The sequence below is a fragment of the Hyperolius riggenbachi genome, chromosome 6 (genome assembly GCF_040937935.1).
Source record: "Hyperolius riggenbachi isolate aHypRig1 chromosome 6, aHypRig1.pri, whole genome shotgun sequence".
NCBI classification, from domain to species: Eukaryota; Metazoa; Chordata; class Amphibia; order Anura; family Hyperoliidae; genus Hyperolius; species Hyperolius riggenbachi.
In genome coordinates, this window is record NC_090651.1 from 348118571 (window position 1) to 348388386 (window position 269816).

The 269816-nt window shown below is 48.2% G+C and overlaps 3 protein-coding genes and 2 long non-coding RNA genes across 14 annotated transcripts; 3 read left to right on the forward strand and 2 right to left on the reverse strand.

Moving 5' to 3' along the window:
* Positions 1-6734: 6734 nt before the first annotated feature.
* On the forward strand, positions 6735-119776 carry CROCC (ciliary rootlet coiled-coil, rootletin). Of its 4 annotated transcripts, none has more exons than XM_068241576.1 (38): positions 6735-6908; positions 29614-29755; positions 42025-42173; positions 54120-54311; positions 55673-55756; positions 59327-59424; positions 61108-61273; positions 62981-63087; positions 65450-65677; positions 65764-65860; positions 67645-67749; positions 69396-69632; positions 70757-70956; positions 72575-72757; positions 82127-82271; positions 84286-84432; positions 85439-85669; positions 85757-85950; positions 87545-87672; positions 88824-88993; positions 89472-89651; positions 90413-90547; positions 90951-91094; positions 93311-93549; positions 98832-98991; positions 100426-100593; positions 101754-102138; positions 102800-103002; positions 105761-105881; positions 106287-106450; positions 107841-108056; positions 109099-109323; positions 109407-109556; positions 110788-110988; positions 111104-111235; positions 111348-111389; positions 117203-117382; positions 118997-119776. In XM_068241576.1, the coding sequence occupies exons 3-38, from the start codon at positions 42039-42041 to the stop codon at positions 119081-119083; spliced, it is 5979 nt and encodes a 1992-aa protein (XP_068097677.1). In that variant the 5' UTR covers positions 6735-6908; positions 29614-29755; positions 42025-42038; the 3' UTR covers positions 119084-119776. The 4 variants fall into 4 exon arrangements, with proteins under 4 accessions (XP_068097677.1, XP_068097678.1, XP_068097674.1 ...); XM_068241577.1 differs by lacking the exon at positions 6735-6908 and adding an exon at positions 23581-23872; XM_068241573.1 differs by lacking the exon at positions 6735-6908 and adding an exon at positions 24224-24404.
* A 7858-nt stretch (positions 119777-127634) lies between these two features.
* On the reverse strand, positions 127635-169492 carry MFAP2 (microfibril associated protein 2). 3 transcript variants are annotated; one of them, XM_068243150.1, is made up of 9 exons: positions 169384-169492; positions 155850-155902; positions 146891-146941; positions 146761-146784; positions 144692-144823; positions 144226-144264; positions 142937-143024; positions 131190-131263; positions 127635-128174 (listed from the first exon to the last, which is right to left on the reverse strand). In XM_068243150.1, the coding sequence occupies exons 2-9, from the start codon at positions 155884-155886 to the stop codon at positions 128071-128073; spliced, it is 549 nt and encodes a 182-aa protein (XP_068099251.1). In that variant the 5' UTR covers positions 155887-155902; positions 169384-169492; the 3' UTR covers positions 127635-128070. The 3 variants fall into 3 exon arrangements, with proteins under 3 accessions (XP_068099251.1, XP_068099249.1, XP_068099250.1); XM_068243148.1 differs by having other exon boundaries at positions 146761-146787; XM_068243149.1 differs by lacking the exon at positions 169384-169492 and adding an exon at positions 162897-162936 and having other exon boundaries at positions 146761-146787.
* An 18417-nt stretch (positions 169493-187909) lies between these two features.
* LOC137521816 (uncharacterized) lies at positions 187910-232926 on the forward strand. 2 transcript variants are annotated; one of them, XR_011022211.1, is made up of 3 exons: positions 187910-188019; positions 200184-200332; positions 232624-232926. It is a non-coding gene; the product is annotated as an uncharacterized lncRNA (long non-coding RNA). The 2 variants fall into 2 exon arrangements; XR_011022212.1 differs by lacking the exon at positions 232624-232926 and adding an exon at positions 201729-201981.
* On the reverse strand, positions 191869-269512 carry ATP13A2 (ATPase cation transporting 13A2). 4 transcript variants are annotated; one of them, XM_068241578.1, is made up of 29 exons: positions 269471-269512; positions 235819-235895; positions 233483-233650; positions 227342-227400; positions 225567-225675; positions 225129-225208; positions 224949-225026; positions 224673-224742; positions 224314-224448; positions 224165-224231; positions 221309-221440; positions 221027-221194; positions 219565-219675; positions 217202-217248; positions 215178-215366; positions 214818-215024; positions 212983-213087; positions 210547-210703; positions 210339-210459; positions 208537-208661; positions 207774-207934; positions 205477-205587; positions 204122-204201; positions 201808-201960; positions 200399-200495; positions 197773-197996; positions 196890-197041; positions 196063-196235; positions 191869-195190 (listed from the first exon to the last, which is right to left on the reverse strand). In XM_068241578.1, exons 1-29 carry the CDS (start codon positions 269478-269480, stop codon positions 195029-195031), a joined length of 3528 nt encoding a protein of 1175 aa, XP_068097679.1. In that variant the 5' UTR covers positions 269481-269512; the 3' UTR covers positions 191869-195028. The 4 variants fall into 4 exon arrangements, with proteins under 4 accessions (XP_068097679.1, XP_068097680.1, XP_068097681.1 ...); XM_068241579.1 differs by lacking the exon at positions 269471-269512 and adding an exon at positions 245917-245995; XM_068241580.1 differs by lacking the exon at positions 269471-269512 and adding an exon at positions 243308-243371.
* On the forward strand, positions 243359-250381 carry LOC137521817 (uncharacterized). The gene is made up of 2 exons (XR_011022213.1): positions 243359-243426; positions 250020-250381. It is a non-coding gene; the product is annotated as an uncharacterized lncRNA (long non-coding RNA).
* Positions 269513-269816: the final 304 nt, after the last annotated feature.

Consider the following 269816-nt stretch of genomic DNA (forward strand, 5'->3'; position numbering starts at 1 on the left):
CAACTGGAAATAAATCTGGCAGCCTCCATATAACTCTCAACTCGGGATCACTTTAAATGACTGTACCATCTTTTTGCGTTGTTCTCCCAAATCCCGCGGTAGATCCTGTTGTTTCTTTGTGGGCGTTCTACCATCGGCTGTGTTTGGTGGTTCTGCATCCCCCTGTTTATACGAAGGCATCCATATTTCAGCTGTGAGTGCCGCAGACCTGGAGGTTTGCAGTGGCAGTGCTGTCAAGCATATCCCCAGCCATTAGTGCATGTTGGGAGATGTAGTCAATCATGTATTTACATCTGGCCCCTAAATCACCCAGTTATCTTTTCATATCTTTGGGCTGTTTTTTTATTGAATGTTTGTGTGAGGACTGGTTGCAGGCCATATATGCCTAATGATTTTACGTAGTCTGTAAGGAGATTTCCTCTTAGGCTGGTTTCACGGTGGGGCGTTAAAGTCCCATGTTACAGCAGCCAGTAACGCAGCCTAACTCACAGCACTGTAAAATCAATGTGCTGTTCACAGTGCACAAGTTGGGTTAGAGTATAACGCTGCACGTTAATTGAAAGTGCAGCATGCTGTTTGCACATGCTAAGTGACTAGCCACATGGCTAATTAATATTCACTGCACTGTGGTGACTCATGGTGGGACTCATAGTGTTGTCTGGATCATGAACGAATCGTTGATTTGATCCAGATCTTTTTTGTGAGATGAATCATCCGGATCATCACAATGAAAGATTCGTTCACAGTGGATGTCTGTCTGGAAGAAACAGGAACATACAGAATGTACAGTGCAGGGAAAGTCCTGTCCTGCTAGTCATTTCACCCAGTCTGCTTCCCTAGTAAAATGATTCAAATGATTTGGTTCAAAGATCCGGATCTTTTCAATGATCTGATTCAAATGATCCGAATCCTTAAAAAGATCCGTACTTCCCATCACTATCCTGGAGCGGCTGCTTTGAGAGCTGCATAACGCTCTCAATCTGATGTCCAACTTCAACACCACCATGGGTTGCGTTAGAGGCACGTTATACGACCTTAACGTCCCCTAAAACGCAACGTCTTGGTGTGAAAGTAGCCTTATACCTGGTATATAATCGATCAGTGTGACAGTTACTCCTATGCCCGTGTTATCAGCATGTATGTAATGTATAGGATATCATATGGACAGTCTAGTATTCTGGCTATAGATCACTGTAATATATAGGATAATATAGGAACAGGCTTGTATGCTGGCTGTAGATCACAGTAATATGTATTGTCTAGTTTGCCTTCTTAAAGAGGAACTCCAGTGAAAATAATGTAATAAAAAAAAAAAGTGCTTCATTTTTACAATAATCATGTATAAATGATTTACTCAGTGTTTGCCCATTGTAAAATCTTTTAAATCCCTGATTTACATTCTGACATTTATTACATGGTGACATTTTTACTGTTGGCAGGTGATGTAGCTGCTGCATGCTTTTATGGCAGTTAGAAACAGCTGTAAACAGCTATTTCCCACAATGCAGCAAGGTTCACAGACAGGAAACTGCCAAGAGTACGTACTCAGAATTTCTTTGTGGGAGGGGTTTCACCACAATATCAGACATACTGCGCCCCCTGATGAGCTGTTTGTGAAAAGGAATAGATGTCTCATGTAAAAGGCGGTATCAGCTACTGATTGGGATAAAGTTCAATTCTTGGTCGGAGTTTCTCTTTAAAACCGTGTATTTGCGATAATTAAGCTTTAAAGTATAAGTGAGGCGCATAAGGTGTCTAGGACGTGGACTGCATCCTCCTTTTCCCCCTGGTTGCCTCCAACAGTCTGTACCGGGCCCTGACACTCCCCTGGGTCACTATCTTTGACCCGGAAGCAGTACTGCGCATTACACAATGCACCTGTACAGTTCGGCCTCCAATTGGTTTGAGGAACATCAATTAGCGTGTAAACTGCTTCCATGGCCAGCTTGGTCACTTGACCTCAATCCTATTGCGCATTTGTGGGAAAAAGTTGAAAGATCACTTCAAAGCTTTCGAATCGCCACCATCCAATCTGACCCAACTAAAGAGCTGTACCCACAACGCGATTTTTCTGATGACCGGCGATCTTTTGAGCAATTTTCTGCGATCTTGCAACGTGAGTACAGAAGTGCGATTACACCAGTGACGTTTGGCGATGCATGGCGATAAGGACTCGGATCATTAAGATTCCCGATGACTCCTGCGCAAAGTACCATGATCACTTGAACGCTCATTTGCACCCATCATGTGCCAACGTGTACCCACCGGCAGGAAGTTGGATTGGGGGATGCTGTGATTCATATTCCTGGGTCGTTAGGTGAGTATTTTTAGCTTTAGAGCTGCCATTATGTCAGCATGGGCCAACATTCCTCAGCAACGGTATCAGCATCTTGTTGGGTCCATGCCAAGAAGAATATCAGCTGTGATCAGAGCTAATGGTGGACCAGCTCGTTATTAGAGGGTGTCTCTCATTTTTTTGGCTTTGAGTGTACAAATCACACAGTAATGTAATGTATAGGATAATATCATTCTGTTATATGCCTTGACAAAGGGGAACCACCGTGGCCCCGAAACGGTTGTTTGTGGCTAGAATGGAAACCTATCAATAAAATGCTTTTCAAGGTACCAAAGCGCAGAAAAATACTCAAAATAATTTTGACACAACTTTTTTTTACCTACTTTTGGTAATTTGCGAAGTGCTGAAAAGTTATTCTAAATTGAAGATGAAAAATGATCTCCTAGGAGAAAACTCAGGTGAAAAGGTTACTTGTATATGAGCCCCTGGTGTGTTTTGTCAATAAGCCACGTTATACTTTCATGGAGTGTGCGGAACTTTGGATTTTTTGCCTTAAAGCAGAACTGAAATATGATTTTTAAAAAAGACTTTGTTACCTGGGGCTTCTGCCAGCCCCCTGCAGCCGGTTAGTATATAATTTGGTATTGGCCCTTTAAAGGGGAAGGGCAGGAAAACCAAAGTCTTTTTAGTGGGTGAGCCACCACACCCAAAATTGCCAAAAGACTATTGAAAAACTATAATGCTATCTTGCAGTACAAAAACTTCATCAAACTTTCACACATATGCAAAAATTACAAAACTTTGTTAAAGGACAACTGAAGTGAGCGGGATATGAAGGCTGCCATATTTATTTACTTTTAAACAAAACCTGTGCCTGGCAGCCCTGCTGATCTATTTGGCAGCAGTAGTGTCTGAATCACATACTTGAAACAAGCATGGGGCTAATCTTGTCACATCTGACATTAACCACTTAAGGACCAGGGGATTTCTTGCTGATCTGTGCTGCGTGGGCTCTCCAGCCCACAGCACAGATCTGTGATTGTGGCAGGGCGATCAGACTCCCCCCCCCCCCCCCCCCCCTTTTCCCCCCACTAGGGGGATGTCCTGCTGCTTGGGGGGGTCTTATCGCCGCCGCTCTGTGTGGCCGAGCGGGGGGGCTCCTCAAAGCCCCCCTCTGCAGCGATATTCCTCCCTCTCTCGCTGGCTCTGGGCGGCACAGGACGGCGATCCGTCCTGTACCACCTCCAATACGCTTAGCCTATCAGACGGCAGCAGCGCTGTATGATGTAAACACAGGGGATTTCTTCCCCCGCGTGTTTACAATTAGCCTGCGAGCTGCGATCAGAGGCTCGCAGGCTGTTCACGGAGACACCCTCCGTGAACTGACATGGAACGGAGCGGCCATTTCCATGGAAACACCACTTCGACCTGCCGACGCCTATCGGCGTTAGGCGATCGTTAAGTAGTTAATGTCAGAAACACCTGATATGCTGCATGCTTGTTCAGGGGCTATGGCTAAAAGTATTAGAGACAAAGGATCAGCAGGGCAGCCCGGTAACTGGTATTGTTTAAAAGGAAATAAATATGGCAGCATACGTATCCCTCTCCCTTCAGTTGTCCTTTAACCACCCTGGCGTTCTGATTAAATCGCCAGGGCGGCTGCGGGAGGGTTTTTTTTAAATTAAAAAAAAACTATTCCATGCAGCCAACTGAAAGTTGGCTGCATGAAAGCCCACTAGAGGGCGCTCCGGAGGCGTTCTTCCGATCGCCTCCGGCGGCCAGAAGTAACACGGAAGGCCGCAATAAGCGGCCTTCCGTGTGGCGACGAGCGGAGTGACGTCATGGACGTCAGCCGACGTCCTGACGTCAGCCGCCTCCGATCCAGCTCTTAGCGCTGGCCGGAACTGTTTGTTCCGGCTACGCTGGGCTCGGGCGGCTGGAGGGACCCTCTTTCGCCGCTGCACGCGGCGGATCGCCGCGCTGCAGCGGCGATCAGGCAGCACACGCGGCTGGCAAAGTGCCGGCTACGTGTGCTGCTTTTTATTTCATTGAAATCGGCCCAGCAGGGCCTGAGCGGCAGCCTCTGGCGGTGTTGGACGAGCTGAGCTCGTCCAGACCGTTTAGCAGGTTAAAAAAAATCCTAGGTATAATCTTCATGTGCAACAGTAAAGTGCATCCAAAACAGGAAATTTTTCATGAGATTGGTAATAACAGTAATCTGGCTTGACGTAGTAGTTTTAATTGTTCAGGCAACGACACATGTTCGTTTCAGGCTATGGGTTGCCCTTCATCAGGCCATTCAATATATATATGCAGTGGGATGTGAAAGTTTGGGCAACCTTGTTAATTGTCATGATTTTTCTGTATAAATTGTTGGTTGTTTTGATAAAAAATGGCAGTTAAATATATCATATAGGAGACACACATAGTGATATTTGAGAAGTGAAATGACGTTTATTGGATTTACAGAAAGTGTACAATAATTGTTTAAACAAAATTAGGCAGATGCAGAAATTTGGGCGCCACAAAAGGGAAATGAAATCAATATTTAGTAGATCCTCCTTTTGCAGAAATTACAGCCTCTAATTGCTTCCTGTAGTTTCCAATGAGAGTCTGGATTCTGGTTGAAGGTGTTTTGGACCATTCCTCTTTACAAAACATCTCTAGTTCATTCAGGTTTGATGGCTTCCAAGCATTAACAGCTCTCATTAACTCACACCACAGATTTTCAATTATATTCAGGTCTAGGGACTGAGATGGCCATTCCAGAACGTTGTACCTGTTCTTCTGCATGAATGCCTTAGTGGATTTTGCGCAGTGTTTAGGGTTGTTGTCTTGTTGAAAGTTCATGCCCCGGCGCAGCTTCAGCTTTGTCACTGATTCCTAGACATTGTTCTCCAGAATCTGCTGATACTGAGTGGAATCCATGCGTCCCTCAACTTTGACAAGATTCCCAGTCCCTGCACTGGACACAGCCCCACAGCATTATATTTTACTTTAGGTAGCAGGTGTTTTTCTTGGAATGCTGTGTTATTTTTCCTTCGTGCATAACACCCCTTGTTATGTCCAAATAACTCAATTTTAGTTTAATCAGTCCACAGCACCTTATTCCAAAATGAAGCTGGCTTGTCCAAATGTGCTTTAGCATACCTCAAATGGCTCTTTTTGTGCTGTGGGTGGAGAAAAGGCTTCCTCTGCATACAGCATCTCCTTGTGTAAAGTGCGCCGAATGGTTGAAAGATGCACAGTGACTCCATCTGCAGCAAGATGATGTTGTAGGTCTTTGGTGCTGGTCTGTGGGTTGACTCTGACTATGCTCACCATTCGTCACTTCTGTCTATCCGAGATTTTTCTTGGTCTGCCACTTGAGCCTTAACTTGAACTGAGCCTATGGTCATTCATTTCCTCAATATGTTCCTAACTGTGGAAACAAACAGCTGAAATCTCTGAGACAGATCGTTGAGAGATGGCGCGGGCGCATGGAGGCTGCAGGGGGTTGGCTGATGCCCCAGGTAAGTGAAATTCCTTTTTTTTTTTTTTTTTTTTAATCATATTTTAGTTCCTTTTTAAGGATAATATTTGCACATTCTTGTATCCTACCTATAGATTAGGGTGACATGTATGCAATGTATAGGATAATATAGGAGCAGTTGGATCCAGCCTATAGCTCACAGTAATATGTATGTAATGCAAAGGCTACCATAGGAACAGTCTGGTATCCTGACTATAGATCACTGTAATATGTATGTAATGCATAGGCTACCATAGTTATCCTGGCTATAATCACTGAAATATGTAATATACAGGATAATACATTCACATTCTTGTATCCTGCCTATAGATCAGGGTGACATGTATTCAATGTATAGGATAATATATAGGAGCAGTTGTATCCAGGCTATAGCTCACAGTATGTGTGTAATGCATAGGGTACCATAGTTATCCTGGCTATAGATCACTGAAATATGTAATACACAGGATAATATATGCACAGTCTTGTATCCTGGCTATAGATCACTGTAATATGTAATATATGCACAGTCTTGTATCCTGGCTATAGATTACTGTAATATGTAATATATGCACAGTCTTGTATCCTGGCTATAGATCACACAGGAATGCCTATGAAATGTATATGATAATTTAGGCTTAGTCTTGAATCCTGGCTATAGATCAGGGTGACATGTATGTAATGTATAGGGTAATACAGGCACATAACACAGTAGCCTCCTATGCTGGCTATGTATCCTCCTGGCCATACACCAGCTCTCTAGCTGAGAGGTTTTTTTTGCACAGGAAACATAAAGGAACTTTAATTCATTGTTTATTCCTTAGCAACTCCCTCCACCCCCAGCAAACTGTGATTTGTGTGCTGATACGGTTGTGTTTACCAGCTATACCAGCTCTATGCTAATAAGCTTAACCAGCGGCCCCAGGATTACGCTGGGCCTCTACCTGGTAACCAGGGCTGGAACAAAGGCCTCTCCATTCATTGATTGTGTAACAGGAGGAGATGTCCTGACAAGTGGCCCGTCCTGATTATCCCCAGCCACTGAGGACCTGACATCACCTGGCAGCCGCATCGCTGTGACACTGAGCCCTCCGACCACAGGTGAGCAATGCCTGCTGCTCATCCCCAGCCCCTCATCCTGCTCACATGACCATCTGCCCTACTGCAAGACCCAGCAAGAGAGTGCCAGCATTCTGAGACTGGTCCCCAGCCCCTCATCCTGGTCACCTGATCATCAGCTCGCCCACTACAAGACCCAGCATGAGTGACAGCATTCTGAGACTTCCCCAGCAGTCAGTGCCATGCATCTGTATCCTCTGCAGGATATGCTGAGACTTGTAGTGCCCCAGCAGTCAGTGCCATGCATCTGTATCCTCTGCAGGGTATGCTGAGACTTGTAGTTCCCCAGCAGTCAGTGCCATGCATCTGTATCCTCTGCAGGGTATGCTAGGACTTGTAGTTCCCCAGCAGTCAGTGCCATGCATCTGTATCCTCTGCAGGGTATGCTGAGACTTGTAGTTCCCCAGCAGTCAGTGCCATGCATCTGTATCCTCTGCAGGGTATGCTGAGACTTGTAGTTCCCCAGCAGTCAGTGCCATGCATCTGTATCCTCTGCAGGGTATGCTGAGACTTGTAGTTCCTCAGCACTCAGTGCCATGCATCTGTATCCTCTGCAGGTTATGCTGAGACTTGTAGTTCCCCAGCAGTCAGTGCCATGCATCTGTATCCTCTGCAGGGTATGCTTAGACTTGTAGTTCCCCAGCAGTCAGTGCCATGCATCTGTATCCTCTGCAGGGTATGCTGGGACTTGAGGTTCCTCAGCACTCAGTGCCATGTATCTGTATCCTCTGCAGGGTATGCTGGGACTTGTAGTTCCCCAGCAGTCAGTGCCATGTATCTGTATCCTCTGCAGGGTATGCTGAGACTTGTAGTTCCCCAGCAGTCAGTGCCATGCATCTGTATCTTCTGCAGGGTATGTTGGGACTTGTAGTTTCCCAGCAGCCTGTGCCATGCATCTGTATCCTCTGCAGGGTATGCTGAGACTTGTAGTTTCCCAGCAGCCTGTGCCATGCATCTGTATCCTCTGCAGGGTATGCTGGGACTTGTAGTTCCCCAGCAGCCAGTGCCATGCATCTGTATCCTCTGCAGGGTATGTTGGGACTTGTAGTTTCCCAGCAGCCTGTGCCATGCATCTGTATCCTCTGCAGGGTATGCTGGGACTTGTAGTTCCCCAGCAGTCAGTGCCATGCATCTGTATCCTCTGCAAGGTATGCTGGGACTTGTAGTTCCCCAGCAGGCAGTGCCATGCATCTGTATCCTCTGCAGGGTATGCTGGGACTTGTAGTTCCCCAGCAGTCAGTGCCATGCATCTGTATCCTCTGCAGGGTATGTTGGGACTTGTAGTTTCCCAGCAGCCTGTGCCATGCATCTGTATCCTCTGCAGGGTATGCTGGGACTTGTAGTTCCCCAGCAGCCAGTGCCATGCATCTGTATCCTCTGCAAGGTATGCTGGGACTTGTAGTTCCCCAGCAGGCAGTGCCATGCATCTGTATCCTCTGCAAGGTATGCTGGGACTTGTAGTTCCCCAGCAGTCAGTGCCATTCATCTGTGTCCTCTGCAGGGTATGCTGAGACTTGTAGTTCCCCAGCAGGCAGTGCCATGTATCTGTATCCTCTGCAGGGTATGCTGAGACTTGTAGTTCCCCAGCAGCCAGTGCCATGCATCTGTATCCTCTGCAGGGTATGTTGGGACTTGTAGTTTCCCAGCAGCCTGTGCCATGCATCTGTATCCTCTGCAGGGTATGCTGAGACTTGTAGTTCCCCAGCAGTCAGTGCCATGCATCTGTATCCTCTGCAGGGTATGCTGAGACTTGTAGTTCCTCAGCACTCAGTGCCATGCATCTGTATCCTCTGCAGGGTATGCTGAGACTTGTAGTTCCCCAGCAGTCAGTGCCATGCATCTGTATCCTCTGCAGGGTATGCTGAGACTTGTAGTTCCCCAGCAGTCAGTGCCATGTATCTGTATCCTCTGCAGGGTATGCTGAGACTTGTAGTTTCCCAGCAGCCTGTGCCATGCATCTGTATCCTCTGCAGGGTATGCTGGGACTTGTAGTTCCCCAGCAGCCAGTGCCATGCATCTGTATCCTCTGCAGGGTATGTTGGGACTTGTAGTTTCCCAGCAGCCTGTGCCATGCATCTGTATCCTCTGCAGGGTATGTTGGGACTTGTAGTTTCCCAGCAGCCTGTGCCATGCATCTGTATCCTCTGCAGGGTATGCTAGGACTTGTAGTTCCCCAGCAGTCAGTGCCATGCATCTGTATCCTCTGCAGGGTATGCTGGGACTTGTAGTTCCCCAGCAGTCAGTGCCATGCATCTGTATCCTCTGCAAGGTATGCTGGGACTTGTAGTTCCCCAGCAGGCAGTGCCATGCATCTGTATCCTCTGCAGGGTATGCTGGGACTTGTAGTTCCCCAGCAGTCAGTGCCATGCATCTGTATCCTCTGCAGGGTATGTTGGGACTTGTAGTTTCCCAGCAGCCTGTGCCATGCATCTGTATCCTCTGCAGGGTATGCTGGGACTTGTAGTTCCCCAGCAGTCAGTGCCATGCATCTGTATCCTCTGCAAGGTATGCTGGGACTTGTAGTTCCCCAGCAGGCAGTGCCATTCATCTGTATCCTCTGCAGGGTATGCTGAGACTTGTAGTTCCCCAGCAGTCAGTGCCATGCATCTGTTTCCTCTGCAAGGTATGCTGGGACTTGTAGTTCCCCAGCAGGCAGTGCCATGCATCTGTATCCTCTGCAAGGTATGCTGGGACTTGTAGTTCCCCAGCAGTCAGTGCCATTCATCTGTATCCTCTGCAAGGTATGCTGGGACTTGTAGTTCCCCAGCAGGCAGTGCCATGCATCTGTATCCTCTGCAAGGTATGCTGGGACTTGTAGTTCCCCAGCAGTCAGTGCCATTCATCTGTGTCCTCTGCAGGGTATGCTGAGACTTGTAGTTCCCCAGCAGGCAGTGCCATGCATCTGTATCCTCTGCAAGGTATGCTGGGACTTGTAGTTCCCCAGCAGTCAGTGCCATTCATCTGTGTCCTCTGCAGGGTATGCTGAGACTTGTAGTTCCCCAGCAGTCAGTGCCATGCATCTGTATCCTCTGCAGGGTATGCTGAGACTTGTAGTTCCCCAGCAGCCAGTGCCATGCATCTGTATCCTCTGCAGGGTATGCTGAGACTTGTAGTTCCCCAGCAGTCAGTGCCATGCATCTGTGTCCTCTGCAGGGTATGCTGGGACTTGTAGTTTCCCAGCAGCCTGTGCCATGCATCTGTATCCTCTGCAGGGTATGCTGGGACTTGTAGTTTCCCAGCAGCCTGTGCCATGCATCTGTATCCTCTGCAAGGTATGCTGGGACTTGTAGTACCCCAGCAGTCAGTGTCATGCATCTGTATCCTCTGCAAGGCATGCTTAGACTACTAGTTCCCCAGCAGTCAGTGCCATGCATCTGTGTCCTCTGCAGGGTATGCTGAGACTTGTAGTTCCCCAGCAGCCAGTGCCATGCATCTGTGTCCTCTGCAGGGTTTGCTGAGACTTGTAGTTCCCCAGCAGGCAGTGCCATGCATCTGTATCCTCTGCAAGGTATGCTGAGACTTGTAGTTCCCCAGCAGGCAGTGCCATGCATCTGTATCCTCTGCAGGGTATGCTAGGACTTGTAGTTCCCCAGCAGGCAGTGCCATGCATCTGTATCCTCTGCAGGGTATGCTGGGACTTGTAGTTCCCCAGCAGGCAGTGCCATGCATCTGTATCCTCTGCAAGGTATGCTGGGACTTGTAGTTCCCCAGCAGTCAGTGCCATTCATCTGTGTCCTCTGCAAGGTATGCTGGGACTTGTAGTTCCCCAGCAGGCAGTGCCATGCATCTGTATCCTCTGCAGGGTATGCTGAGACTTGTTGTTCCTCAGCAGCCTGTGCCATGCATCTGTATCCTCTGCAAGGTATGCTGGGACTTGTAGTTCCCCAGCAGTCAGTGCCATTCATCTGTGTCCTCTGCAGGGTATGCTGAGACTTGTAGTTCCCTAGCAGCCTGTGCCATGCATCTGTATCCTCTGCAGGGCATGCTTAGACTTGTAGTTCCCCAGCAGCCTGTGCCATGCATCTGTGTCCTCTGCAGGGTATGCTGAGACTTGTAGTTCCCCAGCAGTCAGTGCCATCCATCTGTATTCTCTGCAGGGTATGCTGAGACTTGTAGTTCCCCAGCAGTCAGTGCCATGTATCTGTATCCTCTGCAGGGTATGCTGAGACTTGTAGTTCCCCAGCAGCCTGTGCCATGTATCTGTATCCTCTGCAGGGTATGCTGAGACTTGTAGTTCCCCAGCAGTCAGTGCCATGCATCTGTATCCTCTGCAGGGTATGCTGAGACTTGTAGTTCCCCAGCAGTCAGTGCCATGTATCTGTATCCTCTGCAGGGTATGCTGAGACTTGTAGTTCCCCAGCAGTCAGTGCCATGCATCTGTGTCCTCTGCAGGGTATGCTGAGACTTGTAGTTCCCCAGCAGTCAGTGCCATGCATCTGTATTCTCTGCAGGGTATGCTGAGACTTGTAGTTCCTCAGCACTCAGTGCCATGCATCTGTATCCTCTGCAGGGTATGCTGAGACTTGTAGTTCCCCAGCAGCCAGTGCTATGCATCTGTTTCCTCTGCAGGGTATGCTGGGACTTGTAGTTCCCCAGCAGTCAGTGCCATGCATCTGTGTCCTCTGCAGGGTATGCTGAGACTTGTAGTTCCCCAGCAGTCAGTGCCATGCATCTGTATCCTCTGCAGGGTATGCTGAGACTTGTAGTTCCCCAGCAGTCAGTGCCATGCATCTGTATCCTCTGCAGGGTATGCTGGGACTTGTAGTTTCCCAGCAGCCTGTGCCATGCATCTGTATCCTCTGCAGGGTATGCTGAGACTTGTAGTTCCCCAGCAGCCTGTGCCATGCATCTGTATCCTCTGCAGGGTATGCTGGGACTTGTAGTTCCCCAGCAGTCAGTGCCATGCATCTGTATCCTCTGCAGGGTATGCTGAGACTTGTAGTTCCCCAGCAGCCAGTGCCATGCATCTGTATCCTCTGCAGGGAATGCTGAGACTTGTAGTACCCCAGCAGTCAGTGTCATGCATCTGTATCCTCTGCAAGGCATGCTTAGACTTGTAGTTCCCCAGCAGTCAGTGCCATGCATCTGTATCCTCTACAGGGTATGCTGAGACTTGTAGTTCCCCAGCAGTCAGTGCCATGCATCTGTATCCTCTGCAGGGTATGCTTAGACTTGTAGTTCCCCAGCAGCCAGTGCCATGCATCTGTATCCTCTACAGGGTATGCTGAGACTTGTAGTTCCCCAGCAGTCAGTGCCATGCATCTGTATCCTCTGCAGGGTATGCTGAGACTTGTAGTTCCCCAGCAGTCAGTGCCATGCATCTGTATCCTCTACAGGGTATGCTGAGACTTGTAGTTCCCCAGCAGTCAGTGCCATGCATCTGTATCCTCTGCAGGGTATGCTGAGACTTGTAGTTCCCCAGCAGCCAGTGCTATGCATCTGTTTCCTCTGCAGGGTATGCTGAGACTTGTAGTTCCCCAGCAGTCAGTGCCATGCATCTGTATCCTCTGCAGGGTATGCTGAGACTTGTAGTTCCCCAGCAGCCAGTGCCATGCATCTGTATCCTCTGCAGGGAATGCTGAGACTTGTAGTACCCCAGCAGTCAGTGTCATGCATCTGTATCCTCTGCAAGGCATGCTTAGACTTGTAGTTCCCCAGCAGTCAGTGCCATGCATCTGTATCCTCTACAGGGTATGCTGAGACTTGTAGTTCCCCAGCAGTCAGTGCCATGTATCTGTATCCTCTGCAGGGTATGCTGAGACTTGTAGTTCCCCAGCAGCCAGTGCTATGCATCTGTTTCCTCTGCAGGGTATGCTGAGACTTGTAGTTCCCCAGCAGTCAGTGCCATGTATCTGTATCCTCTGCAGGGTATGCTGGGACTTGTAGTTCCCCAGCAGTCAGTGCCATGCATCTGTATCCTCTGCAGGGTATGCTGAGACTTGTAGTTCCCCAGCAGTCAGTGCCATGCATCTGTATCCTCTGCAAGGTATGCTGGGACTTGTAGTTCCCCAGCAGTCAGTGCCATGCATCTGTATCCTCTGCAGGGTATGCTGAGACTTGTAGTTCCCCAGCAGTCAGTGCCATGCATCTGTATCCTCTGCAGGGTATGCTGAGACTTGTAGTTCCCCAGCAGTCAGTGCCATGCATCTGTATCCTCTGCAGGGTATGCTGAGACTTGTAGTTCCCCAGCAGTCAGTGCCATGCATCTGTATCCTCTGCAGGGTATGCTGAGACTTGTAGTTCCCCAGCAGCCTGTGCCATGTATCTGTATCCTCTGCAGGGTATGCTGGGACTTGTAGTTCCCCAGCAGTCAGTGCCATGTATCTGTATCCTCTGCAGGGTATGCTGAGACTTGTAGTTCCCCAGCAGCCTGTGCCATGTATCTGTATCCTCTGCAGGGTATGCTGAGACTTGTAGTTCCCCAGCAGCCTGTGCCATGTATCTGTATCCTCTGCAGGGTATGCTGAGACTTGTAGTTCCCCAGCAGCCTGTGCCATGTATCTGTATCCTCTGCAGGGTATGCTGAGACTTGTAGTTCCCCAGCAGTCAGTGCCATGTATCTGTATCCTCTGCAGGGTATGCTGGGACTTGTAGTTCCCCAGCAGTCAGTGCCATGCATCTGTTTCCTCTGCAGGGTATGCTGAGACTTGTAGTTCCCCAGCAGTCAGTGCCATGCATCTGTTTCCTCTGCAGGGTATGCTGGGACTTGTAGTTCCCCAGCAGTCAGTGCCATGCATCTGTATCCTCTGCAGGGTATGCTGAGACTTGTAGTTCCCCAGCAGTCAGTGCCATGCATCTGTATTCTCTGCAGGGTATGCTGAGACTTGTAGTTCCCCAGCAGTCAGTGCCATGCATCTGTATCCTCTGCAGGGTATGCTGAGACTTGTAGTTCCCCAGCAGCCAGTGCCATGCATCTGTATCCTCTGCAGGGTATGCTGAGACTTGTAGTTCCCCAGCAGCCAGTGCCATGCATCTGTATCCTCTGCAGGGTATGCTGAGACTTGTAGTTCCCCAGCAGTCAGTGTCATGCATCTGTATCCTCTGCAAGGTATGCTGGGACTTGTAGTTCCTCAGCAGTCAGTGCCATGCATCTGTATCCTCTACAGGGTATGCTGAGACTTGTAGTTCCCCAGCAGTCAGTGCCATGCATCTGTATTCTCTGCAGGGTATGCTGAGACTTGTAGTTCCCCAGCAGTCAGTGCCATGTATCTGTATCCTCTGCAGGGTATGCTGAGACTTGTAGTTCCCCAGCAGCCAGTGCCATGCATCTGTTTCCTCTGCAGGGTATGCTGGGACTTGTAGTTCCCCAGCAGCCAGTGCCATGCATCTGTATCCTCTGCAGGGTATGCTGAGACTTGTAGTTCCCCAGCAGTCAGTGCCATGCATCTGTATCTTCTGCAGGGTATGCTGAGACTTGTATTTCCCCAGCAGTCAGTGCCATGCATCTGTATCCTCTGCAGGGTATGCTGAGACTTGTAGTTCCCCAGCAGTCAGTGCCATGCATCTGTATCTTCTGCAGGGTATGCTGAGACTTGTAGTTCCCCAGCAGTCAGTGCCATGTATCTGTATCCTCTGCAGGGTATGCTGAGACTTGTAGTTCCCCAGCAGTCAGTGCCATGCATCTGTATCCTCTGCAGGGAATGCTGAGACTTGTAGTACCCCAGCAGTCAGTGTCATGCATCTGTATCCTCTGCAAGGCATGCTTAGACTACTAGTTCCCCAGCAGTCAGTGCCATGCATCTGTATCCTCTGCAGGGTATGCTGAGACTTGTAGTTCCTCAGCAGTCAGTGCCATGTATCTGTATCCTCTGCAGGGTATGCTGAGACTTGTAGTTCCCCAGCAGTCAGTGCCATGCATCTGTTTCCTCTGCAGGGTATGCTGAGACTTGTAGTTCCCCAGCAGTCAGTGCCATGCATCTGTTTCCTCTGCAAGGTATGCTGGGACTTGTAGTTCCCCAGCAGTCAGTGCCATGCATCTGTTTCCTCTGCAGGGTATGCTGAGACTTGTAGTTCCCCAGCAGTCAGTGCCATGCATCTGTTTCCTCTGCAGGGTATGCTGAGACTTGTAGTTCCCCAGCAGTCAGTGCCATGCATCTGTTTCCTCTGCAAGGTATGCTGGGACTTGTAGTACCCCAGCAGTCAGTGTCATGCATCTGTATCCTCTGCAAGGCATGCTTAGACTACTAGTTCCCCAGCAGTCAGTGCCATGCATCTGTATCCTCTGCAGGGTATGCTGAGACTTGTAGTTCCCCAGCACTCAGTGTCATGCATCTGTATCCTCTGCAGGGTATGCTGAGACTTGTAGTTCCCCAGCAGTCAGTGCCATGCATCTGTATCCTCTGCAGGGAATGCTGAGACTTGTAGTACCCCAGCAGTCAGTGTCATGCATCTGTATCCTCTGCAAGGCATGCTTAGACTACTAGTTCCCCAGCAGTCAGTGCCATGCATCTGTATCCTCTGCAGGGTATGCTGAGACTTGTAGTTCCTCAGCAGTCAGTGCCATGTATCTGTATCCTCTGCAGGGTATGCTGAGACTTGTAGTTCCCCAGCAGTCAGTGCCATGCATCTGTTTCCTCTGCAGGGTATGCTGAGACTTGTAGTTCCCCAGCAGTCAGTGCCATGCATCTGTTTCCTCTGCAAGGTATGCTGGGACTTGTAGTTCCCCAGCAGTCAGTGCCATGCATCTGTTTCCTCTGCAGGGTATGCTGAGACTTGTAGTTCCCCAGCAGTCAGTGCCATGCATCTGTTTCCTCTGCAGGGTATGCTGAGACTTGTAGTTCCCCAGCAGTCAGTGCCATGCATCTGTTTCCTCTGCAAGGTATGCTGGGACTTGTAGTACCCCAGCAGTCAGTGTCATGCATCTGTATCCTCTGCAAGGCATGCTTAGACTACTAGTTCCCCAGCAGTCAGTGCCATGCATCTGTATCCTCTGCAGGGTATGCTGAGACTTGTAGTTCCCCAGCACTCAGTGTCATGCATCTGTATCCTCTGCAGGGTATGCTGAGACTTGTAGTTCCCCAGCAGTCAGTGCCATGCATCTGTATCCTCTGCAGGGTATGCTGAGACTTGTAGTTCCCCAGCAGTCAGTGCGATGTATCTGTTTCCTCTGCAGGGTATGCTGGGACTTATAGTGCAAGCGCAGGCTACAGATTCTCATCCAGGCGGACACTGATGTGTTTCACCACTTTAATTGATATGTTTACATATGCTAGATTAAAGTCGGCTGAGGCAGCCATTAACGACCACCTCTGCTGACAATGTGGCGTGTGTACAACATCCAGTGTGTTGGAGCCTTAACAGACCTCCATGCTCCAAAGACACGCGTCCGATTATTCAATCTGGGCGTTCTTCTGATACGCAACGCTGAATTATAATTCGCTGCTGGTGGTTATTAAACTGTAATCTGCCAGATTGAGTTGTGGAAGAGCCAATCAGAACAGAGAATGCTGCAGATCTCTCCACATTCAGGGAGAAAGTATCAGCTGCACATAGCGTAGAGGCCAGTTTGACCCTCTGCTGGTTGTTCCTGCTATCTGTGTCTCCATCTATTCTGGGGCAGCTTTGCTTTTCCTAACTGCTCCAACAGCAACAGCTACAGAGAAACTTACCTTTATGTACATCATGGGAAGACTTACAACTCCCGATACAACTTCTATATTTCCATTCAAGGATTACAATTTTTCAGATTGGTCAAATTTTTGAAATGTTACAATCAATGTATCACACACGTGTTCAGTTTTTCGCCAATTACGATCAAAATTATTGAAAATTCAGAAAAAGGACTTGGGTGTATACATCAAGGAACTGAAAATCTACCCTACACCTTTGAGGCCCCTTGTACACTTGCAGTGCAATTGTGCGTTGTATTTCCCTGTTTTACCGCAGGGTAACGCGACGGCAAGGCAAGTGTATGGAGCCTTTTACACGTACTGCGTCATGTTGCGCCGTAAGCTTCTGAATCACCTCCGAGGCTATGCAAAGTCTGCAGCACATTTCCATATGACTTCTGTGATGGCCCAGTGGTGGTGGAAGTCATAGGAGTCGATGGGTGATGCAGGAATGTAATGGACGGGAGCGCAGTGTGGCGCACATGCGTAGACTATTGGAATCCAGTGACGTACACTTCCTGTCCAGCAGGGAGAACGTCACTCAGTTCGGCGGGCTTATGGATATGACTCTGTGAGCACACTCTGCCGCAATGTCATTTTTGGCGTTATGCGTTATTTTATGCATGTCATTTATGCGTTATTTTATGCGTTAGGAGCATCACGCCGCCAAAATGATGCATAAAACTGGCCTTAATCTTTATAAAAATTGATCTGAAAAATCAGCTACTTCTGATAGATATCATTTTTATCGAATTGCCATCAAAGTGAACATTTTTATTGTATTGTGTGTGGCCACCTTGAGACTGTATGACCATTACTGGGCGAATTGTAGATATCAGGCAATCGGGTCCGTCTCCCATCATGTACAGACTGGTTGCTGTGGGTCAGTCCTTTGCTCAGTATATTGTCCCTTTGGCCTGCTGCCCAACTGGTGACAGGAAGCCATTAGGTGCCCAGCACAGGGCATGGCGGGGACAGCATCCACACAGCATATTCATACCATGCCAGGGCAAACACTAGCGGCCAGCCTGACTGTAATACATTAATCTCGTCTGTCTGTAAACACAAGTGACTGGCTGGCGACTCTGTTCATTGTGTAGCGTTATTACCCATAATGCAATCCATTGTCTGGCTTGGTACCCATAATGCAATGTACCGTCTGGCTATTCTAGTGTTGGCATTTCAGCTTCTTCTTAGTCCTCCCGCATTTTATTCTGTATGCACCCCCTCTGGGAGTTTTAGGAATACAAATCTCAAACTTTGTATTCTGTGGCCCAGAGCTCATGCTTATTTTAAAGTGGTCTGAAACTCTGACATAACATTCAATAAAAATGTGTTTTTCTACTTTGTATTATTCATACAGGTATCATATTTACTTTTGTGCACAACAAGTAATATTGTCTGTCTACAAATTACAAGTTTCCAAAGTGTAGTTTTTCTTGCCCTGAAAACTGTCATTGCATTTTATTCCAGCTTTTTATTATATATTAAAATCTTCAAATGAGTTGCTCTGAACTGTTTGTGTGCCTGAAACAGCTTCTCATAAAGTTTTTTTTTTTTTTTACTTGTTAGACAAATGTATCAACACTGGAATGTAAACAAAGATACTGTTATCTCCAGTTTGGATGTGGATTTGAAGCTGAATAGCAGGACAAAGTGCTTTGTTTAACCATTTCAGTGATGTTCTGCTAAAAAAATGTCTGTGACGGTAGCTTTAAAGCTGTGAGGAATCTTTTAGAACAAAGTAGAAATGCTGGCTTTCAGACCAAACTGAGAGGGATATGGATGTTTCCTTTTAAACATTACCAGTTGCCTGGCTGTCCTGCTGATCTCTGACTGCAATAGTGGCTGAATCACAGACCTGAAACAAGCATGCAGCTAATCCAGTCTGACTTCAGTCAGAGCACCTGATCTGCATGCTTGTTCAGGGGCTGTGGCTGAAAGTATTAGAGACACAGGAGAGTCGGGAAGCTGGTATTATTTTAAAAGGAAAAATATCCTTCTCAGTTTAGGTTCCCTTTAAGCAATCCCACCCTCTGCTACTGGGGCTGCCAGGGTTGCCATCTCATCCCTTTAAATACCGACACATCTAAGTTATACATGCTCTTGGGCTACTCACTCATAATCAGTGCCTAAACTGCATCTAACTAGCCACAAGGCATGTATAATTAATGTATGCTGGTATTTAAAGGGATGAGGTAGCAACCCTGGGGGCTGCCCACCCACTTCACCAATGGTTGAATACTTTTGCAAGGCACTCTATAGTTATTTATTTATGTAGCGCAAACATCTTCTGTAGCGCTGTACATAAAACAAATAGTCGGGAGCATAGATACATGAGTTGTACAACACTCTGTACAATCAGGACATCCATCACTATGAATACAGACATTGTTGATATGTGGTTTAAGACATCACTAATACTTGTACATGTCCATATGATAAATGACAGCAGAATAAGAAACAATAGGAGGAAATCCCTACCCTTGCAAGCTTACAATCTAGAGGGTAGTGGGGAGGAGACACTAGAGAAGATGACACAGGGGTTAGCGGATGAGGCAGTGAGCCCCCAATGCTACCTGTAGCAAATGTTAACCACTTCCGGATTCCGGGTGGTTTGGCTGATCTGTGCTGCGGGGGCTCTTCAGCCCGCAGCACAGATCAGAAATCAGGCAGGGCGATCAGACTTCCCCCCCCCCTTTTTTCCCCACTAGGGGGATGTCCTGCTGGGGGGGTCTGATCGCCGCCGCGCTGCTGTGCCTAGCGGGGGGGGGGGGGCTCCTCAAAGCCCCCCTCCGCAGCACTAGTCCTCCCTCTGCCTCCTTCCCTCCCTCTCCCGTCCCCTGTGTGCGGCGCAGGACGGAAAGCCGTCCTGCGCCGGATAGGATAGGCTTTAGCCTATCAGATGCCGGCGATCCCCGGCCAATCAGAGGCCGGGGATTGCCGATCTCCTCTACGGCGCTGCTGCGCAGCAGCGCCGTATATATGTAAACACCGGTGAAGATCTTCCCCGCGTGTTTACATTTACCCTGCGAGCTGCAATCGGCGGCTCGCAGGGTGTTCACGGAGACACACTCTGTGAACTGACATGGAATGGCCGCTCGTACGAGCGGCCGTTTCCATGCTATCCACTTCAGGATTCAGGGGCGTAGTTAAGCGTACGCAGAATCCTGAAGTGGTTAAACTTGTTTGAACAGGTTTGTTATGAGAGCATGTTTGAAGGCTTCCAGGCTGGGAGCATGATGAGCAAGCTGTGGGAGAGAGATCTAAAGGAGAGGTGATGCTCGTGAGAAGTCCTGGATGTGGGAGTGAGAGGAGGTGACCAAGCTAGAGGACCGGAGTCTCCTAGGAAGAGCAATGGTTACGGGTGGGATGGTATCTGGAGATTTAAAGTGGAAGTGTATGGAGGCTCAGTTTGAACGGTCTGCTACACTATTTAATAGAGGCGTTTTCATTAAACATTCATTAAACATATGCCCAAATTACAAAGAAACAATTGTGTTCCTGCATTTGACGTCACGTGAGACTCCAATCCAAAACTACACTGGTGGATGGAAAAACGTGGGCGTGGCCACAGCTGGTCTGGAATTACAGGCCACGATTCTGTTGTAACAGCTGCTTTCTGTTCTGTTTCTTTATTTCCTGCCTTTCTGATTCTGTTAAACTGCCTTTCAGGAAGATGGCGCCTTAATTGGCAGCCATGGCCACAAGATTCTGTCTTTTTCTTGTTTTTCTTCCCTTTTCCCTACCAGTTCACCTTGTTTACCCCCTGAAGGTGTGCAGTGTGGTCCGGTGTAGCTGGTGCGGGTCGTGGGGAGTCCGGGACCTGGAGTTTTTCCACCTTGCCACTCAGAGCCGGGACAAGGTCCTCCAGCACCCAAGGCTGAGACACCAAAGTGCGCCCCTCCATCCCTCCGACCCCACCCGTCACACACTGACTGCTATTAGACTAAGAGGTGCCACAGGGCCCACAACCTCCCCAACACCTTAATATCTAGTTATCTGGCTTGCAGTCACTGCCATGTATCCCCTTTTCTTATTTCTATCTGCTTCATACACAATTAGGAATGACAGCTGAATGAACTCTGCGCCCTCTCCTACACTGCGCCCTGAGGCTGAAGCCTCTCCAGCCTATGCCTCGGCCCGGCCCTGTTGCCACTGCCTGGGTCCGTTGTCTGTGTCGGTACAGGCCTTGCGGAGTCCACCGCAGCTACCCAGGAGGTCAGGGCTCCACTGAGGTAGGAAGACACCGTGCTGATCGTGTAACCTTTGGCCTCGCTGGATGCTGGCTCCATCCATCCATCAGCTGCTGCTGCTCCACCACAGCAGGGATACCTCTGGTTCAGCCCGTTCATGATGCCAGCCACTAAACTGGAAGTAAGGGCCGCTGCAGCCAGATGTTTCTGTGACAGCCAGATTATCTGGACCTGCCCTGCTGAATGCTGCCCAGGAGTCGGGACCCATCACAGAAATGAGCACTACACCTTCTGAACTGCAACACCTTGGCCAGCACTACTAGATGTCAGCAATCGGGATCCTCATCCTTACATAGCAACGCGCGTTCCTTTAAATGTCGGGGCCTCTGCTGTGAAGTATCGCGACCACAATACTTTACTAGAGCGGCTGCTAATATGTTAACATACATACTTGGGCTCAGTCCCATCGTCAGCAGTGTGTACGGAGCTATGAGCGATCTTTAAACAATGCGTACACAAAGTTGACGTCCCTTCCCCCTGCATCATTTAATGACCCGATCGGTTAACAATTGTTTGGCATTCTTCTTACTGTCTTCTGATGTCGTTCACAGCACATCGCTTGACATCTTCTGTATTTGAGCATGAAACGGTCATTTATTAGTCGTTTCACACAATTTGATCTTGTGGTGTTGTTGGTAACTGTCCTTTGTGCCGGTTTTGATTTTAGCACCCACTTGCTGTTGTATTCCCATCAGCAGGCAGTCTCCTCCCCTTTCCACAGGAGTGAACATGTGAGGAGCTGAGCTGTGTGTTCACCTGCTGGTCGGTCGTTATGTCTGTGCTGGAGGCATGGGGGAAGCTCAGATAACCTTTTATATGTACACTATATACATCCTGCTGGCTCTCCTGTCACCACACTGACCTGTAATCAGGGCAGTGTGTACAGATCGGTGTCACCGTGGTAACGTCTACATCACCTGGATTCTATCACAGGCATTTATCACTTGTCCAGTACAGAGAGCAAATAGTGACATGGTGACAGTCTGCACATTGCTATGTAAACGGAACCCTGGCAGGCGATACCTGAAAGGTGTGAACTGAGAAGGGGAGTGGGGGGATCCCCAATCTCTCCCTCATACCTCCCCATATATGCTAAGGAAAGACATAAAAAGGTAGACCGACAGGAGAGAGAGAGATGTCCACTAACCAATCTGAACTTCCCATCCATTACAACAGATTATAAAAATGTTTTTCGATCAACTATATTGTTGTTGAACGATGACCACTAAGGTGCCCACTAACAGTACAATATTCAATGAAGAATCGCCCAAGCAATCAGGTAAATGCAATTGGATTGACAGAAGATATACCTCGTTGATGTCCCTAATTGACTGTGAACAACTCTGATGCCCATACATGATACAATTTTTTTCATCCAATCTTACCATTTGTATATAGTATAAGGGTAAACAAAGTGAATATACTGAAATGGTAATTTAGGCAGTCCCCTTATATTACATAAAATTGGTAAGATTGGCTGAAAAAAATTGTACCATGTATGAGGACCATATTGGGGATTCTTTAATCACAACGCCTATTTACGATCCGATTTCCTGAATAATCGACCGAAGGATCTGATCGTTGCAATCAATTGGAAATGTTGTTTGGGCCCATCAACAGGAAGGGGGAGATAAGCAATCCGTTCAGACTAAAAAATTTTTTCCGAAATTTGTATCAACGGGGTGATAAATAGGACGCACCATTAACAGTTTCCCGATCTGAACGATTGCACGGACAATGGTTTGGGAGTTTGCACCATTCCAATTGCATTTACCAGATTGCCTGGTTGATTTTTTTTCACAAAAAATGTACTGTTATTGGGCACCTACATGCTGGACAGATCAGTCATTCAGGGCCGATCTCTTCAAACAACGGTCGATATAGCGGGTTGTCCCGTGCCTGTGTGCTCACCTGTGTCACTGCGAGTGTCTGTACTAAGTGACACCGGCATATGTAGTAACATCGTTAGATGCGTCTGGTGTCACATGGTACAGGAGCTCGCAGTAATAGTAATTATTACGGTAATACGTAATTACCGTAGTAGCAGTCGCGCTATAAGCGCATCACCTGGCAGTTACAAGTGCAATCTACACTGACAGGACCAGCTGTGTGTGCACAATATATTTACCGCTAATTCATGCATCAGGGCCATATATACACTTATAGGACCCTAACCAGTGGTCTGTCGGATCCATCAGTTGTCGGGAAATCAAATGCTATGGCTAGAAATCGATTGAAATATCAATCGGTGACCATGTTTCAGTATCTATTCTTCTCCGATACAATACATTTAGCAGATCAAAAGGGCAACCACCCACAAAATTGAGTAATGTATGGGCAATCTTAAGGTGGCCACACACAATGCAATAAAATGATCCAATTTTACAGCAACTGGGATTTCCTGAAAAACACATACACAGGTCATACGTACCTCCTGTGTAGTCTGCTACTCAATTTCTGTCTTCTCTCCTGCGTCCCATTTGTCCACTGTGATCAATGGATTTCTCCTTCCTCCATTTTGAAAATGGCCATTACCCCATAACAGCTTCCTGGTCAGCACACTGTTAAACTGTAATATCACCCACCTGAGCCATAGGGAAACATGGACATTACCTTGCACATTCAGTTGTAACTGACAGCAACTGGTATATTTCTGTCTGACAAAATATTGTCAGCACTTTGCTGCAGAGAGCACAGTGGAATTGAGTCTCCTGCCCATGCCAGTAAGACGGAGAGGAGGCGAGGGTGCAAAGCTGCGCTGCTCCTTCATCTGTAATGAGAGACCCAGGGCACTTGACATAAGTTTTGAAGACATATTTATGCTGCGAAGGAAGACCTACCGGGTGTGCTGCTTATCATCGTCGGGTTTGTCCTACTTCTGTAATTGTACTTTCTGCAGCCAAGTTCAGAGGACACCCCTCCTTCAAAACCCCATAACTTGGGAACTGAGCATCATATCGACTCGGGACATGATGCAACAGAAAGACAGGACTTTCAGCTTTCCAAAAATGGTCAGATCTTCCTGGGGGAGCAAAGAGAACTTTAACAAAAAAGCTGCCAAACTTTCCAGATGAGATAATACGTAAGTACCTTAAAAAATTGTAAGGTCTGTGGTCACCTGAAACCCCCATAAAGCTACAATGTCAGCATTGTGTATGCTTTCTGCAGGCTTGCATTGTGCTTGTGCTCAGCATGTGCTGGGTGTCTGGCGCACTCTAGTGGCGCTCTGGGTAAGCAGTAGCAGAGACTGGGAGGCACAGATTTCTATGGCAGGAAGTTTGCAGTTTCCATGGTGATCTGCAGGAAGCTGTGACCCCCTGCTTAGGGGAGGCTTGTGTCCTCAGGGTCCTAGTGTCCCTGTCCCCATTCATGTCACAGACAAAGGGCGGGTTGCTGGCTGAGGGGAGCTGTGATTGGATGCAGGGAAGGGGGGTTTGGGGGGATTTGAGGGTAATCTGTGGCCAGAGCTCGGCCCTCTTCTCCTCCTCCAGGATTTGTGCTAGAAATCAGGGCTCCATGATTTTCCCTCACACCCTCCTGCAGCGGGGGTCCAGGGATAGATGAGTGCAGCGGAGGAGACCCCCTCTGAGCATCAGCTGGAGGCCATCATACAGGTTCCTGTTCTTTCTTGCATTGCTTTCCTGTACCCCCTGACCCTTGTGTGTGGTGTGTGCAGTGTACCTCCTGACCCTTGTGTGTGATGTGTGCAGTCAGTGTACCCCCTGATCCTTGTGTATGGTGTGTGCAGTCAGTGTACCCCTGACTCCTGTGTGTGGTGTGTGCAGTCAGTGTACCCCCTGATCCTTGTGTATGGTGTGTGCAGTCAGTGTACCCCTGACTCCTGTGTGTGGTGTGTGCAGTCAGTGTACCCCCTGACCCTTGTGTGTGGCGTGTGCAGTCAGTGTACCCCCTGATCCTTGTGTATGGTGTGTGCAGTCAGTGTACCCCTGACTCCTGTGTGTGGTGTGTGCAGTCAGTGTACCCCCTGATCCTTGTGTATGGTGTGTGCAGTCAGTGTACCCCTGACTCCTGTGTGTGGTGTGTGCAGTCAGTGTACCCCCTGACCCTTGTGTGTGGCGTGTGCAGTCAGTGTACCCCCTGATCCTTGTGTATGGTGTGTGCAGTCAGTGTACCCCTGACTCCTGTGTGTGGTGTGTGCAGTCAGTGTACCCCTGACCCCTGTGTGTGGTGTGTGCAGTCAGTGTACCCCCTGACTCCTGTGTGTGGTGTGTGCAGTCAGTGTACTCCCTGATCCTTGTGTGTGGTGTGTGCAGTCAGTGTACCTCCTGATCCTTGTGTATGGTGTGTGCAGTCAGTGTACCCCTGACCCCTGTGTGTGGTGTGTGCAGTCAGTGTACCCCTGACCCCTGTGTGTGGTGTGTGCAGTCAGTGTACCCCCTGACTCCTGTGTGTGGTGTGTGCAGTCAGTGTACCCCCTGATCCTTGTGTGTGGTGTGTGCAGTCAGTGTACCTCCTGATCCTTGTGTATGGTGTGTGCAGTCAGTGTACCCCTGACTCCTGTGTGTGGTGTGTGCAGTCAGTGTACCCCTGACCCCTGTGTGTGGTGTGTGCAGTCAGTGTACCCCCTGACTCCTGTGTGTGGTGTGTGCAGTCAGTGTACCCCCTGATCCTTGTGTGTGGTGTGTGCAGTCAGTGTACCCCTGACTCCTGTGTGTGGTGTGTGCAGTCAGTGTACCCCCTGACTCCTGTGTGTGGTGTGTGCAGTCAGTGTACCCCCTGATCCTTGTGTGTAGTGTGTGCAGTCAGTGTACCCCCTGATCCTTGTGTATGGTGTGTGCAGTCAGTGTACCCCTGACTCCTGTGTGTGGTGTGTGCAGTCAGTGTACCCCTGGCCCCTGTGTGTGGTGTGTGCAGTCAGTGTACCCCCTGACTCCTGTGTGTGGTGTGTGCAGTCAGTGTACCCCCTGACCCTTGTGTGTGGTGTGTGCAGTCAGTGTACCCCCTGATCCTTGTGTATGGTGTGTGCAGTCAGTGTACCTCTGACCCCTGTGTGTGGTGTGTGCAGTCAGTGTACCCCCTGACTCCTGTGTGTGGTGTGTGCAGTCAGTGTACCCCCTGATCCTTGTGTGTGGTGTGTGCAGTCAGTGTACCCCCTGACCCCTGTGTGTGGTGTGTGCAGTCAGTGTACCCCTGACTCCTGTGTGTGGTGTGTGCAGTCAGTGTACCCCTGACCCCTGTGTGTGGTGTGTGCAGTCAGTGTACCCCTGACTCCTGTGTGTGGTGTGTGCAGTCAGTGTACCCCCTGACCCTTGTGTGTGGCGTGTGCAGTCAGTGTACCCCTGACTCCTGTGTGTGGTGTGTGCAGTCAGTGTAACCCTGACCCCTGTGTGTGATGTGTGCAGTCAGTGTACCCCTGACCCCTGTGTGTGACGTGTACCCTCCGACCCCTGTGTGTGGTGTGTGCAGTGTTCTACCTGACCATTGTTTGTGTGCAGTGTACTCCCTGACCCCTGTGTGTGGTGTGTGCAGTGTACCTTCTGACCCCTGTGTGGTGTGTTCAGTGTACCCCCTGACCCCTGTGTGGTGTGTTCAGTGTACTCTCTGACACCGGTATGTGCAGTGTACTCCCTGTGTGTGGTGTGTGAAGCGAACCCCCTGACATCTGTATGTGGTGTGTGCAGTGTACTCCCTGTGTGTGGTGTGTGAAGCGAACCCCCTGACATCTGTGTGTGGTGTGTGCAGTCAGTGTACCCCCTGACCCTTGTGTGTGGTGTGTGCAGTCAGTGTACCCCCTGATCCTTGTGTATGGTGTGTGCAGTCAGTGTACCTCTGACCCCTGTGTGTGGTGTGTGCAGTCAGTGTACCTCTGACCCCTGTGTGTGGTGTGTGCAGTCAGTGTACCCCCTGATCCTTGTGTGTGGTGTGTGCAGTCAGTGTACCCCCTGATCCTTGTGTATGGTGTGTGCAGTCAGTGTACCCCTGACCCCTGTGTGTGGTGTGTGCAGTCAGTGTACCCCTGACTCCTGTGTGTGGTGTGTGCAGTCAGTGTAACCCTGACCCCTGTGTGTGATGTGTGCAGTCAGTGTACCCCTGACCCCTGTGTGTGACGTGTACCCTCCGACCCCTGTGTGTGGTGTGTGCAGTGTTCTACCTGACCATTGTTTGTGTGCAGTGTACTCCCTGACCCCTGTGTGTGGTGTGTGCAGTGTACCTTCTGACCCCTGTGTGGTGTGTTCAGTGTACCCCCTGACCCCTGTGTGGTGTGTTCAGTGTACTCTCTGACACCGGTATGTGCAGTGTACTCCGTGTGTGGTGTGTGAAGCGAACCCCCTGACATCTGTATGTGGTGTGTGCAGTGTACTCCCTGTGTGTGGTGTGTGAAGCGAACCCCCTGACATCTGTGTGTGGTGTGTGCAGTGTACCTCCTGACCCTTGTGTGTGATGTGTGCAGTCAGTGTACCCCCTGATCCTTGTGTATGGTGTGTGCAGTCAGTGTACCCCTGACTCCTGTGTGTGGTGTGTGCAGTCAGTGTACCCCCTGATCCTTGTGTATGGTGTGTGCAGTCAGTGTACCCCTGACTCCTGTGTGTGGTGTGTGCAGTCAGTGTACCCCCTGACCCTTGTGTGTGGCGTGTGCAGTCAGTGTACCCCCTGATCCTTGTGTATGGTGTGTGCAGTCAGTGTACCCCTGACTCCTGTGTGTGGTGTGTGCAGTCAGTGTACCCCTGACCCCTGTGTGTGGTGTGTGCAGTCAGTGTACCCCCTGACTCCTGTGTGTGGTGTGTGCAGTCAGTGTACTCCCTGATCCTTGTGTGTGGTGTGTGCAGTCAGTGTACCTCCTGATCCTTGTGTATGGTGTGTGCAGTCAGTGTACCCCTGACCCCTGTGTGTGGTGTGTGCAGTCAGTGTACCCCTGACCCCTGTGTGTGGTGTGTGCAGTCAGTGTACCCCCTGACTCCTGTGTGTGGTGTGTGCAGTCAGTGTACCCCCTGATCCTTGTGTGTGGTGTGTGCAGTCAGTGTACCTCCTGATCCTTGTGTATGGTGTGTGCAGTCAGTGTACCCCTGACTCCTGTGTGTGGTGTGTGCAGTCAGTGTACCCCTGACCCCTGTGTGTGGTGTGTGCAGTCAGTGTACCCCCTGACTCCTGTGTGTGGTGTGTGCAGTCAGTGTACCCCCTGATCCTTGTGTGTAGTGTGTGCAGTCAGTGTACCCCCTGATCCTTGTGTATGGTGTGTGCAGTCAGTGTACCCCTGACTCCTGTGTGTGGTGTGTGCAGTCAGTGTACCCCTGACCCCTGTGTGTGGTGTGTGCAGTCAGTGTACCCCCTGACTCCTGTGTGTGGTGTGTGCAGTCAGTGTACCCCCTGACCCTTGTGTGTGGTGTGTGCAGTCAGTGTACCCCCTTATCCTTGTGTATGGTGTGTGCAGTCAGTGTACCTCTGACCCCTGTGTGTGGTGTGTGCAGTCAGTGTACCCCCTGACTCCTGTGTGTGGTGTGTGCAGTCAGTGTACCCCCTGATCCTTGTGTGTGGTGTGTGCAGTCAGTGTACCCCCTGATCCTTGTGTATGGTGTGTGCAGTCAGTGTACCCCTGACCCCTGTGTGTGGTGTGTGCAGTCAGTGTACCCCTGACTCCTGTGTGTGGTGTGTGCAGTCAGTGTACCCCTGACCCCTGTGTGTGGTGTGTGCAGTCAGTGTACCCCTGACCCCTGTGTGTGGTGTGTGCAGTCAGTGTACCCCTGACTCCTGTGTGTGGTGTGTGCAGTCAGTGTACCCCCTGACCCTTGTGTGTGGCGTGTGCAGTCAGTGTACCCCCTGATCCTTGTGTATGGTGTGTGCAGTCAGTGTACCCCTGACTCCTGTGTGTGGTGTGTGCAGTCAGTGTAACCCTGACCCCTGTGTGTGATGTGTGCAGTCAGTGTACCCCTGACCCCTGTGTGTGACGTGTACCCTCCGACCCCTGTGTGTGGTGTGTGCAGTGTTCTACCTGACCATTGTTTGTGTGCAGTGTACCTTCTGACCCCTGTGTGGTGTGTTCAGTGTACCCCCTGACCCCTGTGTGGTGTGTTCAGTGTACTCTCTGACACCGGTATGTGCAGTGTACTCCCTGTGTGTGGTGTGTGAAGCGAACCCCCTGACATCTGTGTGTGGTGTGTGCAGTGTACCCCCTCTGTGTGGTGTGTGCAGTGTACTCCCTGTGTGTGGTGTGTGAAGCGAACCCCCTGACATCTGTATGTGGTGTGTGCAGTGTACTCCCTGTGTGTGGTGTGTGAAGCGAACCCCCTGACATCTGTGTGTGGTGTGTGCAGTGTACCCCCTCTGTGAGGTAGGTGCAGTGTACTCCCTGTGTGTGGTGTGTGCAGTGTACCCCCTGACCCCTGTGTGTGGTGTGTGCAGTGTACCCCCTCTGTGTGGTGTGTGCAGTGTACCCCCTGACCCCTGTGTGTGCAGTGTACCCCCTGGACCCTGTGTATAGTGTGTGCAGTGATCTACTGACCCCTGTGTGTGGTTTGTGCAGTGTACCCCCTGATTCCTGTGTGTGTGCAGTGTACCAATGGACCTGTGTGTGTGCGCGGTGTACCCCTGACCCCTGTTTGTGTGGTGTATATCCCCTGACCCTTGTGCGGTGTACCCCCTGACCTTTGTGTGTGTGGGATGGGCAGTGTACCCAATTACTTACCCAGAGCTGGGAAGTGTGGCAGGCAGAGACCTGACAGCAGTAGCCATGGAGGTAGTATGGTCCCCTTGCTCTCCCTTATTGTGATATCACAGTTGGGGTATTGGTACATTAGCCGGGTGTCGGGGAATGTGCACTGTGGTGTGTTTGGTTGGATTTATCGTGGGTGATCTTCTGTCTTTCAGAAATTGTCTCGCCGAGTTCTCAGTTCCTCAGACCAGAAGTTCCTCACCGTCCGCGGAGACGCCTCCAATCCCGTACCTTCCCGTCTGCCGGCCCGAATCCGAGAGATTATCACCCGGAATCTGAGTCCTCCGCCAGATCCAGGTGTGTGCTGGGCATCGACTGTCTTTACATGAGTCCCCTGACCACGTCATCTTCCCTGACAACACGTGACAATCAGATGGCACAATCCACTCGGGATAGACAGAATTGTACTTTATTATAATTAAACTTTATTTACAGAGCCCTAACCTATTACACAGCACTATCCAATAGATATGGCAGACATTACACCATTAAACAATGTAGGGGTTGCTCTGGAGAAGTCCTAGAGCCTCACTAGTGAACAAGTGATGCGAGAGGTGGACATCTAAAGAGCATTGGAGGAGCAGAGAGAGCAGGTTGGGGAGTATCTCTGGATGAGATCGGAAATATATGGAGGAGAGGTATGGTGGATGGATTTGTATGTCAGGCAGAGCAGTACAAATGTAATTCTGAGGGGGACAGGGACCCAATGAAGGGACCTGTGAAGTGGGGCAGCTGAAGAGGATCCTGGTAGCTGTATTCATAATGGATTGCAGGGGGCGGAGTCTGGTCTCAGGAAGTCCAGAAAGGATGGCATTGCAGTAGTCCAGACAGGAGATAACCAGAGCATGGACCAGAAGTTTGGCGGTGTTTGGTGTTAGGTACAGACAAATTCTGCAGATGTGGAAATGGAAGTGGCAGGACCTGGAGATGTTCTGGATGTGGAGAGTGCTGAGTCGAGGGTGACATCCAAGCAGTGGGTTTGAGGGACAGGGGGATGGATGTGTTGTTGATAGCAATGGAGAAGTTGGGGAGAGGGCTTGAGGAAGATCATGAGTTCAGTCATTTCTAGGTTGAGCTTCAAGAATCCGTTGGATATCCAAGTACAGATGGTGGACAAACAGGTGGAGACTTTATCCACAGTGTTGGGGGAGAGATCAGGGGTGTAGATTTGGATGTCATCAGCATAGAGGTGGTAGTTGAGACCAAATGAGGAGTTGAGTTTTCTAAGGGAGGAGATGTAGAGGGGCCAAGGACAGAACCCTGGGGGTCTCCCAACAGTGAGGAGAGGTAGGAAGAGGACCAAGCCAGGGCTGAGTTGTGGATACCAATTGAGTGTAGGGTTTGGATCAGGAGGGGTTGGAGAGAGAAGGTTCCAGGAGGAGGAGGATGGAGTAGTGGTTGTTTGATTTGCCCAGGATGAGATTGTTGGTGACCTTAGTGAGTGCTGTCTCTGTGGAGTGGGCGGATCAGAATTTGGATTAAAAGGGGTTAAATAAGGCATTGGAGTCGAAAAAATGGGACAGTGACTTGAAGACCAGGAGCTTACCGGGTGAGGTACAGGTATGGAGACGTGTTTTAATACTTAGGTAGATAATTCTTAGATTGCTCATCTGTCACACACAATACAATCTCCTCCAAAATACAAGCATTTTCGTTGTGCAGCAGGCAAGCTAAATGTCACAGATTTTGTGCAATCAGATTGTTGTGTGTGTGGCCAAGATAAAGCCATGAGATTAGCATCACCTGGTTTATGAGAATGATTGTATGTGTGTGGGGTGGCCCAGGAACGATGCAGTCACCTCTCAGATGGATTGGCCAGGTGAGATCTTGCCTCAGATAAGCCCCATCACACACAATATTTTATATGCATTTATTAAAAGGTTACTATGCATAAAGCATCTCCTGCTGCCTGCTCACTGTCTCTTCTCCACCCCTTGCCTTATCCATTTTCACCCTTTTTCAGACTGTTTCACACTTCTCTATTTTCCTGTTGGATTCCCAGCAGATTTGATAACTCTCAATTTCCGTAAAATATGCAATCCATCCGATTTCACTGTTCAGTTAGATTAGATTTGATAAAATCAAAAAATGAAATGAAATATATGGAAAAGTCCTGACCGTTCTCAACCAATTATCAACAGAACGTTGATCATAAACGGCTGTTCTTATCGCAGTCTAGCGGTAGAAAGATGGCAGTGGCAGCATTCTAATCCAATATTAAATCACATTTCTACTGGATTCTGGTCTGCTATCAGTTGGTGTAAAGGTGCCAATATGCTAATCGATTATCCCCAGCAGATCCAATCGCTGTGATGGATTTTGTCGGAGATTGATACCCCAACAAAGTTGATTGATTGTAATATCAATTGATTCCTGGCTGAAAAAAACATGATTGATGGAGAGGGGACAGAGTGGGGTCACGGCGGTAGATGGATGGCCTGTAAAGTCAGGTCTGGCGTACATATTATTCCACTGTCTGTGAGATGGGCATGGGGTAAGCTAGCCGTGTAAAATACTATTCCAAGTCCTAGCAACTCGGAAAAAAGAAGCACTGTAATTTGGGGTCTGGTGATCGCCGGCACCTGAATTACCGGTTGCGCGGCCCGTGGACTATAGCACTATTCCTATGCCGACGCCCAACTCAGACGCTACGGCGAAACCACCTGTCTGGCAGGAGTGATAGCTGGCCCTGGACAGATGGCCCACTTGGTCTACCCCATATTAATAGTGTTCCCCGGGCCCTGCAGAGTATTCTCAGCAGAGCACAGTCACCCTACTAATGGCACCCCATCCCTCCGCAGTATCTAACCCTGCATACTCCTCCCATCCTCCATCATTTAGACAGACCGCAGGACTGGGATTCACCTTCAGCCATGATGTATCATAAACGGACATGTCTGACGGGGTCCTATGGATAACAACTAGATCTATCTGCATGTCAGCTTATCAGCTCATCACTTTGTGCTGAGTGATAACTATTGGGGAGATATCCGTGGCTATCCTGATCTTCCTCACATCTCACAGTGTATTGCCAGCAAAGTGGCAGAGTACAGATAGTGGGGGGGGGTGATTTGTTATAGACAGAGGACTGTGATGTCAAGATAAAGACAGAGGACTGTGATGACATGCTATAGACCAGTGATCTGCAAACTTGGCTCTCCAGCTGTTAAGAAACTACAAGTCCCTCAATGCATTTGCCTTTATGAATCATGACTGTGGCTGTCAGACTCCTGCAATGCATTGTGGGACTTGTAGTTCCTTAACAGCTGGAGAGCCAAGTTTGCAGATCACTGCTATAGACAGAGGACTGTGATGTTAGGCTATAGACATAGAGAGGACTGTGATGACATTCTATAGACAGAGGACTGTATCAGGCTATAGACAGAGGATTGTGATTACAGACAGGGGACTGTGTTGTCAGGCTATAGACAGAGGACTGTGTTGTCATGCTATAGACAGAGGACTGGGATGTCAGGCTATAGACAGAGGACTGGGATGTCAGGCTATAGACAGAGGACTGTGTTGTCAGGCTATAGACAGGGGACTGTGTTGTCAGGCTATAGACAGAGGACTGGGATGTCAGGCTATAGACAGAGGACTGTGTTGTCAGGCTATAGACAGAGGACTGTGTTGTCAGGCTATAGACAGAGGACTGTGTTGTCAGGCTATAGACAGAGGACTGGGATGTCAGGCTATAGACAGAGGACTGTGTTGTCAGGCTATAGACAGGGGACTGTGTTGTCAGGCTATAGACAGGGGACTGTGATGTCAGGCTATAGACAGAGGACTGGGATGTCAGGCTATAGACAGAGGACTGGGATGTCAGGCTATAGACAGAGGACTGTGTTGTCAGGCTATAGACAGAGGACTGTGTTGTCAGGCTATAGACAGGGGACTGTGATGTCATGCTATAGACAGAGGACTGGGATGTCAGGCTATAGACAGGGGACTGTGATGTCATGCTATAGACAGAGGACTGGGATGTCAGGCTATAGACATCGGACTGTGTTGTCAGGCTATAGACAGAGGACTGGGATGTCAGGCTATAGACATCGGACTGTGTTGTCAGGCTATAGACAGGGGACTGTGATGTCAGGCTATAGACAGAGGACTGTGATGTCAGGCTATAGACAGAGGACTGTGTTGTCAGGCTATAGACAGAGGACTGTGTTGTCAGGCTATAGACAGGGGACTGTGATGTCAGGCTATAGACAGAGGACTGTGATGTCAGGCTATAGACAGAGGACTGTGTTGTCAGGCTATAGACAGAGGACTGTGTTGTCAGGCTATAGACAGGGGACTGTGATGTCATGCTATAGACAGAGGACTGGGATGTCAGGCTATAGACAGGGGACTGTGTTGTCAGGCTATAGACAGGGGACTGTGATGTCAGGCTATAGACAGAGGACTGTGATGTCAGGCTATAGACAGAGGACTGTGTTGTCAGGCTATAGACAGAGGACTGTGTTGTCAGGCTATAGACAGGGGACTGTGATGTCATGCTATAGACAGAGGACTGGGATGTCAGGCTATAGACAGGGGACTGTGTTGTCAGGCTATAGACAGGGGACTGTGATGTCAGGCTATAGACAGGGGACTGTGTTGTCAGGCTATAGACAGGGGACTGTGATGTCAGGCTATAGACAGGGGACTGTGATGTCAGGCTATAGACAGGGGACTGTGTTGTCAGGCTATAGACAGAGGATTGTGATTACAGACAGGGGACCGTGATATCAGGCTATAGACAGAGGACTGTGATGTCAGGCTATAGACAGAGGACTGTGATGTCAGGCTATAGACAGAGGACTGTGATGTCAGGCTATAGACAGAGGACTGTGATGTCAGGCTATAGACAGAGGACTGTGATGTCAGGGTATAGACAGGGGACTGTGTTGTCAGGCTATAGACAGAGGACTGTGATGTCATGCTATAGACAGAGGACTGGGATGTCAGGCTATAGACAGGGGACTGTGTTGTCAGGCTATAGACAGGGGACTGTGATGTCAGGCTATAGACAGAGGACTGGGATGTCAGGCTATAGACAGGGGACTGGGATGTCAGGCTATAGACAAGGGACTGTGTTGTCAGGCTATAGGTAGAAGACTGTGATGTCAGGCTTTAGACAGAGGATTGTGATTACAGACAGGGGACCGTGATATCAGGCTATAGACAGAGGACTGGGATGTCATGCTATAGACAGAGGACTGTGTTGTCAGGCTATAGACAGAGGATTGTGATTACAGACAGGGGACTGTGATGTCAGGCTATAGACAGAGGACTGTGTTGTCAGGCTATAGACAGAGGACTGTGATGTCAGGCTATAGACAGAGGATTGTGATTACAGACAGGGGACTGTGATGTCAGGCTATAGACAGAGGACTGTGATGTCAGGCTATAGACAGAGGACTGTGATGTCAGGCCACAGACAGGGGACTGTGATGTCAGGCTATAGACAGAGGACTGTGATGTCAGGCTATAGACAGAGGACTGTGTTGTCAGGCTATAGACAGAGGATTGTGATTACAGACAGGGGACTGTGATGTCAGGCTATAGACAGGGGACTGTGATGATGATCTGTACTTAATGCTGTATAGATGCAATAGATTTTTATCAACCAAAATACACTAATGAATAGTTTTGGTTTACAGAGACTATGTGGAGATCAGTCTGTGTGGCGATAATGTACAACTCTCATCAGGGGGATGTGGAGGTGCCATCTTCCCTCCCATCTGATACTACTGCTTGCTCCCCGTCATCCTTATCCTCCTGCCTGTCCTCTTGATCCTCATGCTTGCCATCCTCATCCTCCTACCATTTATCCTTGTCCTCCTCCTCCTGCCTGCCATCCTTGTCTTGCTCCTCCCTGCAATCCTCATCCTCCTGCTTCTGCCTGCCATGTTCATCCTCCTGCTTCTGCCTGCCATGCTCGTACTCCTCCTCCTGTCTGCCATCCTCGTCCTCCTCCTCCTGCCTGCCATCCTTATCCTCCTGCTTCTGCCCGCCATCTTCTTCCTCCTGCTCCTGCCTGCCATCCTCATCCTCCTGCTTCTGCCTGCCATCCTCATCCTCCTGCTTCTGCCTGCCATCCTCATCCTCCTGCTTCTGCCTGCCATTCTCATCCTCCTGCTTCTGCCTGCCATCCTCATCGTTCTTATCTTGCCTGCCATCCTTATCCTCATGCTCCTGCCTGCCATCATCCCCCTCCTTATCCTCACTGTAATCCTCCTCCTGCCTGTCATCTTTGTTGTTGTCATCCTGCCTGCCATCTTCATCCTCCTTATCCTGCCTACCATCCTTGTCCTCCTGGTCCTGCCTGCTATTCTTGTCCTTTTGCTCCTGCCTGCCATCCTTGTCCTCCTGCTCCTGCCTGCCATCCTTGTCCTCCTGCTCCTCCCTGCTATCCTTGTCCTTCTGCTCCTGCCTGTGATGCCTGTCCTCCTGCTTGCCATCCTTGTCCTCCTGCTTCTCCCTGCTATCCTTGTCCCTCTGCATCTGCCTGCCATCTTTGTCCTCCTGCTCCTCCCTGTTATCCTTGTCCTTCTGCTCCTGCCTGTCACCCTTGTCCTCCTGCTCCTGCCTGCCATCCTTATCCTCCTGCTCCTGCCTGCCATCCTTGTCCTCCTGCTCCTCCCTGCTATCCTTGTCCTTCTGCTCCTGCCTGCCATCCTTGTCGTCCTGCTCCTCCCTGCTATCCTTGTCCTTATGCTCCTGCCTGCCATCCTGGTCCATCTACTCCTTCCTGCCATCCTTGTTCTCCTGCTCTTCCCTGCTATCCTTGTCCTCCTGCCTGCCATCCTCATCCTCTTGCTTCCCCCTGCCATCCTCCTCCTCCTCCTCCCTGCCATCCTCATCCTCCTACTTGTGCCTGCCATCCTTGTCGTCCTTCTCTTGCCTGCCATCCTTGTCCTCCTGCTCCTTCCCACCATCTTCATCCTCCTACTCCTCCCTGCTATCCTTGTCCTCCTACTTCTGCCTGTCATCCTTGTTCTCCTCCTCCTGCCTGCCATCCTCATCATCCTGCCTGCCATCCTCCTCCTCCTGCCTGCCATCCTCCTACCTGCCATTCTCCCCCTCCTCCTGCCTGCCTTCCTTGTCCTCCTCCTCCTCCTGCCTGCCATCCTCGTTCTCCTTATCCTGCCTGCCATCCTCATCCTCCTTATCCTGCCTGTCATCCTCATCCTCTTGCTCCTGCCTGCCATCCTCATCCTCCTCCTTCTGCCTTCCATCCTCATCCTCCTGCTCCTGTCTGTCATCCTCGTCATCCTCCTGTCTGCCATCCTCATTCTCCTGCTCCTGTCTGGCTTCCTCATGTTTCTGCTCCTGCTCCTCCCTGCTATCCTTGTCCTCCTGCTCCAGGCTGCTATCCTTATCCTCATTTTCCTGCTCCTGTCTGGCTTCCTCATGCTTCTGGCTGCCATTCTCATCCTCCTGCCAAGCTTTCTCATCCTCCTGCCTGCCATCCTCATACTCCTGCTTCTGTCTGCCATCCTCGTCCTCTTGCTTCTGCCTGCCATCCTTGTCCTCCTGCTCCTGCCTGGCTTCTTCATCCTTCTGCCTGCTATCCTTATCCTCTTGCCTTCCTTCCTTGTCCTCCTGCTCCTGCCTGAGAAGTGTGCTGATCGGAAAGTCAGGACATCTCATCTCTATACTTACGTTCGGTGAGTGACTTAGAGGCTGAAGGATAAACATTACATTATGATGTGGAAGGAGGCCAGGAATGGCAGCTTCCACGCAGCATTCAGTCAGTGGCAGGGGGGCTGGGAGCAGCTGGTGGCTCTGCAGTTTAGCTACATAGCGATGTGCCTTCTGTCTGCCATCCTCGTCCTCCTGCTCCTGCCTGCCATCCGTGTCCTCCTGCCTGCCATCCGCGTCCTCCTACTCCTGCCTGCCATCCGCATCCTCCTGCTCCTCCCTGCCATCCGCGTCCTCCTGCTCCTGCCTGACATTCTCGTCGTCCTACTTCTGCCTGCCATCCTCGTCCTCCTGCTTTTGCCTAGCATCCTCATCCTCCTCCTCCTGCCTGTCATCCTCGTCGTCCTGCTCCTGCCTGCCATCCTCGTCCTCCTGCCTGTCATCCTCGTCGTCCTGCTCCTGCCTGCCATCCTCGTCCTCCTGCTCCTGCCTGCCATACTTGTTCTCCTGCTTCTGCGTGCCATCCTTGTCCGCCTGTCTGCCATCCTTGTCCTCCTGCTCCTGCCTGGCTTATTCATCCTATTGCCTGCCATCCTTCTCCACCTCCCATCATACCCTCATGTCCTTTCCTTCAGTCCCCTCTTCTCGCTTTCAGCTCTTCTCATAACTTTTGACCTTCCTTTAGAACAGTGATGGCTAACCTTGGCACTCCAGCTGTGACAAAAATACAAATCCCATCATGCCTCTGACTCCCCGATGTATACATAGAGCTGTCAGAGTATTGCAATGCCTCATAGGACTTGTAGTTCCACCACAGCTGGAGTGCCAAGGTTAGCCATCACTGCTTTAGAACTCTCTTCCACATCCTGTCCCGTCATATTTCAAGACTGTAAACCTTCAATTCCACCTTAAAATACATCTATTCAGACAAGTATGTGATCTGTCAGTGGCCCCCTTTGAGTCATCAGGACTCTGTACCTCATCCTCTAGCCCCTACCTCACATTATCCAGTGTCTCCAACCCACCCCCCTCTATATTGTAAGCTCACAAGGACAGGTGTCCCCCCCCCCCCCCCCCCCCATGGTCTCCAAGGTCTGTGAATACTCAGAACAGGATGATTAGCCTAAAATGATTTAAAATAATTAATTTACAGGGAACCTGAGATGGGGCCACAGCATAAAAACACACCTACCTGGAGCTTCCTCCAGCCCCCTACGGCCTGATCACTCCCACTCTATCATCTACTGGCTCCCCGTTCGCCTGCAATTGGCCCTGGAATGCCCTCCGGTGTGGGGACAGCTGTGCATGCACGGCCCTGCCAAGCGCGCTCCCGCTGTTTTCACATCGTCTGGGGTGCTCGGCGCCTTTGCAGAACGCTCCCAGGGACAGGAGCAAGACGCAGGAGCGCGCCTGGACGGACTGCAACTGTGCCGACTGGCAGATTTTACGGAACCAGTTGCGGGCGAACGAGGAGCCAGAAGAAAACCGTGTGGGATCGATCAAGCCAGAGGGGGCTGGAGGAAGCTCCAAGTATGTATGTTTTGATGCTGTGGCCCCATCTCAGGTACACTTTAACAATGGCAAAAATAGTGCATTAAATAAAAAATTACAAAAATAACTAACAAATAACATAGCCTAGCCAACAGTACATAAAAGGGAATAAGCCCAGCCTTCGGAGTTACCGTGGATGCTGGAATCCTTTCAGTTTGTTGGAATCAGAGCAGGGCTGGGCAAACTACTGCCCGCGGGCCGTGACTGGTCCGTTAAGGTTTTAATTCTGACCCACCAATAGAGGACTGCATTCCTCTCCGCTTCTCCCTCCCTCCCTGCAGAGTGGTGAGCAGTACGTAATGATGGGTTTAACTCAACCAATGATACCTTCCAGCGTCAATCTCCATGGCCACAGCGGCATCATGTGACCCGCCTTCAAACAATCCTTCTAGTGCATAGATGTCAAACTCCGGTCCGCGGACCAAATTTGGCCCTCAGAACCATTAAATTTGGCCCTCAAGTGGTGTCCCCACTTTGCATTATGTTTGGCCCACTCTATGCCACCAGGGGAGCTATATTGGAGTTGAAGCCATATAGGGAGGTAGGGGGAAAGCACTAAGCACTAGGAAACTGTAGAGGGGAGGGGGTCTCTAGACACCAGGGAACTGTATAGGGGAGGGAGGACTACTAGACACCAGAGAATTTTATAAGGGAGGAAGGTGGCCAGTAAGACATTGAGGTTGGCCCGCAACTAGGTCCCAGTGTACAATTTTGGACCACTTTGTATTTGAGTTTGACACCTCTGTTCTAGAGACTCCATACTGCTAGGGAGGGGTTTCTGGCCTGAGGATAGGATGAGACCTGTCAGCATTGATTGATCCTTTTTGCCACTGAGGTCCAGTTTCTGAATATCTCCATAATTTCCACATAATTGCATATATTTACTTTATGTTCATTGGCCATTCTCGACTTGTGTTCTCATTCATGTATGAAGGAAGCAGGGATGTGCAGAGGGGTGGGGAGATGGTAATGTGAGGAGAGAGGTAGACGCCCAACATGGGTGGGGACATGCAGGGTGGGCTGGGCGATGATAATGCAAGGAAAGAGGGGAGACACCCCTTATGGGTGGGGACATGAAGGGTGGGTGGGGAGAGGGTAATGCAAGGAAAGAGGGGAGACACCCCTTATGGGTGGGGACATAAAGGGTGGGCGGGGAGATGGTAATGCAAGGAAAGAGGGGAGGCCCCCCTTATGGGTGGGGACATGCAGGGTGGGTGGGAACATATAAGGGGAACAGACATGCCTATCTAAGCTCTATATAAGTTGTCACCTCCCTACTTCTCCTCCTTAAACTCCAGGTATCATCCCTCCCAGAATCTTCGCACCTCCCAGGAGATCCTCTTGTCCTCTAGCCTGGTCACCTCTCACTCCAGCATCCAGGACTTCTCATGAGTGTCACCTCTCCTCCCACAGCCTGTCCGTCATGCTCCAACCCTGGAAACCATCAGTTCAGACAAGCTTATAATTTGCTATAGGTAGCATTGCAAGCTCACTGCCTCATCCGCTAACCCCTGTGTCTCCAACCCAACTACACTCGATTATAAGCTCCAAAGGCAGGGTCCTCCTCCTAGTGTTTCTTATTCTGCTGTAAGTTATCATATGGACATGCACTAATATTGGTGATGTCTCTAACCACTCATCAACTATGTATGTACAGTGCTTCCCATAATCATTCCTACCCCTGGCAAATTTTGACTTAAAGTTACTTTTATTAAACCAGCAAGTCATTTTTTGACGAAAAATGACATAGGTGACTCCCAACAGATAAGATAAGACGATGTACAGAAGGCATTTTCTTTACATTTGAGCAAAAAGTGTCCAGTCCAAAAGTTATTCATACCCTTCACAAACTGTCAGTCTGTTAGAAAATTCAAAGTTCTATACCATTCCAAATAGTCCAAGCTGTTCTAAAGCATGCTAATTACCCTGATTAATTGGGAACAGCTGTCTTAATCAACTGAACAAGAAAAAAACAGCATCTCTCTGCAGTTGGTTTGTGGATAATCATGGCTAAGACAAAGGAGCTCGGTGAGGACCTGCAGCTGCGCATTGTGGCTGCTCACAAGTCAGAAAAGGGCTACAAGGCCATTTCTAATTGTTTTCAAGTTCCAGTGGCTAGAGTGCAACGTAATATTCAAAAATGCACGATGTTCCACACTGTGGAAAATCTCAAGATGTGGTTGGACGCTAAAAATGTCACCTCTGCTGGCCAGGAGGATAGTAAGAGAGGTGAAAAAGAATCCAAGGCCTTCCTGGTGAATCTGGGGTGTGCTGGTGGCAATGTCTCAAGGCAGACAATCCAACGGGCACTGCACTTTGCTGGGTTCCACGGATGCAGACAAAGGAGTATGCCACTTCTCCAGATAAGGCACACAAAAGCTCGCTTGGCCTTTGCAAATGCTCATCTGAACAAAGAATACTTCTGATCTTCTGTGTTATGGGCAGATGAAACAAAAATGGAGTTGTTTGGTCACACTGATGTTTCCTTCATTTGGCGTAAAAAAGGAAAAGCCCTCAACCCACAGAACACCATCCCCACTGTCAAACATGGTGGTGGGAACCTAATGCTTTGGGGGTGTCTTTCAGCCAATGGACCAGGGAACCTAATCACAGTTAACGGTACCATTAAAAAAGGGCAATACATGAGGATTCTCAACGACAACATCAGGCAGTTTCAAGAACCTTGGCCTTGGACACCAGTGGACATTTCAGCATGACAAAAAATGGTGAAGAAATGGTTAGTAGACAACAGCATTAACGTTTTGGAGTGGCCCAGCAGATTCCTGACTTGAATCCAATTGAGAATCTGTGGAGGGAGCTAAAGATCAGGGTGGTGGCAAGAAGACCCTCCAACCTGAAAGATTTGGAGCTCATTGCTAAAGATGAATGGGCAAAAATACCTGAGAAGACATGCAGAAAGCTGGTCTGCAATTATAGGAAGCGTTTGATTGCTGTAATAGGCTTTTCTATTGATTATTGAGAAGGATATGAATAATTTTGGACTGGACACTTTTTGCTCAAATGCAAATATAACATGAGCATTTTTTGCCACACTTATGGCTCTTGTACATCATCTTATTATCTTTTGGGAGACACCTATGTCATTTCCCGTCAAAACATTACTTGCTGGTTGAATAAAAGTAACTTTTAACCCCAAATTTGCCAGGGGTATGACTAATTATGGGCAGCACTGTATTTGTATTGCTGGATGTCCTGATTGTACAAAGTTTTGAACGTCTCCTGTATCTATGATCCCCACCGTTTGATTTGTAGTTTGTACTATGTACAGCGCTACTGAAGATATTGGCACCGTATAAGTAAAAAATAATAAAATAGTAATGTAAGCTCGGTGTTAATCTCCTTTTCCCTGGTGTATCCTGCAGGTATCCCGGCAGACATGTCCAGCCTCCTCTCCCTGCAGGAAGAGAATCGGATCCTGCAGCAGGAGCTGTCCCGCGTAGAGGACCTGTTGGCGCAGAGCCGGGCGGAGAGGGATGAGCTCGCCATTAAGTACAATGCCATCAGCGAACGGGTGAGTATACTTTCAGTGATGAAGGGCACATCACCGAGAACATGGTCTTCCTGTGGGTGGGTTTATAGGGTGGGGTGTGCCTGTACTAGCTCTGCACTTCCTGTGGATTGGGTTATAGGGTTCCTGTATGTGTTCATACCTGATGAAGGGCACATCACCGAAACTTGCTGTGTGACTCTGCGCTTCCTGTGGGCGAGTTAATAGGTTAGGGCGTGCCTGTACTGGCTCTGTACTTCCTATTGGCAGGTTTATATGGTGGGGCGTGCCTATACTGGCTCATCACTTCCTGTGGGTGGGTTTATAGGGCGAGGAGTGCCTGTACTGGCTCTTTACCTCCGGTGGGGGGGGGGGGGGGTTATAGGGCAAGGCGTGCCTGTATGTGTTCTTACCTGATGAAAGGCACATCCCTGAAACATGCAGTGTGGTTCTTGCTCTATATCATAGCCTGCGGTGGGCCGCCTCCTCTTCCCTTCTTTCCCCGATAGAGTGAGTCTGACTAAGCATGTTACAAGTCAGTGGCTGGCAGCGGCGTTACCTTCCCAGGAGTAGTAGGCGTGGATAATGCGAGCCAAGTGCAGGTATCATTCTCATGCAGAGCTCTAGGAAGAGTGATTGGATTGGTCATTCCATAGGGATTACATTTGTACTTTATATTTGTCAGGCGGCACAGGTTAGGGGTAGAGGTTAGGGTCAGGCACAGGCCAGGAGATGAGGTTAGGGTCAGGCACAGGCCAGGAGATGAGGATAGGGTCAGGCACAGGCCAGGAGATGAGGATAGGGTCAGGCACAGGCCAGGAGATGAGGATAGGGTCAGGCACAGGCCAGGAGATGAGGATAGGGTCAGGCACAGGCCAGGAGATGAAGTTAGGGTCAGGCACTGGCCAGGAGATGAGGTTAGGCACAGGCCATGAGATTAGGTTAGGGTTAGGCACTTAGGGTTAGGCACAGGTCAGAAGACGAGGTTAGGGTCAGGAGATGAGGTTAGGGTAAGGCACAGGCCAGGGGATGAGGTTAGGGTTAAGCACAGGTCAGGAGATGAGGTTAGGCACAGGTCAGGAGATGAAGTTAGGATTAGGCACAGGCCAGGAAATTAGGTTAGGGTCAGGCACAGATCTGGGGATGAGGTTAGGGTCAGACACAGGTCAGGAGATGAGGTTAGGGTCAGGCACAGGTCAGGAGATGAGGTTAGGGTCAGGCATATGAGTTGGCAGAGATTGAGGTTAGGCTCAGGTCAGCAGATGAGATTAGGCACAGATCAGGAGATGAGGTTAGGGTTAGGCACGGGGCAGGGAGAGAGGTTGGGGAGAGGCACAGAGCAGGGAGAGAGGTTGGGGTGAGCCAAAGGGCAGGGAGAGAGGTTGGGGGGAGGCACAGGACAGGGAGAGAGGTTAGGCCCAGGGCATGGAGAGAGGTGGAGTTAGGCACAAGCCAGAAGGAGAGGGTATGGTTAGGCACAGGTCAGGAGATGAGGTTAAAGTTTGGCACAGGCCAGGAAGATAGGTTAGGGTTGGGCATCAGCTGAGGTTAGGCACAGGTCAGGAGATGAGGTTGAGGTTAGACACATGCTTGTAGGAGAGAATAGGGTTAGGCATGGGGCAGAGGGAGAGGTTGGGGTGAGGCACAGTTCAGGAGATATGGTAAGGGTTAGGCACAGGCTAAGGGATGAGGTTAGGCACAGGCCAGGAGATGAGGTTAGGGTTAGGCACAGGGCAGTGGTAGAGGTTGGGGTGAGGCACATGCCAGGAGATAAGGTTAGGGTTGCGCACAGGGCAGGGGAAGAGGTTGGGGTGAGGATCAGGGCATGGGGAGAGGTTGGGGTGAGGCACCTTTCAGGAGATGAGGTTAGGGTTAGGCACAAGCCAGGAGATGAATGAGACACAGACCAAGAGTTGATGTTAGAGTTAGGTACAGGCTAGGAGTTGATGTTAGGCACAAGCCCAGGAGATTAGGTTAGGATTAGGCACAGGGCAGTAGGAGAGGTTGAAGTGAGACACAGGCCAGGAGATGAGATTGGTGTTATGCATAGGCCAGGAGGAGAGTTTGGGGTTAGGTACAGGCCAGGAGAGTTTAGGGTTAGTAACTGGACAGAATGGACATAAGGATTAGGGATGAATGAGATGCAAATACTGTATATACTCGAATACAAGTCGACCCTGTGTATAAGTCGACTCCAATATTCAACCCTCTTAAAGAGAACCCGAGGTGGGGATCTTAGAACGAAATCTATACACAGAGGCTGGGTCTGGCTATAGTGCCTAGCCTCTGTTTCTATTTGAATCCCCCCTAAGTCCCCCCTGCGCTCTGTTCTAGCCCATAAATTACAGCCGCGCTGTCGGGCAATGTTTACCTAGCTAATGTCACTCACGCCGCTCCCCCCGCCTCCTGCAGAGCGCCGGTCCCCGCCCGCGTCCCTTCCCTCCAATCAGCGGCGAGCGAAGGGACGTGGGCGGGGACCGGCGCTCTGCAGGAGGCGGGGGAGTGGCGTGAGTGACACTAGGGAGGTAAATACAGCTCGCTGCGACACGCTGCGTGTCGCCAGCGCGGCTGTAATTTATGGGGGAGAGCGGAGCGCAGGGGGGACTTAGGGGGGATTCAAATAGCAACAGAGGCTGGGCGCTATAGCCAGACCCAGCCTCTGTGTACAGATTTCGTTCTAAGATCCCCACCTCAGGTTCTCTTTAAGCTGGAATTTTTTATTGACTCAAGTATAAGTCTACCCAGCACAGATAATGGATGCAATTTGGGCTTAGGAGGGGTTAATAACTGCACTGCATACAGTATTGCAGCCATTAACTCCTCCTGTATGAGTGCAGCCAATACCTCCTCCAGGTCCCCAAGTGCAGCAATGATTCACTCCCCTTCCTGCAGCCCAGTATTTTCCCCCTGTCCCTTACCTTGTTAATTGTTGTAGCCACTGGCCAGGACTTTCAGGCCTGTGTTATCTTGGAATTTCCTTTCCTCAGTGTCCCTTACCACAGGGTAAATTTCTGCAAATGGGAATGTCACTATTAGTACACACATTACTCAGTGTGCTCAGTGCTGCCTGTGACTCGTGTATAAGTCGACCCCTATACTTTTACGAAGTGGATCAGACCTAAATTTCTAGACTTGTACTCGAGTATATACTGTAATTTTTTCCTTGCATTTAAATTTCATGTAAATTTTATGCTGCTTGGACCAATGAAAACCATCAAGAAGTTATTCTAATTTATCCACTTTGCAGCTGCATATAATTTTGCATGAAATTTGAATGCAAGGAGAAATTATTTGCATCTCATTATTCATCCTTCATTAGTAATAAGGTGGCCATTGACAGTACAATTTTTCCTTTAGATTCAATCTTTTTATGTTATTTGAAGATTGAAACTAATCCGAAGACAATTATCGATTGTACCGATAAACGGAACAATTTAAGAAGGTTTCAAATTCCGATCCGATCATAAAATTCAACTTCACATCGATATTTTTTCCTTTTCCAATTGGCCAAATAATTGTTTCACATTGATTTGCACCACACACGGCACAGTTTTATATACAATTCGATCATAAAAATCGTGTTGAAAGATGGAGTCTTAAGGAAAAATTGTACCTTTAATGGGCAACTGAAGGCTACAGGGGGGTTTATAAAGATTTTGTGGTCTCTCGGGATGTAGAAAGTGGTGGCCTGTGATGGGGGATATTAGAGTGTAAGCTCCTATGCGGCAGTGTAATGTAATTGGCTGGTTATATTGTGTAATGCTGCAGATTTTGCTCTCGCCTACACCCGCTACTGCTGCAGACTTGGGCACTTTATGGTTGACCTGGGGAGGCGGGCCGGTACCTGTGAGGCGCATTGTCTTATTTTTTGTGCATAGTATAGCCTCATCTACACGCGTAGATGAGGCGGGATGTGGCTTATCAATCGAGCCTGATAAGATCCGACAGGACGGATCTCCCCACCGCTGATTCCCTGCTCGCTCCCCGCGAGGGGACAATGGCAGGGAATCGAGCGGAAGATGAGCTGCGCCGGCGGGGACGAGCGGAGAGTCGAATCCGGCGCGCGAGCGGGGACACGGCGGGCAGGCGTGGGGACGCGGAAGAGGCGATCCGGCGGCTAATCGAGCCGCCGGATCGGAGCCTCATCTACCCGTGTAGACTTTTTCTCAACCCATGTGGTTTGTTCATTGATGGAAGTGGGACCGATTTACTTCTGTACTCTAAATTTAAAGAGGAACTGTTGCGAAAATCTTAAAATCTAAAACGCATACAAATAAGAAGTCAGTTTCTTTTCTTCCTGAGAAAAATGAGCCATTACCTTACTTTTCTCCTATGTTGCTTTCACTTACAGTAAGTAGTAGAAATCTGACATTACTGACAGGTTTTGGGCTAGTCCATCTTTCCCTAGGGGATTCTCAGCATGACCTTTATTCTTTATAAAGACACTCCCTGAAAAAGATTTATATAAAGATGCTGGCCAGCCTCCCTGCTCACCATACACTTTTTTGGCAGTTGGATGGAGCAACTGCCATTCACCAAGTGCTTTTTGAAAATAAAGAAATCCCCATGGACCCCCCATGTGGAGATGGGCTAGTCCAAAACTTGTCGGTTCTGTCAGATTTCTACTACTTACTGTAAGTGACAGCAATGTAGGAGAAAAGTAATTTATGGCTCGTTTTACTCTGGAAGAAACATACTTCTTAATTGTATATGTTTACATGTATTTTACATTTTAAGATTTTCGCAACAGAGGTCCTTGAAGTTCAAGTTATATTCTGGGCGCCTCCTGCAAGTTTTTTTCTCAGCTGTTCTGAATCTATCACAGTTACTGTGATTCAGGAGAAGCCCATAGCAGGTAATGAGATCACTGCGGCATTCTGTAATCTGCACTGGATAGACGTGCAGGGATGCTGGGCATTCCCCCCGGCGCTGTGTAACCGTGGCGAGGCGTGCCCGGGCACGCAGGGGGCGGTGAGAGGCACAGGCATGCCCTGGCATGTCTGCGCTCAGCAACCGGGCCATCATTATCCACATCTTTCCCACACTTCCCTCCAGACCCCCAGCAGAGACCCCCCTTCCTACTAGAGAGCGCCCCCTGCAGCCTGAAAGAGCTTCAGCTCTGTGGCCAGATAAATATCGCTTCACCCCAGATACCCCTCGAATATCACAATCTGATTGCACAGTGTGTTACCTGGAGATAGCATTGCTTGTCATCCGATCTTGCTGCATCTAGCCTGTGCAATCATGTCTATTGCCGTACAGTACACGGCAGCCATACACACAGAGATTGTTGCCGAATGGACCCAAAACGATCAATTTCTCCCTGTTTGAAATTGATTCAGAGAGGAATGAATTCCATCCATACACTGCAGAGCGATTTTCAGTAGATTCCAGTAGGGAACCGTGGGATTCACTGTTCAATGCAATGCAACGTATCGTCAATCAGCCGCTGCCACTCCTGTTCCCTCTCCGATTGACCAAAATTCGGTCCTATCAATACTCTTCATTGATTTGGGTGTAAAAATGATTGGAATAATTGATCAATCAAGCATACATTTTAGGGCATCGGTTCTCTGTAACCTTAACAGCGCAAAACGGAGCTGGAAATTTGGGCGCCGCCATACGCCGTAATATGAATTATGGTTATAGCAGCGCTCAGACAGTAATTTGGGCACTGTCAAAAGACGGCACCCAAAATACTTTAAATAGTAATTCAGCTGCCAGCAGAATGATGGGCGAATAGTAATTAATGCCGCCAGGAAATTTGCAACAGCAGGGTCTACTGTTTTCGGCTTCACCCTGCGCCCACATTTCCCGGCACTGTTTTTCTATGTACGCCTCTGTAACACTGTCATACTGGGTTCCACGTTACAGGGCACCCCACTGATAGAAAGAGCTCTATGAGAATTCTCAGCTGCGGCTGGTCTCTCCAGTTCCACAATGTGGCGTCTGGGATCTGTAAGAGTTTTGTCTGTGATAAATCTGCGCTTTGCTCTGCAATTGGACTGGAGAAAAATATTGCGGCTTCTGTGGTGGCAATAAAACGTCTTCCAAGACTTTGTGAGGTATTTGCGTCCTCCAGTGTATAGCGGAGTAACCCCTTAGCATTGCCCCCCTCCCCTTCTATAGTCATAAAGTGTGGAATGCCGCTGACTCCAGATAAAGCCAATAACCGTAAATTCCAGAGCTTGTGATCCATTGCAGCGTAGAGTATGACCCGAGGAGCTTGCAATCTATATGGTGGAGATCTTGCCCCGCACAGTTTGTCTTGCCCACAGAGCTCACAATCTATATGGTGGTGATTTTACATGCACAAGGTTTCTCGCTTGCAATCTGCATATTGGAGCTTTTGAACGCACAGTGTGTCTCGCCCACGGAGCTTACAATCTGTATGGTGGAGATCTTGCCTGCATAGTGTGTCTCGCCTGCAGAGCTTAAAGGATACCACAACTGACATGTGGCATAATGAGATAGACATGGGTATGTACAGTGCCTAGCACACAAATAACTGCTGTGTTCCTTTTTTTCTTTCTCTGCCTGAAAGAGGTAAATATCAGGTATGTAAGTGGCTGACTCAGTCCTGACTCAGACAGGAAGTGACTACAGTGTGACCCTCACTGATAAGAATTTCCCCCTTTTTTATCTCTTTGTTGCCCTCAGAAGCCATTTTCTTCTAGGAAAGTGTTTTATAGTTGGAATTTCTTATCAGTGAAGGTCACACTGTAGTCACTTCCTGTCTGAGTCAGGACTGAGTCAGCCACTTACATACCTGATATTTACCTCTTTCAGGCAGAGAAAGAAAAAAGGAACACAGCCTAGTTATTTGTGTGCTAGGCACTGTACATACCCATGTCTATCTCATTATGTCACGTGTCAGTTGTGGTATCCTTTAAAAATCTATATGCGGGAGATCTTGCCTGCACAGTGTGTCTCGCCCGCAGAGCTTACAGTCTATATGGTGGAGATCTTGCCCGCACAGTGTCTCACCCGCAGAGCTTACAATCTATATGGTTTAGATCTTGGCTGTATAGTGTGTCTGACCCGCAGAGCTTACAATCTATATGGTGGAGATCTTGTCCGCACAGTGTCTCACCCGCAGAGCTTACAATCTATATGGTGAAGATCTTGCCCGCACAGTGTGTCTCACCTGCAGAGCTTACAATCTATATAGTGGAGATCTTGCCCGCACAATGTTTCTCACCCGCAGAGCTTACAATCTATATAGTGAAGATCTGCCCGCACAATGTTTCTCACCCGCAGAGCTTACAATCTATATGGAGGAGATCTTCCTGCACAGTGTGTCTCACCCGCAGAGCTTACAATCTATAGGGTGGAGATCTTGCCCGCAGAGCTTGCAGTCATTAGATGTCTTTGTTGGCTCCGGAGGGGTCTCCAGTACTTGTCCCTCTCTCCATGCTATTGTCTCTAATGTGTCACCAGCGTCCCTCCTGCTTTGTGGTCCTGCTACTGACCGTCACAATGGCTTGAATGGGTGGTCACTGTGGTGACGGTTGCCGGGGAGAAGGTAAACGGGCCACATTGAGTGCAGTGCGTGTCCTTTGTGAGTGACAATAGACATTCTTCAAGGACGTCCTGCTCTGTTTATAGCATTTCCCTTCCCAAGCCAGATTGTGGGGGACCTCCGCATGTGTCTGTGGAATGTACCCAGTACGGCCTGTCACCCCCAGATCCCCACATAAAGTGGTGAGAAGCGAGTGCTTGTTCCGTGGTTATCAGACATGAATAGAGGAACCAGACTAAAGCAATAGGGCTGTGTAAACCTGCAGTCAGGTGCTCCAGCTTTTAGATCTGTCAGAGCATCTATGTTACCCCCTTGATCTGCTTTAGAGAAGGAGTTCCCTGATGTTGGGCGATCAGTGGATTGATATGTGTTTGTTGGGTCTTAAAGGGGCACTACAGCGGAAAACTGTAAAATATGTGCAAACATACAAATAAGAAGTACATTTTTTCCAGAGTAAAATGAGCCATAAATTACTTTTCTCCTATGTTGTGTCACTTACAGTAGGTAGAAGAAATCTGACAGAAGTGACAGGTTTTGGACTAGTCCATCTCTTTATAGGGGATTCTCAGGGATATATTTATTTTCAAAAGCTCTTAGTGAATGGCAGTTGCTCTGTCCAACTGCCAAAAAACTGTGTAGTGAGCAGGGAAACTGGCCAGCATCATTGTTTAAATCCTTTTTAGGGAATATCTTTATAAAGAATTAAAGCCTTGCTGAGAATTCCCTATGGAGAGATGGACTAGACCAAAGCCTGTCGCTTCTGTCCGATTTCTACTACCTACTGTAAGTGACAGCAACATAGGAGAAAAGTAATGTATGGCTCATTTTACTCTGGAAAAAAATGTACCAGTACTTCTTATTTGCTTATGTTTGCACATATTTTAAATTGTACAGTTTTTTGCTGTAGCTCCCCTTTAGGGCTGGTTCAGACGGACGTTTGTGCAGCGTTTACCGCCAGCGTTCGAAGCTTGGCGTTAAACGCTCCCATTCAAGTGAATGGGAGCGTTTGTACCAAGCTTTTACGCGCGTTTACACGAACGCGGCGTTCGGGTCCCGATTTTCCCTGGCATTCAAGGAGCCCCTGGAAGCTACATGTAGCTTCCAGGGGTAATGTTCCCCTACGGGAAGAAAAAACGCGACCGCATCCGAACGCAATGCGAACGCTGCTGAAAGCCCGAACGCATTGCCGCCGCGACGCCAACGAACGCGACGCCTCCAAACGTCCGTCTGAACCAGCCCTTAAGCCGGAAGTCAGTCTACCCAATTCACAACTCCCCTGGGGGGTTTTGTGGAGAGAGATTATCTTCTCTGAGCTCTCTGACCCAACTTGGGTCGGCTGCCGCTACAGTGCTGTTTTCTGAAGCGTTTATCTCAATCTGTCTCTTACTGTTTCTTGTTTAAAGCAAACCAGAGACTAAATAAAATAAAAGTGTTATACATACCTGGAGCTTCCTCCAGCCCCATCAGCCTGGATCGCTCCCACTCCGCCTGGGGCTGGAGGAAGCCCCAGGTATGAATAACACTTTTATTTTATTTAGTCTCTGGTTTGCTTCCGGGCCCGCGGTTCGTTAGCCAGGCAATCAGTGAATCGGGCTATGGTGCCCAATCACTGATTCCTCTCCCTGGCTGAAAAAGCGACAGCTTCTCTCGGAAGCTGCGCCTTTTCTGGCTGTTACCTCCCCCATGCGTCTCTCTAAGCGTATGTTACGCTTAGAGTGACGTCATGTAAACAAACTCATGGCCGCCATCTTGTGGCCAAAAAGTAATACTACAACTAAAAGTAAAAAAAAAATAAAAATCAACACACATTTACATTATAAACCTATTGTTTACATCCCACCCTCCCAAAACTACCCAAATAAAATGTTTAATATAAAAAAAAAACATTACAATAAAAAAAAAACATGTAAATATTTACCTAAGGGTCTAAACTTTTTAAATATCAATGTAAAGATGAAATATTTCCTTTTTTTTTTATTATTTTAAACTTGTAAATAGTGATAGATGCAAAACAGAAAAAATGCACCTTTATTTCCCCAAAAAATATTGTCGCCATACATTGTGATCGGGACATAATTTTAACGGTCTAATAACCGGGACATATGGGCAAATACAATATGTGAGTTTTAATTATGGAGGCATGTATTATTTTAAAACTATAATGGCTGAAAACTGAGAAATAATGAATTTTTTCAGTTTTTTTCTTATTCCTCCTGTTAAAATGCATTTACAGTAAAGTGGCTCTTAGCAAAATGTACCCCCCAAAGAAAGCCTAATTGGTGGCGGAAAAAAACAAGATATAGATCAGTTCATTGTGATAAGTAGTGATAAAGTTATAGGCTAATTAATGGGAGGTGAACATTTCTCAAGTGAAAACGACAGAACGTGAATGGGTTAAGGAAGAGACTTGGGATTCCCATTTGTAAGCGGGAGGACGCTGTCTTTGTAAATGGATCCAGAATATGCTCAGTGAAGTAGATGTAATGCTGGCTCCAGACTGATAATAGGTGCTGCGTATTCATTATTATAAACCTCTCCTGACGCCTCCTACATGTTCATTCTCATGTATCTGCCTGCTCACAGCCGCTGTGCATTCTGGGTAGCCTCCAGTCTCTGAGCCCTGCTGATCCTCTGTGTCACATCTGTTGTGTGTTATCCTGCAGATGCATCTATTCCTGCTGTCACTTCCAGACATGACATTCTGCCTGGGTGTCCCAACAGTCCCTGATCACTGCTTATTAATGGGGTGCTTCAGCCTCCTTCCCTGCAAGCCCCCCATGTCCCCCGCACCCAAACAATGTGCTATCCTATGTGTAGCAAACCAGAACCCTGGCTTATGGGCTTCTGCTGCATATTGTGCATGACGATTGTGTTGGTAGTAACAACATTATTAGTTAAACTGCAGTATAAGAGCTATTAACCTCCTTGGCGGTATGGACGAGTACACACGTCCATTACCGCCGGAGGTCGCCGCTCAGGCCCTGCTGGGCCGATTTGCACCAAATAAAAAGCAGCACACGCAGCCGGCACTTTGCCAGCCGCGTGTGCTGCCTGATCGCCGCCGCTCTGCGGCGATCCGCCGCGAGCAGCGGCGAAAGAGGGTCCCCCCAGCCGCCCGAGCCCTGCGCAGCCGGAACAAATAGTTCCGGACAGCGCTAAGGGCTGGATCGGAGGCGGCTGACGTCAGGACGTCGGCTGACGTCCATGACGTCACTCCGCTCGTCGCTATGGCGACGAGGGAAGCAAAACAAGGAAGGCCGCTCATTGCGGTCTTCCTTGTTTATTCTGGGCGCCGGAGGCGATCGAAAGAACGCCTCCGGAGCGCCATCTAGTGGGCTTTCATGCAGCCAACTTTCAGTTGGCTGCATGAAATAGTTTTTTTTTAATAAAAAAAAAAAACCTCCCGCAGCCTCCCTGGCGATTTTAATAGAACGCCAGGGAGGTTAAAAAGTCAGCGCAGATCGTAAGTGAATCCACTGTTTCACAATCAATCGTCTTTCACCAAAGTGGTCATTCAATTCTCATATCCAAGTGGTAGACCGTCACCCAAAGGACTAGAGGGAGCTTACCAACTGCTGACAACCCACGTTATAAGGTTGTATGTTTCGCATTCAGTGGTAAAAGGGACCAGGAACCACCCAGGATCCAAGACTTACAAAAATCCTTATGTTAGTTCGGGGACACCATCTGGCAGACCAAGGCCAATAAAACATGCAAATAAACGGTAGATCTAAGTGTAACCCGTTTATTAAAAAAACATAGCACATAGCCATAAAACAATGAATACAATTCAATAAAACTTACATACGGGGCCCAAGCAATGGGAACCCCGAAACATTATTGCGCTTGTTTGCTGGTCCACAGCCAGTAAGAAAGTATAAAAGGTGCCGCCTGTCTCTTTCTCAAAGATTTTTGCATGTTATTTGCATGTTTTATTGGCCTTGATCTTCTCGGCAGCGATCAAACTATTGATTTCCTTGGCACTGATTTTTTGTTTTGTTGATAAACTGCAGTATAGTAAAGCAACCACAAGATGTCACTGTCTATAAAATGATTGTGATTTCCTGTTTTTTTTCTCTGTATTTTTCTCTGTTCTAAGTAAGCCGCGTTTCCTGATGGTGGTGTGTGATTTATCTCTGCAGGTTTTCTTCAGTAAAGAGTTCTAACTTGTTATACTGGGTGCCTATCTACGTGTACAGACCACTCTGCTCCATTAGATTGTATGTGTGTGTAATGCTAATAATCGTGTGCGATTGTGGAGAAGTCCTCTTCTGTTTATATTCAGCCCCAAGGAATATGTGGGGGCTTCATAAATCAATAATATTAACATACGATTGATGAATTTCCGCTGCAGTTTATACCAACCTGAACATTAGGGTGACCTATTGGTGGTGATCATGCTGTGCGGTGTGTCTGTATGCGTAATGACTGCTGCCCTCTCCCCACAGCTGGAGCAGACCCTGCGATTGGACAGCGGGGAGCGGGAGAGAGACTCGCTGGAGACACGCAGTTTAGCGCAGCAGAACGTGGACCTGCGGCGTCGGCTGGAGGAAGAACAGGCTGCCTATAAGCGCAAACTACAGGCCTATCAGGAGGGGCAGCAACGCCAGGCTCAGCTTGTGCAGAAACTGCAGGCAAAGGTGTGTGTGTGTGTGCGTGCGTGCGAACAGTGTGTGTGTACATGCGTACAGTGTGTGTGCGTGCGTGCGTACTGTGTGTGTGTGTGTGTGTGTGTGTATGTATGCGTCCTGTGTGTGTGCGCGTGCGTACAGTGTGTGTGTGTGTTTGTGCGTGCATACAGTGTGTGTGTGCGTGTGTGCGTGCGTACAGTGTGTGTGTGCGCGTGCCTGCGTACAGTGTGTGTGTGCGCGTGCCTGCGTACAGTGTGTGTGTGCGCGTGCCTGCGTACAGTGTGTGTGTGCGCGTGCCTGCGTACAGTGTGTGTGTGTGCGTGCGTACAATGTGTGTGTGTGCGTGCGTACAATTGTGTGTGTGCTCGCGCGTGTGTGTGTGCGTGCGCGCGCGTGTACAGTGTGTTTGTGCGTGCGTGCATGCGTACAATGTGTGTGTGTGCATGCGTACAATGTGTGTGTGTGTGCGCGTGCGTGTGTGTGTGTGTGTGTGTGTGTGAGTGCGTACAGTGTGCGTGCGTGCGTGCGTACAGTGTGCGTGCGTGCGTACAGTGTGTGTGTTTGTGTGTGTGCGTGCGTGCGTGCGTACAGTGTGCGTGTGTGTGTGCGTACAGTGTGCGTGTGTGCGTGCGTACAGTGTGCGTGTGTGCGTGCATACAGTGTGCGTGTGTGCGTACAGTGTGTGTGCGTGCGTACAGTGTGCGTGTGTGCGTGCGTACATTGTGTGTGTGTGTGTGTGTGTGTGTGTGTGTGTGTGTGTGTGTGTGTGTGTGTGTGTGTGTGTGCGTGTGTACAGTGTGTGTGTGTGCGTGCGTGCGTACAGTTTGTGTGTGCGTGCGTGCATGCGTACAATGTATGTGTGTGCATGCGTACAATGTGTGTGTGTGCGTACAGTGTGTGTGCGTGCGTACAGTGTGTGTGTGTGCGTGCGTGCGTGCGTACAGTGTGTGTGCGTGCGTGCGTACAGTGTACAGTATAGATATTTGAGGGTATAGCATGATGCTTATGAATATGGTATAGTTTAAATAGGTGTAAATGCAGAAAATACACATTTTTTTCATGTTTCACCCTTTCTAATTTTCACACGACAAGTGCCACGGTTATAAAACGCCTCAAAGCATATCAACACCTGTGCAATTAACTTTTTCTCCTGAGTTTTCTCCAAGCAGATCATTTATCTTCTATTTAAAATAATTTTCCAGCACTTTTCAACTGAAAAAATACCAAAAAGTAGGGAAAAAGTGCTATCAAAAATATGTTGAGTATTTTCTTGCTTGCTGGTGGCTTAGAAGGCATTTTATTGAAAAGTTTAAAGGGAACCATATGACGCGTGGTATGATTGGTCACGCGTGCCGCGGTTTGTCGCGCAGGTGCTGCAGTACAAGAAGCGGTGCGGAGATGTGGAGCAGCAGCTTCTGGAACGTTCCACAGAGCTGGAGCATGAGCGGCTGAGTGTGAGTCCTGTATTCTGCTGAGTACTCTTATTATTAATTTATAAGGCGCCAACATATTCCGTTTGTCTAACTGCCTGTTCTGAATATCCTCTGTAATGCTAGGTACACACCATACAATTTTCTGTTAGATTTTATCTTAGATTTACCTGCCAGATAGCTTTTTTTCCATCTTGTAGGTAAATCTAACAGAAGAATCTAACAGAAAATTGTATGGTGTGTACCTAGCATAAAGAATCCTGTCTTTCGGAGAGAACACCCCATTTACACTCGTTGCTCTCAGTTATAACTGAAAGGGCAACTGATTTTAAAAGTAATGCCCATGTTTCCCAATGGTTCAGTTCACACTATACACGTTTTAACTGAACAATTTTTCATAATGCACTGCTATGGAGGAAAAAAAATGCGTACCAACTGATTAAAGCACCACTATCGCAAAAAAAAGTAGGCAGTTAAAATCTGACAGAACCGACAAATTATGGGCCAGTCCATGTCCTCATGGGGTATTCTCTGGGTTTTCTTTGTTTTCAACAGCATTTCCTGAACCACAGTTGCAAAGTCTAACTGACAAAACAGTGTGCAAGTGATTAGGGAGGCTGGCTGGTATCTTATTATTTTGTCAACCACCCTGGTGTTCTATTAAGATCGCCAGGGTGGCTGCGGGAGGTTTTTTTTTTAATAAAAAAAAAGCTATTTCATGCAGCCAACTGAAAGTTGGCTGCATGAAAGCCCACTAGAGGGCGCTCCGGAGGCGTTCTTCTGATCACCTCCGGCGGCCAGAAGTAACACGGAAGGCCGCAATGAGCGGCCTTCCGTGTTTCGCTTACCTCGTCGCCATGGCGACGAGCGGAGTGACGTCATGGACATCAGCCGCCTCCGATCCAGCCCTTAGCGCTGTCCGGAACTATTTGTTCCGGCTGCGCAGGGCTCAGGCGGCTGGGGGGACCATCTTTCGCCGCTACTCGCGGCGGTTCGCCGCAGAGCGGCGGCGATCAGGCAGCACACGTGGCTGGCAAAGTGCCGGCTGCGTGTGCTGCTTTTTATTTGATCAAAATCGGCCCAGCAGGGCCTGAGCGGCACCCTCTGGCGGTAATGAACGAGCTGAGCTCGTCCATACCACTAAGGTGGTTAAACTGCTGTTCAGGAAATGCTGTTGAAAACAAAGAAAACCCTGAGAATCCCCCATGAGGAGATGGACTGGCCCAAAACCTGTCGGTTCTATCAGATTTCAACTGCCTACTTTTTCCGTGATAGTGGTGCTTTAAAGAGAAACTCCAACCTAGAATTTAACTTTATCCCAATCAGTAGCTGTTCCCCCCCCCCCCCCCTTTTACATGAGAAATAGAATGCTTTTCACAAACAGACCATCAGGGGGCGCTGTATGACTGATTTTGTGCTGAAACCCCTCCCACAAGAAGCTCTGAGTACCGTGGTACTCTGGGCAAACTGCCACAATGTAACAATGTTCACAGACAGGAATTAGCTGTTTACAGCTTTCTCTAACGGCCAAAACAGCTAGGAGCAGCTACATAACCTGCCCACAGTAAAAATGTCACCATGTAATAAATGTCAGAATGTAAATCGGGGAGAGGAAAGATTTTAAAATGAGCAAACACTGACTAAATCATTTATACATAATTATGGTAAAAAATGAAGCACTTTTTTTTACTATATTATTTTCACTGGAGTTCCTCTTTAAGTGTAAATGAGGCTTAACTGTTTTTTTTTACTGATATGTATTGTTCTACCTAGAGTTGTTGTACAAATAACCCCCTTTTTCCTACAGGACTAGCTGCAGTTAAGGTGGCCACGCACCATACAATTAAAAGATTGCATTTTTCACCAATTGTTGTCCCAAAAAATCGAGAGCTTTTCTCGATCAAGAAATCCGAACGGATTTCCCGTTTTTGTTTTTTGAGGTTTTTTTTTCGATTTTGAAAGATTGGACATGTTGGAAACTTCAGACCAGCCTTATCAAGAATTGTATGGTGTATGATCGATTGTCAATTACTTCATGTACAGTTCCAATCAAATTTTTCCGAACTTTCAGTTATTTTATTCATGATTGGTAAAAAATTGAACATAGGTGTGTGTGGTACATTGGTCAGATTTTTGAATTGTTACAATCAGTCAGAAAAATTGATTGCTATCCTTGAATTGAACAGAGATTTAAATACTGAAGTGAAAAAATATGATATAATGATTTGTATGTGTAGTACAGCTAAGAAATAAAACATTAGGAGTAGAGACATAAGTCTAATGTTGTTTCCAGTACAGGAAGGGTTAAAAAACTCCAGTTGTTATCTAAGCAAAAGAGCCATTGAGCTTCACGACTTTCAAAAGTTGCAGAAAGCTCTGTGTTCTGAAACCTGTTATCTGAAGTGTCTGTCAAAGTATTTTCTTTTTCTGGGCAGAAAAGGGTTCAAAAGTTCAGACTGCTCTGTAAAATCATTTAGAATGCTGAATATTGTGTAGACTGCAAATATTCGAGAATGATGCAATGTTATAAAAAAACCAAACTAACTGAAAATAAAAATATGAGAACATTTTCTTTGCTACTATTGTTCTAGTAATTATCCGTACTACACAACCGATTCATTATATCATCATTTTTTTTTCCCGCTTCAGTGTCTCTTTAAAGACTTGTATGGAGTGTGGCCACCTTAACCTCCTTGCCGGTTATCCCGAGCTCAGCTCAGCTCGGGGTAACCTGCACAGGAGGATTTCTCAGGCCCCGCTGGGCCGATGTGCATAATTTTTTTTATTGCACGCAGCTAGCACTTTGCTAGCTGCGTGCATACTATGATCGCCGATTCGCCGCTACCCGCAGCGCCGCCCCCCCACCTCCAAACCCTTTGTGCAGCCTGGCCAATCAGTGCCAGACAGCGCTGAGTGGTGGATCGGGATTCCCTCTGACGTCGCTGACGTCATCCCGCCCCGTCGCCATGGTGACCGGTTAAGCCCAGCAGGAAATCCCGTTCTGAACGGAATTTCCTGCTTACTCTGAATGGAAGCCCATTCTAGCAGCGTTCTTTCCTCTTCACGCCTTGGAAGAATCCCCATGTGCATCTGGTAGGCCTGGATGCCTGTGCCATTTTTTGTATTTTTCTGGCCTTTGTGCTGATTGACTGTGCCACACAGAAATTTGTATTACAGCCTGATGAAGGGCATACATACGATATAAAGAGCCCGAAACGAACATGTGTCGTTGCCTGTAAAATACAATACCTATTCAGAGTTGCATCAAGCCAGAATATAATACCTACCAATCAGCTTCAATTATTCATGTCTTATGGTATATAATTGATTACATGAAGACTTATTATGTGGAATTGAAGAAGTTTTTTAACGAATTTTTGATATTTTGTACCAATAAAGTTTTTCTATAAGATTTTGCTAAAATTGCACTGTACTTCCTCGTTTTTTTGAACTCAAGTCCTTTTCTATAAAATTATTGAGGTCTTGTGGGCAAGGTGGATTGCCCTTAAGAGGACTTTGTGTTTTTGATCCTTTACTCTAAAAAGGACGATACCCAATTATACGTACTTAAGTGTCCCTTGTCTGATCACACAGAGCCGTCTGGAGCTCACGGATTCGCGGCTGCGGCAGGAGGAGGAGACCAGCAATGAGCTGGAGAACGCTCTCATCCGATTGGAGGAGGAGCAGCAGAGGTAAGGAGCCGGCGGGAGATACACACGGTCGTTACGCTGGGGAGAGTCGTTCTAAAATCAGGAACACAGCAGCCATTCCTCTGGAGAGTTATTTACATCACATAGAAAGGAATAAGAAACCATTGGGCGATTTTATTGCCTTTTGTCCCCCCACTTTGGAGATGATGCCTAACTTCCTAAATCTGGGACCTCCATCCAGCCTGACAGCTTTAGTATTCTACAGGTGCCCACTAATAATACAATCGTGATTGTACAATCTTACTATTTCCATGTACTGTAATATGAGGGACTACCCAACATATCCATTCACAATATATTCACTCAGTTTTTCAAAGAGGAACTTTAGCAAAAAGGGAGAAAAAAAATAAATCACCCTTTCACGTAATCATCTTTACTATTGGCAGACATGGAAAAAACAGACAGCACCAACTGCCATAATCATTATAACCACACCCCATTTAGATAGGCTAAAAGGTTGTTTTTATAGCTATACAAATGCGCAGAGGGAGATACTTGTTGCTTGGCAGTTGGAAACCGCTCTAATTTCCCACAATGCAACATGGTTTACAAATAGGGAACTGTTAGGACCATGATTATGATACCACACTGTGGGAGTGGCTCACCACAATATCAGCCACACCCCCTCAGCTCTCAGAAAAGCGCTACCAGTAGATTCCAGAGCTAAGAGAGCCCAGAAAGCTGCCATTATTATTAGGCCTGACGCTGCCTCGATTACTGGTGATTGTACCGTCCAACTGGCAGTGTCTCAGGGTGTTTTCTGGATATGTTGTACATCAAACTGCAGCCTGTCAATTACTGGAGAATGGCTAAACTTCCCATTAAAGGGGAACTGAAGAGAGAGGTATATGGAGGCTGCCATGTTTATTTCCTTTTAAGCAATACCAGTTGCCTGGCAGCCCTGCTGATCCTCTGCCTCTTATACTATTAGCCATAGCCCCTGAACAAGCATGCAGCAGATCAGGTGTTTCAGACTTTAAAGTCAGATCTGACAAGACTAGCTGCATGCTTGTTTCTGGTGTTATTCAGACACTTCTGCAGAGAAATAGACCAGTAGGGCTGCCAGGCTACTGGTATTGATTAAAAGGAAATAAATATGGCAGCCCCTGTATACCTCTTACTTCAGTTCCCCTTTAAGGCCCATCTGAAGTGAGAGGGATGTGGAGGCTGCCATATTTATTTCCTTTTAAGCAATGCAGATTGCCTGGCTGTCCTGCTGATCCTTTGCTTCTAATACATTTAGCCACAGCCCCTGAACAAGCATGCAGATCAGGTTCTCTGACTGAAGTGTGACTGAATTAGCTGCATGCTTGTTTCAGGTGTGTGATTCAGATACTACTGCAGCCAAAGATCAGCAGGACAGCCAGACAACTGGTATTGTTTAAAAGCAAATAAATATGACAGCCACCATAACACTCTGTTTAGGTGTCCTTTAAGCAAACAGGACATATTCAGTCCACAGCATGGTGTTCAACAGTGTGTTGATTGGTCAGTATTGTAATTGGACAGCGTTGGGGTTGGACAGGTGTAGAGCAGAGCAGAATGTAATCCACTTCATGCAATACATGACACTCTACTCATTGCAGCTAATTCTTGTTAGCGCAGTTTGGTGCATACACCCCTAACAGAGCTTGTATATGGTTATATCTCCCCCTCTCCATACAGAAGTTCCAGCCTGACCCAGGTGAACGCCATGCTGAGGGAACAGCTTGACCAGGCCAACTCCGCCAACCAAGCGCTGAGCGAGGATCTGCGGAAGCTCACCGCTGATTGGACCAAAGCTCGAGATGAGCTGGAGCAGCGGGAGAGCGAGTGGAGACGGGAGGAGGAGGTTAGTGCAGCACCTGCTCGGGGTATAAGGAAACTATCAGCTGTGTTTCATACTTTCCACATTCATAGCAACTCACGTCTTTTATATCTCCTTCTGGAGCTGCTTTTTAGAGCGGCCAATCTGGATCCTTGTTCTGGGCATCTGGTCAGGGCGAACAATCAGGATCCTTGTTCTGGGCATCTGGTCAGAGCGGCCAATCACGATCCTTGTTCTGGGCATCTGGTCAGAGCGGCCAATCAGGATCCTTGTTCTGGGCATCTGGTCAGAGCGGCCAATCGGGATCCTTGTTCTGGGCATCTGATCAAAACGAACAATCAGGATCCTCAATCTGGGGATCTGGTCAGAGCCGCCAATCAGGATCCTCAATCTGGGCCTCTGGTCAGAGCCGCCAATCAAAATCCTCGTTCTGAGCATCTGGTCAGAGTGGCCAATCAGGTGCCTTGTTTTGGGTGTCTGATCAGAGCGTTCAATCAGGATCCTTGTTCAGGGCATCTGGTCAGAGCGGCCAATCAGGAGCCTTGTTTTGGGTGTCTGGTCAGAGCGGCCAATCAGGAGCCTTCTTTTGGGTGTCTGGTCAGAGCGGCCAATCAGGATCCTTGTTCTGGGCATCTGGTCAGAGCCGCCAATCAGGATCCTCGTTCTGAGCATCTGGTCAGAGCCGCCAATCAGGATCCTCGTTCTGAGCATCTGGTCAGAGCAGCCAATCAGAAGCCTTGTTCTGAGCATCTGGTCAGAGCGGCCAATTAGGAGCCTTGTTTTGGGTGTCTGGTCAGAGCGGCCAATCGGGATCCTTGTTCTGGGCATCTGGTCAGACCCGCCAATCAGGATCCTCGTTCTGAGCATCTGGTCAGAGTGGCCAATCAGTAGCCTTGTTTTGGGTGTCTGGTCAGAGCGGCCAATCAAAAGCCTTGTTCTGGGCATCTGGTCAGAGCAGGCAATTAGGAACCTTGTTCTAGGGGTCTGGTCGAAGCAGCCAAACAGCATAATTGATCTGTGCGTCTGCGCCGCTTTCCACGCATTGTGTTCTGTCCAGTGGTGTAGCTAAGGAGATATGGGCCCTGGTGCAAGTTTTGCATTGGGCCCCCTCAAGCATGCTATACATAACCATTGATACGGTTCACCAAAACCAAAAGAGTACAACCACAGTGTTAGAGGTGAGAGAGGGGGATGGGGACAGTTTATTAATGATTACCACTATTCAAAGCATCTATAGAAGTGAATATTACCAGCACAGGACCAATAGTGAGCTAATACTGCGGTTGGGGGAGGGCCCCACGGGTCCTCTCTAGCCCAAGGGCCCTGATGTGTTCGCTACCTCTGCACCCCCTATTGCTACGCCACCAGTGGCGTAGCTAAGGAGCTATAGGCCCTGGTGCAAGTTTTACATGGGGCCCCCCCAAGCACTCTATACATAGCAATTGATACGGCGCACCAAAACCTGCCAATGGTCACTACAGTGTCAGAGGTGCAAGAAGGGGATGGGGAACAGCTTGTTAATTATTACCACTAATCATAGTATCTATAGAAGTGATTATTATGAGCACAGGACCAATAGAGAGCTAATACTGTAGTTGAGGGAGGGCCCTTCGGGGCCCCTCTGGCCCAAGGGCCCCGATGCGGTCGCTACCTCTGCACCCCCTATTGCTACGCCCCTGTACGCCACTGGTTCTGTCCTTATGTTTTCTGCTTCTTTGTCGCCCCCTGCAGTCCTTCAACACATACTTCAGCAATGAGCACAGCCGGCTGCTGTCCCTATGGAGGCAAGTGGTGGGATTCCGGAGACATTTCAGCGAGATGAAGACCGCAACGGAGAGGTGCGTGTGATTAATATATTTACAGGCTCCTGTGTGGGATTTCTGAGGAATAATTGGTTCTGCATTACTTGCTGTGGCAGGTCATCTTCCTCTCTTTGTCTATCATACTTCTTTGTGGGGGTTTTATTTCTGTGTGTGGCCTGTAGGATGAAGTTCTTGCTACAGAGAAGTGAAGGGAATTTCCAGTGGGACCACAGACTGTATAATAATGTGGCAGAGGTTCTTAATTTGCCCCCTTGTTTGATGAAGTGGATGGGAGTTTTGGTCGGAGTTCTGCTTTAGTTCCAGTTGCGTCTGGAAAATGTGTAAGAAAAAAAAAAACCTCCTGGGGGAGGGGGAAGCCTCTTAATCCTACTAAGGCTTCTCCCATCCTCCTCCATCACGTGGTCTCCAGTGCTGGAAGCACTCGAACACTGGGGAGGTAAATATTTCCCTACTGTGAGCCAGCACAGGCGCAGTAGCGGCTTTCCAATTGGGCTCAGGTGGAAATAGAACTGCGCCTGCGCAGTAGAGTGGACCTGATGGTAGACTTGCGCCTGCGCAGTAGAGTGGACCGGATCGTAGACTTGCGCCTGCGCAATAGAGTGGACCTGATGGTAGACTTCCGCCTGTGCAGTAGAGTGGACCTGATGGTAGACTTGCGCCTGTGCAGTAGAGTGGACCTGATGGTAGACTTGCGCCTGTGCAGTAGAGTGGACCTGATGGTAGACTTGCGCCTGCGCAGTAGAGTGGACCTGATGGTAGACTTGCGCCTGCGCAGTAGAGTGGACCTGATGGTAGACTTGCGCCTGCGCAGTAGAGTAGACCTGATCGTAGACTTGCGCCTGCGCAGTAGAGGGGACCTGATGGTAGACTTGCCCCCGCGCAGTAGAGTGGACCTGATGGTAGACTTGCGCCTGCGCAGTAGAGTGGACCTGATGGTAGACGTGCGCCTGCGCAGTAGAGTGGACCTGATGGTAGACTTGCGCCTGCGCAGTAGGGTGGACCTGATGGTAGACTTGCCCCTGCGCAGTAGAGTGGACCTGATCGTAGACTTGCACCTGCGCAGTAGAGTGGACCTGATCGTAGACTTGCGCCTGTGCAGTAGAGTGGACCTGATGGTAGACTTGCGCCTGCGCAGTAGAGTGGACCTGATGGTAGACTTGCGCCTGCGCAGGAGAGTTGACCTGATCGTAGACTTGCGCCTGTGCAGTAGAGTGGACCTGATGGTAGACTTGCGCCTGCGCAGTAGAGTGGACCTGATGGTAGACTTGCGCCTGCGCAGTAGAGTGGACCTGATCGTAGACTTGCGCCTGCGCAGTAGAGTGGACCTGATCGTAGACTTGCGCCTGCGCAGTAGAGTGGACCTGATCGTAGACTTGCGCCTGCGCAGTAGAGTGGACCTGATCGTAGACTTGCGCCTGCGCAGTAGAGTGGACCTGATCTTAGACTTGCGCCTGCGCAGTAGAGTGGACCTGATCGTAGACTTGCGCCTGCGCAGTAGAGTGGACCTGATCGTAGACTTGCGCCTGCGCAATAGAGTGGACCTGATCGTAGACTTGCGCCTGCGCAGTAGAGTGGACCAGATCTTAGACTTGCGCCTGCGCAGTAGAGTGCACCAGATCTTAGACTTGCGCCTGCGCAGTAGAGTGGACCTGATCGTAGACTTGCGCCTGTGCAGTAGAGTGGACCTGATCGTAGACTTGCGCCTGCGCAATAGAGTGGACCTAATCGTAGACTTGCGCCTGCGCAGTACAGTGGACCTGATCGTGTTCAGCTATTTCTGCCTGAGCCCGATCGGAAAGCCACTACTGCGCTGGAGCCGGGGAAGGTAAATATTGCAGACGCTACTGAACCTGTGCCACAGCCAACATCCTTGTCCGCTATTGTCTCGAAGGCCTTCCACTGCTGGATTGGCGGGACAGAGGAGGCTTCCACTTCCAGAGGTAAGTACAGGTAGTTCCCGACTTACGAACGACCCGCCGATACGAATGGCATGGATTCTGTTTCCATGGGAACAAATAAAAAAACATTTTTTTTTAAATTGGACTTGTAGTTTTTGAGAAAATCGAAAAGATGGCTTTTAAACTTATAGAAACAGGTACAAAGGGCAGAGGTGACACAGAGGGGGACACTGGAGGCACAGGGGGGCACAGAGGAGAGAGGAGGTACAGGGGACAGAGATGGCACAATGTTCCAACTTAAGAACAGATTCAGGTTAAGAACGAACCTACAGTCCCTATCTCGTACATTAACCGGGGACTATTCCCAGGAGGGTTTCTTTTTTTTTAGATTCCTTTTAATGCAGCATGGATTGAATCGCTGGCCCCACAAGCATTTGTAGCGCATTTTGTATTAAACCGTTATGCTGTCGTCATTCCAGGGACCTGTCACTCATGCAGAAGGAATTTGGCCAGTCGTGTCGCACTCTGCACGCCTCCTGTCTGAACGTCAGCGGGTCCCACCGGCTGGCGGAGAATAACGGCGCTGTTGTGGTCGAGCGGCAGGCGCTGCAGTTGGCACAACTGGACGAACAGCTGAAGGACAAAGTGCGACAGATGATCCAGCTGCAGGCCGCGTGTGATGCTGAGAAGGCGGAGCTTAGCGCCAGGTATGATGACTCCTCCCCCATGCTGATAATGCCCTGTGACTGGCTGTCTGAATATTCTGAATTTAGGCTTCTTAGCACAGCTCTAGTTTGTCTCGCAGGGTGGAGGAACTGAATAAGATGATAGACCGCCTGCAGGATGAGAGTAAAGAGAAGGACGTACAGATCAGACAGCTACAGGTCCAGGTAAGGCATACATGGCTAGTCTGTCACAGCGCCACCTAGTGTTTACGAACTATGGTTTCTAATGGAAGAAACTTAAAGTGAAACTGAACTCTTGCACAGGACAGAAGGAAAACTTAGAGAAATGCACCCTGTGTGTATTTAAAGAGTTTAGCCTATTTTATTCCCTCTCATTTGTGTCTAATCGCAAGTTGTAATCTGATCTCTCCCCTGTGTCACATGACTGCCACGACAGAGATGGCAGATAAGCTCATTGGAAAGCACAGGATGTTAACAATATGTCTGTTTCCATGAATCAGGAAGTGGTAAACGGTGCAGATTTATTTTAGGATTTGTATCAGCTGTAACAAAGAAATGTTTTTTGTTTAAAGAGAAACTCCGACCAAGAATTGAACTTTATCCCAATCAGTAGCTGATACCCCCTTTTTACATGAGAAATTTATTCCTTTTCGCAAACAGACCATCAGGGGGCGCTGTATGGCTGATATTGTGGTGAAACCCCTCCCACAAAGAAATTCTGAGTATGTACTCTTGGCAGTTTCCTGTCTGTGAACCTTGCTGCATTGTGGGAAATAGCTGTTTACAGCTGTTTCCAACTGCCAAAAAAGCATGCAGCAGCTACATCACCTCCCAGCAGCAAAAATGTCACCATGTAATAAATGTCAGAATGTAAATCAGGGATTTAAAAGATTTTACAATGGGCAACCACTGACTAAATCATTTATACATAATTATTGTAAAAATGAAGCACTTTTTTATTACATTATTTTCACTGGAGTTTTTCTTTAAAGGTTATTATGCTGTTGTGTATATTTTAGAGCAGAGAAAGCATTCTGAGTTCATGTCCACTTTAAAAATGCCCTGTAGTGACATATAGAAGAATGCAGTAAATTATTATCCAGGATACCCGCTTTCAAGGTAACTTTTCTGGTGCCAGCATTAGAAACACTTCCTATAGCTTTATATTGGAATACAGCCGTGCCCTCCCAGTGATACTTAGCATAGGCTGGTTATTATACAGAATTCCACTCCAACCCCCCACCCCAAGCATTCTGGGAGACTATAGATCTTTTCTACTGGCTTTAGGATTCTCCGTAAACTAACATTCCGCCAAGATCACCTGCCAGTACTTAAGAGGTTGCAACCTCTCCTCTTTAACTGTGCTGGCAGTCATTATTATCACCCCCACACTACCTCACGCCTCTTCCCCTCCTCCCTTTCCTTTCTTTATCCCCTACTCCTTCCAACCCACCCCCAACCTCCCTCCAAAGTGCGGTATCTTCAGTGTTGTCCCATGAAAAGATAGAAAACAATATTTACAAAAATGTGACGTGATCTACTCACTTTTTTGTGAGATCTGAATGGATAAAAAGCCTGAGATCACAATTACCTGAGATCGCCTTCAATGCCATTGGCTCATTGCCTTGTGGGAGTGGCTTAGACTGCCTGGTGTGAGCAGACAGCTGTTGGTCTGTGAGGAGGAAATGGGCTGGTACAGTGGATCATTTCATCTTTATTTTGCCGTGGCTGCAGATATGACTGTCCTCCCGTTCTGGAGGTCTGGGGAGCATGGTGCAGTAATTCTGCCACATACCACACAGTCTGTGCACACTGGGGATCCAGGTAGCGTAGTGCAGTAATCCTGCCGTGTGCCACATGGGGGCAGTCTCGGGGTTTGAGGAGCGTGGTGCAGCAATTCCGCTGTGTGCCACGTGGGGGCAGCCTGGTGTGTGAGGGCGGGGACATCTGATGGTGTGGGTCTCTGACATGCTGCTCTGTGGTTGCAGGAAAAGACCCAGCTGGAAGAACAGGCCGCTCTGGTAGGCGAGGAGGTGGAGGCTCTGAAGACAGAGAGAGAAGTTCTACAAGAGACCCTCAGAGAGCTCACCCAGGTCTGTCCACTAGAACTTTAGGAGCTGGTCATCTAATGGGCGGGGCCAGGCACACATCCCTGCATTTGTCTGACTGAATATAAAATGTGATACTTTGTTGCGTCAGTCAGTGCATACGTTGTCCTGTACTCAGCGTAGCGTATCGTCGCTCCTAGCCATTGCCTATTTACCCTGAGACACTTTTACTGACCTGAAGAAGCAGGGCGACAACTGCGAAACATGTCATCTGGTAATTTAAATGTTTGTGTTATTTTCCACTTATTGCCGTTTTTCCATCTTCAAAAGAACAAACCACATTCCCAACATGCGCAGGTGTAGGAATGAGAACAAACAAGGCAATGAACATAAAGTACAGCCCATAATGAGGCAGCAGAATATAAATATCATACGGAAGGATATGGAAGATAATCTATGTAGCTGTTAAAATTACACAGCAGTGTCCTTGTTAGTTATCCATAGTTTCCAGATCTTGTTACATTTTTCCATGCATCTCCTAGATCAGTCTTTCTCAACCTTTTTACCCTGGAGGAACCTTCAAATCACTTTAGGATCTCAAGGAACCCCTACAGGAGGCATGGTCTTTAAAAGTGGGTGTGGCTGTTTATTTCACTGCCCCCTATTACACTGCCCCTCGTTATACTGTCTCCTTATCCTAGTGCTTTTTATTGATGTGCTCATTATTATTCTGACCCCCAATTTAGTGCATCTTTTTACTGTACCCCCAATTGTAATGGGCTCTATGATACTTCCTCCATGATGGGGGAAAATGCCAAGCAACCCCTGCAGAGTACTCAAGGAACCCTGGTTGAGAAAGCCTGACCTAGATATATAAGCAGCTTTGTATAAATGCAGTGAGTTATTAATCTATTTTTTCCACAATTGTCGTGTTGGAGGGTCACCTTGTTTCCAGTTAGGAATAATAGCTTTCCTATAGTAAAATAGGAGTACCTTTTAAACAGTTTTTAAGCATTTTATCATCATTGGGGTTCCTCCTGTGCTGCATGTGTCTGGGGCGCCCCTGTCATGGATGGATTTAGGCCTAGGCCATGGCCTAGGGCACCACAGGAGCAAGGGCACCAGAGCAGCAGACTCACTGGTGCAGCATTTGCAAGCTTGCAAATGCTGCAATGCAGGGAGATCAGGAGAGCGCCTGATCTCCCTGCTGCCAGCCACCTGTGCAGTGGCCACCTTGCTCTCTGAGCGCGTTGGCGTTGTGGCGGGCGGCTACGGACTTGGGCAGCATTGGAGACGGAGGGGAAGAGGAAGCTTCTGCACTGGAGACGAGCAGAGAAGCGAGTGGCACGGATGGCTGCTGCGGTGTGGAGGCGAGCTGTACTGAAAGGTGGGAGTGGGAAAGGGAGGGATTAAGGGAGTCATCTGGCTATATATACTGGAGGGGAAGGGATCATCAGGCTAGCTATACTAGAGGTAAATATGGGAGGGGTCATCTGGCGACCTATACTGGAGGGAAGGTAGGGAGGGGTCATCTCGCTACCTATACTGGAGGGGGGCGGCTGGTGACATTGGCCTTGGGCGGTAAAGAGTACAAATCCAGCTCTGGCTCCCGTTGGTTAAACCTTTACTTGCAGAATGTGCTTATGGATTCCCAGCAGAGGTCAATGTGTAATTCTCACCTTTTCCTGCAGGCGGTGCTCAGTGACACAGACAGTGGCCTGCAGATCTCCTCCAGTGACTTTACGGAGAGCGAGGGGCCGGGGCTCAGCTTGAGGGGTCTCTCCAGCAGCTTGCGCACCTCCTCTCCCATCCGCCGATCCTCTCCGCATCGAAGCACGTCTCCAAGACGCAGCCTATCGCCGGCTCTCCGCGACTCGGCTCTGTCTGCCGTACACTCCGCTCTGCAGAGGAGGCAACTGCAGGTGCAGGTAAGAGGAGGAGCCATGACAGGCAGTGTGTGCAGAGAAGGGGAGGAGCCATGATAGGTTGTGTGGGCAATGAAGGGGTGGGGCCATGAAAGGGTTTTTATAGGGAAGGGGAGGGGCTATGTCAGGTTTTGTGTACAAAGAAGGGAAGAAGTTTTGACAGACTGTGTGCGTAGTGGCTGCATAGTGTACTGGTTAAGGGCTCTGCTTTTGACATGGGAGACCAGGGTTCGAATCCTGGCTATGGTCAATACCTATTGAGTAAGAAGTCCTTGGGGAAGGCTTCCTAACACTGCAGGGTGGCCTCTTGAGCGCGCCCTTAGTGGCTGCAGCTCTGGAGTGCTTTGTCAGGCAGGAGAAAAGCGCTATACACATTTTATTATTATTATGATGGGTTGTGCGCGCAGGAAAGGTGAGTTATTATAGGCTGTATGTACGGAGAATGGGAGGAGCTATATTAGATTGTGTGCACGGAAAGGGGATGAGCTATGTTCAGTTGTGCGAGCAGGGAAGGGGATAATCTGAGAGGGGAGGAGCCATGACAGGCTTGTGTGCACAGAGAAGGGATGGAGCTACTGTATATTAGGTTGTGTGTGTGTAGGAAAAGGGCGTATCTATGACAGGTTGTATGGGGAGGGGAGGAGCTATGGCAAGTTGTGTGCACAAGAAAGGGTGAAATCATGATAGGTTGCGTGTGTGCAGGATAGAGGAGGAGCCATGATAGGTTGTGTCTGCAATAAAGGGGTGGAGCCATGTCAGGTTTTTACATTTAAGGGGAGGAGTTATGTCAGGTTTTGTGTACAGAGAAGAGGATAAGTTATGACACTGTGTCACAGGGAAGGGATTGGAACGATGATAGGTTGTGTCCACAGGGAAGGAATGGAGCCAGTGGTGTAGTGTGCGCACGAAAGAGGAGGAGCCCTGACAGGTTGTGTTGCTGGGAAGGTGAGGAGCTGCCAGAGGGATTGGTAATATGGTGTTTCCCAGCCAGCCGTGCTTGTGATGTGAGCATAATTCAGTGTCTCTGGTTCCCATCTGCCATTGCTATGGACGCACTGTTAGACCCCTGTGGCAGTGTTTGTTTTGCACAGAAGTGAGGACAGTCGGTGTTCCGTGTTGTGTTGCAGGAACTGCGTGGGCGGCTGGATGTCGGGCAGGAGACGGTCGGCACTCTGCGCAAGCAGCTGGGTGACAGTGAGAATGAGCGGCGCACGCTGGAGCAGAGGATCTCACAGCTTCAGCAGGACCTGGACACCATCACCATGTCTAAGGAAGATACGGAGCGCTCAGTCACCCGACTGCGCAACAACCTGGAGCAACTCAACAGGTGCAGCACCCTGACACCAACGCATGCCCATCTGCAGGACACTGACACCAACGCATGCCCATCTGCAGGACACTGACACCAACGCATGCACAGCTGCAGGACACTGACACCAACGCATGCACAGCTGCAGGGCACTGACACCAATGCATGCAAGGCCACAGCAAACTGACAGCACCGCATGCACGGCCGCAGCACACTGACACCAATGCATGCACAGCTGCAGGACACTGACACCAATGCATGCACAACCTCAGCACACTGACACCAAAGCATGCTCAGCTGCAGCACACTGACACCATTGCATGCAAGGCCACCGCACACTGACAGCAACGCATGCACAGCCACAGCAACGCTTGCACAGCCGTAGTACACGGACACCTGCACAGCCACAGCACCCTGACAGCAACGCATGCTCAGCTGCAGCACTCTGACACCAATGCATGTGCAGCTGCAGTACACTGACACCAATGCATGCATGGCCACAGCGCACTGACTTCAGTGCATGCACAGCCGCAGCACACTGACAGCAACGCATGCACAGACACATCACATTAACAGCAGCACATGCACAGCCGTAGTACACTGACAGCAACGCATGCACAGCTGTAGTACACTGACACCACTGCTAACACAGCCGCAGTACCCTGACACCAACGCATGCACAGCCGCAGCACACACACATACTGTGCAGTGTACACATGCATACATACATACACGACACATTCACTTGGTCTCCCTGCATCTTCTCTGAGGAAATCATAAGTGGTCTGGCAAATTTGGAATGTATTGGTTATACACATTTATGTGTTAGGAGGCTGTTGCCCTCACCTGGGTTATATTAGAACATGGTGGAGGTTACTAAAAGGTTTGTGAATTTGTGTGTGTGTGATGGCAATTTCATGAGCTACGTACCCTGACAAGGTTTTGTAGTACAATTGGTGCTCATAAGTATATTTAAAACAAATTAACAATTGCTGTATATTGCAACTGCAATCACACAGGCTGCCCTCTAGCTGCAAATACTGCAACTACAATCACTCAGCTGCTAATTGACACATCACTCAGCGCGCCTCACTATGATCTGATATTACCCAGACTACTATCTAGCTGCGGTTGCTGTAATGGCAGTCACACAGCCACTAATTCACTCACCTCTCAGCACCCCTGACTATGATCTGATATGACCCAGACAATCTAGCCGCAGATGCTGTGTCTGCAATCAGACAGTCATTAACTCCCACACTTCTTAGCACCCCTCACTATGATCTGATATCACCCACGCTGCCCTCTAGCTGCAGATACTGCAACTGCAATTACACAGCTTCTGATTGACACACTTCTCAGCGCCCCTCACTATGATCTGATATCACCCAGACTACTATCTAGCTGCATATGCTATAACTGCAGTCACACAGCCAGTAATTCCTGATCTAATATAGCCCAGGTAAGGCTGGCATATGCTGACCATGCATTAGCACACATTCCCCAGTCCTGGTTTGCTGGACGATTTCTGATATCTCAGCAAGATATGCTGCAGTAAATCATCATATCACGTGCTGCACATACTGTCCTGCTGGAAGGAGAATAACCCCTTCATTGTGCATTGCTGCCCCTGCAGTGACCGCACAGTGCTGGAGCGGAACTTCCAGAGCCTGCAGGGACAGCTGGAGACGCAGCGGCAGGAAGCAGAGAAGCTACAGTTGGCGAACAGCGACCTGCAGCGCCAGAGAGACATTCTGCAGGAGGAGAAGGAGGACGTGTGCCAGGACCGCGACAGAGCCCTGCAGGGGGTGGAGCGAGGGTGAGACCCACACACATGTAATATGGCCATAACCAAACCCCTACAGACAGATCTTCTCTTGTGATAAGACCAAGATCTTGTCTAATGCAACGGGAGAGCATGCATTCTGTGGTTTGCGCAGGCTCTGTGTCATACATTCTATGTGTTGCGCAGGCTCTGTGTCATACATTCTATGTGTTGCGCAGGCTCTGTGTCATACATTCTGTGTGTTGTGCAGGCACTGTGTCATACATTCTATGTGTTGCGCAGGCACTGTGTCATACATTCTATGTGTTGCGCAGACGCTGTGTCATACATTCTATGTGTTGCGCAGACGCTGTGTCATACATTCTATGTGTTGCGCAGGCACTGTGTCATACATTCTGTGTGTTGCGCAGGCTCTGTGTCATACATTCTATGTGTTGCGCAGGCACTGTGTCATACATTCTGTGTGTTGCGCAGGCTCTGTGTCATACATTCTATGTGTTGCGCAGGCTCTGTGTCATACATTCTATGTGTTGCGCAGGCGCTGTGTCATACATTCTATGTGTTGCGCAGGCACTGTGTCATACATTCTATGTGTTGCGCAGGCACTGTGTCATACATTCTATGTGTTGCGCAAGCACTGTCATACATTCTATGTGTTGCGCAGGCACTGTGTCATACATTCTATGTGTTGCGCAGGCACTGTGTCATACATTCTATGTGTTGCGCAAGCACTGTGTCATACATTCTATGTGTTGCGCAGGCACTGTGTCATACATTCTATGTGTTGCGCAGGCACTGTGTCATACATTCTATGTGTTGCGCAGGCTCTGTGTCAGACATTCTATGTGTTGTGCAGGCACTGTGTCATACATTCTATGTGTTGCGCAGGCTGTGTCATACATTCTATGTGTTGCGCAGGCACTGTGTCATACATTCTATGTGTTGCGCAGGCACTGTGTCATACATTCTATGTGTTGCGCAGGCACTGTGTCATACATTCTATGTGTTGTGCAGGCACTGTGTCATACATTCAATGTGTTGCGCAGGCTGTGTCATACATTCTATGTGTTGCGCAGGCTCTGTGTCATACATTCTATGTGTTGCGCAGGCACTGTGTCATACATTCTATGTGTTGCGCAGGCTCTGTGTCATACATTTTATGTGTTGCGCAGGCACTGTGTCATACATTCTATGTGTTGCACAGGCTCTGTGTCATACATTCTATGTGTTGCGCAGGCTCTGTGTCATACATTCTGTGTGTTGCGCAGGCACTGTGTCATACATTCTATGTGTTGCGCAGGCACTGTGTCATACATTCTATGGTTTGCGCAGGCTCTGTGTCATACATTCTATGTGTTGCGCAGGCACTGTGTCATACATTCTATGTGTTGCGCAGGCACTGTGTCATACATTCTATGTGTTGCGCAGGCACTGTGTCATACATTCTGTGTGTTGCGCAGGCACTGTGTCATACATTCTATGTGTTGCGCAGGCACTGTGTCATACATTCTATGTGCTGCGCAGGCTCTGTGTCATACATTCTATGTGTTGCGCAGGCTCTGTGTCAGACATTCTATGTGTTGTGCAGGCACTGTGTCATACATTCTATGTGTTGCGCAGGCTCTGTGTCAGACATTCTATGTGTTGCGCAGGCACTGTGTCATACATTCTAAGTGTTGCGCAGGCACTGTGTCATACATTCTATGTGTTGCGCAGGCTGTGTCATACATTCTATGTGTTGCGCAGGCACTGTGTCATACATTCTATGTGTTGCGCAGGCACTGTGTCATACATTCTATGTGTTGCGCAGGCACTGTGTCATACATTCTATGTGTTGCGCAGGCACTGTGTCATACATTCTATGTGTTGCGCAGGCTCTGTGTCATACATTCTGTGTGCTGCGCAGGCACTGTGTCATACATTCTATGTGCTGCGCAGGCACTGTGTCATACATTCTATGTGTTGCGCAGGCACTGTGTCATACATTCTATGTGTTGCGCAGGCACTGTGTCATACATTCTATGTGTTGCGCAGGCTCTGTGTCATACATTCTGTGTGTTGCGCAGGCACTGTGTCATACATTCTATGTGTTGCGCAGGCTCTGTGTCATACATTCTATGTGTTGCGCAGGCTCTGTGTCATACATTCTATGTGTTGTGCAGGCACTGTGTCATACATTCTGTGTGTTGCGCAGGCACTGTGTCATACATTCTGTGTGTTGCGCAGGCACTGTGTCATACATTCTGTGTGTTGCGCAAGCACTGTGTCATACATTCTATGTGTTGCGCAGGCACTGTGTCATACATTCTATGTGTTGCGCAGGCACTGTGTCATACATTCTATGTGTTGCGCAAGCACTGTGTCATACATTCTATGTGTTGCGCAGGCACTGTCATACATTCTATGTGTTGCGCAGGCTCTGTGTCATACATTCTATGTGTTGCGCAAGCACTGTGTCATACATTCTATGTGTTGCGCAGGCACTGTGTCATACATTCTATGTGCTGCGCAGGCACTGTGTCATACATTCTATGTGCTGCGCAGGCACTGTGTCATACATTCTATGTGTTGCGCAAGCACTGTGTCATACATTCTATGTGTTGCGCAGGCTCTGTGTCATACATTCTATGTGTTGCGCAGGCACTGTGTCATACATTCTATGTGTTGCGCAGGCTCTGTGTCAGACATTCTATGTGTTGTGCAGGCACTGTGTCATACATTCTATGTGTTGCGCAGACGCTGTGTCATACATTCTATGTGTTGCGCAGGCACTGTGTCATACATTCTATGTGTTGCGCAGGCACTGTGTCATACATTCTATGTGTTGCGCAGGCACTGTGTCATACATTCTATGTGTTGTGCAGGCACTGTGTCATACATTCTATGTGTTGCGCCGGCTGTGTCATACATTCTATGTGTTGCTCAGGCACTGTGTCATACATTCTATGTGTTGCGCAGGCACTGTGTCATACATTCTATGTGTTGTGCAGGCTCTGTGTCAGACATTCTATGTGTTGTGCAGGCACTGTGTCATACATTCTATGTGTTGCGCAGGCACTGTGTATCATACATTTTGTGTGTTGCGCAGGCACTGTGTCATACATTCTATGTGTTGCGCAGGCACTGTGTCATACATTCTATGTGTTGCGCAGGCACTGTGTCATACATTCTATGTGTTGTGCAGGCACTGTGTCATACATTCTATGTGTTGCGCCGGCTGTGTCATACATTCTATGTGTTGCTCAGGCACTGTGTCATACATTCTATGTGTTGCGCAGGCACTGTGTCATACATTCTATGTGTTGTGCAGGCTCTGTGTCAGACATTCTATGTGTTGTGCAGGCACTGTGTCATACATTCTATGTGTTGCGCAGGCACTGTGTATCATACATTTTGTGTGTTGCGCAGGCACTGTGTCATACATTCTATGTGTTGCGCAGGCACTGTGTCATACATTCTATGTGTTGCGCAGGCACTGTGTCATACATTCTATGTGTTGTGCAGGCACTGTGTCATACATTCTATGTGTTGTGCAGGCTCTGTGTCAGACATTCTATGTGTTGTGCAGGCACTGTGTCATACATTCTATGTGTTGCGCAGGCTCTGTGTCATACATTCTGTGTGTTGCGCAGGCACTGTGTCATACATTCTATGTGCTGCGCAGGCTCTGTGTCATACATTCTATGTGTTGCGCAGGCTCTGTGTCAGACATTCTATGTGTTGTGCAGGCACTGTGTCATACATTCTATGTGTTGCGCAGGCTCTGTGTCAGACATTCTATGTGTTGCGCAGGCACTGTGTCATACATTCTAAGTGTTGCGCAGGCACTGTGTCATACATTCTATGTGTTGCGCAGGCTCTGTGTCAGACATTCTATGTGTTGCGCAGGCACTGTGTCATACATTCTAAGTGTTGCGCAGGCACTGTGTCATACATTCTATGTGTTGCGCAGGCTGTGTCATACATTCTATGTGTTGCGCAGGCACTGTGTCATACATTCTATGTGTTGCGCAGGCACTGTGTCATACATTCTATGTGTTGCGCAGGCACTGTGTCATACATTCTATGTGTTGCGCAGGCACTGTGTCATACATTCTATGTGTTGCGCAGGCTCTGTGTCATACATTCTGTGTGTTGCGCAGGCACTGTGTCATACATTCTATGTGTTGCGCAGGCTCTGTGTCATACATTCTATGTGTTGCGCAGGCTCTGTGTCATACATTCTATGTGTTGTGCAGGCACTGTGTCATACATTCTGTGTGTTGCGCAGGCACTGTGTCATACATTCTGTGTGTTGCGCAGGCACTGTGTCATACATTCTGTGTGTTGCGCAAGCACTGTGTCATACATTCTATATGTTGCGCAGGCACTGTGTCATACATTCTATGTGTTGCGCAGGCACTGTGTCATACATTCTATGTGTTGCGCAGGCACTGTGTCATACATTCTATGTGTTGCGCAGGCACTGTGTCATACATTCTATGTGTTGTGCAGGCACTGTGTCATACATTCTATGTGTTGCGCCGGCTGTGTCATACATTCTATGTGTTGCGCAGGCTGTGTCATACATTCTATGTGTTGCGCAGGCACTGTGTCATACATTCTATGTGTTGCGCAGGCACTGTGTCATACATTCTATGTGTTGCGCAGGCACTGTGTCATACATTCTATGTGTTGCGCAGGCACTGTGTCATACATTCTATGTGTTGCGCAGGCTCTGTGTCATACATTCTGTGTGTTGCGCAGGCACTGTGTCATACATTCTATGTGTTGCGCAGGCTCTGTGTCATACATTCTATGTGTTGCGCAGGCTCTGTGTCATACATTCTATGTGTTGTGCAGGCACTGTGTCATACATTCTATGTGTTGCGCAGGCACTGTGTCATACATTCTGTGTGTTGCGCAGGCACTGTGTCATACATTCTGTGTGTTGCGCAGGCACTGTGTCATACATTCTGTGTGTTGCGCAAGCACTGTGTCATACATTCTATATGTTGCGCAGGCACTGTGTCATACATTCTATGTGTTGCGCAGGCACTGTGTCATACATTCTATGTGTTGCGCAAGCACTGTGTCATACATTCTATGTGTTGCGCAGGCACTGTGTCATACATTCTATGTGCTGCGCAGGCACTGTCATACATTCTATGTGTTGCGCAGGCTCTGTGTCATACATTCTATGTGTTGCGCAAGCACTGTGTCATACATTCTATGTGTTGCGCAGGCACTGTGTCATACATTCTATGTGCTGCGCAGGCACTGTGTCATACATTCTATGTGCTGCGCAGGCACTGTGTCATACATTCTATGTGTTGCGCAAGCACTGTGTCATACATTCTATGTGTTGCGCAGGCTCTGTGTCATACATTCTATGTGTTGCGCAGGCACTGTGTCATACATTCTATGTGTTGCGCAGGCTCTGTGTCAGACATTCTATGTGTTGTGCAGGCACTGTGTCATACATTCTATGTGTTGCGCAGGCTGTGTCATACATTCTATGTGTTGCGCAGGCACTGTGTCATACATTCTATGTGTTGCGCAGGCACTGTGTCATACATTCTATGTGTTGCGCAGGCACTGTGTCATACATTCTATGTGTTGTGCAGGCACTGTGTCATACATTCTATGTGTTGCGCCGGCTGTGTCATACATTCTATGTGTTGCTCAGGCACTGTGTCATACATTCTATGTGTTGCGCAGGCACTGTGTCATACATTCTATGTGTTGTGCAGGCTCTGTGTCAGACATTCTATGTGTTGTGCAGGCACTGTGTCATACATTCTATGTGTTGCGCAGGCACTGTGTATCATACATTTTGTGTGTTGCGCAGGCACTGTGTCATACATTCTATGTGTTGCGCAGGCACTGTGTCATACATTCTATGTGTTGTGCAGGCACTGTGTCATACATTCTATGTGTTGTGCAGGCTCTGTGTCAGACATTCTATGTGTTGTGCAGGCACTGTGTCATACATTCTATGTGTTGCCCAGGCACTGTGTATCATACATTCTGTGTGTTGCGCAGGCACTGTGTCATACATTCTATGTGTTGCACAGGCTCTGTGTATCATACATTTTGTGTGTTGCGCAGGCACTGTGTCATACATTCTATGTGTTGCTTCTTGTTGGAGAGCGCCAGCGCATACCCTTAAGGCCGCATCTGAAATGACAACCAGCTCATGTGTGCAGCACCTCTAATAGGCTTTCTGCACACTTCGCATTCAATTCAGATGCAAATCATATGCAAAACTGCTACTACTTATCATGCAAACAGGAAACTCAGGAGGAGGGTCTGGGAGCAGCTAACCTGATAGTTATATACTTGCAGAGTTAAGAAAAAGTGGGTGGAAGGCTGCGCATCCCTAAACACATGCTGGAATTGAATGGTTAATCGTATAGGCATACACCGCCTCTATTAGACTGAAAAATGCATGCCCTGCATCCAAAACAATTGCTAACATTTATTACACTAGGATGAACTTTAGCTGTTTTTTGCTTAGCTGCTCCCAAGGTTTTAAATTCAGGTTAGGTCACTTGCCCGGAGGTTTGCCTCACCGTGGCGCAAGTGTCTAGTACATTATACTTTGCATGCAAACCATATTGGAAGCTAAAGTTTCTCCTAGTGTAATAAATGTTAGCACTTGTTTTGGATGCAGGGCATGCATTTTTCAGTCTAATAGAGGCGGTGTATGCCTATGCGATTAACCATTCAATTGCAGCATGTGTTTAGGGATGCGCAGCCATTCCCCCCACCTTTCCTTAACTTTGTAACTGTCAGGTTAGCTGCTCCCAGCCCCTCCTCCTGAGTTTCCTGTTTGCATGATAAGTAGTAGCAGTTTTGCATATGATTTGCATCTGAATTGAATGCGAAGTGTGCAGAAAGTCTATTAGAGGTGCTGCACACATGAGCTGGTTGTCATTTTAGATGCAGCCTTAGTGGTATGCGCTGGCGCTCTCCTCGCCATTCTATGTGTTGCGCAGGCACTGTGTCATACATTCTATGTGTTGCGCAGGCACTGTGTCATACATTCTGTGTGTTGCGCATGTACTGTGTCATACATTCTATGTTTTGCGCAGGCACTGTTTCATGCATTCTATGGGTATCATTCATAAAGCATTTCCGCATGCAGGAAATGCTTAATACCGGTGACTTTACCGACCACTCAGCATAACCCCCATTCATAAAGGCTCTTTCCGCATGAAAAGCTGACAGAGCGATACATTTCCGCCTTGTGCGGAGTTTTTCTAGATTTATCTAGAAAAAGTTACAAACACGTCCATTCATAAAGATTAGAGCAAGCGGTATCCGGAAGGAAAATACCGCTTGCTCGACAGTAGCGATAGGCGGGCGGATTACATGTAAATGAATGGGACGGACCTCCCAAGCAGCATCAGACAGAGGAGCGCACGGAGGGAATCGGGCAGCTTTTATGTTTCCGCATGTCTTCCGCCACGCTACCGCCAGCTTCCTCCAGAAAACCTCCGCACTTGTATCGCAACAGGCAACTTCTTTATGAATGCCCACCCAGAAGTCTTAATTACCGCTTGCGCAGAAGAACGGTGTTTTCCCGCACTACCGACAGCCTCTTTATGAATGATACAGTATGTGTTGCGCAGGCACTGTGTCCTACATTCTGTGTATTGTGCAGGCACTGTGTCATGTATTCTGTGTGTTGCACAGTCACTGTGTCATACATTTTGTGTGTTGTGCAGGCGCTGTGTTATACATTCTATGTGGTGTGCAGGCACTGTGTCACACATTCTGGTTTTGCGCAGGCACTGTGTTGTGCATTCTGTGTTGCGCAGGCACTGCCATACATTCTGTGTGTTGCGCAGGCACTGTCATACATTCTGTGGTTTGCGCAGGCACTGTGTCATGCATTCTGTGGTTTGCACAGGCACTGTGTTATGCATTCTGTGTGTGGCGCAGGCACTGTGTCAAACACTCTGTGTTGCTCAGGCACTGTGTGTCATACATTCTGTGTTGCTCAGGCACTGTGTGTCATACATTCTGTGTGTTGCGCAGGCACTGTGACATACATTTTGTGGTTTGCACACTGTGTCATGCATTCTGTGGTTTGCGCAGGAACTGTCATGCAATCTGTGGTTTGCACAAGCACTGTTTCATACATTCTGCAGTTTGCATATGCATTGTATCATGTATTCTGTGATTTGCGCAGGCACTGCGTCATGCATTCTGTGGTTTGCGCATGCACTGTCATACATTCTGTGTATTGCACATGCACTATGTCACATATTCATTGGTTTGCGCATGCTCTGTCGTACATTTTGTGTATTGCGCAGGCACTGTGTCATGCATTGTGTGGTTTGCGCATGTACTGTGTCATACATTCTGTGTATTGCACATGCACTATATCATACATTCATTGGTTTGCGCATGCACCGTCATACATTATGTGTATTGCGCAGGCACTGTCATGCATTCTGTGTATTGCACAGGCACTGTGTCATACATACTGTTTTTGAGCAGGCACTGTGTGTCATACATTCTGTGTATTGCGCAGGCACTATGTCATGCATTCTGTGGTTGGTGCAGGCACTGTGTCATACATTCTGTGATTTGCGCAGGCACTGTGTCATACATTCTGTGATTTGCGCTGGCACTGTGTCATACATTCTGTGATTTGCGCAGGCACTGTGTCATACATTCTGTAATTTGCGCAGGCGCTGTGTCAGACATTCTGTGATTTGCACAGGCACTGTGTCATGTATTTTGTGTGTTGCGCAGGCACTGTGTCATACATTCTGTGATTTGCGCAGGCACTGTGTCATACATTCTGTGATTTGCGCTGGCACTGTGTCATACATTCTGTAATTTGCGCAGGCACTGTGTGTCATACATTCTGTGATTTGCGCAGGCACTGTGTCATGTATTTTGTGTGTTGCGCAGGCGCTGTGTCATACATTCTGTGATTTGCACAGGCACTGTGTCATGTATTTTGTGTGTTGCGCAGGCACTGTGTCATACATTCTGTGGCACTGTGTCATACATTCTGTGGCATTGTGTCATACATTCTGTGATTTGCGCAGGCACTGTGTCATGTATTTTGTGTGTTGCGCAGGTGCTGTGTCATACATTCTGTGATTTGCGCAGGCACTGTGTCATACATTCTGTGATTTGTGCAGGTGCTGTGTCATACATTCTGTGATTTGCGCAGGCACTGTGTCATACATTCTGTGATTTGCGCAGGCACGGTGTCATACATTCTGTGATTTGCGCAGGTGCTGTGTCATACATTCTGTGATTTGCGTTGGCACTGTGTCATACATTCTGTGATTTGCGCAGGCACTGTGTCATGCATTTTGTGTGTTGCGCAGGTGCTGTGTCATACACACTGTGATTTGCGCAGGCACTGTGTCATGTATTCTGTGATTTGCGCAGGCACAAGGCCCAGGAGCAGCTGGAGGTGAAGCTGTCCGCTCTGCGAAAGGAGGTGGTGCTTGTGAAGGAGGCGCTGCAGAAGGCCAGTCTGGAAAAGGAGGTCTCTGATGCAGAGAAAGCAGACATTTCTCAGGCTCTCTCCAAGGTACAGTCATTCCGAATGTGAGCTACATTCAGGATACATACGTGTGCAGTACCCCTCTCATGTAACAGCGAGGTATTAGACAGCAGGACAGCTGCATCACCTTCCCACCCTTACTGGTGACCAGGGCCTACAGGCGCCTGATGATGGAAAGGAGGCTCACTCCCCTCCTGAGCGCCTCCTTCCCTATGCAGGGTCCTGATGAGAGTGTAAATGAGAGGTTACTCACCCTGCTATCTGCATTCCACTGACAAAGATCTCCCTTCAATCTGGGGCACCTCTAGCTACTTAATACTGAGGTTCCTCTAGCTCAGTGATAGCTAACCTTGGCACTCCAGCTGTGGTGGAACTACAAGTCCCATGAGGCATTGCAATACTTTGACAGTTCTAAGCATAACTCAGGGAGGCAGAGGCATGATGGGATCTGTAGTTTTGTCACAGCTGGAGTGCCAAGGTTAGCCATCACTGCTCTAGCTACTTAATACTTGGGGTCACCTATAGCTACTTAAAGTGTAACTGTTGGGCATAAAATCAAAAATCAATTCTTTATTTTTATCTGGTAAATTAGTAATAAGGATGCTAACCAGGCAAACCAAAAGTTAAAATCACTATTACTTTTCTTGTTGATAAATGATCATTCCCCAGTTTACCTGACTCTTATTTGGTACACACAAAATTTGGTACACAAAAAGGAAGTTGCAGGGCATGCTGGGTTGTCCTTTTTTGCATCTCTATTTCCCCTCAGACTTAACTAATGCAGCCGGATTGGCTAATGCCTCTTTCCCTCCTGTTTTCCCCTCCCACACCCCTGTTCCTTTCTGATTGGCCAATATTTCTAATGCTGAGACAATGCACTTTCCATAATGAAGGGCGGGCAAATCAGGCAGAGGAGAGTAAAGGAGGAAATTATATCAGGATTGGCTTCAAAATAGCAACACTTAAAATGGGAAATGCGAAGAATGATTTTCTCTTTTTTTACTGTAGAAAAATCACTAAAATCAAAACGTGGACAGTGCAATACATCTGTTGTGTAAGTAGAGCAAGTATTTATCTACTTATATATGTGTTGTTGTTTTTTCTGAGATAGTATGGCTGACGGAGGGTACTTCTGGCTACCTAATACTAAATGGCACCTTTAGCTACCTTTGATGGGCAGGGGAAGTAAGGGAGAAGTTACAGCTGGGATAGCAAGCACACGGAGCAGTTTGGGGGTTTGTAGGTTCATGAAGGGCAAAGTCTAAAGTGCCAGGACATCTGTGCTTATAGTCTCCTGTGAGGTAAATCCGGGCCGGTTGCTGTCATTCTGTTGTTGCAAACCAATCAGGTTCTATGGAGGGTGTCCAGAAGAAGAAATTCTGACATTGAACACCAGAGACCAGAAAGAGAAGAGGGAAGCAGGGAACACCAGTAGTGCCAATTTAGTGAAGTATTTCTGGATGTAGGAGTATAGTTGTTAGTGGAGAATTCCGTCTCCAGGTGGATCTGATGTCTTTCTTCGAATCTGGGAGGGTTGCGCTCCAAAAAAATAACCCAAAAAAGTACCACTGGATGTGTAATCACAGGGACTTACTCCTGGTGGTAGGGATTTGGACTATACAAAGAAGGCGCTCCAAAAGCGCCAATGGCCCTTGTGCTGCTGTCCCTTAAGACACTGTTATATTGATCTGAGGGAGCGGGTGAGTCCTGCGAAACGCATCATGTTTTTTGGTGTCCAATAAGTAAATGTTCACACGTCTGTACGGAGGTAACACTGTTTTATTTCATATGCATCCCATATTTGCTTTTTGGGGCAGCTCCTCCCATTTCGTACAGTCAGGTTCTGGTTTACTTCAGCCCACCAGGCTATGAGATGTTTTTATTGGCTGCTGTTTTCCTGCCCAGTGCTTATTACAGCTGCTCTTCCTTGCTTTGTCTGCCCTGCTCTCTTGCGCTGAGCATGCTGGGTAAATGTTCCCTCTCTAATCATTCATTGGAGATTAGTGCAGAGCAAATGGGTCTCTCCTCCTTCTTCCACCAGGCAGAGACGAGCCGGGCTGAGCTGGAGCTGGCGCTGAACAGACAGAGGACGGAAGAAGCCTCCCTGAGAGATGCGTTATCCAAGATGAGTGCACTGAATGAGAGCCTGGCCCAGGACAAGACCGAACTCAATAAAGTCATCGCTCAGGTACACATCACATATGTATTCAGATGACCAGGGACCAATCACAGCACTACATGTGAGGACAGGTGTCCCAGGACCCGTCATAGCACTACATGTGAGGACAGGTGTCCCAGGACCTTTAATACCACTACATGTGAGGACAGGTGTGCCAGGACCTGCTATACCACTACATGTGAGGACAGGTGTCCCAGGACCTTTAATACCACTACATGTGAGGACAGGTGTGCCAAGACCTGCTATACCACTACATGTGAGGACAGGTGTGCCAGGACCTGCCATACCACTACATGTGAGGACAGGTGTGCCAGGACCTGCCATACCACTACATGTGAGGACTGGTGTCCCAGACTCATCATACCACTACATGTGAGGACAGATGTCCCAGGGCCCGTCATACCACGACATGTGAGGACAGGTGTCCCAGGACCCGTCATACCACTACATGTGAGGGCAGGTGTCCCAGGACCCGTCATACCACTACATGTGAGGGCAGGTGTCCCAGGACCCGTCATACCACTACATGTGAGGGCAGGTGTCCCAGATCCATCATACCACTACATGTGAGGACAGGTGTCCCAGGACCCATCATACCACTACATGTGAGGACAGGTGTGCCAGGACCCGTCATACCACTTCATGTGAGGACAGGTGTGCCAGGGCCCGTCATATCACTACATGTGAGGACAGGTGTCCCAGCACCTGTAATACCACTACATGTGAGGACAGGTGTGCCAGGACCTGCCATACCACTACATGTGAGGACAGGTGTGCCAGGACCCGTCATACCACTACATGTGAGGACAGGTGTCCCAGGACCCGTCATACCACTACATGTGAGGACAGGTGTCCCAGGACCCGTCATACCACTACATGTGAGGACAGGTGTCCCAGGACCCGTCATACCACTACATGTGAGGACAGGTGTCCCAGGACCCGTCATACCACTACATGTGAGGAGAGGTACTTCTAGGGCAGATTGAGATGTACTTTTTTTATACTGTATGTACAGCTGGAAGAGGAGCGGGCCTCTTTGCTGGGGCAGAAGCACGAGGTGGAGCAGGAGAAGGCCTCTATCCGGGATGAGCTGGTCCGGCTAGAGCAGGAGAAGATGGATTTGGACACAGAACGCTTTGGGCTGGATCACTCGCTGCAGGCCATGGAGCAGACCCGAGAGAAGCTGCTACTGGAGGTACAATCCCTCCGCAAGGAGAAGTCACACCTACAGGAGCAGCTGGGCCAGGTAAGAGCAGAGGATTATGGGAGAGTCAGGGCGGCAGCCGGTGATGGATAATAGCTAAAGGACCCGTCTCCAATTCTCCTCCTGCAGGTGACTCGGCACAAGGCTGCTCTCAGTGAAGACCTGGTCCAGAGCCGTAAGGAGGTGGAGCAGCACAGCGAGGGGCTTCTGCGGGCCTCCAGAGAGAAGGAAGCACTGATGAAGGAGAAAGGGAGCCTGGTTGTCCAGCTGACGGCTTGTGAGCGTGAGAACAGAGCCCAGGCGGAGGAAATTGCTGCCCTCAGGTAACGCAGGCCCAGTTTATACAGACAGTACATGGTCATCAGAGTGTCTGCAAGCTGGACTGCTAGTTTAGCACTCCTCATCCAATCATATGATCTCTTTCCTTCACCCCGTGCGGTATTGGGGGAGAATCAGGCTGCTGGTGGCAGTCCTCCCTCCAGGCAAGGATGGTTCTAGCTACAATGGGGCCCTGGGGTAAAAGTAACCAATTCACCTCCAGAGCCCTTGAGCCAGCTGCCAGGCCCAATACAATTCCCCGTCACACAATATCATTAGGTGTCAATCGTATGTCCCCTGAAAAGCATTTTTTGGGGTTCCCATTATTCACCTCCTCCTTTTCCTATACAGATTAATTAAACACACAGCATCCGCACTCTTGTGGGTCACCATAGCTGGAGGAGCACCTTGGGGACCCCCACAGGCTCCTGGGCAATTGCCCCCTTTGCCGCTACGGAGGCTCCGGCCCTTCCTCCAGGTGGCCCTCCATTACTTCCTGTAATAAGACTGTGTGCTGGGAGGGACTCTGCAGCAATGATGGGGTTTATGTAGGACTCGCACGAGGCTTCTGGGACACGAGAAAGATGCATCTTCGTCTCCGCCCCACGTTCAGGCTTAACCATCTCCGCTGCATCAGAGGGGTGATGTTATTTATTTTGCAAATGGCTTCTCATCTGTTTAAAATTAAAAATGGACCTGTAATCTTGCACAGGACAAGTAAACATAGAGAAATGCATCCTGCATGTATTTAGAGAGTTTAGCCCCGGTCTTATTCCCCTCCCCAACTGTGTCTAATCACAAGTTGTAATTTGAGCTCTCCGCTGTGTCAGCCGACTGCCATGGCAGATAAGTTCATTAGAAAGCACTCAGTGTAAACAATGTCTGCTTCCATGAAAGCAGGAAGTAGAAATACTGCAGATTTATTGTAGGACGAATCAGCTGATTTCGGCACGCGGCTCTGAGAGCCGAGCACCGTCATAGAAGCAATGCCACGATGGGCACCCCACGTAGCGGTAATTCGGGGCTCTGACGGCTGCCAGACCCCGAATTATATCTCCCTCCGAGTTGCGACAACTCGGAGGGGGAATAGTATTTAACGCTGCCTCTGAGTTTAGCGGCAGCAGGGAGAGACGTCATTCGGCTCTCCCCACGCTGAACTGAGCGGCGCCGATATGACATGCACCCATTGCAGGATTTGTATCGGCTGTAACAAAGAAATGTTTTTCTGTAAAGGTTATTATGCTGTTACTTTTAGAGAAGGGAGGACATTCTGAGTTCAGGTCCGTTTTTAAGAAATTAGCATTGTAGTTGTGCTTTACAGGAGAGAGTGCTCGTGTTCAGTTCACTACAAATCCTCCTGATCATTGCAGCCCTCCGTGACAGTACACAGGAGCCGCTGTGGTCAGTGAGGCGTGATGGACTCTCCTTGCTTGGTAACACTGGACTTGGCTGCACATAGCTGGTAACCAGGCAGCTACCAGGCCAAACATCGCCGGTTCCTCCTCTGCAGTAACACAGTGACAATGATATGTGCAGGCAGGCCAAGCTACACGCCACATAATGCCAGCTATAGCCCTCAGCTACTCTCTATCTACACAGGACAGAGAAGGAGGCTCTGGAAACCGCCCTGTTCGATGTCCAGCAGCAGCTGACCTCCTCCACATCCCGCAAGGAGCAGCTGGAGACCGAAAATCAGAGTCTGAGGCTGGCCAAAGAAGCCCTGCAAGGTACAGAGCTATTATTCCTCCAGAATGCCCAGCAATGTCAGCTGTGAGGACCTGTCACTTCTCTGTAACACAGGCCAGGCTGCTGATAGCAAAGTATGTATGGGAGCAGGCATGTGTAGGAGGCTCTCTTCATGCTGATTGTCCACCCCCCCTGTTCTCCTCCACCCCCCTCTGTTATGTTCTAACGGCCCCCCTAGGCTACATCTGGGTCAGGAGGGTCAGTAAGCAGTGTGCTGGCGCTGCCTGGCAACGCACGTCCTCGATCACATGCCCGCAACTGGGTGCACACTGCGCATGCGCACTATGTAGGTGTGAGCAAGGACACACGCGTCGCCAGGCAGCGCACTTCTCACACACCCACCCCCCCCCCCCCCCTCCACCGACCTGGAAGTAGCTTCAGGGGGCCATTGCAACATAACGGAGGTGGATGGAGGAGAATGGGGGGAGCGGTGGGCTTGGCTAGAGCTTGCACACCTGATTTTACATTTTGAACAGCGCAAAGGTATCCTTTAAATTGATATATTTCTTATTTTCAAAAGTTAAAATGAAGGAAAACTAGTGATGATAGAAAGGACCAGTGTGGTTTGAATGATAAAACTACATCTTTTGCTTCTGAATTATTTTTGAGATGCAAGGTGGGGGCGTGGTTAGAGGCGTGGCAGGGGCGTTTCGTAAAGTGGCCCTCTTTCTGTTGTCAAATTGATAAAACGACATCTTTTGCTTCTGAATTCTTTTTGAATATGCAGGGTGTGTGGTGGGGCGTGGCTAGAGGTGTGACAGGGGCGTGTCTTAAAGTTTTGCTTTTTTTATGTCCAGGTATGCATAATGTACAGCAGGTGTGTAGGGTGTCTCCTTCCAGCAAGTTTCCTAGTGAAGTTATAACAGCTGCAGAATGATGTTTAGAGATATTATTTAGGCAGGGAACACACTTGCAGGGCCGTTTTCCCCTGCCTCAGTGGTATTCAGCTACAAGATGACTTGTGTAGGGATGGTATATGCTATACGGATCTGTGTACTATAGCGGAGTTCCTCTTTAGTCCCAGCTGTGAGTGCTGACATATCACATACACTGTATGAAGTACACAGTGCATGGCTTGGCTTCTCCCTGAGATGAGGACGGACACTTATATAAGAATACTTTGTCTCTGCAGTGGAGGTGGCTTCTGTGCGGCGCCATCTAGAGGCTGAGATCACTAAGCTGGAGCGGGACAGAGAGGCCCTCACCCTGCAGCTCGCCCATGTGGAGACCGAGGCTCAGGGGGCGCTGAAGAGTGAGCAGAGAGCACACGAGGAGGACGTGGAACGGCTGCTACGAGATAAGGTGCACAGTTTATATCCTCCAAGTTATAGCTGAGGGTCATGTGCCTGCTGCACCTGGGGGTCATGTGCCTGCTGCACCTGGGGGTCATGTGCCTGCTGTACCTGGGGGTCATGTGTCTGCCGCACCTGAGGGTCATGTGTATGCTGCACCTGGTGGTCATGTGCCTGCTGTACCTGGAGGTCATGTGTCCTCTAGAAGTATTGCCAGCATTAAACAGACAAAATCTTAGGAAAGTCATATTTGTTTTTACTTGTAGCAGCCAGCGATGGGGCAGAGGTTTTCCCTCTTTGCATTTTTTTTGTATAATTTGGTGTGTACTGTGCAGAGCAGCTATGTGTGTATTCAAAGTGATCACATGGTGTAATGGCAGCGGTTATTACTTGTGATTGGCTGTGCATACTGGGACATGTGGTCTGCTCCCCTTGTGACTGGGACATGTGGTGTGCGCCCGTTGTGACTGTGCTGTGAACTATTGCAGGAGGCACAGCGGCTGGAGCTAGAGTCGGAGAAGGAGCAGCTGGTGCAGCGTCTGACGCAGGAGCGGGAGGAGCTGCTGGCACGCTATGAGATGGAGAGGGAGGAGATGAGTGAGGAGATGGCGGCTCTGCAGCAGGAGCGGGATGACAGCCTCCTACAGGCTGAGACCGAGAAACAGCAGGTGAGCACACACAAGTGTATAATGGCTCCGTGGGGGTGGGGTATGACATTGTTAGTTCTCTCCCCCCAGGATATGATGCGTATGGACAGGACAGTGTATAATGCTGCTGTGAGATGGTTCTGTCCAGTGTAACATTAGCAGTTCTCCCTTCCCCTGGGACATGGTGGGCGGGGCAGGGTATAGGAAGGGAGGCGGTTCCTGTTGGTATAACATTGGCGGTTCTCCCTTCCCCCCGGGATAAGATGGGCGGGGCAGGGTATAAGTGAGGGAGGCAGTTCCTTTTGGTATAACATTGGCGGTTCTCCCTTCCCCTGGGATAAAATGGGTGGGGCAGGGTATAGGTGAGGGAGTCCAAGTCAACTTCAATCAATCGCCTTCGGTCTCAACACCTGAGGAAGGGTCAGAGTACCCGTAACATGTAGTGTGTGCAGTTGCTCAATAAAGAAGTCAAACGCAAGTTTAAAGCCTGTGGAGTGCCTTCTTCTATCTATTGGAGTATAGGTAAGGGAGGCAGGTCCTGTTGGTATAACATTGGCGGTTCTCCCTTTACCTGGGATATGGTGGGCGGGGCAGGGTATAGGAAGGGAGGCGGTTTCTGTTGTTATTACATTGGCGGTACTGCCTTCCCCTGGGATATGATGGGTGGAGGAGGCGGTTCCTGTTGTTATTACATTGGCGGTACTGCCTTCCCCTGAGATGTGATGGGCGGGGGAGGCGGTTGCTGTTGATATAACATTGGCAGCTTTATCTCCACATCACAGGTTCTCTCCCTGAAGGAGTCGGAGAAGGCATCTCTGAGCGAGAAGCTGAACAACGCGCAGCACACGCTCAGCAGCCTCAGCATAGATCTGGAGCGGCAGAAGCGGGAGAGTCAGAGCCGGCAGGAGCAGGACCGGGTGAGTGTTTTGCACAGGTCGATGTATGAGGAGCTTTGTACAGGGAGGGGGAATGGGGGTAGATGTATAGAGAGCATGGGGGATGGAGGGGGGATGCGGGTAGATGTATGGGGAGCTCTGGGGAGGGAGGGGGAATGGGGGTAGATATGTAGGGAGCATGGGGAGAGAGGGGGATGCGGGTAGATATATAGGGAGCATGGGGGAGGGAAGGGGGATGCGGGTAAATGTATAGAGAGCATGGGGGAGGGAGGGGGATGCGGGTAGATGTATGGGGAGCATGGGGGAGGGGAAGCATGGGTAGATGTATGTGGAGTGCAGGGAGGGTGTTGCTCGGGGGAGGGCATAAAGACCATGAGGGGCGGGGCAGCTGAGAGTCATGTATGATGTCACATTTCCTCTGCAGAGCACAATCATCAGCCTGAACTCTGAGCTGAAGAGTCTCCGGGATCAGTTTGAGGAGTCGCTGGCGTCCCACGAGAGAGAACTGAGGAGTCTCCATGAGCAGATCCGTGAGCTTGGCAAGCAGCGGGAGGCGGCGCTGAGAGAGGTGAGGCTTCCTTTCTGTATCAGCCAATCAGAATTGTTGTAGGAACGTCACACGCTGGGGCTCATTTACTGACCGCTGGAGGACATAAATGAGCCAGCAGAAATATTGTCTGTCAGTCCGCACCTGAGTCATATCGGTACAGTGGGGGTTGCAGGTAGGTGGGAGAAGTGCCCACACTGACAACTACATACAGTGGTGTGAAAAACTATTTGCCCCCTTCCTGATTTCTTATTCTTTTGCATGTTTGTCACACTTAAATGTTTCTGCTCATCAAAAACCGTTAACTATTAGTCAAAGATAACATAATTGAACACAAAATGCCGTTTTAAATGATGGTTTTTATTATTTAGTGAGAAAAAAAACTCAAAACCTACATGGCCCTGTGTGAAAAAGAAATTGCCCCCTGAACCTAATAACTGGTTGGGCCACCCTTAGCAGCAATAACTGCAATCAAGCGTTTGCGATAACTTGCAACAAGTCTTTTACAGCTCTCTGGAGGAATTTTGGCCCACTCATCTTTGCCGAATTGTTGTAATTCAGCTTTATTTGAGGGTTTTCTAGCATGAACCGCCTTTTTAAGGTCATGCCACAACATCTCAATAGGATTCAGGTCAGGACTTTGACTAGGCCTCTCCAAAGTCTTCATTTTGTTTTTCTTCAGCCATTCAGAGGTGGATTTGCTGGTGTGTTTTGGGTCATTGTCCTGCTGCGGCACCCAAGATCGCTTCAGCTTGAGTTGACGAACAGATGGCCGGACATTCTCCTTCAGGATTTTTTGGCAGACAGTAGAATTCATGGTTCCATCTATCACAGCATGCCTTCCTGGTCCTGAAGCAGCAAAACAACCCCAGACCATCACACTACCACCACCATATTTTACTGTTGGTATGATGTTCTTCTGCTGAAATGCTGTGTTACTTCTACGCCAGATGTAACGGGACACGCACCTTCCAAAGAGTTCAACTTTTGTCTTGTCGGTCCACAAGGTATTTTCCCAAAAGTCTTGGCAATCATTGAGATTTTTTTTAGCAAAATTGAGACGAGCCTTAATGTTCTTTTTGCTTAAAAGTGGTTTGCGCCTTGGATATCTGCCATGCAGGCCGTTTTGCCCAGTCTCTTTCTTATGGTGGAGTCGTGAATACTGACCTTAAAATTGAGGCAAGTGAGGCCTGCAGTTCTTTAGATGTTATCCTGGGGTCTTTTGTGGCCTCTCGGATGAGTTTTCTCTGTGCTCTTGGGGTAATTTTGGTCAGCCAGCCACTCCTGGGAAGGTTCATCACTGTTCCATGTGTTTGCCATTTGTGGATAATGGCTCTCACTGTGGTTTGCTGGAGTCCCAAAGCTTTAGAAATGGCTTTATAACCTGTACCAGACTGATAGATTTCAATTACAGTACTTTTGTTCTCATTTGTTCCTGAATTTCTTTGGATCTTGGCATGATTTCTAGCTTTTGAGGTGCTTTTGGTCTACTTCTCTGTGTCAGATAGCTCCTATTTAAGTGATTTCTTGATTGAAACAGGTGTGACAGTAATCAGGCCTGGGGGTGACTACAGAAATTGAACTCAGGTGTAATAAACCACCTTTAAGTTATTTTTTAACAAGGGGGGCAATCACTTTTTCACACAGGGCCATGTAGATTTGGAGTTTTTTTTTCTCACTAAATAATAAAAACCATCATTTAAAACTGCATTTTGTGTTCAATTATGTTATCTTTGACTAATAGTTAACGGTTTTTGATGAGCAGAAACATTTAAGTGTGACAAACATGCAAAAGAATAAGAAATCAGGAAGGGGGCAAATAGTTTTTCACACCACTGTATATTTGTTAAATACAGTCTGTCCTGAAGTCATGAAAGGTAAGTGGTAACCATAGGAGCAGCATGTGACTAAAATAGTACTGTAAAGATGTGTCCACATATCCAGTTTGATTGGCCAATGATTTGCCAATTTCAGCACCTCCATATAGTATGAAGGCCAACAGAATTTGGAATACAGTGAACAGATTGTGAGGTTAAGCCCTCATACTATGTGGGGGTGTTAAAATTAGCCAATCAATATTGAATGTGTGTACCAGGCTTAAATCACCTCTCATTCAGCATTTCTCGCTATGGTCTGATATGACCCCTGTATACAGTCTCTGCTCCAGGTTGTCGGCCATTCTCCTGCCTCCCCCCATACAGTGATGAGTCACCGTATCTCTGTGTTTCCTCCCTCAGCTGGATGACGCCAAGACGCAGCTCTGCACGGCAGAGGACGCCAGGGACGCCGTCCGGCGAGAGCTGATCGAGGCACACCGCCGGGTGCGGGAGAGTAACGAAGGGGCGGAGCAACACAAGAAGGAAGCGCAGGATCTGCGGAGGTGTCTTGCCGATGAGTCCAAGGAGAAGGAGGCGGTCCAGCAGTCTAACGAGGAACTGCGAGGAGCCGTGCGACGGGCTGAGAGCGAGCGGATCAGGTTCTCATTGTCTTGTGCTGGTTACTGGGAATCAACCCTTAAATCCTTCTCTCCATGTAAATGTCCACTGACTGGAAACTGAAGCCATCAAGCCTGGTCAGCTGCTGGTTAAAGTGGACCTGAACTCTTGCACAGGACAGAAGGGAAACATACAGAAATGTGCCCTGTATGTATTTAGAGAGTTTCGCCTGTTTAGTCTAATTCCCCATCATTTGTGAACACAAGTTGTAATTTGATCCCTCAGCTGACTGCCATGGCAAAGCAGCTAATTGGTAAACACAGGATGTGAATAATATGTCTTCGTCCATGAAAGCAGGAAGTAACAATAACAATATTTATATAGCGCTTTTCTCCCTGGGGACTCAAAGCGCTGTGACCCTGCATTATGCAGTCTCAAAGGCTAGGGAAAAGAGGTGAGTTTTTAGCCTTTTTTTAAAGCTGTCCAGAGAGGGAGCCTCTCGTACTGATTGTGGAAGTGAGTTCCATAGAGTAGGGGCTGCGTAGGAAAAGGCCCGAGCACCAAATGTTAAGTGTGTCCTGGGAATAATCAGCTTCATCTTGTTGGCAGAGCGGAGGGTGCGTGGAGGGGCATAAAGTTCCAATAGATCCGCTATGTATTTGGGTCCCATGTGGTGTAGAGCCTTGAATGTCAGCAGGCAGATCTTAAAATTGATTCTCCATTTTACTGGCAACCAGTGAAGAGTTTGCAGTACTGGGGTGATGTGTGAGCTGCGGGGGGCATTGCAGTACTGGGGTGATGTGTGAGCTGCGGGGGGCATTGGCTAGGAGTCTGGCTGCAGCATTCTGTACTAGCTGTAAGGGGCGCAGAACCTTTTCTGTAGATCCGATGAACAGGGCGTTGCAGTAGTCTAGGCGGGAGGATACAAATGCATGAACCAGGGTAGGTAGGTCTTGAGCTGGGATAAGGTGTTTGATTTTTGCTATATTTCTTAGAAGGAAGACTTGACGACAGCTGATATCTGCTGTTTGAGTTTTAGATTTCCATCCAGGATCACCCCAAGGTTTCGCACAGAGTCTTTATGCTGTACGGTATCTCCCCCAATTGCTAGTTTGAGGTGGTGAGCGTTTTGAACTTTATCCATCATGTGTGGACCACCTACCACCAACACCTCTGTTCTGTCAGAGTTCAGCCTCAGCCAGCTGGTGTTCATCCAATTTTGTAAATCCACTAGACACGCATTTATGGATGCTGATGGGTCTTGGGTGCCAGGCTTGAAAGACAGATACAGTTGTGTGTCATCTGCATAACAATGGTATCCTAAGCCATAGTAGACATACTGCAGATTTTTCCAAGCATTCTGTAAGCTGTAACAAAGAAATGTTTTTATGTAAAGGTTATTATGCTGTTGCTTATCTTTTAGAGCAGAGAGGAAGTTCTGAGTTCACTTCCGCTTTAATCATCCAGCTAATTAGCCAGCAGTCACTGCACATGATTGGCTCAGTTTCAAGGGGAATTTGCATAGAAAGTGTGAAATGAAGCTCATGTGTATGAGTCATGTGCTACCTTACTCCGCCCACAGGTAGCTGTCTAATGAATGGAGGCGGGTCCAGATGTTTTTCCATACTCCGCTGCTCTCTCCCAAACTTGCTGCTGCGCCTGGATAGTTTGGACAATGGGACAATGACTGCAGTCACAGTACAGAGCTGTGTGTGTGAGGTCATGGCCCCGCCCCCAGACTCTCCATTATACAAGCAGTCATTGTCCATACAGTGAAGTTCCTCCCCCTTAACTGATGAACGTGAATACGGCCACTGCCGATGGCAAAGCTTCATCATTTCCTTACCCTATGCAAGGATGTCTAAAAGTTGGAATACCTCTGTTCCTAAGCAAATCTGAAGTGAAAAATCAATTTCAGTTTTAATACTTGCCTATGTAGGGGGGAGATCCTAGATGCCATGGAGCCTCCCTGTCATCGCTCCATACTGTCAATCCACCACTACCTTCGGTGGAAGCTACTCGCTCTCCTGGGTCTTCAGTACACCTCGTGCAGCCTTCAGAAGTACCTGCATCCCTGAGTAGTTACTAAGACAATCTCTACTACGCATGCCCGAGCTCTTGATGAGGGTGTGCGTGTTAGTATGCCGCCAGTGAGTCGGGCGCAGGGCGAGCCGAATGATGGCTCGCTCTGCTGCCAACATATCCCTGGCGGTGTAAAGTACTTTTCCCTCGCCCAAGTCGTAGCAACTTAGAGGGAGATGTAATTCATGGTCTGGCGATTGCCGGAACCCCGAATTAACCTTACACGCCCCGCGCAGTGTAACGTTACTGCTACGGCACCGTGCTCTGAAACCACCTGCTTCACGCTGAGGTTGCATGAGGATCCCACCAGAGATGTGTTAAAGCTGAAATTAGGTTTTCTCTTCAGATTAGCTCCACCCACCTCTCCAGTTTACATAGGTATATACTGTATATACAAACAGTATTTATATTTATTATTATTATTATTATTATGTATTTATATAGTGCTGACATCTTCTGCAGCACATTACAGAGTACATAGTCATGTCACTGACTGTCCTCAGAGGAGCTCACAATCTAATCCTACCATATTATTATTATTATTATTATATACTAGCCATCCCGCGTCGTAGCATACGCCGCATCTTCTATCTATCTAATAGAGGACGTGCCTCACCCTTGAAGCAAGAAGAATAAAGGTGGGTACACACATCAGATAAAAGTCTTTGGAAAAATGAAAGATCACAGACCAATTTTACCCCCTTCCATGTAGTATCAGAGCCATACCTACACAGTCTATTCTATTGAGCTGCACTCCCCATTAGATAGAAATATTTGCAAGATGCTGCACACAAAGTTGCTGTACACATTCAAAAGATCATTATCTGCAAAAGATCCGTTCCTGCAAAAGATCAGTACCTACAAAATACATTCATAGTCTATATTTCCATGCGGATTATTGTGGACATTTTTCCGCATAAGGGCATAAGCATCCGCATACAATTAATTTTCGATGCTGGTCGAAAACACAAATATTTCTGAAGATTTTCGTGAAAATTCGCCAAAAAACGAAAACAGGATTTTCGATGCGAAAATGACTTAGGCAAAAATTCGCAAGCAACACTGCTACATGCTACATTAGCACTATCCAGGAGCGCCACAGGGAGGATTCCCAATGCCCCCTTTTTATACAACCGGAGGGACCGCGGGAACCACAGCGGCACCCCGGAGGGGGAGGCTAGGTGCCGCAGGCGACCCCCCCCCCCCCAAGCGTGGCCAGCGCCAGGGAGAGCCGTCTGCACCCACCTCCTAATATTAAAAACAGGCACTTACCTTAACGTCCATTGCGTTCTGCTACATGCGCATTAATTTTCTCATGGAAAGCATTTTTTTGCAGTTTGTATCCTTTGGAGGCAGGTGGTGGATGGCTTGCTCCGGTGGTGTGAACCCTGGAGTAAGTTGTCTGCGCCTGTCCTCCCCCCCCCCCCCCCCCCCCCCCTGGAGTGCTGTATGTGAGCTAGCCCTGAGCTCTAAAGCTCGGGGTGACCCATGCTTCTCTCATTTCTCATGTGGTGCCCCCAAGTTAATGCGCATGTAGCAGAACGCAATGGACGTTAAGGTAAGTGCCTGTTTTTAATATTGGGAGGTGGGTGTGGATGGCTCTCCCCGACGCTGGCCACGCTTGGGGGGGGGGCGCCTGCGCCTCCCCCTCCGGGGTGTCGCTGTGGTTCCCAGGCAGTGAGAGAGCCTGGGACCCTGTGGTCCCCCCGGTTGTATAAAAGGGGGTCATTGGGAATCCTCCCCGTGGCGCTCCTGGATAGTGCTAATGTAGCATGTAGCAGTGTTGCTTGCGAATTTTCACCTCGAAAATCCCGTTTTCGTTTTTTGGCGAATTTTCACGAAAATCTTCAGAAATATTTGCGTTTTCGACCAGCATCGAAAATTCATTGTATGCGGATGCTTATGCCCTTATGCGGAAAAATGTCCACAATAATCCGCATGGAAATTCAATCTATGCGGACGTTTATACGGAAAAATGCCCGCAATAATGCGCAAGAAACTTCTCTGAATGCGGGCGCTAATGCCCTTATGTGGAAAATGTCCGCAATCATACGCAAGTAATGCGAAAATGACTGGCCTTAGGCGAAAATTAACGTGAAAAAATTAGATGGAAAAATTTGCCTGTCAAAACGAAATTAGGCGAAAATTCGGTAAGAATTTATCAAAACAAATTTTTGCATTTTCGCTCATCACTGGCATGTAGCAGGGCGACTGCTTTGCAGTATTGGTTTTTTGACCCTGCATAGTTTGGCATGCAAAAGCAAATGCATATTTGCATGAGCATTGCCTCATGAATAGCCAATTAGGCCAGATTTGCAAAGCCAGACTTGCTAGGGTAGGCCTCTTTTCCACGGACAGTTGATAGGCAGTAACATGCCTCTCAAACTCTTACAACTGCTCACTACTGCCTGGTAACAGCTTGCTGCTGCCTGGAAACTGCTTGTTGCTGCCTGGTATCTGCTCGCTGCTGCCTGGTAACTGCTTGCTGCTGCCTGGTAACTGCTTGCTGCTGCCTGGTAACTGCTTGCTGCTGCCTGGTAACTGCTTGCTGCTGCCTGGTAACTGCTTGCTGCTGCCTGGTAACTGCTTGCTGCTGCCTGGTAACTGCTTGCTGCTGCCTGGTAACTGCTTGCTGCTGCCTGGTAACTGCTTGCTGCTGCCTGGTAACTGCTTGCTGCTGCCTGGTAACTGCTTGCTGCTGCCTGGTAACTGCTTGCTGCTGCCTGGTAACTGCTTGCTGCTGCCTGGTAACTGCTTGCTGAGCACACAGCTCAACAGTCCGTGGAAAAGAAGCCTAAAACTTGGTGATTGAGCACGCATACATTTTCTCATGCAAAGTACTTCTTCTTCTTGCTCGAAGGTTGAGGCACTTACTCTATTATATATATAGATTTATATAGCATTGCCATCTCCTGCAGCACATTACAGAGTACATAGTCATCACTGACTGTCCTCAGAGGAACTCACAGTCTAATCCCACTATACTCCTATGCCCATTGTAGTCTACGGCCAATTTTTGGGGAAAGCCAATTACCCTATCTGTGTTTGGGATGTGGGAGGAAACCAGAATGCTCGGAGGAAACCCACATAGACAATGGGATAACATACAAACTACATGCAGATAGTGCCCTGGCGGGGGTTTGAATCGGGGACCCAGCGCAGCCTTGTATAGCTTGTAAAAGCTGAGTAATTAGTGTGAGTGGGAAGGCCCACCCTGCCTGACTGATGTTAACTTTGACAGCTTGAAGCGGGCCAATGAGGAGAAGGAGCAGCGGCTGTGTGTGCTGGAGGAGGCCCGGGCCGCCGCAGAAAAGGAGGCCACTGACCTGCGCTGCAATCTGAGGGAGGTGGAGAAGTCCCGACTGGAAGCGCGGAGAGAGCTGCAGGACCTGCGGAGACAGGTGGGACCTCGTATGTCTGATGGGTGACATCTGTGTGACAACCACCAATCACATTCTCACGTCACATTCCATCCACTACGGGTGTCATCCAATCACACTCCATCCATTACCGGTATCATCCAATCACATTCCCACTTCACATACCATCCACCATCAGTACTATCCAATCACATTACACCCATTACCATTATCATCCAATCACACTCCATCCATTACCGGTATCATCCAATCACATTCCCACTTCACATACCATCCACCATCAGTACTATCCAATCACATTACACCCATTACCATTATCATCCAATCACACTCCATCCATTACCGGTACCATCCAATCGCATTCCCACATCACATTCCATCCACCATCAGTATCATCCAATCACATTCCACCCATTACCATTATCATCCAATCACATTCCACCCATTACCATTATCATCCAATCACATTCCACCCATTACCATTATCATCCAATCACATTCCACCCATTACCATTATCATCCAATCACATTCCACCCATTACCATTATCATCCAATCACATTCCACCCATTACCATTATCATCCAATCACATTCCACCCATTACCATTATCATCCAATCACATTCCACCCATTACCATTATCATCCAATCACATTCCACCCATTACCATTATCATCCAATCACATTCCACCCATTACCAGTATCATCCAGTCACATTCCCATATCAGATTCCATCCACCATCAGTATCCAATCACATTCCACCCATTACCGGTACCATCCAATCACATTCCATCCACCATCAGTATCATCCAATCACATTCCATCCACCACTGGTACCATCCAATCACATTCCCACATCACATTCCATCCACCATCAGTATCATCCAAAGACATTCCACCTAGCACCAGAATAATATCTTATTGATAAACATCAGTGTGGCTGAGAGGACATATCCATCCTACAAACACCTGAGATGAGGAGGATTACGGCATGATAATCTCACATCCTGCTCACAGTACTATGCTGCTATGTGATTCTTGTTGTGTACAGTTTGCTTTTCTGTCCTCTTTGGATTCAGCTGATTATCAGGTAAGTTAGTAGTGACCATGTGACACAGAATAGTGTGCATACATGTAGGGAGGCTGTCAGCATGTATTTCCCAGAATGCCTGAATTATACTGGAAACCTTGTGTCTGTATGAGGAGAGGGAAGTTCATAGGAAAGAGGGTATAAGACCTCAGTTCAGGTCACAGGAAATAACAGACAGGAGAGGTCTGTATGGATAGACACATTTTGGTGGCCGGTTGCTATGGAACGTCGTCTGTTTCTCTCTTCTTCTCTCTCTGTCAATCTTTATAGATCAGTCCGCAGACTTGTCTATTTCTGCACAGCGGATAATGAGCTCGTCTGAACAGGAAGTGCTGCGGTTCTGACTTATTTGTCATCTTTCACAGCTGAAGGTCCTGGATGACGAGAGTACAAAACGCAGCCGCGATATGGCCGAGGTGCAGGCACGCCTCTCTACATGTGAACAGCGGGAGGAAGAGCTGCGCAGAGACAATTTCTCCCTCAAACAGAAAGTGGTGGAGACGGAGAACGGGCGGGAAGCTGCCAGGAAGGAGGTGAGGCATGGGCGGGGCACTATTATCACCGCTATCGCCCAATAATCAGTCCTCTACACAGGCCGCATACCTACCAACTTTTTGAGATCAGAAAGAGGGACAATTAAGCCATGCCCCTGCCACACCCCTAACCACGCCCCACCACACCACTAGTCTCTCATACCATAAAGATTTCATAAGAAAAATATGTTGTATGATCATTCAAACAACACTGGTCCTTTCTATCATGGTTCATTTTTCTTCATTGTAAATAGAAAATAGATCATTTTAAAGGATGGAAATAAAGTTTAGAGTCAATTGCAATTAAACACATGTATTAGGAGAAAAATACATATATTAACATAGATAGGTACATCAGTCCTGAAAGAGGGACAAATGAGGGAGAAAGTGGGATGGGGGACTGGGTCCCAAAAGATGGACAGTTGGGAGCTATGCAGGCGGGGAATCCTAATAATTACACTCCTCTCTCATACAACAAATGGCACAAGTCATTACTAACTGAATGAATAGGATTCAGGAAGATGCCATAGGATAGCTGGACTATCTAAGTGCTTCCTGGGGAATAGGAAGTGACATCACCAGGGGGCATAGATACATGAGAGGTTCAAAACTCTGTGCAATCAACAGTACAAATACAGGAAGTTGATGTGTAGTAGGAGACATCACCAATACTGATACGTGTTCATATGATAAATTACAGCAGAATAAGAAAAATAGGAAGAAGTCCCTGCCCTTGTGAGCTTACATTCTAGAAGGTAGTTGGGTTGGAGACGATAGGGAAGGAGACACAGGGGTTAGTGAATGAGGCAGTGAACCCTTCTGATGCTATCTATACCTATAGCAAATTATAAGCTAGTCCGGACAGGTGTATTTTGAGAGTAGGTTTGAAGGTTTCCAGGTTCAGAGCATGATAGACAGGCTGTGGGAGAGAGTTCCAAATGAGAGGTGATGCTCGTGAGAAGTCCTGGATGCGGGAGTGAGAGGAGGTTACTAAGCTATAGGACAAGCTGGTCTGGGAGGGAGGAAGGTTCTGGTATGGGATGATATCTGGAGATATGTGAGGAAATGTATGGAGGTGACAACTTGTGTAGGGCTTTATATGATAAAGAAATATGAGGAGTGTGACTTTCTGTGACTTGCTGTTTCCCCTCTGGTCGCAGCTCAGCGCCCTGCAGAGTAAGTTGTCAGAGGTGGAGAGTGACTTCGGCCTGCGAGAGAAGGAGCTGCAGGCCAACCTGGAGGAGGTGCGCGGCAATGAGAAGAAGCTGCTGGATAACACCCGCAACCTGGAGATCAAAGTGCTGGCGTCGCAGGAGGAGGTGGCTCATCTGGCTCTGAAGCTAAGCGCCAGTGAGGGGCGTGTCCACGGGCTGGAGGCGGAGCTTGCACGTCTCGAGGGGCTGAAGAGAGAGCTGGAATTTAAGCTCAGCAGTTTGCATTCGGCTTTGAGGAGGACACTGGGAATTGGCCGAGCTGGGCGCACTCCGAGTCCGGCCATTAGAGGGCGCAGCAGCTCCCCCAAGAGGACATTCTGCTCACTAAAGGGTGGGTGGACGTCACAGTCAGGTGACCCATTAAGGTACCCATACATCGGGCAATGATGTATGGGCAGATCGACCAACAGACAGATCTCTCTGAGCAGATTTGATCTGTTGCCTGCCCATACACCGCAGGCCGCTTCTCAATCGATTTCATGCTGAAACGTGGCGTTGCATCCGCCAGCCTGACGATAGCCCCTCCCCAATGTAAAATGTTCCCTCTCGGTGCCCGGTGGAGTATACTTTACCTGTCCATGTCCGCCACTAGACGTGGCCACCCACACACGCCCACGTTACTCCAGCAACTACGTGGGGCGCATGTGTGCGGATTTTGCAGACGGAGCCAGCAGTGCACACAGACAGGTAAAGTGTACTGCACCGGGTGGGCACATTTTTACATATTGCATTCCTTTAACGCTGCGCACCCACTTGACCACAATGGCCCTACATCTTGCAGTATGTATGATCGATACATGCAACCAATTTCGGCACAAAATTATTCGCACCATTAATCAGGCATGCTCTTGGTGGCACCTATTTTCATCCGATTCGATAATAATTATCGAATCGGATGGTCAATCGACTGTTAGGTCGATAGATGAATGGCCACATTTAGAGCCTGCTATAGATAATTGTGGTCATAGTTCTGTTCATTCTCCACCACACAGGATATGACAATACTTACACCACCACTACGGACGGGCGGGGCAGCCCCATCCCGCGCACAGGAAGCCCAGAGCGCAGCAGGACCCCGGACCGATCAGTCTCTCCTACACGAGGGGAACAATTGTCTGCCGACATCGATCCTGAGGTCATCCGGAGTGCCCTGCGAGACTTCCTACAGGAACTGCGAGACACTCAGCGGGAGAGGGTATGTCACGGGTTATGGGGGAGGGGTAAGGGTCAGTCACCACAGGGGGTCTTTTTGCAAATGGTCTGTTGTTAGATGGTAAACATTTGTAACTCTCATCTGGGTCATGTCAGATTATAGTGAAAATTGCTTTAAAAATTTTTGCAAAATAGCTATTGGGCAAATTCACTCACTTGCAGCACATGCAATGCAAACATTGTGGTATTAATTTATTTATTTTTTAGAAAATGTTCTCGGTGTGGGTGCTGCTCATCTTTCAACAGTCCTGGCTATAATCTGATATGACCCAGGAAAGGGTTGCCCACAGTATCGGATCATTTTAAGTTTCTCCATCCCAGTGGTTTAGGTTTTTGCTGCCATACCATTTGTATTGTATGAGACAGAAGAGGGAGTGCCCTGATGATCATAGCTGCATTATTTTTTCCCTCCAAATGTGCGGGGGCTCCACCCCACAGCTGCAGGGGCCCTCTTGAGGCCAAAACTCTCAGGGAAGCTTGCCCTAGTGATCTTCCATTTTCCACCCTGAGAACAAGAAGTACCGTATATACTAGTGTATAGGCCGAATTTTTGAGCCCAAGAAAGTGGCTCAAAAGTGGGGGTCTCGGCTTATACACGAGTCCTGAAGAAATAGTGAGCCCCCTGAGTGCACCATTCACCGCAATATTGTTAACAGAGCTTAGCGGTGATGGCTGTGTCCTCCCCCGCCATGTGCAGAGATGTGCAGGCATTACTGTAAGTCCCCCCGCCATGTGCAGTAAGCTGTCTGGCCAGTGATGTAAATGGCTGCGTGTCCCGCCGTGATCTCTCCTCCTCCGTTGGCGTGTAACAAAGTGAACACAAACCCGTTTCCTCCTCCGAGTGTCCCGGCATTTTACCACTGTGTGCGTCTTTTGATACCGATCCCCGCCGCCATCCGCACCGCGAGGATTCCTCTGTAGCCAAGTCAGTCACAGCCGCATTGCTATGACACCCTCTAGTGGCGTCATAGCAATGCGGCTGTGACTGACTTGGTTACAGAGGAATCCTCGCAGTGCGGATGGCGGTGGGGATCGGTATCAAATGACCCACACAGTGCTGAAAATATGCCAGGACGCTCAGAGGAGGAAACGGGTTTGCGTTCACTTTCTGTCACACGCTGATGGAGGAGAGATCACAGGCCACCCTGCTTGCTGCACGCGCCAAGGAGGAAGAACATGGCGGGACAGCCGGCCATTTATCACAGGCCACCCAGCTTGCTGTACACGTCGAGGAGGGAGAACATGGCGGGACATGCGTCTGCAGGGATGGCAAAGCAGCACATATGGTAAGCAGAACGAACATGCAGCGCTTTGTATACGCTGAGACACTTAGGGGACACAGCTCTGCCTTTACACTCTGCTTTAAAGGGACACTTAAGTCAAACAAAAAAAATGAGTTTTACTCACCTGGGGCTTCCAATAGCCCCCTGCAGCTGTCCGGTGCCCTCGCCGTCTCCCTCCGATCCTCCTGGCCCCGCCGGCAGCCGCTTCCTGTTTCGGTGACAGGAGCTGACAGGCTGGGGACGTGAGTGATTCTTCGCGTTCCTGGCCACAATAGCGCCATCTATGCTGCTATAGCATATATCATATACCATAGAGCAGCATAGATGGTGCTAATGTGCCTGGGAACGCGAAAAATCACTCGCGTCCCCAACCTGTCAGCTCCTGTCACCGAAACAGGAAGTTGCTGCCGGCGGGGCCAGGAGGATTGGAGGGAGACGGCGAGGGCACCGGACAGCTGCAGGGGGCTATTGGAAGCCCTAGGTGAGTAAAACTCATTTTTTTTTGTTTGACTTAAGTGTCCCTTTAAGGACATAAAAGTCTGCCTAAACACATGGTCAATTATTTGCTGCATGTTTTTATTTACACTATCCCACACTGCTGTATATTAATGGGATTCACAGGGCCCTAGTTATTTAAGCAGTGTCCTCAGCTTAACTGGCCAGTACAGCAGATTTACATACTCAGTACTGGGGAGTGGCACATCCATCAAAATCTGCGAACAGTACTCTGCACATGGGAGGGGTCACACACAGAGGTCTGCATTTCCTACCATCGGCTTATACACGAGTCAATCATTTTTTCCTGGTTTCTGGGGTAAATGTTGGGGGGTCGGCTTATACTCGAGTCAGCTTATACACTAATGTATACGGTAAGTGGAGTTCCACATGGAAGATATGCAGGACTCCTAATTGCTTATGGACTCAATGACTGAATCACACCCCACCTTTTAATCCTTCTATTTTGCTGCCGGCCACAGTACATTCATTGGTGAGATATAACATTTTTCTATTATAATCCAGTAATTCCCTCTTTACTTTGTAAATAAATTATTTAAAGTCATTTGAAAGGCTATCTACCTGTACAGAAGATATCCCAGAACCAAATCTGCACTTGTGAAGAGAGGTTACCCTATATGAGTTGTATTGCGTATAAAGACTAGGTTGATCCGATATAACCTCTCTTTGCAGGCTTAGAATAGCCCTGAGCAGCTCCTGTCCCCAAATTTTGATAGGTGGTGACACTTTACCGTTTATTGCTTGTAGCGATTGTATGTGTGTATTCACCCTTCTGATCTGTCTACTTAACTGGCTGATCTATAGATTGTGGTTCTGCAGGCTTGAGAAGGCGGAGTGGGGGCAATGTGACATACCCCCTCCCCCCCATTATGTCCCACGTATAACAAACATAGGATAATGCAGTATCTGATATTTGCGATATACTGAATTTCATGTTCCCAGGACGATCTTCGCACCCATCTGGGGACGGCATCGCGGCAGTTGGTGGAGATGGAGGCGGAGCGAGATGGAGCTGCCACACGGGTGCAGCAGCTGCAGAAAGTCCTCTCTGAGGTGGAAGAGGGTGAGAAGCTATACTAAGATCAGGATCACTGTATAAAGGCGGGGCTCTGAGTGTAGGAAGGAGGAGCTCAGAGTTGTGTGGGGAGGTTGGAATCCGTGTGGGGTGGTGGGGCTCAGAGTATGAGGAGGAGATGCTCAAAGTGTAAGGAGGAGGGGCTCAGACTACATGGAGGAGGTACTGAGTGAGGAGTTGCTCGGAGTGTGGGGATGGGTTCTGAGCATAGGGAGGTGGGGCATTGAGTATGGGGAGGTGGAGCGATGTGTATGGAGGTGGGGCTCTGAGTGTGGGAAGGATTTTGATTAGTCCACTTTGAAGCTTCATGCAATTTTCATAAAATCTGAATGCTAGTTGATATTATTTGCAACTCACTGACTATCCGTGTTTGTCTGCTCTCTCCCTGCACAGGAAAGCGCAGTGTGGATGGTAAATTCAGCAGTGCACAGACAACACTCATCCTGCAGGAGGAGACACTGAGGCGGTATGAGCGGGAGAGGAAGATGGCGCTGGAGAAAGCGGCCAGCCTGGAGCGCAGCCTGCAAGCGGCAGAGAATGAGCAGAGGGCAGCCCAGGTACCCACACACATCATTACTACCCAGACAGCCTCAATTATTTATCGGTTATCTGCACAGCGGGTCTGAAAATGACCTTCCCAATATCACTGCCATGTTTCACTTGTTGGCATAGTGTTCCTAATCTGTAGTATGGTGCTCACTAATGAACAATCTTTACCACTAATATGTAATATGAGGGAATACCTCTTCCTGGCCTCATTCACACCCCTCAAGAGGAAGAAACAGAAGGGTGATGGGTAGGAACATCGCAGCAAGCCCGCCTCTTCCCGTGATTTTTTTTTGTGGAACAATTACTGGGTCCAGAGGGGAACCATTCTACATAAAATAGTTTCTGGTATACAATGCATCGTCCTCACCTTCCTCCACCACCTGTGTGTCTGTCGGGAAGAGTATGCCGCTCACCGACTCTCTCTCTCTCTCTCTCTCTTGTCTCTATGGCCTCAATTCACTAAGCTTATCTCCTGTCTTTAATAACTCTTCTAGAGTTGTTACCATGGTGATAAGGCATGTAGTATTCAGGAAACATTTGACGTCAGGCAAACCTAAAGTTAACTCTTCTGTCTTTAAGTTAACTCTTCAATCCTTAAAATAACTCCAGAGTTCAAGACAGGCTGTTTATTAACTGCATGTGAAAATAACTACAGAGGAGGTAAATTAACTACACAGGAGGTAAAATAACTACAGAGGAGGTAACTTAAGGAATGAAGAGATAAGATAACTCTCTCTTATGTGGAGGTAAGTTTTCTCTTGCCTTATTATCCCCAGCATGATCTTAGTGAATTGAGGCCTATGTCTGTATCAGTGTGTCTCTCTGACTTTGGCCTCAATTCACTAAGATCATGCTGGAGATAATAAGGCAAGAGTTTTACCTCCACACAGTGAGAGAGTTATCTTATCTCTTCATTCCTTACGTTACCTCCTCTGTAGTTAAGTTACCTCCTCTGTAGTTATTTTCACATGCAGTTAAATAACTCCCGAGTAAAAGAGCATGCAGTTCTTTAACTCTGGAGTTATTTTAAAGATTGAAGAGTTAACTTAAAGACAGAAGAGTTAGCTTTAGGTTTGCCTGAGGTAAAAGGTTTCCTGAATACTACATGCCTTATTACCATGGTAACAACTCTAGAAACGTTATTAAAGACAGGAGATAAGCTTTGTGAATTGAGGCCTTTCTCTCTCTATCCTCTGCCTTGTTTGTTTTTTTGTCTCCCCTCCCAATCCTCCAAGCTGTCCTGTCTTTTACTATCTCTCTTCTCTGTTTCTTTTTGGACTTTCTCTCTCTCTCCCTCCTCTTCACTTTTTTCTTCTATTTGTTGCTCCATCCTATCCTCTGGTCTCTCCTTATCTCTCTCTCTTCCTCTCCCTAACTCTTTCCCTATCTCTCTCTCAGGACAAACTCAATAAAATGAAAGCCAATGAGGCGAAGCTAGAGAGTGACAAGCGGCGTCTTAAGGAGGTCCTGGATGCTGCGGAGAACCGGAACACCAAGCTGGAGGTTTCACGCCGCGGCCTGGAGGGGGAGCTGCAGAGGGTGAAGCTGGTGCTGAGTGACCGGGAGAGCGAGATGCAGGAGATACAGCAACATGTAGAAGCGCTGCAGAGGCAGGTAGGTGCCCTGAAGACCACTGACTACTGGTCAATAAGAGGCAAATAATTCCAAACTGCAGGCAAAATGAATGCAAATACTGGGCAGCTTGGAATTGGGCCAATCCAAATCAAGAGGAAGTGTGTTAGATTGGTAAAGTTCTAAGATGCATATGATTTGTATGGAAGCTGGGGCTATTTGCATCTCAGTGACCTTCTTTAGTGATGTCCCAGCTTTGTGATGGTGTGACTAGAACCAGAGTATTGTGTTCTCTGGTTCCAGAACCTGTGGACCCATTCAGTGATTCTAGATCGTGTGTGACTCCAGAATTGAGGATGATGCCAATGTTTTATTCTAGAACTCAGACCCCCTCTATATATTTTTACATCAAATTTTCCACTTGGGGATTATAGACCCAGGTACCGAGCTTTCTGACACTAGAACTAGGGGGAGGTCTCTCCATGTAATTATAGCACCAGGAGTGTACTCTGTGACTTTAAAATGGGGGGCGAGAGGTCTCGCTCTGTGACTCTAGAACAGAAGTGTCAAATACAAAGTGGGCCGAAATTGTACACCGGGATCTAGCCGTGGGCCAACCTCAATGTCTGCTGGCCATATTCCCCCCTTATAAAGTTCCTAGGTGTCTAATTACCCGCCTCCAACCCCTGTACAGTTCCCTGGTGTCTAGTGGCCCTCACTCCCCTATACAGTTCCCAAGGGTTAGTGCTTTCCCCCTACCTCCTCAATATAGCTTCTCTGGTGGTCTAGAGTTGGCCAAACATAATGCACAGTGGAAAAACCACTTGAAGGACAAATTTAATGCCTCTGAGGGCCAGATTTGGCCCGCGGGCCGGAGCTTGACATGTATGCTCTAGGACCAAGGATCTTAGCTTGCCCATTCACCACAGGCCGATTCCAATACATTTCAGCATGAAGGCTATTGGGAATAGCCAGCAGAGATGGGAATGATCTCACCATTTCTTCTCAAGCACATATTTTGTATTGTCTCTTTGTGGGAAATATTGGGGTATTGTAAGAGTAAAATCTATGGGTGTGTTGGCAGCTATCGGACAGTGAGGGGAAGGCCAGCACCCTCCAGCTTTGTGTTGATCGTTTGAACGCAACACTGGGGAAGGTTCAGGAGAATGAGTCGTCCTTGAAGGAGAAGGTCCAAAGCCTGTCCAGCGCCCTCTCGGAAAGTAACTCCACCTCTAGCTCCTCCCATGAGAAGATGGGACATCTGCAGAAGCTGCTAACCTCCAGCGAACACGAGAGGCGCATCCTGCAGGTAAGTAGCGGACACAGGAGGTCTCCACAGAACACAGACCATGCTGGTCAAAAATTGACTTTTATTGTCCGTTTTGTATATAGGAACGCCTGGAAGCTGCACGTCTGGCTGTGACGGATAGCAAGAAACAGAATGCAGGACTTCTGCAGCAGATTCAGGAGCTGCGAGATGAGATGGCCGAAGGGGAACTGCAACGGATGGAGCTGGAGGGACAAATCCGACAGCTACAGGAGGTCAGTGACCACATCCTGACACCCTGACCTTACATTGGGCCGTTTTTAGGCATGGACAAACTAGGCAGCTGTGTAGGGTGACAGCTGCTTGAGGGGGCCACCAAGAAGCTATTCTTAACAGAATGTGCTTTATAGAAATGTTATCCTGAGCAGCAATTTCTATTAAGACAGCTATGAATGGTAATATTAAAGAGAACCCGAGGTGGATCTTCGGGGGGCAGATGGGACACAGAGGCATGTTCTCTGCCTAATGACATGGATCTCTGTGGCTCTCTGCCCCCACCGCCGCGCATTAGCCCCCCGAGTTTAGCAACAAGATTTGTCGCTAACTCGAGGGGAGAGGAATTCCCTGTTCAAAATGCCTGCCAGGGGTGTTCCTGCAGGGTTTCCTGAGCTGCCATTGGGCAGCTCTCTCTCCCTGGCCGCGCCTCCTGCCGCTCCCCCGCCTCCCTGCACGCTGTGAGAGACGCACAGTCTCTCAGTGCAGCGTCATGACCTAAAGTTTGTGAAAGTGGGCCATTGCGGCCAACGGGAGCAGTGAGGAGCAGTGTTTTTTTGCGGCTATCTGAACCGCTCAGCCCTGCAGATCAGGTAGCCTACTTTTGTTTTTCATTTTTTGATCCAACCTCGGCACTCTTTAAACACCTACCGTAATTTTCGGAATATAAGACGCATAACCGGTTCATCCACAAGGCAATTCTTGGCAACTGCCTAGGTCCTGTAGAGAGTCTAGGGACCCAGTTATTGCTAGCCCCCACCAAATCTAACTAAAAAGCCAGGTGGCTATCAGCACTGGGCAAAAACTGCTATCTTGCCTACAGCCCCATTTTATCTGAATCCTTTTCTGATAAGATACACACAATATGGCAACAGCCCTGATTGTGCATGTCATCCTTAGTAGACCAATTATTTTCAGACTATAATGCAGTGTAGAGATGGTCATGTCTTGGAGAACCCATGGAGAAGCATGTGATTTGTTTGATCAGCTGATAATTTGCAAAGCTCTGATTTGCTGTGATTACATCCTGCTTTCGCACATAATCATGACTAGCAAATCAGAGACTTACATATCTATCACCTGACCAAACTGATCGCATGTCGAGTTCTTACGTAACCATCAATAATGCAGTGCATAATTGGTCAACCAGTACTGTTCTTAGACCTTCTTGGAGTTTTGTTGGCTGCCCAGTTATGTATACACAGATTTAGCAGTAACCTTTCTCACCCTCAGCTTTTGCGGCAGCGCCAGGAGAGCGAGGGCGTCTCTCTTCGCAACCTACAGAAGCTGCAGGAGGAGAGGGAGGTCCTGCAGGAGCGTCTGAGTGGCCTGCAGCGCACAGTGGCTCAGCTGGAGGCCGAGAAGCGGGAGGTGGAGCGGTCTTCTCTGAGGCTGGAGAAAGACAAGAATGCCCTGAAGAAGACATTGGACAAGGTGAGCTCACCCCATGTCCAGCTGGTGTGTCAGTGAGGGATGGACACATGGAGCTTGCCCTAAAGGTTCTCGGGAATAGTTGTGTGACCAGCGATGGTGATGTGTTTATGGTTAGGTGGAGCGAGAGAAGCTGAAGACAGCGGAGGACACGTTGCGTCTGTCTGCGGAGAAGGGCCGCTTGGACCGATCACTCAGCACAGTAGAGCAGGAGCTGGCGGAGGCACAGAGACAGGTGCAGCTATTAGAGGTGAGCTCTTAGGGTGCATTCTGAGGCCCTCATACTGAGGTGTGACCAGGATACGTCTTCCTATTGGTTGGTTTATGGCATTCTTTCTCCCCTTCCCTGCTGCCCCATGAAGATGCAGTTAAACAGGGTTATGCGCAAGATCACTTTCAGCCTGGTGAGTGAGGCCTGTAAATGTGGGGGACAAATGTCCTGCCGCTGACAAAGCATTCTCCCATTACTACTGCTGTACCCCAGCTTCTGACATAGCAATCCCCCATTACTATTGCTGTACCCCAGCTTCTGACATAGCAATCCCCCATTACTATTGCTGTACCCCAGCTTCTGACATAGCAATCCCCCATTACTACTGCTGTACCCCAGCTTCTGACACAGCAATCCCCCATTACTACTGCTGTACCCCAGCTTCTGACACAGCAATCTCCTATTACTGCTGCTGTACCCCAGCTTCTGACATAGCAATCCCCCATTACTGCTGCTGTACCCCAGCTTCTGACATAGCAATCCCCCATTACTGCTGCTGTACCCCAGCTTCTGACACAGCAATCCCCCATTACTGCTGCTGTACCCCAGCTTCTGACATAGCAATCCCCCATTACTGCTGCTGTACCCCAGCTTCTGACATAGCAATCCACCATTACTACTGCTGTACCCCAGCTTCTGACATAGCAATCCCCCATTACTGCTGCTGTACCCCAGATTCTGACACAGCAATCTCCTATTACTGCTGCTGTACCCCAGCTTCTGACACAGCAATCCCACATTACTGCTACTGTACCCCAGTTTCTGACATAGCAATCCCCCATTACTGCTACTGTACCCCAGCTTCTGACATAGCAATCCCCCATTACTGCTGCTGTACCCCAGCTTCTGACATAGCAATCCCCCATTACTGCTACTGTACCCCAGTTTCTGACATAGCAATCCCCCATTACTGCTACTGTACCCCAGCTTCTGACATAGCAATCCCCCATTACTGCTGCTGTACCCCAGCTTCTGACACAGCAGTCCCCCATTACTGCTGCTGTACCCCAGCTTCTGACATAGCAATCTTCCATTACTGCTGCTGTACCCCAGTTTCTGACATAGCAATCCCCCATTACTACTGCTGTACCCCAGCTTCTGACATAGCAATCCCCCATTACTGCTGCTGTACCCCAACTTCTGACATAGCAATCCCTCATTAGTGCTGCTGTACCCCAGCTTCTGACATAGCAATCCCCCATTACTGCTGCTGTACCCCAGCTTCTTACATAGCAATCCCTCATTAGTGCTGCTGTACCCCAGCTTCTGACATAGCAATCCCCCATTACTGCTGCTGTACCCCAGCTTCTTACATAGCAATCCCCCATTACTGCTGCTGCACCCCAGCTTCTGACATAGCAATCCCCCATTACTACTGCTGTACCCCAGCTTCTGACATAGCAATCCCCCATTACTAGTGCTGTACCCCAGCTTCTGCCACAGCAATCCCCCATTACTGCTGCTTTACCCCAGCTTCTGACACAGCAATCCCCCATTACTACTGCTGTACCCCAGCTTCTGACATAGCAATCCCCCATTACTGGTGCTGCACCCCAGCTTCTTACATAGCAATCCCCCATTTCTGCTGCTGCACCCCAGCTTCTTACATAGCAGTCCCCCATTACTGCTGCTTTACCCCAGCTTCTGACATAGCAATCCCCCATTACTACTGCTGTACCCCAGCTTCTGACATAGCAATCCCCCATTACTGGTGCTGCACCCCAGCTTCTTACATAGCAATCCCCCATTTCTGCTGCTGCACCCCAGCTTCTTACATAGCAGTCCCCCATTACTGCTGCTTTACCCCAGCTTCTGACATAGCAATCCCCCATTACTACTGCTGTACCCCAGCTTCTGACATAGCAATCCCCCATTACTACTGCTGTACCCCAGCTTCTGACATAGCAATCTCCCATTACTGCTGCTGCACCCCAGCTTCTTACATAGTGCCCTGGATTCATGCTACTGTACCCCAGCTTCACCCCCAATATTGCTGTTGCACCCTAGCGTCTGACATAATGCCCCAGATTCTAACTGCTGTACCCCAGCTTCGGACATAGCAATCCCCCATTACTACTGCTGTACCCCAGCTTCTGACACAGCAATCCCCCATTACTGCTGCTGCACCCCAGCTTCTGACATAGCAATCCCCCATTACTGCTGCTGTACCCCAGCTTCTGACATAGCAATCCCCCATTACTGCTGCTGTACCCCAGCTTCTGACACAGCAATTCCCCATTACTGCTGCTGTACCCCAGCTTCTGACACCGCAATCCCCCATTACTGCTGCTGTACCCCAGTTTCTGACATAGCAATCCCCCATTACTGCTACTGTACCCCAGTTTCTGACATAGCAATCTCCCATTACTACTGCTGTACCCCAGCTTCTGCCACAGCAATCCCCCATTACTGCTGCTGCACCCCAGCTTCTGACATAGCAATCCCCCATTACTGCTGCTGTACCCCAGCTTCTGACATAGCAATCCCCCATTACTGCTACTGTACCCCAGCTTCTGACACAGCAATCCCCCATTACTGCTGCTGTACCCCAGTTTCTGACATAGCAATCCCCCATTACTGCTACTGTACCCCAGTTTCTGACACAGCAATCCCCCATTACTGCTGCTGTACCCCAGTTTCTGACACAGCAATCCCCCATTACTGCTGCTGCACCCCAGCTTCTGACATAGCAATCTCCCATTACTACTGCTGTACCCCAGCTTCTGCCACAGCAATCCCCCATTACTGCTGCTGCACCCCAGCTTCTGACATAGCAATCCCCCATTACTGCTGCTGTACCCCAGCTTCTGACATAGCAATCCCCCATTACTGCTGCTGTACCCCAGCTTCTGACATAGCAATTCCCCATTACTGCTGCTGTACCCCAGCTTCTGACATAGCAATCCCCCATTACTGCTGCTGCACCCCAGCTTCTTACATAGCAGTCCCCCATTACTGCTGCTTTACCCCAGCTTCTGACATAGCAATCCCCCATTACTGCTGCTGTACCCCAGCTTCTGACATAGCAATCCCCCATTACTGCTGCTGTACCCCAGCTTCTGACATAGCAATCCCCCATTACTGCTGCTGCACCCCAGCTTCTTACATAGCAGTCCCCCATTACTGCTGCTTTACCCCAGCTTCTGACATAGCAGTCCCCCATTACTGCTGCTTTACCCCAGCTTCTGACACAGCAATCCCCCATTACTAGTGCTGTACCCCAGCTTCTTACATAGCAATCCCTCATTACTGCTGCTGTACCCCAGGGCCTGACATAGCGCCCCCAGCTTCTGACCTAGCAGCAACACCTCCCATCACTACCCTGTGTACCCCAATATTATTTGCTGCCTACACCCATCATTGCAAGTAACTACCTGCTCATCTAGTTTACTGAGACTACTCATTACCTGGTTAGGCTCCTCCTCCCATGACCCTTCTGTAGCTCTAGACTGGTGAGGCTCCTCCTTTTACACTTCTGTAGCTGTAGACTGGTGAGGCTCCTCCTCCCATGACCCTCCTGTAGATCTAGACTGGTGAGGCTCCTCCTTCCATTACCCTCCTGTAGATCTAGATTGGTGAGGCTCCTCCAATTAACCTCCTGTAGATCTAGAAGGCTCCTCTTGGCCACCTCATTATGCTCTTGTAGATCAAGATCAGTGAGGCTCCACCTTAACCCTACTGTATATGGATGGTGCTCCTCCTTCACCCTACTGTATATGGATGAGGCTTCTCCCACTGCCGCATTAAGCACCTATATCCAGGCCAGTGAAGACTCAAGAATGGTTTGTCTGGCATCCATATATATAACCCTATTTCCAGAAAATGCTGCGTATATATGTATATATATGTATGTATGTATATATATATATATGTATGTATGTATATATATATATGTATGTATATATATATATGTATGTATGTATATATATATATGTATGTATGTATATATATATATGTATATATATATATATATATATATATATATATACACTCTGTATATACTCTAATACAAGTTGACCTTGTGTATAGGTCGACTCCAATATTCAACCCTCTTAAGCTAAAAGTCTACCCAGCACAGTTAATGGCTGCACTTGGGGACTAGGAGGGGTTATTGACTGGATTGCATAAAGTACTGGCCCTTAATTGCAGCCAGTAACTCCTCCAGGCCCCAAGTGCTGCAATTATTCACTCCCTTTTATGTAGCCTAGTATTCTCCCCCCTCCCCTTTTCCTTGTTAATTGTTGTGGCCAAGGCTTTTAGACCTGTGTTTTCTTGGCAATTCCTTTCCTCAAAGAATCACACTTACCACAGGGTAAATTGCTGCAAATGGGAATGTTGCTATCAGTACACACTGACCCCTATACTTTTATGAAGTGAATCAGACCTAAATCTCTAGACTTATACTATGTATGTATGTATGTATGTATGTATGTATGTGTATATATATATATATATATATATATATATATATATATATATATATATATATATATTATACTCGTTTTAAAGTTGATGCCAGCAACACAACTCTGGGACGGGACTACAGTGAGCTGGAAGAGATTTGCATTGCTTAAACACCTGACGTGCATCTTATAACTAATTAACTGGCAACAGGTCAGTATAAAAAGATCATTATAAAGATGCTGAAAAGTATATCTAGGGAGATCGAGGGGCAGTGGCGTACCTAGCACATCTGGTGTTGGGTGCTAAATTGCCCCTCCCAGTGAGAGCAGGGTGCTAAACGCGCCAACACACACTCCTTTGGTTACGCTAGGTTGGAATAGGTGAGGGAGGGGTAATGTTAAGCGTAGTTATGGGGGAAGTTAGTGTTCGATGTAGGTAAGGGGGAAGGGGGGGTGAGACATAGTGTTAGGTGTAGGTATGGGGTTAGGCTTATGTTGGGGCCCCAGTTAGTGTTAGATGAAGGTGGGCATAGTCTAAGGCATAGGTGGGATGGGGGTACCTCAATCAGCAATGCAGACTCTTACATAGTTACATCGTTATTTGGGTTGAAAAAAGACATACGTCCATCGAGTTCAACCACAGAACAAAGTACAACACCAGCCTGCTTTCTCATATATCCCTGTTAATCCAGAGGAAGGCGAAAAAACCCTTACAAAACATGGTCCAATTACCCCAAAAGGGAAAAAAATTATTTCCCGACTCCAGATGGCAATCAGATAAAATCCCTGGATCAACATCATTAGGCATTACCTAGTAATTGTAGCCATGGATGTCTTTCAACGCAAGGAAAGCATCTAAGCCCCCTTTAAATGCAGATATAGAATTTGCCATAACTACTTTTTGTGGCAATGCATTCCACATCTTAATCACTCTTACTGTAAAGAACCCTTTCCTAAATAAACGGCTTTTCCTCCAAACTCTGTTGTTTGTTTGTTCAATCTTGCTACTTCTGTGTAATATACGGGCCTACCCAACATATCCATTCAAAGTATATTTACTCAGTTTACTCTGCTACTACATAGATTTGGTCAAATTGAATAATCATCTCATTAGTGGGCACCTTCAAGGTGTGTACAAATCTGTTGGCCTTTATACTACAAGGAAGTTGGCCAATTAAAATTGGATGTGTATGCACCCGTAGAACTATAGCAGTTTTCTGTTAGAAGAAGAGGTGAGACAGCACACTGGTAGACGGCGCCTTCCTAACTTATTTTGAATCTGTTGCTGACATCAAATTCACAATAATGTTTCAAAAATAAGTAATGTTTCTTGGCTTCAACATTCACTCTGTTGTCTGTGTGTTGTTTCCTGAGTTGTCTGATGTCATCGTCATGTCTGATCTTATTGCCATGTATGATGTTGTCATGGCTGGTGTTATTGTCACGTCTGATGTCACTGGCAGATCGTTGCATTCTTGTCTGGCGTACATCTCACACAGCTCACTGTACAGATGGGTTGTATAACGGTCTCTGTCCTCCGCAGGCGCAGATTGCGGACATGGAACAGACGCACTCGCAGAGCCTGATGGATACCGCGGCACGTCACCGCCAGGAGCTGCAGCTGGAGATTGAGAGGCTGCGGAACGCGCAGACCCAGGCGGAGCGCACGTTGGACGCCAGGGAGAGAGCGCACCGCCAGCGCATCAAAGGCCTGGAGGAGCAGGTGGGTCTGTCTGATTGGCTGCATCCCTTGTTCAGGTGTGACTCAAACAGTGGTTATGTATTGGGAAGATATACAACAGACAAAAAATCCCTGTAGGTGCACCACAAACACCTACTAAACTAATCAATCAATCAGGGATATTATTATAGTAAAAACGCAGGAAACCAAAAAATTGCAAACGATACTTTTTCTTTTAATAATCCAAAAAAGTGCATAATTTTGTATACAAAAACTTCAATCACGTAGAAAAGTGCATGTAATTTGTAGAAAAAGGCAACATCATCGATTTGCTTCGGGTCTGTGCCAGGCCTTTAAACATACAGTGAACATCTGCACAATTTAAATATACAGTAGTATCTCATCTGGACAATCCCCAAGCCAGGATAGACCACCACATAGAACATCAGGAAAGAAGCCGCACAGGAGCAGGACATCCAAACTGGGTGCGTTTTGACTCAAACAGTGGGGCTGATTATTTTGGGTCAGTGATAATTTTAGGGTCTCCTGCTCGCTAATATTTTACCATTTCCAGAAGATTCCATCGATCGACAAAGCACCTTACATTATTCTGACGTTTGTTCAGGACAGCTGTGATTGGCTGCAGCCGTAGTGTTTATTAGGTGGGCGGGATCGAAGTTCTGCAGCGAGTAGAACAATGCTAGATTGGCGATCGGAAATGGCAAAACGTCTTATCGATATCTGCTTAAATGATTATTAACTACTTACCATTCACACTGGGGTGATTTGGGGCCGTTTACCGCCAATTGCCAGTGATCGTTAGCACTTTCAAACGTGCTAGTGTATCTAAGTGTATGGCCGTGATCTCACTGTGCATGTATCGCTTTTTTGCGATTCCAGAGCAATCGCGATTGAAATGTTAGAAAAAGAGAATCACAATTGCTCAAAAATCACTAAAATGTCCAATGAAAAATTGTTAATCGCAAAAAATCCTGATCACTAAACGCTAGCGGTTTGTGAACCCCAGTGTGAATGGGCCCTAAGTTGACAAAATCAATGAAGGCCTTGTTCACATCTGAGTAGCGCAGATGGGCGTGTGATCCAAACGCAACGTGTACGATCGCATGCCATCAGCGCCGCTGATCCCATCAATTGACAGTGATGGGATCAGCTCTGCGCTTGCGGGCATAATGCAGTCAGCAGTATGCAAGCGCTTCATAGCGCATCGTACTGCTGCGCAGCGCAGTAGATGTGAACAGTAGTAGGGCTGTCTATGCCCTTCTGCCGTTCCTGCGTTTTAGCACATCATACGCGCTTCCATATGCGCACGGAAGCGCGTATGATGTGAATGAGGCCTAAGGCAGATATCGGACACATTGATTCCCGCTCATCTTTTTACTGAGATCTTATGGCGTGGGGGCAGGGTGGTCACAGGATTGCAGTCAGGAGGAAGGAACAGCATGACAGCCAGGGAACTGGATGTTTTTAGAACAAGGTCAGTACTGGCAGAATCTATTGTTCTTACAGGAGGGATTTTCTTTAGCCAGAGAGGGAGTGTAAAGTTAGAAGTTTGTCAGCAGCATGAAGTGCACAGAGAATTCCTTCCTCGGTAGAAGATGCATTGTATGGTGACGCCGTGTGTTTTGTGTTTGGCAGATCTCCACCCTGAAGGAACAACTGCAACAAGAACTGCGCCGATACCAGTCACATTACAGCCCGTCCGCACTGCTCTCAGGGAAATAATGACCGCCAGCAGGGGGGCAACACTGAGCGGAAGCTGAATCATTGTAACTGCACTGAACACAAGGACCAATCAGCAACCTTCCCTCCCTTCCTGAGCGCAGGGGGTGGAGACTGGTCTGCTGACACCCTGGGGCCATTTTGTATGTTTTCTATAATCAGTATTTTTCTATGCGAGAAGCACACTTTTGTAATGTTTGCACTCTAATCTCTTGTCGTCTCACTGAAGGAGGGGAGAGATCGGGCGCTGATTACCGACTCTGTCCTCGTCTCGTGTGAACATACTGACCGGGGGTGAGATCGGGCGCTGATTACCGACTCTGTCCTCGTCTTGTGTGAACATACTGACTGGGGGTGAGATCCGGGGGCTGATTACCGACTCTGTCCTCGTCTCGTGTGAACATACTGACTGGGGGTGAGATCCGGGGGCTGATTACCGACTCTGTCCTCGTCTCGTGTGAACATACTGACTGGGGGTGAGATCGGGGCCGGTTACCGACTCTGTCCTCGTCTCGAATGAACATACTGACTGGGGGTGAGATCGGGGCCGGTTACCGACTCTGTCCTCGTCTCGAGTGAACATACTGACCGGGGGTGAGATTGGGGCCGATGACTGACACTCCCTAAAACACGACTGTGAACTCTTTTAAAATCACTTTTTCTACAAGACCAAATATAATTAATGTGAAATAATAATGGGGTCTGTGTGATTCATTTCCACTTTTTGGGTTCTATTTATTAAAGCCAAACCCCACCCTGGAAGGGTGAAGTACCTTTTACTGCGGTCTGTGTTTCTAGAAGTCGCTTTGCTTAGGCAGGAAGTGAGGGGGTAGACAGCCTATATCCTGTACTCAAATAGGTCAGCACTCAATGGTTATCAAGTCTTATGCTGGGAATATGTGGCTCGATTCTGAGCCATTTAGATAGCTCGATAGATAATTTCCGACACGCCTGAGCTCTGGCCCGATCGTTTTGCCGCTCGATTCCACATTGAGGACAATGTAAAAAAGATAAGAAAAACGAGCGGAAGATAAGAGAATCGACAGGGAATCCATCGACCAGCAAAATTGAGCCGTGTGCACTCCTCAATAGGTATACCAGCTGGGGCAATAGAATAAAATCTTCCGGGATGATGTACCACCACCACACCCCTCGCAGTGGCCAATTATTAGAACATGATCTTCTATCAGATAAGGTCTGCAGCGCCTGTGGGGTCATCTGTCCACCCCTTAGTGCATACATGCCAAACTCCGTCCTGTGGGCCAAATCTGGCCCTCAGAGCCATCAAATTTGGCCCCCAAGTGGTTTCCCCTCTTTGCATTATGTTTGTCCCACTCCAGACCACCAGGGAAGCCCTAGACCACCACCACCCACCAGGGAAGCCACATGGAGAGGGAGTGGGAAAGCACTAGACACCAGGGAACTATAAAGGGAAAGGAGGAGGGCCGCTAGACACGACTTGGCCCCAGTGTTTAACTTTTGGCCCACTTTGTATTTGAGTTTGACACCCCTGCCTTAGTGGAATCCGTGTGATGCTTCTTCCAATCAGGCTTGTTATACCATATCACCTCAGATAAAACATGTCGGGGCCACATATGGCAGCCTCCATATCCCTTCAGGTGTCCATTAACTGCTGACACACTGGTTGGACATTTGGTCACAATCCCGTCTAATCTGCTCCCGTTACCAATCGGGGAATAGTCACCGATGGTTGGAAGTACGGTGAACAGACTGACACTAAAGATTGGTTGCAACGCTGTCGACAATATGTAACGTGACGATCACTCACCAATCCCGTATTACTAGGCCACTGTTGCCATGCAGGTTTCATGCACGAGTCTTCTGGAGGCAGATTTACTATGTGCATAGTAAACAGTTAAGATTGGTTGGAGGTACCCATATATGTACAATCCTGATTGTATGTACAATCGGAAAACTAAAAATATTGATTTTGCGCTGGAAATCGGGTAATTTCATGGCCACCACTCTCCGAATTGTAAGGGCGAAGAGACCCCAACGCTATCATAATATGGCAGCCAGCCCAGTCGCATCCAATATGCTCCAGTCACTGTTCGGGGAATAGTCACTTCCAAAGTCTTGAAGACTGTGAGCAGTGTGACGTTAAAGAATGGTTACTGGGTCCATATATGATGCAATCTCCATTGTATGTACAATCGATAAACTAAAGTTATCTATTTCGCACAGGAAATCAGGTGCTAGCTAAGACTAGAAGGAAGAAACCGGTTATTTACAACCTAACTAGCAAAACGACACTTTATAAGAAAATAATATAACAATGCGGTAGTATGATTCTCCAGAGGGCAGATCCCTTGTAGCAACAATCAGATGACCAGAACAAGCACAAGAATGAACGATAAAATCATTAGTTTTATTCTAAAACTACATACACACAGTATACTTTAACCCACAGATAAATATACCTGTCCGGCAGAACAGATTGGGTTGATAGAAAAAGGGTAGAGAGGAAAAGAAACAGAATGTCTTAATTTACACTTCAAATACCGTTATTGGTAGTCCATGCAGCAATCGTATGTCTTTGGTGGAAAGTCCAAGATGGCGATTGAGGCTGTTGTAGGAAATAATCCAAGTGATTTTATCAATGTCCAGCTGCCTGTCGGTTGATGGTAACTCGACACAGATTTAGGATGAAGGCCTTTGGACCACCTGGGCCCAGTTAAGTTATAGCCCTTCACTCTAGCAAGGAGAAGTGAAGGCGGAGCTCTCACACCTCTTTGGAACCTGAGATGAGCCAGCCCCTTCTCATGGAGACAAAAATATATCTAAAGCATGATAGGAGTTCTATCTCCAAAACCGTACAGGTTATGTTAAACCTAGTAACATTTTTAGGTTGATCAGAATGTATCAAGAACAAGAATATCAAACTTGAGGGGTCTGGGTGAATTGTGACCCCAAAATGCATATCTCTGCTTTGGCAGGGCTTATCGTGAATTCGGAATCATCCAATCGTGTGGTTTGTTCCGAATTTCATAATAAGCGTGTTCTAAAGGCTGATGCCCATTTGGAAAGTCATATTTATGACAAAAGATTGATTTTATATTTGTGAAGTCAGGTCATTGAGAAACCAGCTGGTTTCTTTAAGTGGCTTCTGCAGGATGCTAGCAGGACCCCCTGTGGCCAGCTCTTTGGCTGCTCTTTTCATGTACGGAACTCTGAGGTAGTGCCTTTTGGCTGCTCTGGACGAAAGGTGTAAAAAAAATTCAGACACCATTCTCCCAGAAGCTTGGGTTTTACAATTTATGTCAAGCACATATCTGACTTCATCTGATGGATGGGCCATATAAACTTTCCAGGAATGCTTGGGAACAGCTTTCACACCGAAGTGAAAGGTTCCGTAATTGAAAGCTATCAGTGATTGCTGGCAGAGCCAGGGAATAGGGAAAAAAAAAGTTGTTGTAAAATGTCCTTCTGAGTATTTGCAATGAAAATTGCGCTTCTTTGACCCAAATGGCACATGCGTAGTTTTCTCGGGAACTGCGTGAGCGTCACAAGCACAATGCAATGTCCATATGTGATGAGACACTGGAGACTGGTTGCATATGAGAATATGAAGCTACCAAGTCCATCCACTAGTTTAACCACTTCACCACTGAAGGGTTTTACCCCTTGAGCACCAGAGCAATTTTCACCTTTCAGCGCTCCATCCATTCATTCGTCTATAACTTTATTATTACTTATCGCAATGAAATGAACTATATCTTGTTTTTTTTCGCCACCAATTAGGCTTTCTTTATGTGGGTCATTATGCCAAGAATTATTTTATTCTTAATGTGTTTTAATGGGAAAATAGGAAAAATGTGGGAAAAATTATTTTTCAGTTTTCAGCCATTATAGTTTTTAAATAATGCATGTTACTGTAATTAAAACCCATGAAATGTATTTGCCCATTTGTCCCGGTTATAAAACCGTTTAAATTATGTCCCCATCACAATGTTTGGCGCCAATATTTTATTTGGAAATAAAGGTGCATTTTTTTCAGTTTTGCGTCCGTCCCTAATTACAAGCCCATAATTTATAAAGTAACAGTGTTATACCCTCTTGACATAAATATTTAAAAAGTTCAGTCCCTAAGGTAACTTTTTTTTTTTTTTTTTTAATAACAAAAAAAAAAATTGGGGAGTGTGGGAGGTAATGAGTTAATTTATTGTGTAATACAATGTATTTGTATGTGTAAAATACTTTAGGGTGTAGTTTACTATTTGGCCACAAGATGGCCACAGTGAGTCTGTTTACATGCGACCTGTAAGCGTCCGTAAGGACGCTTACAGGAAGCAGTAGGAGGCTGGGAGAATCACAATAATCGCGCTGTTTCTAATAGAAGCAGCGGATCATTGCGGGGGTTCAGATCAACGAACGGGAATGGATTTTCCCGTTCATTGATCTCCCGGCGAGCGGGCGGCGGCGTGCACGAGCGGCGGGTGCGCGGAAGGTACGGATTTCTCCGTCCCTGGGGGTTAAAGGATGGAAAAAGGGACGGAGAAATTCGTACTGCCGGGGGTAAAGTGGTTAAGCTTTAATGCAGTGAACAGATCTCTACCCGTTATAGCCGAACCTTTTCTTACAATGTAGAATTTGGCTTGCTAGCTGATAAAAATAGAAACAAGTCTCTTGCAGCCAACCAAGCAGAGGAATAGGGTCTCTTGTATAACTCACCCAGCTTCACAGTGGGCACAAAAAGCGATGTACAAAAGTCTCTGTTATCTGTGACTCAGGCAACCGGAAGTCTCAACTAACCTACATGCCTGAGGGGATAACAGGGACTGTACTTTAGGGGGGTTGCAGGGCATAAAATACTTACCAAGCCACTGGGCGACGTCTTCTAACCTTTCTGTAGCTGCTTTCCCAAGTCCGTGCATAGCTCCTGGTGTGTCACGTGACCTGATATGTCGGGAGCCGTACACAGAGGACACCGGAAAGCTGCTGGGAGCTACTGGAAGGCTAGAAGAAGCCGCCTGGAGGCTTGGGGAGTATTTTATGCTGCACGGTGGCGAGGTGTGTGCTATTTTGGCTGGCAGCTCAAGCAATTGGCAAGCACATGTACAGTACAAGCATCAGGCGACGATCACCAGCGTTGCTGGCTACCCGGGACTCTGTAATTGCAAAGCACCAGAAGATTTCCTCAGGTAGTATAGAAACAGCTGTACCTAAGTCAAGCATCAGGGTAATACAATGGCTCTGATTGGTAGTGGCAATAGAAACAGTGCATTACAGTTATCTGAACTGAAAGTCCCAGCTTTATCCACACTTAGGCCTCATTCATATTATGCGTGTTGCTGTCTGTATTTCGGCAATGCATGTAGGAAACCGACACGCACGAACATCAGAAGTGTATAGACTGCACTGTCTGATGTTCACACTGCATGCGTTCCGTACCAGTGCGGTGCGAGAGGCGCCTGATGATAGGTAGGCGGCTCACTCTGCATAGACTGCACTGTCTGATGTTCACACTGCATGCGTTCCGTACCAGTGCGGTGTGAGAGGCGCCTGATGATAGGTAGGCGGCTCACTCCTCTCCTCGAGCACCTCCCTCCTTCCTTACCTATGCAGAGTCCTGAGGGGAGTGCAAATAAGAGGTCACTCAGCCGGGTCTTGGCATTCCACTGACCAGTTCTCCATGCAGTTGGGGGCACCTCTAGCTACTTAGTATTTTGGGGTCAGAAGTACCCTAATTGTTAAGGGGCACCTGTAACTACCTATAATGGATAAGGGAAGTAAGGGAGAACTGAAAGCTTTCAGTTGGGCGGGGGTTTGTAGGTTCATGGAGGGCGGAGTCTAGGGTGCCAGGACATCTGTGCCTATAGGATCCTGTGAGGTAAATCCGGGCCTGGCCAGAACGCATGCTACACGCATTTATTGGCAAAACGTGCAGCTGGCCCTTTCACTACAGTGAATGGGATCAGCCACGCAATGCATGGAAACTCGGACGGCGTGCGATCATACACGTTGTGTTCCGATCACACGGCCATCTGCGTGTGATGATGTGAATGAGGCCTAAAGACAATTGACTTCTGGAAAATAAGCTTCCTGAATGTGACTAGCAGCAGAACCATGGCAGATTTTGTGTCCAGTTTTCTTACATTTCCGGCATTGTGCGTTCTTTGTAGGGCATGCAGCATAGTTAGCCATGTGCTGTGCTGAGCCACATCTGAAGCAGCACTTGTATTGTGTATGGGATGCTCTGCGCTACAGTTCAGATGATTTTCCTTATTACACCCTTGTTTTAAAGGGAACCTAAACTGAGGATATTTTTTTCCCTTTTAAAATAATATCAGCTGTCTGGTTGCCCTGCTGATCCTGTGTCTCTAATTCTTTTAGCCACAACCCCTCAACAAGCATGCTGCAGATCAGGTGCTCTGACTGAAGTCAGACTGGATTAGCTGCATGCTTGTTTCAGGTGTGTGATTCAGCCACTGCTGCGGCCAAAGAGATCAGCAGGACTGCCAGGCAACTAGTATTGTTTAAAAGGAAACATCCATATACCTCTCAGTTTAGGTTCCCTTTAAACCAGTGTTTGTCTCAGGAGAAGCAGGTTCTGGATTTACAGCCTGTACAGCACTTCTATTTCCCTGAGTAGTTTTGCTTCTGCCACAGCATTTCTAGTTTGACTTGTAATTGAAACTGTAAAAGGTTAAATCATGCCCCAAAATCTTTCTCTAACACTATATAAAAGGACAACCAAAGTGAGAGAAATATGGAGGCTGCCATATTTATTTCCTTTTAAACAATACCAATTGCCTGGCAGCCCTGCTGATCTATTTGGCTGCAGCAGTCTCTGAATCACACCAGAAACAAGCATGGGGTTAATTCAGTCATATCTGACATTTTCAGAAACCTCTGACCTGCTGCATGCTTGTTCAGGATCTATGGCTGAAGGTATTCGAGGCAGAGGATCAGCAGGGCTGCCAGGCAACTGGTATTGCTTAAAGCAGTATCGTCAGCATAAAAATCAAATTTAAACAGCAACTGGTCTGAGTGTATTAAGTGATAAAGATGCTAATCCTGCATTCAAAACTTTTTCTGCTGTTATGATTTGGAGTTATCACATACTTAAGGAACACTGGCCCTTTAGTAGTCATGCCAAAGAATTGCATGCTGGGGGTTCTTTTTATCTATAATCTATTCCTCCTCTTCCTTTTATTTCCCTGTCAGCTTCTTATCTGAAACCTAATCCCCTACTCACTTGTGTTTACAAGCAAGGCTGAGGTGACTCAGCGATTGGAGGAGACAAGAAAAAAAGTAAAGGGCAGAAATGACATCACAAGTTAGCCTAAAGGTCCGTACATACGCCGGACTGGAGGCAACGACGGGTCTGGCGGATTGCTCAGAAACAGCCGTATCAGTCCACCGACAGACTATACACACGCCGGACTGTCGCTCAAACGCCCACCCAGTGGGAGGTGACGACGGACCCGTCGTTGCCTCCAGTCCGGCGTGTGTACGGACCTTTAACTGTGGGCAAAAGACATGGCCCCCACCACTAACAGAATTCTTGTCATTTACTGAAATCAAAACGTGGACAGTACAATATACAAAAGTACATACATGTGTTATCTTAGGTAGATCAAGTATTTATCTGCTTATATATGGGTTTTTTTCCCCTGGCATAGTATGGCTGATCCTACTGATTTAAAAGAAAAAAAAAAAATATATATATATATATATATAATCAGCCTCCATATCACTCTCACTTCAGTTGTCCTTTAAAGTACTCCTGAACTCTATCTTGAGTAATCTGTAAAAAAAAAAAAAAAACACTGTACAACTCCCCTACTACTGGTTCTCTTCGCTGTCTTTTCCGCTTTGTCCTCTCTTCAGTTCTGCCGCGTCCTCATATGTCAGCATCTGCACCGCTATGGTGCTTCTTCCAGGTCAGCGCCATAGTGGTGAAGATGCAGGCAGAAACGAGAGGATGTGGTGGCGGAATGTTAGTACAAGGGGGTGTGGTCAGGGTGTTTCTAGGGAGGATAACTGAAACTTCCTCCCTGCCCATATTCAACATTCTAGTCAGTCAAAGATTTCAGCTGACCAAAACGAGGACCCCCTGGGGGCATTGGAATGAGAGGATAGTGCTGTGGCATATGTATAATGGTTAAGGGCTCTGCCTCTGACACAGGAGACCAGGGTTCGAATCTCGGCTCTGCCTGTTCAGTAAGCCAGCACTAATTCAGTAGGAGACCTTTGGCAAGTCTCCCTTACACTGCTACTGCCAATAGAGCGTGCCCTAGTGGCTGCAGCTCTGGCGCTTTGAGTCCGCAAGGAGAAAAGCGCAATATAAATGTTATTTGTCTTGTCTATGTCACAGCACCAGTCATACAATGGAACTGATAGCCGTCAAACCCCCTCTCAGTTCAGGGGTATTTTAAGTTTGTCTTTCCCTCTGCCATAACACCAAAACCACATGTAGCTCCCAGCTGTCCAAATGCTGCAGCATAGAGAGCACTGTGGATTCACCAGACAAGCAGGACTCTGCAGCACAGGACACTCACACACACACAAGGAGGACTCTGACGCCCTCTGCAGCACAAGATCAAATTCTGCACTTTATTCATCTTTTGTACAAAACAAAAATTACAAAAAAAGGAAAAAGTCAAATGTAAAAACACCCCATAATGTGAAGCGTGGGAAAAGTGGGGGAGGGGCATCAGGCAGGAGACACAATTATACAGTACACAAGAAAGGGGCGGGCTTTCCTCTATAGTGGCCCCACCCCCAGGGACTAGCCGCAGTAGGCGGAGCCCCCAGTGTGACGGGCTGTGCAGTGCACTGGGCTACATATTACATAACGCTAGATGTCCACAGTGCCCCCTGTTTGTGGGACATACAGTACAAAACAGTAATAATATAAGTAAGGCTAGTACTGGCACCTCCCACCCCCTGCAGTAATCACACTCTGCGGGATCAGGGCGCCCTTTGCTGGCAGGTCCTCCTCTCTGCTGGCGCGCCATCTTCCTCTAGCAGCCGCCGCAGCTCTTGCTGCAGTATGAACCCATCGAGTGGCATTTCCCGCTGGCCGCAAACACCCCACAGTGCGAAAACTTGTCCCGGCAGAGATCCGCTGTGCCGATAGAGAATTACATTAGTATGGACAGCCAATCACAGGCAAAGGTTCTGCTTCACAGCTGATTGGCTGCTACAACAACAACATTTCTGCTCTTTCCTTTTAGAGAGAGTTAAAGGGGCACTACAGCGAAAAACTGTAAAATTTAAAATATGTGCAAACATATACAAATAAGTACATTTTTTCCAGAGTAAAATGAGACAAATTACTTTTCTCCTATAATGCTGTCACTTACAGTAGGTTGTAGAAATCTGACAGAAGTGACAGGTTTTGGACTAGTCCATCTCTTCATAGGGGATTCTCAGCAAGGCTTTTATTCTTTATTAAGATATTCCCGAAAAAGGATTTAAACAATAATAGCCAGCTTCCCTGCTCACTACACAGTGAATGGCAGTTGCTCTGTCCAACTGCCAAAAAACTAAGAGCTTTTGAAAATAAATATCCCTAAGAATCCCCTATAAAGAGATGGACTAGTCCAAAACCTGTCACTTCTGTCAGATTTCTACAACCTACTGTAAGTGACAGCAACATAGGACAAAAGTAATTTATGGCTCATTTTACTCTGGAAAAAATGTACTTATTTGTATAGGTTTGCACATATTTTAAAATTTTACAATTTTTCACTGTAGTGCCCCTTTAAATCAGTCCCTACACTAACTCTGCACCATGTATTTATATAGCACCGACATCTTCCACAGGGCTGTACAGCATAGGTGGGTGCCTGGAGGAAACCCACACAGACACAGGCAGAATACAAACTCAATGCAGATAGTGCCCTGGCTGGGATAGGAATCGAGGACCCAGTGCTGCAAGGTAAGAGAGCTAACCACTACGCCACCGTGCACTACGCAGTGCAACGCTATGGGATGCCCATCTACCACCCGCTTTTTAATTCAGATTCTATTGCAGTAATCCAATCTGCTGGGAATGAAAAACAAAAATAGATAAGCTTGTAGCTGGCATAGAAAAAAGAGGAAAGACTGCTGATCAGGCTTCAGTGCTATAAAGGGTAATTACTGCTGTTAGTTTTGCAGATGAATGAAAGAGATTTTATATCAGACTGTCATGGCTGCAGTTTACAATTCATTCATCAGAATTCAGCCCTTAAAGGAAACCAGAGCTCTGTTAAATAAGATTTATACCTACCCGAGGCTTCCTCCAGCCCCATCCGCTCGGATCACTCCCATACCGCCGTCCTCCGATGTCTGCAGCTCCGGTACAGAGTCCCCACACCTCCGTCAGTCTGAGCCAGTCTGGCGTAAGAGAAGTGTGCCCTCTACGTATCTCTCCAGCAGCTGCTGGAGAGATACGCAAACAGCGCACTTCTCATACGTCAGACTGGCTCCGATTGACAGAAGTGGGGGGACTCTGTACCGGAGCTGCAGACATCGGAGGACGGCGGTATGGGAGTGATCCGAGCGGATGGGGCTGGAAGAAGCCTCAGGTAGGTATAAACCTGTTACTGAGCTCTGGTACACTTTAAATGACACATCCAAGCTCCTATTTAAAAAAAAACCATCTATTTACCCGGGGGCTTCCTCCAGCCGCTTGCAGCCATCCTGTGCCCTCACCGCTGGTGGCCCGGGGTCCCCTCCAGTTCAATATGCCGACTGCGCCTGCGTGAGCGGCTCTCAGAGTACCGCTGATGTACCGCAGGCGCAATAGTTCTGTGCCTGCGCAGTACAGCCCAGATGACGTCAGTGTGACTCAGAACAGCACGCTGGAGTGCAGGAAGATGCCGACCTGGTGAGATCGCCATCTGCACTGGAGGGGACCCGGAGCCACTGGTACTGCGGCGCGGGCACAGGATGGCTGCAAGGGGCTGGAGGAAGCCCGAGGTAAGCAGATTTTTTTTATTTTTAAATTCCCTGGACCTTCCCTTTAAACTGAAAATAAAAAATATATGACACTTAGTGCTCGGTTACTAATGTCTTGTTTTCCATAGGTACTGCCTATATAGTTTGTTATCTCAGCAGTTTACTTTCACTGCAGGTTTGCATTGATATTTAACAATTTCTCAGTAATTGAATCCAGGACATATAACCTCCCTCTGCAATCGCAGGAGAGATAAATGAGGCCAGGTCCGGATATGCAGCAAACCTCACCCATTTTCCCTCCCTTGCCCATGGACCACTCCTAGGTTCTCAACGTCCGGTACACATACCCCCGGGGAGTACTTCTGATGGTTCCAGGGGGTACATGGGCTTGATATACTTAACCAACAATAACTAAATAAGATTTATAATTTTCTAAAACTCAATTTAACACCAAATTAGTGTTTTAGCTATTTAAAAGCAATAGTAAATGCTTGGAAATTGTTTAGAACGACTTTATCATGTACTAGGATTAATTATATATTATATAAGGGGTACTTGTGATAATGTTTACTATGCCAGGGGGTACTCGGTGAGTACAGGGTTTTAAAAGGGGTACATGCCAATAAAATGTTGAGAAACACTGCTCTAGTGCATCAGGGAAACAGGCAACAATACAACAGAGAATCTCTCTCAACTGGGAACTAAAAAGCAATAAGATCCTGACAGATTCTAACATTTCCCCCACTGTCCAAAGCTGGAGATACCATAACCGACTCCTGCAGCTAAACACAGCCTTCTGCACCTAAACTCCACCTCCTGCAGGGAAACCTTGCCTATTGCAAGGAAAGCCTACCTCCTGCAGAGAAACCCCGAAACATGGATGGAATTCTGTGTCTGCCAGCAGACCTCACTCTTCTCTGCTTTCTATCCATAACAATATTTTTTCATTCCTAGACAGGATTTCACACAGTGAGCCAACTCCTGCAGTTGGCTCATGGATTGTCCCATATGCCTGGCAGGAGGCCAGAGTGTATGTCTGGCAAACACCATACAATTTCCTGTCAGATAGATGGGTCAAATTGATTATTTCCAACAGGTCAGATCTGATTTCCGATCGAACAGACGTGTGAGATTTTGCAGTGTACACTGGCACGGAACAGACGTCAGTATAGTAACCATGGGTACTACCACTTACCTCTTAGCAGCTCCTCATGAGCACACACGGTGCGGACACAGATCTCCTTGTTCACCACATAGGTGCGCCGCATGCTGCAACACAGAGAGATCAGTGATAGACACAGACAGCAATAACAGCGTTTCCCCCATTCTGCTACAACACATAGAGATCAGAGATAGACACAGACAGCAATGACAGCGCTTCCCCCATTCTGCTACAACACAGAGATATCACTGATAGACACAGACAGCAATAACAGCTCTTCCACTACCCTGCTGCAACACAGAGATATCACTGATAGACACAGACAGCAATAACAACTCTTCCACTATCCTGCTGCAACACAGAGAGATCACTGATAGACACAGACAGCAATAACAGCTCTTCCCCTATCCTCCAGCTTCATCCAGAAAAAAAAAAAAAAAACTTAACGGACACTTGAAGTTACAGATGTATGGAGGCTGACATATTTATTTCATTTTAAACAATACACATTGCTTGAATGTCCTGCTGATAATCTGCCTTAAAATGGATTAGCTTCATTCTTGTTTCAGGTGTGTAATTCAGACATGACTGCAGCCAAAGAGATCAGCAGGACAGCCAGGCAACTGGTATTGTTTAAAAGGAAATAAATATGGCAGAACCTCCATTTACCTCTTGCTTCAGGTTCCCTTTAACTATCCAGAGTGTTTTCCTATGACCAGGCACCGTAGGAACCCCATACCATGCATAGCATTCACCTGACCAGCCACCACCACCACAAGGTCTGTGATTCAGACACTACTGCAGCCAAAGAGATCAGCAGGACCACACACTAACCCAATACTATGTATAGCAATAACCCGACCAGCCCCACACTAACCCTGTACCATACATAGCAATAACCTGACCAGCCCCTACATTAACCCTGTACCATGCATAGCACAGCAATCACATGACCAGCCCCACACAAACCCTATACCATTCATAGCACTGTTCCCCCATGATCACGGTCTGCAAGTATCCAAATTACCAGAAAGCGCTCCATAGACACCAGCCCCTCCCTCCCCCTCTCGGTACATCCCAGCATTGTCACCGCCCATTCAGTGACAGCAGCTGTCCTATAAGTAATCAATTTTGTGGGACACCTTTTCCCTCCACCGTGGGAATGTGCTGAGGGTTCTTGTCTCCACCCACATAACTCATCTCCATGGATGAGTCATAGATTGCATCATCATTGTGACGATATCATTTCCCCCCTCCCCTGCCATGCCTGTACACGCCCCCGTACTGCTTGTAGTACCCGCCCACTGATGCAGTCCCGCCCACCACTTCTCTGCGCATGCAACTACTGATTCCACCACGCCTGGCACTCCTCTGCGCATGCAACTACTGATTCCACCACCCCTGGCACTCCTCTGCGCATGCAACTACTGATTCCACCACCCCTGGCACTCCACTGCGCATGCAACTACTGATTCCACCACCCCTGGCACTCCTCTGCGCATGCAACTACTGATTCCACCACCCCTGGCACTCCACTGCGCATGCAACTACTGATTCCACCACCCCTGGCACTCCTCTGCGCATGCAACTACTGATTCCACCACGCCTGGCACTCCTCTGCGCATGCAACTACTGATTCCACAACGCCTGGCACTCCACTGCGCATGCAACTACTGATTCCACCACCCCTGGCACTCCTCTGCGCATGCAACTACTGATTCCACCACCCCTGGCACTCCTCTGCGCATGCAACTACTGATTCCACCACCCCTGGCACTCCTCTGCGCATGCAACTACTGATTCCACCACCCCTGGCACTCCTCTGCGCATGCAACTACTGATTCCACCACCCCTGGCACTCCACTGCGCATGCAACTACTGATTCCACCACCCCTGGCACTCCTCTGCGCATGCAACTACTGATTCCACCACCCCTGGCACTCCTCTGCGCATGCAACTACTGATTCCACCACCCCTGGCACTCCTCTGCGCATGCAACTACTGATTCCACCACCCCTGGCACTCCTCTGCGCATGCAACTACTGATTCCACCACCCCTGGCACTCCACTGCGCATGCAACTACTGATTCCACCACCCCTGGCACTCCTCTGCGCATGCAACTACTGATTCCACCACGCCTGGCACTCCTCTGCGCATGCAACTACTGATTCCACAACGCCTGGCACTCCACTGCGCATGCAACTACTGATTCCACCACCCCTGGCACTCCTCTGCGCATGCAACTACTGATTCCACCATGCCTGGCACTCCTCTGCGCACGCAACTACTGATTCTGGCACTCCTCTGCACATGCAACTACTGATTCCACCACGCCTGGCACTCCTCTGCACATGCAACTACTGATTCCACCACCCCTGGCACTCCTCTGCGCATGCAACTACTGATTCCACCACCCCTGGCACTCCTCTGCGCATGCAACTACTGATTCCACCACCCCTGGCACTCCTCTGCGCATGCAACTACTGATTCCACCACCCCTGGCACTCCTCTGCGCATGCAACTACTGATTCCACCACCCCTGGCACTCCTCTGCGCATGCAACTACTGATTCCACCACCCCTGGCACTCCACTGCGCATGCAACTACTGATTCCACCACCCCTGGCACTCCTCTGCGCATGCAACTACTGATTCCACCACCCCTGGCACTCCTCTGCGCATGCAACTACTGATTCCACCACCCCTGGCACTCCTCTGCGCATGCAACTACTGATTCCACCACCCCTGGCACTCCACTGCGCATGCAACTACTGATTCCACCACCCCTGGCACTCCACTGCGCATGCAACTACTGATTCCACCACCCCTGGCACTCCACTGCGCATGCAACTACTGATTCCACCACGCCTGGCACTCCTCTGCGCATGCAACTACTGATTCCACCACCCCTGGCACTCCTCTGCGCATGCAACTACTGATTCCACCACCCCTGGCACTCCACTGCGCATGCAACTACTGATTCCACCACCCCTGGCACTCCACTGCGCATGCAACTACTGATTCCACCACCCCTGGCACTCCTCTGCGCATGCAACTACTGATTCCACCACGCCTGGCACTCCTCTGCGCATGCAACTACTGATTCCACAACGCCTGGCACTCCACTGCGCATGCAACTACTGATTCCACCACCCCTGGCACTCCTCTGCGCATGCAACTACTGATTCCACCACGCCTGGCACTCCTCTGCGCATGCAACTACTGATTCCACAACGCCTGGCACTCCACTGCGCATGCAACTACTGATTCCACCACCCCTGGCACTCCTCTGCGCATGCAACTAATGATTCCACCACGCCTGGCACTCCTCTGCGCATGCAACTACTGATTCCACAACGCCTGGCACTCCACTGCGCATGCAACTACTGATTCTGGCACTCCTGGCACTCCTCTGCGCATGCAACTACTGATTCCACCACCCCTGGCACTCCTCTGCGCATGCAACTACTGATTCCACCACCCCTGGCACTCCTCTGCGCATGCAACTACTGATTCCACCACGCCTGGCACTCCTCTGCGCATGCAACTACTGATTCCACCACCCCTGGCACTCCTCTGCGCACACAACTAATGATTCCACCACGCCTGGCACTCCACTGCGCATGCAACTACTGATTCCACCACCCCTGGCACTCCTCTGCGCATGCAACTACTGATTCCACCACCCCTGGCACTCCTCTGCGCATGCAACTACTGATTCCACCACGCCTGGCACTCCTCTGCGCACGCAACTACTGATTCCACAACGCCTGGCACTCCACTGCGCACGCAACTACTGATTCCACCACCCCTGGCACTCCTCTGCGCATGCAACTAATGATTCCACCACGCCTGGCACTCCACTGCGCACGCAACTACTGATTCCACCACCCCTGGCACTCCTCTGCGCATGCAACTACTGATTCCACCACCCCTGGCACTCCTCTGCGCATGCAACTACTGATTCCACAACGCCTGGCACTCCTCTGCGCACGCAACTACTGATTCCACCACGCCTGGCACTCCACTGCACATGCAACTACTGATTCCACCACCCCTGGCACTCCTCTGCGCATGCAACTACTGATTCCACCACGCCTGGCACTCCTCTGCGCATGCAACTACTGATTCCACCACCCCTGGCACTCCTCTGCGCATGCAACTACTGATTCCACCACCCCTGGCACTCCACTGCGCATGCAACTACTGATTCCACCACCCCTGGCACTCCTCTGCGCATGCAACTACTGATTCCACCACGCCTGGCACTCCTCTGCGCATGCAACTACTGATTCCACAACGCCTGGCACTCCACTGCGCATGCAACTACTGATTCCACCACCCCTGGCACTCCTCTGCGCATGCAACTACTGATTCCACCATGCCTGGCACTCCTCTGCGCACGCAACTACTGATTCTGGCACTCCACTGCGCATGCAACTACTGATTCCACCACCCCTGGCACTCCTCTGCGCATGCAACTACTGATTCCACCACCCCTGGCACTCCTCTGCGCATGCAACTAATGATTCCACCACGCCTGGCACTCCTCTGCGCATGCAACTACTGATTCCACAACGCCTGGCACTCCACTGCGCATGCAACTACTGATTCTGGCACTCCTGGCACTCCTCTGCGCACACAACTAATGATTCCACCACGCCTGGCACTCCACTGCGCATGCAACTACTGATTCCACCACCCCTGGCACTCCTCTGCGCATGCAACTACTGATTCCACCACCCCTGGCACTCCTCTGCGCATGCAACTACTGATTCCACCACCCCTGGCACTCCTCTGCGCATGCAACTACTGATTCCACCACGCCTGGCACTCCACTGCGCACGCAACTACTGATTCCACCACCCCTGGCACTCCTCTGCGCATGCAACTACTGATTCCACCACGCCTGGCACTCCACTGCGCACGCAACTACTGATTCCACCACCCCTGGCACTCCTCTGCGCATGCAACTACTGATTCCACCACCCCTGGCACTCCTCTGCGCATGCAACTACTGATTCCACAACGCCTGGCACTCCTCTGCGCACGCAACTACTGATTCCACCACGCCTGGCACTCCTCTGCACATGCAACTACTGATTCCACCACCCCTGGCACTCCTCTGCGCATGCAACTACTGATTCCACCACCCCTGGCACTCCTCTGCGCATGCAACTACTGATTCCACCACCCCTGGCACTCCTCTGCGCATGCAACTACTGATTCCACAACGCCTGGCACTCCACTGCGCATGCAACTACTGATTCCACCACCCCTGGCACTCCTCTGCGCATGCAACTACTGATTCCACCACCCCTGGCACTCCTCTGCGCATGCAACTACTGATTCCACCACCCCTGGCACTCCTCTGCGCATGCAACTACTGATTCCACCACCCCTGGCACTCCTCTGCGCATGCAACTACTGATTCCACCACCCCTGGCACTCCACTGCGCATGCAACTACTGATTCCACCACCCCTGGCACTCCTCTGCGCATGCAACTACTGATTCCACCACCCCTGGCACTCCTCTGCGCATGCAACTACTGATTCCACCACCCCTGGCACTCCTCTGCGCATGCAACTACTGATTCCACCACCCCTGGCACTCCTCTGCGCATGCAACTACTGATTCCACCACCCCTGGCACTCCTCTGCGCATGCAACTACTGATTCCACCACCCCTGGCACTCCACTGCGCATGCAACTACTGATTCCACCACCCCTGGCACTCCACTGCGCATGCAACTACTGATTCCACCACCCCTGGCACTCCTCTGCGCATGCAACTACTGATTCCACCACGCCTGGCACTCCTCTGCGCATGCAACTACTGATTCCACAACGCCTGGCACTCCACTGCGCATGCAACTACTGATTCCACCACCCCTGGCACTCCTCTGCGCATGCAACTACTAATTCCACCACGCCTGGCACTCCTCTGCGCATGCAACTACTGATTCCACAACGCCTGGCACTCCACTGCGCATGCAACTACTGATTCCACCACCCCTGGCACTCCTCTGCGCATGCAACTAATGATTCCACCACGCCTGGCACTCCTCTGCGCATGCAACTACTGATTCCACCACCCCTGGCACTCCTCTGCGCATGCAACTACTGATTCCACCACCCCTGGCACTCCACTGCGCATGCAACTACTGATTCCACCACCCCTGGCACTCCTCTGCGCATGCAACTACTGATTCCACCACGCCTGGCACTCCACTGCGCATGCAACTACTGATTCCACCACCCCTGGCACTCCTCTGCGCATGCAACTACTGATTCCACCACGCCTGGCACTCCTCTGCGCACGCAACTACTGATTCCACCACGCCTGGCACTCCTCTGCGCACGCAACTACTGATTCCACCACCCCTGGCACTCCTCTGCGCACGCAACTACTGATTCCATCACCCCTGGCACTCCTCTGCGCATGCAACTACTGATTCCATCACGCCTGGCACTCCTCTGCGCACGCAACTACTGATTCCATCACGCCTGGCACTCCACTGCGCATGCAACTACTGATTCCACCCCGCCTGGCACTCCTCTGTGCATGCAGCTACTGATTCCACCACCCCTGGCACTCCTCTGCGCATGCAACTACTGATTCCACCACCCCTGGCACTCCACTGCACATGCAACTACTGATTCCACCACCCCTGGCACTTCACTGTGCATGCAACTACTGATTCCACCACGCCTGGCACTCCTCTGCGCATGCAACTACTGATTCCACCACCCCTGGCACTCCTCTGCGCATGCAACTACTGATTCTGGCACTCCTGGCACTCCTCTGCGCACGCAACTAATGATTCCACCACGCCTGGCACTCCTCTGCGCATGCAACTACTGATTCCACCACCCCTGGCACTCCTCTGCGCATGCAACTACTGATTCCACCACCCCTGGCACTCCTCTGCGCACGCAACTAATGATTCCACCACGCCTGGCACTCCTCTGCGCACGCAACTACTGATTCCACCACCCCTGGCAACTACTGATTCCACCACGCCTGGCACTCCTCTGCGCATGCAACTACTGATTCCACAACGCCTGGCACTCCTCTGCGCATGCAACTACTGATTCCACCACGCCTGGCACTCCTCTGCGCATGCAACTACTGATTCCACCACCCCTGGCACTCCACTGCGCACGCAACTACTGATTCCACCACGCCTGGCACTCCTCTGCGCATGCAACTACTGATTCCACCACCCCTGGCACTCCTCTGCGCATGCAACTACTGATTCTGGCACTCCTCTGCACATGCAACTACTGATTCCACCACGCCTGGCACTCCTCTGCACATGCAACTACTGATTCCACCACCCCTGGCACTCCACTGCGCATGCAACTACTGATTCCACCACACCTGGCACTCCTCTGCGCATGCAACTACTGATTCCACCACGCCTGGCACTCCTCTGCGCATGCAACTACTGATTCCACCACGCCTGGCACTCCTCTGCGCATGCAACTACTGATTCCACCACGCCTGGCACTCCACTGCGCATGCAACTACTGATTCCACCACGCCTGCCACTCCTCTGCGCATGCAACTACTGATTCCACCACGCCTGGCACTCCACTGCGCATGCAACTACTGATTCCACCACGCCTGGCACTCCTCTGCACATGCAACTACTGATTCCACCACCCCTGGCACTCCACTGCGCACGCAACTACTGATTCCACCACGCCTGGCACTCCTCTGCGCATGCAACTACTGATTCCACCACGCCTGGCACTCCTCTGCGCATGCAACTACTGATTCTGGCACTCCTCTGCACATGCAACTACTGATTCCACCACGCCTGGCACTCCTCTGCACATGCAACTACTGATTCCACCACCCCTGGCACTCCTCTGCGCATGCAACTACTGATTCCACCACGCCTGGCACTCCGCTGCGCATGCAACTACTGATTCCACCACCCCTGGCACTCGTCTGCACATGCAACTACTGATTCCACCACGCCTGGCACTCCTCTGCACATGCAACTACTGATTCCACCACCCCTGGCACTCCTCTGCGCATGCAACTACTGATTCCACCACGCCTGGCACTCCTCTGCGCATGCAACTACTGATTCCACCACCCCTGGCACTCCACTGCGCACGCAACTACTGATTCCACCACGCCTGGCACTCCTCTGCGCATGCAACTACTGATTCCACCACCCCTGGCACTCCACTGCGCACGCAACTACTGATTCCACCACGTCTGGCACTCCACTGCGCACGCAACTACTGATTCCACCACCCCTGGCACTCCTCTGCACATGCAACTACTGATTCCACCACCCCTGGCACTCCTCTGCGCATGCAACTACTGATTCCACCACGCCTGGCACTCCACTGCGCACGCAACTACTGATTCCACCACGCCTGGCACTCCTCTGCGCATGCAACTACCGATTCCACCACCCCTGGCACTCCACTGCGCACACAACTACCGATTCCACCCCGCCTGGCACTCCTCTGCGCACGCAACTACCGATTCCACCGCGCCTGGCACTCCACTGCGCACGCAACTACCGATTCCACCACGCCTGGCACTCCACTGCGCATGCAACTACCGATTCCACCACGCCTGGCACTCCACTGCGCATGCAACTACTGATTCCACCACGCCTGGCACTCCACTGCGCATGCAACTACTGATTCCACCACGCCTGGCACTCCACTGCGCATGCAACTACTGATTCCACCACCCCTGGCACTCCTCTGCGCATGCAACTACTGATTCCACCACGCCTGGCACTCCTCTGCGCATGCAACTACTGATTCCACCACGCCTGGCACTCCTCTGCGCATGCAACTACTGATTCCACCACGCCTGGCACTCCTCTGCGCATGCAACTACTGATTCCACCACCCCTGGCACTCCTCTGCGCATGCAACTACTGATTCCACCACGCCTGGCACTCCTCTGCGCATGCAACTACTGATTCCACCACCCCTGGCACTCCTCTGCGCATGCAACTACTGATTCCACCACCCCTGGCACTCCACTGCGCACGCAACTACTGATTCCACCACGCCTGGCACTCCTCTGCGCATGCAACTACTGATTCCACCACCCCTGGCACTCCTCTGCGCATGCAACTACTGATTCTGGCACTCCTCTGCACATGCAACTACTGATTCCACCACGCCTGGCACTCCTCTGCACATGCAACTACTGATTCCACCACCCCTGGCACTCCACTGCGCATGCAACTACTGATTCCACCACACCTGGCACTCCTCTGCGCATGCAACTACTGATTCCACCACGCCTGGCACTCCTCTGCGCATGCAACTACTGATTCCACCACGCCTGGCACTCCTCTGCGCATGCAACTACTGATTCCACCACGCCTGGCACTCCACTGCGCATGCAACTACTGATTCCACCACGCCTGGCACTCCTCTGCGCATGCAACTACTGATTCCACCACGCCTGGCACTCCACTGCGCATGCAACTACTGATTCCACCACGCCTGGCACTCCTCTGCACATGCAACTACTGATTCCACCACCCCTGGCACTCCACTGCGCACGCAACTACTGATTCCACCACGCCTGGCACTCCTCTGCGCATGCAACTACTGATTCCACCACGCCTGGCACTCCTCTGCGCATGCAACTACTGATTCTGGCACTCCTCTGCACATGCAACTACTGATTCCACCACGCCTGGCACTCCTCTGCACATGCAACTACTGATTCCACCACCCCTGGCACTCCTCTGCGCATGCAACTACTGATTCCACCACGCCTGGCACTCCACTGCGCATGCAACTACTGATTCCACCACCCCTGGCACTCGTCTGCACATGCAACTACTGATTCCACCACGCCTGGCACTCCTCTGCACATGCAACTACTGATTCCACCACCCCTGGCACTCCTCTGCGCATGCAACTACTGATTCCACCACGCCTGGCACTCCTCTGCGCATGCAACTACTGATTCCACCACCCCTGGCACTCCACTGCGCACGCAACTACTGATTCCACCACGCCTGGCACTCCTCTGCGCATGCAACTACTGATTCCACCACCCCTGGCACTCCACTGCGCACGCAACTACTGATTCCACCACGTCTGGCACTCCACTGCGCACGCAACTACTGATTCCACCACCCCTGGCACTCCTCTGCACATGCAACTACTGATTCCACCACCCCTGGCACTCCTCTGCGCATGCAACTACTGATTCCACCACGCCTGGCACTCCACTGCGCACGCAACTACTGATTCCACCACGCCTGGCACTCCTCTGCGCATGCAACTACCGATTCCACCACGCCTGGCACTCCACTGCGCATGCAACTACTGATTCCACCACGCCTGGCACTCCTCTGCGCATGCAACTACTGATTCCACCACCCCTGGCACTCCACTGCGCACACAACTACCGATTCCACCCCGCCTGGCACTCCTCTGCGCACGCAACTACCGATTCCACCGCGCCTGGCACTCCACTGCGCACGCAACTACCGATTCCACCACGCCTGGCACTCCACTGCGCATGCAACTACCGATTCCACCACGCCTGGCACTCCACTGCGCATGCAACTACTGATTCCACCACGCCTGGCACTCCACTGCGCATGCAACTACTGATTCCACCACGCCTGGCACTCCACTGCGCATGCAACTACTGATTCCACCACCCCTGGCACTCCTCTGCACATGCAACTACTGATTCCACCACGCCTGGCACTCCTCTGCGCATGCAACTACTGATTCCACCACGCCTGGCACTCCTCTGCGCATGCAACTACTGATTCCACCACGCCTGGCACTCCTCTGCGCATGCAACTACTGATTCCACCACCCCTGGCACTCCTCTGCGCATGCAACTACTGATTCCACCACGCCTGGCACTCCTCTGCGCACGCAACTACTGATTCCACCACCCCTGGCACTCCTCTGCGCATGCAACTACTGATTCCACCACGCCTGGCACTCCTCTGCGCATGCAACTACTGATTCCACCACCCCTGGCACTCCACCGCGCACGCAACTACTGATTCCACCACGCCTGGCACTCCTCTGCGCACGCAACTACTGATTCCACCACCCCTGGCACTCCTCTGCGCATGCAACTACTGATTCCACCATCCCTGGCACTCCTCTGCACATGCAACTACTGATTCCACCACGCCTGGCACTCCTCTGCGCATGCAACTACTGATTCCACCACGCCTGGCACTCCTCTGCGCATGCAACTACTGATTCCACCACGCCTGGCACTCCTCTGCGCATGCAACTACTGATTCCACCACGCCTGGCACTCCTCTGCGCATGCAACTACTGATTCCACCACCCCTGGCACTCCTCTGCGCACGCAACTACTGATTCCATCACGCCTGGCACTCCTCTGCGCACGCAACTACTGATTCCACCATCCCTGGCACTCCTCTGCGCATGCAACTACTGATTCCACAACGCCTGGCACTCCTCTGCGCATGCAACTACTGATTCCACCACGCCTGGCACTCCTCTGCGCATGCAACTACTGATTCCACCACCCCTGGCACTCCTCTGCGCATGCAACTACTGATTCCACCACCCCTGGCACTCCTCTGCGCATGCAACTACTGATTCCACCACGCCTGGCACTCCTCTGCGCATGCAACTACTGATTCCACCACGCCTGGCACTCCTCTGCAGAATGCAGCTACCAGCCCCTCAGGAAGTGTTGGGGTCTATCAGATGATCACACAAACATTCACCTCATCCTGCAGCCACACAGAGTTATAGCGCCACCTACCTGTACATGCAAATTCCACTCACGCACTGCTTGCAGGGCTTGTGTACAGAGTACAAGCGGGTGCAGGGATATTGCTCCTCTCTGCAATCTGTAAGAGGGGAAACAGAGGTTATATCTACCCCACTGTCACCCCACTATCCAGCTCTACAGCACCTCCTCCTGGGCAGACATGAATTACCACTGCGGGCAATATTCATAGTATCCAACCATAGAACCCCAATCCAGCTCTGCAGCACCCCCCTGCTCCCGGTGGTGGCTCTAGCTTTACATTTTTTTTGGGGGGGGGCTCTGATGGCTGGCTGGTGGGGCCCATTTGGGTGATAAAAATCAATGTTTGTACGGTGAGCTTTAGATACTTTGTCCCTAACTCAGGTGATAAAATGAAGACTTGCTAGTTCAGCAATGCTAGGAACCAAGTGTAAACATCACAAACAGAACTCAGAGGCTTTTGAGCAGAGCAGATTGCCCGAATGATGGTGCTATTATGGAAGAAAAGTTACTGACAGATGTACTTGGCTAGTTGGCTGGTATGCTTTAATCCTTACTTGCTAGCAAGCTGCTCCTATGTGGACAGATCACAGATAAATCATTCCAGCCCCCAGCCTGTATCTCACTAGTAAGACAGGGTTGGCGGGTGTTGTCCAGAAATGGATCAAGATGAAACCGGCCCTAGGCAAGGTAGCAGTTTTTGCCCGACAATGATGGTCACCTGGCTTTTTTTTAGTAAGATATGGCATCCACCAGGCCCCTAGACTCTCCAGGCCCAAGGCAACTGCCTAGGTTTGCTTTGTGGAGGATCCTGCTCTGGTGTTGTCACACCCCTCCAGGGGCACTTTTTCCCCTTCTGGTTTACTTTAAGGACCAACTCCATCAAAAACATCTTTTCATGTTTCAGGTACAGGCGGGATTTGTCAAATGTTGTCTGTCTGTTAGTGCTTTCTATGGCCACACAAGTGAGGATTTATCCCACTTCCAGCCTTCTGCAGGGCAGACAATATGTGACAATACGGCAACAGGGATGTAGACAGCAGTAAAAACATGATGTTGAGCCCTACTCCTCTGTTCCGCCTGTGTTCATCTGACGCCACCTCGCATGCTGTTCATTGTGAATTTGTGAGATTTATAAGATCCACGAAAGGGGAGTGGCATTCTAACCAATGTGGCTAACGACAGCAACACACACCGAATGGGGTCCGGACGTTTCCTTTCTACCAACTGCCATAAAAAGTCTGAGGGGAGGGGCGTTGGGCTCTCATAAGGATTATATAAAGGAATTATGCTGTACTCACCCAGGGGTCCCGGCTCGGTGGGCTCTGTCTGATATGGATCTGCAGGAAGACAAACAAAAAGTTAATAAAGTGCAAAGACAGAATAAGACAATTTTCATCTGTGGTGACATCTGGGGCGAGTTGTCCTCACATGGCAGAGAGCAGAGAACACAGTGAGGCTTTGGCCAGAAAGATCTATGAAAATCTGGTGTGAGGACCCCGATGCCACTGATAGAATAATCCAGGTCACTCATGCATTTTCCAATATTGTAGTCCCCACAATGGGCACCACTTCTTTGTTCCTCCCCTTCATAGAACAGAACGCTGTCAATTAAGGTCGGTCCAATGATTTTTCTCAAAGTGATCGCTCTAGGGCGATATTTAGTGTCCATGGTTTCAGAGGCAAGAATGGAACTGGAGAAACGGGTTGAAGGCTGAAGTATATTTATAAGTCAGAAGAAACTGACTGACTATCTGACATGCTTACCGAAGGTGGGGACAGCGATGACCTGCTGCTGACCCTGCTGTTGTTGCTGAGGGACGAATGGGTACTGGTCTGGGCTCTGTTCATGGTCCGGCTGGGTCAGAACATGAAATCCTGTCTGGATCTGCTGCTGGTCTGCAAAAGAGCCAAACACCCAACATCAACAGCCGAGCACAACACCCAACATCAACAGCTGAACACAACCACCACCAACAGCAGCAGCTAAACATAACCACCACCAACAGCAGCAGCTAAACACAACACCCAGCATCAACAGCCAAACAAAGCACCCAACATCAACAGCTAAAACACAATACCCTAGCTAAAGTGAGTCTATACAGCACCATATAGAGGACTCCCTACACCCCATAGAATCCACGCCTTTGATCACATGGTATCGGGTGGCTGCTTCCAGGGGTATCCTAGCCAGGCAACCTTCTTACATATATGGTGGTCACGCCGCAAAATCTCTCGATTCTGGAATAAAATCATACAAATTATCTCTGTAGTTCTCCATAAAGCAATTCCTAAGGATCCCTGGATAATCTTGCTGGGTCATAAACCAGCAGCCACCGGACACCCTGAGCACCGCCTAATGCAATATATATATTATTGCCACCAAAACCTGCGTAGCCATCAATTGGCATACTAGAATCCTGTTAGTATCCAATGTAATTAAGAGGGTCGACGAAGCCATGATCTCAGAGAAAATCAATGCTAGATTGGCAGACAAAACAGAAATATTTCTGAAGACTTGGACCCCTTGGATAGACTACAGAGGATGTTCTACCACTAGTATTGTATCATAACCATTCTCAGTAGTCCCACCTTCCACCATCCTGAGCCTGCCTGATAAATCACCACCTACTCAAACTGAACCCCTGACAAACCAAACTAATTCATATTCACCATTTGAACCCCAAATGAGGACCAGTGGACACCCCCATATCTGTTCATATATGTGAATATTCTTTCCTATATATTTCTCAATTGTATTTGTACCAGCATCTATGGACTATACTACATTATGATGCAATGACATGTTAATTGTTTGTTTACTACGCACAGTTTGATCCCTGTTATACTGACCATGCTATTTTCTACCATACTTCTCTTCTGTAATAATGTTGGTCACTATTATGCCTGTTAAACTTGATTTCTCTATCAATAAAGATAGGTTTGAGAACTAAAACACAACACCCAATATCAACAGCTGAACACAACACCCAACATCAACAGCTGAACACAACACCCAACATCAACAGCTGATTACAGCACCCAACATCAACGGCTAAACACAGCACCCAACATCAATGGCTAAACACAGCACCCAACATCAATGGCTAAACACAGCACCCAACATCAATGGCTAAACACAGCACCCAACATCAATTGCTAAACACAGCACCCAACATCAATGGCTAAACACAGCACCCAACATCAATGGCTAAACACAGCACCCAACATCAATGGCTAAACACAGCACCCAACATCAACAGCTGAACACAACACCCAACATCAACGGCTGAACACAACACCCAACATCAATGGCTAAACACAGCACCCAACATCAACGGCTGTACACAACAAAAGCAGCTAAACAACACCCAACATCAACAGCTAAACACCACCAAACATCAACGGCTGTACACAACAAAAGCAGCTAAACACCACCAAACATCAACGGCTAAACACCACCAAACATCAACGGCTAAACACCACCAAACATCAACGGCTAAACACCACCAAACATCAACGGCTAAACACCACCAAACATCAATGGCTAAACACCACCAAACATCAATGGCTAAACACCGCACCCAACATCAGCAGCTGAACACAACAGCAGCTAAACACAACACCCAACATCAACAGCTAAAAACCACCAAACAACAACGGCTAAACACAACACCCAACATCAGTGGCTAAACACCACCAAACATCAACAGCCGAACACAACACCCAACAGCAGCAGCTAAACACAACACCAAACAACATTGAGCAGCCTACAGGGGGTGCCACAATGCAGGGAGGAAAGCAGAAACTAACAAGGCCCCATATCATGTGCTTACCATCATAGTCGTAGTAATAGGGAGCTTCTGAAAGAAAACACAATAAGATGAGAAACATTCCTCTTGAAAATGTGACCATATAATTGTCCTGTGCCACGCATGTTCCCGTCTGCCCTGATATGTGTCTCACCTGTGACGGTGTCATACTGAGGAGGGTCTTCAAACTGCTGTGCCAAAATCCCTGTAAGTACCAAAGGGGAGGGGGGACAGAAGACAGGAGAAAGTAGAGAGAGGAGGTGGGGAATATGAGAGAGTGTAGAGAAGGGGGGGGGGGGGGATGGAGGGGGAGATAGGGAGATGGCAGAGAGAGAGAGAGAGAGAGAGAGAGAGAGAGAGAGAGAGAGAATGTGGAGAGAAGGGTGGTACAGAGGAGAGAGAGATAGGAGCAGAATATACAAGATTACATAAATAAAATAAAGTAAAATATATATATATATTATTATAAATGCAATAGTTTAATTACTCGATCGCGCAACAATGGCTGAACGGATTTGAATGAAATTTGGCGCACACATTACCTGGAACAACATATTGGATACTTTTTATCCCCATAACCAAAAAGGGGCAAATACAAATTTCACTGGGAAAATGTAAACTGCAGCCATTCTTACTCTATTAAAGAAAACCTGTACTGAGAAAAACCTCTCCTGGGAGGTACTAGCCTCCAGATCCTATTGAGGCTTCCCCCGTCGTCCTCGGTCCCACGGTGGCGGGGATAAGGCTGCCCGAACAGCGGGGATGTAAATATTTACCTTCCCGGCTCCAGCGCAGGCGCAGTATCGGCTCTCCGCTCGGAAATGTCGGGCCGTTCTACTGCGCAGGCGCTAGCCTCCTGCTCCTACGCAGTATAGCGGACCCGACGGAGATCGGCTATTTTTGCCTATCTCCATGCGGAAAGCTGCAACAGCGCCCCCGCTGGAGCCAGGAAAGGTAAATAATTCAGCGCTTATCAGGCATGTCGAGGGAGGATTCCGGGACACTTCAGGGAGCCAGTGCTGGACTGCCTGCAGCTACAGGGGAGTGGGAAGCCTCATTAGGACCCTAAGGGCTCGTTTCCACCAGGAGCGGTGCGATGCGGCTACATAGCCGCATCGTACTGCAGGTGTCCTGAAACACATGCACGGCAATGGAAGAGTTTCCACTGCGTGCATGTTATGCGGAGTGGTGCGGTGTGATCCAAGAATGTGCAGCATGTTGCAGATTCTCGTACGGCCGCATCCGCCCGCAGCCACGTCCTATCACTTCAATACATTTCCGCATCGGGAGATGCGGAAGAGATGCGGGCGGTGGCGGAAGTGATGCGATGCGGCTAGGTAGCCGCGTTCGCATCACTTTGCAGTGGAAACGGGCCCCAAGGCTTCCCCCTCCCGAGGGGAGTACCCCACAGGGGAACTTTTTTTTTGTTACAGGTTCTCTTTAATGCCAGGGTTCTCAAACTTTGCCCAGTTGGTCACTGGGTGAGTGGGAATAATAGTCAGAAAAGTGGGTGGAGCCTACAAAAGTTAATCAAAATTCACCTACTGATTTTCAAGAGGAATATTTAATTGCTGCCATTCTTGCACTGTTAATAGCACAGGCCTCAAACCTGGTACAGTTGGTCTTCAGGTGACTGGGGTTTAAATTCAGAAAAGGGGGTGGAGCCACAACCAATCAGATTTGTTTCATTTCAGTGCAAATTATTGATGCCAAAGACCACAAAGCTCACAAACTAGGTCATTGAGTAATTAAGTAATTGTGTGTTAGGGTTAGGAAAAGTGAGTGGTGCAAACAGCAGCCAAATACATACCCGGGCAATGCCGGGCCGTGGGTGTGCGTGTGTGTAAAACACACACTCACTGGCCACTAGGGATGGTCTGGAATTGAAAATCAGAAATTTGAAAAATTGGCCTGCGATGTACGCTCCCGGCAACGTGGGCGAGGTGTTGGGTTCAGCTGTTGATGTTGGGTGTTGTGTTTGGCTGTTGATGTTGGGTGTTGTGTTAAGCCGTATGTACCAGTTTGAAAAATCGGCCTGTGCAGTACGCTCCTGGCAACATGATCGAGGACGGGCACGGCCGGGGCCACGCAGGCGCCCTGGCCAGTCGCTCAAAAACGAAACTTAGCTGTGGCGAGGGACCGGAGGATTGTACGGAGATGGCGTGGGCACAGGGCCATTGCAGGGGGCCGGTAGAAGCCTCAGGTAAGTGAAAGGTTATAGACGTGGATGCGGCGGCAGCCCCAGAACCGCCTATTGCCTGATGTAACTCTCTTGAGCACTAGAGCTTCACAGGCTGCCACCAGAATCATTTTCCACTCCTCTATGATGAAGCTGGTGGATGTGAGGGAGCTTGCGCTCCTCCACCTTCCGTTTGAGGACGCCCCACAGATGCTCAATAGAGTTTAGGTCTGGAGAAATGCTTAGCCAGTCCAGCACCTTTACCTGCAGTTTCTCTAGCAAGGCAGTGATCATCTTGGAGGCATGTTTGGGGTCTTTATCATGGTCTTATACTGCCCCGCGGCCCAGTTTCTGAAGGGAGGGGATCATGCTCAGCTTCAGTATGTCACAATATATGTTATCATTCATGGTTCCCTCAATGAACTGTAGCTCCCCAGTGCCAGCAGCGCTCATGCAGCCCAAACATGACACTCCCACCACCATGCTTCACTGTGGGCAAAACACACTTGTCTTTGTACTCCTTACCTGGTTCTTGCCACACATGCTTGATACCATCCGAGCCAAATAAGTTTATCTTGATCTCATCAGATAAACAGGACGTTTCCTGTAATCCATGACCTTACCCAACACACACCATACAATCTTGGTTGTTCAATCTTACCACTTTCATGTAGTATAAGAGCTTATCCAATCAATCATGCAGGGTATTTTCAATCTGTTGGCCCTTATACTACATAGATTTGGTAAATCTGTACAACCAAGATGGTATGGTGTGTGGTTATTAGCCTGCTTGTCTTCAGAAAATACCAAATATAACACACCTGCTCCCCATTCACTCCTAAAACCTTGTAACACTAACAAGTCACATAACCCTGGGGAGGAAAAATGTCCAATTGGGCAGAATTTTTAAAATTCAAAAAAGTCTTGTCTTTTCATGTTACCGTTCACATTGGAAAAAACGTTCCAGAGCAAAATGTTTTAACACCTCTTAAAGCTTGTAGCCTCCCTGGTGGTAAGGATGAGGCTGACTCGTTAAAAAAAACTTTCTACAAACGGTATGGACGAGTTAGCTTCGCCAACGCTGAAAACTGGCCTGGAAAGAGTTATAATGGTGTATGTGCACCACCTACTGGCAGTAGGTAGATATTACAACATTACAGAAAATGCAGTTCTGGAATCTAACACCATACTGTATATTGTACAGAGAATGACACTTACTGCCACACTGGTCTGAACTCGGCCATGACGAACTAGAACGACCACCATGGCTAAGAGTTGTGCAGCAGACCAGAGTGTATGCAGCGGCCCAATGATGATCCCTAAAGATCTGTATCTATGTCTAAGCATGACCCAACCGCATTGTTCTTGGCACCTCCCCACCCGCTGGAAGCCGCTCCATCAGATGCGCTTGTCGTCCTTTTGCCCTCCGCGCATCGCAACAGAGGCGTCATCAGCCAAAGGCGACAGTGCACTAACAACACTATACAGAAGTGTCACCAGCCTTTGCACATGACGTGTCTTTTGCTATGCAAGGTGGAGCAGAGAAACCATGAGCGTGTGTAGTGGAGAAGTTTATGGTGGTGGGATCAGCGAGAACAATGCTATTGTGCTGTGCTCGGGCAATGCTAAACATCTAACACGCCGGCTCTGCATGCAATCGTGCGCCTAATGTAGTCACGCTGTAGTCTGACCATAATGACCAATCCCACCATGGCAGTTGTTATGGTGCACCACTCAGAGTTCAGACCAGCGTGTGTATTGACCTTTGGGGCTGGTTCAGGCGGATGTCTCAATCACCTGCCCAGTGTCTCGTCCAAATGCTTTTCTGCAAGCAATTCAATGGCGATTCCCAGTGATCATCATTTTTCATCCCGCAGGAGGACACCAGAGTGCGGTGCTGATGGACCCCAGAATGACCAGACCCCCTGCTGCTTCCAGACAGTGGAAAAAAAATAAAGATCAAAATGCTGCTTTTCCATAAACAGCGGTAAATGTCGTGCAAGTGTATGTGTGAACTGGCCCTTAGTTGTACCACACAAGAGAGATGTTTTAGGTAAAGACTGGACAGTATTTATTTCTGTATCTGTAGATTTATTTCTTCATCCATTTTTGAGGAGGATTTTTAGGTAGGCAGGGCCGGCGCTACCATAGAGACAAAGGGGGCAATTGCCCCAGGGCCCCATAGCCTTTGGGGGCCCCCCCAAGGTATGGGCCCCCTCACTTCCAACTATGGTGACCCATGAGAGTGGGGATGCTGTGTGTACACTCTGTATAGGAAAACGAGGAGGTGAATAATAGGAACCCCCCAAAAATTTTCGGGGACATATTATGGACACCTAATGATATTATGTGATGGGGAAGGGGGGGGGGGGGTTGGATCAGGCATGGCAGATGGCTCAGGGGCCCTGGGAATTATTTGGTTGCAAGAGGGGCATCATGGGGATCTCCCAAGTGATTTTTGCCCCAGGGCCCCACTGTAGCTTGAACCGGCCCTTATCGTAGGATGCAATCCTTTTCCCTTCAGGTGAGTTAGAACTAGCGCTGTTGATACGCATTGCGCGCAACTTCCTATCGTAATGCCGTGCGTCATACCGTGTACATGAAATTGTGTTCATGCACGCCTTAGCTAGTGTGAAAGTGCCCTTAAGGGTGCACTCACTTAGGTTACCACCAGTTTAGACATTAATGGCTGTGTGTGGAGTTATTTTGATGGGATAGCAAGTTTACAGCTATACAAGTTGAACACTGACTACTTGTATCAAAGAGTCATATCTTCAGTGTTGTCCCAAGAAATATTTACAACAATGCAAGAGATGTACAACAGTGTGTGAGATACTGTACCTTCGTATTCACACGAAAACAATTTGACATGAGAACTACTATGCATGCAGCTCCCACGCATATACAGAATAAGAGCAGATACTGAGAATTACACCCGGCATACAGGACAAGAGAAGTCATACTGTGCAGCCTCCATACATACAGGATAAGAGCAGATACTGAGAATTACACCCGGCATACATGACAAGAGAAGCCATACTGTGCAGCCTCCATACATACAGGATAAGAGCAGATACTGAGAATTACACCCGGCATACAGGACAAGAGAAGCCATACTGTGCAGCCTCCATACAGGACAAGAGAAGTCATACTGTGCAGTCTCCATACATACAGAATAAGAGCAGATACTGAGAATTACACCCGGCATACAGGACAAGAGAAGCCATACTGTGCAGCCTCCATACATACAGAATAAGAGCAGATACTGAGAATTACACCCGGCATACAGGACAAGTGAAGCCATACTGTGCAGCCTCCATACATACAGGATAAGAGCAGATACTGAGAATTACACCCGGCATACATGACAAGAGAAGCCATACTGTGCAGCCTCCATACATACAGGATAAGAGCAGATACTGAGAATTACACCCGGCATACAGGACAAGAGAAGCCATACTGTGCAGCCTCCATACAGGACAAGAGAAGTCATACTGTGCAGTCTCCATACATACAGAATAAGAGCAGATACTGAGAATTACACCCGGCATACAGGACAAGAGAAGCCATACTGTGCAGCCTCCATACATACAGAATAAGAGCAGATACTGAGAATTACACTTGGCATACAGGACAAGAGAAGCCATACTGTGCAGCCTCCATACATACAGAATAAGAGCAGATACTGAGAATTACACTTGGCATACAGGACAAGAGAAGTCATACTGTGCAGCCTCCATACATACAGAATAAGAACATATACTGAGAATTACACTTGGCATACAGGACAAGAGAAGCCATACTGTGCAGCCTCCATACATACAGAATAAGAGCAGATACTGAGAATTACACCTGGCATACAGGACAAGAGAAGTCATACTGTGCAGCCTCCATACATACAGAATAAGAGCGGATACTGAGAATTACACCCGGCATACAGGACAAGAGAAGTCATACCGTGCAGCCTCTATACATACAGAATAAGAGCAGATACTGAGAATTACACTTGGCATACAGGACAAGAGAAGCCATACTGTGCAGCCTCCATACATACAGAATAAGAGCAGATACTGAGAATTACACCCGGCATACAGGACAAGAGAAGCCATACTGTGCAGCCTCCATACATACAGAATAAGAACAGATACTGAGAATTACACACGGCATACAGGACAAGAGAAGTCATACTGTGCAGCCTCCATACATACAGAATAAGAACAGATACTGAGAATTACACACGGCATACAGGACAAGAGAAGCCATACTGTGCAGCCTCCATACATACAGAATAAGAGCAGATACTGAGAATTACACCCGGCATACAGGACAGGAGAAGTCATACTGTGCAGCCTCCATACATACAGAATAAGAACAGATACTGAGAATTACACTTGGCATACAGGACAAGAGAAGCCATACTGTGCAGCCTCCATACAGAATAAGAGCAGATACTGAGAATTACACCCGGCATACAGGACAGGAGAAGTCATACTGTGCAGCCTCCATACATACAGAATAAGAGCAGATACTGAGAATTACACCCGGCATACAGGACTAGAGAAGCCATACTGTGCAGCCTCCATACATACAGAATAAGAGCAGATACTGAGAATTACACTTGGCATACAGGACAAGAGAAGCCATACTGTGCAGCCTCCATACATACAGAATAAGAGCAGATACTGAGAATTACACCCGGCATACAGGACAAGAGAAGCCATACTGTGCAGCCTCCATACATACAGAATAAGAACAGATACTGAGAATTACACACGGCATACAGGACAAGAGAAGTCATACTGTGCAGCCTCCATACATACAGAATAAGAGCGGATACTGAGAATTACACCCGGCATACAGGACAAGAGAAGTCATACCGTGCAGCCTCTATACATACAGAATAAGAGCAGATACTGAGAATTACACTTGGCATACAGGACAAGAGAAGCCATACTGTGCAGCCTCCATACATACAGAATAAGAGCAGATACTGAGAATTACACCCGGCATACAGGACTAGAGAAGCCATACTGTGCAGCCTCCATACATACAGAATAAGGCTAGGGCCACACTAGCTCCGGGTGCGGGACGCATCCGCTGTCCGGGCTCCGATTTTCAAAAACCGGAACGCAAACTGATCCGTGCTGCCTTTTTTGCAGCACATGTTCTGGATCCGTTTGCGTTTTTTTTTTTTTTTTTGCTAAAGGGGTTAGCAGCCAGGACGGGGGGCTGCGGGGAAAGCGGCGGCCAGGGGGGTCGCCTCCCCCCCCTTGCTCACCTGGGTGCCCCCCGTCCCCGCTCCCCCTCCAGCTCGCCCATAATGTAATAAATTGTACCTAAGGAGGTTCGGCGAGCCGGGCACTTCCGCCCACACCGCTCGAGTCACTTCCTGCAATGCCGCCCTCTGTATGTCAGTGGGCGGCATCACAGGAAGTGACTCGAGCGGTGTGGGCGGAAGTGCCCGGCTCGCCGAACCTCCTTAGGTACAATTTATTACATTATGGGCGAGCTGGAGGGGGAGCGGGGACGGGGGGCACCCAGGTGAGCAAGGGGGGGGGAGGCGACCCCCCTGGCCGCCGCTTTGCCCGCAGCCCCCCCCCCCGTCCTGGCTGCTACTCCCTCCAGCATGGCGGCCCCATCCTTCACCAAGGGACACTGGAAACTGATCCGTTTCCAGTGTCCCAAAATGTCAGTGAAGAGGGAGGCCCGTTTCTCCATTGATTTTCACTACCCGTACGTGTATACGGGTCCGTGAAAAATGCTGCAAGTCCGGACTCTGCGTTCCGGGTTTAAAAACGTATTCCGCGGATCGCACGCGGATACGTTTTTACCTTGAGTGTGTGCTGTTCCTATTTTTAACATTGGTATCCGTGGCTCAGTTTTTTGTCCGGGACAAAAAAATGTAGCTACGGATACGTTTTTAAAGAGAACCTGAGGTGTGTTTAAAGAATGTTATCTGCATACAGAGGCTGGATCTGCCTATACAGCCCAGCCTCTGTTGCTATCCCAAACCCCCCTAAGGTCCCCCCTGCACTCTGCAATCCCTCATAAATCACAGCCGTGCTGTGAGGCTGTGTTTACATCTGTAGTGTCAGTCTCAGCTGTTCCCCCGCCTCCTGCATAGCTCCGGTCCCTGCCCCTGTCCCTTCCCTCCAATCAGCAGGGAGGGAAGGGATGCAGGCGGGGACTGGAGTTCTGCAGGAGGCAGGGAGAGCAGCAGACTGACACTATAGAGATAAACACAGCCAGCTCTGACAAGCTGTTTGTCAGCAGCGTGGCTGTGATTTATGAGGGATTGCAGAGTGCAGGGGGACCTTAGGGGGGTTTGGGATAGCAACAGAGGCTGGGCTGTATAGGCAGATCCAGCCTCTGTATGCAGATAATATTCTTCAAACCCCCCTCGGGTTCTCTTTAAAGCAAGTGTGAACTAGCCCTAAGAGCAGATGCTGAGAATTACACCCGGCATACAGGACAAGAGAATCCATACTATGCAGCCTCCATACATACAGGATAAGAGCAGATACTGAGAATTACACCCGGCATACAGGACACGAGAAGTCATACCGTGCAGCCTCCATACATACAGAATAAGAACAGATACTGAGAATTACACCCGGCATACAGGACAGGAGAAGTCATACTGTGCAACCTCCATACATACAGAATAAGAGCAGATACTGAGAATTACACTTGGCATACAGGACAAGAGAAGCCATACTGTGCAGCCTCCATACATACAGAATAAGAGCGGATATTGAGAATTATACCTGGCATACAGGACAAGAGAAGTCATACTGTGCAGCCTCCATACATACAGAATAAGAGCAGATACTGAGAATGACACTGGTCACAGACAGTGAGAGAAGTGGCACTGCGCACACACAGTGGGTTGTCTTAGCAGTCACAGCAGGGAAGGGATGGGGAGGGGTCTCACCATGAGCGCACAGGAGGAGGAGTGCTGGGATACACATAGCTGCCGAGATGGATCTGAAAGACATAAAGATGATTTTACAATGATCAGCTCAGTTGTACATGAGGGGCAGTAAGCTGAATGTAGAGTCCCATCTACACAGACAGAATTAAACAGAAAGTGTCTATAGAGGCACAGCACACATCAGCCTCTCCCCATGATTTCACCACTTATGTGGTTTCATACAGTAGATCTACGTGGAGCAGGACTCCAATTCCTGCCCAGCCACGTAGATAAATGTCAATGGCACCTCTGCTCCCGCTCGGGTACTCGACGCCACCCCTTATGCTGGATAAACACCATGCGTTTCTGCGTTCGTTGCGTCCGTCGATACGCATCGATTCGATTATTTCCGACATGTCCGATTCACGTTTCGATGGATCGTTAGGTCGATTTGCCATACTTTACATGGCAATCGAACTAAAAATCATTGAAATGCGTTCAGAAATGCTCGGAAATAATCGAATCGACGCGTATCGACGGACGCATTCGACGCGGAAGCGCATGGTGTGTATCCAGCATTAGAGCGGAGATGAATGAGTGGGAAAGCAATTCAGATGCTGCAATCATTTTTAACTTCTGTAGTAACAAGTCCACACATTTCTTCCTGTTAGCGTACTTCTAGTACGCCAATAGGAAATAATGTGCGAGGACATTAGGTGGCCAAATAGTAAAATTACATCAACCTTCTTTTTTGTAATAAAAAGACCCATCATTACATTTAAAATTCACACACACACTACACACACACCACACACACCACACACACACACACTACACACACACACATTACACACACACACTACACACACACACACACACACACACACTACCTAAATAAATAGTTACCTAAATAAAATTAAAAAATAGTTACCTTAGGGCAGCCTTTCTCAACCTTTTTATCCTGGAGGAACCCTGCAAATAACTTTTGGATCTCAAGGAACCCCAGCAAACAATTTCTTGATCTTGAGGAACCCCTGCGTTTATTTTGCAGGAAGCATGGTCTTTAAAAGGAGAAACAAAAGTTTGCTTTCCTAAAACAGAAAGAATTTGCGATAATTCAGGTTGGAGTGAGCTCGAGATGTCTCCCAGACACCACTGCTGAATATATGCAAATTAACCATTGTACCCTTTGAAGCTAAACACACCTCCAGAACCGCTGGAATGCAATGATGAGGTTAGGCTGTATAAATACACTGCCCTCTATGACACTGTCACTCATTATACTGTCTCCTTATCCTAGGCTTTTTATTAATGTGCTCATTATTATTCTGACCCCTAATTTACTGCTTCTTTTTACAGTATCCCATAATCTAATGTGCTCTATTATACTTCCCTCACGATGGGGGAAAATACCAAGGAACCTGTGTATTGTAGCAATAAATGGCCACCATTCACCGATATTCACCGTCTTGCTACTTCAGAGTTGGACGTGAATTAAGAATTAGCGAACATTTCTCATAGCTGGTTTGTCCCGGAGTAACTCCATAATCTCCAGCGACTCCCTGCAGCTATAGCTGTCTGATGTGTCCAGAAATCGGGACACCTGCCCAAACCTGCGGGAGAGACTCAGAGCCAATCATTGCGCCTGACCGCACTCAACACAGAGGAGAGCCTGACCGCATTTTACTCACAGCCATATAAAACGTGCCCATCTTCCGACAGGTACCTCCCCTCAATGGGTGAGTGCACGATCGTGTAAGACAAGAAATCAAATGTCCTCCTGTATCCATTGTCACCACCTCCAGAAGGTGCCTAACCCTGGTGCATCAAGGGGGAAGCTGAACTGTATCCATCCAGCACTGGGGAAAAGGTGGTGATAAGGGCAGCATGGAAGCGTAGTGAATAGCACTCTCACCTTGCAGCGCTGGATCTATCTGCATGGAGTTTGTACGGTCTCCCTGTGTCTGTGTGGGTTTCCTCACACATCCCAAAAACATACAGATAAATTGGCTTCCCCCTAATTGGCCCTAGACTACAATGGACGTATGACTATGGCAGGATTACAATACAATAATATTTCTATAGCGCTTTTCTCCCATAGGACTCAAAGCGCTTAGGCTCTCTCAGATTCAGTAATTGGTAGGATGAAGTATTCACACAACAAAAGTTATATTTCTGCAAATGCCAGACTGAACAGGTGGGTTTTCAGTCTGGATTTAAACACGTCCAGGGATGGAGCTGTCCTGATCTGTTGAGGTAAGGAGTTCCAAAACGTAGGGGCAGCATGACAGAAGGCTCTGGGACCAAAAGTTTCCAAGTGGACTCTGGGTATGACTAGATTATTAGAACCTGTTGATCTGAGAATGCGGGGATTGCTACGTAGCTGCAACATATCTTTCATGTATCCAGGGCCTAGATTATTCAGGGATTTAAATGTCAGTAGGCCGATCTTGAATAGGACCCTCCATTCTATAGGTAGCCAGTGAAGGGAGTGCAGGACTGGCGTTATGTGGCAGTGACGGGGTTGGTTGGTTAGCAGTCTGGCAGCAGTATTCTGTATCAGCTGTAGACGGTACAAGGCCTTTTTTGGAAGGCCAGTGTAGAGAGCATTGCAGTAGTCCAGTCGGGATGTGATGAAGGCGTGGACTAAGGTTGGCAGATCTTCTGGGGGGATGAGGTGCTTGATTTTTGCAATGTTCTTGAGGTAAAAATAGGATGTTTTCACCACAGCAGAGATTTGAGTTCTGAAGTTTAAATCCCAATCAATTAGAACTCCCAAGCTACGCACATGATCAGAGCTGCGCAGATCCGTGCCTCCTATTCCCAGTGGTGAAGACTGCAAGTTAAGTTGTTTTGTTATCATGCTCTGCCCTCCAATCAGAAGGACTTCAGTTTTGTCTGCATTTAGTTTCAGCCAGTTGTCATTCATCCATTTCTGTAGTTCACGTAAGCAGGCGTTTATAGTTAGAGTTGGGTCTCTCACACCAGGCTTGAAGGAAAGATATAGTTCAGTGTCGTCTGCATAGCAGTGGTATGTCAGGCCATGTGTTTGGATTAGTTTTCCCAGCGGTAACATGTAAATCGTGAAAAGCAGGGGAGAGAGGATTGAGCCCTGGGGCACCCCATACTTAAGTGATACAGGGGTGGACAGGAAGGGCCCCATAGACACTTTGTGGGTTCTGCCACTCAAGAAGGATTGAACCACTGAAGAACTATGCCATCAATGCCGCAGTTTTCCTGTAGCCTGTTTATCAAGATGTCATGGTCAACTGTATCAAAGGCTGCAGAAAGGTCTAGCAGTATGAGGATCGAGCACTCTCCTCTGTCTCTTGCCATGAGCAGGTGGTTGCATATTTGGATGAGGGCAGTTTCAGTGCTGTGGTGTTTCCTGAAGCCAGACTGGAATGGGTCATAACTGTTGTTTTGTAGGATTTTGGCTTCTAGCTGGAGGTAAACAGCTTTTTCAATTAGCTTGCCAGGAAGGGGAGGTTAGAGACAGGTCTGTAGCTGGGAGGGTTTTTTGAGGAAAGGCCTGATGATTGCTTCCTTCAGTAAAGCAGGAAATATCCCTGATTTTAAGGAACAGTTAATTTTTAGGAATACCGGTACGAACAGGTCGGGGCAGTTCAACATGAACGGTGTTGGGCCAGGATCCAGGTCACAGGTAGTTAGGCGGACGTGAAGGAGGATGCTTGATGTGACTTCTTCATCAATTTCTTTGAAGTTTGACCAAGGTGTTACATTGTCTCTGCTAATGGTCTTCGGCGCTATATTAGGCTCAGATGCTGTAAGTTGGATGGCGGACCTTATAGCGGAGACTTTGTCTGTGAAGAAATGGGCAAATTGGTCACGGAGGTCCTTTGAAGACTCGATATTAAGTTTTTGACATGCCGGGTTGCAGAGTTTTTCCACTGTGGGGAACAGTTGGGCTGGTTTAACTGCATTTGCAATCTCTTGTGATAGAAAGGATGATTTTTTTCCTGTGATTACCTTTTGGTAGCTCTTCAAGTGGAGGATTAAGGCATGTTTGGATTGTAAGCTCCTCTGAGGACAGTCAGTGACATGACTATGTACTCTGTACAGTGCTGCAGAAGATGTCAGTGCTATATAAATGAATAGTAATATGGTGGTGCAATAGAATATGGAGCGATTCCCCTGCTCCTATACATTAGAATGTAAACGCTTCCAAAATGCTGCATGTCCTGCGATTGTGATTTGCCTAAACCTCAATCGTTCCAGTGGGATCTGCTCCATTCACTTTCATCGGCAAAGCGTTTTGGGAAATCGCTAGCGATTGAAAGCAATCCCAAAATCCTGCCAAAAACACTTTAGTGGGTCCCAAAATGTATTTCTCCGATTATCCATATTGGGAATGCCACCTTACATTTCAACCTATTTTGTATATTATTGAGGGGGGGGGTGGAGGCAAGGCAGGACCTGTAATCTCCCATCTTTTGCACGCACACAGTGTTTTCCTGCACACCCATAGATTCAGGATATGGGGGCAGTCACTGTTCAGTTCTGCGGGTCCCATCAGCGAGGCCCAGTCATGTCTAGCTACAGCCTACAGTACGTCCCTAAATCCATTTGCTCATTTCACTTGTGTGAGGCCAAGAGGTGAGGAAATGATGGAGTTCCTCTGCACAGGGTGGAGGTGAGAAGTCACAGCAGATCCCTCAGGCAGCAGAGCAGAGCCTGACTCCATGTATCGTGTGCCCAGGAGCTGACACTCCACTCCCAGATGTGCAGCCAGACAGCCCCGAGCAGCAGTCAGATGATGTAGGCAGATCAGACAGCTGGAGAACAGCCAGTCCAGGAATTCAGCAAGTTCAGACAAGACCCCCAGAGTGTGGTGAGATCCGATTACTGTGAGACCTCGGGACACAACTGGCTGCCTCTCCACACACACCGCAGACTCAGGAAACCGCTGGCATACAGGCAGCCAATCATAAACCACCCCCAGATCTGAATGAGCCCCCCAGCACACCGTGCCTTTGTGCCAGAGTATAAACCTGCTAACTCCCTTATCCTGCTGGATTCCGGGAACGGTGACTCAAAGAAATGGGGCATAATGATTCATTTTACTGCCTGTCCTGAGGAAAAACTGTGGCCTTCACTATAACAGCTTTTCTCTTTCGACACAATCTACACCCCTAAAACCTCCACATTCCACACTGCTCCCTAACTTCACTAATGCCCAGGGCCGGATTTACCATAAGGCACTGTAGGCACGTGCCTACAGGCGCCTGATGTTTGAAAAACGGCTCACTCCCCTCGACAAGTACCTTCTTCCCTAGTTACGTATGCAGAGTCTTGAGCAGAGTATAAATGAGAGGTTACTCTCTCAGCTCTCTGCATTTAACTGACAAGCTCTCCCTTCAGTCAGGGGCACATCTAGCTACTTCAGGGGTCTCAAACTCAATTTACCTGGGGGCCGCAGGAGGCAAAGTCAGGATGAGGCTGGGCCGCATAAGGAATTTCACAATCACAGCGCATCGCCACCTCTGCCCGCCCCTCTCACTCTTCCTTCACAGAGAGGGGCGGGGAGAGGCGGCGATTGACGTCAGGAGGGGCAGAGCTGAAGCTGAAAGCTCTGCCCCTTCCAGGAAATGCCGGTGGATTGCCCCCCGGGCGATTTGGGGGCTCTGCAGCCCTCGTTTAGCGGCGGGGATGCGGCGGATTACTTGGGAGCACTGAAGCGAACTATAAGGAAGCTTTTGCCAGCGAGGGCCACAAAATATTGTATCGAGGGCCGCAAATGGCCCGCGGGCCGCGAGTTTGAGACCCCTGAGCTACTTAAAGCGGACCCAAACCAAACATTTTTTTAATTAAAAATATTTAGTTGCACCACTCTGACACATACAAAGAAATAAACACTCCTTCAAACCTATGAGCATTTCAATGCATGCTTTTCACCCTTCTCTTTTGATAGCTAGGGTTATACTGGGGGCAGCCATTAGCAATTCCTCCATTGCTGGACACTATCTACTCCACCAGTTTGCCGGAAAAATCCCGGCAATTTGAAAGGAAGGGAGGGGTTTCTCCAATAAATGTAAAATATTTTATATTTGTCATCATGCAGCTGAAATAAGGCTGCTATTTATTATTATAATTTAGAAAATAGATTTTATTTCTGAAATCTTGTATTTTTAATTTGGGTCCACTTTAATATTGAGGGTACCTCTGGCTACCTAATACTAAGTGGTACCTGTAGCTACCTATGACGGGTAAGGGAAGTAATGGAGAGGTGACAGCTGGACCAGCCAGCACACCTGCGGTGCCGTTCAACAGGGGTTTGTAGGCTCTTCTTCATACTCCTGACTGCTTCCTGGTCACCTCACCGACATCTCTATACTCCCGACTGTTTCCTGACCACCCCACCAATGTCTCCATACTCCTCCCTGTTTCTTGGCCACCCACCAATGTCACCATACGCCTGACTGTTTCCTGGCCACCCCACCGATGTCTCCATACTCCTCCCGACTGTTTCTTGGCCACCCCACCAATGTCTCAATACTCCTCCCGACTGTTTCCTGGCCACCCCACCAATGTCTCCATACTCCTGCCTGTTTCCTGGCCACCCCACCAATGTCTCTATACTCCGACTGCTTCCTGGTGGTCACACTATCAATGTCTCCATTCTTTTGACTGTTTCCTGTAAGGATTGGGGGGGGGGGGGTGTACACTTCACAGGAGAAAAGAACTGTACAATCTCAAACCACCAGTAAAGGTCTGGCTGAAAATCTTTGACAGTGTCATCACTCCGATCCTACTCTATTGAAGTGAAGTATGGGGCCCCACCACCTAGGGAGCAGCAGCCCTGACTCACCCCACTACAAAGCCATGTTGCACAATGACAACCAAAAAAAGCCATATGCCCTGAAAGAAGTGGTCATCTCTATGTTCCCACCAACCCCAGATCCACAGGTCCTAACTAGAGCCCAGATAAAACACACCACAGCCAACAGCAAAGAGGACTATGTAGATAAATGGAGGAGTGAAATAAAGCAGTCACAAAAGCTGACCTTATACCAGTCCCTACAGAGAGAATATAAAATGGCCACATACCTGGGAAATCTGCAAAACTCTCAAGATAGGCAAACCCTGAGTGTCTAGAGACTCACAGCCTGGAAATAGAGTCTGGGAGACTCAGACAGATGTACAAACCCAGGGAGGAGAGACTATGTGAATACTGTGAGCAGAAGACCCCTGAGGATGAAAGCCACTTCCTGCTGCACTGCCCCAAATAAACTGCAACCAGGGACACTTACTTTAAGAAAATTGATGGAACAATTCCCAGACTTTCTCACAGTGGATGAGAAAAATATACATCTTACTGGGAGAAGAGGAATCCACCGTGACAATCACTACACACTATGTCACAGCATGCCACAGACAGAGGAGTGATCTACAGTGACAATCGCTGCACACTGTCACAGCATGCCACAGACAGAGGAGTGATCTACAGTGACAATCGCTGCACACTATGTCACAGCATGCCACAGAGAGAAGCATAACGGAACTGTAAACCTAAAAATGTTCACAGACTGCTCAGCCATTGTACCCGTACCCCACCCCCTTCTATACCACCCTTCCCACCCTTGCTTTGGCAATGCCTGTATGGTCATGCCAATAAAGCTATCTTTGATTTGTAATCATCCTGTGGTGAGGTAGATTGTCAGCTCCTCAGCCTAGTTGTAACGTGACCCCCACATAGCGTAGTGTGTGAGTGTAGAGTGTCTGCTCCTCAGCCCAGCTGTCATGTGGCCCCCGTAGAGTGCAATGTGTGGCTGTAGAGTGTCAGCTCCTCAGCCCAGCTGTCATGTGGCCCCCATAGAGTGCAGTGTGTGGATGTAGAGTGTCAGCTCCTCAGCCCAGCTGTCATGTGGCCCCCATAGAGCGCAGTGTGTGGATGTAGAGTGTCAGCTCCTCAGCCCAGCTGTCATGTGGCCCCCATAGAGCGCAGTGTGTGGATGTAGAGTGTCAGCTCCTCAGCCCAGCTGTCATGTGGCCCCCATAGAGCGCAGTGTGTGGATGTAGAGTGTCAGCTCCTCAGCCCAGCTGTCATGTGGCCCCCATAGAGCGCAGTGTGTGGATGTAGAGTGTCAGCTCCTCAGCCCAGCTGTCATGTGGCCCCCATAGAGCGCAGTGTGTGGATGTAGAGTGTCAGCTCCTCAGCCCAGCTGTCATGTGGCCCCCATAGAGCGCAGTGTGTGGATGTAGAGTGTCAGCTCCTCAGCCCAGCTGTCATGTGGCCCCCATAGAGCGCAGTGTGTGGATGTAGAGTGTCAGCTCCTCAGCCCAGCTGTCATGCGGCCCCCATAGAGTGCAGTGTGTGGATGTAGAGTGTCAGCTCCTCAGCTCAGCTGTCATGTGGCCCCCATAGAGTGCAGTGTGTGGATGTAGAGTGTCAGCTCCTCAGCCCAGCTGTCATGCGGCCCCCATAGAGTGCAGTGTGTGGATGTAGAGTGTCAGCTCCTCAGCCCAGCTGTCATGCGGCCCCATAGAGCACAGTGTGTGGATGTAGAGTGTCAGCTCCTCAGCCCAGCTGTCATGTGGCCCCATAGAGTGCAGTGTGTGGATGTAGAGTGTCAGCTCCTCAGCCCAGCTGTCATGTGGCCCCATAGAGTGCAGTGTGTGGATGTAGAGTGTCAGCTCCTCAGCCCAGCTGTCATGTGGCCCCCATGGAGTGCAGTGTGTGGATGTAGAGTGTCAGCTCCTCAGCCCAGCTGTCATGCAGACCCATAGAGTGCAGTGTGTGGATGTAGAGTGTCAGCTCCTCAGCCCAGCTGTCATGTGGCCCCATAGAGTGCAATGTGTGGATGTAGAGTGTCAGCTCCTCAGCCCAGCTGTCATGTGGCCCCCATAGAGCGCAGTGTGTGGATGTAGAGTGTCAGCTCCTCAGCCCAGCTGTCATGTGGCCCCCATAGAGCGCAGTGTGTGGATGTAGAGTGTCAGCTCCTCAGCCCAGCTGTCATGTGGCCCCCATAGAGCGCAGTGTGTGGATGTAGAGTGTCAGCTCCTCAGCCCAGCTGTCATGCGGCCCCCATAGAGTGCAGTGTGTGGATGTAGAGTGTCAGCTCCTCAGCCCAGCTGTCATGTGGCCCCCATAGAGTGCAGTGTGTGGATGTAGAGTGTCAGCTCCTCAGCCCAGCTGTCATGCGGCCCCCATAGAGTGCAGTGTGTGGATGTAGAGTGTCAGCTCCTCAGCCCAGCTGTCATGCGGCCCCATAGAGCACAGTGTGTGGATGTAGAGTGTCAGCTCCTCAGCCCAGCTGTCATGTGGCCCCATAGAGTGCAGTGTGTGGATGTAGAGTGTCAGCTCCTCAGCCCAGCTGTCATGTGGCCCCATAGAGTGCAGTGTGTGGATGTAGAGTGTCAGCTCCTCAGCCCAGCTGTCATGTGGCCCCCATGGAGTGCAGTGTGTGGATGTAGAGTGTCAGCTCCTCAGCCCAGCTGTCATGCAGACCCATAGAGTGCAGTGTGTGGATGTAGAGTGTCAGCTCCTCAGCCCAGCTGTCATGTGGCCCCATAGAGTGCAATGTGTGGATGTAGAGTGTCAGCTTCTCAGCCCAGCTGTCATGTGGCCCCATAGAGTGCAATGTGTGGATGTAGAGTGTCAGCTCCTCAGCCCAGCTGTCATGTGGCCCCATAGAGTGCAATGTGTGGATGTAGAGTGTCAGCTCCTCTGCCCAGCTGTCATGTGGCCCCATAGAGTGCAATGTGTGGATGTAGAGTGTCAGCTCCTCAGCCCAGCTGTCATGTGGCCCCATAGAGTGCAATGTGTGGATGTAGAGTGTCAGCTCCTCAGCCCAGCTGTCATGTGGCCCCATAGAATGCAGTGTGTGGATGTAGAGTGTCAGCTCCTCAGCCCAGCTGTCATGTGGCCCCATAGAGTGCAATGTGTGGATGTAGAGTGTCAGCTCCTCAGCCCAGCTGTCATGTGGCCCCATAGAGTGCAGTGTGTGGATGTAGAGTGTCAGCTCCTCAGCCCAGCTGTCATGCGGCCCCCATAGAGCACAGTGTGAATGTAGAGTGTCAGCTCCTCAGCCCAGCTGTCATGCGGCCCCATAGAGCACAGTGTGTGGATGTAGAGTGTCAGCTCCTCAGCCCAGCTGTCATGTGGCCCCCATAGAGTGCAGTGTGTGGATGTAGAGTGTCAGCTCCTCAGCCCAGCTGTCATGCGGCCCCATAGAGCACAGCGTGTGGATGTAGAGTGTCAGCTCCTCAGCCCAGCTGTCATGCGGCCCCCATAGAGCACAGTGTGAATGTAGAGTGTCAGCTCCTCAGCCCAGCTGTCATGTGGCCCCCATAGAGCACAGTGTGTGGATGTAGAGTGTCAGCTCCTCAGCCCAGCTGTCATGCGGCCCCCATAGAGTGCAGTGTGTGGATGTAGAGTGTCAGCTCCTCAGCCTAGCTGTCATGTGGCCCCCATAGAGTGCAGCGTGTGACGCACAGCTGTGATAGAGATCAACCCAGGAAATAAAGAATGTCTTTGTTCTCCTTGTACAGTGTGGAAACATCTGGGACTGATCAGGGCCCCCTCCTCCGGGAACCACTCCCAGCCCCTCCCACTAAACCATCAGCCCCTCCCACAATCCCCCAGTACACTGCCAGCTGTGAGGGGGGACACATCTCTGCACATACCCTCATATACCAGATTTACATGTCCCCGTCACATACATGCCCCCCTCACATACATGTCCCCATCCCATACAAGCCCCCCTCACATACATGTCCCCATCCCATACAAGCCCCCCTCACATACATGTCCCCATCCTATACATGGCACATACATGTCCCCATCCCATACATAGCACATGCATGCCCCCCTCATATACATGCATCTGTCCCATACATGACATACATGCCCCCCTCACATACATGCCCCCCTTATATACCCATGTCCCTGTCCCATGACACATACATGCACACCCACATACATGCCCCCTCTCATATACACATGTCCCTGTCCCATACATGACACATACATGCACACCCACATACATGACACATACATGTCCCCATCCCATACATGACACATACATTTCACATACATTTCACCGTCCGAAACATGACACATACATGCTCCCCTCACATACATGTCCCCATCCCACACAAGACACATGTATGCCCCCTATTTAAGAGGTTTGGGCCATAGGGTTAAATGATGGGGACAGATGTAAAATAAACATCCAAATATAGAAATAAAATGTATTTATACCATATAAAGATCTCCCCAAGATGCGGCATATAAAATTATACACAAACACCACGCACACGCTATACACACACACACATACACTATATACACACACACACACATACACTATATACACACACACACACACACTATATACACACACACACACACACACACACACACACACACACACACACACACACACACACACACACACACACACACACACACACACGTATAAAACACCAGTGGGAATGAAGACTTTTCAATGGACCAGTTTGAAATGGGAAGAAGTTTGAAAGAATAAAAGAGGACCTGAAGTGAGAGGGATATGGAGGCTGACATATTAATTTTTAAACTATACCAGTTGCCTGTATGCCCTGCTGATCCTCTAAACTAAGACTTTTAGCCATAGACCCTGAGTAAGCATGCAGATCAAATGTTTCTGACTGAAGTCTGACTATATTAGCCACATGCTCGTCTCAGGTGCGTTTCTCAGACACTACCGATGCATAAAAGATCAGCAGGATAGCCAGGCAACTGGCATTGTTTAAGCAGCCTCCGTATCCCTCTAACTTCAGGTATCCTTAAAATCCCTTGCGTAGATCCGACACTAACAAAAATCATGGGAGAGATGAAATTGCAGTGCGTGTGGAATGGTTACAATCTGCTAAGCACGAATGAATGAAACTTCTAATCTACTCCATGTCCAGATTCTGTATCCAACCCCTGCAATCGGCTGGAAATCCGTACTCCAGCAATCAACCGTCACAAATTCTACTTCCAAGATGGATTGTACTGTTTGCACAGACGGTACCCCCATACACTACACTATTTTTTTGCCAGGATAGACCTGTGACGTAGATCATAATGTCGACCCCGGGTCAATCTGCGCTGCGGTTGAATAGTGTATGGGTAGCTTTACGGAAGACAACCGCTTCTGGTGAAATGCGGAGACCAATGGGGCAGCCCAGGGGTCTTCCTGAAATATAAACACCAGGGGATCCAGATTTAACTACTGCGAATGGACAAATACATAGACTGAGGGTCCTTAGATTAAAGTGTTGGAGAAAAGATACAACCACTGGAGGTCCCAACAACAATCAGCAAGGACCGGAGATCCAAACGTCGAGGATTCCGAGACACAAGCTCTGGGGGTCCTGTGATACAACCACTGGGGGTCCCGAGAGACATATCCCAGGGGTCTGAGATACAAGTGCTGGGGGTCTTATGATGCAAGCTCTGGGGGTCTTGCGATGCAACCCCTGGGAGTCCTGTGATAGAACACTAGATATTCCAAGATACAAACTCTGGGGTTTCTGAGATACAACCGATGTGGGTCCTGAGATGCCACCGATGTGGGTCCTAAGATACAACAGCTAGATATTCCGAGATACAAGCAATGGAGGTCTTGAGATACAACAGCTAGGTATTCTGACATACAACCACTGGGGGTCCTGAAATATAACCCCCTGGGGGTTCCCAGACACAACCAAAGTGCTAGTGTACTTTAGGGGACCCAGAAGGAAATCGCATAGGGAAATCTCATAATTCCACTAACGTGATTGAATGGAAAATCCCAAACGAGCTGCTAGGTTTCAGATGCTAGGTTGTAGAAAACAGCGCCCAACCTATTCGGCCAATCATGACACTTAGTGCTTTAGAGGGTGATGCGATTGAAGAATTGTTCCCTATGAGGTTTCCTGCTGGGTCCCCTCAACTAGACTAGCACCCCAACCACTGGGCATCCCCGAGACATCAGTACTCGAAATCCTGAGATACAACTGTTGGGCATTCTGAGGTTGAGATTAAAGTATTGGAGGTCCCAGAATAAAAGCTCTGGTCCCCTTGGTTGGGGGGAGTCCTCACCCTTAAGGTCTCACCTACGTCTCGCTTACACGGACGTTCCCCATACATCAATTTACAACAAGCTAACTAATAAAATATACAGATTAGGAGCTTTGCACAATGAAATGGATGGAATTTTAGCCATGATCCAGCAAGTTATCCCATCTCCACCAATCAGCACAGGAAGAACACCTAAAGGGGGTCTCTGTGCAGCGCCGTAGGAGTGGCTACAGGGCAATAATGGGAACCCCCCATTGTCTGCTTCCTCTGAGATTGTAACAAACTTTCCCCACAACTTTCCACTAACTTCCTACAAGTTTTTCCAGTTACCTGGGGAGCTGGAAGAGTCCAATCAGAGAAAGCCCAGAGCCCCCCTTCCCCCAATCTGCTGCATATGGCTCAGTACACCCCAAGGATGGAATGAATGGGGGATGGGAGTCAGACCCCCATAACAAAGGGGAGAGAATGATCTATGCCCCCATATATAGATGAGCGTTCTCCTACCACAGTGTAGAGCTGCTGGAGGTCCTGGCTGTCTCTCTGCCCAGTCTGTCTGTCTGCTGTCTCTCTGCTGCTCTGTGTCTCTCTGCTGCTGTCTGAGGCTCTCACAAGGGGAAGACTTTCCACATCACAGTCACCTCCTCTGCTGGGTCCTAGAGGGGCCGGATACAGCCAAGACCATCCACAGCTAGCAGACCCCGGTCCGCTACAGAACATCTCCCTCCTTACAGATACATACAGACAGGGCAGTTTCTAGGTTATAGAGCTCCCAGGGTGAGGGTGTATATATTGCGCTAACCTCCCCACCACCCCCAACTCAGGACCACTATTGTGATGCGGTAGCCAGAGGTGCGACAAACTATTAGGTAGCCCGCCCCCCAATATAGCTAACCTAACCACAGGTGGCCCTGAGTATTAGGGCTGGTTTACACTGACACCTGCCTGGTGTTTACTGCTGGCGTCCGGGACTCGTCAAACGCTCACAAGTGAACGGGAGCGTTTGTATAGGGATTTTACAGGCGTTAAACGCAATTTTTCCCACTCTCAGCCGACCCTGGACACTACATGCAGCTTCCATTGTCGATTACCGCCAAGTCTTCCTGTCCCCCCTGCGGTGATGAAAAACATTGATCGCGAAGGGACGCTGCCGAAAGCCTGAACAAGAAGCCGCTGGAAGCCGGGCAGAAGCCCGTATAAACCGGCCCTTAAGAGCCCTTTACTGCGTTGTAACGCAAAGGCAGTTCTTTGCGTTAACCAACGTAAAATGAAAGTCCATAGACTTTCATTTTACCTTTCACACCCGACGCTGCGGTTTGGTGTGTTGCGGTTCCGACGAACCCGGGAGCGTCGATCCGCCGGGAGCTGGCGTTTTCCGTCGGGTTCAATTAATAGCTACCGTCGATCCGCAGATTGCCGACGACACGCTGCAGGGCATATAACGTGTGCAGGAAACGGCTCCTGCACGAGTTGTCAGATGTGAAGGAGGCCTTGGCCCATACACACGGGCTACAACTGTCGCCGCAACCACGTGGCACGCGCGTGTTGCCACGTGTATGAGGCGCGCACCCCAAACAGTCGTTCATCGCTGCTGTCGCCGGCAAAAGCTGTCGCCGCAACTTCGCCGCTACATCGACGCAAGTGTTGCTAGTCCGCTGTGTGTATGCGGACTAGCGACAGCAACTCCATACACAATGTATGGAGCTTCCAGCAGGAGGGGGGGGTAGGAACCTTCGGCGACAGCTTCCGCCGAATCTGTGTCCCACTGCTGTGCCCCCTGTGTAGGTAGCCAGAGATTCCTCCCATGTAGGTTGCCAGGGAGCCAGAGAGCGGTGGAGGTGCATGTAGCGTGTGTACGGCTGTTGCACAGAGGGACCTGGCGACGAGCTGTCGCGTTTTTTTTTTGTTTGTTTGTTTATTTTTTTTATGGCTCGAGCCACCGCTGTGGCTCATGTGTATGAGCAGCCAGAGGTAGCCCCCTCCCCCACCCTGTATAGGTAGCCAGAGTAGCCTCTAATAATTAGCCAGATGCAGTCCCCCCCAGCATAGGTAGCCACAGAGGCAACCAATATCAGGTAGTCGAGTGCTGCGACCCCTGGTAGGTAGTCAGAGAGCCCCTTGTTTAAGTAGTTTGTGATTGTCCTTGCAGCTAGCAAGAGCCCCCCCCCCCTCCCCATGTAGGTAGCCAGAAAGCCCTCTTTGTTTAGGTAGCCAGAGAGCCCCCATGTAGGTAGATAAAGAGCACCCCCTTTAAGTAGCCAAAAAGCCCTTCCATGTAGGTAGCCAGAGAGCCCCCCGTTTAGGTAGCCAGAGATCCCCTGGTTAGGAAGCCATAGAACCCCCTGTGTAGGTAGCCAGAGAGCCCCCATGTAGGTAGATAAAGAGCACCCCCTTTAAGTAGCCAAAAAGCCCTTCCATGTAGGTAGCCAGAGAGCCCCCCGTTTAGGTAGCCAGAGATCCCCTGGTTAGGAAGCCATAGAACCCCCTGTGTAGGGAGCCAGAGAGTCCTCCCATGTAGGTTGCCAGGGAGCCAGAGAGCGGTGGAGGAGCATGTAGAGTGTGCAGCAGGAGCAGTTAAGAGAGCTCACCTTGCCAGGATCCACGTGCCGCATCTTCTTCCTGGTCCTAGGTGTCCAGTGTCACTGATTACAGCGACCCTAGGATGACATCACGGGACAAAAGTGATATTGTATTTTACAGCAAAAGACGAGAACCATCAAAATATTAAATTAAGAAAGATTCTGACAGATACATGTTGTATATATTCTGCAGATTATCCCATCACTGACCCCTCTAGAGATCTGCAGAACATTGCTCTGCCCCTCCCCCTCCTGACAGATACAGATTGTATATATTCTGCAGATTATCCCATCAATGACCCCTCTAGAGATCTGCAGAACATTGCTCTGCCCTCCCCCTCCTGACAGATACATATTGTGTATATTCTGCAGATTATCCCATCACTGCCCTCTCTAGAGATCTGCAGAAAATTGCTCTGCCCTTCCCCCTCCTGACAGATACATATTGTATATATTCTGCAGATTATCCCATCACTGACCTCTCTAGAGATCTGCAGAACATTGCTCTGCCCCTCCCCCTCCTTACAGATACATATTGTATATATTCTGCAGATTATCCCATCACTGACCTCTCTAGAGATCTGCAGAACATTGCTCTGCCTCATCTACCTCCTGACAGATACATATTGTGTATATTCTGCAGATTATCCCATCACTGACCTCTCTAGAGATCTGCAGCACATTGCTCTGCCCCTCACCCTCCTGACAGATACATATTGTATATATTCTGCAGATTATCCCATCACTGACCTCTCTAGAGATCTGCAGAACATTGCTCTGCCCCTCCCCTCCTGACAGATACATATTGTATATATTCTGCAGATTATCCCATCACTGACCTCTCTAGAGATCTGCAGAACATTGCTCTGCCCCTCCCCTCCTGACAGATACATATTATATATATTCTGCAGATTATCCCATCACTGACCTCTCTAGAGATCTGCAGAACATTGCTCTGCCCCTCCTGACAGATACATATTGTATATATTCTGCAGATTATCCCATCACTGACCTCTCTAGAGATCTGCAGAACATTGCTCTGCCCTCCCCCTCCTGACAGATACAGATTGTATATATTCTGCAGATTATCCCATCAATGACCCCTCTAGAGATCTGCAGAACATTGCTCTGCCCTCCCCCTCCTGACAGATACATATTGTGTATATTCTGCAGATTATCCCATCGCTGCCCTCTCTAGAGATCTGCAGAACATCGCTCCGTCCATCCCCCTCCTGACAGATACAGATTGTATCTATTCTGCAAATTATCCCATCACTGCCCTCTCTAGAGATCTGCAGAACATTGCTCTGTCCATCCCCCTCCTGACAGATACAGATTGTATAGATTCTGCAGATTATCCCATCACTAGAGATCTGCAGAACATTGCTCTGTCCATCCCCCTCCTGACAGATACATATTGTATATATTCTGAAGATTATCCCATCACTGGCCTCTCTAGAGATCTGCAGAACATTGCTCTGTAGACCCCCATCTAGTGATGGTTGCTGTGTGTTTTGGGAACATTTGGCTGGCTGTGGAATTTTTGGCCTTTGTAACAAATGCTCTGTAATTTCTTTGTAATTTGATTCCCCCTCAGTTTGGGAAGTCAGCAAATAGAGGTGGGAGTCATCTGTTGTCCTCACACCCCATTAGCAGTCCTTACACTGAGGTAAGCTTTCTGTTCACACCTCTGATTCCCTCAGTCACATTCCAGAGTCCCCGCTCCTGCCATTTATATAAACTTGTAATGAGAGTAATCATCATCATTAGGATCACTGGAACTCAGCGGGGGAGCAGTGGGGGGTGGAGAGGTCTTCTCTTCTCCAGAATGGAAAACTTTGGACAGAAGTTTAGCAGATTTCTTTAGGACATAAACATGATGAGTAAAGTGTGGGGAATGGAGAGGAGGAGACACAGATGTGTGAGGGGGCTGCATACCCCCTTCTAGCATGTCTAATGCTGGGTACACACGGGGGACCGTTGTAGCTGTCGCTAGCACACGGGACGCGTGCGCGACAGCTTCGCCTGTGCGACAGCTGTCTACACGTCTCTGCCCAAAGGCAGAGACGCGGCGCAAGCAGTCGCTGAAGGTTCGGCCCCCCCCGCCGGAAACTCAGTCTGCAGCGAGTGGGTAGCTGTCGCTAGTCCACATACACACGGCGGACTAGCGACAGAAGTTGTCGTGCAATTGAACTTTCCAATCGCACGGCAACTTCACTATATGACGACAGTTCGGGGTGCACACCTCATACACACGGGGCAACTGTAGCCGCAACGTGCGTGTGCCACGTGTTTGCGGCGACAGTTGTAGCCCGTGTGTATGGGCCATAGGTGGCCACTAATGATTCGTTCTTGTTCATTCAATTTTACCAAATCTACTAGTAGAAAAGTAAACTAACTGAATATATTTGATGGAGTGTAGACAGTCCCTTATATTACATAGAAATGGTGAACAGGTATGGGCAGAGCGCTCTCTCACTGTATCTTAGTAGACAGAAAGCACTGACATTGTCTGCAGCAGTTTACGGAGTATATAGTCGTGTCACTGACTGTCCTCAGAGGAGCGCACAATATATTCCCCATCAGTCTGATGTCCTACCACATTATTTATGTACTACAGGTAGTCCTCGGGTTACGAACGCCCGACATCAGAATCAGATTTATTTCGCCAAGTGCAACAGTTGCCACCCTCAGAATTGTTTGTGGTACACATCGGCATAAAGCATAGTACAAAGGCATTAGAAGCATAGTAGTGCAAAAAACATGCAATGACGAACAGACAAAGACATAAGATAAAACCAGGTAGTGCAAAAAAACATGTGCATACAGGGGATTTTAGGTATTGTAGTGCACGCTACATGCGGTAACCACAGAATAGGTAAACATTAATTTAGGCCTGGGTCACAGATGTGCAATTTAGTTTTCCTGTATGTGTGACTTGAGTTCAGAAGGCACACTGCTTGGGGGGAAAAAAAAAAAAAGTTCCTGTGCCTGGAGGTTTTGGTGGAAATAGCCCTGTAGCGATGGTCTGGGCGCATGCGGCTGAAGAAGCGGCTGCCGGGATGGTGCGGGTCATTTGTGATCCTGTAAGCCCTTGTTCTCAGTCTGGATGCGTGGAGGAGGTCTAGAAGGTGGCAGGGGTGAACCAATGATTCTTTCCGCTGCATTGATAACTCTTTGTAGTCTGTACCTGTCACTCGTGGTGGCTCCCCCATACCAAATGATGGATGAACACAGGATTGACTCGATGGTGGCAGTGTAGAAGCTAGACAGCAGCTCCTGCGGCATACCAAACTTCCTGAGTTGTCTTAGGAAGAACAGTCGTTGCTGCGCCTTCTTTTGGCATTTAGTGGTGTTTTCACTCCATCTCAGGTCGTTGGTGATGGTGGTACCCAGAAACCGAACACTTGATACTCTGGTGACTTCAGTGCCTTCGATGAATACCGGGCTGAGTGGGGGTGGACTTTTCCTGAAGTCGATAACCAACTCGATGGTCTTTGCAGCGTTTAGGACAAGCATGTTGTCCTTACACCAGTTGAAGATTCGCTCAATCTCACTGCGGTAGGTGCATTCGTCCCCTCCACTGATGAGACCAAGGATGGTGGTGTCATCCGCAAATTTAATTACCTTAACGCAGTCAGCCGTTGAGGTACATCTGTTTGTATACAGGGAAAACAGGATTGGAGACAGTACACAGCCTTGGGGGGGCGCCAATATTTGTGGTCTTCATTTGGGAGAGGCAGCTGCCAAGTTTAACCTGTTGCGTCCTGTTTGTGAGGAAGTCCTTGATCCAGGTGCAGAGATTTCAGTCAAGCCCAAGTTGCGCTAAGTTGTTGTACAGGATGTTCGGGCAGATCGTATTGAAAGCAGAGCTAAAGTCTAGGAAGAGGATCCTGGCGTAGGTGTTGGGTCTGTCCAGATGTTCCATAATGTATGCCAGGCTGATGTTGATGGCATCCTCTATGGACCTGTTTGCCCTGTATGCAAATTGAAGTGGATCTAGGAGAGCGTTGGTGGAGTTTTTCAGATGGTTGAGGACCAGTTGTTCAAGGATCTTCATGACAGTTGAGGTTAGGCCACGGGTCTGTAGTTGTTGAGATCCGTAACACCTGTTTTTTTGGGTACTGGTATAATGGTGGACCTTTTAAGGCAGGAGGGTACCTTGCCAGCCGACAGGGATTTCTGAAAAATGGAGGTCAGCACGGGGGCTAGCTGGCTAGCGCAGTATCTCAAGCACATAGATGACATACAAACGACCTGCTGATACGAACGGCGCGATCCCGTCATTTCCGCATAGGGGGAAGTTTGAAGAAATGGCTTCAAACTTCCGAGTGCCGGCGCATGTCCCCGAAGCAGCACCAGCAATGTTGGACTCACACTAGTACAAAATGGCACGGGGGGGTACAGAGGCGCAGATTGTACAAAATGGCACAGGGGGGGTACAGAGGTGCAGATGGTACAAAATGGCACGGAGGGGTACAGAGGCGCAGATGGTACAAAATGGCACAGGGGGGGTACAGAGGCGCAGATGGTACAAAATGGCACTGGGGGTACAGAGGCACAGATGGTGCAAAATGGCACGGGGGTACAGAGGCACAGATGGTACAAAATGGCACAGGGGGTGTCAGGAACCGGCCCGCGGCACGCCTGCGTATACGGGTTCCGACTGCGGGTTTGACCAGATCAAGCAGGGAGCAGCCTTATTCGAGCTACAAACAAGGCGGTGACCCCTAAAAAGCTTACTGCCACCACTAGCCGTTGCTAGACACGTCAACTCAGCTGTCGAGTGCTCAACACGCAATCTGCGTTTTCGTATTCGGGTCAGCTTTGCGCTTAGGCCGAATACGGGAACGCCACGCACCCACACACACACAGTACAGTTGTACAGTAACACAGCACAATCAGGCACTGACTTGTAATGCAAGTTACACTGTCGTGCAGCAAAACCACTAAGAGTCGTTCCGAACGATACTGTTAGCCACTCCCACTCTGCTGTCGAGCGCAGAAGTGCCCCATACACACAATGCAATTACAATTTCCTATGGTAGTGTTGCTCAAGCATACAATTAGGCATGGACTTATACACAGCTACACTGCAGTCTCCTCTAGGCTATGAGTGTTAGTTTAGTACAGCAGAAGTCAAGCTTATTAAATAATAATTTAATATTCCAGGAAAAAAGTGGAACAATGCAGAACTTAATATATACAAAAGATGTACAAAAACAAAGTAAAAAAGTTACAAAGTAAAGGTTACAAGATTAAGAGTTTACAAAGATACACACAAGACAGGTTGCCGAAATAAAAGGGAAAAATAAACGTTACCGCGTTGTTTTAACGTCATTGGCTGGAGAACGCCGCTTCGACCAGTAGTCGGGCAGCCCTTAGCCTCCTTGCTATCTCCAGAGAGCTACCAGTTGTGGCTATCCTAGCTGCTGTTTTATACTGTGAGATACGCCTGGAGGCTGCAACTTCCTTGGGGAGGGGAGGAACTAGATTTAATTAAATCTCAGACATAATTCAATTTCCAGAGATCTAACTTCCATGTATTTTTGCACACACCCAACAAAAGACTTCCTTAACATCCAATTTCCCCAGGTAAAAGTCTATACATCAAAAGATTGTGAAGTGAGGCTTTTCAACTCCAGGTGAAAACTCGATTAAGGCTTCCTCAACATTATTTCCTAGCATCAAAGCTTTCCTGTCTCAGTTTTTAAAGTCTGCAGAGATTTCACAGCCCCCTCCAGCCGGCTGTCATGTAAATTTCAAACCTTCAGGTGTCAGCTTCCCCTGCCCCCAAGACTCTGGTAGGCTTGCTTTGTATAATGGGACAATGGCTGACTTCAGAGTTCAAAAGCCATGCCGACCAGCCTATTCTTCCTCAATTGGCAGCTAATTGGCAGTAGACACAGTTTCACCTGCTGGACAATGAGGGCAGAGGGGTAATGTACATTTACATGCAGACTCACATTATCCTTCAGTTTACTCTGGCCAGGTGACCAATTACTCCCAAGCACAATACACATCTGAGGTTTTACCCAGTAGACAGAAAAAAAGGACAGAAATATGTTCTGTTATTATCCTTAACATTATCAGCACCCCAATATATCACCACAGGGGGTACAGAGGCACAGATTGTACAAAATGGCACAGGGGGGTACAGAGGCACAGATTGTACAAAATGACACAGGATGTTACACATGGAGGCACGGGGGGGGGGGGGGGGTGTTTGGTACAGAGGCACATAGGGGCTCATAATCCAACCCTCCCATAGTCATTTATTGTCTAGGGAAAATTTGGGGGATGACCGATTAACCTATCTGTATGTGTTTTTGGGGTGTGGGAACTGGGAAGATACTAAACTACCTGGAGAAAACCCACACAGACACGAGGAGAACATACAAACACCAAGCAGATAGTGTCCTGGCAAGGATTTGAATCGGGAACCCAGTACTGCAAAACAAGCGTGCTGTCCCTATGTATGGGCACACAGTTGTGCATGTATGTTTTTGCGAATTTGGCAGTCTGCACTGAGGTGTCAAGCAATATAGATCTACACACTGTAAAAGAAAAAAAGTCTTCTGAAGGGACTTGTCTTTGTAAGTTCACCCCTGCCTAACCCTAAACGTTACTGTCCCTTCTGCCAGTCCGCCCTCCCCACCATAAAGACACTTGTATTCCTGAAAACATGCTGGTATTAGTAGTGCAGCACAGCACATACAGCCACAACAAACCGCCCCCCCCCCCCCCCCGTCCCGCATCTGCTTTATGTAAAATGGACGTTCTTTAAACACCTGAACGTCACCCTTGGGTGCCATGACAGATGAGGTCACCACACGACACAGAGACTCTCTGTAGAGCGAATACACCTCACAGACGGGAAGGTCCGCCCTGAGTGTTTCCAGCCTCGCATTATCAAAACGTCCTCCAGTAAACGGACACCACATGGCCATACGGAAATCTGCAGCACAAAGAGGCCACAGAAAGCCCCTCCCCCCTCCGGCCCTCGTCAACCTCACATAGAACCACATTATCCGGCCAATTATCAATCTCCAACAGATCTACGTTATACAACTCCAACCCAACCAGGAGAGGAAGGGAGACACCATGTTATGGGCTGAGGTCACACCTGTCTGCACCCTCCAGCATCTCTCACCCATATCACCAGGCCCACCCTATACCACTGAGCCCACTACCGAGGCTTCTGTACCATACCCATTTGTGGGTGGTTCTAGCTGTGTTTTTAGTCATTATGTTGGAAGATCAGTGAGCGGTGACTGACATAGGGCAGTCTGACTCTGGACTGTACGCTTCCCTTCAGATTGCCTTTACAAACAGAATGTTTCAGGGGCAATATCCTGCTTCATCAGGGAGTACCCGAGCCTCAGGGGGTTTCAGGGGCGATATCCTGCTTCATCAGGGAGTACCCGAGCCTCAGGGGGTTTCAGGGGCGATATCCTGCTTCATCAGGGAGTACCCGAGCCTCAGGGGGTTTCAGGGGCGATATCCTGCTTCATCAGAGAGTACAAGGAGCTTTTAGAAAGCCCAGACAGGTATGAGAGCTGTGTGAGTCCACCCTAGGTGGAGGCGTGTTACCCCCTTGTTTTCAATTCTACGGAAGGGCGACACCTTTAGGCCCAGTGGGGTCGGATCTGATCTCCCCACCTGCCTACATAGTAGTTGCCAGAGGTGGCCCATCTTTGTGAGTATATCTGCTCATATTATTTATTACACTCATTGAATTGACTTTTTGCACTATTGGTGCTCTTTTTGTTTTTCAAGATTGTCTTTATAGGCTTCAGATTTTATGGTTCCAGACAACTCCCTTAAAGCAGCACAAAACACAGCTGAGCCTCCACCATGTCTCACAGTAGGTATGGGGTTACTTTCTCAGAAAGCTTCCTTGTTCACATACATGTAAAAAGGAAAATTGGGCACAGTTTGAAGCTCATCCTTCTGTGGCAAATTTCCCAGCGGCATTATTTACTATCCCCCCCCCTCCAAGACGCCGTGTGTGTGTGTGTGTGTGTGTCGAGGAGACAATTCGGTTCCAGCTACTGCTGGCGGTTAAATTGCGCTGTTTTTATCATAATTTGGTCTCAGTCTTTTGCTGGCACCCAAATTACTCACCGAGCACCGCTATAGCCGTACTTCACTTTACGGGCTATAGCGTCATTAAAATGTTCTCGGCCATGCAGTTCCCCTTTTACCGGTCTCGTCTTGTTCTTGAGCTGGTGTAACTCTCCAGCATCGTCTTATCTATTCCAGTGTAATTCTCGCAGAATTGTCCATACGCATTTTAGAAAATACCAGTGGAGTCCTCTGGATTCTTATTCCACTGAGCCTCATGTCACAGAGTAATGGATAGTGCAATCTCATGCTGATGAGCATCCCAGATCAGCTTCTATCTCTCTGACTGCATGTTGTCTTTAGCTTTTCGTTCATTATTTCTCTCCTTCTGCTCATTCTGGGATGGATTTTCCCCTTGTGGCAGTGTCCAGGGAGGGCAGCTGCAGACATTTTGGAGCTTAAATAGAATCTGAGCCGGCATAAAACAAAAACATACTTACCTAAGCCTTTCCATGTCCTCCTCCAGACCACTGCCTTGGACCTTCTGAAAGTTCATGCCTGGCTGCGCTACTCTTCATGCACGAGTGTGGCCACAGTGCGCCTTCATACGTATGGCCATGCCACAGAGCCTTTCATGTACAAGCAGCTTGGCTTACTGTGCAGGCACAGTTGCTCTCTTGCAGGCGTCGGACGTAGACCACAATTTATCTCTCTGAACCACCCCACTTTCCAGTGGCACAATGCATCACCGTGTCAGGATGACCGAGCGGTCTAAGACGTTGCGTTCAGGTCGCAGTCTCCCCTGGAGGCATGGGTTCAAATCCCATTCTGACAGCGTTTGTATGGTTTACTTTAGACCACAATTTCTCTCTGGACATGTTCCAAGGGTCAGCATGTGGCAACAGTGGGGGTCAAGGAGGACAACAGGAAGCCTCTGAAGGATCCCTCTACAGAGGGAAATAACAAAAAAACAAAAAAAAAAAACAAAAAAAAACCCATTCATGACATTTCTAGGGGTACTGACATAAGTACAGGTTCAGACTATCTTCATAGCATAAGTAATATTCTCACACTGGTTTTGCTATATTCGGTGACATAGCAGCAGTGTGCAGCTACGCACGGGACAATTACGTCTTCTTTCACAACTTTTCTGGGAGATGTAAAACACGTCATCTGAGAGCTGTAAGGAGACCAAATGATTCTTCCACATCTGTTATTTATGTTATTTTGCCAGGAGTCTTAGGGTTAATGTGTTGTAAAGTTAAACAATTCTATAAAAACGATCCCACGTGTGACCCTGAACAGATCTGTATAAACTGGCTGGGATTCTGGGCACAGATCAGCAAGCTGTCCTCATTCAAATAGTACTGGGTCATAAACCAGCCGAGGTTTCTCAGTAATGGCAGCAAAGACACAAAAAAGGTTGTTATAAATATCCAGCATCCAAGCCCTCTATAAATGTAGATACAGAATTTGCCAGTACTTCTTGCAGTAAAATATTCCATAGCTTAACCACAATTAATATGGAGAACACCATTCCACACAGGTTATAAAATCTCCTTTTCTCCATACACAGCACATGTAAAAATCTCCTTTCCTCCATGCACAGATTAAAAAAAAACAAAACAAAAAAACCCACAAAACTAATAGGACAGGTTTTTATGTTGCCCATGGATATAGATTTCTATGTTAATCCATTCACCTCACCGTCATCTCTTTCCCAGGCTAAATAAGCAGTTTGTGTAAGCTTTCTTGGTAAGCAAAACCTTCCATCGCTTTGAAACAAAAACAACAAAAAAAAATTCAACGTTTTTTGTAAAGCAAGACAAAAAAGACAAACAGAAAGCATAATAGAAAATCCCAACACAGAGGGAAATCACTGAAAATACTCAGAGATAATCACACAAAAAAAATCAAACTGTATCCCATCCCCTAGATGTGGCCTCACGAGATTTATACAGAGTATACCAGCATCTTGTGATTCTTTTTATCCCAGGTTTATACAGCCCAGAATTGTATTTGCTTTAGCTGCTGCTGCTTGGCATTGCATAGAGGTATGGAAATTGCTATAAACCAATACTCCTAAGTGATTCTCCAAGTCTGATATTCCCAGCTGTATGCATGTTGCTCTACCATTGGTCCAAGGTGCATGACCTTACATTTATCTACATTAAAATGTAATCTTTCATCTGTCAGCACATACAGCCATGTTGTCAAGATCCTGTTGTAAGTTGTCACTATCCTGTTAAGGGCTCGTTTCCACTATGGCGAATCCGCATGCGGATTCGCACAGCCAATACAAGTGGATGGGCCTGTTTCCACTTGTGCGTTGTGCGGAGCGTTTTTGTCGTGATTTCGCATAGGTACCCATTCACACAGCCAGTGACATGGTTAAAATTGCATACTTACTACCTTATGCGAAATCGCGGCAAAAACCGCATGCGGAGTCGCACCCGCATGCGATTTTGCCTGCGGTGATTCGCCGGCGATTCCGCAACGCAGTAGTGGAAACGAGCCCTAAGTGTTTATAATTCTGAATACTTGTGTATCATCTGAAGATGGCAACATTTCGGCTGAGTTCACTATAAAGCAAAGTTCATCAACTGTCATCAAGGCTCAACAGTCCAGGTTCTGTAGAAAATCACAGGCATTCACAGGTGGGGTAATTTTTGTTTCAGCAGTGCTGATGAACTACCTCTGTGGATTTCCACAACACATGCACTGCTGGTGGCCTTGAGGACAGGGTTGTGGACCACTGCCATAGAGCAGTGTTTCTCAACATTTCACGGGTATGTACCCCTTGAAAGCTTGTGCTGGCCAAGTACCCCCTGATATGGTAAAAACTATCTCAAATACCCCTTGATACTGATACAGTAGTACTTGATATTTGTTTCTAAACCGTTTCCAAGCATTTGCTATTGTTTTTAAATTAGCTGAAATACTAGTTTGGCGGTTTAAATAAGATGTGTTATTTTCTGGAACCATAAATGTATTAAACTTAATTAAATACATCAAGCCCAAGTACCCCCTGGGGAGCGCGTACCGCATGTGGAGAACCTAGGCTGTGTAGAGGACAAGTCAGACCCTTTTCTGCATTGTACCACAAAGGACATGTGGATGAAGTCTATGTCAATGGCAGAACGGTGGTGTAGTGGATAGCAGTCGCCTGGCAGTGCTGGATCCCTGGTTCAAACCTGAACCAGACCACTATCTGCACAGAGTTTGTTCTTCATGGGTTTAATCTGGGTTCTGCTGTTCCCTCTCATATCCCAAAAACATACAAATACCATATTTTTCGGACCATAAGACGCACCTAGGTTTAGAGGACAGAAATGAGGGGGAAAAAAAAATACCAAACTTGGTGCATCCATGGTGGAGAGGCATCTTGTGGATTATGCTCCCTTGTACCTCATGTCCTCCTCTGTCCCCCTTGTGTCCCCAGTGTCTGCCTCTGTCCTTGTGTCCTCCTCTATGCCCCTTTGCTTCCCAGTGTCCTCCTCTGCATGGGCACAGTACAGGGAGTCCCCGACATTGCGGTGGGTTGGAGGTTGGTATTGGCAGGCATTCACAAGTCAGGAACTCCCTGCATTTGGACTATAAGACGCAGTGACTTCTTAACCCCACTTTTTGGGAGAAAAAGTGAGTCTTATAGTCCAAAAATTACAATAGGTTAATTTGCTCCCCCAAAAAAATTGGCCTCAGACTGCAATAGGAACATAACACAATGACTAAATATGGTAGGGATTAGATTGTGAGCTCCTTTGAGTGACAGTAAGTAATACGACTACATATAATATGTTAAAGTGCTGCAGAAGACATCGGCGATCTATAAACACACCGTACAGTAGAATCCCTTATAGTAAACTCTAAAGGACCAGGAAAAGTGGTTTACTTTATCAGAAGTTTACTGTATCAAACTTGGTCATACATTGTACAGTATATTTATACAGACGCAGGTTGCTGGGACCCGAAGACTGAATTTACTGAATCAGAGTTTACAATAGAGATTATACTGTACGGATCGGATGCTTTCAGTCCTATTCGGACATGTCCATTAGGGTGCCAGAACATAAAGTCCCTTCCTGCACAACTTTCCAAACACCAGACGGAAAATGGACATCATAGAGATCTAGCAAGATTGGGGGTGTAGGTAACCCCCTGGGTGCGATCAGGCCACCCTCATCTGATGCTCAGGCCGATCATCATAGGGATCTATGACACAAATGTCTGTTACTAACCACACACTGGATCGATCATAGTGGATCTTACATTGGGCCCGATATAATTGTCCTTGTGTGAACCCAGCCTCCTATGCATTGCACCCACTAGAGAATAAATTAAATAAAAAAATGATTGGACCTACTGATGAACCTTGCGGGACCCCACTGCTACCCATTTCCCATTTGAATATGATCTGTTTACCACCATTAGACTTCTGTCCTCTATCCACATTTTTTCCTAGTGCCTGCATCTTTAACTTCTGCACCAGGCTATTGTGGGGAACGGTGTCAAAAGTTTTTGGCAAGTCCAAATACACATCTATAGCTTTCCCAAGGGCTCTGCCTTTATAACATGGGTGACCAGGGTTAAAATCCTGGCTAGGGTCAGTACCTAATCAGTAAGACATCCCTGGGCAAGACTTCCTAATACTGCAGGGTGGCCTCTTGAGCACGTCCCAGTGGCTGCAGCTCTTGAGCACTGAGTCCAACAGGAGAAAAGTGCTGTACAAATGTTAGGATTATCCTACTAATATTCTGAATGCTAACGTTTGGCTGTTTGTTACTCGATCACGCAACAATGGCTGAACAGATTTGAATGAAATTTGCCGCACACACATAGTACATTACCTGGAATAACATATAGGATACTTTTTATTCCCATAACCAAAAAGTGGGCAGAGAAAAATACAAATTTCACTGGGAAAATGTCAACTGCAGCCATTCTTACACGGTTAATGGTAGGGTTTTCAAACTTTGCACAGTTGGTTACTGGATGACTGGGATTAATATTCAGAAAAGTAGTTGGAGCCTACAAAAGCCAATCAAAATTCACCTACTGATTTTCAAGGAAAATATTTAATTGCTGCCATTCTTGCACTGTTAATGGCATAAGCCTCAAACCCGGTACATTTCGTCATTGGGTGACTGGGGCTCAAATTCAGAAAAGGGGGTGGAGCCACAGCCAGATTTGTTTCATTCTCAATGCAAATTATTGATGCCAAAGACTGCAAAGCTCATAAACTAAGTAATTGAGTAATTGTGTGTTAGGGTAAAAAAAAGTGGGCGGAGCCAACACCAGCCAAATACATACCTGGGCAACGCCTGGCCATCAGCTAGTTATTATAAAAGCTGAGCATGTTGGTAGGACAAGACCTGTCTTTAGTAAACCCATGCTGATCAACTGACATGAGATTATTCTGTGCTACATTATTTAGTATATCATCCCGTGGAAACCTACAACCAGGGGCGTTACTAGAAATCACTGGGCCCCCCTGCGAAACTTTGGATGGGCCCCCGTCACTTTCTGGACAGGTAAACTGAGACATGCACACACCCAGCCAAACGTGGCATCAAATTTCCTTTCATGGCACAGATTCATGTTCTGTGTCCTCTGGGAAGCGCATGCACTGCAAGGCGCAGCAATCTGAGGGTCGTTACCTGTTAGCTACCAAGCAGCAAAGTAGATCCTCACCCATCATCATGGCTTGCGGGATACACAGCATGCCCTGGGAGTTCCTGCGGCTACCACTAGGGACAGTCAATCCTGTAACACATATGTTCAGCTTACCTCATGAGGTACATGATGGATTATTGCAGTGAAGGGAAAATGGAAGCCAGATCTCACACACCGCATTTTTAATTATACTGGCAAAGAAAAGTGCAAATCCAACCTGCATAGAATTAACATAAAATGTATTGTAGATTTGAATATTACAACAAATGTTAAAGCAACTTTCTTACTTTCCTGAATAATGTTATTTTCTTCTTTTATCTGCCCGGCGTTTCTCCTCTCTCCTTTTTGCTGAATAGTTACCTGAAGACGCAGGAAAATGGATCATAGCGACGTCCTCTAACGACAAACATTTCCGATCCATCTCCCTTCCTGGGGGAACACGAGACGTCACACGGCGGGTCCAAAAAAACCAACATTTTAAATGATCACGGCAATGTGCGCGGGAGTCGTCTAGGATCTTAAAGATCCAACCTGCCGTAACGATAGTTATCGCCACGCATCGTCCACCTATATTCGCAGTTCCACCCATGTCGCGACTTCACGAAAACAATCACTCATCCCAAGAAAAAAAATTGCCGCTTGTTGGGAAGAATCGCAGACAAAATCGTAAGGCAGGTATGAGCCTTAAAGTGAACCCAAGGTGAAAAACTGGATAAGATACAATTGTATTTACACTCCTACTCCTAAAATGATCCTTTTTTTAATAGATATCCCATGGTAAAAAAAATAAATAAAAGTTCATTTTTCCTCATCTTTTTACATTTGAGGGCTGGTTTCACACTGGGGTGCATTTCTGATTGCTGGTGATCCGCAAAGCACTGCTGCTAATGTATCCTTATGAGATCATTCTTACGCCAGCGTTTGCAATTTGTATAAAATCGCAAACTCGCTGCATGCAGTGCTTTGAGGGTGATTGGGTTGTGATTCTAGTTCTATTGCATGGGAATCAAAACACAAATCGTGGCAAAAAATTGCAAGAGAGATTTGTGATTTGAGTGTGAGCCAGCCCCATCACCGCACAATCGCCTCCTAAACACTGCCTGCAGAGCATTTGCGATTGATTGAAATCGCAAACGCTGCAGTGTGAACGTATCCATAGGGATACATTAGTAGCAGCGTTTTGCTGATCACCGGTGAAGCGCTGAAAAATCACACCAGTGTGATCTAGCCCTAAGGGTTAATTAAAGGCAGTTTTCTTCTACTTCCACCATCTGATTCAAGCAACTGAAAATGGAAGGCAGATAAGGACTCTTCTAATTAGACTTAATTGTCCACAAGCAGAGATTAAACAAACCCATTAAGTAATAGGGAGGGGTGAGGAGTGGGAAGACTGTGCTTCAAACAGATAAGAGAAGTCACACTTGGAGAATTTCACATCAACCGTGGATAATGGCAGTGAAAAGGGAGCAGAGGTAGGATAACTTCTCAAACATGGCAGCCCTTTCAGCTACTTGAAACCAAGAGCTGCTGAGATCCCTTTAAGTGTCCCTAAATGAAAATACATGAACTATTAACTTTTTCTATCTCCCCTGCTCTCAGAAGTTGGCCTGCCTGGAAAACTTTTTTGGCTGCAATTTGCTCATCAGTGAGGTTTACTATATTCCTGACAAGCTACAGGGCAAGACAGAAGCTGTCAACGTAACTCTTTCAGGCAGCAAAATAAAACAAGAAAAACAGCCTGGTTTTTAATGTTTTGCAATGTACATACAAACAGGGCCGGATTTATGGCAAGGCCACAGAGGCCATGGCTTAGGGCGGCAGAAATTGAGCTCTGCTTGGGGCGGCTGAGAGGCAGAAAAGTGTGTGCAGGCAGTCAGGGAGTGTTGACATTGGTTGCCGTCCGCTGCTATTTATTTATGCCCGCCCGCGGCACTCCTGGACGCCAGTTTCAGCCTGCTCTCTCTCCCCCTGATTACTGTCTGCTCCGCTGAGTCACCTCTCCCCCTCCCTCCTCATACACACACTTCGGGCAAAGTCTGTTCCGTCCGCGGCCGCCCTGCATTAAAAGTTTGCACAAGCTAGCAGCGGGCGGCCGCGGGCAGGTACCTGGCTAATTCCCCGACTATGTTTACACTGCAGCATCCTCCGGCATCGCAGTGGCAGAGAAAAAGCAGAGCAGCCAATCCGCTGTGCTCAGATGCTGAGAGGTGCCCAGGCAATTAGTGATGGGTCGTTCGCGAACGAGCCGGCTCTAAGAGCCGGCTCTTTGCTGCGAACGACAAGAGCCAGCTCTCAGTTTTGGAAGAGCCGATGCCTCAGCCGCCCCACACAGCTCTGCTTTGCTGTGTAATAAAGGGCGCTGAGGCATGCTGGGAGATGTAGTCCTCCTCGTGCAGCTTGTAGGAGTGTATGGGGCGGAGCAGAGCAGTTGCAGGAGGGATTGTCATAGCCAGAGAAGCAGTCTGGAGTTGTCAGGGTGACGGGGCGGGGCTTTTCCTCCGATTCTGAGTGGCGTCTAGTGATATTTAATGAAGAGCCGATTGAGAGCCGTAAGAGCCGGCTCTTTAATGGGAGCCAATTCAGAAGAGCCGATTCTCCAAGAAGAGCCGGAATTCCCATCACTACAGGCAATAGCGCGGCTCGGGGGGAGTGGCTTGGGCAGCACTATGATTTTCATTGGCTGGTGGTGGCTAGTAACCGCGGCAAGAGAGAAAGTTTGTTGTTAAAAGCATGATGAAAGATCCCGGCGAGGTGGGCTGAGGAGGGGGGAGACCACCGTGCACAGAGAGGCCAGACTCAGGCAGCTTATCAGTGATCATTGCTGGTAAGCAAATAACATTGAATAGGACCCGGGTTGCCCATTATTCAGTGTCGGGGAGCTGTGTGAGGTTTCACACATTAGGCTGAGACAAGTAAACGAACAGCTGCAACACACAGTACATATCTCACTTGGAAGCTGTGAATGCTTTTATCTCAGCCTGGCTGATTTATTGCCTATTCCTGGTCACTGTCACCTTTCTTTCCTCCACTTTTCTTTACACTCTGCCTCTATCTTGTGCTCTCTGTCTCATTTCCTTCCTCTTATAATCTCTATTATGTCCTTCTCTTTTTGCTCTTCTTCTTTCCTTCCTCTGTCTCTCCTTTCTTCTCATTTTTTTCTTTGGGGTAGAAAGAAAGACAAATTGAAGCAAAGGCTGGGAAACTGGACTGATATCTTCTTCCATTCTGTATTTCGCCCCCACCACCTTGTCTCTACCACTCTCTCTCCCTTCTTAGGGCCGGTTCACACTTGCGGTTTTGCAAAAACCGCACCGGATGTCCGGACCGCACCGGAGCCGGATCGGACCTGAACCGTACGGTTCCTGTCCGGATCCGGTCCGGTTGCATACGGTTTCCGTGCGGTATGAACACGGTTGCGGTCCGGATCCGGATAGTAACAACCTGTATAAAAAAAAAAAAAAATGTTGGGGTCTGGGAGGTCAGCAGAAAGGGGACCTGTGGAATCAGGCCCTCTGCTGTTTAGCACTCACCTCCACCTCCGACATGCTGCCAACATCTCCGGATCCGGATCCAGCTGTGCTGCTCCACTCCAAAATGCTTGCCCATGTGTCCCCAGCCAATATCGCCGCAAAAATCCGCATAGGAAGTGGGGTAGAACATCCGGATTTTTTGCCAGTGTGTTGTGCGCTCTCCGGTTCTCATTGGTTTCCATTGGCCGGATGGTGCAGTCCGGCTCCGCCCCGGATACGGCTGCCGGAGGAGCCGGACCAAAAAATAGCGCATGTTGGAACGGACACCGGAGTCCGGATCCGGTCCGGCTCCGGTCCGGACGAAACGGACACATGTGAACCCTGGCATAGACTTACATTGCTATGCCGTGCGTCCGTTTCGTCCGGCCAGCATGCGGTGCGGCTCCGGCACGGCTATTCCGGATAGCCACCGCTAATGTGAACCGGGCCTAATTCTTTCACTCTCTCACTCTCCCTCCCTTTGCTACCATATTTTTCACTATGATTGTCCCCTCTCTGGTACTTTTCCTAATCCTCCTTTTTTCGGGTTCTCTGATCCCTGTCTTCCCCTATATTGCCCTTGACCACGTGTTCTCCACTCTTTGGTTCTCCTCTTATTTCTCCTCACTCCTGTCTTACCCGCTTCCTCTCTCTAAATTATTTAGAGCAAACTTATGTGGCTTACGTGGAGCACATTTTGATACTTTCATCCTAAAGAGGCTTACCTTGTCCTCCATTGCCAGGCCACTCCAGCGCTGAGACCCTCGAAGTACAGCCCCAGTGCGTCTGCATAGTAACAAAACCACTCAGGCAGCGGCAGAAAAAACATGATCCTGACCGTGTTTATGCTACTGCACAGGTGCAGACAGCTCGCACTGATATGTAATATAGAATAATACCATTGATTGTCCTCAGAGGAGATCATAAGCTAATCCTTTCATAGTCTAATGCCCTACCATATTATTATGTATTTATATAGCACTGACATCTTCTGCAGCATTTTACATTTCATGTCACTGACTGTCCTCAGAGGAGCTCACAGTCCAATACTTATCGCAGTCTAATGGCTGGTTCACAGGATGCAACTCTCCGTCATATCGATGGGTTGAATCCATTATTTCTGAAACAATCTGCTTCCTATTGATAACTGGATCGATTTTGTGCAGTAATGATCTGAAAATGTATCGCAATATCAATCTGGAGCAGATCAGATGTGTTGGAAATTATCAGTTTGAACCCATCGATCTGATGGAAAGTTGCATTGTATGTACCAGCCATAATGTCCTACCATATTAGCAAATTGACTTGTTTGGGGTGCCATACAATCTGAAGTGGGCTTGCCAGCAGGCAGCAGCCATGCAGTTTGAAGCCCACCCTGCTGTCACTCCAAAAAGGTTAACTCTTTCCCCCATGCTCCATCTATCCTCATGCAGAGTGGGAGGACCTGTCTGAAGGCCAGGAGAGATCCAAAGATGCAAGATTACCATCACAGGCCTGGGCAGCAAGTATGGGGTTATAATATTTTGCGTGCATATGTAGGGCAGGGGGAATGGGGGGGGGGGTTGGGGCGGTTATTGACTGTTGGCCTAGGGCACTAAAAGATACAAATCCGGCCCTGCATACAAATGTTTTATCATGTCACATGTTGCCCCAGGTACACTTCTGTTACCTCACAAATTGCAGCTTATCTTACAGACTGCTCCAGGCTGGAAATACATCACGTGTGTTATCCTTTGCGAATTGACATTGATGAGGGAAAGTAAAATCCCCTTACAGTAAGCTTCAAGGCACCTGGCCAAGTAGTTGAGTATATCAGAATGGGTCATCATATTCATACAGGCGCATGCTCGGGAACCGGAGACGGAGTTTATTGTTGCCAGAGGTTTACTATAAACATAATTTGCCTTCTTGAAACAGAAGGTATTTGCTATAATTCAGCTTTAAAGGACCACTTTCGCAGTTAAAATCTGACAGAACCGACAGGTTTTGGGCAAGTCCAGTGATCTGCAAACTTGGCTCTCCAGCTGTTAAGGAACAACAAGTCCCACAATGCATTGCAGAAGTCTGACAGCCACAGTCATGATTCATAAAGGCAAATGCATTGTGGGACTTGTAGTTCCTTAACAGCTGGAGAGCCAAGTTTGCAGATCACTGAGCCAGTCCAGCTCCTCATGTTCCTGTTCAGGAAATGCTGTTGGAAACAAGGAAACCCCTGAGAACCCTACATGAGGAGATGGACTGGCCCAAAACTTGTTGGTTTGGTCAGATTTTAACTGCCTACTTTTTCACGATAGTGGTCCTTTAAGTGTGCAACGGTGGTTTTCCCATGATGCATCACTCCTTAAGATACAAATCATCTCTTTATGCTTGTCAAGCCAGGCTTACATACAGAACCACTGGTGTATAGCAAGCCTATAGCTTATACATGTTACAGAGCCACACCAATCCAATATGCAGACAGCCCGTTTCGGACTGGTTGGTCCTCATCAGTGCATGGCAAACATGTTAGAATTATCAAGATTAATACTTAAGCTGCAGTATAGTAAAGCAACCAAAAGATGTCACTAATGTGCTGTGATGATCTCTATGAAATTGTGATTTCCTGTATCCATTCTGTATTCCTCTCTGTTCCACGTAAGCTGCATTACCGGATGGTGGTGTATGATTTATATCTGCAGGTTTTTCTTCAGTAAAGAGTTCTAACTTGTAATATCGGGTGCCTATCTGTGTGTACAGACCACTCTGCTCCATCATGTTCGAGATGGTTCTATGAGATAAGGGCTTGGACCAGCACTACAGAAAACTGAGACAGCTAATGATGACCCAGAACCACTATGGGAGTAGAGTTTACTATAACGAGATTCTACTATTACCTTACGAGTCAATGATGTTAGTTCTCCATTCAGTAAAAGGCTTTGTGAATTGTCATTTGACAAAATGCTCAGTAAAATCAGCTGTTTTCTGCACAAGGTAATGCTTTGTGAATTGATCCCAATAAGGGCACCAAAGACAAGAGAGGCCAGTACAGATAGCAGGAACAAGGAGAGCACTGTTGCCACATAGTGGTGGGCTGTGATTACTACATCTGTTAGGAGCAGGCACAGAGCACCATCGCCACCTAGTGGTAGTCTGTGATTACTACATCAGTCAGGAACAGGCACAGGCAGGATTCAGTTGCTTTAATGACTCATCATAGTAACAGTGCCATACAATAAAATATCTTCATCATGATCTACGATCACCCTCTGCAACCAATCAGCTGAGCCAATCCGGCACAAGACTGAATCATGGCAAAGATCTGATTGGTTTCAGCCAGTCATCACACATCTGCAACATTCACCAAATAATCCAAAACACAAAAATACACAGAAATAAACGAGAATATTTCACAAACCGTAAAACCAAAAGAGAGCTAAAGTGCACCTGTCACGGTGGAGGCATAACAGATCGCCTTCTCAATGCAGGTTCCCTGGCTGTGTTGCCATTTAGAACACGGCTAGGGAACAAGCAAATGTATCAGGTGATCTGACTTCCCTGCGGAAATGGCAACCTCCACGTATAAGGTGTACTTGTAGTTAAAAATATCCTCTACCCCATTTTAGTGCAATCACAGCAGGCAGGCTGGGGGGAGGAGTCTGCACAGAGGTGGGGAGCAGTGTAAAGAGACAGGGGAGTGAATGGGGAGGGTCAAAGGTGGGGGAGGTGGAGTGAAAAGGGAGAGGGAGCTGCACAGATTCAAGGAGGAGAAGTGTTGTAGGGAGGAAGAGGGCTGTAGAGGGAAGAAGGGAGGCAGAGGGAAGGCTGCACATAGGCGGGAGGGAAAAAAGAGGGCTGCAGAGGCAGGGGGGGGGGGGGGGGGTTGGCTGCACAGAGTCAGAGGAAAGGAGGCAGCAGGGTCAGGGGGGCCGAAGAGGAAAGAAGGCAGCATAGGCAAGGAAGGGGGCTGCTCAGAGGGAGATGGGGCTGCACAGAGACAGGAGGGAAGCAGTGGGCAGCAGAGGCAGGTGGGCTGTATGGCGGGTGGGAGGCAGCAGAGTCAGGGGGCTGCAGAGGGAAGGAGGAAGCATAGGCAGAGGAGGAGGCTGCTCAGAGGGAGATGGGGCTGCACAGAGGCAGGGCTAGAGGGCTGCATCGAGGGAGGGTGGTTGCAGAATCAGGGGGCTCACAAGGGAAGAAGGCAGCATAGGCAGAGGCTGCTCAAAGGAAACGGGGGCTACACCGGCAGGGCTAGGGAGCTGCACAAAGGGATGGGACTGCACAGTGTAGAGGGGCAGATACACACTTGTGGTGTATGAATGGAACACAGACATATGTGGGTGAATAAAGTTTTCAGTAAACAGATCCTGTGAAGTCCCATAACGTGACAATACATTGAAGGCTAAACATTCCAGTGTTGTACGCAGCGAATGTCTTCCCCGCAGGACTAGCATCACCTGTCCGAGGGGCTCTTCATTCACACGTGTCAGCAGGAGCGAGGGGAACCGATTCTCAACGTCAGTAATGAGATCTCTGTGCTTCTGAGCTCCCAGCTCCACACAGCCGCTGCCATTACCAGTTATTTCTGCCCTCCTGACCGTTGTCTCTCCCCCCCCCCCCCTCCTCCTGCAGATTCTCCCTCAGGCTCCATCTGTAGGGGCAGGTTCTGGGTGAGGTGGGATTGGCACACTGGATGGATCTGAGCTCAAAGCTGTCAGTTAATTGGCCACAGCTCTCTAGCACCTCGTCTAGTGAAACAACATAACATGCGGATATTACAGAATCAGACCAAAATTCCGTAATATATTTAAAGGGGAACTGAAGTAAGAGGTATATGGAGGCTGCCATATTCATTTCCTTTTAATCAATACCAGTTGCCTGGCAGCCCTGCTGGTCTATTTCTCTGCAGTAGTATCTGAATAACACCAGAAACAAGCATGCAGCTAGTCTTGTCAGATCTGACTTCAAAGTCTGAAACACCTGATCTGCTGCATGCTTGTTCAGGGGCTATGGCTAATAGTATTAGAGGCAGAGGATCAGCAGGGCTGCCAGGCAACTGGTATTGCTTAAAAGGAAATAAACATGGCAGCCTCCATATACCTCTCTCTTCAGTTCCCCTTTAATGTAATGTAACCTCCAGTTCCAGGGGGTGGGGCTGTTGCCTGGAGTGTCCTTAAAGCGGAACTCTGAAGAAAACAGAAAGCGTGCCTATAAACTTCTGCTCCGCCCAGAACTTTACAGAAAACCACCAATTTGTTAATAATTCCCTCCCCACCACCTTCCTGCCCTAATCCTCTCCCCATTACCTTAGCCGTAGAAGTTTATTATTATTTCCCAGAATTCCACAGGTCGTGCTCATGTAGTTGTCCCACTGCCTCTCCCAGAAGTCTGTAGAGAGGAGAAATGTGATAGCCGTAGGTTGTATGCCATGTGGCATCCCCTTCAACTGCGTCACCACCGGTGAATTAAAGGGTTAATCCAATTAAACTGACGGTCTCTGGTGGAGAGAAAACAAACTGGCATGCTCGTGCTGTGAAATCTCTGCAACTTGCAGTTCCCAACTCTGTACACAGCCTGCAGTGTTTATAAGAGGCTCCGCCTACCCTGGCTGGAAGGACTGCCCATGTAAAGTTAGAATGCTACGAGGCTGGGATAAAATATATAAATTTGGCAATACAATCGCACAGAGTAACATATATGGTACTTCATGTGATAAACCTTTAACCCCAGGGAAAGTCACATGATCACCACTCCGCAATCAAATTTAAGGAATTTCACCTCTAAGCAAGTTATCTGTAGAGCCCCACCCCATTTATGCTACCACAAAGACAGGCTCCACCCCTTCTTGACCTGCATGCACGGGATGGGTACAAATCAAAGTCTGGCTGTCTAGCGTTGCCCTTTAAGGCCTTCCATCAGATGTAAAGCTGCAGAGGAAGAGGTGATGGGGGCGGAGTTTACATGTTGACAGGAAGCACTGTGGTGGACCCCAGGACAAGTGTACGGGTATTGAGGTGTCTTGGTGGGGGGACATTATTGCACGTTACTCCTGAGTGACACCGGCCATTCACCCGTCCGGCTGGTAACGGCCGCAGTGAGGTAAGTCTGGACCAATCAGACGCCATATTCTGCAAAGGTCCTGGCATCTCCTGGTAAATGGATTGAAGTGTGGTCTCCTGGTAACAGGATGGTGTTTTGCTGGTAGGTTTGTTGGTATTTTGTAACACTCCGATCCTTCACATCTTTGGCTTCATATTTTATTTATCTCATAAACGTTCTCCTCAGTAACAGGTCAGACTTCGCCCTGCAGGGGGCTCTACATCCCAGTAAAAGTCTGGTGATCTCCTGCTACCTGGAGTACTTGGCACGACTGGGATACAGAGTCTGGTTTATGGAGGGCCAGGAGTGTTCCCCACGCAGTTGCAGCTCCAACCGTTTGTAGATTTTCTTCGACTCCCGATTTCTGCGCAGTCGCCGCAGGAAGGAGCAGTAACCGTGATCCAGAATCATCTGCAAGAGAGAGAGGTCACGTCACCATCAGCGACTAGCAAGAGCTGGCCAATTAATGTAGTCCCAAACAAATTGAGCCGCACCCATACCTGCTGAGATCTGAGGAAGGTGATGGTGGGTGCTAGAGGGGCGTGGACACATGAAACGCACACCAATAACCCTTGTCAGAGGGATCCGCATCACGGAGAATGGGGTGCTAGAGGAGGGTGGCCACATGAAATGCACACCAATAACACTTGTCAGAGGGATATGCATGACGGAGAATGGGGTGCTAGAGGAGGGTGGCCTCATGAAATGCACACCAATAACCCTTGTCAGAGGGATATGCATCATGGGTAACGGTGAGTGCTAGAGGGGCATGGACACATGAATCAGGACGCCTGGCGATGCAACAGGACATCTGGGGATGCAGTGGGACGCCTGGAAATGCAACAGGATGTCTGCTGATATTATGGGCTGCCTGGCAATACAATGGGACGTCTGGTAATGCAACAGGGTGCCTGGCAGTGCAAAGAATCGCCCGGCGATGCTACGGGAAGCATGCCCGGCGATGCTACGGGACGCCCGGCGATGCTACGGGACGCCCGGCGATGCTACGGGACGCCCGGCGATGCTACGGGACGCCCGGCGATGCTACGGGACGCCCGGCGATGCTACGGGAAGGACGCCTGGCGACACTATGAGGCGATAATGCACCGAAAGGGTGATACAACTGGCTGCTTGGCGATGTAATCTCGTTACTTTACAATTCCTCATACCGAACTTTTAAATGGAAAGCTATGCTGAAATACATCTTAGAGATGTGTACAACAATAAGTGAACTGTGTACTCCACGTGAGGTCACAGGGGAGAGGTGAGGACATCCCACTTACCTCCACAAGGTAGGCAGCTATGAAGTTCACCGCTGCAATCCCAACTAACACGAGCTTAAAGTTGAGGTCGTCTATTGAAATGAGGTTGAGAATATTCCGCATGAAGGGCAGAGGGTAGAGAGTGATCCACAGCATGAGGGCCAAGAGGAGGATCAAGACTATCAGGTACACAACTGAGGGAAGAACACAAAACAGAGTCATCGAATGTCTCCCAAATCTAACAGGACAATGACACGCCGACAACTGGGGTCCCCAGGACGATGACATGCTGACACCTAGGGGTCCCAAAAGGGCTGTGAATTTGGTACAAAAATCATTCGACTTACTGAAACCACTGACTCAGAGTACCCAAAATTGCTTCAACTACTCAACTCCGACAGCCCTGGGTCCCAAGGCAAGTGATACACCAACACCTGGGGGCCCCAATGGCCAACTACACATCGACATTTGGGGGTCCCCATGCCGATACAAGCTGAAGGTCAAACACTAGTGGTCTGGGAAGTGTATGCAGCTGGACCTTGCCTTTTAAAAGAGTTTTTCGCCTTCCTCTGGATCAACATAGATATGTGAGGGAGCAGCCTGGTGTTGTACTTTGTTCTCTGGTTGAACTCTATGGACGTATGTCTTTTTTCAACCCAAATAACTATGTAACTCTATTGTTTGAACTTTAACCTGTGTCACATGACCAGGAAGGGAGGGAACACAGGGAGGAGGAGACCCATGGCTGAAGTAAACCCCTGGAAATGGGTGGATGGAGGGCTGCTGTGATTTACCCTTTTGCTTTATCGATCAGCATAACACATATATGTAGTTGTACTATCACTCACCATTGCTGTACAGAGGTTTCCGGAAGGGATAGCCCTTACAAACCACTACAGCGAGTGTGAGGTACTGGAATCCAGAAATACTGAATATAACGGTGTTCTCATAGTTTGGGAGATTGTGTGGCAGCATGCTGGTGACATTAACTGGGTGAAACCTGAAAGAGAAGAGAGATTTTACAGACACGCCGCAAGAGGGGAGAGAGAGTGGTAACTGACATGGGTTGGAGAGGGATGAGAGCACTTACTGACACAGGAAGAGAGCACTTACTGACATGGGAACGGTGGGGGGGGGGGGGGGCAGAGAGAAAGCGCTTACTGACATGGGAAGAGAGGGCTAAAGGGCTGACAGGACAAGAGGGGAAAGAGAGCTTACTGACACGGATTGGGGGGGGGGGGGGGGTTGGGGGAGAGCACTGACAGATGGTGGAGGTGGTAGTGTGGGGGGGGGGGAGGAGCGCTTACTGACACACACGGGAGGAAAGCGGAGAGAGCTCATACTGACATGGGAAGAAGGGGGGCGGAAGAGCTCTTACTAACATGGGAAGAGGGGGGAGCGCTTACTGACACAGGAAGAGAGTTCTTACTGACATAGGGAGAGGGGAGAGAGATTGTGCTGACATGGGAAGAGGTTGGAGATTGCTCACCGTCACAGGAAGCAAGGGGAGAGAGCTCATACTGACACAGGAGGGGGGGGGGGGGGGGAAGAGTGCTTACTGACATGGGAAGAGAGAGGGGAGAGCAGTTACTGACATAAGAAGAGGGGAGAGAGCTCTTACTGACATGGGAAGGGGAGCGCTTACTGACATGGGAAGAGGATTATTTATAGCACACCATCACACGATCTGTAGAAGAAGAAGCCCCACCCCTCAGGGTCCATCACACATACCAGGGCTGAGATGTGGTCAGGAAGTAGGAGATCATCTGGACAAGGATAATGAGCAGTGTATGAAACACGATACTCCCCAGCACTGAAATGCTGATCAGGGTGCCCAGCGGCCTCCTTAGTCCCAGCTCACTGGCTGGCCCAGTCCTGCTCATCAGGATGGCCACAGTGGTGGTGATGACCAGGTCAATCAAGAGGAACTGAAAGTCTCCAAGATTGGTGTCCACCTGGCAAAGAAACATAACACGTGCTTAAACTCCAGCCAGATAACAAGAGACACAGTTTTGTCCAACAACCACGCACAGCGGGAGCAGAAATCACACTATCCACAGTATATGGCAGTGGTCCTCAAACTAAGGCCCGCGGGCCGAATGTGGCCCCCTGAGGCTTTTTTACCGGCCCCCGCACACAAAATGTATTACTTATAGATGCAGTCTGCTGACTCTTTAAAGGGGAACTGAAGTAAGAGGTATACGGAGGCTGCCATATTTATTTCCTTTTAATCAATACCAGTTGCCTGGCAGTTCTGCTGGTCTATTTCTATGCAGTAGTATCTGAATAACACCAGAAACAAGCATGCAGCTAGTCTTGTCAGATCTGACTTTAAAGTCTGAAACGCCTGATCTGCTGCATGCTTGTTCAGGGGCTATGGCTAATAGTATTAGAGGCAGAGGATCAGCAGGGCTGCCAGGCAACTGGTATTGCTTAAAAGGAAATAAACATGGCAGCCTCCATATACCTCTCTCTTCAGTTCCCCTTTAAACATTGGTGGCCCACATATAGAATAGCAGTTCTGGCAGCAAACTTCCACATGGAAACCAGAAAGCAGGCATTTGCTGGCTTCTGGGTTGTGATGCAGGTTTTTGCAGGCCATTGGGTGACATTATGGCTCACATATGACTTGCTATGTTAGGGTCACGATATCTGCACTGTATTGGTGGCATAATAGCTGCACATGCAGTGTTGGAGGGCATACTACCTGCAAATGCTGTAGTGGAGTGCATACTATCTGCACATGCAGTGTTGGAGGGCATAATATCCCCCCAGCAGTCTGAAGTATGTTGACCCGGCCCTCAAACAAAAAAGTATAGGGCCCCCTGGTATATGGCATTATCTGCTACCCACATCACCCCGCAGTCATATGGTAACCTAGGGTGAGAAAAAGTAGTGTCCATTAGGGTCAGCCTCACAAACCATCTAGATTCTGATTCTGGATAAAGGAACCATCTTCTTACATCTAGCAGTCACAGTAACCCTTCAAGGTTAAGAAAGCACCCAAACCATTTTTAAATGAAAGTATAGGATTTGGCGTAACTACTTCCTGTGCTAAGACATTCCACATTTACCATTTTTACTGCAAAGAACCCCTTTTTACAGAGGTTCTAAAATCCCCTTTCCTCCATACACAGTTCATGTTCTATTGTCCTTTGTACATGCCAAGGGATAAAAATCTCAATGGCCAAGCTTTTGTGCTACCCTCTAATGTATTTATACATGTTAATCTGGTCACTCCTCAGGCATCTTTCCCTAAGCTAAATAAGCCCAGTTTGTCCAACCTTTCTTGGTAAGAGAGACCTTCCACCCCTCTGTCAATGTCCTTCCTATAGTGTGATACCCAAACTGTATCCCATTCTCCAGACAAGTGACTTATACAGAGGGATTAGCATACTAGCATCTCCTAATTTTATTTTTAGTTTTATGTATCCCAGAATTTTATGTGCTTTGGCAGGAGCTGATTGACATTGAATATGTTTTTTTAATAAGTTTTCCCTTCTCCAAGTCTGATGTTTCCAGCTGCACTGGCACATTGAAGTGGACCTTATATTTATCTACATTAAATTTAATCTGTCATCTTTCTGCCCATAATTTCAGATCATTCTGTCATATGTCACCATCTTTCCAAGTGGTGATGATTCTACATAATTTTGTACTGCCTGTGAAGATGGCAACCATTTTCTTTATTCCATCTACAAGAGCATCAATAAAATACATTGAAAAGAATTGGAGCCAGAACTGAGCCTTGTGGCTCCCCACTGCTAACAGTTTCCCATTTACAGCATTAGGCCTGTACACACTGCTGCACTTTTAAATCGCATGCCTTCATGAGAATAGAAAAATCGTATCGCACCAGTGTGTACAGGTCTTCGCGATCTTAATGATTTTTCAAAAGGTCTTGCGACTAAAAAACGCAGCGCAAGTGCAGCAGTGTGTACAGGCCCTTAGCCTGCTGTACTGTTTCTTAGCAAACATGAACTCTAAGCAGAGGACCCTTAATACAACGTAAACTGAACAGGGAAATTCTACCAACTATGAGGAATAATCATAAAGATCTACAGTGCACAGAAGAGCTGGACAGAATTTCATTGACCAAAATGTGCTTCTCAAAGATATCTTTCTCTCCTCTCTGGATTCAGATGGTGGGAGAGTCCGACAGGTGTCTCCATGTGACCCCAAAACAAGGAAGCACAACAGAGGCCAGACTACAGTTCCAAGAATACCAGCATTACAGTAAAAAATACTAAATAAGGAGGAGGAGCTGCTAGATGATCACAGGAAGTACATGGTAAGAAATTATAATACCGCCCTATGATTTCAGGAAACTAATCAGGTATCAGAGGAAGTCACTTACCGTGTACATGATTAGGACACTTATAAACTGCGTCAGACTGTACATCGCCATGTACTTGAATACTTCAAATGAGGTTTCCAGAGAGCATCGTCCCTCACTGTAAAACCAAAACACAAGTCTGTCACCAATGGCAACCATTTACAGCCAAGCACACATCTGTCACCAGCGGCGACCATTTACAGCCAAGCACACATCTGTCACCAGCGGCGACCATTTACAGCCACACATCTGTCACCAGCGGCGACCATTTACAGCCAAACACACATCTGTCACCAGCAGCAACCATTTACAGCCAAACACACATCTGTCACCAGCGGCGACCATTTACAGCCAAACACACGTCCATCATTAGTGGCAACCATTTACTCCCAAATACAATATAAACTCTCCTGTCTGTCCCTGCAAACCTCACCTGCGCACCAAACATACAGAGGGATCATTACTGAGACTGGGCAGCAGAAACTGTCCGTGACCCGGAAGCAAAAGCTTGCAGCCCTCAACAGGCTGCATATGACCCATATCAGAACATAGTAATAGGTTTCACACCGATAATAGTTTCCATCTGTCCTCACGGATTATGGATGTCCACTGTCCACCTGGGTCATATCAGATCACTGTGAGAACAGATTAAAGATCGGTAAGAAGCTCACTAGGGATGCTCAATGAGAATGTGCCAATCTCAGAAAGAGCGAGGAAAGCATTTCTCAGAGAAACTGTCTGAACGCCACCCACTCACGCCACCCACTCCCTCCCCCCCCCCCCCGATTTCTGCTTCCCCTCACTACGTTCTGATATGACCCATGCGTGAGCTGCAGACTTTTGCCCAATTCTTCTGTTCTCTTCTATTCACCAAAACCACAGCAGACCAGCCCCAGCGTGAGCATCATCCTCGCCTCCCATTGGTCTGTACAATGCTCCACCCAACATCCCTTTGTATGAAGAAGATGCACAATAAAATGTGGATTTTGTAGACAGAAATAAGAATCCTGTATAGGTAACACACCAGCAGGATTTGGGGGAACGCGCTCCGTGCGGAGCAACACATCACGATTGTGGGGGTCAGTTTAGGAAGGATGCTATACCCATATATGAGAGGACAGGATGCGTCAGATGTATAGTTACCCCGCTCCTATATATGCAGAGTCCGCATGGACACTATTATTGGTAACTCCTGCAGGGCATGGTGACTAGTGATGTCACTTTCTGCAGGGGAGGGGCTCCATAGTATTCATAGTATTCAGGGGGGGAAGCTTGTACTACTCAGCATGGCTTCCCTGTGAGCTCTGCCAGCCACTGATTTCCTCGATCTTCACACATCTCAACTCCACAGCTGCCGGGATGGCTCTAGTGACACGGATTTACAAAAGCATAAAAAAATGGGGGAAGGACGATAGACGATATCCACTCACCGGATGACGATGGGAACGCACTCAATGTTGTCCAGTTTGGAAGTGAACGGAGAGGCGACTGAGGCCTCGGCATCTGATAGAGAGATCCCGACATCGGCCGCCTTCAACGCTCCACAGTCATTGGCTCCATCTCCGCACATCCCCACGCAGTAACTGCCACAACCAATGAGATGTAGGCTCATGTTTAATGCATTTGTGCATAGTATTTACTATAAATAAAACTTCTGGCATTGCGATTAAAAAAAAAAGTTTTAAACTATGTCCTCTCCCTCCCCTTACACAGGGCACAAATAAAACATTAGTACGTGTCCTTATCAAATCCCATATAGAGAACATGCTTTTCTGACGTTCACCAAGACACAGATTGGCTCCATCCCAATCTGAACTCTACCAGTGACTCCAGAAGGGATGGTCACTGAAATGCAAATAACTTTGAGTTGGAGGATAATGCAAATTTTGTATGCAAAATTATGCAGCTTAAAAATGGACCAATCTAATACCTCAGCAGGATTTGGGCAAAATTCCAGGGGCGGCACCCGCCCGTCCGTGGGTGCGGGGAGCCGGCCGCCGAGCTGGAGGGGTAGCTGGCAGGACGGGGGTATTGGGCCTAGCGGCGGGGAGGGGGTCGTACCCCCCCTCCCTCGCCTGGGTCCCCCGTGCTCCGCTCCCCTCCAGCCTTAAATACAAGCAGCCGCTATGTGTAAGAGGAACGGGCGGGGAGGACACTCACCTCTTCCCAGCGTGCGCTCCACTGACGTCACTTCCTGCAGCGTTGCAGGAAGTGACGTCAGTGGAGCGCACGCTTGGAACGAGGAAGAGGTGAGTCCTCCCCGCCCGTGCCTCTTACACATAGCGGCTGCTTGTATTTAAGGCTGGAGGGGAGCGGAGCACGGGGGACCCAGGCGAGGGAGGGGGGGTACGACCCCCTCCCCGCCGCTAGGCCCAATACCCCCGTCCTGCCAGCTACCCCTCCAGCTCGGCGGCCGGCTCCCCGCACCCACGGACGGGCGGGTGCCGCCCCTGGAATTTTGCCGCCTGAGGCAAAAGTTTCACCCCGCCTCATGAGCGGGCCGGCCCTGCTCCCGGCTTCTTATAAAACAGGATTATAGTGTTGTGCTCCTTCTGCAAGAGACCTCCAAACTAGTGAACTTCAATACGTCAATAAAGACTGGTTCGCTTCACCATGGGAGAGCAAATAGCTACCAGCAAATAGAATGTTATACAGTATAATGGATCAAAGTACTCAAACAGTCATGTATGTATATGAATGTCCAACATTCCCACGTTTATTCAGTCCAAATATTCCTCACTGGATAGGTTTCTCAATTCCTGCGGATAACATAAGAGAAAGACTACAATTTTTATCAGCATGTGCTACAGACACTGGATAGTGTACTGGTGGCACTGCCTCTGTCAAAGGAGACCACTGCCTATAGAGCACACCCTAGTGGCCAAATAAAATATTCTGCGTCTTGCTTTGTCTACATATAGTCCTATGATCCAGTATCCAACTGACATGTCCTAGACCTAGACTGTATGTTAGCCTGAAGAAGTGCGAGATCAGGTTGCATTTAATGATCTCGAGGGATAGAAAGTTCCAAATGGAATTTAGAAAGGAGTCCTAGAGGAGAGCAGGGTTGCTCGTAAACTACGTCAGCGCGAATCTACGTGTCGTAGTACGCAACTACGCATCGTAGTTCGTAGGCGAAGTTTAAGAACTACACGTACGCATTTCCACGCAGTCGTAGTCCCGCTATGCGAAGCTTCGCCCGCTACGCGAAGTTGACGTATGTATTGCGAAGTCAACTACGTGTGCGATAACTGCATCTATATGGATCATTGCGCATGCGCAGAAATATTATTGCCCTTTTATAAGCATACAATCCCGCATTGGAAGGTGGAATTTACGCTTATATTAGTTTATATTTGCAAATAGGTTGAAGATTATTGCGGAAATTTTTCCGCATAAGGGCATAAGTGGTCACATCGCACTAAGCAAAGCTTGCATATTTTAACACGTAGTCTACGAAATGCAAATGTAGTGAAGTTTCTGATTACATAGCCGTAGATTGCGAAGCGCATTTGCGTAAAAATACGCGTAGTTCCAGCGTAGCGAAGTTGGCTGACTACGACCATCCCTGGAGGAGAGGAGAAGCTCAGGAAAAGTCCAAGAATTTTTCCAGAACAGAGAGATTATGTTATGGGTGGTGTTTGGGTGTGTGTGCGCATGTGCACATACTGATAAAAAAATAAAATAATGATAATAATAATAATAATAATAATAAAGGAGCAGAGATGATGCTCGAACACTCACTCCATATCCTGAAAATTGCGCACCAGCTGAGTTTTCTGATCTGGGGACATTCGGGCGAATACAGCGGCGTGGATGAGAACCTGAAAAAAAAAAAAAAAAAAAAAGACTAAATGGTCCGAACGAAGACTAAGCAGGCAGAGACTATGGGCAAAGAATACCGTGATTAACCACTTCTAAGGCAACACATGCACGCATTATGTACTAATCGTGCGCTCAGAAAAATAATGTGCAAGGACATCTTGTGGTCAAATCGTAAAAATACACCTACCGTATACATTTTTATTTATTTTTTTTTTTTTAAATACACCCGTATACCACACATACCATTAAAATAAACTTTTTACCACCCACACTCTTCCATTGTTACCCAAATAAAATATTTGCATTAAAAAAAATGACAAAAACAAAATACATTAATAATTACGGTACCTTAGGGACTGAACTTTTTTAATATGTATGTCAAGATGGTATATTACTGGGTTTTTTTATTTTTAATTATGGGCTTGTAATTAGTGATGGAGGCAAAATGGGAAAAAAATGCACTTTTATTTCCAAATAAAATATTGCGCCATACATTGTACTAGGGAAATATTTTAAACGTTTTAATAACCAGGACAAATGGGCAAATAAAATGTGGTTTTTAATCACGGTAGCAGGATTTTAAAAAAAGTATAAATGGCACTATTGGACCATACCACAGAGCAACTCACCTTAGGAGGGACTACACCGAGGTCATGCATGACAAGGTCTAATAATGGGCCAGGATTCCACAGGAACCAGAGAGACAAACCACAAATGCCAATATGCAATTCACTTTTTCTCCCCATTTTTCACCTAGGTGATATTTTCACAACTTCTGAACAAAATGCTTTTTAAGTCTCTGGCAAGCAATAAATTACTCACTTTTTTATATACTCCTTCACCTAGTTTGTGTTACTTATTTTCAATTGCAGAGTGCTGAAAGTTACTTTCAAGAGAAGATGAAAAAAATACCTCCTAGGAGAAAACTCAGGTGAAAAGGAGAATTGCATATGGCCCAAAGTGTCTCACCTTGAGAAGGACTACATTGCGAGGTCAGGACAAGGTCCAATGACGGCCATACTTCCAAAGTTACCATCAAAGTTGGGGGCACAAATCACACAGCGTCTTACTTTGAGAAGCACCTCATTGTGAGGCAAGATCAAGGTGCATTAATGGATGGCCACAATTCTACAGGAACCAGACAACCATCAGAGCGACACAAACCACAGAGCGCCTCCCCTTGTGATGCACCACATTGTGAGGTCAGGACAAGGTCCATTAATGGTCATAATTATACAGGAACCATCAGAGGGACAAACCACAGGGCGGCTCACCTTAGGAAGAATATCTGGGAAGTAATCAGTCAGAGCTGCAAACGATTTTCCATTCATGGCGAAGCAGAACTGACCCCTCTCCAAGAAGGCTCCACCTTGTTGATACAGCCCCTGCAAGTGAGAAGAGGAGACCACTGTCAGTACAGAAAAGGTGTGACTGATGGAAGATAGGAGCGAAAATGAGGAGGACAACCCAAATACTGATCTGCAAATATCTCAGGCTTCCAGCTCCCTGCAGTTCTTCTGGTCCCTCACAATCCGCTCTGCAGCTGTGCCACTCTGAAAGCTGCATGTGCTGCCCCGGCGGGCATGCCTCCTCAACCAGTGACCGGGAGCAGTCTGTGCAGTTCAAAAACCAAGGAGGTTGTGCGCCCTGGGAGTGAGCATGTGCAATGGCTCACGTATGGCTCAGTAGTCCAGCTTTACGAGGGGCCAAGCAGAAAGACTGCAAGGGTCCAGAAGGACTGCCGGGGGCTGGATGAATTAAGGTAAGTTAAAACAGGGCACCTTTATTTCACTTTAGGCACCCTTTAAAAAGGGATACCAATTTGTGTATTCTCCTTACCTTAGGAATGGTGTTTTATCTTTATTTCAATCCACCCAGGAGATCAGAACCAAACAGGGCCGGTGCCACCAGAAGGGCAACATGGGCAATAAACTCTTGACCCTGAGCCCCCCCAGTTCATCTCCGACTTTAATGTGCTCCCCAGAACTACTGCAGTAGCGACTCACCTGTCTCGGTGTGCGCACTCCTCCATTTGTGACTCTGGGCATTCCCCACTGTCCGCATCTTCTCAGAGACCTAAGTGGCATATGATGTAGTAACATGCCAGGTCATGGAGGAGAGGCGGCCTTGTGAGAAAGAATTAGGGAGTGCACAGGTCCACGGACTAATAGAGGAGCGCACACAAAGTGCACAGAGACATGGACTAATGGAGAAGCGCACACAAAGTGCACAGAGACCTGGACTAATGGAGAAGCGCATACAAAGTGCACAGAGACCTGGACTAATGGAGGAGTGCACACAAAGTGCACAGAGACCTGGACTAATGGAGGAGCGCACACAAAGTACACAGAGACCTGGACTAATGGAGGAGCGCACACAAAGTACACAGACACAGACTAATGGAGGAGCGCACACAAAGTGCACAGAGACATGGACTAATGGAGAAGTGCACACAAAGTGCACAGAGACATGGACTAATGGTGGAGCGCACACAAAGTGCACAGAGACCTGGACTAATGGAGGAGCGCACACAAAGTGCACAGAGACATGGACTAATGGAGGAGCGCACACAAAGTGCACAGAGACCTGGACTAATGGAGAAGCGCACACAAAGTGCACAGAGACACAGACTAATGGAGGAGCGCACACAAAGTGCACAGAGACATGGACTAATAGAGGAGCGCACACAAAGTGCACAGAGACATGGACTAATGGAGAAGTGCACACAAAGTGCACAGAGACATGGACTAATGGAGGAGCGCACACAAAGTGCACAGAGACCTGGACTAATGGTGGAGCGCACACAAAGTGCACAGAGATATGGACTAATGGTGGAGCGCACACAAAGTGCACAGAGACCTGGACTAATGGAGGAGCGCACACAAAGTGCACAGAGACCTGGACTAATGGAGGAGCGCACACAAAGTGCACAGAGACCTGGACTAATGGAGGAGCGCACACAAAGTACACAGAGACACAGACTAATGGAGGAGCGCACACAAAGTACACAGAGACATGGACTAATGGAGGAGCGCACACAAAGTGCACAGAGACCTGGACTAATGGAGGAGCGCACACAAAGTGCACAGAGACACAGACTAATGGCGGAGCGCACACAAAGTGCACAGAGACCTGGACTAATGGAGGAGCGCACACAAAGTGCACAGAGACCTGGACTAATGGAGGAGCGCACACAAAGCGCACAGAGATATGGACTAATGGAGGAGCGCACACGCCATGACAGGCGAGACGCTACCGCTGAAGATTCTGCAGGTGCCCCACGGGAACCAGGGGGGGGGGGGTGTGTGTGTGTGTGACTGCCAGCTAAGTGGCCCTTAGGGGATGGTGGGGGACTTGGTAGCAACTAAGGGGCCCCTAATGCCACTTTGAGGGGGCGGTGTCTGTTGGGGGGAGAAGAGATAAACCACGGGGTAACTTTGCCTGAGGGCCCCACTGTAACTAGAACCCGCCCTGGAAACAGCACAACAAATCCACCGGTACCGGGTAAGGAAGGGGACAGACCTGCAGGAGTACTGGGAGTAGGTGGCAGGGAAGGGTCCATCACACTCACCTCTCGGGTGTCCTCCGTCATCGTTGGCTCAGACGGGATGAATTTCAAGGTCGCCGAGCTGTTGTATGTGGGCGGTGAAGCATTTACAAACAGAAGCTTTTCTGTCGGCTCTACAATATGGCAGTTCTTCGCAACATTCACGGCCGTCAGCATGTTGTCCCCTAGAGAGGGAATCACAGGAAGTCACCTTACAATAGTGATGTACAGACAAGCCCCACATATGGCCCCGTCGCATTCATGCAAAAACAGTGCTGGGAAATTCAGGCACAGGGTGAAGCTGAGAAACGGCTCACCCTGCACCTGCAAAAGTTTCAGCGGCGTTGATTACCATTTCCTCCTCCAGACCGCCATGGACTCGGGGAGAGATGCAATTAGGCTGCCAGCTATTGCTGCGGCCAAATTACGCTGTTTTTAAAGTAATTTGGGTTCTGGCTTTTGAAGGAGGAAGTGCATTACTAACAAAAAGTTCTGAACAGAAGATGGAGCTGTGTGTCCACCAAGATAAAATAGGGGAGAGAGCTCTGCCCATAGGAAATTACAGTTTAGGGGGATAATGAAGGGAATAAAGAGGTAATGGGAGTCTGTAAACTGTATGTAAGATGAAACTGTGGGTTTACTAATTTACAATAGTAGAGGGAGCTCTGCCCATACCAGATTACAGTGTAAGGGCATAACGGGTGGGGGGTTGTTGGGTGTCATAGGAGGAGTGAGCTGTATACAAGATGGAGCTGTGAGATATATGTATGGTGTAGTCATCACTCACCGGTTACCATGACGGTGCGGAAGTTGGCTTTCCTCAGGGCATAGATGACGGGTGAGGTCTCCGGCTTCAGAACGTTCCGCATCACCAGGAAGCCGAGGAAGGTCAGATCGCGTTCCGCTGAATCTCTGCGCAGTGTAGAAGAGGGATTATCACAACTCCATTTATAAGGTGTATTGTCCAGCGCTGAGTATTGTGTCACCACAAGAGATGCAAATGACAAGCTTACAGCGGCCAGAGGGCGGACTGACCGGCGTATTAATGGGGGATGGACAGCTCCAGTCATCCAGGAAACAAGGCCCAAGTTTTGTTACCAATCTCCAGAAACAAACGATTTCTTAAAGTAAACCTGAACTAAAAATTAAAAGTCAAAATAAGCATGCACAAGTCATACTTACCTTCCATGTAGTCTACTCCTCCGTGTCTTTCTCCTCTCCCGCGTCCTGTTTGTTCACTGTGATCAAGGGAATTTTCCGTCCTCCATTTTGAAAATGGCCATTACCCATAACAGCTTTCTAGTCAGCACACAGTTAAACTGTAACGCCGCCCACTTGAGCCATAGGGAAACATGGACATTACCTGGTACATCAGTTTTCCTCTCAGCTATAACTGACAGCAACTGATATATTTCAGATCTGACAAAATATTGCCAGAACTGGAAGGGATTATTGTCAAAAGAAAATGGTGAGCTTCTGAGAGGACCTGATGGCAAGGTAACTATGCAATGTTAATTTGAAGTTACCTCGTGCTTATTTTAAACATTTTTACTCAGTACAGGTTCTCTTTAAGCTGCAGAGCCGGTTTATAATCGGATGCTAAATAAATCACTTGTAAAGCACCCGTCCAAGAGCCCAAACACCAGCCACTTCCTGCAGCACTGTGCTACAAGCTTCCATCTACTGAGAGATTCAGTCTGACATCCCCCACCCCACGCAGGGCCCAGATACCAGCTACTTCCTGCAGCACTGTGCTACAAGCTTCCATCTACTGAGAGAATCAGTCTGTGACACCCCCCACCCCACGCAGGGCCCAGACACCAGCTACTTCCTGCAGCACTGTGCTACAAGCTTCCATCTACTGAGAGAATCAGTCTGTGACACCCCCCACCCCACGCAGGGCCCAGACACCAGCCACTTCCTGCAGCACTGTGCTATAGGCTGCCATCTACCGGCAGTTTAACTAGCAGGATGAGAGAGTCTTCAGATTCTACATACATCACATCAGACCATAGCAAGGCTTGCAAAAAAGCGATAATTGTGTGATCATGAGCACGCACACGTCTAGGTAAGAGTTTATCAGGACTGGTTTGGGATAGGGGGAAACTTCCAGAGGTGGCTTTGCACAGGTCCCTTGGCTCCAGTGAGCATGAGTGCATCGATATAAGACTCCTCCCCCCCCCCCCACCTTGGCAGGGGCAGCAGCAGAGCTAACCTCTCTCTCAACTACTATATGCTCTAGTGGCAGAGCTGCTGGTGTGTGGAATCTGAGCCTGCCCTGACATTGCTGGTTTTAAAAGTACAGTGACTGAGGCGGCGTCACAAAGGAAATTCCTGAGAGATTTCAAGCTGAAATCGATTGGGAAGATCAGAGAGAGATCTGTTTCTTGGTTAACCTGCAATACATCGTTAACTCCTTGACCTTACAGTAAGCCTAACTTATGAGCTAGTCACGTTAGAGTTAGATCATACAATCTTTTCACACCTAAAAACTATTTTTTTAAAAAAATATACTGCACTGCCCCCCCAACCCCCCACCACATGGTACAACAAGGCGAAGCAGTAATGAGAGAAGAGCTTTGGGCTAACCTGGTCACTGCCTGGGCTTCTTCAAACGTTCTGACGGATGGCAGAGTCTTATAAGCAAAGCCCAGTACCCGGTATCCGTCCTGTGTGTACTGACGAAGCATGGCGGAGAAGTCAGGGGGGACTGCAAGAGAGGACAGAGAATTCACTTACTTTACTGTAATGTCCTACACCTTCCCTGCCAGGAGAGGGCGCCAGCACTGTCGCTCACCTGTGTCGCTCCTGCACAGACTGGCCACCATCTCTGGCGCCCCCTTCATGTAGAGCTCGGAGGGCTGGTCCCCGGGGAATCTGACGATAACGCTCATCCGCTGAAGACCTGAGGAGAATGGGAACCTCTGCAGAACGCCCACTGGAACCGTGTGCTTCTGAAGGTGGAAAAAACACAAATCAATGCCAAAACAGTGCACCTCACCACAGAAACTGCATGCACTTTGATCTACCCATGTTTACCTCATGTCACATGACCGTTCAGGTACTATATGTCACTATGAGAAACAGAGGCCCTAATGTAGTATAAAATAAATTAAAAACCATTTAAAATGGGGGGAGGGGGGGGGGTTAATGGTGGACTTACCTTCCCACAAAAGATACACTAATGTATAATATACAAAATTACATTTATTTCCTACTCCAAAAGATCTGCAGTGCGTTTCGCCGCTCTCACGCCCGCTTCCTCAGGCAAAAATATAAGAATGAGCACGTCTAAGAGTGTCTATATGTGGTATAGCGTGTCTGTGAGGCGCTATACGACATATAGACACTCTTGCCTGAGGAAGCGGGCGTGAGACCCAAGAAACACGTTGCAGATCTTTTGGACTAAGAAATAAATGTAATTTGAATATTATCACGTTTAAAAGATGAAATACAGGCGCTGTTCCTAATCCACAATGAGTATTTCACCCGCTGCTCCGGACAACCGTATCCACAGTAGGTGTCAGAAATGCCAAATGAATATCTAAAGCGCTGAGTGATCAAATATCTGCAGCACCACAGTGTACAGACAAAAATCTCAGATAGTGACCGTCACCAAGGATAAAACCATCAATAGGTCACTCATATTCCTTTAAAACATCAAGTTTTAATCAAAAGCAATAAAAACAACAACACATGTACAATGACTCACTTCGAGGGTCCTTTTGACAGGGACCCTAGATATAATCATGCATATAGTGTATACCAATACACATCACATAGTCTTATGACCTCTTATCGATTTGCTCAGTCTCCAGTTCCGACCGGTTTCGGCCTTTCGCCGTCAGGGAACACTGGAGACTGAGCTACTGGGCAAATTTATAAGTAATTACCTTAATGGTGCTGGATCGAGGCCGCCGCGGGCACACAAACCGGCTTCGCATCTCGCCGGTCAGATCAGACTCTGATTGGTTCAGAGTGTCACAAGGGGTTAGCGCAGGGATTCCTGGGATTGGCTACGTCACCCAGGGAATCCATCTGCGCTCGCTATTGGCAGGGCCAACGTCTAATGACGTGGCGCTGCACTATAGGCTAAACTCAGTGAGGAATGCTGGGACACGTAGTCCAGAGCATCTCTGTCTATCCGTTAAATGAGTATGTGCCGCTGAATATTATACCTTATTGTGTCTTCTTTCACGGGGAGGCAAGTCCACCATTAAACCCCCCCCCCCCAATTTTAAATTTTTTTTATTTTATACTTCATTGGCACCTCTGAACTTTTATGTACCCGGTGGATGGGTGTTACCACCCCTTCTATCTACAGAGTGACGGAAAAAATTCTCCATTGGTTCCCTAGCTCGGCAACCTGTGTTTGTGAGTATACCATTCTATGAATTAATAACCTGTATACCATCGATTTTACACTATTGGGGCTACAGAATCTTCCTTTTTGTCTCTACAGGTCCTATATGTACGCATGTTTCTCTCATGTCCCCTACTTTATCTTATGCCTCATGTCAGGTGTGGTGTAACAAAATAGAGTACATCTCATCTGGGCGAAGGGCAGTTTGGCAGGCATAAGGTGAGCCAAATCACAGTTCTCCCAGTTGCTACTAAACTTACCAGCGCCATTAAATACTGTAATGATGTAATTTGGAGACTGGCGGTCGCCAGAGCCCTGAAATACCGTAACGCAGGGCGCACAGCATAGCATAGCATTGCTGCTATGACGGCACCCTGCTTTGCCGCCGTGCGACTGAAATGAACTGCTTCGACATAACCTTAGCCAATAAGCTGGTCTTGAGGATACAGTGTGGTCGTATACTATAAAAATACTTTACAAGGATATAAAAAAAGATAAAATAGAACTCCGGAAACCAGAAAGTAGATCTTTCACAATAAAGCCTAAAAAAGAAATACAAACCTATATTGTGAAAGATTTTATGGTGGGCCTAACATGCCGGTTTACTGTTATTGGATGGATGCACTTTTTTTTGCCTGTCAGTTTTTTGCATTTTTGAATATAAAAGTTAAATCAGGATTACTTTTTGGTTTCCAGAGTTCTTTTTAGCCTTTGATATCCTTGTACAGTATTTTTGCAGTTTCTGGTGTAAGTGAAACACCACTAAGGATACATCCATTACACCAAATCTTCCATTATTCTTTCATATCTGGTCGTACGCTATTTGCAGATCTCCTCTACATATGAGTGTCAGCTCTGAGGGTCACTTACCGGCCCGAGCGGCTGCTCATCCAGGCAGGGCGGCTTTATCACCGACAGCACTTTGGTCCCAAAGAGTTCCCTGGTGTGCGGGTCCGAATCTCCATCTTCCAGAACCTGTGGAGGACTCTGGTGTCAGAACTGGCAGCCTCCACACTCGCTACACAAACTGCCAAACTACCACTACAATACAATATGTTCTATCCTCACACACCGCATGCATACCTCCATCCTCCATACACACTCCATGCATGGCTCTACGCTCCATGTATACCTCCACCCCCCCCCATACACGCTCCATGCATACCTCCATCCCCCATACACACTCCACGCATACCTCCATCCCACATACACACTTCATGCATAGCTCTACTATGGTTCCATATCCGTATGCTGTGTCTACAGATCTACACCACACACTGTCTATGGCTGGATCTCACACTATATCTGGAAGGCTGGACGCCCGCCTGCCATTGTTAAATCCCTCGTAAATCTGACAGTGATTTTGCAACTAGAGTGATTCTGGAGCGACTGACTCTGAAGCCATATTAAAAACTAGTTTTTACCTTTTATTTAGCTTTAGGATGATGGCCAAGGCTACACGCTGCATTCCCGCAGCAGAACGAGGGTTTTATAACCCCCACATCCTAGGGCAAAAATCCACGACTTTGAATGTCGTGGATTTTGCTGCCCGGGAGGCAGAGCTTAGCGCTGTAGCTCTGCCTCCATTCACGTCAATCCACCACTGATCGCTCAGTGAAAGAGAGGGGCGGGGAGAGGCGGCGATCAGTGGGGATTGACGCGAGTAGAGGCAGAGCTACAGCCCTAAGCGCTGCCACTAGCAGGATGCGCTCCTCTTTTCTTGCCCCGGGTATTTGGGGGTTAAAAAACTCTCGTTCTGCCGCGGGAATGCAACGTTTTAGCCCTGGCCCTCATCTTTTAGCTAAATAAGAGGTATATACTAGTTTTTAAAATGGCTTCAGACTCTGTAAAGGAAAGCAATTTTGGACCATCACTTTCCTCTCTGAATCACTCTGAAGATGCTGCAGGTCCCACATTTGCGACTTCAACAAATCGCAATCACTTTCTGGGCTCTGCTCCATTGACTTTAATTAGCCTAGCACTTTGAAATCGCTGGCAATTCCAAAGCCTGGTTAACAGCACTCTAGCGGGTCATAGACGTAACTCCATCCCATACAATGTCTACATCCATCAAATGATCTACAGTATATATCTGTCTACAGCTGCATCTCCAACGGTCATGCATCTGTTGATCTATCCCCATACATGTATAGCTCTGTTCCTATACACAATCTACCTATTCCTGTAGCCTCACATGCTGTCCTCTGTTGGTCTATCACAGTGTTCCCCAACCCTGTCCACAGGGCTCAACAACCGTGCATGATTTGTGGAAAGCCAGAGATGGAGGAAATCAGCCCTGCAGACACACAAATTACCCCACCTGTTACTATGTGTGGTCTCCTGCAGAACCTGGACTGTTGGTGGGCTTTGAGGAGAGGGTTGGGGGAACACTGGTCTATCATCTATGGCTGTTTGCTGGTCTATGACCACAAATTCTCTACTGCCATCTATTGGTCTGTGGCCATTAATTATCCACTGGTCAGTACTAATATTCTGTACACTGGCCCATGCATTATCTGTTCCTCTATACCTATATGCCATTAGCCTATTGCTCTATCCCTATATCCCCTCCATATATGGAGCTTGGTCTTCATATGTGGTCTTGGCATGTGTGGTTGCCAAGTTGGACATTCAGTGGTCTCACGATGATGTGTAAGAGTACTGCACGGTACAGGCTGCCCATGTCGCCATCATGTGACTCTTACCCATCCTGTGGACTCCACCATCTTCAGGTCCATGAGGTCTCCAATAGCACGCTCATGCAGGAGGGTGACGGAGTGGCAGGAAGCCAGGGAATACAGAAGATGCCCATCTGGTAGAGTGCGAGGTTCGTGGCTAATGGGTAAGAAGTTGCCATTCTGAAGCGGAACCACCCCCCAAACATCCAGGCCTTCTTCTGTGAGGGTACCTGTCTAAGGGCAACAAGGAGGTAAGACACAGCTGCAGAAATCAAATGACTATCAGCTGGAGAGGCGAGCAGAGAGCGTGGCGGGTAAGGAGGGGGGGGGGGGGGGAGGGGGGCTTTGGGGAGAAGAAGCGTGGAGTGGGGGGGGGGTCTTGGCTACCTTATCGAAGCACATCATCTTTAGCTTGCCACTGACGTTGATACGTGGAGGGCTGATGCAGAATATTTTCTGCCTCTTCAGGCGGTTTTGGGCATAAATGGTTCCCACAGTCATGGCAGCTGGCAGAGCCGGAGGGACAACGATGGTGATCACATCCAAGGCAGTTAAAATGATAAGAGACACCGCGTCCTGAGGTTGAGTAAGCAGAGGGGAGAGGAAGGTTGTCAGAGGAGTGGAATACAATTATACAAGAGAAACGGTACCAATCTCATTCATCTATACATTGCACTACGCTAGATAAGCACCATCGGCACCACCGATCTCTAAATCCTTCACCTCCTTCAGACCAGACCGATTCAATGAAATCAGCTGCTTCTCCCATCTTCTCCCATTACCTGCTCACTCATCCCGATTCCCTCTGGCTTACTCTTTGCACCCCAACCTCTGCAAAGACTGAACTGTTCAGGGTCTCCTTTTTCAGTTCGGACAACCAACAGAAAACGTTCCTCACAAGGAGGTGACCAAGAACAACCTCAGCTGTCACAGGGCAGATTTCCCTCAGCATACAACACTGTTGACCACCCTCTTCTGCCTCAGACAAGTCACTCCATCAGGATGTGTGCCCGCCCACCCTCTGTTTTCTCCTCATTTATCTGATCACTTTTCAGTGAGGGACAAAGGACTCTGGGGCGATGCAAATTTTGAACACAAAAGTAGAGCGGACCAGGATCCAAATGGAGATAGAACGAGTACTTCAGCAGAATGGACCCTTTTACCAAACTGGGTCTGGAAATAGTGCAAGCAAAGGATTCTGCAGCACCACGTAGGTAAATGTAGCCCTTTACGAAGTTAAAATAGAGAGGTGGCCATGAACAGTGACTGACGCTGAAAAAGAGCGCCAACGGCTTGAAAAAGTGTGGCAAGTCCCGAAACAGCATCTGTCGCTGTTTATGGCTACCTCTCGATTTTAACTTAATAAAGCGCTATATTTAAAGTTGAACAGGGACAGATGCTGTTTCAGACTTGCCACCCTGTTTCAAGCTGTGTTGGCTCTCAGCATCTGTTGCTGTTCTTGGCTACCTCCCTATTTTAACTTAAGAGCTACATCCTACGTGGTGCTCCAGAATCCTTTGCTTGCACAATTTTGAATGCAAATTCATGCAGCTTAAAAAAAAAAAAAAATCCCAGACCATTTATTTTCTACTAGGGTGGGATTTTTATTGCTCTATTTTCAAGCTGCATCAATTCAAAGCCTACATCAATTCAAAATCCTTTGCATCTTATTGACCATCCATCTTACTCCCCTTCTTGGTGGTGTTCCCCAAGGCTCAGTTCTTGGCCCTATAGCCTTCCTCTAATTTCTGATTGCAGACTACAACACAATTTGAGTGCAGGTGACACCCATATATTCAGCCTAACTAATCTTTAAGGTGCCTTCCTTCTCCACCCCCTCCAATCATCTACTAGCGTCTTCTTCACTTAGAACTTCCTCTTGTAGAAGGGCACAAAGATGTTTTCAGAGCTGCTTTCAGCCTTCTGAACTTCCCTCAAGCTTTAATACACAAACTTTCATCCTAAGGCAGGGGACACGCTTGTCTTTCAGCTTTCTGCACACATTGTGTGTTTGTATGCAGAAAAAGGTGCACATTTTTCACAGCAGCTAATGTAGTGGACAGAGAAAATTGACAAAATGTGCAGGATGCCAGGTTTTTTTTCCTGCACAAGAAAAACGCATTAAGTGTGAACTAGCCCATTGATTGACGTGAGTTCTCAGTTTATATCAATTTTTCTGAGCAGAAAAGTGTGTCCCCCTGCCTAAGTTCACTGTCCCAAACTCAGGCCCCCCACCCCCCCTTCTTCCCCTTCATCCAACACCTCCATCGCTATTAACCACAGTGCCTGCCCTGTTGTGTGTCCTTTCCATAAACATAAATGTGTTCTCACTATGCATAACACTTTGCAATGCTGTATTGCTGCATTTATTGCTGGTATCTTAAAAATAAGAGTTAATGTATTGAACCCACCTTATAGAGAATATGGATAACTATACTATAGATGATCCCCACAGCAGCTGTCAAAAGAACAAAAAGATAAAAATCAATAAATAGCTGATGACTAAAGCTAACCTGAGTAAACCATAAGAATTCACCAAAGCCTGGATTCTGTGGGTAAAGATCACCGGGCACAATCATTACACAAAACTATCAACAGATTGCTGGCTGAGATCTGTGGGTGCTTTATATTTCCCACAGGTTAGACCCATGGCATTAAAGGGAATCTGAAGTGAAAATAAACGTATGAGATAAAGATGTGTATGTGTAGTACAGATAAGAGAACATTAGCAGCACAGATAGCTCAGGGCTCTTGCGCACTACATGCAATTCCGATTTTACGAGGTTTTTAATCGGTACTGCATGCTGCGTTTTTTCCTGCATTTTTCTTCTTATTTTTCCGGGACATTTGGAAACACAAATCGGAATCGCAAATCGAATTTGCAGTGTGTGGGGGGCCTCATATAGTTTCCAGAACAGGAAGAGTTAAGTATTATCTATGCAAAAGAGCATCTCTGAGCTCTCTGACCAAACTTGGTCGGCTACAGTGCTGTTTTCTGAAGCACCTATTTCAACTTGACTGACACTAACTTGACTCTCACTGTTTCTTGTTTAAGATTTTACTGCAGGAAAGTTCAAAGGTTCATTAGCTCTTCTCTGTTTTATAGTTTAAAATACAAAGTGTAGTTTGTAAACTACAAATATTGAAGAAACATACAAGGTGTTAAACACAAGGCCCGCGGGCCGAATGCATCTCTCATTGACATTTTATGTGGCTCTCTAGAGCTTTAAAATGTGCATCATTGTATGCAGTAGAAGAAAGACAGCACACTGCCTCCCATCCAGGGGAGCACACCGGTGACAGTGCTTCTGGAAGAAACATTGCCAGTTTGAGCCGGGGTGCAGCAACAACCTATGGGACCCCACAGCAAAAATGCCCATGGGCCCCCTCGTGTGGCTGGTAAAAGGATGAGCCTTATGCTCTCCCCTCGGTCGTACAGGGCACCATAGGCCCTTCAATTCCTCCATGGCAACAGACTGTGTTGCTGTCCTAGATACCAGCAACTCATCTATACAGCATTGATCCCCAAACCGTCACGGCCAGGTCCCAATGGGTGGCAGATTCTGAATTCATGTACACACTTTTAGGGGTATTGAGGTCTGTGAAGCCTAAAGACATACTTCCCACCTTCTTGATATAAGAAAGAGGGACATTTAAGAAACGGCCCTGCCACACCTATAACCACGTCCCCACCACACACCTCGCCATGCCCATCATGAATATTGTAAAACATAAGCAATTTTATTCAAGTTATTTTCAGTACAGTTCCTCTTTAAGGGAACGTGTGTTATCGAGAAAGGAACTGCTGAAAACGAAAGGTGGACGCATTCTGATCATTAATATGGCTTTCTGCAAATCTAATAGAGTTTGGCCACTTTTCCAGCAACAATGGGAGCAGTTTATGATACGTACACAGACAATGTGTCAACCGTTGGGATTGGGTGCGAACCTACGGACAGCATTGTGGGCAACAAACGATGTGTACCCAAGCGGCCTGTACTGTTACTATGGCGAGCAGAGGAGGCACTACAGGGGGTGGGGTAAAGAAGGGTACAATGCACTCTGGATATCTCTGGAAAATCCAACTTTCAAGTTGTGTAAGCGAACTCAGGGCACATCTGTACACAAGTTGGATTCTCTGCTCAGCTGTGTTTACAGAGTCAAACTCTTCAGAGAGGTGTCAGGATCTATCCGTGACGGATGCGCCACTGAGAAATCTTTACCCCAAATATTAAGGTGTTTTCATCTATATTTTTACTTGGCCCAATTCAACCTTGCACACTATTCACAGGCAAGCCTGCCTTATTTGCATCTTCTTGACCATCTCTACTCCTCCCCCTATCTAATCACCAACCACAGGAGGCACTGACCACGTCCCTCCCCCATCTAGTCCCCATCCAGGGCCGGGCCGAGGCATAGGCTGGAGAGGCTCCAGCCTCAGGGCGCAGTGTAGGAGGGGGCGCACAATTCATTCAGCTGTCATTACTAATTGTGTATTAAGCAGAAAGAAATAAGAAAAGGAGATACATAACAGTGACTGCAAGCCAGATAACTACATATTAAGGTGTTGGGGAGGTTGTGGGCCCTGTGGCACCTTGTCCCTGCTCTGTCCCCATCCATAGGAGGCACTGACCAGGCTCCTCCCTCTAATCCCCACACAGAAGAAGCAGTGATGAGGCTCCTCCCCATCTAATCCCCACCCACAGGATGCAGTCAGGGAGGAGCCAGGAGCAGTCTTGCACTGTGGACACACAGAAAACAATACTTGTCTTACCAAACAAAGCCAGGACCAGTATGAACTTCAGGGCGTCACGGTAAAACTTGAAAAAGACGGGCTTGGGGTGCAGTATGGAGCTAATGAGGTTTCCTTTCACGGTGGAGAATCCTGAGGGGGAGCAGAAGAATATCGGGAGGGTCAGACTGTCTTTGTCAAACTACATATTTATCACATGTATGGTGACCTCTATTTGCATCTGAGGTCCCCATCTCCTTTCTTGCAAAGATCCCCACCTTGTGTCTGGACTCCTCCCTCTGTATCTGAGTAGAGATGGGAAGTTCGGATCTTTTCAATGATCCGGATGATTCGAATCGGATCATTGAAAAGATCCGGATCTTTGATCCGAATCTCAGATCATTTTACAAGGGAAGCATTCGGGAGTGAAATGACTAGCAGGACAGGAGAAGGGGGGGGGGGGGGGGGGAAGTGTGGACACATAGAGAAGGGGAGAAGATGGACAGAGGGCAGGGAGTGGACAGAGAAGGGAGGGACGGACGAGCAGAGAGCAGAAATGTTTGCTTGCACACAATACCCACATGCTGCAATCATATGCTTTACATATATTTCACCTAGATGTTCCATCTGTACTCTTTGAATGTAAAGTAGCACAGTGAAAGAAAGCATTCCCAGAAGATAAGTGCAGCTCTTTAGTGCCGAGTGCAGGAGGATCATATTGCACAGCAATCACAGTGCCTGCAAAGTTACTGAGCTGTGCTGAGCTGAGCCAAAAGCTTCCAATGTGTTCACTGTGCACAACTACGAACAGACAGCCTGTAATGAGCAGCACGTTATAGCCGGTATGTGTGCTCTACACATATCTGGCAGTGGCACCCATGTCCCCTCTCTCTCAGCTACCTGTCTCCCTGCAAGGCTGCCTTCCCTCCAACAGAGCGATTCATCTCTGCTCTGCTTCCAGGACCCCGCTGCCCGCTGAGAGGGGGGCGTGTCGCTCCTGGGCCCGCCCCTTTTGCGATCGAATCACTCATTTTGATGATTCGGATTATTCGACTCACAAAAGACTCAAAGATCCGAATCGTTCATCATCCGGACAACACTATATCTGAGGTCTCCACTCGCTATGCATTATGAGGGTCCCCCCCTTGCATTTGAGGTCCCCACATTCCTCTCTGCATCTGTGGTCCCCACCTCCCACTTACATCTTAAGGCTTCTCCTCACATTTGAGGACCCCCTGGTTTCCTCCTCCTCCCTGCCCACTAGTCACATTCATAGCAAGGAACTGAAACAGAATTATACACTCTAAAAATGCCATCACAAGTTTAGGTGTATAGGAGACCAGAGATCTCAGGTTTTAGTTACAAATTAATGGAAAGTGAAACTTCTGCCCATGACCCCTCAAACAGATCACCACATGTGCTGAATGGTGCACTTCTGTTGAACCCAGGACTAGAGCAGGTAACATTGGGGAGATCAGTGCGCATGTGGCAGGTCATGTGATACCTGTCCTTATGACGATTGCAATGACATCACTGTCCACATAGCTCTTGGCCTGGATAATCTGCGTCCCACAGAACAGCGTATGACGGCGATGGGCATCTGCGGAATACACGGTATTATCGGTGGTGGGGCCAGAGGGTAAAGGAGTCTTCATCTCAGGTACGCTCTCACCTAGAAACCCATGACAACGATAACAGGTTTAAAAGAGCGTATAGTGCAACGTATAGCAATACAGTAGTATATAGCACAAGACATAGCAGTATAAAGCACAGTAAAGACACGCACCGGTCAACATGCTCTCATTGACCATACACTCTCCGGTCAGCAGGGCGGCATCACAGGGCACCAGCAGTCCTTCCAGCGGAACCAGGATGCAGTCTCCAGGGACCAGATCCAGGGAATTCACTGTCACCTCCTCTGGAAGGGAACAAGAACAGGTGCAATATCTCCACCTCATGTAATATATACATTCCCCTGCTCCATCCACAACACAAACAAAACATTACAGTATTGAGCTGCAGTTCTGATTTAATTAAAGTGAATAAAGCATAAATATTAAGTAAAAGGAAGAGGTAACCTTAATAAAAATATTTTGTCTTCCTGTAGAATTTGCTGGAAACTATGTGGCAGCACTTCCTGTGTCATGAGGGCAATGTATGGCGCCACTTCATGAGATATGAGGACAATGTGTGTGCCACTTTGTGTGAGGTAGACAATAAGTGGTGGTGGCACTTCTTGTGTGGGAAGGACAATGTGTGTGTGGCTGCACTTTCTGTGTGGGGAGGACAACGCGAGGCTGCACTTTTTATGTGGGAAGGCCAACGCGTGGCTGCACTTTCTATGTGGGAAGGACAATGTGTGGCTGCACTTTCTATGTGTGGCTGCACTTTCTATGTGGGAAGGACAATGTGTGGCTGCACTTTCTATGTGGGAAGGACAATGTGTGGCTGCACTTTCTATGTGGGAAGGACAATGTGTGGCTGCACTTTCTATGTGGGAAGGACAATGTGTGGCTGCACTTTCTATGTGGGAAGGACAATGTGTGGCGGCACTTTCTATGTGGGAAGGACAATGTGTGGCGGCACTTTCTATGTGGGAAGGACAATGTGTGGCGGCACTTTCTGTGTGGGGAGGAGTGTGTGTGGCAGCATCTTCCTGTGTGGGGAGGACAGTGTGTGGCAGCATCTTCCTGTGTGGGGAGGACAGTGTGTGACAGCAACTTCCTGTGTGGGGGAGGACAGTGTGTGGCAGCAACTTCCTGTGTGGGGGAGGACAGTGTGTGGCAGCAACTTCCTGTGTGGGGGAGGACAGTGTGTGGCAGCAACTTCCTGTGTGGGGGAGGACAGTGTGTGGCAGCAACTTCCTGTGTGGGGGAGGACAGTGTGTGGCAGCAACTTCCTGTGTGGGGGAGGACAGTGTGTGGCAGCAACTTCCTGTGTGGGGGAGGACAGTGTGTGGCAGCAACTTCCTGTGTGGGGGAGGACAGTGTGTGGCAGCAACTGAACTTCCTGTGTGGGGAGGACAGCCTGTGGCAGCAACTTTGTGTGTGGCAGCAACTTCCTGCGTGGGGAGTACAGTGTGTGGCAGCACTTCCTGTGTGGGGAGGACAGCCTGTGGCAGCAACTTCGTGTGTGGCAGAAACTTCCTGTGTGGGGAGGACAGTGTGTGGCAGCAACTTCGTGTGTGGCAGAAACTTCCTGTGTGGGGAGGACAGTGTGTGGCAGCACTTCCTGTGTCAGGGATGACCGTCACAGACAGACAACATTTATATAGTGCTTTTCTCCTGGCGGACTCAAAGCGCCAGAGCTGCAGCCACTAGGACACGCTCTATAGGCAGTAGCAGTGTTAGGGAGACTTGCCCAAGGTCTCTTACTGAATAGGTGCTGGCTTACCGAACAGGCAGAGCCAAGATGAAAATGGGAGTGAATCAAGGCAAACACTATTCCATAGAAAGAAAAAAAAAACAGCTCACAGCAACCAATCAGAAGTTACATCCAGTCCTAGTAAGGAATCTAGTATGTGCAGTAGCTATGGGTTACATTGAATATATAAAGTCAGCGCAGGTCTATAGTAATACAGCTTTCCTCATTTTCTGGTATACAGGATCTTCGAACAAAAAGGCAAAGAAGCAAGGCCTACCAGATTCCAACAACCCACATTATAAGGTTGTAAACGAGTTTGATAGATGGTCCGCAGAACTTTCAAATGGTGTCGTTTCACCAGCGATGTTACACACCACAGATTCCTCCGGAATATAGTAGATATCCTGAGGTCGCAGAGACTCGCCAAAGGGGAGTCCAGTAGGATAGTGACATGAAAGAGATGTATGGAACATCTAAGTGTAAACCGTCTTTATTACATAACAAGTAAAACAGTTTAAAAACAAGAATAAAGGAAAACTCACATACGGGGCCCGTGCACTGGGAACCCAGAAAAAGTAGTGCGCATAAAATGGTCAATAGAAGAACTCAAATAAAATGGTGCCGCCTGTCGCCTTCCCGGCCGTTTTTCGCAACCTTGCATCATTAGATAACGCAAGATTTACGAAACCGGCCCGGGAAGGCGACACCATTTTATTTGAGGTCTTCTAGTGACCATTTTATGCGCGCTACTTTTTCTGTGTTCCCAGTGCACGGGCCCCGTATGTGAGTGCTTTTTTATTCTGGTTTTTAAACTGTTTTACTTGTTATGTAATAAAGACGGTTTACACTTAGATGTTCCGTATATCTCTTTCATGTCACTATCCTACTGGACTCCCCTTTGGCGAGTCTCTGCGACCTCAGGATATCTACTATATTCCGGAGGAATCTGTGGTGTGTAACATCGCTGGTGAAACGACACCATTTGAAAGTTCTGCGGACCATCTATCAAACTCGTTTACAACCTTATAATGTGGGTTGTTGGAATCTGGTAAGCCTTGCTTCTTTGCCTTTTTGTTCGAAGATCCTGTATACCAGAAAATGAGGAAAGCTGTATTACTATAGACCTGCGCTGACTTTATACATTCATTGCTTGTGTGGACTTTTGGACATTGTCGTTCTCGGCTGCGGTCGCCTTCTGCCTTGGCGCTGACACTTGTTGTTTATGTTTAGCTATGGGTTATATTGCTGCCATTCTCCCGGAATCGTGACCAATTCTCACCTCCGGTCGCTCGCAGCACTCGAACGTTGACTAACATCTTCACCATGTTACGGAGGGTGATGCTTTGCTGCGGGATGAAAAACATTTTATAGCACTAAAACAGCCCAAAGCGCCAACCCCTCCCGAAGCGATGTTTCCGCGCGTCTCACCTTCCGGGTCTCGTACAGCGACAGAGCGATGGAGATAATGGAGATTAGAACGATACACACGGCATAGTAATAATACGTCTCACAGAACCACAGGGTGACGCTGAACAGCTGGAAGATGTAGAAGGGATTGAGGACCTGTCATGACACAAAAACGCCTTGTGTTATATCCCAGCAGGAAGCTCTGCTCCAGTGTAAGTGGAAAGTATATCGTACAATGTAAGGGGAGCAGCCAAAATCTACAGGAAAACTAGAATACAACATGACTGGAACATACCATCCACACCACCAACTGGTTTCATCCCATGTATACTGCCAAGAAAAATGTGCATTCACCTCCCCCCTCCCCCAGCGACACTCACCTCCTCAATCAGCAGCTTCCCATAAGATTTCACAGGAACGTCAATCTCATTCCGACCATAAATCAGCTTCCTGCCAGACAGGAGGACAGACATCAACGGACAACGAAATGCCACATGGAAAAAGTCATCAGAGGCAGCAGGAAGAGGAAACTTGGCTAGTTTCCAGGGTCTGATATGACCCAGGTTTGTAGGGACACATGTTCCTCTTTGGCCTGGGAGAACCATAGTAACAAGCCCAGCGTGCCCAACCCCCGCACTGCGGTTTTGCTCACTCACCGGTTGTCTCGCTCGCTCTGACTCAGGCCAGACTTCAGGCTGTGAATCTCGCCACAGGTTAAGCCATCGTCCCGGGAACTGCAGACAGAAAGAGGGAATGAGGCAACTCTCACACTGGCCCCCAGAGGGCGCCATCTATCCATCTGCCACATGGAGCTTCACCTGTGTCTGATCACTTACCTCACCTTGATGAAGTCAGCAGAGCGTTCGGTCCAGATATAACGCATCCCTTCAAACACGAAATATCTCAGGACGTTCTTCTGCAGGGGAAAGATCATTTATAAACTGTAAAGTGGAGCAATAACTTGGTTCTGCTGAATTTCGTTATATTAAATGGTTGGAATAGGAGAAATTTCTTCTGAGCTCCGCCTACTTTCCCACTTCAGCGCCCATCTGGCCTTACACCATAGCTGCTCACAGCCCACCTGTCAAGCTCCTCCTACCTTCTCAAATGTCCACCCAACTCTATGCTCCATCCAATCTCTTATTTATTCTCCTAGCCCAGCCCACTTCCTGATCTCTCTCCTAACAAGCCCCTCCCGATTCCAACAGGCATCTCTAAGCTCCACCTAGTTCCCCAGCTTTGCATCCCAAGCTCCACCCACTTGCGCCTCTCACCTCCTCTTTGTAGTGCAGCTGGATGGTGTCTCTAGATTCATCTTCATCCCCCACTCCTAGAATGACGCTGCCGCGTGTGGGTGGTCGCGGGTAGTGGTCGGTGTGCAGGCTGGGGAAGGGTGAGAGGCATTAACCAAAACAGCAAATGTATTTTACATACTGTATAGCATCTAGTAGTAGGATTTTTTTTTTCTAACTTTATTTGGGAATGTATGAAATATTACAAATACTTTTTGGTAGCGCGACCTGCTGGTGTGACAAAGATTTGGGATGAGAAGAGAGGCTCGCTTTACTGCTGCGGTACAGAAGACTAACATTACAGAAAGGGAGTCTCCAGACTAGCTGACGGATAAAATAAACTTGTTACTACACAGCAGTAAAGCTCGACTCCCCTCTGCTTCACCTGCCCAACACAGAACGGCTCCAATCTTCAACTTAAAGTCAAAGAATCACCCGAGAATCTCAGTGTTGCTATATGGAGCAGAGAGTAGGATGAGAGGCGGCAAAGCTCTGCCCTTTGCACAATTCCAGCATCAGCCAGACACGCCCAGTGTCTGGCTGGTGCTGGAATTGTGCAAAGGGCGGAGCTTTGCTGCCTCTCATCCTACTCTCTGCTCCATATAGCAAAATCGATTAAAGGACCACTATTATGAAAATAGAAGGCAGTTAAAATGTGACGGAACCGACAGGTTTTGGGCCAGTCCATCTCCTCATGGGAGATTCTCAGGGTTTTCTTTGTTTTCAACAGCAGTTCCTGAACAGCAGTTGCAAAGTCTAACTGATAAAATAGGGTGCCAGTGAGTAGGGAGGCTGGCTGGTATCTTACTATTCTGGCAGTTAAACTGCTGTTCAGGAAATGCTGTTGAAAACAAAAGAAAACCCTGAGAATCCCCCATGAAGAGATGGACTGGACCAAAACCTGTCGGTGCGGTCATATTTTAACTGCCTACTTTTTTCGCGATGGTGTTCCTTTAACCCTCTGCACACTCGTATACAAATGCTTTCATACAAATCGATCATCCAGGAACCACTGCTATGCCTACAGCTAAAGGTAGCCATACATCTAGATACTTTGCTTCGATCTGCAAAGCAATCGACTTTATTAGGCAATCAACTACAGTGCGGTTGATCAAAAGGTGATCGACTAGTAGCCCACACACTACAAGCAATATCCTAGGCGACTCTCCTTCACATTTCGATCTGAACAATGCTGTGACTTGTGCCTCCATGCTCTGAATCCAAAAATCCATCCTTTGTTAATTTAAATCATGTGAACACCAGCCAATTCCTGTCCGACATCTTTGATCCTGCTCGATCGACAAAGTTGGTTACCTCTGAGCAGTTTATGCGTAGTAGCAAGTCCCCAGCTTTTCAATTATCTGTAGGCCTAGCAGTGGTTCCTCCAGGATTGATTTGGATGAAAGCATTTGCATCAATATTTGCACGTGAGTGTGGAAAGGGTTAACTAACTTCACACAGAAGGGAGACCAGCAACATGATCACATCCGCCATCAGAAATGATCGGCAAAGACTGTTTAGGGGAGAACCGTCTGTAATGTCTTTAATGGAAAATGTGATGAGTGAGAGCCTGACTGTGGCAGGACTGATCCCAATAGCTGTGTGTGAGAATCTCAGGGAATCAGCAGCTACGCAACTAAGCGCACCAACCAACCCCAGAGGATGCTGGGAGAACAGCCACTCAGACAATGGAGGAACAATTCCATCAACACAGCCAATATAAAGGACCAATCACAGGGGAGGGGGGGGCGACATACCTGGGGTCCACGCCATGCTCTGTCCGTACATCAACGATAGACATCTGGCCAAACGCATCCTGATCAAATCAACAAAATCACAAGATCAGCAATTTCCCCAGATGCTCTGTACAAAAACTACTGGTCTGACCCCTTCCCTGTCCTAAAGTAGAGCTCTCAGGAGGCCCCAATCTATATCTCCTACCAAACAGATCAGTAGCAGCACCCGGCACATCAATTCACAACACACATTAAAGGGGCACTACAGCGAAAACCTGAAAAATGTAAAATATGTGCAAACATATGGAAATAAGTACATTTTTTCAAGAGTAAAATGAGCCATAAATTACTTCTCTCCTATGTTGCTGTCACTTACAGTATGTAGTACAAAATCTGACAGAAGTGACAGGTTTTGGACTAGACCATCTCTTCATAGGGGATTCTCAGCAAGGCTCAGTTTAGGTTCCCTTTAACTTCATCAATGGCTACACAAAAACACACATGATAATTCTTGAAGTGAACCCAAAGTGAGAGGGATACGGAGGGTGCCATATTCATTTCCTTTTAATCAATACCAGTTGCCTGGCAGCCCTGCTGATCATCTGCCTCTAATAAGTTTAGCCATAGACCCTGAACAAGCATGCAGCTGATGCGGCGTCTCTGACATGGTCATCAGATCTGACAAGATTAGCTGCATGCTTATTTCTGGTGCGATTCAGACACTACGGAAGCCAAATACACCAGTAGGGCTGCCAGACAACTAGTATTATTTAAAAGGAAATAAATATGTCAGCCTCCGTATTCTTCTCACTTCAGTTGTCCTTTAAGAATGGCTACACAAAAACACACAATAATAAACAATAAGTGGCCATACACCTATAGATGGCTACCAGATCAACCATCTGATAGATCCATCTGGTCAAATCTGAGCAGAGAGAGATTTGACGGCCCACACACTGCACATAGATTTATCGATTTTAACACAAAATTGATTGAAAATCTGTGATACCACTGCCTGACCACCCAGGTCTCCCCCATCTGTGCTCTCTACAGCAGCAGAGCGCTCACCTGTCCTGCAGGAAAGTCTCCTCGTGTCTGAACTACAGCTTGTGTCACATGACAGGGAGGAGTTAAACCACCAGACACTAGAGGTCTGGCAGCATACACGAGACCTCTAATGTTTAAACTACAGCTTGTGCCACATGACAGGGAGAGGACACAGGGGGGAGGAGACCAGTGGCATGCAGTAAAGACAGAGAGCGGCCGGAGAGGTGAGTATAATAGCTCTGCTGCCAACTCACTGCATTGGTCGGCGCCAAATTGCTCCAAACCCACCAATCGAGCAAAATTTACCATCCTGCGCAATCAACCAAATCAATCAATTTCTGACAAATTGATTAGGCATAATTTGCGGTATCGATTTCTAGCAGATATCAACATAGTCTAGCGCCTAGGTTCTCAACATGCGGTACGCGTACCCCAGGGGGTACTTCTGATGGTTCCAGGGGGTACTTCAGCTTGATATAATTAACCAAGTATAACAAATTTAGAGTTTTAGAAAATGATAAATCCTATATAAACAACACCAAATTAGTATTTTAGCTAATTAAAATCAATAGTAAATGCTTGGAAATTGTTTAGAACCAATTATTATGTACTATGATTAAAAATATATTTGTCAAGGGGTACTTGAGATAATGTTTACTATGGCAAGGGGTACTTGGTGAGTACAGGGTTTTAAAAGGGGTACACACCAATAAAATGTTGAGAAACACTGGTCTAGCGTATGGCCACGTATTATAAGTTAATAACTTTATGCAAAAACTTCATGCAAATTCACTGAAGAACTACATTTAAAGGTGGCAACAAACAATACAATTTGCAGAACAAACATTTACAAGCGATTCTTCATATGAAGGATTGGAAATGAACTAACGGACAAAAAAAAATCTAACCAATCCGATTTTCAGATCGCCTTCATTAATCTGATTGAATTGGTTAGGAGATTTCTGTCCATTAGTCGTCCCAAATGTTAACTTTCAATTGTTCATAGGAAAAAGAAAAAAAAAAAAAAGCACTCGTAAACAATTGTTTAGCAAATTCTACCATTAGTGGGCCACCTTTATTCCACCTGTGTTGTACATCACACAACATAACAGACTACATAAAAAAGTGTACACTATTTCATCTATCTACAGCAAATGCCTACATACAGCAACAGCTGCACAAACACTGCCATGAGTCACAAGACAGAGGAAAAAAACACACATACATACAGAATTATGTACACCTTCAATGAAGCTCAGCAAAGAAACAACAATACCAGGGGGTATTGGGAAGTCTTAATGAGTTCGTTCCCGCATCGAATGCGCCGCTCGATTCCCAACGATTTGATTATTTCCGTACATTTCCGAGCGCATTTCGATGATTTTTAGGTCGATTGCCATGTAAAGTATGGCAAATCGACCTAACGATCCATCGAAACGCGAATCGGACATGTCGGAAATAAACGAATCGACGGGAATCGAGCGGCGCATCGACGGGAATCGAGTGCGGGAACGGACCATGCATATCCAGCATTAATGAGGGATCTGTACAACAATCCTTCAACACCTCAGTTTATGATTCCACCGACTCCTCTAATTTGCATATTCCAATCTTGTTGATTGAAAGTAGATAACATAAAAAGGGCATTTCATCACTGCCAAAGCTTAGGAATTTAACAGCTATATTAAGATGGCATCTGCTTTTGGGAACATTCCTGACCAGGAAGCGGACACTCTACCCTCTCGGCTATTCTGGCCTGTCATTACCAACATGATTGCCCCAGCGTGTAGTCTGTATAAGCATCAGGGGAGCCCCATATCTGCTGGGTTCCAGTGTGTAGCCCTGCCATCTTGCAGAAAAAGGCCTCTGCCTTTTCTATATCTGATATAGAAAAGGCCAGGGCCATTTTCTGCAAGGGGGCGGATCTGTGCATCGGAACCCAGCTGATACGGGGTTCCAGTGAATCTTATTGAATAGACAATGTGTTGGGAGTGGGACACTAACTTTTTAGCATTAGTGTTCCTCTGTTTTGTTTTTATGGACATAAGAGATTAATTTAAATTAAACTTAGGCTATAGCTGTAGAGTAGCTGTTAAATAGAAATCAAAACTAGTCCTTGGTAAGAGTACTTGTAGAGGGTGCAGATGAACAATGAACATCTATCAGGCCCTAGGCCAGGGGTCAGGAACCTTTTTGGATGAGAGAGCCATAAACGCCACATATTTTAAAATGTATTTCCCTGAGAGCCATACAATGTTTCAAACTGGGACAGTGCACATGTGCAGCAGAGGGCTAATGTCCCTGTTGCTATGGTGATGGGTATACAGTTGATCCACTGGGCAGCAGAAGTGTCAGACACGTCTTAAGCTTCTCTTGGGTTTCAGCACATCAGCAATTTCCTCGATAGCCAGACAGGAGAAATGCAGACTAACAGCTTGTACAATTAGCTAGCTGACTTGGGGGTTGATTTAATTTGAAGGACGAGACCCCCGCACTTTGGCCCAATAGGCTGCCTGTCAAGTGGGATCTCGTCCTACAAAGTCATTGGACCTCACAGGATCCAGGGTGGGAAAAATGGAGCGGCCGTTAGTTTTGGGGTAGCTGGTGTAAGTAGTGCATGCTACAGCAGTAGCGTGCACTACTTTGAAAGTTTTACTTGCACTACCACACTAAGTTGCACTGCTTGAGCATGTAAGAGTGATGTGCAGGTACTCTGCAGGAGAATTCTATTCTTCCTCTATTACACATTCTTCATGTACAATCTGAACCAGGTTTACAGGTGATGGACAACACCTCTGTGTTTAATGTGCACAACATTCTCAGTGGATTCACAACAGCTCTGCAGGGAGTGCATATGTAGAGTATAGTACTTCTGTGCAACTTAAATTGCAGTACCAACCCCAAATTTACAGCATATCAAATTAACCATTTCTGCCGCCCAGACATGAAGCTCACGTCCAGGCGGCTGCTCTGCTGCGGTGCCGCGCTCCCGCACACAATCGCGGGCGCGCCCCCATGCCGTCCCCCGGTAGCCCTGGGATCAGCGAACGGGAACATGGTTCCCGATCACTGAACCGTGTCCCCAGCAGAAAAACCGAAGCGCTCTTACTAGAGGCTTCGGTCTTTCTGCACATACAATTTTCCGCATCCCCCTTGTGCTTCCGCTTAGCGAGAAGCACAAGGAGGAAAAGAAAAAAGAAAAAAAAACCCTGAAGGTGGCCATCTTGTGGCCAAATAGTAAAACTACATCTACATATTTTTTACAATACAATTTACACATATCAGAACATTGAAAATTAACTGTTTATTTTCCACACCAAAATATTACCCAAATAAAATTTTTAATGGAAAAAAAAAAAAGTAATAGTCACCAAAAAGTCTGAACTTTTTAAATATGCATTTGAAGGGGATATACTACAAACATTTTTTAATTTATAAGCTTGTAAAAAGTGATGGATGCAAAACAGAAAAAATGCACCTTTATTTCCAAATAAAATATTGGCGCCATACATTGTGATAGGGACAAAATTTAAATGGTGTCATAACCGAGACAAACGGGCAAATAAAATACATAGGTTTTAATTATGGCAGCGTGGATTATTTTAAAGCTATAATGGTCAAAAACTGAGAAATAATGATTTTTTTTCATTTTTTTCTTATTAATCCTGTTTAAATGCAGTTATAAAAAAAATAATTCTTAGTAAAATGTACCACCCAAAGAAAGCCTAATTAGTGGTGGAAAAAAAGATATAGATCAATAAATTGTGATAAGTAGTGATAAAGTTATCAACGAATGAATGGGAGCTGAAAATTGCTCTGATGCATAAGGTGAAAAATCCCCGCGGGCTGAAATGGTTAAATGATTTCATGAGCAAAGGGAGTGCATAAATCTGCATCCAAAATGGGCATAAACCTGCACCAGTGCAGAATTATTGGCAACTCATTGACAATCTCAACTAATGACAACTACACATCAGGCTTATTCTTACAGCAGAGATATTATATATAAGATTCCTGTGTATACATACAGTCACAATCAGATATGTATATCTAATTTCAAAAATACAGTGACTGCTTTATTGCAGCAGCACAAATAACTTGTTTTTTGATTGATTGATTGATTGATTGATTGATTGATTGATTGATTGATTGATTTTGCTTTTGTAGACTAAGCAATGTTATTATTGTATATAGAAGTTATATACGATAACTTATCTAAGAGCTCTAAAATGTTCTAATTTTTTCTCTTAATTCAGTGCATTTCTTTTTCCGACTCAAAGTACCCACAAATTTCTCCAACTCAGAGACTCCAACTCCACAGCCCTGGCTTTAATTGTTGCCTGGAGGTTATTCTGGTATATTGATGACATTCTGTCAGCCTCATCATTGGTACCCAAATGCAGGATGTTGAGAAAATCCGCTCATTGAATCCTTTATTTCATTTAAAACAAATTAAATAGAAGCGACTAAAGTGTGAGATGGAAAAGATAGAGGCCTGCAGAGTGATAAAGTTCCTGCGTTTGAGGGGTAATGGTGCCCGACCCAAAAAAAAAAAAAAAAAAAAAGGATCCTCTTCCTCCTGCACCAACATCTGTTTTGAAAGGTCACAATGTGTGTTTCTGGAAAGGGGTTAGCAAACATGGCTCCCAGCGTGCAGACACCTCAGCCATGTGCAGTTCCTCATGAATAACATTCCACACGCTACCTATAGCTGAGGCCAGTTTCTTTCATGATCATTTGAATGGTTGGTCGTCTATCTTCCAGAATTAAACACTCCACTGTCTTCACTGAGGTTGCATCATGCGTCAATGATGGTCATCCAGGTCTTGGCTCGTCTGTGAGGGACATGTGACCACGTTGGAAATTCCTTTTCTACCTCAAAATGGTGTCATAAGAAAGGAAACAGTTTCCATAAACTACCATAATCTCACCATGAATTTGTCAGGCACAAACTACCCTTCAAATGCAGGAACTTTACCACGTTGTGGGCCTCAGTCTTTTCCATCTCACACTTTAGTCACTTCTGGCACAATCTGTAAAAGAAATACATGAGCTGATTTCTCAGCATCACGCACTTAGGGACCAACCACGCGCAAGCACACTTGCCCCTCGCACCTGGATGATAATGATGTCTGCCTCGGCCAATGGGCAGCGGCGGTGGGTGAGCAGGACATAGAGGCGTGGCTTCCAGTGGAAGAGGACGAGGAGCAGGCCCAGCGTCAGAACGCAGAGGATATAGTACACGACTGTCCATCCTGTCACTTTCCGGTACCCAGAGAGATCCTTGCGAAAAAAAAAAAAAAAAGACAGAACATCAGAGCAGAGCATCATGGGAAGCGAGAGAGTCATGTGACTACACAGCTCTGGCATTGTGTGGAGCAGCATCATGGGAAGCGGGAGAGTCATGTGACTACACAGCTCTGGCACTGTGAGAAAGAGCAAACATGACTGACTACACACCATACAATCTGAAGCAAATCTTTGAAAGACTAAATTGTGTGGCTGCATTTATTCTAGTCAGTTTAATAAATCAGTCAGAAAGTCAAAGTGTGATTGATGAGATTTACATTCACAAACATTCCTATCCAACAACTGCGTATTCCCACACCATCCAATCAGTTCTCTGAATATTAACAACCTATTAAAAAGTTAATAAGTATTCACCTTCATAATCAATTTGAAGGACAACTGTAACAAGAGGGCTATGGAGGCTGCCATATTTATTTCATTTTAAGCAATACCAGTTGCCTGGCCACCCTGCTGATCCTCTGCCTCTAATACATTTAGCCATAGCCCCTGAACAAGCATGCAGCAGATCAGCTGTTTCTGGCATTATTGTCAGATCTGACATGATTAGCTGCATGCTTGTTTCTGGTTTTATTCAAACACTTCTGCAGCCAAACAGACCAGCAGGGCTGCCAGGCAACTGGTATTGTTTAAAAGGAAATAAATATGGCAGCCTCCAGATGCCTCTCACTACAGTTCTCCTTTAACCACACTATGGAATCAATTGTTCTACAGCACAGCTGGATTGTATTGTGTGTAGCCGTGCGTTGTTATTTTTGGCAGATCTGATGACGCGATGGTTTCTGCCAGTCATCTATTGATCCATCCCCGTACACTCAATCAATAAACGATCAGTAACTAATGGGATTTTATCGATAAGAGCTCTGATTGGTTGTGGCTGTAATGTTAGGCGAGTACCAGAGGATTGGTGGTCACAATGGTTTGTATGGCATGAATTGGTATAATGAGAGCAGAGCAACTGCTCCATCAATTCCACTGAAACCTGATGGAGATCCAATGATGGAAGACGGTTAAACAGAACTGTCCAGTCATGGCGGAATCGGAGGCCTCCTTGTAGATCTACTGATCTACTAGGCCTGAACAATAAATCAAATTTAAACCAAAATTGTGATCACCAAGATTACGATTTCGGAATCGTCAAAGCGGCGATTTCCGTGACGTCATTTCCGCATGGGGGAAGTTTGAAGAAGCGGCTTGAAACTTTCCCCAAGTCCCGGCGCGTGCGGCTGACAGAGGAGACACAGAGGGTGCACAAAGACAGGGGCAGAGAGAGAGAGAGAGACACAGAGGGTGCACAAATAAAGACAGGGACAGAGAGAGACACAGATGGGGGCACAGAGACAAATGGGGCACAAAGAGAGACAGGGGGACAGAGAGGCACAGAGGGGGAACAAAGCTTGATTTGAAGGAAATCGTGAATCATATAGAAATCGTGATTACATTTTTCCCTAAAATCATTCAGGCCTAATATCTACCAGAGTATAGTGTATGGGCAGCACAGATCTAGTGAGATTGGAGGAGACAGTATAGTGTATTATTATTATTATTAACATAGCACTGACCTCTTCCGTAGCGCTGTACATTGTCTTGTCACTAACTGTCCTCAGAGGAGCTCACAATCTAGTCCCTGCCATAGTCATATATGTCTATGTTTGTATCATGTAGTGTATGTATTGTAGTCTAGGGACAATTTAGGAGGAAACCAATTTATCTGTATGTTTTGGGGATGTGGGAGGAAACCGAGTGCCCAGGGGAAACCCACACAGACACAGGGAGAACATACAAATTCCTTGCAGATAATGACCTGGCTGGGATTTGAACTGGGGACCGAGCAATGCAAGGCGAGAGCGCTAACCACTACATCATGGTGCTGCCCGTATGTGTGTATGGGCAGCACTGATCTAGTGAGACTGGGGGAAGATTGTATTGTATGGGCAGCACAGATCTAGTGAGATTGTATAGTGTATGGGCAGCACAGAGCTAGTGAGATTGTATAGTGTATGGGCAGCACAGATCTAGTGAGATTGTATAGTGTATGGGCAGCACAGAGCTAGTGAGATTGTATAGTGTATGGGTAGCACAGATCTCGTGAGATTGGGGAAGATTGTATAGTGTATGGAACGAGCGCTGTGTTAGGTACTCACCATACACGACTGGGCTTTCCACGCCGGCAGTGTCCCGTAGTTGTTGGCTTGCCGCTCCCCCAGCAGCTGGCTGCTGTCTGCAAATAAACAGGACAAGAGAGAGGATGATAGGAGTGTCACCAGAAGGAGACCGGACACCAATAAGTACTGACCGCATAACAAAAATCATTACTGAAACCCCCCCTCTCCTATGCATGGGGGTAACAGTCTGACAGGTGAGGAAAGACTGGAAAATCTGGACCTGTTCCTGGCCACGCCTCCTCAGAACACTGACCCTGAATGTGGAGGAGTCCAGGCACAGCACAAAGACAGCAGGGTTCTCCCCACAACAGCTGACGCTCTACAGCAGGGCTCTCACCACAAGAGCTGACGCTCAACAGCAGGGTTCTCCCCACAAGAGCTGACATTCTACAGCAGGGCTCTCACCACAAGAGCTTACACTTTACAGCAGGGGCGTCAGTGGGGGTCCTGGTGTGATAGGCAGCCCCTGGTCCCTGCATCTCTATTCCTCAGCAGTCAGTGGGCGCCCTGCTCTCCTCCCTCCATTATTATACAGCAGCTCCCTGCTTCAGTCTTTAGAATATCGAAATATCAGCAACCTGGAGAGAGGAGCTTCCGGACAGTCGGAACGCTTCACAGCTCTCGTATCCCTCGGGCTGATTAACATCATGTGAGGTCGCAGCAGGAAATTAATTTCCCACGCTGACGTCAGACTGTAGTCTTATCACCACTTCCAGTTTCCGTATTCCAGGCTAAAGTCCACAGAGGCAAAATGCCAGCGACACGGCTAGGGACAGCGACTCGGAAAAATGTCACCTCACTGTCACACAGTATAACCAGGGACACTCGCACAATGTCACACTAAATGTCACAAATATAAAAACAAAAGTTGTATAATTTACAAATGTTTTCCTCCTATCCTCAGTGCACTGACCCCCGTCTGGGAAACTCTTTCAAATGGTAACTCGAGCAAACACTTATGTTGGTGCCTAGTACACACTTTCACCACTGCCATGTAGTAGGAGAGCAAACCTGCATGATAGGTTCATAGTATTCAGAATCTATTGGCCCTCATACTACATAGAGGTGCTAAAATAGGCCAGTCAAAACTAGATGTATGTAACAGGCTTAAGATTACTGTGATTGTTCTGACACTCTGCAGACTTTCTCCCTGCTCAGCTGTCTGACTCACACGGAGTCAGACAGCTGACACTGCATGCAATGAGTAAAAGTGGATCAGAGATAAACTTACTAATTGCATAATTGTGTTCCTTTCATATAGTTTACAGGGCATTCCTCAAGCCAAATACTTTTTTTGTTTTGTTTTAATACTCAAATTCCCTATAAACTAAACAAGCCTCGCCCACAGCTTCTTTTTTGCCTTGGCAGTGTAGCAAGGGCTTATGGTCTGTGGCTGGATAGTGTAAGGGTTAAGGGCTCAGCCTCTGACACAGGAGACCAGGGTTCGAACCTCGGCTCTGCCTGTTCAGTAAACCAACACCTTTGGCAAGTCTCCCTAACACTGCTACTGCCTATAGAGCGCATCCTAGAGGCTGCAGCTCTGGCGCTTTGAGTCCGTCAGGAGAAAAGCGCGATATAAATGATCTGTGTTTCTTGTGTTTGTTATAGGAGCTGTCTGGGCAGGAGGACGAGGTTACTAGCCAGAGATTTCAGAGGCAGAGGGGAGGAGGAGAGGGGACTGAATTTACACACAGGCAAGCTGATAACATCTCCAGCCCTTAGCTTGTGACAGTGTGACAAACAGAACATGGCTGCTCTCATATCACAGGAATAAATAATCATATACTGTTGAAGCAGTTTGCAGCTAGATATGCTGTGTAAACTAGCTACACTTAAGATATATAGACAAGTTACTTGTTACAGTTTTTCATCTCGGATCCGGTACACACCTTCAATTCTGATTGGCCGATCACTGACCATTTATACCACATCCAGGTTTTAAATACAATGAGCAGATTGTGTACATAAACTCATACTACCCGGAGGTGGTAAAATTGGTCAGCGATTGGCCCATCAGAATTGAAGGTGTGTACCAGGCTTTAGAGAGAAGTACAGAAATAGGTTGCTGAACTAACCACTTCAAAAAGTAAAAACTAGCAGGCTAGCAGCAAGAACTAGAGGGGTGAGCAGCCCAAAAATGGCAAGCGGAAATGCAACCATTAACATCGCCTACATTTTAGCCACGTGTTCCAGTGGCTGCTGCTGGGAATGGTCATAGAACTGCAGCGGCTAAACCTCTCCTGTGACACAAGCTTAAAGGACAACTGAAGTGAGAGGGATATGGAGGCTGACATTTATCTTTTAAACAATACCAGTAGCCTGGCTGTCCAGATTGCAGCAGCATCTGAATAACACCAGATACAAGCATGCAGCTAATGTTATACTGGTAGGTGAACAGAGGCGCCAGAAGGATCAAAATACATAAAATTTTATAAAATTGCTGGGAGGAAGTGGTGGACTTACCTCCGTTAAAGCAGACACCAAGGACTGTAATTATATAGATATACACATTTATTGAAAATACCCCAAGAATGCAACGCGTTTCGCGGGCACAGCCCACTTCTTCAGGCAATAAGCAGGGGATAAACAGCAGCAATTCAGTTATAGCCAGCAGAGCACCTCTGGGACAGTCCTTGGTGTCTGCTTTAACAGAGTTAAGTCCACCACTTCCTCCCAGCAATTTTTTAAAATTTGATGTACTTTTATCCTTCTGGCGCCTCTGTTCACCTACCAATATATTTGAGTCCACCCCAGGTGGAGGGGTGATCTACCCCCTTATTTCCTATCTACAGAGAGCGACTTCTTAATCCTGAGTGAGGACAGGTCTAATCTCCTCACCTGCCTAATGAGTGGTTACCTAGGTGGTAACCCGTGTTTGTGAGTATTACCATCTCACTGTTTTATTTATCCAATCAATTTTGACATACTACACCATATTGGGCTCTCGATTGCTCTTCAACTTTATACAGCTAATCTTGTCACATCTGACAATGTCAGAAACACCTGATCTGCTGCATGCTTGTTCAGGGGCTATGGCCAAACGTATTAGAGGCAGAGGATCAGCAGGACAGCCGAGCAACTGGTATTGCTTAAAAGGAAATAAATATGGCAGCCTCCATATACCTATCACTTCAGTTGTCCTTAAAGAGAACCCGAGGTGGGAATTACTAATACTATTGGGGCACAGAGGCTGGTTGCGCACACTAAGACCAGCCTCTGTTGCCCCATCGTGTGCCTCCATGTCCCCCCTGCTCGCCGCTATAGAAACCGCAGTGCTGGCGACACACAGCGTGTCGCCAGCACAATGTTTACCTTAGCGCTGTCTGTCAGCGCCGCTCCCCCGCCTCCTCCGCATCGGCGCACCCGCCCGTGTCCCTTCCCTCCCGCTGATAGGAGGGAAGTGACGCGGGCGGGTAGCGGCGATGCGGAGGAGGCGGGGGAGCGGCGCTGACTGACAGCGCTAAGGTAAACATTGTGCTGGTGACGCGCTGCGTGTCGCCAGCACTGCGGGGTCTATAGCGGCGAGCAGGGGGGACATGGAGGCACACGATGGGGCAACAGAGGCTGGTCTTAGTGTGCGCAACCAGCCTCTGTGCCCCAATAGTATTAGTAATTCCCACCTCGGGTTCTCTTTAATGCTGGGCATACGCGGTTCATTTTTTTCCACTCGATTCTCCGCTCGATCGATTTTGCCACTCAATTCTCTTATCTTCCACTCGTTTTCCTTATCTTTTTTCATTCACTTCAATGAGAAATCGAGGGGCAAACTGATTGAACGGCGATCAGACGTCGGAAATTATCTATTGAACCCATCTATCTACTACAAAAATGAACCGTGTATTCCCAGCATAAAACTCCAGGATAAGCAGCTTCTCAAAGGCGTCCTCAAGAATGCTGAAGGAGGAAAGGCCCTGAACACAAGTTGGGGATGGGCCTCTGACCACATAAATATTAATAGGAACTCCGCTGGACTCTGCTGTGAGCTGAAGTTCTGCTTCCCCTTACTGGGTGGAGTCGCATTGTGTGCGATGGCTGGATAGTCATTCTCTGGGCATAAGAGCTGACTCTCTGTCTCCAGGGAAAGCTTTAATAACTCTCTCCCCACCCTCACCACATAATGTAAAGAGTTCCAACTACAAAATCAACAAAAAAAGTGAATGTATTCCTGACTATGCCTCCCATTGTAAGCTCACCAGCCATTGTGTGCAGTTGAAGAACCAGTTCTGCAAGATGTATTCTGACAGCAGAAAAAAAACCACATGACTGGGACGCAGGACAGGTCCTCTTATACTAGAGGTGCATCCCCACCTCCCCTTCCCCAACACAATAAAGCCCCCTCCCCCAAACCACAGGCAACAATAACTGACACAGGACAGGTCCTCTTATACCAGGGGCCAGCTCCCCCCACCCCATCATACACACACTAGGGGGCAGGTCCTCTTATACCAAGGGGCCGGCCCAGTAACCCTTCCCCAACACACACGTGGGGGGCAAGCCCCCTCCACCCACCTCACACCAAGGGCAACAATGACCAGCGCAGGACAGGTCCTCTTATACCAGGGACCAGCTCCCCCCAACCCCATCATATACACACACACTAGGGGGCAGGTCCTCTTATACCAAGGGGCAGCTCCAACACACACTGGGGCCAACCTCACACCAAGGGCAGCAATGACTGGCGCAGGACAGGTCCTCTTATGACAAGCGGAAGGGGGAGGTTCCCCACCACCACACACACACACCAGGGGCCGTGACTGACCCAGGGCATACCAGGAGCTGCCCCCTTCTTCCATGCTGGGATTTGTAGTTCAACTCAGCTCCATTACATTATTAGGTGTGCGTCACACAGCTCTGTACATTTGTTATGGAGAGAGGTATGCTGAGATTTGTAGTTCACCTCAAGTATATTACATTATCAGGTATAGAAGACCGGTACACTTCCTACAGAGAGAGGTATGGCCAGGCATGCTGGAAGTTGTAGTTCACCTAAGGCACATTATCAGTCGTACTTGTGCCACATAGGAGCATCGTTCATCTCCTATGGATAGAAGATTGGTCAGGCTGAGGTATGAAGGCATGCTGGGATTTGTAGTCCACCGCAGGTACATTAGTCTCTGTATACGTGTCACACGCGTGTTCTCATCACACAGAGCTGTGTGTAGTTTGTGTCTTACATTAATTAATGTGAGTTTCCGGAACTCTCACTCTGCAAACATCGCCGGAGCCGCTGGAGAGATTACTGGAACGCCGGCCAGCATTTCTAAAGGGGAACACCAGACTTGTGTCCTTGCTTTGGGGTCTGTCAGGTATTTCCTGCTGTCTGTGTCCCAGCTGGGGAGACTTCCTGTGATTCCCCCACCTGCATTATTCTATTACAATAACATTTCTATAGCGCTTTTCTCCCATAGGACTCAAAGCACTTAGGCTCTCTCAGATTCAGTAATTGGTAGTAGGATGAAGTGTTAACACAACAACAATTCTATTTCTCCAAATGCCAAACTGAACAGGTGGGCTTTCAGTCTGAATTTAAACACATCCAGAGATGGAGCTGTCCTGATGTGCTGCGGTAAGGAGTTCCATAATGTAGGAGCAGCATGACAGAAGGCTCTAGGACCAAAAGTTTCCAGGTGGACTCTGGGTATGACTAGATTATTAGAACCTGTGGATCTGAGATTGCGAGGATTGCTGCGCAGCTGTAACATTTCTTTCATATATCCAGGGCTCAGATTATTCAGTGATTTAAATGTCAGTAGGCCTATTATTGTGCAGCCAGTATCATCAGTACTGACCCCATCCTGTAACACCACATCCAACCCGTCTGACCGCACTAGAGGTGAGAGCCACGCTGAGGAGATGCGGTCACCAATAGTGTGGAACATAGAGTCACAGCCCATGCCACAAAATCTCCCCAACGTGCAGAAACTACAGTGTAAGCTGGGTACACACATCCAATTTTGATTGGCCAATTATTGCCCATTTTATCATCTCCATTTAGTATGACAGCTCATGTACACAATCTGTTCCTAGTATGCAAAATCTGTTGCCCCTCATAATACATGGAGGTGGCTAACCTAGTCAGTCAACCAAAATTGGATGTATGTACTAGACATCCAATTTTGGTTAAAGGCTTAGGCCCACACACACTCGATTTATGTCCATAGGGCCGACAATGTAAAGACTCATTGCTAGCCTGCAGGCAAGCGAGGTGTTCTATTGCTATGCGGAGGGAGCAGAGGGCCGATAGAGCCGTGCAGGTTGTAGCATTGGGTGGGACAAGTTGGGAGAACAAAGCTCTGCGCCGTTACCGGCCAAAGCGGGAGCAGCTGTACACGTGGATTCTCAGCAGAAGCAGTAGTTTTGAGTTTTATCTAGCTTGCAGGAAGAGATGGACTAGCCCAAATCCTGTCATTCTACTACTTACTGTAAGTGACAGCAACATAGAAGAAAGGTAATTTATGGCTCATTTTACTCTAGGAGAAATGTACTTATTTGTATGCGTTTTCAATTTTAAGATTTTCGCAACAGTTCCTCTTCAATGCTTGGTACACCCGGTGTGATTTTCTGTCCTAGTGCTAATCCTCTGCTTCTGATTTTTTTAGCCATAGACCCTGAACAAGCATGCAGCAAATCAGGCGTTTGACATTATTGTCAAGTCTGACCAGATTAGCTGCATGCTTGTTTCTGGTGCTATTCAGACACTACTGCAGCCAAATAGAAGTGCAGGACTGCCAGGCAACTGGTATTGTTTGAAAGGAAATAAATATGGCAGCCTCCGTATCCTCTCACTTCCGGTGAAAAAAAGTGAACCTGAACTCTTGCACAGGACAGAAAAAAAAAAACAGAGAAATGCACCCTGTATGTATTTAGAGAGTTTAGCCTGTAATTCCCCCTCATCTGTGACTCATCACAAGTTGTAATTTGATCTCTCCCGTGTCATCTGACTGCCACGGCAGATAAGCTCATTTGAAAGGACTGGATGTTAACAATATGTCTGCTTCCATGAAAGCAGGAAGTAGAAACACTGCAGGTGTCCTGATTTACTGCAGGATTTGTGTCCTGTATTGTTTTTTTTCAAAGGTTATTATGCTCTTATCTTTTAGAGCAGAGAGGAAGTTCTGAGCTCAGGTCCGCTTTTTAGACAACATTATTACCCTTTGAAGCTGTAATGCCAATAAACCAATTTCTCGGCTTACATTCAGTAATATAGGCGAGTCAGTCAGCAGCCTGCAGAGACTAATCATTTTTATTTTTCCTACTGAATGGCGGTTACCGAGTGTCAGTTATTGGATGCCAGTTACAATGACGAGTCGCACTGGCCGTACTTACAAGAACTGCTGGAGAATAAATCTATATAAGCAAATAAGACCCCGTTCCTGGGATGTCCGTATACAGCAATGTGATCACTGCAGCCTAGCAACCCTCCAATTCAGGGTGGCAGTTGTACGCAGTGATGTCACTTCCTGTCTACCTGAATAAGATTGTGAAGCCTGGGCAAAGGTAGTTTATGGTTGGGATGTGGGAAACTCCGCCTCCTGGATGCTTTAGTCAGGAAATGACATCACTGCTTACAACTGCCAGCCTGGATTGGCGAGGCACTAGGCCGCAGTTTTCAGTTATCTTTGTGTAATCAGCAGACCTGACATTTTTTACAGGAAAATGTTCAATTAGAGTGTATTCCTCACCAGTGAGGATACAGCGCGCTAGTTTAGCCAACCTGCTACCTGGCCATTTACTCCGATATTCTGCCTCGTGGGGGCCATACACAATGCAATCAACATCGATTTTCACATTTTTCAATGAAAACAAAATTGTTAGTACAAGAAATCAAAACTATTTTTTTTTCAATCAAGGAGAACATTTTTTCTTCAATTTTTTTCAATTAAAACCCGATTGGAAGTGTTGGGGGAGAAAAAAAAAATCAAACAGAAAAACCGTGTTCTATTCAATTGTTTAATCATTCAAAAGCGGCTAGTATAACCGTTTGATTTTATAAATTATTCAATCAAGCAGAAAAAAAAACTAATAAAAAATTGAACGGTGTCCGAACCCCTTCAAGGTGGCCCTACACACAGTTTTATGTTTTTTGTTTTGTTTTTTATTTTTGAGAATTACAATAGATTTGTCAGATGAACTTAGATATTTGGAACATCTGGCTAATATAACTATATGCAAAAAAAACAAAACAAAAAAAAAACCCAAAAGCTTCCCATAAAACTTGCTTAATTTCTAAATTAAGACGCTATCTTCTGAAAAATTGATCAGAAAAATCAAGTCACTCCTGATTCACCAAAAAAAAAAAAAAAAAAATCAGATTTCTCAGTGAAAGAGAAACAAAACAACCTTGTAAAACAGGAAAAGCAAACGTTTTTATTGTATTGTGTGTGGATGCCATTACACTTTGTACACACATTCCATAAATCATTAAGTGATCATGTCAGTTGACATGAATGTATGCTGTAAAATGGAGGATTGCTCTTGTTCCTCCTTTCACCACTTAACAGCATTATGAGTGGGGCAGCTATATTGCCCCTATCATGTGTCTGTAACGGTAGGCTGGGGTAAAACACCAGATTGTGGCCCCTCTAATGGGCAGTTAAAGTGGACCTGTTCCAGAGCCGGTTCTAGACTTTTTGTTGCCTGAGGCAACCTTGTGAGGATGCACCCCACCCCTGATTTGGAATGATCGCACAGCACCCGACAATTTCATTTAATGTTCTCACATGACATGCTGCAGCTTAACACAATAGCACACTGGCTGGCTGTGAGTCTGTGACAAACAAAACTGCTCACCCTCAGCCACTCCATTCCTCCTCAGTCAGGACAGCAGTGCCACCTCCTCCCTTCTGCTGTGCAAGTCAAATAAAACACTGCTTCTCTCCTGCCTCCTCCCTCACTGGGGGCGGTTCTACCGAACTGGAGGATGAAGCAGCCTGGACGGGGGTGTCAGCTGTCGGCAGGGGGCCCCTCCCTCCCTCACCTGGGTTCCCCCCCACCCCTCCAGCTACATGTGCAAAAGTAATTAAAATGTATGTATGGGGCGAGCGGGGAGCTTATCTTCTGTACTTCCTCCGCTCGTCGTGTCACTACCTGCAATTCCGCCCTCTATACTTCAGAGAGAGGCATTGCAGGTAGCGCACGGTGAGCGGAGGTAGTAAGGAAGCTCGCTGCATACATACATTTTAATTACTTTTGCACATGTAGCTGGAGGGGCAGGGGGGACGGGGGGACCCAGGTGAGGGAGGTGGGGTCCCCCCTCCCCGACAGCTGTCACCCCGTCCTGGCTGCTATCACCTCCCGCATGGCGGCCCCTTCTCCCCCCACAGGCTGGGACACAGAAACGGATCCATTTCTGTGTCCAAATCTGCCTGTGTAGAGGGGGATCCGTTTTCCTATAGCCTGCCACTACCCCTCCGTGTATCCATATCCATGTGCGGCCCGGGAAAATGCAGCAGATCCCGACCTTCCATTCAGGATTCTAAAACAGGTCCCCGCAAAACGCAGACGGATCCGTTTTTTGCTTGGGTCAAGACGGCTGCTATTTTTAACATTGCTATCTGTGGCTCCGGTTTCATCAGGTATTAAAAAAAAACGGAGCTAAGGATACGTTCCCAGACCTGGTGTGAACCTACTCAAGTCATCCCTTTCAACATCCCAACCCTGCAGGTGAGTGATAAGAAAAGCAGGACAGGGAAGAGACTGAGAGCAGGAGATGTACTGCCCACAGCAATCAGAGGAAAAGGACTCACTCCCCGAGATAATGAATAATTCACATACAGAAAGGTATGGCGTCAGAGTATAGTTACAGAACAGTGTGTGTGTGTGTGAGTGAGTGAGCGAGTGTGTGAACAGAGAGGGTCGCTGTCAGCGATCATTCTCAGCCCCCCCACCTCCAACACACACACTACAGGTATAGGGCCGGATGACACAGACAGGAAGCGCTGTGAATCTTCATAGAGGAGCCGGAGGAGGAGATCAGGGAGAGGATTTTGTGTCTCTATAAAATAAACACATAAAAAGGAGCCACACCAAATACGGAAACAGCAGCAGGAGCACCACAAGCCCCAGCATTCCCCTCACCTGAGCCTCAGCAGCCGGTCATCCTGTGCGAGTGCGGAGGGTGACGTTCTCGCCCTGGTCTGGGTGTAACAGGTGAACACCTGGAATGTACACGGACCCTCCCCCCGCTCACACACAGCCACATGGCAGCCAGAAGAACAGGTTCTACCATCTGACAGCCAGGACAGGCCGTGCGACCGCACACATACACCTGCAGCTACCGGCCATGTGACCGCATCCATACACCTGTTACTGCAGCTACTGGCCATTAGACCACATCCATACCAGTCACTGCAACTACCTGCCGTGTGACCACATCCATACACCTGTCCTGCAGCTACCCGCTGTGTGACCACATCCATACACCTCATACTGCAGCCACCAGCCATGCGACCACATCCATACCCCTGTCACTGCAGCTACCGGCCACTAGACCACATCAATACACCCATCACTACAGCTGCCGGCCCTGTGACCACATCCACACACCTGTCACTGCAGCTACCGGCCATGAGACCACATCAATACACCCATCACTACAGCTGCCGGCCCTGTGACCACATCCACACACCTGTCACTGCAGCTACCGGCCATGAGACCACATCAATACACCCATCACTACAGCTGCCGGCCCTGTGACCACATCCACACACCTGTCACTGCAGCTACCGGCCATGAGACCACATCAATACACCCATCACTACAGCTGCCGGCCCTGTGACCACATCCACACACACCTGTCACTGCAGCTACCAGCCACGAGACCACATCAATACACCCATCACTACAGCTGCCGGCCCTGTGACCACATCCACACACCTGTCACTGCAGCTACCGGCCATGAGACCACATCAATACACCCATCACTACAGCTGCCGGCCCTGTGACCACATCCACACACCTGTCACTGCAGCTACCGACCATGTGACCACATCCATACACCTGTCACTGCAGCTACCGGCCATGTGACCACATCCATACACCCGTCACTGCAGCTACCTGCCGTGTGACCACATCCATACACCTGTCACTGCAGCTACCGGCCATGTGACCGCATCCATACCCGTCACTGCAGCTACCGGCCATGAGACCACATCCATACACCTGTCACTGCAGCTACCGGCCACGAGACCACATCAATACACCCATCACTACAGCTGCCGGCCCTGTGACCACATCCACACACCTGTCACTGCAGCTACCGGCCATGAGACCACATCAATACTTCCATCACTACAGCTGCCGGCCCTGTGACTACATCCACACACCTGTCACTGCAGCTAGCGGCCATGTGACCACATCCATACACCTGTCACTGCAGCTACCGGCCATGTGACCACATCCATACACCCGTCACTGCAGCTACCTGCCGTGTGACCACATCCATACACCTGTCACTGCAGCTACCGGCCATGTGACCGCATCCATACCCCTGTCACTGCAGCTACTGGCCATGAGACCACATCCATACACCTGTCACTGCAGCTACCGGCCATGTGACCGCATCCATACACCCGTCACTGCAGCTACTGGCCATGTGACCACATCCATACACCTGTCACTGCAGCTACCTGCCGTGTGACCACATCCATACACCTGTCACTGCAGCTACCGGCCATGTGACCGCATCCATACCCCTGTCACTGCAGCTACCGGCCATGAGACCACATCCATACACCTGTCACTGCAGCTACTGGCCATGAGACCACATCCATACACCTGTCACTGCAACTACCGGCCATGTGACCGCATCCATACACCCGTCACTGCAGCTACTGGCCATGTGACCACATCCATACACCTGTCACTGCAGCTGCCGGCCCTGTGACCACATCCATACACCGGTCACTGCAGCTACTGGCCATGAGACCACATCCATACACCAGTCACTGCAGCTACCGGCCATGTGACCACATCCATACACCCGTCACTGCAGCTACTGGCCCTGTGACCACATCCATACACCCGTCACTACAGTTGCCGGCCCTGTGACGACATCCATACACCTGTCACTGCAGCTACCGGCCATGTGACCACATCCATACACCTGTCACTGCAGCTGCCGGCCCTGTGACCACATCCATACACCCGTCACTACAGTTGCCGGCCCTGTGACCACATCCATACACCTGTCACTGCAGCTAACGGCCATGTGACCACATCCATACACCCGTCACTACAGCTGCCGGCCATGTGACCACATCCATACACCCGTCACTACAGCTGCCGGCCCTGTGACCACATCCATAACCCTGTCACTGCAACTACTGGTCGTGTGACCACATCCATACACCTGTCACTGCAGCTACCAGCCATGTGACCACATCAATACACCTGTCACTGCCGCTACTGGCCATGTGACCACATCCATAAACATGTCACTGCATCTACCGTCCATGTGACCACATCCATACCCCTGTCACTGCATCTACCGCCCGTGTGACCACATCCATACACCTGTCACTGCAGCCACCAGCCATGCGACCACATCCATACCCCTGTCACTGCATCTACCGCCCGTGTGACCACATCCATACACCTGTCACTGCAGCCACCAGCCATGCGACCACATCCATACCCCTGTCAATGCAGCTAACGGCCATGTGACCACATCCATACACCTGTCACTGCAGCTACCGGCCATGTGACCACATCCATACACCTGTCACTGCAGCTAACGGCCATGTGACCACATCCATACCCCTGTCACTGCAGCTACCGGCCATGTGACCACATCCATACCCCTGTCACTGCAGCTAACGGCCATGTGACCACATCCATACCCCTGTCACTGCATCTACCGCCCGTGTGACCACATCCATACACCTGTCACTGCAGCCACCAGCCATGCGACCACATCCATACCCCTGTCACTGCAGCTAACGGCCATGTGACCACATCAATACACCTGTCACTGCAGCTAACGGCCATGTGACCACATCCATACCCCTGTCACTGCAGCTAACGGCCATGTGACCACATCCATACCCCTGTCACTGCATCTACTGCCTGTGTGACCACATCCATACCCCTGTCACTGCAGCTACTGGCCATGTGACCAAATCCATACACCTGTCACTGCAGCCAACGGCCATGTGACCACATCAATACACCTGTCACTGCAGCTACCGGCCATGTGACCACATCCATACACCTGTCACTGCAGCTAACAGCCATGTGACCACATCAATACTCCTGTCACTGCAGCTACCGGCCATGTGACCACATCAATACACCTGTCACTGCAGCTACTGGTCATGTGACCAAATCCATACACCTGTCACTGCAGCCAACGGCCATGTGACCACATCAATACACCTGTCACTGCAGCTACTGGCCATGTGACCACATCCATACACCTGTCACTGCAGCTACCGGCCATGTGACCACATCCATACACCTGTCACTGCAGCTACCGGCCATGTGACCGCATCCATACACTTGACCACACTCTTATGAGGGGGGGGGGGGGGACTCAAAGCGCCAGAGCTACAGCCACTAGGACGCGCTCTATAGGCAGTAGCAGTGTTAGGGAGACTTGCCCAAGGTCTCCTACTGAATAGGTGCTGGCTTACTGAACAGGCAGAGCCGAGATTCGAACCCAGGTGTCCTGTGTCAGAGGCAGAGCCCTTAACTATTACACTATCCAGCCAGAGTTAGAGCTATTGACAACCTGTGTTATAAGCTGCTGTTACTGCACCCTGTTAATCTGTTTTTCTGAAATTCTTTATGTCTTATTCCTACCTTGTGCCCTGTATATTTCCTGCATTTGTCAAAACCATTTCCGGGCGCTATCCATTAGTGCTTGGTGAATAAAAACTGATTGTGATAATGTGTCAGCATATGTCCACAAGTCTAGGCCCAATTTATGGGGGGGGATGAATTATCTGTATGTACTTGGGGTATAGGGGGGGAAGAAGAAGAAGACAAAAAAGCAGTGCCTGGAGGAAACCCACACGGACACCTGAAGGGAACACCCGCCCCCACCCTCCCAGCAGAAGTGTGCAGCACCTTCCCCTCCTCATCTTCTGGTATGACCCATGTAGGGGTTGCTATCCTTTCAGCACAGAAAACAAATTTTACAACAATGCAGTTAAATATTCTGAATCTCTTTATGTTCTCAGAGCTCAATGACTCCCACACAACACATCGAATGAGGCTGATCACTTCCATAAAAAGCACAATAAACACAGAAGCACAAAGTCCAACATGGTGAAACCAGCGTCAGCCAATCAGCCGACACCTGCAGGTAATGCGGCACAGATACTGAAGAACGTGAACACTTTCAAAAAAAAAATTCTTTGAGGTTTGGAACTGCCAGAGGCTTCGAATAAGTGAGCAGGAGAACTGGAAAAACCAAACTATCTGAACCAATCACCATCTGGTAGGACTATGGCCAGTCACGTCAACACAGCTGCGTATCTGACATCCTGGGGCAAAGGTTACTATGTGCAATGGCGGGACAGGAAAATAAATTAAAAAAATATGATCGTCTTCTCCCCATTCCACCATCCTGCTGACTACACCACACAGAGGAAACATGGTTTCTCACACCTCAAGTGATGGAGCTGAGGACCTCCAATTATCCCACCATCCTGCTGACTACGCCACACAGAGACAACATCATACCTAAAATCACAAACACTTGTCCACATGACAGCCCAGGGGCCCCAGGTCTCACTCGCTGGGGCCCCCAAACCACCATGCGACACCTAGAGGGAAGTGTGGGCAAGCCCTGGACCTCTCACCCCACCACCTCTGAACTGAATGCCAACTGCACAAAAACACAATTGCTAACTTCCAGCTAGTGTTTTTGTGCAGTTGGCATTCAGTTCAGAGGTGGTGGGGTGAGTTCCCTGGAGGTGAGAGGTCCAGGGCTTGCCCACACTTCCCTCTAGGTGTTGCATGGTGGTTTGGGGGCCCCAGCGAGTGAGAGAGACCTGGGGCCCCTGGGCTGTCATGTGGACCAGTGTTTGTGATTTTAAATTTCTTTTTTGCAGCTTCTAGGATGCGGTCGACAGGTGAGTGGTTAGGGAGGGGACCGTGTGGGAGATGTGCCTACACGGGGCGTCCCTGTAAACGATGCAATTCACGATTGCGTCCAACCGAAGCCTCCCACCTGAATGCTAATTTATGTAATTCCTGCTGGATTTGGTACAGCAAGCAAAGGGTGTATGACAGTACACCTGATTGGCTGACTGGCATCTGCTGGCCAGATAGAGGCAGGATATTGCTCTAGCTGGAAGTTAGCAATTGTGTTTTTGTGCAGACCACATCATACCTCCCAACTTTTTGAGATTAGAAAAAGGGACACTTAAGCCATACCCCTGTCACACCCCTGGTCACGCCCACCACGCCAAGATTCCATAAGAAAAATGGGTTGTTTTATAATTAACTTTTTATCCTGGTTCATTTTCCTTCATATTAACATTTTAAAATGAGTAATATATCAATTTGAAGGATGGGAATAAAGTTTAGAGTCAAACACATTTTTTTATATTTATATAGAAAGAGGGACAAAGTCCGGAAAGAGGGACAAATGAGGGGAAAAGAGGGACAGGACTCCCAAAAAGGGACTGTCCCTCCGAAAGAGTGACAGTTGGGAGCTATGGACAACACGACGCCCTAAACCTCACTGCTGGAGCCGAGGCCTCCAATCATCCCACCATCCTGCTGACTACGGCAGAGAGACAATATGGTTTCTCACACCTCAGTTATGGGAATCAAGGTTTCAAACCATCCCACCAGCCTGCTGACTTCACCACAGAGACAAGGCGTCTCACACCTCAGTGACGGAAGCCGAGGTCTTCAATTATCCCACCATCCTGCCACCTACACCACACAGAGACAACATAGTATCTCTCACCTTGAGCTCAAGGCAACACATGCAGATGACTAATGTCACGGTGGATCAGTTCTTTAAGATCCCGACGTCATAGTTACATAGTTATTTTGGTTGAAAAAAGACATACGTCCATCGAGTTCAACCAGTATAAAGTACAACACCAGCCTGCTCCCTCACATATCCCTGTTGATCCAGAGGAAGGCGAAAAAACCCTTACAAGGCATGGTCCAATTAGCCCCTAAAGGGAAAAATTCCTTCCCGACTCCAGATGGCAATCAGATAAAATCCCTGGATCAACATCATTAGGCATTACCTAGCAATTGTAGCCATGGATGTCTTTCAACGCAAGGAAAGCATCTAAGCCCCCTTTAAATGCAGGTATAGAGTTTGCCATAACGACTTCCTGTGGCAATGCATTCCACATCTTAATCACTCTAACTGTAAAGAACCCTTTCCTAAATAAATGGCTAAAACGTTTTTCCTCCATGCGCAGATCATGTCCTCTAGTCCTTTGAGAAGGCCTAGGGACAAAAAGCTCATCCGCCAAGCTATTATATTGCCCTCTGATGTATTTATACATGTTAATTAGATCCCCTCTAAGGCGTCTTTTCTCTAGACTAAATAAACCCAGTTTATCTAACCTTTCTCGATAAGTGAGACCTTCCATCCCACGCATCAATTTTGTTGCTCGTCTCTGCACCTGCTCTAAAACTGCAATATCTTTTTTGTAATGTGGTGCCCAGAACTGAATTCCATATTCCAGATGTGGCCTTACTAGAGAGTTAAACAGGGGCAATATTATGCTAGCATCTCGAGTTTTTATTTCCCTTTTAATGCATCCCAAAATGTTGTTAGCTTTAGCTGCAGCTGCTTGGCATTGAGTACGATTATTTAACTTGTTGTCAATGAGTACTCCTAAGTCCTTCTCCAAGTTTGATGTCCCCAACTGTATCCCATTTATTTTGTATGGTGCTAGACCATTAGTACGTCCAAAATGCATGACCTTACATTTGTCAACATTGAATTTCATCTGCCATGTATGTGCCCATATAGCCATCCTATCCAGATCCTATTGCAATATGACACTATCTTCCTGAGAGTTGATGATTCTGCACAATTTTGTATCATCTGCAAAAATAGCAACATTGCTCACTACTGCATCTACTAGGTCATTAATAAATAATTTGAAGAGCACTGGACCCAGTACAGACCCCTGTGGGACCCCACTGCTAACAGTCTCCCATTTTGAGTACGATCCATTGACCACAACTCTTTGTTTTCTGTCCATTAGCCAGTTCCCTATCCATGAACACAGACTCTTCCCCAGTCCTTGCATCCTCAACTTTTGCACCAGACTTTTGTGGGGAACAGTGTCGAAGGCCTTTGCAAAGTCCAAGTATATCACATCTACAGCATTCCCAATATCCATATTAGCATTCACTACCTCATAAAAGCTGAGCATGTTAGTCAAACAGGACCTGTCTTTAGTAAACCCATGTTGATGCTGAGAAATAAGATTATTTTCTACTATGAAGTCATGTATAGTATCTCTTAGTAACCCCTCAAATAGTTTGCATACAACTGATGTTAAACTTACAGGTCTATAATTTCCTGGATCAGATTTTTTGCCCTTCTTAAATAATGGGAAAACGTGGGCTGTACGCCAATCCACTGGGACTCTGCCAGTTGCAAGAGAGTCACAAAAGATAAGATAAAGGGGTTTATCTATAACTGAACTTAATTCCCTTAGGACCCGAGGATGCATGCCATCCGGGCCAGGTGCCTTGTCCATTTTTAATTTATTTAGTCTTGCCTTCACTTCTTCCTGCGTTAAGTATTTAATATTACAGTTAGAAGATTGAGACTCTTCCGCCTCTGTAGTTTGCAACAGTGCTGTTTCTTTTGTGAAGACAGAAGCAAAGAAAGCATTTAATAACTCTGCCTTACCTTGGTCATCCACCATTGCGTTCCCACCCTCATCCTTTAGGAGTCCTATACAGTCAACCTTTCTTTTTTTAGAGTTAATGTACTTGTAAAACTTTTTTGGGTTAGATTTGATATCCTTAGCGATTTGTTTTTCAGCTTCAATCTTTGCCTGCCTAATTTCTTTTTTACAATTTTTATTGCACTCCTTATAATTGCTTAGTGCAGCCTCGGTCCCCTCCTGTTTTAAGACCTTATAGGCATTATTTTTCCTCTTCATTTTATCTTTAACCTTTCTATTCATCCATAGAGGCCTTTTTTTATTCCTAGACATTTTGTTTCCATATGGGATATACATACTACAGTATTGATTGAGTATAAGTTTAAAAGCTTGCCATTTCCCTTCAGTGTCTTCCCCTTGTAGTACATTATCCCAGTTCACCAAACTTAGTGCCTGCCTAATTTGAGTGAACTTTGCTTTTCTAAAATTCATAGTCTTAGTGGTCCCGCTGCCCCGTGGCCTATCAGTCACCAGCTCAAACGTTATCATGTTGTGATCACTATTTCCCAAATGTTCTTGAACCTGCACATTTGATACATTATCTGGTCTATTAGAAATGATCAGATCCAGTAACGCATTCCCCCTAGTTGGTTCAGTTACCATTTGAGTCAAGTAATTGTCCTGTAGTGCTGCCAGAAATCTGCTGCTTTTACCAGAATGGGTAGCCTCAATACTCCAGTCAATGTCTGGAAAGTTGAAGTCGCCCATAATTATGACCTCATTTTTACCTGCAGCTTTTTCAATCTGCTGTAGTAATCGCAGTTCTGCAGCTTCATTAATAAGAGGTGGCCTGTAGCATACCCCAATAAGCAATTGGCAACTTTTATTTCCACCATGAATATTTACCCAAACGGACTCCACATCTTCGCAATCTTCCTCCATCTCATCGTTGAGGACAGCTGTAAGAGAATTCTTAACAAAGAGACAAACCCCTCCACCTTTTTTCCCTGTTCTATCCCTCCTAAACACATTGTATCCTTTTAAATTAGCTATCCAGTCATGGCTTTCATCCATACATGTCTCGGTTATTCCCACAATGTCATAGCCTTTGTCATTCAGAATGAACTCTAGTTCGTCTTTTTTATTTGCAAGGCTCCGAGCATTGGTTACCATGCACTTTATATTTTTACCACCACATTTACCAATTTTGTTTACATGAAATGGGCTACTTGAATTTTTACCAACCTCCTTAATCTTTACACTGTCCCCACCCCCCTCTCCACCCTCCATAATGATAGGTTCCCACTGTCTTTTTACCTCATCTTGTCTACGTATTGAGACTTTATGCTCCCGCCTCCCCCCAGATCCTAGTTTAAAATCTCCTCCAACCGTTTAGCCATCTTCTCCCCCAATGCAGCTGCACCCTCCCCATTAAGGTGCAGCCCATCCCTGCTGTAGAACCTGTAGCCGACTGCAAAGTCTGCCCAGTTCTCCAGGAACCCAAACCCTTCCTTCCTACACCAATTTCTCAGCCACTTATTTAACTCCCTAAGCTCCCTCTGTCTCTCAGATGTAGCACGTGGCACTGGCAGTATTTCAGAAAACTCCACCTTGGAGGTCCTTGCTTTAAGTTTATCTCCAAGTATCTGAAAATCATTTTTGAGGACCTTCCATCTCCCACTAACTTTGTCATTGGTGCCAATGTGTACCATGACAGCCGGGTCTTCCCCAGCCCCACCCAGTAATCTGTCAATTCTTTCCGCTACATGCCGAACCCGAGCACCCGGGAGGCAACAGACTGTACGGCATTCGCGGTTTCTTCGACAGATTACCCTATCTGTGCGCCTAATAATTGAATCCCCTACCACCAGTACCTGTCTAGCCTTAGCTGCACTCCTATTCCCTTTCTCGCTACAGCAGTCTGCCCCTTGGTTGCTAAGGAGCACATCCTGCTGCAGCATTGCTACTCCTGAATCAAACCATGGTTTGCGGGGACTAAAGGTCTCCTGCACAAAGTGCAGAGATCGTTTGAATTCACATTCACTCCTGTTTTGTGTTCCCACAGGCCGGCAGGTGGATCAAAGAACGATAACCGTCAGGGGACGTCGCTGTGATCCATCTTCCTGTGTCTTCAAGCGAGTATTTAGCTTAAGAAAGGCCGAATACCAAAGAACTGACACCTTCAAATTGTAATGCTGGAGTAGACTCCTGAGAGTCCCTTGGTCTGCAAGAAGACCCTGATTGACCATTGATATACCTGCTAGTTAACCTTTAGTCCCCGCAACCATGGTTTAAGTTGAACATGAGGAATTGCGGTGCCTAATAAACATCACTAGCTACTTGAGTGGGGTGTCGCCTGATAAGGGTCATAATGGCGTTTCTGTAGTTTTTGCCGAGGGGTGCTATGAAAAAATTACAAAGCCTTCAAGGGTGTCCTCACCCAAAAACATTTGGTAGCCACTGCAGTAGAGGATAGAGGGGCCTGGCGTGCTGTTGTCCATGGAGTAGCAAAGAGTCAGAAAGTCTACTACTGTGTGCCATTACTACCCCACACTTCAGTTGTGTCATAAAGGCAGCCAGTGATCAGATTGCACAGTCTGTGGCCAATGAGGAAAACCCCCATATCTGGAGTCGCTTGTGCCTCCATCGCACAGAGGATGAGAGCAGGGGCGTAGCAATAGGGGGTGCAGAGGTAGCGACCGCATCGGGGCCCTTGGGCCAGAGGGGCCCCGAGTGGCCCTCCCTCAACTGCAGTATTAGCTCTCTATTGGTCCTGTGCTCATAATAATCACTTCTACAGATACTTTGAACAGTAGTAATCATTAACAAACTGTTCCCCATCCCCTTCTTGCACCTCTGACACTGTAGTTGCCATTGGCAGGTTTTGGTGCGCCGTATCAATTGGTATGTATAGAGTGCTTGGGGGGCCCCATTGTAAAACTTGCATCGGGGCCCACAGCTCCTTAGCTACGCCACTGGATGAGAGAGACTTCTCCCTACTAGCAGCTGCCCGATGCCTCGCAGGGAGTTGCTAGGTGATGGCTGAGAGGACTCTTATCTCTGCTCCTCTTGACTCAATGACTGGAATGAGAAGCTGTTGAGTGATGAGAACAGCTGCTCCATCCTCTGCCTGTGCGCCCCACCCCATCGTATCAGCTCACTGTCTTCTCATTATCATACCCCCCCCCCCCCAGTCACTCTCCGCCTGTATGCTCCATCCCACCCCCTCACTAACATACCTTCCAGTCACTCTCCGCCTGTATGCTCCATCCCACCCCCTCACTAACATACCTTCCAGTCACTCTCTGCCTGTATGCTCCATCCCACCCCCTCACTAACATACCTTCCAGTCACTCTCTGCCTGTACACCCCACCAATCATCTCGCCATCACCTCACTATCATACCTTCCATTCACAGAGGCTTGTGGTTTTCTGCAAAACATGTACTGTTGGTGGGCCTGGAGGACCGGGTTGGGGAACTGTGCCCTACAGTCACTCTCTGCCTGCAAGCCCCACCTGGCCATATATCACTGTCACATCTAGCCAGTGACACCTCACTATCATACCATCCAGTCACTCTCTGCCAGAGCTACACAATGGGTGATGTACAGGTAAAACTCGAAAAATTAGAATATTGTGCTAAGTCCTTTTATTTCAGTAATTCAACTTTTTATCACAATTATCGAATCAATCATTTACTAAAATTGTATCATTAATGGGGACCTTTAGACCTTGCTGCCAGTCTGATATCATCCAGCTTAAAGTGAATCTTAAGCCAAAAATTATAAAACAAAACACAAACAAAAAACAAACAGACACTTAGCTAAGGAGAGGGAAGGCTCTGGGCCCTATAGAGCCTTCCTGTTCCTCTCCTCATGCCCTCGTTACCACACAGGCTTCTCCGCTGCGGGAGGCTTCACCAGTCTTTGGGAGCCCAAGTGCTCCCAAAGGGGTGTTCTCTCTACCAAATCTGTGTAGTAGAAGAGTAAACTGAATAAATATACCAGGAATGGATACTTGAGGTATTCTTTTATATTACATGGAAGTGGTAAGATTGATCAATCATGAATGGGCAGCTTAAAGGGTCACAAATTCTAGAATTCAAAGTGTACCCAGGAAGAAGAAAAAAAAAACACTGGTAGACAGGTTCTCCAGCCTTGTGGTGGCCACACACTGGTAGACAGGTTCTCCAGCCTTGTGGTGGCCACACACTGGTAGACAGGTTCTCCAGCCTTGTGGTGGCCACACACTGGTAGACAGGTTCTCCAGCCTTGTGGTGGCCACACACTGGTAGACAGGTTCTCCAGCCTTGTGGTGGCCACACACTGGTAGACAGGTTCTCCAGCCTTGTGGTGGCCACACACTGGTAGACAGGTTCTCCAGCCTTGTGGTGGCCACACACTGGTAGACAGGTTCTCCAGCCTTGTGGTGGCCACACACTGGTAGACAGGTTCTCCAGCCTTGTGGTGGCCACACACTGGTAGACAGGTTTTCCAGCCTTGTGGTGGCCACACACTGGTAGACAGGTTCTCCAGCCTTGTGGTGGCCACACACTGGTAGACAGGTTCTCCAGCCTTGTGGTGGCCATACACTGGTAGACAGGTTCTGCAGCCTTGTGGTGGCCATACACTGGTAGACAGGTTCTGCAGCCTTGTGGTGGCCATACACTGGTAGACAGGTTCTGCAGCCTTGTGGTGGCCATACACTGGTAGACAGGTTCTGCAGCCTTGTGGTGGCCACACACTGGTAGACAGGTTCTCCAGCCTTGTGGCGGCCACACACTGGTAGACAGGTTCTCCAGCCTTGTGGTGGCCATACACTGGTAGACAGGTTCTGCAGCCTTGTGGTGGCCACACACTGGTAGACAGGTTCTCCAGCCTTGTGGTGGCCATACACTGGTAGACAGGTTCTCCAGCCTTGTGGTGGCCATACACTGGTAGACAGGTTCTGCAGCCTTGTGGTGGCCATACACTGGTAGACCAGTTCTCCAGCCTTGTGGTGGCCATACACTGGTAGACAGGTTCTGCAGCCTTGTGGTGGCCACACACTGGTAGACAGGTTCTCCAGCCTTGTGGTGGCCATACACTGGTAGACAGGTTCTCCAGTCTTGCGGTGGCCATACACTGGTAGACAGGTTCTCCAGCCTTGTGGTGGCCATACACTGGTAGACAGGTTCTGCAGCCTTGTGGTGGTCATACACTGGTAGACCGGTTCTGCAGCCTTGTGGTGGCCATACACTGGTAGACAGGTTCTCCAGTCTTGCGGTGGCCATACACTGGTAGACAGGTTCTCCAGTCTTGCGGTGGCCATACACTGGTAGACAGGTTCTCCAGCCTTGTGGTGGCCATACACTGGTAGACAGGTTCTGCAGCCTTGTGGCGGCCATACACTGGTAGACAGGTTCTGCAGCCTTGTGGCGGCCATACACTGGTAGACAGGTTCTGCAGCCTTGTGGTGGCCATACACTGGTAGACAGGTTCTGCAGCCCAAACAGGGTGAATCCAGCACAATTGCTGGAAGCCGAATTATTTCATTCCCCAGCATCCATGGCGGCCTGGAGGGGGAATAGTATTTAATACGGCCGGGAACTTGTGCAGCACCAGCCATATACCGGCTGTATCCTGCGCCCAAAATTTTAAGATTTTCGCAACAGAGGTCCTTTAACCACTTAAGCCTATCTGGACGAACATTCTCATCTATATAGGCTGTGCGCACACCTGTGGGCCACGCGTGCTCCCGCCGCCGGCCGTTAGCCCAGCGATCAATGAATGGGATTATCAATCCCATTCATCGAAGCCCACCCGCAGAAAAACTAACAGCCTCTTATCAGAGCGGTTTTTCTGAGTGACAAAAAAATTCTAGTCCTCCTAATGCTTCCTGGAAGCGTACAATCACGCTTCCAGGACTTTGAGGCCTGGTGCACACCAAAAACCGCTAGCAGATCCGCAAAATGCTAGCAGATTTTGAAACGCTTTTTCTTCTTTTTCTGTAGCGTTTCAGCTAGCATTTTGCGGTTTTGTGAAGCGTTTTTGGTGTAGTAGATTTCATGTATTGTTACAGTAAAGCTGTTACTGAACAGCTACTGTAACAAAAAACGCCTGGCAAACCGCTCTGAAGTGCCGTTTTTCTGAGCGGTTCGCGTTTTTCCTATACTTAACATTGAGGCAGAAACGCATCCGCAATCCAAAATCTGCAGCAGCCCGGGAGTATGCGTTTCTGCAAAAACGCCTCCCGCTCTGGTGTGCACCAGCCTATTGAAATACATTACCCTAGCGGATCCGCACTCGCAAGCGGATCGCAAACCGCAGCGGAAACGCTCTGGTGTGCACTAGGCCTGACTGTGGCCAAACAGTAAAACTACACCCACATCTATTTATAATTAAACACATTTTTTTACATTAAAAAATTAGCTGTTTACTTCCCACACCAAAAATTACCCAAATACAATTTTTTTTAATTTTGTTTTCTTTTATTAAAAAAAAAAAAAAAAGTTACCTAAGGGTCTGAACTTTTTAAATATGCATGTCAAAGCAGTATATTAACCCTCCTGGCGGTTTGCAAAAAAATCGCCAGGGGGCAGCAAATCTTTTTTTTTTAATTTTTTTTTTTTTTTTTCATGTAGCGAGACAAAGTCTCGCTACATGATAGCCGCTGCTCAGCGGCATCCCCCCAGCCCCTCCGATCGCCGCCGGCGATCGGAGATCCGGAGATCCCGTTCAAAGAACGGGATCTCCTGGAGGGCTTCCCCCGTCGCCATGGCGACGGGCGGGATGACGTCGTGACGTCAGAGGGGACTCCGATCTGCCCCATAGCGCTGCCTGGCACTGATTGGCCAGGCAGCGCACGGGGTCTGGGGGGGGGGGGCGGCCGCGGCGAGAGGAATTGCGGCGGATCGGCGGGTAGCGGCGGCGATCGGGCACTGCACGCAGCTAACAAAGTGCTAGCTGCGTGCAGCAAAAAAAAAATTATGCAAATCGGCCCAGCGGGGCCTGAGCGGTGCCTTCCGGCGGCATAGCCCGAACTCAGTTCGGGCTTACCGCCAGGAAGGTTAATATCATTTTTTAAATAATGGGCTTGTAAATCGTGATGGACGCAAAATGAAAATGCACCTTTATTTCCAAAGGAAATATCGGCACCATACATTGTGATAGGGACAAATTTAAATGGTGTAATAAGCGGGACAAATGGGGAAATAAAATACATGGGTTTTAATTACGGTAGCATGTATTAATTTCAAACTATAATGGCCAAAAACTGAGAAATAATTTTTTTCCATTTCTTTCTCAATATTCCCGTTAAAATGGATTTAGAATAAGTTAATTCTCAGCAAAATGTATCACCCAAAGAAAGCCTAATTGGTGGTGGAAAAAAACAAGATATAGATCATTTCAGTGTGATGAGTAGTGATAACGTTATTGGCAAATGAATGGGAGGTGAAAGTTGCTCAGATGCAAAAAATAAACAACCCTTCGGTTAAAGGTTATTATGCTGTTGTGTATCTTGTAGAGCAGAGAGGAGTTCTGAGTTCAGGTCCGCTAACTCCTTTGAAGCTGGAGAAAACTGCGTCACCGCTTCTAAGCACCGTCACATACACCATCGTCTTCTATACAACGCAGACATAGCAAGCTGGGCAAAAATATTCTGGGTGTGCTGACCAATCAGCAACTACTCAATATCGACCACAGGGCAGGACAACTGGAATTGTTTAAAAGGAAATGAATATAGCAGCTTCTGTATCCATCCTGCAATAAATGTGCAGTGTGTGTACTTCCTGCTTCCATGGAAGCAGACATAGGAGTTAATATGTGTTTACCAATTAGCTGCTCTGCCGAGGCAGCCAGCTGACCCAGCTGAGAGATCAAATTACAGTAATTAGACAGCTAAACTCTTGAAATACATACAGGGTGCATTTCTCTGTTTTCCTTCTGTCCTGTGCAAGAGTTCAGCTCCACTTTAAGAATCCTTCCACATTTAAAACAGCGAGTTGCAGTGTGATCATTTTGCAATCTTAACGGTCACATACAGTGAAGCATACAGTAAGATGACAGCATGCTTCACTTGTGGTAAATGCGCACATTGAACTGTTAACACCACATGCAGCGTATTACTGCATCGGGACGCACTGCGATTACATGTAATAGATCCATTACTGTTTCTGAGACGGGATATTGCCTTCTTGTGTGATAGCGAGTTAGGTGGAAAAAGGGCCTAAAGTGTGTACACATCGCCCCCAATGCATTGTCCCTACATGTATTAGTGACGGGAAATTAGGGGACACCAGTCTGTATAGATCATCCATACGTATATATTGCACCATATACATAGAAATATTCCCACTATGGTGCAACACAGCGATTGCTACAAATGCGGACTCTCCTCACGCTGTCAGCTCTCCTGTATGTTGTAATCTAACAGATCAGCAACAGCACAGACAGTTCACAGTGCAAGGGAGGCCTGACCATGTGACCTGACCTCAGTAACTGTCAGTATACCGAGAAAAAAAAAATGCAGATCTGAAGTGTGACTGGCCTTTCTGGTCATGTGTGGAGTGCGTGGCGTGGATCTGCGCAGAGTGGAGAGCTGGGGAAAACCAAGTCAGCTTTAGTTACAGTCATGAGGTTACTGAGGGCCCCTACTACTATTAATTACTATTATGATTATTGTTTTGTATTTATATAGCACTGACAGATTACGTAGCGCTGTACAGAGTATATTGTCTTGTCACCTAACTGCCCCTCAGAGGGGCTCACAGTCTAAAGCCCCCTCTACACCATTAAATTCCAGGCGCGATCGATCGAATTCGATTGGATTGCATTAGATAGATTAAATCCGACATTTCCAATTGGGATTCGAGCGATCGTGTGATCGATTTTGGCTAGTTTTCAATGCACATCTGTCACACAATCGATCGAATCCCGATCGGACATGTCGGATTGAATCGATCTAATCCAATTCAATCCACTCAAATTCCATTGATCGCGCCTGGAATTGAATGGTGTAGAGGGGGCTTAATTCCTACCATCATCAGATGTCTATGTATATTGCAGTGATGGCTAACCTTGGCACTCCAGCTGTGACAAAACTACAAATCCCATCATGCCTCTGCCTCCCCGAGTTATGCTTAGAGCTGTCAGAGTATTGCAATGCCTTATGGGACTTGTAGTTCCACCACAGCTGGAGTGCCAAGGTTAGCCATCACTGGTATATAGTGTATGTATCGTAGTCTAGGGTCATGCCTGCCTGACACGCATGCATAGTACCCCTTCTTCCATTGGCTAACCCCATACACAGCACAATGCGGTCTGTATCTGATGACAATCCATGGCTGGGTTATATAACGGTTTACTGATAGCCGGTCAGCCTGCAGGCGCTTCCAGTATGAGGTCACCATCGCACCATGAACAGACGCTCTGTCAGGTCACCATTCCCCCTCTTATTATTCCTCTAAATCCAATTCATGTGACCAGGCTGGAAGATCACACAGGGCCATCAGCAAAGCGTGTGACTATCACCATCAAGACACCACTGACAGTCTACAGGGGAGCCGGGGTCACACCGCCCGGGGCACTACAGGACCCAGCATGCCCCATCAGCGGCCCCTGATCTGTCGCTGCAGCAAACCTCCTCCTCAAGGTGGCCACATACACAATACAATAGAATGATCCAATTTTACAGCGATTCAATAAAAATGATCAGTTGTCCCAAAAGATTTTTTAAAAGGTTTTTCTTTTTTTCTCTTTTACTCGAGTGAGAAATCCGATCAGATTTCCATTTTTTTTTTCCTCGATGTAGGTCGATCGGGAGTGGTGGATTTCAGGGCTGTGGAGTCGGAGTCGAGGAGTCGGAAGTCGGGGCAATTTTGGGCACCCGGAGTCGGAGCTGGAGTCGTGGTTTCAGAAACTGAGGAGTCGGAGTTGGAGTCAGAAGATTTTTGTACCGACTCCACAGCCCTGGTGGATTTTTCTGATCAATTTTTTTATAGAAATTGAATGGTGTAGGGTAGACTGTCAATTTATTAATGTATAGACCAAGCAATTTTTTTAAGAGTTCCCACCTTTACAGGTCAATACAACCCTACATTATCCCCAGTCACATTCCTCACCCTCTGATTTGTGGCACTGCAAAGCATGGAATTACCTTAAAATAGATTTGATTTTTTTTTTTATTTATGTAGCGCCAGCATCTGCCGTAGTGCTGTACATTGTACAAAACAAATATTGGGGGAACATAGATACATGAGTAATACAACATTCTGTACAACCAGTAATGCCAAAAACACAAATACAGAGATAGCTGATGAATGGTTTGAGACATCACTAATACTGGTACATGATCATAAGATAACTTACAACACCATAAGAAACTATAGGAGGAAGTCCCTGCCCTTGCAAGCTTACAATCTAGAGGGTAGCAACTAGGAGACATTAGGGAAGGAGACAGGAGTTAGCGGATGAGGCAGTGAACCTCCAAGGAATACCGTGAAGAAATTATACTTGTAGCACTGCTGCACTCTCCTAGCAGCATGTTTGGTGGGAGGGGTCACTACTTTGCGCCCAGCAAAGGAGGGCAGGAAATGGGCACCCAGCAAAGGAGGGCAGGAAACGGAAATTGTTGAAGATTTTTCTCTGGAGTAAGCAGGCGGGGAGAGGCTGATCTCAGTCCTTGTGGCTTATAATCTACAGGGAAGGACAGTTGCTCCCCTCGCCAGGTAACACGCAGCTGGCAGGTAATTAGGAGTAAACATATCGTGATACAGTCTGGCGTACATATGGCAGCAGTATTTATCCTGTATGTGGTAAAGCCTGTTTATTGCCGGCTGCAATACAGGAACGTTCCCATCTCCCTGCAGAGCCCTGCATGCTCCAGGTGGACAGGGGAGGATTCTGGGAAATCTAAGCATATAAAGCAGGCAGTAGAGATGGAGTGGATAACACCCTCCCACACACATTGTCCGTCTGGCAGATCGCGGGTTTGTCCCCCTCAAATTCCGAACAGATTCCTGATCATGCTTTCGATTGAATATGGATTAAAAAAAAAAAAAAAATCAATATGAAGGGACATACACACGGAACAATGGGCTGTATTTTGTTTGATATTGTCCAGCATGCCCAATCTGCCACCGATTGAGAAAGATCAGTTTTGAGCTGGGATTGGTTGCTGGCAGTCAGGAGGCTGTATATAATTTCTTATTTTTGCCCGATCGAGAATAGAATCTTGATAGACTAGAAATGGAAAATTGCATAGTGGTGCCAGGCGTTTACAGGATTCTCACTAAACAAGCAGAGCCCGGACCTGAACTTTTGCACAGTACAGAAAGAAAACAAAAAAGAAATGCACCTTGTATTAATTCCACCTCATCTGTGACTAATCAGAAGTTGCAATTTGATCTCTCAGCTGCATCAGCTGGCTGCCTTGGCAGAGCACCTAATTTGTTAACACAGGATGTTAACCCTATGCAGTGTTCTCCCCAGAACTGCCGGGTGGGGTGAGATGAGAGAATGGAAGGCCAGCACTTTTCTGCACAACTCTGCTTTATTATTATTTTTATTTCTATAGCGCCAACATATTCCGCAGCGCTTTACAAAGCACAATAAGACAACAAGGGGAACATAGATACAATTAAAAAATGTACAGCAGAGAACCAAGCAGCACAAATATTGTAACCAAAACAGTAAACATTAGGAGGATGACCCTGCCCTTGGGAGCTTACAATCTAGTGGGTAGTGGGGGACACACTAGGTAAGGGGGTGGAGGATGGATGAGGCAGTGACATTTTGCCTCTGATTACATTGTGAACAGATAAGTAAATAAGGGCTATAGAATGTTATAAGCTTGTCTGAATAGGTGTGTTTTAAGAGTGCGTTTGATGTCCAGGTTTGGAGCATGACGTACAGGCTTACAACCGAGAGGGAGGTGAGCTGATGACAGCCGGGTGCTCACCAAAACTAGCCGGGTGGGGCACCCGGCTAAAAGAGCCTGGGGAGAACACTGCTATGTCTGCTACCATGAATGCAGGAAATCCACACACTGCAGATTTATTGCAGAATGTATATCAGCTGTAACAAATGTTTTTATGTAAAGGTTATTATGCTGTTGTGTATCTTTTAGAGCAGAAAGGAAGTTCTGCATTCAGGTCTGGTTTAAGCCAAGAGAGCGCCCCCTACAGGGAGAGAGCTACATGAGGAGTTTCATCTGAAGCCACCTCAGGCACAGTTATAGATTTTAGTGGTCCTCCTGTATACTGAGCCCCAAACGTTCACTTCCATCATTAGCAATTGTACCTTTGGGGACCCCCCCCCCCCCCCCCCAAAAAAAAAATAAGTTTTAAAACCAAGTTCCAGTGGTGGCGTTTTTGCTGCCCTGTGGAATGGGAGCAAATTTTAGGCACCTGGGCCCGTATGCAATTCATTTTTTCTCCCAAGTTTTCTCCAAGGTGATAATGTTTCATTTTCTCTTTAGGGCTCGTTTCCACTGTTGCGGTGCGGAATCGCCTGGATTCCACCGCAGAAGAAATCGCATGCGGCTGCGTTTCCACATGCGGATTTAGCCGCGATTTCCCATGCGATTTTGCATGGCAAGGAGCCAGGCGAATTTAACCATGTCACTGCCTGAGTAAAACTCCATTGCAAACCACGCGAAATCGCGGGGAAATCCGCATGACAAAGCCGCATGCGATTTCCCTATTAAATGCATTAGCGGCGATTCGCGCGCATTCCTCACGCACGCGAAATCTGACGGCTCTGCCTTGCAGATTTCTGCCGCACCAAAAAACGCTCCCGCCGCCGCACAAGTGGAAACAGCCCCATCCACTTACATTGACTATGCGAAGCCGCATGCAGTGCCCGCATGCAGATTCGCTATAGTGGAAACGAGCCCTGAAAGTAGCTTTTCAGCATTTTGCCAATAAAAAACAACACACACACCATGCCAAAAGTTGTAGAAAAAGTACTATCAAAAAGATTGTGTGCATTTTCTTGCTTTCTGTGGGTTTAAAGAGTGTTTTATTGGCAAGGTGTGAAAATTTCAACTTGGAGAAAAAGTGAATTGCATAGGGGCCCTGGAGTCGGTGGTTTTATAAACTCGGAGTCGGATGATTTTTGTACCAACTTCAGGTTTTTTTTTGCTGCTTATTGACCTGCACAGAACAGAACGTGGTGGATAAGCTTCTCTACAGCGTCAGCATGAAGCCCAATCTATACTATATGATTCTTTGTACGATTCGATTATGATTCTATTTACGATTCGATTTTATCCAACATGTCCAATCGGGATTCGATTTCAATTCAGTTCGATTTGCAATTGCAAAACAAAGGGAAATCGAATTGCATAGAATCGAATCCCGATCGGCCATGTCGGATTTAATCGAATCGTAAATAGAGTCGTAATCGAATCGTACAAAGAATCGTATCATGTAGGATTGGGCTTTAATCTCTTATACAAAACAATCCCCAGCAATCGTCGCAGACAATTATCTTCAGCCTGCTACATACATCCAATCTTAGCACATCAGTGGAGTAGAAGAGCCAACAGATTATAAATGCTATGGACAGATTGTGTACTACATGGAAGGGGTACAACTGGCCAGTCATTGGGCAGTCAAAATTAAATGTATGTATGCATCGCTACAGGCTGATATACACCATGTAACTTTACTGTCAGATCGTCAGGAAATATCCCTTCGTTCAATAATTTCCAGCATGTCTGATCTGCTTCCAATCGAGAATAAAACAAAACTGATGTCTTTCTCGATCTGATGAGAGAATACTTTTTAAAAGCTCATACACTATGTATGGCTTAAAAACCAAGATTGAATGGTGTATGGCCAGCCATACGCAGATTTAATCTGCTTGAAGTACTCAAACTTCTGACAAACTCTGATCTGTGAAAAATGTCGCCAGGCTGGAAACTTCACTGATCTTGTTCAATGTCAAAGCAAAACTAACTTATTACAGGAACAGCGCTCACCTCTCGCCTCAATCCCAGCCTGACAACTACTGAATATTCACTTCCTCATGCTGACCCCAGCCTGGAGAGTGAAGGGTTAAGCATCAGCCGACCTGCGTACGATATTAACCCCATGTGAACTGCACCCAAGCACCCCACACAAAAACATACAGGAGGAACCTTCAGGAAAACTCCAGTTCAACGTAAAATTACCACCCCAGACCCCCCCATCGCACCATGCCAACCCCAATACCACTCCAGACTCCTCCCCATCACATTGTACCACCCCTCATGCCATGCGAAACCAAATACCACCCCAGATCCCCCAGCACTGTGCCACCTCAGACCCAGCCCCCCCCCCCCCACACACACACACACACCATATATATTCAATTCATAGACCCATGCCATCACACCATGCCAACCCCAATACCACCCCAGACCCCCAATCACACTGTTGCACCATCATCACTCCGTGCCCCACCCCACACCCCCATAACACCATTCCATGCCCCAACCACAACCCGACACCCCCCGCGCCCCCCCCCCCCCCCCCCAAATCACTGTGCCAGTCCCAATATCACCTCAACCCGACTCATGCCAGCCACCATCACGCCATGCCAAGCATACTACCACCATAGTTCCCCCCCACCACCCTGCGCTACCAGTCATGCCATTCCACCCCACTATGCCAAGCATACTACCACCATAGATCCCCCACCACCCTGCGCTACCCATCATGCCAAGCATACTACCACCATAGATCCCCCACCACCCTGCGCTACCCGACATGCCAAGCATACTACCTCCATAGATCCCCCACCACACTGCGCTACCAGTCATGCCATTCCACCCCACTATGCCAAGCATACTACCACCATAGGTCCCCCACCACCCTGCGCTACCAGTCATGCCATGCCACCCCATAATGCCAAGCATACTACCACCATAGATCCCCCACCACCCTGCGCTACCCAACATGCCAAGCATACTACCACCATAGATCCCCCCACCACACTGCGCTACCAGTCATGCCAAGCATACTACCACCATAGATCCCCCACCACCCTGCGCTACCCAACATGCCAAGCATACTACCACCATAGATCCCCCCACCACACTGCGCTACCAGTCATGCCAAGCATACTACCACCATAGATCCCCCACCACCCTGCGCTACCCAACATGCCAAGCATACTACCACCATAGATCCCCCCACCACACTGCGCTACCAGTCATGCCAAGCATACTACCACCATAGATCCCCCACCACCCTGCGCTACCCAACATGCCAAGCATACTACCACCATAGATCCCCCACCACCCTGCGCTACCCAACATGCCAAGCATACTACCACCATAGATCCCCCACCACCCTGCGCTACCCAACATGCCAAGCATACTACCACCATAGATCCCCCCACCACACTGCGCTACCAGTCATGCCAAGCATACTACCACCATAGATCCCCCCACCACACTGCGCTACCAGTCATGCCATGCCACCCCACCATGCCAAGCATACTACCACCATAGATACCACCACACTGCACTACCCATCATTCCATGCCACTCCACTACCACCACAGATCCCCTCACCACAACAAGCCGAGCGCGCGCACACACACACACACACACACACACACACACACACACACACACACACACACACACACACACACACACACACACACACACACACACACACACACACACACACACACACACACACACACACACACACACACACACACACACACACACACACACACACACACACACACACACACTGCAGTGCCAGCTACATCCCACCGCAGCCCCATTAGGATGTACACAAGCCACCAGAGCAGTACCCTCCTCACCTGCCTCCATCCCGAACCCCTCATGTCTGCATTGCAAACAACCCGGCACAGCGCGGGGCATGCTGGGAGTCTACGACCCTCCCCCCCGGCCGTGACGTCACCGCTCCTGCCTCTGTACCGCACTGACGTCACGCAGCGGATGATACACATTACACACTCACTAATTCTATATCCCCATCTATACAGCAATATTACAATGTATCCATACTGACCCGATCCGCGTGCAGAGGTCACCAGGGGGTCAGCGGCGTCACGTGACCCCAGACCAGGGCTATTTATACTCACATCCCAGATGGAATGTAAACACTGCCTAATATCCATCCTGATACAGTACTGACATCACAGC

Coding starts and splice junctions, on each gene's coding strand:
- CROCC (XM_068241573.1), top strand. CDS start 24,351: ATGAGTGCAGCGGAGGAGACCCCCTCTGAGCATCAGCTGGAGGCCATC. Junction 87,673..88,823: donor GGCCAAAGAAGCCCTGCAAG/GTACAGAGCTAT, acceptor TTGTCTCTGCAG/TGGAGGTGGCTTCTGTGCGG. Junction 106,451..107,840: donor ATGAGCAGAGGGCAGCCCAG/GTACCCACACAC, acceptor TCTCTCTCTCAG/GACAAACTCAATAAAATGAA.
- MFAP2 (XM_068243148.1), bottom strand. CDS start 155,886: ATGTGTATCCCAGCACTCCTCCTCCTGTGCGCTCATG. Junction 146,788..146,890: donor TCAGTATGACACCGTCACAG/GTGAGACACATA, acceptor GTTTTCTTTCAG/AAGCTCCCTATTACTACGAC. Junction 128,175..131,189: donor TCATGAGGAGCTGCTAAGAG/GTAAGTGGTAGT, acceptor CTATCGGCACAG/CGGATCTCTGCCGGGACAAG.
- ATP13A2 (XM_068241578.1), bottom strand. Junction 208,662..210,338: donor GAAGCCCAGGCAGTGACCAG/GTTAGCCCAAAG, acceptor TACACTGCGCAG/AGATTCAGCGGAACGCGATC. Junction 207,935..208,536: donor CCGCACCGTCATGGTAACCG/GTGAGTGATGAC, acceptor TTCCCTCTCTAG/GGGACAACATGCTGACGGCC.